Source organism: Sander vitreus, chromosome 16, assembly GCF_031162955.1.
Source record: "Sander vitreus isolate 19-12246 chromosome 16, sanVit1, whole genome shotgun sequence".
Taxonomy (NCBI): domain Eukaryota; kingdom Metazoa; phylum Chordata; class Actinopteri; order Perciformes; family Percidae; genus Sander; species Sander vitreus.
Genome location: NC_135870.1, coordinates 4,506,987 through 4,793,617, shown reverse-complemented (window position 1 = coordinate 4,793,617; position 286,631 = coordinate 4,506,987). Strand labels below are relative to the sequence as shown.

At 40.4% G+C, this 286,631-nt stretch overlaps 19 protein-coding genes across 33 annotated transcripts in view; 9 read left to right on the top strand and 10 right to left on the bottom strand.

The window, feature by feature from the left end:
* Positions 1-674: 674 nt before the first annotated feature.
* cdk2ap1 (cyclin dependent kinase 2 associated protein 1) lies at positions 675-6,617 on the bottom strand. 2 transcript variants are annotated; one of them, XM_078272036.1, is made up of 4 exons: positions 6,415-6,617; positions 3,824-3,924; positions 1,965-2,091; positions 675-1,320 (listed from the first exon to the last, which is right to left on the bottom strand). In XM_078272036.1, the coding sequence occupies exons 1-4, from the start codon at positions 6,440-6,442 to the stop codon at positions 1,253-1,255; spliced, it is 324 nt and encodes a 107-aa protein (XP_078128162.1). In that variant the 5' UTR covers positions 6,443-6,617; the 3' UTR covers positions 675-1,252. The 2 variants fall into 2 exon arrangements, with proteins under 2 accessions (XP_078128162.1, XP_078128161.1); XM_078272035.1 differs by lacking the exon at positions 6,415-6,617 and adding an exon at positions 5,797-5,964.
* A 5,665-nt stretch (positions 6,618-12,282) lies between these two features.
* On the bottom strand, positions 12,283-34,196 carry sbno1 (strawberry notch homolog 1 (Drosophila)). Of its 4 annotated transcripts, none has more exons than XM_078270891.1 (33): positions 33,868-34,196; positions 31,211-31,330; positions 31,018-31,116; positions 30,182-30,406; positions 29,951-30,086; positions 29,298-29,398; positions 29,087-29,183; positions 27,274-27,434; positions 26,339-26,472; positions 26,133-26,223; positions 24,208-24,369; positions 23,887-24,022; positions 23,671-23,776; positions 23,411-23,564; positions 22,647-22,829; positions 22,235-22,332; positions 21,991-22,142; positions 21,593-21,796; positions 20,890-21,060; positions 20,632-20,801; positions 20,376-20,507; positions 16,717-16,852; positions 16,447-16,559; positions 16,261-16,332; positions 16,077-16,176; positions 15,783-15,857; positions 15,508-15,654; positions 15,190-15,284; positions 15,010-15,096; positions 14,156-14,293; positions 13,986-14,062; positions 13,135-13,328; positions 12,283-12,558 (listed from the first exon to the last, which is right to left on the bottom strand). In XM_078270891.1, the coding sequence occupies exons 2-33, from the start codon at positions 31,328-31,330 to the stop codon at positions 12,416-12,418; spliced, it is 4,209 nt and encodes a 1,402-aa protein (XP_078127017.1). In that variant the 5' UTR covers positions 33,868-34,196; the 3' UTR covers positions 12,283-12,415. The 4 variants fall into 4 exon arrangements, with proteins under 4 accessions (XP_078127017.1, XP_078127016.1, XP_078127014.1 ...); XM_078270890.1 differs by lacking the exon at positions 33,868-34,196 and adding an exon at positions 32,529-32,600 and having other exon boundaries at positions 29,951-30,083; XM_078270888.1 differs by lacking the exon at positions 33,868-34,196 and adding an exon at positions 32,529-32,599.
* A 2,614-nt stretch (positions 34,197-36,810) lies between these two features.
* Positions 36,811-43,054, top strand: kmt5aa (lysine methyltransferase 5Aa). Its single transcript, XM_078271119.1, has 7 exons — positions 36,811-37,047; positions 39,172-39,316; positions 39,525-39,810; positions 39,939-40,026; positions 40,169-40,228; positions 40,764-40,954; positions 41,954-43,054. The coding sequence occupies exons 1-7, from the start codon at positions 36,811-36,813 to the stop codon at positions 42,162-42,164; spliced, it is 1,218 nt and encodes a 405-aa protein (XP_078127245.1). The 3' UTR covers positions 42,165-43,054.
* A 7,951-nt stretch (positions 43,055-51,005) lies between these two features.
* On the bottom strand, positions 51,006-73,474 carry rilpl1 (Rab interacting lysosomal protein-like 1). Of its 3 annotated transcripts, XM_078271277.1 has the most exons (8): positions 72,883-73,474; positions 67,864-68,011; positions 66,482-66,600; positions 66,142-66,387; positions 61,009-61,163; positions 59,729-59,833; positions 55,432-55,519; positions 53,210-53,302 (listed from the first exon to the last, which is right to left on the bottom strand). In XM_078271277.1, exons 1-8 carry the CDS (start codon positions 73,168-73,170, stop codon positions 53,297-53,299), a joined length of 1,155 nt encoding a protein of 384 aa, XP_078127403.1. In that variant the 5' UTR covers positions 73,171-73,474; the 3' UTR covers positions 53,210-53,296. The 3 variants fall into 3 exon arrangements, with proteins under 3 accessions (XP_078127402.1, XP_078127403.1, XP_078127404.1); XM_078271276.1 differs by lacking the exon at positions 55,432-55,519 and having other exon boundaries at positions 51,006-53,302; positions 72,883-73,473; XM_078271278.1 differs by lacking the exon at positions 53,210-53,302 and having other exon boundaries at positions 55,426-55,519.
* Positions 73,475-75,615: 2,141 nt separating this feature from the next.
* On the bottom strand, positions 75,616-98,508 carry hip1ra (huntingtin interacting protein 1 related a). 2 transcript variants are annotated; one of them, XM_078270764.1, is made up of 33 exons: positions 98,233-98,508; positions 97,821-97,884; positions 97,268-97,410; positions 97,108-97,164; positions 96,926-97,006; positions 96,759-96,835; positions 96,616-96,677; positions 95,709-95,849; positions 95,439-95,496; positions 95,272-95,347; positions 94,942-95,079; positions 94,722-94,844; positions 93,091-93,274; positions 92,897-92,985; positions 91,910-92,026; positions 91,690-91,791; positions 89,707-89,901; positions 87,065-87,175; positions 86,789-86,983; positions 86,046-86,193; positions 85,553-85,639; positions 82,943-83,050; positions 82,715-82,851; positions 81,766-81,876; positions 81,613-81,671; positions 81,493-81,523; positions 81,331-81,393; positions 79,422-79,522; positions 79,228-79,333; positions 78,363-78,486; positions 77,722-77,783; positions 76,809-77,624; positions 75,616-75,872 (listed from the first exon to the last, which is right to left on the bottom strand). In XM_078270764.1, the coding sequence occupies exons 1-33, from the start codon at positions 98,311-98,313 to the stop codon at positions 75,837-75,839; spliced, it is 4,083 nt and encodes a 1,360-aa protein (XP_078126890.1). In that variant the 5' UTR covers positions 98,314-98,508; the 3' UTR covers positions 75,616-75,836. The 2 variants fall into 2 exon arrangements, with proteins under 2 accessions (XP_078126890.1, XP_078126891.1); XM_078270765.1 differs by having other exon boundaries at positions 86,789-86,971; positions 98,233-98,507.
* Positions 98,509-98,861: 353 nt separating this feature from the next.
* Positions 98,862-108,700, bottom strand: ccdc62 (coiled-coil domain containing 62). Its single transcript, XM_078270766.1, is given in 13 exon segments — positions 98,862-99,212; positions 99,354-99,563; positions 100,079-100,238; positions 100,973-101,073; positions 102,210-102,318; positions 104,591-104,687; positions 105,734-105,905; positions 106,005-106,106; positions 107,019-107,185; positions 107,399-107,591; positions 107,838-107,981; positions 108,070-108,110; positions 108,225-108,700. Coding segments are annotated over 13 exon segments (1,623 nt in total). The 5' UTR covers positions 108,292-108,700; the 3' UTR covers positions 98,862-99,152.
* A 256-nt stretch (positions 108,701-108,956) lies between these two features.
* On the top strand, positions 108,957-115,923 carry denr (density-regulated protein). 2 transcript variants are annotated; one of them, XM_078271211.1, is made up of 8 exons: positions 108,957-109,127; positions 110,035-110,147; positions 111,112-111,131; positions 111,418-111,503; positions 112,566-112,651; positions 113,871-113,987; positions 114,084-114,223; positions 115,607-115,923. In XM_078271211.1, exons 2-8 carry the CDS (start codon positions 110,045-110,047, stop codon positions 115,649-115,651), a joined length of 597 nt encoding a protein of 198 aa, XP_078127337.1. In that variant the 5' UTR covers positions 108,957-109,127; positions 110,035-110,044; the 3' UTR covers positions 115,652-115,923. The 2 variants fall into 2 exon arrangements, with proteins under 2 accessions (XP_078127337.1, XP_078127338.1); XM_078271212.1 differs by lacking the exon at positions 108,957-109,127 and adding an exon at positions 109,134-109,266.
* A 433-nt stretch (positions 115,924-116,356) lies between these two features.
* hcar1-2 (hydroxycarboxylic acid receptor 1-2) lies at positions 116,357-117,349 on the top strand. Its single transcript, XM_078271909.1, has one exon. It carries the CDS (start codon positions 116,357-116,359, stop codon positions 117,347-117,349), a length of 993 nt encoding a protein of 330 aa, XP_078128035.1.
* Positions 117,345-156,461, top strand: clip1b (CAP-GLY domain containing linker protein 1b). 4 transcript variants are annotated; one of them, XM_078271197.1, is made up of 24 exons: positions 117,345-118,504; positions 121,328-121,402; positions 122,129-122,315; positions 123,578-123,958; positions 124,051-124,181; positions 124,625-124,749; positions 125,347-125,548; positions 126,577-126,774; positions 127,050-127,153; positions 127,298-127,358; positions 129,639-129,743; positions 131,443-131,604; positions 131,857-131,952; positions 132,944-133,001; positions 133,127-133,212; positions 135,389-135,463; positions 141,302-141,408; positions 145,719-145,764; positions 145,972-146,009; positions 149,338-149,428; positions 149,527-149,692; positions 149,779-149,831; positions 149,934-150,046; positions 155,480-156,461. In XM_078271197.1, the coding sequence occupies exons 3-24, from the start codon at positions 122,207-122,209 to the stop codon at positions 155,592-155,594; spliced, it is 2,622 nt and encodes an 873-aa protein (XP_078127323.1). In that variant the 5' UTR covers positions 117,345-118,504; positions 121,328-121,402; positions 122,129-122,206; the 3' UTR covers positions 155,595-156,461. The 4 variants fall into 4 exon arrangements, with proteins under 4 accessions (XP_078127323.1, XP_078127320.1, XP_078127321.1 ...); XM_078271194.1 differs by having other exon boundaries at positions 153,348-155,573; XM_078271195.1 differs by lacking the exon at positions 121,328-121,402 and having other exon boundaries at positions 153,348-155,573.
* Positions 156,462-158,610: 2,149 nt separating this feature from the next.
* Positions 158,611-167,494, bottom strand: bcl7a (BAF chromatin remodeling complex subunit BCL7A). The gene is made up of 6 exons (XM_078271210.1): positions 167,321-167,494; positions 165,077-165,158; positions 164,710-164,806; positions 162,777-162,926; positions 161,735-161,838; positions 158,611-160,835 (listed from the first exon to the last, which is right to left on the bottom strand). The coding sequence occupies exons 1-6, from the start codon at positions 167,410-167,412 to the stop codon at positions 160,761-160,763; spliced, it is 600 nt and encodes a 199-aa protein (XP_078127336.1). The 5' UTR covers positions 167,413-167,494; the 3' UTR covers positions 158,611-160,760.
* Positions 167,495-169,486: 1,992 nt separating this feature from the next.
* Positions 169,487-175,346, top strand: eif2b1 (eukaryotic translation initiation factor 2B, subunit 1 alpha). Its single transcript, XM_078271206.1, has 9 exons — positions 169,487-169,842; positions 170,383-170,484; positions 171,182-171,318; positions 172,141-172,257; positions 173,682-173,794; positions 173,890-173,958; positions 174,762-174,837; positions 174,945-175,070; positions 175,148-175,346. The coding sequence occupies exons 1-9, from the start codon at positions 169,830-169,832 to the stop codon at positions 175,301-175,303; spliced, it is 909 nt and encodes a 302-aa protein (XP_078127332.1). The 5' UTR covers positions 169,487-169,829; the 3' UTR covers positions 175,304-175,346.
* Positions 175,345-185,089, bottom strand: ddx55 (DEAD (Asp-Glu-Ala-Asp) box polypeptide 55). The gene is made up of 14 exons (XM_078271202.1): positions 184,875-185,089; positions 184,729-184,779; positions 183,068-183,154; positions 182,836-182,927; positions 180,731-180,793; positions 178,535-178,684; positions 177,755-177,944; positions 177,588-177,670; positions 177,194-177,325; positions 177,008-177,100; positions 176,563-176,677; positions 176,240-176,408; positions 175,857-176,149; positions 175,345-175,576 (listed from the first exon to the last, which is right to left on the bottom strand). The coding sequence occupies exons 1-14, from the start codon at positions 184,980-184,982 to the stop codon at positions 175,397-175,399; spliced, it is 1,806 nt and encodes a 601-aa protein (XP_078127328.1). The 5' UTR covers positions 184,983-185,089; the 3' UTR covers positions 175,345-175,396.
* Positions 185,090-186,111: 1,022 nt separating this feature from the next.
* Positions 186,112-190,437, bottom strand: tmed2 (transmembrane p24 trafficking protein 2). The gene is made up of 4 exons (XM_078271209.1): positions 190,074-190,437; positions 188,422-188,614; positions 187,755-187,862; positions 186,112-187,649 (listed from the first exon to the last, which is right to left on the bottom strand). Exons 1-4 carry the CDS (start codon positions 190,251-190,253, stop codon positions 187,525-187,527), a joined length of 606 nt encoding a protein of 201 aa, XP_078127335.1. The 5' UTR covers positions 190,254-190,437; the 3' UTR covers positions 186,112-187,524.
* A 1,396-nt stretch (positions 190,438-191,833) lies between these two features.
* Positions 191,834-207,982, top strand: ptpn11a (protein tyrosine phosphatase non-receptor type 11a). 3 transcript variants are annotated; one of them, XM_078271201.1, is made up of 16 exons: positions 191,835-192,106; positions 193,574-193,696; positions 196,738-196,932; positions 197,562-197,754; positions 198,149-198,268; positions 198,366-198,479; positions 199,875-199,971; positions 200,070-200,149; positions 200,369-200,527; positions 200,896-201,027; positions 202,974-203,128; positions 203,246-203,313; positions 203,428-203,579; positions 203,674-203,792; positions 203,898-204,003; positions 205,964-207,982. In XM_078271201.1, the coding sequence occupies exons 1-15, from the start codon at positions 192,093-192,095 to the stop codon at positions 203,965-203,967; spliced, it is 1,791 nt and encodes a 596-aa protein (XP_078127327.1). In that variant the 5' UTR covers positions 191,835-192,092; the 3' UTR covers positions 203,968-204,003; positions 205,964-207,982. The 3 variants fall into 3 exon arrangements, with proteins under 3 accessions (XP_078127326.1, XP_078127327.1, XP_078127325.1); XM_078271199.1 differs by having other exon boundaries at positions 200,070-200,167; XM_078271200.1 differs by lacking the exon at positions 203,898-204,003 and having other exon boundaries at positions 191,834-192,106; positions 200,070-200,167.
* A 2,499-nt stretch (positions 207,983-210,481) lies between these two features.
* On the bottom strand, positions 210,482-213,690 carry LOC144531202 (tripartite motif-containing protein 16-like). The gene has a single exon (XM_078271205.1). It carries the CDS (start codon positions 213,148-213,150, stop codon positions 211,468-211,470), a length of 1,683 nt encoding a protein of 560 aa, XP_078127331.1. The 5' UTR covers positions 213,151-213,690; the 3' UTR covers positions 210,482-211,467.
* Positions 213,691-216,132: 2,442 nt separating this feature from the next.
* Positions 216,133-218,238, bottom strand: LOC144531750 (tripartite motif-containing protein 16-like). Its single transcript, XM_078272022.1, has one exon. It carries the CDS (start codon positions 218,037-218,039, stop codon positions 216,357-216,359), a length of 1,683 nt encoding a protein of 560 aa, XP_078128148.1. The 5' UTR covers positions 218,040-218,238; the 3' UTR covers positions 216,133-216,356.
* A 30,335-nt stretch (positions 218,239-248,573) lies between these two features.
* On the top strand, positions 248,574-262,037 carry rph3aa (rabphilin 3A homolog (mouse), a). Its single transcript, XM_078271493.1, has 15 exons — positions 248,574-248,695; positions 248,841-248,970; positions 250,090-250,173; positions 253,551-253,704; positions 254,090-254,263; positions 254,392-254,586; positions 255,999-256,078; positions 256,759-256,833; positions 256,951-257,060; positions 257,618-257,744; positions 258,782-258,835; positions 259,633-259,784; positions 260,406-260,487; positions 260,610-260,706; positions 261,706-262,037. Exons 1-15 carry the CDS (start codon positions 248,577-248,579, stop codon positions 261,837-261,839), a joined length of 1,767 nt encoding a protein of 588 aa, XP_078127619.1. The 5' UTR covers positions 248,574-248,576; the 3' UTR covers positions 261,840-262,037.
* Positions 262,038-267,476: 5,439 nt separating this feature from the next.
* Positions 267,477-274,481, top strand: pla2g3 (phospholipase A2 group III). The gene is made up of 7 exons (XM_078271897.1): positions 267,477-268,002; positions 269,329-269,461; positions 269,564-269,698; positions 271,281-271,621; positions 271,716-271,845; positions 273,218-273,328; positions 274,238-274,481. The coding sequence occupies exons 1-7, from the start codon at positions 267,477-267,479 to the stop codon at positions 274,479-274,481; spliced, it is 1,620 nt and encodes a 539-aa protein (XP_078128023.1).
* Positions 274,482-277,046: 2,565 nt separating this feature from the next.
* ttc28 (tetratricopeptide repeat domain 28) overlaps positions 277,047-286,631 on the top strand; it is a 156,202-nt gene continuing 146,617 nt past the window's right edge. For both annotated transcript variants that reach the window (XM_078271274.1, XM_078271273.1), the window contains exon 1: positions 277,047-277,340. In XM_078271274.1, the coding sequence (XP_078127400.1) occupies positions 277,311-277,340 (30 nt within the window). In that variant the 5' untranslated portion in view covers positions 277,047-277,310. The remainder of the gene's footprint in view (positions 277,341-286,631) is intronic.

The window sequence follows — 286,631 nt, the reverse complement described above, 5'->3', positions numbered from 1 at the left end:
AGCAGGTAATGATGTAATGATGCATCCATTATTTTTTGGGGCATTTTCAGGCCTTTATTTATAGAGGACAGCTGAAGACATGAAAGGGGAGAGAGAAGGGGAATGACATGCAGCAAAGGGCCGCAGATCAGAGTTGAACCCGCGGCCGGGGCGCTAAGGAGTAAACCTCTATATATGGGTGCGCGCTCTACAAGGTGAGCTACCCAGGCGCCCGTAACGATGCATCCTTAAACGCTTAAACATTGATATAAATGTCTTAAAATTACAACCGGTTGAGACACAAAAAAAATGAACCACCATGCAATTTTTAAACGTACTAAAGGTCTACTTTTGATTTCACTTGACTGAATTTCAACGCAATATTTCTCACTCACTTTTCTGCAGCTTATTTTGTTAAAAAAAATCGTGACAAAATCATATCATGGACTTAAAATCGTGAATCCAATCGTGAGTCGAGCGTATCGTTACATCCATAGGAGCGTGCCACATAAAAAAAAAGTTAATCACATGAACCACGGAACAAAGAGAGCAATCACTGCAGCCTTCCTTACTTCCTTTTTTTTTTTTTGTGGACCACTTTAAGGAAGAGTTTGGGAAGACAACAGAAATACATGTTTATCAAAACTGGAAGATGATTGTCTAAAAATGCGCTGAATCACACAATGACAACTATATTGAAAATACAATTTATTACACTGAGTAATAAATACATACAAAGATGCAAGTAACAGCATTTTCCTTTTTTTTTTTGTAATACCAAAACCAGCCTCAACACGAATGAACCGATGCATTTGGCACATCTCTGCCCCTCACTCACTCAGTCATGTGTTTTAATTAGGGTCTGAAAAACAGACCAAAATACTATCAAAAACAAGCCTTGTCCATCTACCCCTGTACAAGTCATGCACTGTCTACAATTAACCCCCAGGCCTGTTCGCATGCATAAATCAATTTTTTTTTTTTTTTTTTAAATATGAAGTCAAAACTAAGATCCCAAAAGTGGGGCATAAAAACACATGATATCCTTTCATATGAATTCCAGTAACCCACACATGATTTAAATGATCCTCCAGAACCCTCAGGAGTCATGAATTGTGTTATTGTATTTTTTTTTTTTGTCTCTCTAAGGAGCTTGCTTTTCCATCCTTTGTTCATTTAGTTCCTCTTCTCGAAGGAAATGCCATGCAAGTTATTTTTTTTCATGAGTAGCCCACTGTTAGTTCTTCTTGCACGGAGGAATGTGTGTCCGTAGCTAGGACCTCGCGTTTCTCTCAGTCTCAGCCAAGCATTCACGCACCAACCCTCTGGCATGGATTATTCCTTTGAAGAAAGACAAATACAATTTTGATGAACAACCTTTACTATATTGTATGTTTTGCACTTGAATTGTTGTGCATTTCCAGGGGTGGTATCCAAGTATTCAGATCATTTAGCTAAGTAAAAGTATTAATACCACACTGTGAAAATATTCAACTACAAGCAAAAGTCCTGCAACCTTACTTAATGTAAAAAAGTGTTTCCTCTTCTATCTGATGTTTCTGGATTAATATTCCTGCTGCATTAATGTTTATGTTGTATTTTACTGCTGTAGATGTTTATGGTTGTGCTCATTTTAACTCCTTTATATACTGTTGGGGAGTTTAATCTACAGCAGTGCATCATTATCTAGAAAAACAGCCATGTTTTCTGCTTTGTTTCCAGCTGATCCAAGAGGTTTTTTTAAAGTCATCCTTCAGTTTATCACAAACATTCAACAGCAACACATCTGGAGATACGTGGTTTTCACTGGACAGGAAGGGGAGGAAAAACTGTCAGCTGTCAGACAAATGTAGTGGAGTACAAAGTACAATATTTACCTTGGAGATGTAGTGGATTAAAAAGTTTAAAGTAGCATAACCTAGATACTCAAGTAAAGTACAGGTACCACAAATGTGTACTTGAATGTTAAGAATATCAAGAGTTACCTCTTTTCAGTCTCTCCATTGCACTCTTACTTCCAGCATATGTGGGCCTGATCTCTTTTCCAAGCTCTTCTATGATGGCCAGCAGTTCTGCATATTTGTTCTGAGGCACTTGGCTGCCACTGGAGCCCTGATGATAGAGCCAAACAGAAACAAGATAAGCCAGGTTCGGCACATTTCACATTGTTTTTGGAGGAATGCGGAAGGAAGGCGTAATCCTTTAATTGTTCACCACAAATTGCAAGAATGCACAAATAGGGAATGTAAAACTTAAGGCATTGCAATATTTCTGTGAATATTCTTACAATTAACCAGTGATTATTCTCACATTATTCCTGTAAATCTCCTTACAGTATTCCTATTATAAAGGACAGGAATATGTCCCTACAATAGGAACTATTTTGGAATAGAAACTGATTAACATCATCAACATCAGTTAACTAGTCATGTGGAGTACTGCTCAGCCTATGGAAACAGATGCGTAATGCCTTCTGTGCTTCGGCTGACCATTATCTTTTTATTTTGTCTCTTACAAGTGTAAGAGAAAATCATATATCTGATTAATTGCATATCTGACTACTAACTTATGTATTTTTTAGCAGCTTAAATCTTTCACAGTTTCTACTTTCAGTACAAATGTTTTAGATGTTGTTGTAATGTACTGACTCTAACATTCTAACAAGTGTTATATTTTTTCTGATATCCGACTACACAAACTGGTACAACAGTCTCTCTCCCTGTTATTTTTCGGCCTTGGAGGGAGCTAATAAGGTCCAGTAGCTCATCCTCTCCCTTTGATTTGAGCAGTTTAATAAGAAAGTGATTCTCTACTTGCTTTGTTCTTTCTCCCAGACCTTGTGCTGTAATGTACTGAACCTTTCTTGCAAGAAATAACCCCCTTAAAAGACATCGTTGACTGAAGCTTTATTTCAGATCTCACCCTACGTATAAGAACCCCCCCAGCCCTTACATACAATACATCCAGTTAAATAGGACGAAGTTAAAGTGCTCATATTATGCTGTTTGGCTTTTTCCCCTTTCCTTTATTGTGTTATATATCTTATTTGTGCATGTAATCGGTTTACAAAGTGAAAAAGCCCAAAGTCCCCCCCAAAGGGACTTACCATCTCCAACAGAAAACACTGTTCACAAACTGCTCCAAACAGCTCTATTGTAGTCCAGCCTTTACTTCAGAGACAAACGTGGTCACTTTGGAACACACGTTATAATGCTCGCCTAGCTGCTAGCATGGCACGCCCTCATACTCTGCTTCTGACTGGCTAGTAGTCCTTACCTAGCTACTGTCAGGACACGCCCTCATACTCTGCTTCTGACTGGCTAGTAGTCCTTACCTAGTTACTGTCAGGGCACGCCCTCATACTCTGCTTCTGACTGGCTAGTAGTCCTTACCTAGGTACTGTCAGGGCACGCCCTCATACTCTGCTTCTGACTGGCTAGTAGTCCTTACCTAGGTACTGTCAGGGCACGCCCTCATACTCTGCTTCTGACTGGCTAGTAGTCCTTACCTAGGTACTGTCAGGGCACGCCCTCATACTCTGCTTCTGACTGGCTAGTAGTCCTTACCTAGGTACTGAGCATGTGCGACTCCCAACAAAGATGGAACAGAAGTGAGATGTCTCACTCTGTAGCTAAAACAGAGAGCTCAACACACAGGGTGAAAAGAGGAGCTGCAGCAATGTGCAGTACAACAACAATATGGTGTTTTCTGAAAATGAAACCATGTAAACCTATTCTGATATAACCTCTAAATACAATTATGAACCTGAAAAATGAGCATAATATGAGCACTTTAAGATAAAAAATGTCTGTGATAATCAGATTAACAGTTTGATTGCAGTTACCTGTGAGAATCCCAGAGATGGAGGGCCATAGTCGCTCAGAAGGGGCCTGTAGGACTGCAACGTGGCCAGGTTAGCTGCTGAGGGAGACTGGAGGCTTCCAACTGTTCAAAAATTACAAGTTGACATCAGACTTACAGCACAAAAACAGTCATATAAACAGTATGTCAATGTTTTTTGTTGCAAAATTTCAGGAAATAGTAGAAAAATACCGTCACAATTGCCCAGAAAATTCTCACATTTGAGAAGCTGCAACATTTTCACTTGATAAATGACTCAAACGATTCATTTTCTTTCAATCAACAAGTCGATTAATCGTTGCAGCTGTAATCTATTTATTCATTTTGTTGGCCTAAAATGGGCTGATTCGGTCTACAAATAATAATAATAATAACTTGTATTTATATATATATATATATATGTTGGAATGATCCTCACAAAAACTGTAGATTAAACTCCCCCCAAATTTCAATAAAAAATACTGGACCGAGGCAGTGTTGGAAGTATATTTACTGTATTTACTAAGTACTGTACTTAAGTACAATTCTTAGTTACTTATACTTTCTACTTCTACACCACTAATTTCAAAGTATTGTTTACTCTGCTTTATTCATTTGGTACCATGTAGTTAGCCGAGTAAAAGCTTAATTACATAAGTAAGAATTTAAATGCAGTTTTACTTGTAACCGAGTATTTTTAAATTGTGGTATTTTACATAAATAAAATACCTTAATACTTATATCACCACTGATAGTGAGTCATTTTTAAATTGTCTTGATAATACTTACATACCTGTCTTGAATGCGATTTTGAATGCAGGAGTTTTACTTGTAACAGAGTATTTTTAAATGGAGGTATTACTATTTCTACATAAATAAATGATGTACGCCACCACTGATAGTGAGTACTTTAAGGTTTCTTCACAATACTTACACTACTGGTCAAAGGTTTGGGGTCACTTAGACATTTCCATTCCACTCCATTACAGACAGAATACCAGCTGAGATCAGTTGCATTGTTTTTCTAAACAGGGCAGCAGTTTTCAGATTACATTATGTGTTTACATTATTGCGAAAGGGTTCTCCAATGTTTTCTCAGTTAAATGATATCAGATTAGTAAACAGAATGAGCCTTTGGACCATTGGATGAATGGTTGCTGATAATGGACAATGTAGATATTGCATTAAAGATCACTTCTTTCTACAACAGTCGAGAACTCTTTTGCAATTATGTAAACACATAATGTAATCTGAAAACTGCTGCCCTGATTAGAAAAACAATGTAACTGATCTCAGCTGGTATTCTGTCTGTAATGGAGTGGAATGGAAATGTCTAAGTGACCCCAAACTTATGATCATTTACTTCAACAAGATTATGAATGCAGCATTTTTACTTATAACAGAGTATTTTAAATGGAGGTTTTATCTATTTCTACTAAAAGATGTTTTTACATAATTCCACCACTGAACATAGGCAGGTTTTTTCCTCCACCCACGCCGCTCCCCTGCTGCTTTGTTCGGCTGTAATATTCAGCCTCCAACGCGAGATGTCCTCGAAGAGTCATAAAAACATTCAGAGGCATATCAATCAGCAGCTACCGACCGAGGAGCATCATGGAGGAAACGGAACAAGGCTGGCTCAAGAAGACACAAGTGATACATTTTTGTCACCGTGTAACGGCACCCTCCCGGCGGGACCAGGACCCCGGACGACGGATAATCACGTTTAAGGAACCGTCGCCTTCTCGTTTCACATCCCAACCGTCTTTCTCCGCCGACCGATATCACGGATGGCGCTCTTTTACATTAGTAATAATGGCGGATATGAATTAGCCTAGCTCCCAGGATCTGACCCTATATATATAACTGGACAAAAACTACAGACACGGTCTTTCTCCAGGTATTCTCCGAGACCCCGAATTTAACACTCGATTTAACGGACGGATACTTTGATTTTCCGCCATTTTTTCTCCTTACCCTGGTTCCCAGAAGTTCCCGGAATGTGCTGATGGACATTGGGTTTATAAGACATTCCCAAAGACATTGTAAATTAAAGAAATAAAAATGACCCGAAATTCAGTGAAGCGTCTGTCTCTCACTTTTTGTTTACAACAGCGGCACCGGCAAATATGGCCGTCACTTTATATTGACACCCACTATGCTTTCTAACACGGCTACTATCCATTGCGGGATATCAAGAAAAAACAGTTAAAACCTGATTTCGACGATAAAACGACGGAATTCACACGCGGTTTCACACACATATTCATCACGTTTACTTAGCATCAATCGGACAGTCTACTTTGAACTACACTTTATTCTTTTTAAAGATGGTTAAGAAGTGAACATGTGAAGTGTGTTTAGACTTTTTCCTTTACATTGTAACGTCTTCTTTTACATTTTTTTTTTTTACACCACATTAAAAGACAAACACTAAGGTTTAAAAGTCAGATAACTAAGTGTGTGTTTGTATATTTAATTTAAGGTTACATGTAACATTAATCCAGATGAGTTATAGATGCTTTTGTTTCAATTAAATATGAACACTTTTTCCACTGAAAAGAGAAAAAAAAACGAGCTGGTTATTGCAGATACCTGTCTTTGTCTGTGAGGGCGCATCCATTGTTTTGTCTTAGATATGACTCTGTAGAGCTTTTACATGAACCAAAAGAGAGAAGTAGCATTAAAGTGAATAAAAGAATCCCCTCTTATTTTGGAGGCATGTAGCTGTGTATCCGCTCTTCTTCCATTCAAATAAGCAGTCAGTTAAGCTCTCAGTATGTCCCGTGTGGCTCTCCTGACCGCATGGTTGAACACACAAGCACAGTGTGGCCCAATCCTTGCTCAGTGTCCTGACCTGCGACCCCCAGTGAAGCAGTGGGATGGCCCAATACATCCACGGATGCCCCCCCCCCCCCTTATCCAGATGAGTAGATAACAGTGGGTCACAGTCTCTGACTCTAGGACATGTTTTTAGGAAATGTACTGCTTGGTTTCAAAGAATTTTGTCTTAAAATTGTACTTGAGTATTTCCATTTTATGCTACTTTATACTTCCACTCGATAACTCCAGTTTACTTTAGATTTAGATCAATACTACTAAATATAATAAGATAAGATATAGTTTATTAATCCCACACTGGGGAAATTCCTGTGTTACAGCAGCTCAAAAGAAAAAAGAAAAACAATGTACACACATCAGAATAACACAAATACACATTAAGTAGACATAGGAGAAAAATATATAAATATATATACATAAAGTATATGAACAAGAAAATTGAATCAGTTATAATAATAATAGTAATAAAAAAAAGACATGTTTACAGAATAAACACCCTTATATAAACAGACAGTATATAAACACAGATATAGAGATGAGTAAGGTGCTGGTGAATAGATATGACATATTGCACAGTTGGAGGTAACAAAGAGTGATAAATAAATAAATATGCATAGTGCAGAATATTGTCCAGTGATGGCTCATATTGCAGAAACAGCTAACAGCTAATCAACAACTAAATTATAATGTATTGTTATGGATAAAGACTTCATTGATCCATTACAAGCTTCCAGGCTATATACAGTAGCCTATAGTATATAGCTGCAACATTAAAGCAATGACCTCAATTATACATAGAAGTATAATGGAAATTAACTTGCTTTGGATTATTTGTCCCAAATCATAAAACATTTTTATAATCATATAATGATCCCTAACTTCTATATATGTGTCTGGCAGCAGGATGTAGCTGTGTACAATTAACTGTATTCTGAGATAAAAGTACAGGCTACCTGCTACCAAGCTTTTAAGATTTCAGAAGCTTTCTTTTATGATGTTTAAAAAGTGAACATGTGAAGTGTGTTTACACTTTTTTTCTTTCACATTGTAAAGTCTTCTTTTACATTTTTACACAAAAGGCAAAACAAACAAACAAACTAAAAACTAACTTTATGTTTGCATATTTAAGGTTAATAACATTTTTCCAGATGAGTTAGAAGAGACTACATTGGGGTGGGTGGGCACTGTCAAGTTGTTCCTGATTTATTTTTTATGTAATTTTTTATTTTTTTGTGTGGTTGTTATTGTTTTCAATTACTTGTATACCTATGTTGTTGTTTTATTTTGTCTGTCTGTTGGTGTTATTTGTGTAATGCTGGGGCTTTATGGCTTTGTACGGTTTGTCTTTTGGTTCAGTATTTGAAAAGAGGCAGGATTTCTGTTTCACAACAACTGTATTACTGTTGTTCTTATGCTTCATAATAAAAATATTTTTCCAGATGAGTTAGAAGAGTAAAATGTCTGTCTGTGGGGCAACATCCATTGTTTTGTGTGTGTGTGTGTATATATATATATATATACATATATATACACACACACAAAACAATGGATGTTGCCCCATATATATGAATTTTTAGAGCCTTTACAACCAAGGTGTGAAGTAGCATTCAGGTTTATAAAGAATCCACTCTTATTTTGGAGGCTTTTCTTCTATAATTTGACTGGCAGCAGGATGTGGCCACGTGTCACAATTAACAGTCCTTCAAGATAGAAGTATACCAAGCTTTATTGAGCATCACACTCATTCATGTACATGTCATCTTGAAATTTTTTACAACTCTTGTCAGTAGTGCAACCCGTGCAATGATGAAAGGAAAAAAAGAAATCCAAGTGTTTTTAACTTCAGTAAAGCAGATCTGCCGTGACAGCATTCAAAAACATGTATCTCTCTCATATTATATATATATATATATATATATATATATATATATATATATATATATATATATATATATATATATATATATATATATATATATATATATATATATATATAGTGGACATTCAAGTTGAAACGACTTACAAATAGAGAGCAGACCTTTTCAGTAAAGTCTCTCCCAGTTCTGTTCATCAGAATTTGTTTGCATCCTTTTACAAAGTGTACAAATGCACATCGGTATGATACAAAGACTTCCTCCTTCCCATTGTTTTTGTTTCTTAATGCATCAATCAGGAACAGAGGAGCATACACAGTAAATAACGAACTAATCCACAGGATAAACGATATGCCGGAGCGTACTGTAATAGAAAACATCTTAATCATTATCAGATAGGACAGCTCATGTATCCAGACTTTGGTCTGTCCCTTCCAGTGCAGGTTTAATATAATGCAATATAGGACTGAGGAGGTAACAGAAGAGGTACACTATTCAACAGAAGCAATCATCCATTTTAATCACAACTTGGCTCAAGACAGAAGAGGACTAATAGAGATGTGTTTCAAACGTACTGTGAAGATACGAGCTGTAATTACAGCGAGCCACACAGTAATATTACCGAGTAGAGGTGGTTAAGGAGCATTTGAGTTATGGTCATGCATTTCAGATACTGTGTAAAACTCTAGGACTTTTGTTTTTCAGAGGGTCTTTTTATGAGTTTAACCCCTGAGCAGAATTCCTTTTAACAAAAAAAAAGGCAACAAAATAAAAAACATCTGAGCAACAAAAAAAAATCAAAAAGTGATGGTCTTCGTCAAGGATTTCACATTTCTCACAATTCCTTGGCTGCTTTACTGTATGAGACTGTTGCTGTTAACATGTTTCCTGTCCTTTGAATGAGTTATTCAAGAGTGATTTAGTTTTAACTCCGAGATAAGTCAAGGTAAAGACCAAAGGTGGTTTTAACCTGCAACACAAACTACAAAAAAACAAAAAAAAAAAAAAAATATATATATATATATATATATATATATATATATATATATATATATATATATAAATATATATATATATATATATATATAAAAATAATAGATTGGGGAGAAGGGAGCACAAACTCTTTAATGTGGGAACACTACTGCTCAACAAAAACAGCAGTAATGCCCCATACTTAACATGTTTAAGCGGTATATAAACATTTAATAAATGGTTTGTAACACTAAGGTAGTTGTAAGTAGTGTGTATTTATGAGCAACTATAACTCCTGTATAAACACAAGACAAACTGTTGTCATAAGAGAAGTTATATTTGTCAGAATGTCGTTAAATCTGCTTATAACATTATTAGTTAGTTATAAACCATTTGAAAACTTTAAATAGGGAGATAGGAGAGACTGATTTCTGTTGATTAACAGTTGTCTGAAAAGAAAGCCTGGTCTCTTGATAACACAAACATTACTCCATTTTTTTTGGCCATTTCAATTTTTATCTTTGGGAAACATTTTCTAACATCCAAACACTTTAAATAGAAATCACCAGACCAGCACACACTACATCTTTCTCAAGTCAAAATCTGACTTGTCGGTGCTGTGTAAAGGTGCCTGACTGGAGAAGCAGTTTGTGCTGATACAAAGGCACATTTTTCAAACTCCTGGCTCTTAAAAGAGACACTTCATTCCCAAATATAAAATACATATTTTCATTCATAGTGCTTTTTTTTTCCCTCAATCTGGATAGTATGGGTGTGAGGCGATATCAGCCGTAGAAATGTCTGCCTTCTCTCCAATATATCTCCAAAAATATACATTTGTAAAACTCAACAGCAATGTCTCTTTCCAGAAATCTTGACCCCGTTTCTCAGGATAATCTGGACCTGGCTGTTAGCGGTTTCATGTAGGAACTATTTTCTTTCTACCGAACTACACCGGCCTACTATATCACGGCGCAGAAGGAAGCGTACTCATGGACAAGAGGCTCGTGCTCCTCGGCTGAGCTGTAACTGATACTACTAGCTCACCTGAGCGCTAACGCTAAAGCTCAGCTGAGGGCATCTCGCACTATCACGACCACGTGCCTCCAGTCCACCTTCCCTACTGCGCGGTGACACGGTTGGCAGGTGTAGTCCAGCCGATATCTCCAAAACTGAACAATTCAAACCAAAACAATCCAGACTGATAAATAGCACTACAGGCAAGAGGACAAATACGTATTTTTGATTTTGGGGTGAACTGTCCCTTTAAAAGAATAGTTTCACAATTTTTCAATTCAGTCTTAAAACAATAGTTGTGGTTAGGTTTTCATTTTGATTGCCGTCCTTATTCCTAATGTTGAAACTAGCTATTAAAAGATCCCTCACTAGGTTAGATCTCTGGTCAAAATATTGCTGATAGCTTGTTAAAAATAAGCGGTCACAAAGAAATGAGGTAAAAGGAGATTCCCCTATTCAGGAACAATGGATAGAGATAGAGGAAATCTACATAACAGAAAAAAACTGACACATTGTTTGAGATTGCAAGAAGCATCGATGGAAGAAAAGTGGGAGAAATGGACCAAAATCAGCTAGGGACTAAGACTAATGCAGCTACGGCCAGCTAAAACTACGGAAAGGTTGATGAAACAGAGAATGGATAGACTAAAAATGTAACTCCCAAACAAACGTTTTTAGGTATGATTGTATGTTTTTCTTTATAGGTTTATAAATGTAAGTGATGAGGGATAACATCTACATTATACAGAAGTGTATCTAAAGTTAATATGAGGCTGCAGCAGTCTGAGTTAGACAGATCAGGTGGGTAAGTACCAAATTCTATTTTTGTTGCTGTCCATCCAGGAAACGGAGGGAATTTTGAATGGCCTCATATTAACTTCAGATACACTTCTGAATAAATTTTGACGCCAAAAAAAGAGGGATTTTGTTCCTGATCACTTACATCGAAGGTGTACTATGAAAGGATTTCTTAATGTCAAGTATGAACAGGATTAAATATTACAGCATGGAAAAAGGGTTTCAAATGTTTATGTGTGCACCTGAATATTGTACCAAGACTTGAAAAAACTGTGAACCTATCCTTTAGTGGTACAATGTGTACAAAGAGGAACAAAATGATAAAACGTGGATTCTGACAATAAAGACATTGTGTTTCGTTGTCTCATGAGTGAATACAACAGCTACAGAGAATCACAAAATCATCTGCACATATCAGGTTTCCTGTAGTTAACTAGACTGGTGTCCTGCATCACTTTTTCTACTTCAAACGACTAAATCTTTCTCTGTATCAGTGCCGAATCATGTCTGAGGAGTGATAAGCTAACACTTTTCTACATATATTAATATGAGATTGCAGTTTAGCATTAAATGCCCATATTTTTTTATGAATTCGACTTACGAAGACATAGTGGTCTTTGTCTCATCCACCTTTGGTCTGACCCAAGAAAAAGTCTTTGCTTCATACCACGTAGTTCAGACTAAACAGCTTAAAGCATGGGTGAGGAGTGGATAACTCAACAGCCACAGGCCGACACGCCCTCTACATTTCAAATCTGCCTCGATCATTACTATTATATTACAATTCTTTTCACTCTGAATGTCAGAGGACAAAACATCACCCATCAAAATCTCTCTAGGTGAAAAAAAGTGTCTCTGGAGATTTAAAAAAAGAAAAGAAAAACACCTGAAATCTTTTCTCTGTACAACCACTGCTTTACATCTGAGAGTCACCAAACCTTGGTGTGACACCTCAGACAATTTTGGGAAAAGGGGGTGCAGAACAACAGACAGCGGTCCTGGAGTATGCAGTGCAGAGATAGAGACTCATGAGTCAGATCCCTTTAGATTGGGATGTGAGCTTCGAGAAGGGATTTAACATGGTCCACCCCAAACTATGTGTTCGGTGCATGACTGAGACTTTGGGGATGAAGCTGCTGCAGTTTCTGCAGCTCCTGCACAGCGAGCTGCTGGCACTGGTCCGACGTTGAGAGCTTGTTACATAAAGGAGACACACAGTTTGCTGGAATGATCAGTCCTGTGAAAAAAAACAAAGGGTTTAGATTGAACTATGAGTCTGTACATTGCCTGTGAGACCAATGATGTTGACATTGAAAGCACACATTTTGGAAAATATGCCTTTTTCGCTTTCTTGCGAGAGTTAGATAAGATTGATACCACTCCTGTGTCTGTACAGTAAATATGAAGCTGGGAACCTCACAATGATGACAGGACGAGCCAAGAAATAGTCCGACACATAATGTCCCACAAAACCATCATTGTTGTCAACTTGTTTTTGTACAGTTTCGACAAACAAGATATAATGCCTAAAGCTCGTAAATTCACAAGATGTAACATTTTAATTAGTGAGCTTTAGGCAGATTACAGGCTAGCTGTAAGCCTGGCTCTGTCTCCCGTCTTTGTGCTCTTTGACCGACACACATGAGAAATTAAATCATCAAGACATTAACCGGAGAAGCTGCACGTGAGAAAGCAAATGTCCAAATCAATGTGGCCTCGTTTCCGACAGGGAACGTTAACGATTTAGGGGTACGATCAAGCTTCTCATCAAACTTTCTGCAAGAAAGCAAGCAGTAGCAGGCCTTTGACTTACCAACTATTCTCTGTCCATCTTCTGTTCTGAGGCGGACAATCTGCACCTTCACATTGGTTCCACTGACTGGAGTCAGCACTTCCTCCAGCTCATTCCACACACTGAGCACGGAGCCACACAGAACGTAGTACGACCGACACCGAAGGCCAACTTCACACTGAAGACCCACAGATGCTTTCTTACAGTTACCCCGCCTGTGGGCAGAAACAAACATATTCTATGTTGACTTATCAATGTTATCAGTGAAGCATACATATTAGCATTTGGTTTTAAAAAAGGATAAAGCTGTCGATATTCTATACTTTTGTAATTATCAACAAATCCCATGAAAAGACTAAAACCCACCAAGCCTTTAGTACTTTGAATTTTCCAGCCTGTTTGTGATTTGCTATCTCAATTTGTTCCTACTGAAAATGTAAATCTTTTAAAAACAGGTCACAAATGTGATGTTTTATGAGAATTAAAAACGACAACGCGACAGGCAAAGCAACAAGACCAAAGTTAATATTGGAGTGGCTAGAACAGCTGCGTGTAAACGATGGAGAGAGCTAATTTCGAGTTCGGCCACCGTAGGAGGAAGAGCTAGAAAGTAACATTAGGTTGGTTGTGTGTGTGTGTGTGTGTGTGTGTGTGTGTGTGTGTGTGTGTGTGTGTGTGTATATATATATATATATATATATATATATATATATATATATATATATATATATATATATATATATATATATATATATATATATATATATGTACACATACATACATACATACATACACAACATATACAATTTCACCGCTAGATGGGAGAAATTCTTACACAATGTAGCTGTAACAGATATCTAAAGTGCACATACCAATATGCATGAGCGCAGATCTTTGCTGACAACTTGTACTGGTCAGTCCAGTGCTGCTTGGCGTCTTCTGACAAAACCTAACAGGGCAAAAATAAAAAAAATAAAAACCACCACATGAAGCATTGATGGTTTTTCTTTTAGCAATCTTAATATAAAGAATGTTGTGTAACCTTTTTAAACTTCTTCTTGATGTCTGCATAAGTCTCCAGTTTGAGCTGTCGGCCGGTGTTCGGCCTGTGAACCAGGAAGAGCCTCTTCTTGTTGTTCACCTCTTTGACCAGTATGGCTGTTTTCTTGTTGTTCCTCATCTGTAAACGAAACACATACTTTAAGGAGGCACTCCACTGATTTTAAATAAGCAGATCTGTTTACTTGTCAGGGGCAGTACCAGTCAGCCTGTGAAAACAGTTGTATAAAGTCTTCTGTGGCTCTGGAGAAACTTTGTCAAGTCTGACTACGCCGCTGCATTCCAAACTGGGGACGTGAAGTTTGAAAGACGTGGGTATATACCAGTCAGAGAGGGTCTAATGAGCCACTCAGTTGGGTTATGGGAAATGTAGGTTCAAGTGTTTTTGGTCTCGGACCCATGCTAGGTAATACAAGTCAGGAAACCTCTGCTACACCTATTCTGACCACTTTTTACAAATCTGTCCAACTTCATAGAAGTGCAATACTTATTTCTCAAGTACCCATTTACCTACTACCATTATTTAAAAAATTATCCAACCACTCAATGCTAGCAGATCAGTTTTTGCTGCTGGACAAAGAGTCCTGTTGAATTTTGGTTTGGCATACATAGGATTTTACCCTCTGTAAATGTTTACCGTCTTTCCTTTATGTAGCGGAATGATCTTAATACATTTTTGTACTACCAACACCTTGAAGATGCAAATTTTCCTATATCAAAAAAGGTAGAGATAAAATCGATAAAGTCCAAAGTTGTCACAGCAAGAACGTCAATTTAACCAGTCCAAAGGTTGCAGGGCTGATTTCTAAGTGAGAATCGTCTTCAATCTTCTCATACCTGAACATAGAAACCATCATCTGGTCCATTCTGATCTGCCCAAGCATGCGTGGCTTCCTCCCACGACATCCCCCTCTCCACACTCACCTGTGAAAAGAGATACAAAGTCAGGTCATGTGACTGCGATCTAACCATATCCTTAAGAGGGGCAATGGTATACAAATATTTGTATGAACATACGGTGAAGAGTTCCACATGTCCTGATGTAGTGTAGCCCGGTGTTAGGAATTTCCTGCAGTCTACCTTCTTCACCTTCTCATCACCAGAGCCCAGATCTAACAGAGGACAGGAAGAGAATGATTTTAATACCTTTCAGACCCAATGAGGTGCTGAAATCCAACCTTCAGGGCAGACAGGTGGTTATGACTCGACTGATTTTCTCCCAGAGGAAAGCACTTTGGGGCAGTAGGCATCTTACTATGTTAAATTATTCAGTTTTGCTTACATATGTTTGTGACAGCTGTTTAATGAGAAAATAAAGGATGATGACCAGCTTACCGAGAATGCCCATGTCATATCTGCCATTCTTCTTGGCTTCCTGAATAACTGCTGCCAACGTGTCAGAAAAGTACTGGAACAAGGCATTTTGCTGCTGGACCTCCATGCCCAAAATACGGTTCAGGAACTTCCCCATGTTGTTGTAATCTGCAGCAGTAACAAAGAATATGAATGACAAAAATGTGGAAATGCCCACAAAACTGTACATGCATCGCATAACATATTTAACAGCAAGAATAGTTGCAACGTCATTCATTTTAAGTTTTAAAAATCACCTTTGTCCAGTGACATTGCCCCAGATCTGTCCTCCAAATTTATGAGGCCCACACCTATTAATCCATTTTGAATTTCTACAGAAGGAAAAGACTGTTGTTACTCATAGCCACACGAGAAGAACCATCAACTAAAAAATAAAATACAGAAATCATTAAGATAATAATTATAAAATAATAATTACACAGACATCTAGGGGTAAACCAGTTGTACAACAAACAAACAGGTTGGAAATGATGGACTGAAAGGTAAATACATTCATTACTATGTTAGGAATAGGACATAAATCAAAGTACCTTTGAAGAAATCGCCTTTAAAGTTAGAGGGTGGAGACACTAACGGAGAATCAAGCTTAACAATTGACTTCATCACAATTTCCAGAGCGTTTCTGCCGTACTGTAACAAAGATAAACGTGAGTGAGTCACAGGTAAATAAAGACAACGATAAGAACTCCTGAGACAAATGCTTAATGTTCTTACTTTGTTGTCAAAATTAAACCTGCTGAGATCTCGAGTTTCTGTTGCTCTTCTGTCCCCGTGAGTGAGAGCACCCTGTTACAAAGATTTAAAAAATAAAGTTGATATTTATTATAAATAAATAACTTGCGTTAAGTACCTTTTCACAAATAAAAAAAGAAGTTTATTATACGTTCTATTAGTCCGTACCAAGCTTTCTAGTCTTTTGGCAACGATGGATGCAAATCTCTGCTCTCCTGCAAGCTCTGATATGAGGAAGACGTATTCTGGGGCTGTGACCTGGTTCGACCTGTGAGTTCTCCCTGTGACCAAACAGAGGAGAGTATTAAACCACATTCTTATGAAAAAAGTACAACTTTCAAGTCCAAAAGGACACTTTGTCAGGTACAAGAGGACCAGTTTTGAATAATTGTCATTAGGTTTGTTTGTGCCTTCATAGTGAGATTAATATCCACTGACCGAACTGCTGTATAGCTCTATCTGCACTCCACGGTAGCTCTAGTGTCATGTGGACTCTCCGCCGCTGGTTCTTCACTCGACGATCGGCCTGTAGGGATATACCTGAGCTGGCAGCTTCCGAGATGATGGCTATGTTCTGGTTCAAAAAAAGAAAGACAAATTTATTGTGTGTGTGGAATTAGCAGCTGATGTTTTCATTTATTCAAGGCTGTCAGTCCGGTCAAAATTTTTTAATTAACCACAAGCTAATTAAATTACTCGATTGGCTGGCCCAAAGTAAATACTGTGCAGTATAACACTCGTGGAGCAAAGGAAACTCGTTTGTCTCAGCTAAAGGCGCTTTCACACGGAACCAATTTTGTGCAGTTTAAACAAACTCTGATGTGTCAAGTTTGGCTTCATTTGGGCTGGTGTGAAAACTGTCAACCAAACTCTGCGGTGGACTAAAGCCTTGTGGCATTTTTTGCTCAACGAGATGTTGCTGTATTCTCCGAAACGCCAGGGGTGTATAAACTACTGTCTGGGCAAGGAGACTCCACCTCCGTTGGAATGCAGGTCGAAGGTGGCAGCGAAGCCAGGTCGGAGTTATCCGCAGTGGGCTGCGCTGCTGCCTGATATAGTGGCATCGGTATTAAAGCGAGACAGTTTCATAACTGGTTCAAGAGCAGTGTAATTTCTGACACTGCAACTTGTATTTGTATCTATTCTAGCCCGTTTTTATTTTCTCTTTTTAAAGTGCTCTTGTTTTATGTAAAGCATATTGAATTGCCTTGTTGCTGAAATGCGCTGTAGCAATAAAGTGGCCTTGCCATACAGCCTCAGCCTGTCAGTCAGTCACCAGGGCAAAGTGACCACTGCTGTGCCCGTCTGTCTGAGGAAGTGTCACTGCACCGCGACCGCTTTCGCCATTACTACAGTTTTTTACAGTTGCTAGGACGCATTTCTTAATACTTGGGTCACTTTTTCAAAACTCTTCACAGAGTGAGCACAACAGAAGTATATGTGGGCTAAACTGTGGCTCATTTATCATTGCTTTGGCACAAAATGCATTCAATGACTACATCTTTCAAATGACATTCATTCTTTTCTCACTTCAACACAACAACCGCCAAAACTCTATGTACCTACAGGCCAATATGCACATGCTAACATACCGTTTTCAAAACTGTTACACTTAAGTTCAAAACAATAACATAATAAAAAACTGAATAAGACAGCAATTTGCTACATTTCTACAGTAATATTGTAATGAAATATATTTTGAATCGAAAGATTATATGCTATGAAAACAATTGGACCAACCACAGCTGATTGTCATTATGGCTGAACGCCTACACAGGTGTTACTCTTTCAATTTAATTACAAAAAGGAGACAACCTCAGAATAGTTTTGTATTGTGACGTAAATATGGACCCAGCCAGAGACGGAGAAGTGGCGGAAAGAGGAAGAAGAGTGGCTGGGAGGGGGCGAGGAATTCATATGCGTGGTGGAAGAAGAAGAGGAAGATCAAGAGCTGTAGTCTCAGATGAGATTAGAGCTACTGTAATTGATCATGTAATCAATCATGGTCTCTCAATGAGAGAGGCTGGTCAGAGAGTGCAGCCAAATCTGCAACGCTCAACAGTGGCATCTATTGTTCGAGTTTTCCGGCAAACCAACAGGTAACTTGTATTCTGCATGGCATCTGACTGAGCTGCACATTACAGAAGTGAATAGAGCAAAGCCTGAAAACCAACTTGTGTGTAATTGCTTTTGCTTTTCTGCTTAGGACTCAACGTCTACCTCACACAGGTGGGAGACGTAGGATGTTCACTGATGTGCAAGAAACTGCCATTGTTGATATGGTCATCAGAAACAACGGCATAAAACTCACTGAGATTCGCGAGTCTTGGCAGACAACGTTACTTTTGAAAATATTCACAGTGTAAGCATAACAACTATTTCTAGAGTCCTGAAAAAAACATCAGGTCAGGATGAAACAGTTGTATACTGTGCCTTTTGAGAGAAACTCTGAACGTGTCAGGCAACTGAGGAACCAATATGTCCAGATAAGATCACAATACTGTAAAAATACAGAACTGTTTTTGAACAAAACCAAACACACAAAGACATACATTTTAGGTAATGTATACTACTGCAATAGCCTAACTCTTATGTTGCCTTGTGGATTTACTTTAGAGAGTCTGATTGACGGCAGGCAAACACCCCACATTTTCATCTTTGTGGAGGAGGCGGGTTTCAACTTGGCCAAAACACAGCGACGAGGAAGGAATGTGATTGGGAAGAGAGCCACAGTGGATGTCCCAGGCCAGAGGGGTGCCAACATCACAATGTGCGCAGCAATGTCCACTGATGGACTGCTGTTACAAAAACCACTAATTGGGCCATACAACACTAAGCGTCTCCTTGCATTCCTGCATGATCTCTAGGAAAGGGTTGTGCTAGTTGAGGAAAGAGAAAAGAAATCAGCCAACATTTATAATTGTATGGGACAATGTGGCATTTCACCACTCCCGTGCAGTCACCGAGTGGTTTGCAGCCCATCCCAGAATGGTGTCACTTTTCCTCCCACCTTACTCTCCATTCCTCAACCCCATAGAGGAATTTTTTTTCCTCATGGAGGTGGAAGGTTTATGACCACCATCCACATAATCAAATGTCCCTCCTGGAAGCAATGGATGCTGGATGCCTGCACATATCAGCAGAAGATTGCCAGGGAAGGCATGCCAGAAGATTCTTTCCTAGGTGTATTGCCCTAGATGTTATAAGATGTGATGTGGATGAGAACCTGTGGCCAAATGCAGAAGACCGAGTAGATTAGCATTCCTATTGTATCTGTATCAGTGGATGGTGTGTACAAATTCTTGTATTTTGGAATTACTCATAAAGACATACAATATATTGAAGCGTACTGCATCATGTCTGATTCATTCCAGTAACATATATTGCAGTGAATTCTAAACAGTAGAGAGGTGTCCTTGTTTTACATAAGAAAACACTGTATAATGATACCTATTTTAGGTCATTGTTTTGTGGGTGACAAAGTGTGTTTGCTGGCTGTCAACCTTTCCTAGTGTTATGGGAGAAGGAGCTGATATGAGACATGTATGAAGTGATTTGGTAGTTTTAGTGCATTTTGAATGTGAAATAAACTGCAGTGCCGAGCTGAAAGTTGGTTAAGAGAACTGTTAAGAGTTTTGAAAAAGTGACCCAAGTATTGAGAAATGTATCCTAGCGACTGTAAAAAACGGTATATTGCAGCGAACACTGTCTACGTGGAGTTTTAAAAAGCGTAACTACACTCGCAACCGCTTCAGCGGCATTGCAGTGACTCACTGACTTAAACTGCTGTGGCGACGTAGTTTCGCTCCGTCTGCACCACAGCACTGCGTGTGTGTCGGAGCCCCGCTCTCTGTCAACATGCAGAGGGGACAGATAAGCTTGGACTTACACGCTCTCAGGTACCGGAATTTGGCACCGTTTGATTTAACGTGAATCGGCCCTCGGTGGTACCGGCGTAATTCGGTCGGTACCCAAAAAAGTTGGTGTGAACGCACCTCGAGTCCTGAATGAGTTATTAAAGCAGCAAACCTCTAACTAGTTTTTGGGTTACATGTTTGTTACATCTTCCCCCATTTTTAAAATAACTTTGCCTTTACCTTCTCTCCATCCATGAACCTTTGCTTCTCTGTGAGATTGAGGATTTCTACCGGGACATCCAGCTCAGAGCGAGATTCATACGTGATGGTGCCATCGTCATTGCTGACCACACGACCTTTGCGTCCAGTCATCTGAAACACAGTTGAAGAAAAAGTGAAGGGAGTTAAGATACAAATCAAATGGTGATCCAGATTTAAAAGAAACACAAACTACAACAAAAAAGAAACAAAAGACACCGGCCACAAATGTTTATACCTCAGCTACGTTCTCGGGTCCTCCCAGTTCATCTATTAGCTCGTCCAGAGTGTTGGGAGGTAGATCCTCAGCTAGTTCCTCAAGTTTTTCCAGCAGCTCTTTCTTCATTTTCTGGGCATGTTCCACTGCATCCTGACTCGTTAGACAGCTATCCTGACTCTCTGCCTTGACTTATGAACAAGTAAAAACAAGGCATTCATTAATCCTCAGAAGGCTGAATCGGAGTAATCCTGCTTTGCCATGTGGTATCGGACTTACCTATGGCCGGTGTGCTGACAGGAATAACGGGGGCAGTGAAAGCCGGCCTGGTGGAGCCCAGCCCAGAGGCTAACAAGGCACTTTGAATGGAGTCTGGATCAATACTCTTCTTTCTCTTTTTCTTTTTCTTCTCTTTCCCTTTCTTTGGTTCCTTTCTGATGAGCCATGGATCTAAAACAAAGGAAGACATAACAGTTTCCTGTAAACACTGAATTGGATATAAAAAGGTCTTAATTCGAGGTCCTGGTCCAGCGCTCAGAGTCCCAGTAAGAGTCTGAGTTCTGGTCCACAGCTCAGACGGGATTTGTTGATGTTTTTGTTATTAGCGAACTACAATAGAAGAAGCAACTGCTGCCTGTTCAGACAGATGAGGTTAAATATAAATGAACTTTGTTCTTTTTTATCATCGATTTCAGAAAATATTTATTCTGGTTCATATTTCCTTCCTGGCTGTTGTTTCCTCTTAAAGAACTGATTGATAACACTGATTAGCTCCAGATGGTAAAAGGAAACCAGTTTTACCAGTTTGTCTTGTTCTTTTCGATACGGTTTTGTTTTCTGTTATTTATTTGGTGATTATTATTTCGCTTGTTTTTGCTCATTAATATTTGACCTTCAGGATTTTAAGAAGGAAACTGAGCACTGAATTGAATAAAAAAAAATGTTTTAATTCATCTTCCACAGCCCCGCTCAGAAGTCTCACCATCTTCCTCATCGCCATCGGACTCGTCTCTGAATGGGTTGAAATCGTCGTCTTCGTCCCCTGAGCTGACAGATTTGAAGCTGTCGTCACTGTCTTTACCAGACTCTCTGTCCGACTCGTCCGACTGGCTGTCCTCCGAGCTGGTACCCGACAAACCACCGTGCTTGCGAGGCTTCTTTTTCTGCTGTTTTTTTATCTCGGAACCTGGTGAGATGATCAGATTATAATGGGGGGAAAGAAAATTATAAACATCAAAACGTGATTGAACTGCACACATAACTGTTCCCGAGAATCAAGACAATGCATTTTTTTTTTTAAGACAAGCCAGCGGTTATTTCATGGATTTTCTGAGAAGACCACTTCAATTCTAATCAGTATTGCTTTAAAATAATAATTACCTTTTCTTTTCTTGCCCTTCGGTTCTGGTTGTGCTGCAGTGTCACTGGGAGCGGGGGTCTTCTTAGTTGGGAGGTCGATACCTAGAAGGCTGTAAAGCTTCTGTCTGTCAGGAGCTGGAAAGTGCTTCTCAACCAGGGACTGCAGCACACCTCTACAACGACAAAAAATGTCAGTACAGTGACTTATATACATTATTCCGTTTCAAATAGTGTGGGACAAAAATCATCTTTAGTCGGTCCGTACTTTGCAGTAGACACAAAGTCGTTGAGCTCCCCTCCTCCTTCCTCCAAGGCCTCAAGTGTTCTTGCTTCTCCAGTGGACTGAAGACCGATCACCACACACTGCAGGAAGAATGTGAATAATGTTAGAGGAGGCAGCACAACATTAACCATTTCAGGAATTCATCAAGTAGCTTTTGTCTGGCAAAGTATTAATCTCTTGTTGTGCAGTGTTGACCAGAGTGTCTTTGGCTAAATTAGATTAAGTCATACAGTAGCCTCTGTCTTTTTTAAAAAAAGGTTTCCTCTATGAAGTGGTCGGTTACCAGAGGTTTTCTGATTTCAGGTGGTTGGACAAATTTGAGATCATGAAATTGAGATCGTAATCTAAATTTAAGTAATCGTACAGCCCGAACTTTTTACTTTATTAGTCTCACCTTTCCATTTTGGACCTCCTCTCGGGCCAGCTGAACCACTCTGCGGACTTTGGAGGCAATGCACAGGTATTTGAAGAACCTCTGGTGAGCAGACCAGAATTGGCCCCACATGGACTTTTTCATGCGTTGCTCTGCATCCATCAGGTTTGCTGCCTGCTGGAACTTTTCACGTGCTGTCACCCACTGGGAGAAGCAGGAGAGCATAATGAAGTCTAGTTATAAACCGCAAAAACAAAGCATCGTAGCAACGTGTTTAAAATGCATTTCTATACACTTGTACCCCTTTCACACATGAATCAGGGTTATACCCAGGTCGACTGTGTGTATGAATGGGGTAACCCTTGATCTACTCGGCGTCATGACCCAGGTAGCGAGGTGGGTTTGATCAGGGTAGACTACGGTCGATTTCAATATGAATTGTGCACGACCTGGGTCACTACCAGCCAGGGAGGGACAAATTATGTGATTGATTGGAAATGACAGCGGGGCAGTCGTCACAGCTCGCCAGCTATGTTCGCCGAACACTGCTATGTCTCTTCACACACATACATTTTGTCTCACTGCGATTTATGCGGAGTTTTCACCATACACTGTATATAACTAGGATTTTCACAGGCAGCTTAGTTCTGCTGGTATACAGATGGACTCAAGTATGTGATGTTAACCGTTCACCGTGGTTTGGTTTGAATTTCCAAAAGGAGGGTTGAACCCTGATCAGACAACCCTAGCAGGTAGCGTGAAAGGGGTAGTATTCTTGTACTTACCAGCCTCACAGATTTGTTGTACATGTTGATGTATTTCTGAGTCAGGGGAACCTCCTCGATCTTAAAAGTCACACCTGTAAAACTCAACTGCCTTGCAATGTACATGCCCCTCAGTTTCATGTCCATAGCTACTATCTCCATGGCGCCAACACCTCTGAAATTGAGGGGGAAAAAAAGATGTTGAATGTTTAGACACGTCCAGACCGCTCTAAAGTCCATTTGCTTTTCTTTAGTCGTCACCTGCAAAAACAGAAACTTACCTTCGTTCAACAGCTTGGATAAAGTTGCCAAATTCTCTGAAGGGCGTTTTATGCCCCCAGATGCCCAGACGATTCATATAGGCCATATTTCGCGGTTCAGAGGCACCTAAATTGAAACAGTACATTTTTTGAACTGCACAAATTCCAACACCTCCACCCAAGTTTACACTGCAAACTCATTCAAAAAGATCATTTCAATTGATTGTGTCCACTAACCTGTAGCACTTGCATACACAACCCGAGCCTTGGGAAGTTTGTTCTGCAGTTCCAACACTGCAAGTCCAGTTTTTGTTGGTTTGGATGATCCAATTGGACACACATTTTTGGCTTTGTGACACTCGTCATAAACAATCTAAAGACATTTGGTTAAGGAAAGTCATTACAAAGCCATTCTAAAAAAGAAGATGGTCTAAAAAGGATTGTTTAAATCACTTTTATGGAGTTTGGACCACGAAGTTACTTCAGTTTTGTACACACAAAAAAAGGACATAGTAACATTTATTCTACTAACTGATGGTCACTTGAAAAAAAGGATACAACCCCATCAAAGTCCTCCCCACACCAGTGGAGAAGCTGTTGAAATCTGGTCTTGTACTTCCCTCCTGATTGGCTCTCTCCTATCAAGGAAGAGTAGGTGGCGAATATCACACCTTTCTTCACACTCCCATTGTGTTTTGAGGAGATTTTGCCATATTTGAACTGAAAACAGAAACATGTAATGGAGTCACACTTTGGTACCATTCAGACCCGTTTTTAAAAATGTGCCCCAATCACAAGTGGACAGCTTTAAGTACAGGTGTGAATGAACCCAGGACGCATTGAGGACGCTTTGAGATCTGATCACTCAGACCAGATACCACAGACAGTGCGTTTACATGCACAGCAGTAACCAGGTTATGCCAGTTCTCTCCATATACATCAGTGGGGAAGAATGGGAAAAATGACAGATTAACTCTACCGCCGGTACAGTAGGTAGAGTTCCGCTCTGCCAACACACAACTGGCTTTTTCTTCCGGTTGACCTATGTCAAAATTACTTAATGAAAATTAAGTTAATGTTTCATTCACACAATTGTCACAGCGTAGGAAAGCACAGTGCTCTCGCCAGACGACTGACAACTTGTTCGGCTCATTATATTCGCCCAGTGTTGGGTGGAATTAGCAAGCTAACTTTGTTAGCTAACCTTAGCCAGCAGCCGAAGTGGGGGCTGCTCAGTCCCTCAACTTTTTTGTAGAGACCCAGCATCGACAGCCCCAGAGATGGACAATCTGTTTAGCCATCTCCCAGTGTCTGCTGCTGCCTCGGCCGGGAGTAACGTAAAACAGATTGACCGCAGGCTCTTTGCTGCCGATGGCCCGTTGATTCGTGCATCACTGTTTTGTTGTATGGTATTATAGCAACGATTACAACTCACAGCTCTGACAGATTATTTCCGGTAAAAAAAAACAACCCACTGCAGCGGAGTGAGAAGGGGCAGTTTATGCATGCGCAGAAGCTCAAACCGATCATACCCCGGTTAAGGTGTGTACATGAAGGAATACCTCGGTTACTGAAGGAGTTCTCTACCTCTGTTAACCGGGTTATGAGAACTCAGATTTTAACCAGGGTAAGGTTTTTACATGGCGTTTGAGAAATTGGGGTAATGCCTTAACCCGAAAATAATTGTTCTTTTAAAAACTGCATGTAATGTGTGAATCTTGTGTTTTGAATGTTATTATCATACCCGGGGGCTGCCGGTATGTGTACTTGAATTCACAAATATGTGGCTATTACTATAGACATTCCTATTCTACGTCACAGTGCCTGTTGCTGCTATTTAGAAGCCTGCCAGCCTGAGTGAGTGGTCAAAGGAGCAGCTGTTAAACCGTGGATAACACGTTTCATTTCCTTCAACTCCCACAATAAAAGCCCCCAATTATTTTGTTATGAAGCCAAAAAATCAGGAAATGTTGGGTCTACTTTAGCAGTAACTTAGCAGTAACTTAACAGAACATGAAACCGTAAAATAAAGCATAAATCTGAAAGTACAAACAGGGACGCAGGAGAGAAACTAAACTTCAAACATTGAAGATACAGTTAGAAGCTACAAAGTACCAAGCTGAACACAGATACTTTTAAAAACGAGTTTCTCTCTTGCACAGGAAAATCCAAACTTATTACACACACATCCCACCCGCAGAGAAAAGTTACGTCCTTCGGCACACAGACGGACTGTAGGCACAAATTCTGTAATCATTTTTGGTAAAGTAACAGCTGAAATGTACACATCAATAACAGAAGCATATAGAGTGGGGAAGTGAGATTCGATCACAAGTGGTCACTCAAAGACATATGGAGACACATTCTACTGCCGGGTGTGAACACGCATACTTAAAGCTGTCCACTTAATGAACCTCTTAGACATTATGAAACCAGGAACCACTTGTCACTAGTTTCATCTATGCATCATTAACGTATCTTACCTTGTTCAGTGAGTGAACCTGGATGTTTTTGGCTCCTATGTCCTTTAAATCCCTTTCAGCATCATACTTCAAGTCGTTTGAGACACTAAACCTGAACAAAAGAGGAGGATATAAAAGAATAGGTCTGTTAGCATAACATTTATTTAAAAAGTAATAATTTATAATTCCCTGTGTTAAATATGATGTAAAGGATTTGGGGTATTTACCAAAGTGATCTTTTCCTGCCTAAAAGGTAATTCTCATAGATGATCCCTGCAATGGTGCGGCCTTTCCCAACACCAGCTCCATCGCCAATCAAATAGGCAGCTCGATCCCCGCTGGGGAGGAATGTCTCATGTTGCTGTGGTACACAGGAGAAAAATGCACAATTAAAACGAGTTAAGTCTCAGCGTTTAAAAAAAGACACATTTGAAAATGTATTTTAGTCATTTGACTATTGTTAGTTTCAGTCTGGTTTAAGTCAACAAAAAAGGTAGGACATTTTATAACTGATTTTTAATAAAACACTTTCAAGATACAGATATAAAAGGTAACAATACAAGTGCATAGTAGTGCAAGACTTATGGTAGGGCGATATATCGATATTATATCGAGATCGTGATATGAGACTAGACATCGTCTTAGATTTTGGATATCGTAATATCGTAACATGGCATAAGTGTTGTCCTGGTTTTAAACGCTGCATTACAGTAAAGTGATGTACTTTTCTGAACTTACCAGACTGTTCTAGCTGTTCTATTATTTGCCTTTACCCACCTAGACATTATATCCACATTACTGATGATTATTTATCAAAAATCTAAGTGTGAAGATATTTTGTTAGAGCACCAATTGTCAACCCTACAATATCGCCGCAATATTGATCGAGGTATTTGGTCAAGAATATCGTGATATCTGATTTGCTCCATATCGCCCAGCCCTAATTTATGGTGAAATATTATAGGCAGTTTTAAAAACATGCATTTTAAAATAGTTTTTTTCCATTAATTTGTTAGTCACACAATCATTTACTTTTTATTTATTGACGACAAAAAACGTTTGTTTATTATATATTCTATAACGTGTTTTTGTTCGTTTCTCGTGAACAAAAAGATGTCAACGAATATCTTTCGTCATGGTTTTAAGTTTTCACAATGCTTACCTGTGCAGCATATGTTATTGCCTCCAGCTGCAGAGCAGACAGGGAGCCACGATCAATGACTTCTTCTGGGATGGACAGTCTGTACCACACCTCTGGAGGGTTCACACTGGACAGGGAACTGGTCTCCACCACAGGATCAGGATGCCGCAGGCCGATCTTTACTGCATTGACAAACGTACTGGTCAGTGGATCGTATCAGAGTTTCCCAGACATAGGTTACACATGGGCCCAGGTAGATAAAATCAGAACATTATTTTTCCAATTATTATAACGATGGAATTTTATAGCAAACAAACCAGTTGCCTCCAGCCCCTTCCCCTTGTGGACCCGCCCGCCGCATGCACGTCACAGCATCAACAACAACTTACCTCAGGCCAGGCTCAGAGTCGGGTTTACGTTAGTAGTAGCAAAGATTCTTTAAAGTAGCACGCTGCTTGTGATGTTGTTTCCTGTGGGCTTAACTGTACTGATAAACCGTAAAAAAAAAAAAAAAACGCTGCGGCAACACCACTGTGAAAGCTCCCCGAACATCATTTAACGTTACAGTCTGGTTGTTCACCCTCTTCACCCCTTAATTTATACACAAAAAAAAGGAACCAAAAAAGCGAGGCAAGCTCTCACCTTTGACATTTCTTTTGAGACAATTATGTAGTTGAGATGCGAGTACCCATTTTCTGTAACGTTATTTATGCACTCGAGCCCGAATAAAACATTTTATTAGGTGTGCTGTAAATGTTTTTAACTACAATCCAGAGTTGTTTGAATGACAGAAATCTGTTCAGATGAGATCTTAATGAATGCAACACAGACATGTATAGTCCAAAACAGCGTTTAACGTTATTAGGATCCCCAAAACACGGATTAAAACACTTTAAAACACACTTTAGTGTAAAATATGATTTAACAGGAGTTAGGAGGTGCACGCAGGGTTGAGATTATAATAACATTTTCTTTGTGTATGGATCATAGTATGGGTTTAAGGTTAAGTTCTTCAGCTCTGGGTAACATTAATCAGGTATTTTATCTTCTGAACCATACATTTTATTTGACAAACCAACCAGATTCAGTTGACAAAGCGCAGCTATACTCATCTTTATCATCTTCTAGACTGGTTTGTTAAATATGTAAATAGTTATTTCTTTTTAAATCATCTTGTTATTTAGTCTGCCATCTGATGGCACGATGCCGCGCAGTTACATCCTGCACCATCAACCCCCACAAGTTAATTCTCCACCTGTGGGAAACACTGTTGTATTTTCTATGATTTGACTGAGTGCCACCGATGAAGGGTGATACAGTGCACTGCCGTTATCATTTACTCCAGTCCAATTTTTTAGGCCTGAGGGTAGCAAAGCTCATCGCTTGTTTTCAGAGTTGCTGGGTCAATGCAGTATTCATCGAAGTAATCGAATTTTGATAGTGATAAAAAAAAACTATGTAATGGAGTAAACAATTGTTTGCACATTACGCTTTGCAAGTAAACTTTTATTTTGTCTGGGTGATCTGAATGGGGGGAAAAGTTCAAACGGGAAAAGTATTAAAAGGGGAAATTTCACAGTTCAAAGTGTTTTCACTGTTGATTTGTTTCACTGTTTAACTTGGTTGACGCTTCTTTTGCTGAAATGTGCTTACATTTCTAAAGCTTTATGGACACGGTAAACTCTGTTGCTGCGTTCAAAGGATGCTAAAGAGTCCGAAATTTGACTTCCTATTAAAGAAATATTTTGGAAATATTGTTGGATGAGAAGACTGATTCCACGTACGGTGAATGTGAAGCTATAGCCAGAAGACCCAACACAGCAGTCATACTTACATTTCATTGGCATGTACTCTGCATAAGTCTCCGCATGACCCAACTCGTCTTCCTCTTCCTCCTCAGGCTCATCCTCCTCCTTCATCCCTGGGATTTTCTGTCAACAGAGATTTACATAACCATAAATACTGACTTGCCAATATTGCCTTTAACATACCAGCAACTTTGCCTACATTCAACAGCTTTGTAAAATTAATATTATGATACTTACCAGAGAATGTGAGAAAGTTTGCATTTTAATGTCATCATTGTTCCAGATCCTGGCAGCATCTTTACCCAATACTTCCTTCTTGATCCCATTGTTCATTTCACCTGAAACACCAACAGACACCACAGTTGTTACCTCACGAGTTTCTCAAATACTGACTGAAGAGTTCATTTCAAAGTATAAACATTTGGATCAACAGAAAATAATTAGTGGTGGTTAACTATGTTATTCAAGCAAAGATATCAAACATTAACTTGTTCAAGCTTCTTAATTGTGAGAATTTTATGCTTTTTTTGTCTGATGTAAATATCAATTTTTTTATTATTTTTTCCCCCACTACTTTCAGACATTTTTAGGACCAAATGATCAATGGATATAAAAACAGTTGTTAATGAAAATAATAGTTTGGTGCATCCCTGGTGCATTTATTATTAAAAAAAACATTCAAAATATAATTAATGTTTTGTGAAACGTGAATGGGAGAGGGCCTACAGGGTTTACAGGGCCTTGGGACTCTTATTTCATGTTAAAACCATACATCACGTTCATGTTTGCTCATTGTTAATTCAAATGTAAAAAAGATACTGCTCAGCCCTTATCAAGGAAAAAAAAAAAAAAACACCAATCTAATGCATGTTAAATTAACATTAAATGACCTGTGGCTGTTGCCGTTGCTACTGGTGGAGCAATGTTAGGTGGAGGCTTTAGCTTCATGAGCTCCATCAGACTGTTGCCCTTTAGACCAGTGGTCTTCACATTGCCGGTCCTAAGGAGGTCTCTCAACTGAATCTGCTGAAAAAGAAAAATGTATAAATCAGCATAACCAAAAGAAAAATGCTTTTCTCTGTGTGGTTTTGTCCTTTAAGAATTGTTTTGAAAATTGATACCTGATCTCTGTTGGAAGGCACTACTGTGGATGCTGAAGGAGGAATACTCGAGGAGGGGTTCGAAGAACCTCGCAGGGCTGAATTAGTAACATGGACCACTTTGGTGACAGTTATGGTATGTTTGATAGGGTTTGTAACTGATTGTTTGGTCACAGCAGCTCCTAGTGACGGCAACTGATTCAGCTGATTTAAGACAAACGTGGTGGTTGATGGCTGCGGTTTGTGCTGTTGGAGACATTGAGCAGAAAGAAAATTTGATTTTAAATAATACCACAAAACATCAGCTGTAACTTTACTATCTTCTAATTAGGGCTGTCAAAATAAACGCGATAACTTAAATCCCTTTAACGCCACAAAAAATGTTGATGCGAGATTAACGCACACACGTTCTGTGATATTGGCCTTGGGCGGCTCTGTAGTTTGGTAAATCATGAAGCGATTTAGCAGTAACGTCGTGCATGGATAGCAGAAACCGTAATTTGCTCCGTGATAACATCTGGCTCGCCAGACGGCAGATAGCTGGAGTGTACGGAGGTCACTGCCGTATGAGCATGGCGAGGTTAGTCTCTGAACTGGCAGACACGAAAACAAGAGAGTTATTTGCATACCGTCTATGCAAATTGAGTTACCACCGGAGTACTTCAAGTCTGAAATACCACTTGATCATTAAAACCTGGAAAAATATCCCTTTTAAAGCACATTTATAACAGATAAAAATGGGTGAATAATCGCGAGGTAACTATTGAAATCATGCGATTTAACATTTTAAATCGATTGACAGCCCTACTTGTAATTAATTAAGGGGACTTTGGGGAACTCTTTCTCTATAATCTTACCCTGATAGTAACTATAGGGACTGGAGCTGGAAGCTCAGTTCGAACACCTTCCACTGACTCTGTCCCCACACCAACATCCAGGGCACTGATGGAGATAGACTGCAAAAGGACCAGAAATCAGAACATTAACATTTAGCTATGAAAACATTAAAAAATCTAACTCTTCCTTTAAAAAGAACAAAGACCATCTTACTTGCTGGGTTGTAGAGGGCTGTGCAACATCCTGAGAATCAACATCAAATAGACCAATATCATTCGGACAAATGCCACTCTCACTTAGGGCAGCGAGAAGTAAATCCTGTCCAGGATCCATCTGCAAGACAAATGTACATACACACACACACACAATTAAAAACAATGATAAAACTATACAAAAAATGCTTAAGAAGTATAACAATAAGTAGATTAAAATACTACACAAAATACATTTGCATCAATTTTGATTGTCAAACGTGGTATTTAGGAGAACATTTGCAGGTTCCAGTCTCTCAAAAGGATTTACAGCTTAGTTTAATGGATGGGATTGTAAAAAAATAACCTTGCCTGGCAGAAAATGTAAACTTTAAATGCATTTTTACACATGAGGAGAGGGGTTTACGATCTAATGCCTTTAGCATCAAACTCTATAAACTTTTCACAACATAATGTAACACTTATTTAACATTGAAATTTGATTGTTTGCCCCCACATGAAGTTCCCGTTTGTCCAGAGTGTTTCTTCAAAGACTAATCTCCCCTTAACCCTATTGGGTGAACCAGATGTGGCTAACAACCATGCAAGCACATCAATAATAATAGTTCATAGTTTAAAAAAAAAAAAAAATCTATCTGCAGTAGCCATGAGTGAAATGATGCAACTGAATGCTTACAGAAAGAAAACCAACACAGAAATGTGACCCCCCCAAAAAAAGCATGAACCAAAAATCACAAATGGATATTATGACCCACATGCATAGCGCCCACACATGTGATCCTACACGGAATGCAATGTTAACTTCAAAGCCCAGTTTTCAAATGATAAACAAAACAGTAATAAATGTTTACATTCAGTATAAAAAAAATACCAAACATATGTTAACTGTAACACACACTTTTTTTTAATCTAATGTAAGCAACATATTAAACGTATTAAATGTTCACCTCGCTGTTTCTCCTCCTGCTGCGCACGCCGAAAACGAAACACTAAAACGCAACACGGACTCGAAATAACTAAATTCACTTAAAATCAAGATTTACGATAGAAGAATAAGACTTAGCCATTTCTAACAGCAACGTCTGCACGCAAGGACTACTTCCAAAGTGACCCAAAACAAGACACGTGTTTGCAATGCCCTGCTTTGGTAGGTTCAACTTCCTGGTCCCTCTGACTCAAACGTAGCTTCCCCTCTCCCCGGACTCCTCGTTAGCTCCGCCGGTTAATCATTATTTACACAAACAAGCACAGACACACAAGACATTTTTAAGCCCCGCTGCACTTAAGTGTTCAACATAGCTAATTTGGCACCAGCTTACCTTTGACTGACACGCTGTCGCACCAGCTAAACGGACTAGTTGGACCAGGGTGACACGGCTTGACTGTGCTAACCGATGGCTAACTTTCACATTCATTTCAGTGACACCACACAGTGAAGTCACACACACGTAATTTAACTATAGTTAAATGCAAAACATTGTAGAACCAACTACATGTACGAAAGAAATCTCACAGTCGTTATGTAACCATGGAGACCTGCTCATATTTGTCACTTATCTTTTAACCTTATCCCCGCTGTTTCAACATACTATTTAATATCTTATTTTGTCCTACACTGGGTTCAATATTTTCCATTGCAGGTGCAGAATGTGAGGGGGGAAAGCAGATGTTACAAAGCTGAATTGTACATTACATTATAGTAAATAGAAAATATATAAGCTGATTTCTGTATTTAAAAAACACAAGCTTTTACAACAGCATGGTGAAGAGGTGCTGCAATCATATTGTCAACACCATATTGTTTTGTAACATTATCAAAATTGTACATACTTGTTATCACAGAGAGCAATATTTTTGGTAAGTTTGGAAAATACAGCTACATTAAAAGGGATAACGTTCCGATTTCTGAAGTGGGGTTGTATTAGGTACTTATCTGTAGTCAGTGCAAATATAACGTAATAGAATGCAATACGAATAATAATAATAAACTAATGTACATAATGCCAGAAATGTATATATAGGTTAAGTGTAATAAATATACAACTAATGGTGACAGTTAGACAAAATAAACAGGTTGATAACGTACTAAAGCTAGCCTGTTGGTAAGCCAAATTGTTTTTTTTCCTAGGATGGAGAAGGCATGACCTGTCCTACTCTCCCACTGATTGGCTAGCCCTCGCTGCCTGCGCTGGTTGGGTTAGTTAGATTTAGACAAGAGGCGTGGGATTGGTTAGGGTAAGAATGTGGGTAAGCCAATCAGAGGCAGAGTAGGGCGGGACATACCTTCGCCATCCTAGATATAAAAAAATAATAGACGTTGAAAGGAGTTGCTGACAAAATGACGTTATATAGTTTTAGTTTACAAAAACACCATATTAACCTGAATGTCAGTGTGTCCTTCCTCAACCTTTCCACCCACAGCAGCTGGGCACGGCGGCGGGGTTAAGCTAACGGCACCCTCGCATTGTTGTGATGTTGTTCTGTGTCATTGCTGTCGCTAAGCTAACACTAGCAACGAGGAGTAAACGAAGACGAAGCTGTCACTAATTGAAATAAAATACTTTCTTTGCGTATCACCGCGCCACGACAAGTTCATGTTTTTAATAACCGGGACATTGGAGTGAGACATAACATATACACACGCTGAAATCAACTTACTTGACAGTGTAACGGCCGCTCTTGGCTCCCGGTGGCGGCGCTCAGCAGATCGGTAGTTTGTTGTCCTCTTCGCTCCGCCGCACAGACGCCATCTTTTTTATCAAACGTTTAGCCGCATGCTGGTCACGTGACGTGCAGGCCCTTTTTCGCAGTCAAATTCCTCGCACAGCGTCGGGAAAAACGGGTCTCCGAGCTGCTGCCGGACGTCCATGCATCACAATAAACCGATAAAACCGAAACAGTTTGCATTTCTAAAACGTTAGCACTAACGACAAACATAGCAGAGTCGGCGAGCTAATACAACATCACGTGACCCCCGCGAGATCTTGAGAGGAAGTGACGATTCAAAAATGTCTTCTTCGTTTTTCCAGAGTCTTTTCTTCCTTTTTTTTTTTAATATACACTTTATTTAAAGAACACAAGTACATCAACAGTATGTACACACAAACCTGCCCATACCAGAGGGGCATATACAAAGAAGGAAAAAATATATATAAATAATAAAATACAAATCAGAATCATATTTATTACCAGAGTAACTTTTCACTTTTACTTTTGGATTTGCCTTGGTGTATTTTGTGTATACAACAAACACTTAAAAAGGGAATTAAGGCAAAGTCAAAAAACCTAAACACAGAATATATAGGTCTAAATAAAAAGTATGTAAAAAAGACACTATAACAAAATAACAAATATGTAGAATATAACTCTTAAGAAAGCAAAAGAAGGAAGACTGTACAGCCCAGAGCAGGGTGTAGCCTACTATAATATTGATCAGGGGATGTGCAATAGTAATAGTCCAGTCCAGGCACTTTTCCAAGACCAAAGTGAACAAAATCTTTCCTTCTGTTTTGGCTACCTGTGGATAGTGAAAGTTTGGTGACGGTCATCTTTTCTGGTCTTGCCCCAAACTCAATAATAATAATACCTTCAACTTAAACTTCATTGATATTATCCCAGAGGGGCAGTTTGTGGTGCAGCAAGGCATACATGCAAGACAGTTAGACATACAGTACAACAAAAGGAGATCCACATGAAATGAGGCACTAAATAGTAAGCACATGGATTACAGCTATAAATTCACATAATTTAAAATAGTTACCATCATTTTTTTTGTTCATTTTCATTTTCTTTCATCATTGCATTGACACATACAGCATGCATGTAATCTCTGACAGTCTCTCTGCAATATTGTGTTGCTCCAACTACTCTTTGACTCCCCCCGCATCACAACAAGCCCTAATGTTTGGTATGGGCACACTGCACGGCAAAAAGAGTAATCCTGAGAGGGTGGAAATCAGTTTCTCCTCCTTGCTTTAAAAATTGCTAAAATACATAGTTTCTTGCCTATACTTTTAGGTAGGTTACTTTTAGGTAGGTTACTTTTTATAGAAACTGGGTATACTCTGTCCAATGTCCACCCTACATTTCTTAAGATATGGGACATATTAGGAGAGAGCTGTCAAGCTGGGAACTGATAGTATAAGACTATATTGTATTTTGTGCTGTACTGTATTGTATTATGTTTTGATCCGCCAGGATTTCAGTTATCCAGCCTTAGTCTTGGGCCTTCATTGACCTCACTTGGTCTTGGCTCTATGGACTCTATTTCTGACACTCAATCCACTTTTTTGGATTAATAATATATAAATAATAATAACTTTATTTGCACAGCACCTTTAAAAACAACAGTTTACAAAGTGCTTTAACAGGAGCAACAACAGAACAAACAAATCAATACTCATACACATATATACACATCATTGTAATAGTGTAAACAGAAGATGGGGCAGCTTTAAGGACAGAAAAACGACAACTGAATAAATAAAATGGAGTTAACAGGTGATCAAAAGGACGATAAAAAGACGAGATTGATATAAACTATGTGCACTTTTTCTGTGAACTGGCAGTTTTTTGTTTTATTGTCATGTCTATTTGTTTGTTGCTGGTTTTTGTGTTTGAAAAAAAAGGGAAAAACATAAATAAAATCCTTATGTAATTGTTTCTGGTGGTGGACTTTAGGATTCACCCACAATTCACAATGCCCCCCCCCCCCTCACAATATCAACAGCCCAGTGTCAAATGTGGACTCACTCAAGTTTCTGGGCTCCATCATTTCACAGGATCTGAAGTGGGGAGTCCAACATCAACGCCATCCTTAAAAAGGCTCAGCAGAGGATGTACTTCCTACGGCAACTGAGGAAACATGGCCTACCACAAGAGCTGTTGGCCATCTTCTACACTGCTACCATTGAATCCATCCTCTGCACATCCATCACCGTTTGGTTTGGGGCAGCCACAAAACAGGACAAACGCAGATTACAACACACAATTCGGACAGCTGGAAAAAGCATTGGTGCCCCCCTGCCCTCCCTTCAGGACTTGTACACTGGTAGGACCAGGAAGCGGGCAGAGAACATCACCAAAGACCCCACACATCCTGCACACACTTTCTTTAACCTCCTCCCCTCTGGCAGGCACTACAGATCCCTGCGCACAAAAACAATCAGACATAAGAACAGCTTCTTTCCCACTGCCATCACTCTACTGAACTGCGGACAAGTGTACTTCTCTACACATTACATACTTATCATTCCAGTATGCATCTTGCACTCTACTTTGCACAATTACTTTTTGCACTCTACATCCCACTCCATGTGTACTTGTCTTAATAGTATGTCTTATTTGTATATTTGTATTTTTGTATATTATGTTGATATATGTATATTGTTGTTTCTATTGTACAGTATGTCTATACTTTGTCTACTACGTGTCTATTTATTGAATGTATAGAGAGTTAACACCTACCGAAGTCAAATTCCTTGTTTATGTAAGTATACTTGGCCAATAAAACTGATTCTGATCTGATAAATAAGGGAAAAGGAACTGCCGCGGTCGGCCTGCAGGGGGCGCCATTGCTTCGTCTCCGTCTACTTCATTTACATGAAGAAAAATGGCGGAGAGGAGCTGTGGAGGCTGCATCGGTTGAGCTGCTGGCAGTTTAAACAACAACAGAGGGGCACACAGTCACCCTGGATTGGGGCCGGAGTGTACGGAGGGCACTGCCGTACGAGCAGGGCGAGGATAATCTCTGAACTGGCGGACACATTCACTCATTTTTTGTCCTCGAAACGACAGAGCCGAGCGGAGAGCCACGAAAACAAGTCGGACATGAACGGGGTAAGTTTGCTCGTTCTCACCACCGTGCCAAAGTATCGTAAAGAAAAGCTGTATTAAGTGGATTACTAACGCTACTTTCTTTGAGAATTAGATTTAAGTGTTTGCATTTAAATTAATATTAAAGTTAACTGTTATTTGCCCACTGTGAGTTAGTTACAGTAGCTACAAATGGGACCCTTTTTTGTTGCTTTGCTAACATTAGCTTTACGTTGCATGTGCCTGCTAGCTGAGGACGTAAACATGATTTGACATTAGATAACACTACGAACACACATACTGTCTTTTTAAGGCGTTTAAAAAAAAAAAAAAAAAAAGTTTTTAAAAGCAGCTGTTTTTATTTTGAGTGGATTTAAGCAGGATATAATGAGCCAAGAGGCCTATGAATTTAAAGGGATTGATGGGAGAGTTGATGTGGGTGTGGAGCCAGCATGGTCCCCTCCTCACGGCCCCACCCACAGCAGGACTGGGCAGTACAGTTACTCAACTACTGCACTTAAACAAGCTGAGTTTTGAGGTACTTGTATTTTACTCGGCTCTATTATGTTACTTTATATTTCTACTCCACTAGATAGAAGTGTCTTTTGTGTTGAAAGCATTCTCCTACTTCTTCAGCTAAATAAAGTCTTTAAAAAGCCCCTTGGATAAGCTGGAAAATGCATCGTCTTGAGTTAAGTCAATTAACGTTACTGCTTTGAAGGGGTGTGCAAAAAAATATATTTTTTTATTGTAGGTCCACTGCAATCACATGGGAAAAGTAACTACATTGACATACTGTGAATCTTTTTTTTTTTTAAGCGAGAATAGTTTTTTAATCGAAAATCGATTTTGAATCGAATCTTGAGCCTAAAAAAATCGATATTGAATCGTGAATTTTTGTGAATCGTGAACCCCTACTGCTTTGCTTTAGTGGGAATAGGCCTTCTGACTAAATGCTGCTTTCTCCCTTCTGAGTTTTCTTCTATTTGCAAAACGTCTTGTGTCACATTAAGGTATAACAAACGTGTTGTTGAATTCCCTTACCGTCCTCAAAACTATTCTTTTTTTAAATAGTTTAAAAAGTGGATCATTTCCTGATGTGTGTGTGTGTGTGTGTGTGTGAGTGATTTAGAGCCGATGCAATTGATTAATAGATCAATAGAAATTTGATAGTTGACCATTTTGGATTTATAGTTTAAGTCATACTTCAAGCAAAAGAAAACGTCGTTTCCAGCTTCTCAAAATGAGAATATGTGGATCTTCTTGATCTTACATGATAGTAAAGTGAATATCTTTGGGTTTTAGTTGGTTTTATCTGTTGGTCTGTTGTTTTTGGGAAGAAGTCTATACCGTTTTCTTGTATTAACTGTTAATCAGACCGCTCTTTGAAGATTGGTCTGGGGTGGCTTCTGGGTCGAGCCTGTTTTTCAATACCTTCTCTTTCTTAATTAATTTTAATTGATATGCTTTTTTTGATTATACCTTTGTTTTGTCAGCGTGTACACACTCTTCCCTATTTTAATTATGTGTTCTTCTGGATTCACCATGTTCTGTTGTACTTGATTTACCTAATGAAAAAGCTGGAAGCTGTAAAAATACACATGGCAGAAACTATGGACTAAAGCAGCATCTTCCAAAATACAGACAAGCTAAAATACCCCATTGGATGGATGGTCCTTTTCGCCTCTTTGGTATATAAAAAAAATATAATTGTAAAAGTATTGGAAGGATACAGAGGCCCCATTGCTACAGCAATGGAAGGGACTAATGAAATATTATTTAAGTATAGAAAAATCAATGTTTGAAGACCGGAACAAAAGGCAACAATTCAACAAGGTGTGGCAGGACATATATGAAGCCTTGTACATTTAATGGCTAAGAAATAGGGGGGTGGGTGTGTGTGTGGGTGTGTGTGGGTGTGTGAAAAATGTGAATGGTATATGTGAATGAGTGGAAGCATGGAGAGTGTATGTAAAAGTCTGAGTGTGGTTTAAGATCCTGTGGAGTAGAGGAATACTGTTACTAGTAGGAGTTGTATTCTGATTGGAGTATGACATTACACAGTATGCTGGTATATGTATTACTTCTTGATGGAAATAATAAAAAAAGGAACTATGGACTAATTACATTTTCTCTCTGCATTCACAGGAGATTGTATGCAATAGCCATTCAGTCGCTGTCTTAAGCTGCACAAACCCCATATCACCAGTTCACGATGAAATCAAGCTGACACAGCAGGGAAGGTGCTCTCCAATATGCTTCCAGCAAAATAATGCTCAGAGGCAGGGAGAGGGTAAGTGTCTCTGCTGCAGCTCTACAGCTCCAGCTGAGGAGAGTAGTTTTATTGTGTTTCGCTCCACAGGAGAGCAAACAAACCTCTATTTATTTTAGTATTTCTGTAGGTCATGTAACCGTAAACTGTGAGAAGAAGTAGAAACACAAGATTTGACTGAACCACTAGGATAATATACTTTTTTTTTGTATTCAATCTTTTCTCCCAGGCAGGAGAACAAACCCCGTCAGCACTACACCAAAACACTCAAAGACTAATTTCCCGGAGATGGAGAGCAGCTACAGCCAGTGTTCACCCTGCTGGTCAGATGATCAGCCATCGCCTCCGCAGCTCCACTGCGCTCAGAACTGCCTTCGTTCCCCCACCGAACTCCCCCTGCGCGACAGCTTATCTCACGCTCCCCTCCTCGCCAACAACAACGGCAGCACTCTTCACAGCCACCAGAGGAGAGGCGTCCGCCTCAAACCCAAAGCAAAGAAATCCACACTAAGAATGTACGCACATACGGATTATTTAGACCTTTTTTAAAGGAGGGAGTCTTGTCAAACAACATGGTGGTGTGATAATTATTTATTCACGTAGTTGTAATAGTTTGTTGTTGCGCTCTCTCTTTCCACTAAAGTGCAGGTGGAAAAATCTCCCAAAACCGAAAAGTTACTGACTACTACCCAATAAGAAGAAGCTCAAGAAAAAGTAAAACAGAGATTGAGGTAAAATGAAATTACTTCTGTTATACTACAACATATTTATATATATTTGTTAGGATGTGTGTGTGTGTGTGTGTGTGTGTGTGTGTGTGTTCCAATCTGCTCTTTGTCAGTAACGCTATCTCATGTTTCTTTTTGTTCCCAGTGTGAAGAAAAGAAGCTCATAGATGACCTCATCACAAAGGGAATAGAAGAAGGAATGGAGGTATACATGCACCTTCCAAACACACCTAAAAATGTATTTCTTTGCTCAGGCGAATTGTACATTGTAAAAGGAATGTTATTTATTTTATTTTTTTTAATTGTGCCCTGCCGGGGGACTGCAGATGTAAATTAGCCTGAGGCTAACTCTGGTACAATGCATCAAATGGTAACATTTATGTTTAAAATTGTACATGGTAGCTAATAAAAATAAAAAATAATAATAAAAAAATAATTCTAAGTCTGACATCAACAAAGACAGAAGCAGAACTTCCATTTTTTTGTGAGGAAGAATCTTTCACTCCAACGTACCAAAACATTTCTTGCAAGTAACGAGTAACGGAGATGCTGAGGGGAAATGTAGTGAAGTAAAAGTACCCATTTTAAACGCTCCAGGGTTCGATTCAACCAAACTAAACCAGGCAAGTATGAAGACCTCTCATCAAAGGTTCAAAATGAACGCAAAAACGACCCTATACCGAATTATTTTAATGTGAAGTTTTGTTTCATGATGGAAAACCCCTCTCTCTGTTTTGTAGGTGCAGCACATAGAAGGAAAGGGGAGAGCAGTCTTCGCCACGCGGTGTTTCCAGAAAGGCGAGTACGTGGTGGAGTACCACGGAGACCTGCTGCAGATCACCGACGCCAAAAAGAGGGAGGCTGAATACGCTCTAAACCCTGCCACTGGCTGCTACATGTACTACTTCCAGTACCTCTGCAAAACTTACTGGTATGATTATAAATCAATGCATGTCCACCTTTAACTTTTTTTTTTTTATGCAAACATACAGAACAGAGAAATACAAACTGAACAAGAACAAAAACGCCCACCCTCTGCGGTCTCAAGGAAAAAAACAACAACCAATAAACAAACAGAAATCACACCTTGCCTAGTCACTCTCCTCTAATTCTTGTGATGCTGAGGTCATTAGGTCTGATACTTGTGCTGCTGCACTTTCCCATAGGTCTATAGTTGATGATTTGGCTTTGTTAATCCTTTCTGTAGAGAGCTCCAGCATAACTATGTCCAGAAAATACACCAACCACTGTTTTATACAAAGCGAGTGGGGGGCAGCGTTGAGCTATCATTTTCTTGGTTGCGGTTGAGCCGGCTAGCCACATTTTTCTCTGTCTCTCAAGCAGGTGTAATTTAGAGTCATTAAGTAACAAAACAATCGGGTCAGTAGGAATTCGACATCCTATCACATCAGATATTATTGATGTTGTTTTATTCCAGAACTCATGCACCTGTTCACACTCCCAGACCATGTGCAGGAAAGTTCCAGTTTGTTCAGGTTAGCAGAAGGTACAGTAGGGAGTGGGAATGACTTTAGAGACGTAGCTCTTCTGAGGAGTCCAGTATGTCTTATGACATATGTTGAAGTGGATCTGCTGGTGATTTGGGTTCTTGGAACAGTGGGGAATGTCCCAAACTGTCTCCCAATTAATTGCGTTCCCCTCAGGGCTCAGCTCTCGCTCCCATTTCCTTGCTATTGGAAGTTCTCCTACGGGCACTTGCATCAGTTTAGCATAGATCCTGGACACTAATCCTCTCACAGGAAAAACAACAAACCCTTTAATGACTGGGTGTGCCTCAAGACCGTTTCCCCATGGTGCATGTCCACATTTAATGAATCGCCACAACGTATTGCTGGACATTATACTAGGTGTATTTAACATTCTCGAGCCTAAAGACTGATTGTGTTTTTGTTTTTGTTTGTTCCGACAGTGTGGATGCAACAAAAGAGACTGGTCGAATGGGTAGGTTGATAAATCACAGTAAAAACGGAAACTGCCAAACCAAACTCCACGACATCAACGGGGTCCCTCACCTCATCCTCGTCGCCTCTCGAGACATCGACGAGGGCGAGGAGTTGCTCTATGACTACGGAGACCGCAGTAAAGCCTCCATCGCCGCTCACCCGTGGCTCAAATATTGATCCTCGAGAAAAGGGGGGGGGGGGAGAAGAAAAAAAGAAAAAAAAGGGAAACGTCTGAGAGCAACACCTGTGTTCCTCATTCGCTAGTGTACAAAATGCCTTAGAAACAGAATGTGTACCCTTTCTTTTTTGTTCCGATATTGAGGAAGTAGGATGAGGGGAAACGTGTTCCGGGGGGAGTTGTTGGGCTACTTATCACATTTCGATTAATGTCTATCTGCCTTGTCAGAGGACATATGTATTTTTATTTATGTGTATATGAAACATTCTGGTTGTTTTGCAGCACATTTCTTTTGTACATTTTGTATTACCTATAGACCAATGCTTCTACCAGCATGCAGGTAGTAGTTAATGCTCTGCATTTTTATACGTTTTTCTTAATTAGTAGTAATTCGAAACTTAGCAATACCTATAAGGCCCCAGAGCCCTCTTTTCTTCGATCAGCAAGATCTATGAGATGCAAACTACAAAATATGTTCTGTTCAAGTGGAATTTGATTTCAGCCATCAGAACTCACACAACTACCATTGTTTAATAGTTTACCAAACTCATGGTTCAGTTGGCATTTTTGGGTCTTAATTACAAAGAAACCATGATGTGACTGACACTAGGTCAAAGTACTCGTGTTGTACAGACTTTAAGGATTAGATAGAAATACAGAAAATAGTCTGTAGGTTTTCTCTTTTTTTCATGCTTTATTTTTAACCTATATTGTATTTTTTAATGATTAACATGCGCAACACACTTGAATTATCATGTGGTGAAGTTTGTTGCAAATACCTTACAGTATATTCTGCTGTGTCGATAAATACAAATGTATATGGAAGTTTCTTAGGTAAAGATTTACTAATATAAATAGAGTCAAATAATTAAAAGACGGTTTCAATTTCTCCCTGACTGGCCGACATGATTATCTAGTCGGCGTACTTGTAATTTCACTTTAAATTTAAATTCTTCACTGTCTATATATCACAGCACTATGTAAATATATTTATTGGTTTGCTGTTGCAAAATCAAGGGTGGTTTAAAGGAGAAGTTTTGACATTTTGGGATATGTTTTTTTTTTCCTTCACTTTCTTGCAAAGAGTAAAGCATGATTTATGCTTCTGCGTAAAATCTACGCCGTGGCTACGTACGTGCACCTCTCAAAAAATGTAACTACACATCGCGTTGACACACGTCGCTCGTTAGCGTTGCATTTCCTGGTTCTCCTTCTCCGTAAACAACATGAAATCAAGGAGAGGGTTAACTTCTCCTGCTCCAGATTTCCCACCGTGGTCAGAAAGAACAGGGGAGACACTTTGTTTCTCTCACTAGGACTCTAGAGTCGCTACTCGCTCTGAAGATAATCACCATCGCTCTCTCACTTCTCCCTCTACCACACACTCCCCGCACACACACACACACGCCGGCTCGACGCACACACCAGCGCACAAGTATAAACTTCAGGTCACTTGCGTAGGCTACGGTGAAAGCTCTGCGTGGAGCCTCCGCTCTAGTAGGAAAAGAGGAAAAATCGGTCCACAAACCAAGCTTAACAAATTAGACATTTAATGAAAACTGTCTCCACTTCTATAAACATACGTAAAGTTTAATCATAAAGCTATGACCAAATAATTTGATTTGAGAAAAAACATTTGTACATCCAATAAAATAAGAAGTAGCTCAATCGGGTGTAAAACACAGAGCCTAATGCTAGCGGGTTTCCCCCGTTTTCAGTCTTTATGCTAAGCTAAGCTAATTAATTACCTCCCCGAAGTAGCTTTGAATTTAAAGGACAATTCCGGCGCAAAACGAACTAGGGGTTAATAACAGATGTGTACCCACTCTGTCGCTCTCTGGGACATGTTTTCATGCTAATTGAATGTGTTTGTAGCTCGAAACAAGCTAGCGTGGACCGCTGATTAGCTTACAACACTAGTATTCGGGGCACAGGGAAAGTAAAAACAAATCGCTATTTATAGCACTAAAAAGGCTCAAAATATCACCACACTAACACAATGTTAACCGAAGCATTGAGAACATTGTAAGTGTACAGACAGTTTATTAAAAAGATAGTTTAGAAAGACGGTAGCTCCCAAGACGGCGGCCGCCTGTATACGAGAACGCAACGGTCTTCATAATCTATCGTTGTAAGCTAATCAGCGGTCCGCGCTAGCTTGTTTCGAGCTACAAACGCATTCGATTAGCATGAAAACATGTCCCAGAGAACGACAGAGTGGGTACACATCTGTTATTAACCCCTAGGTTCGTTTTGCCCCGGGAATTGTCCTTTAACCGGCAGATATGAGAGTGGTGTCGCTTTTCTCATCTAACGCTCTGCAAGAAAGGGAGGATGTATGTTTCCCAAAGAGTCGAGCTCTTCCTTTAAACACTAACGACAACAAAAACACCAGGTTAAAGCGTCTGCTGGGAATTTGTCAAACAATTTATGTTTTATGCACACACAACACCAGCCTCTCCAACATGTGTACCACGTCTTTGGTGAACAGTGGCGGCACTCCTGTATATTTAAGATCTTTGCAGGTTTTCTACACATCTGTTCTTTTCGCTCACTAAATATTGTTCATATTCTTCCATATGAAATTTGTATTAACAGCTGAACCGTCAACAGGTCATTCTTTTACTTTATATTAAGTAGCTTTTTAGAAATCTTTTTTTTTTTTTTTTTTTTCATCAAATCTAGCCAGAAAGTCAAATATACCCCCAATATCTTGATTTGTGTTTGATTTGCCCTCATCGAGAAAATTACTAAAATGACCAAATTGTTATTATTCTTTTAGCTTATTAGTTACAAGTATATTCAGTATTTATTTTAAAGAAGAGTTCCATTTTTGTGCATTAAGATACTTCTTTTTCCCGATCCAAATCCCATAAATCACAGTGGCACCCAATATATCTAATTTAGAATACAGTATTGTAATAATATTACTTTTTGGTCAAGTCACTTAATTCAATTAATTATTAATTCTTGTACCACAGGAAAAAGGGCACATGCAGTGCAGCAGTTGTGATTTTGAACATTGAACAGGTAACAAGTGAATTTGTCACCTGAAAGTGTTCAAATTAGAATAATAAATCAGTTTTAAAGCATTAAGCGTGGTGATATTCTACATTTTTGTAACCGTAAACAAATCCCATGAAAATACCAAAACCAACAATGCGTCTCTCTGGACATAAATGTTTAAAAAGTCAGTGATTTGTAGGGCCGGGTACCGATACCGTGAACTCCATACCGGTTCCTGAACGATACCTGAACATTAACACATTACGGGACACATTTTCTATTGTTAAACATTGGTTTTATTTAATATAAAATAAAACTCAATGTTAACTCATCTCCACCTCAAGCAAAAAAAAAAACAAAAAAAACTCTGCAGATTTTCATTCTGGATTAGCGCTGAAAACTGTTAAATAATAATTTTTAATAACAAAAATATTAAATCTGCAGATTCCACTTGGTTCTGTTCATCACTTTTCATAGCATAACATTTTTATTTTATTGTACAGCACTTTCTCTTATATGTTACATTTGTGTTATTGCTCTTCAATTACAATAGATTTTTTTTTATTAGGAAATTGGTATTTTGGGGCTTAGACTTAGAGGAACAGCTGGACGTTTTGGGGAATTATGCCTACCTGTCGAGAGATGAGAAGACGAGATCACTCATATATTACTGTTAAATTTGAACAGCTGCTACAAGATGCTTAGCTTAGCATAAAGACTGTAAACAGGGAAACAGCTAGCCTGGCTCTGTCCAAATGTAACAAAAAAAATCACCCCTGAAACTCACTAATTAACGTGTTATATCTCGTCTTTTTCTAATTACCTCCCCGATGTAGCTTCAAATCCAACCTGCAGATGTGAGAGTGGTGTCGGTCTTCTCATCTAACTCTCTGCAAGAAAGCGAAGGTGTGCGTTTCCCAAAATGTAAAACAATCAAAACTTATTTTAAAATAATGTACCAAATATAAAACATCACCCCTCGATACATCTCTGTGGCTAATTAGTTTGTACAGATTCTCCATAAAAGTGTTCACAAATCATGAAAGATCTTACGTTTCCAAAAATATTCAGTATATTATTGAATGATTCCTTCATTTCCTGTTTTAATGTTATTCAAATACCACGAAGAAAAGCATCATCTGTGTTATATAAATGCTGTGTAATAATTATGTGCAATAAAGTAAAACACAATTACATTTTGACCTTTCTAACAGTAGCATTGTGTTACATGTGTGAAATGTTTTCATATGAGCCTTTTTCTTAAACGTGACATTTTCTGAATTATTCCTTTGTTTTTACTGTAAATGTAGAACTAATGGAATAATACCAGAAGGGGCAAAAACTGACCAGTTGGCCATTTTGGGACATAATAGATCTTTGCTGTTGCAGCGTTGAATAAATCTTAATGCTGGGGTGTAAACATCGATGAATAAAGATGTCATATGCAAGAAACAAGAGTTGGTGTCTGAGTTTTTGAGTGTGTTAAAATATATTGTAACAGGCGCCCAGATAGCTCAGTTGTTAGAGCGGGTGCCCATTTATAGAGGTTTACTCCTCGACGCAGCGGCCCTGGGTTCGATTCCGACCTGCGGCCCTTTGCTGCATGTCATTTTTTTCCTCTCTCCCCTTTCATGTCTTCAGCTGTCCTGTTAATAAAGGCCTAAAAACGGCCAAAAAAATTAGAAGAAGACATTTTTACAAGTTTAAAATGTTTTTTATTGAGTACATGGGGCTGCCCTCTCGGTTCCCTTTAGTCCCACTCAGTGAGTGAGCAAGAGAAAGATAACTTAATTCATGTTTTTGCACTACAATGTAGAGCTGGGCGATATAACGATATTATATTGATATCGTGATATGAGACTATCTTAGATTTTTGATATCGTAATATGCCATAAGTGTTGTCTTTTCCTGGTTTTAAAGGCTGCATTACAGTAAAATGATGTAATTTTCTGAACTTACCAGACTGTTGTAACTGTTCTATTATTTGCCTTTACCCACTTAGACATTATATCCACATTACTGATGATTATTTATCAAAACTCTCATTGTGTAAATATTTTGTGAAAGCACCAGTAGTCAACAGTACAACATCGTTATGGTATCGATATCGAGGTATTTGGTCAAAAATATCGTGATATTTGATTTTCTCCATATTGCCCAGCCCTACTACAACGTTACCGTTACAACACCCACGTTAAAGTCTGTTCAGCCCACCGCACGCATTCCAAAAAACAGCCAACAGGCCGAGTTTATACATCATCAACATCATCCCTGCAGCCGGGGGGAGCCATTTGGGGGCTCAGACCAAAACTAAACCAAACCGCTTCAGACGGATTATAAGCAGATGTATCGGCGAATATGAACCAATGACCAGTTTAACCAAATGTGAAATACATGAATTAAACTGAATAAGCAGATTTTCAGTCTGAGTTGAATATTTACAGGTCTGACAAATGAGTGATAAGCAGAAATAGTTGTTTTTATTTTATTGAATACTGAATGTGGGAAGAAACCAAAACACCCAGGCGCCTGGGTAGCTCACCTGGTAGAGCAGGCACCCATATATAGAGGTTTACTCCTCAATGCAGCGGCTGCAGGTTCAAGTCCAACCTGTGGCCCTTTGCTGCATGTCATTCCCTCTCTCCCCTTGCATATCTTCAGCTGTCATATATATATATATATATATAATAAAGGCCTAAAATGCCCCAAAAATAATCTTAAAAAAAGAAACCGGAGCACCACAGAGTAATCCCAAACATATCCGTGATGTGGCCCTGAAAGCTGGAAGGTCGGAGGCCAGTGGAGGAGATGGTAGCTCGGATGTGAGGCAGCGCTGGAGCTCTTTTTATGTTGTTATATCGGCGTTTATATTCACTGAATGTGGGAGAAACACTCTGAGTAAAGCCTTAAACAGTAGACAGACTACATTTCACTTACACAACCTCACCCTGTCTACATCTGAAGATATCAGAGGATAATCTGCAGATGGTGCTCGTGGTTACTAATGATTTTACAGTTCAACGTTGTAAACACGTCCATCCCAATGACACTGTGTTTCACATTATCAGCCACAGCCCCAGAGGAAAATACCCACTTAAAACCACAGGTCACCGTCACTTTAAAATTTCCCGACAATGTTGATTTTCTCCTTTGCTGCGCCTGTGATACTTATTCAGGGTTTACCAAGATATGCTGATCGTAACATAGTTTTTTTTTTTTTGGAACCAATTGAGTGGTCCGAGCCAGTATCCAGATTTAGGCAACAATCAACAGAGTCCCCTGAAGCAGTGTTCATTTGCAAACTGAATGATACAAATCTAGGAACACATCCCAGAGTTGGTCCGAGAGGCCTGCAGATACAATATCGGCAAATGGCCCAGACCTTTGCTCGGAATTGATCCAAATAAATGGGTCTTAATACTTTCCATTCCAACGCCCTGAAGAAATCTATCCCCAAAATAAACAGGTTTCTGTTTGTTTGTATAATCCTAAAGGACACTCGCACAGAGCTTTGGCCACAGCACAGAATGCCTTGTAACTCACCTAAAGTCGATAGTGTACTTGCCACATGTGTTTACCGTTGACTGAGGGCCAGTGAGTGCTATTTCAGGAAAGTGCATCCTATAAAAAGACTCTGAAATTGTCGAAATGTAGGTGCCAGTATCGACCAAAAAGTAACACTATCAATCTGGGAATCACTTTTTATATTGACTTTACAATATAACTTTTTGCTGTTCTTTAGTTTCTCTTGAAGCCGACTGCTAATTCGCACTTCTAACAACTTCTTTGTCTGGCGTTTTCCTACCCTTTTATTCTGATTCCCCCCCCCCCTGCCTCACACAGGGCTCAGCGTCTGACACTTCATTCAAAAAGAGGTCCAATGATCTTAGTCACCTCCTTACTGATTCTTTCATGGACAGCTGCGACTTTTGCTGATGAGACCTTCTCTGGAGATTCTGCTTCCACAGCTGTTATCTGGTGAAGAACAGCGGTTATCAGAGTCGGCCTGCTCCACATATTCATCAATATTTAGTTCTTCCTGGGAGTGGTTATGAATTTCAACCCGTCTATGTGGTCGAGGTTCTGCAGTGCGAGGGCAGAAGTTGACCGTTTCTACAACCTCTGTAATAATCATGGAGTTTGAGTTCTCCATACTGCTACACTGGACTACATCACACGACTACTCCAAGAACTTCAGCAAAAGTTTTATAGTGTGTGTCGCCCAGACTGGACCTAACACACTCCTCGGACAACACGTCTCCACTTCTAAGAGTTCGAGATCCAGGTTTTTGACAATGATAGTATAATGTCCATAATCATGTCACCAACTAAAATGTCGGTGGCAGAATCAGGGTTGCCGGATTGCAAAAAAATCTCCACTGTTCTATTGTCTATCTTTAAAAAAAAAGGATTCAATTAATGGGTGAACAGTATCTCCTGTTATGTCCGGTATCTTCTCTGTCTGCTGTTCTGATGAGACAGGTGTAACTGGTGACGAACAGCAGTTTTCAGAGTCGGCCTGCTCCACATATTCGTCAATATTTAGTTCTTCCTGTGAGCGGGTCTGGCTTGTTTGTGTTTCTCCAGACATGATTGTGCTGTATTATATGTTTAGCAACTATAACTAACTACCTTAAAGCTTGAATTGTAACCCTTTTCTGTTAAATAGGCCCATTGCCAATACTTCTTGATGCTTGCCAAACACTTGAATCTGCCTACTTGACGTAAGATGACAGATGGCGTGTAGAAGTTCAATTCCGTGTGCCAAATCTACAATCTGATGTCGTAGATGAAAGCCATCAAATCAGATCAAAGCTGCAGGGATCAAAAACACCCACAGAGCAGCTCAGTTGACCAGCTGTTGCTAGGCAACGATAAACCCCTTTTGTTTTCTCATGGATGGATATATAATATTTTGAGATCCAGTAAGATCAGTGCTCGGCTTTCAAGTCCAGTTCCGACCAGTGACTGTAAAAAAGAAGACCAAAGATTCGCGACGAGACGAGTTGAAACTTGCAGCTACTTGCAACGAGCCGGTCTGCAGCGTTCTGAAAGCTGCCAGTAACGTGACGAGACGGTGTATCGTCTCCATAACAACAACTCTTTGTACTTCCGTTCTAACTTCCGACTTTTCAGGCTTTTTTTGTAGCTGGATATCGTTTGTTGTAGCCTATATACTGTATGTCTATGGTTTGTAGCGTCTTAAAATATTAATGAGGATAGTGATAGTGAGCTGCTCGCCTCAGTTGAATTCATACTACTTCTACTGAAGGGGGCGCTACACTGATTTTAACAGGAGGTGAACAGGGGGAACACATTTTGGCACATAACCACCGGTACCGTTAACGTTTTAGTAGCCTACCATTATCTTGCTCGCGGGCGTTGAACCCTTAGTCTACAACTCTATTTCGACCAGCTGGACCAATGGATTATGGATCTTTTTATTTCTATAGTTGTTTTATAGACTTCGCTATTATTGTTCGGTGGCCGGTTAGCTCAGTTGGTAGAGCGGGTGCGCGCAGATGCAGAGGTTTATTCCTCGATGCAGAAGGTCCAGGGTTCGAGTCCGACCTCTGACGGTTTTCCTGCATTTCCCCTCTCTCTCCCCCCTTTCATATCTCAGCTTTCCTATTGTATTTGTAAACCAAAATGACTTACAGGAGGACCCCAAACCACTTGATATGCAACTCCACTGTATAGCCGACTACTGACTTACAGTGTACTTCTACATCAGAGGAAGACAATGTACTACTATATACAAAGCCGATTTTTTATTATTGAGGAGACATGTTTGAATAAAAGTCAGCTCATTTAATAAAGCACTGATCCATTCATTAAATCTTTGAAATATCCACTTTAATCAGGGAAACACACAGGAGAAGGTGATCAACACTGACTTAAATAATGAGCTGCAGAACCGGAGTGTTTGGACACGTTGACCAGATTTCCCTTTTAATGTATTCATGTCTAAATAGTGCAGATCCCTTTGACTTTTCGATATAATCTAGAATATGATACTGTCTCATCATTATCACGCTGTGAACAATGTAAAACAGGGGAAGCTGCTTTGATACCCATTATAGTGTCCCTGTCAGTTTACATTCATTTAGTGTGGAAGACACCTCTCAGTGTGAAGTGTGAAGGTAAGCGGTCATAAAGCAGAAGCAGCAACCAGAGGTTAGCATTTTTAACAATAAAAATGGAAACCACAGTTCAGCTTTATCAACTTTCTGTCATTTCTAACTTCTGAGCCGACTCCTGAACACAATCTGAGGAATAATTAAATATGACTTTCTATGTAACTTCATGATTTTACATGGTGTCCTTTAACTTCAACATAGCTTTGACGCTGTGTTTATATTTGAGGCCTTGTATGAATGATGCATAAAACGCAGAAGTCAACATGTACAAACCTTTTTCATCTATATCACTTTAAGTGTACGCTATATTTGGAATATTTTCAGCGCTTTACCTTGCTGTCAGACAGCCCGAACGATGGGGAACTGATGCCGCTAGGCTCTCGTCAAAGCCACCAGACTCCTTTGACAAAAACGCTCATTTTTCCTAACAGAATATAAGAGTTGCCGCTAGAGATGGTCCGATACCATTTTTTGCTTCCCGATACCGATTCCGATACCTGAACTTGTGTATCGGCCAATACCGAGTACCGATCCGATACCAATGTGTCATATATTTTATTATGTTTTAAGAACTGTATACTACTATCCCTGTATGGATGTGATATGATTTCTATCTTTGTTGTCAGTCTGGCTCAGGTTAAACTCTTTGTGAAACATGAATGCCACAGAACTTTCTTTTATTCTGCAGTTTGACAGTCAGTTATAACGGAAAAAGAACGTAAATAATATATTATTAATAATAATAAATACTTTAACGTATTTTTTTCTTTAGGGCTTTATTACGTGGTATCAGATCGGTGCATAAACTCCAGTACTTCCCAATACCGATACCAGCGTTTTAGGCAGTATCGGAGCCGATACCGATACTGGTATCGGAACATCTCTAGTTGCCGCTGCCGCGATCAGTTAGTTAGTTTGTCTTATTGTGTGACTTTGGTGATTCCGAACTAACCCTTTAAAACACAAAAGTCACACAATAACACAAACTAACTAACAGATGGAGTGTGACTTGTTGGGTAACTCAAAATTAAAGTAAGTAAAATTTGAGTTACTATTACTTCAAAATGTGAATAAAAGCATTTGTAACATTTTTATGTACACTTTTTAAAATTGTGATTCTATGCAACATTTTGTACACAAAGCCCCAAACTCTTTAGATTTGGAGAGCTGCATAGTTTGAATTTTGCTGACAGTGCTGGTGATGGACCTACGAGCTGCTCATATGAACAAGGAAAAGACTTATCAAATCAATTAAATGGGACACGTCTTTCACACTTTTGTTTTTTGAGAAAACTGCAGTAATTGTGTGTTTTCTTTATTCTACGCCGGTCGTAATATACGGTAAAAGTTTTCACGGAATAGCAAACACTACAACATCTGGAGTCGTGTGATTTTTAGATGGAACTTTGCAGCACACTTTTACGCCCAGAGATTTCATCTGTGTCGTCATTTTCACCCACTCAACATATCATTAAACAACTTTCTACTTTCAATCCTACAACTTGAGTTTACCCTCTCTACACGTCACGTCAATCGTGTGTGATTCTGTCAAACCCTTCAGGCGCCAACATATTTTCTAACATTTTTTAAAGTCTTAGTATATGCCATCGCTCATTGAGATACACAGTTTGTATATTAAAAAGTATTCTCAGGTGATTAAATAAACTTCTATCCAAGCTGGAGCCTCATTCTAGGTGAATCTCTCTTGTCTGTCTCACCTCAAGCCCAAGATATTTTCAGGCGCAGTGTGAGTCACTGGTAGGGGTTTTGGTGTGCAATCGAAAAACACTTCAGGATCCGGGAACTCAAGTGATGATCATGGAGTGTTAAGAGTTTCGGAGTTTTTTTTTCCAGTCCGGTGACTCTACAAGTGCTGTAACGCCTCCTGGGCTTGTTCTGTGTACACGTCCTCCTTCCCCATCCACGAGCCGGCGTCAAACTGCTCACTCCGGTGCAAGTTACGCTGCTTGTCACGAGAGAAGAAACTAAACCTGAAAGACGAGAGGATGGAGAGGAGGCAGAGGCTTTAATGTGATGTCCAGTGACATCAAAGTGTGCTTTAGTAACATGTATGTAATGTGTGCAGTGCATATCAGACATTTGTAAAGCAGTGTTAGTGTAAGATATGCCTATTGTATGTTACATTAAATACACACATTTGAATTATAAGTTTTAATTGTCAGTCATTTTATATTTCATATTTAAAGGTGCTGTAGGTAGGATTGTGAAGATCCAGGACTTAGCCAAAAGATTTGAACATCGACAACTTCTCAGTCCCTTCCCCCCTTTCCGCTAAAGCCCAAAACGGTCTCCTAAGCCCCTCCCCCCACAATGAGGGAGAATGAATGCGTGTGCATGAGCAGTGATTGACACGCAGTTAGACACTTTCTCAAATCTCACTACAGGCTGTAGGTGGAGCCAGAGGAGCTGGATTTCTTTTTAAATGACCTGCTTCATGTAGTTCTACTGGAACATAGGGTCAGTTTCAGCAAATATGACAGAAAGTTAGTTTTAGAAGTCTTACCTACTGCACCTTTAAGACGGTTTCTAGGTTAGAGTATCTACGGTAACGTTGCAGCTTTAAAGCTTGTCACTGGGGGAACAAGTCAGACCGGGCTTGTATCCCTCAGGGTAGTGTGTGATGGTGATGAAAACGGATAATAACCTGTGAATATTAATGTAGAGCCTACCTCAGAGACAGTAACTACAGCCAGAATGATAATCTGTGAGTAAATATTAGGGCTGCAAATAAGGATTCATTTCACTGTCGATTATTTTCTGGATTAATGGATGAGTTGTTTGGTCTATAAAATGTCAGAAAGTGGTGTAAAATGTGGATCAGTGTTTCCCAAAAGCCCAAGAAGACGTCCTCAAATGTCTTGTTTTGTCCTCAACTCAAAGATATTCAGTTGACTGTCACAGAGGAGAGAAGAAACTAGAACATATTCACATTTAACAAGCTGACATCAGAGAAGTTTTACTTTTTCTTTTCAATAAAAAAATGACTCAAAATTATTACTATTAACTATTTTGATAATTGATTAAATAGTTGACAACTAATCATTAGAAAGCTAGCTGTCTAAACTTGTGAAAAGCCGAACAGCATCCCCGTCCAAGCTGTGTTTCACTTTCCCTCCAATATTATTATAAACGTAATAAAGACACCTGGACTCGGTCGAGACCAAAAGCCATATTTGGCAAGACCAGTGGCAGAGACTGAGACGAGCTTTGGTCTGTCGTCTCCCTAACGTGACGTAATGCAATGCATCGTAGGGGAAAGGAGAATCATTGTACACCGCTGTAAAATAGTACCTACTTTTTCGTCTTATATTCCGTTTCGTGATACCCAACAAAATCAAATACAATGGATAACAGTTTAAATGTTTATTACCAACAAGCAAATTGCGCAAATTCGTTGGAATATGAACCCTGCAACATGGGCTTTAATCTCTGCAGCTCTATAAGTATCCATCTGCATCTTTGTGTGATTTAATTGTAATGTAATTTGTAACGCTAAAAGTCTTTGATCCTATTTGTCAGAAAATTGTTGTTGAGCTCGGCTTTTACACTGATCATCCACTAGTGCTGTAAGTTTTCTTTGATTACTATTTTATTTTACGCTGAATAATTTCACTGAGACCGGGCTTGTATCCCTCAGATCCCTAAGTGCTTGTTAGCAAAAAAAATCAACGTTGAAAAGAAAAACATTTTAAAGATTCTAACTGAAATTAATTGATCAGTGCAGCAAAGTAGAATAAAACATGATGAGTTAACGGTCTGTTATAAGTTGTTTTAATCACCAAGTAATGCAAAAGAGCTAAAAGCACTTTAGTTTGGAAATTAAAACAGGATTATTTATATGAGTTTAGAGGTGCAGACATGTTATTACTTTGGTCAGTGAGGGGAAAAGACCAGATGTGACGACAACAGGCGAGTAAATTCTGACTGGCTGATTTTTATTTTCCACAATCATCCCATTGGACAATGACAACAAGACAACCCCACAATCAGCCAATCAGAATACTAAAAAGTTGGGGGAAAAGCTGGCACATGCAAGGGGAGGGAGGCTGTTAGCTGAGAGAGTGACAGACTCTGAAGTCAACCAAATATAGAGTCATACAAGCGATATGAGACGTCTGATTGGCTGTAAAGTGGGGTCATCTGGGATCAAACCAGCTGCCACCATCGGCATAATGGCTGTGAAGATCCTGTTACACAAAAGGTAAAGACACACAAACAGGAAGAGATATATAGGAAGAGGACGGAGGGGAGACGAACGGGGGGGGGGAAGACAGGGACCACATCAACCTTGGTTCCAAACCTCATGTAAAGTTCCTATTGAACTGAAAGAAATCATGCTTTAGTGCATTCCCTTTTTTTTGCTGTTTTGCATCATGGTGAGTTGGTTTAAGTTCGGGCTGTGCAATTAATCGAAAGTTTAATCGCGATTAAGATTTCAGCTACTAACGATCGCAAAAACAGAATAATTGAGAAAAAACATTATTTTGCACATTACGTTTTGCACGTAAACTCTTATTTTGTCTTTTGTTCTGAATGAAAAAAGAATGTTCAAAGGGGAAAAGTATTAAAGTGCTCATATTATGCTGTTTGGCTTTTTCCCCTTTCCTTTATTGTGTTATATATCTTTTTTGTGCATGTTATAGGTTTACAAAGTGAAAAAGTCCAAAGTCCCCCCCAAAGGGACTTACCATCTCCAACAGAAAACACTGTTCACAAACTGCTCCAAACAGCTCTATTGTAGTCCAGCCTTTACTTCAGAGACAAACGTGGTCACTTTGTAACACACGTTATAATGCTCGCCTAGCTGCTAGCATGGCACGCCCTCATACTCTGCTTCTGACTGGCTAGTAGTCCTTACCTAGCTACTGTCAGGGCACACCCTCATACTCTGCTTCTGACTGGCTAGTAGTCCTTACCTAGGTACTGTCAGGGCACGCCCTCACACTCTGCTTCTGACTGGCTAGTAGTCCTTACCTAGCTACTGAGCATGTGCGACTCCCAACAAAGATGGAACAGAAGTGAGAGGTCTCACTCTGTAGCTAAAACAGAGAGCTCAACACACAGGGTGAAAAGAGGAGCTGCAGCAGTGTGCAGTACGACAAAAATATGGTGTTGTTGTGGCCGGTTAGCTCAGTTGGTAGAGCGGTACAGAGGTTTATTCCTCGACGCAGAAGGTCCAGGGTTCAAATCCGACCTGTGCCGATTTTCCTCTCCCCTTTCATATCTCAGCTTTCCTATCTAATAAAAATAAATAAAGATATGGTGTTCCATTCCACCTATTCTGATATAACCTCTAAATACAATTATGAACCTGCAAATAAGCATAATATGAGCACTTTAAGGGAAAATTCAAAGTGTTGACTTCTTTTACTTTTTCAGTTTTTAAATTCAATAATTGCAACATCTTTCCCAAAGACAATGAATAATCGTGTTAAATTATTGTGATTTCAATACTGACCAAAATAATTGTGATTTTCTTCTTAGAATCGAGCAGCCCTAGTGGGAGTGTATCATGTGCTATACTTGACCCATGACAAAGCATTCTAATTATAAACACACACACAGAGTGGTCAGCGTGTCTGATATGTGTCACTTTATCTTTATACACTTTTCCTAAAGCCTAAAGTTTGCACATCTGTAGTGGAATTTAAATCTTATGAACTCATGCTATGTGCGTTGAGACAGTGGTAGCCCAGGTCTTATTCAGGTCCAACATAACCTCACAACCTGTCTCAGGCAGAGTACAAGTTCAACTCTGTGTCTCCGTAGATGACGGGAGATGAAACAGCTGTATGATAAGACAGTGCTGCCTCAAGCGCTGACATCCTGCCAAGGTCATGGAGGAAGCCACCACGCAACGCATACTCACATTCACAACCACACATGTAAGAATAAGCTCTCCCGCTGAATGGTCAGGCTGACATTGTTTTCTGTCTGTGCCTACGTCCACGACGTTCAACTTCCGGGGTTGCTGCCGGAAACTTCCGCCAGATGTATGTCTTTTCGGCCGAAGTCTGTTACCGTCTGCTTTCTTTGTGTTGCCGTTCTAACCTCCGGTGGATTTCTGAGGACTATGGTTAACTGCTCCTCAGATCTCTGCAGGGTAAATCCAGACAGCTAGCTAGACTATCTGTCCAAGCTGAGTTTTCTGTTGCACGACTAAAACAACTTTTGAACGTACACACGTTCCACCAAAACAAGTTTCTTCCCGAGGCTATTTTGCAGCGGCTCCGTTGCTCCGTGTGGTGCTTAGCGCCGCCCATGACGATTGTGATTGGTTTAAAGAAATGCCAATAAACCAGAGCACGTTTTTCTCCCATCCCAGATTGCTGTGTGGACTAGCCAGACCCTCCTCCACAGCACTGTGGAGGAAGGTCTGGCAATGCGAGACCAGTGCTGACAACATGGCATCATGACTTTGCGTAAACATACACGCCACTTTCCTAAAGCCAAATGGCGTGTTATCTGTACGCATTTTGAGCTATCCACGTGTATGTCTACGCTGTATACAGCAGATGTAAACATATCGCATTATCACGAGAACGTCACACGCGTGTAAAAAAAAAGTTGGGTTTAGGGAAAGAACATTGGGAAAGGCTTTAGTAACACAAAAAAAACGACAAAAACACAACGGTGACCAACGTCATACGCTTAGGAAAACAATAAACGGTTGGGTTTAAGAAAAGAACATTGGGGAAGGCTTTATTACAAGAAAAAAAAAGAAAAAACGGTTGATAAACGCCACACGCGATCCCCACTCTCCTGGGTGAAAGTCCTGTGTTTTACTCATCCGCCACCCCAACCAACCAACCAACCAACCTCCCTCCTTTCATACTACTCGCTACGGCAATAATCCACATGTAATGTAGGTCAATGGAGGCCAAACGGCGTTGATAAACACGCTAAAAAACGATTATGCGTCTTGATAACACGCAAAAACGGCATACGAATTGGCGTGTCATACATTGTGAGATCACTTTGAGATCAGTCTGGTGCTGAGGTGTTTTGGTTCATGATTTAGGTAAGCATCTGTTTATGCCGCCCGCGATATCTTTGTTTACATTAAGGGTTCAGCTAAACTTAACGCCTCCAGCATGAGTAGGACAGGGACTAACCCTAACCGTTATTATTCAATTGTATTACTTGTTTCACATTTTATCGTTTATAATTTAGCACTACATCTTAACTTGCACTAGTTTTTTTATTATGTCTTAGATTCAGATTTTGCTTTTACTTGTGTTTACGTGTGTTTTTAGTTAATAAAGGAACATCGTTAGAGGTGCCTGAGGCATAGACATTTCTATTGCCAACGATTACTTGTGTTATTGTGCACATGACAAATAAAGAACCTTGATAGAGCTGACAGACAAAAACAAGCATTTTTTTTTGTGTGTGTAAATGCTAATAGAAATACGTAAAATGATTTCAAACAGAAGAAAAGGCTCGGCACACAAAGACGGTTTGTGAAGCACAACCTTCTGAAGAGTTATTAAAAAAAGGAACCGTCTGTTAATGTGATTATTTTGTCACACATACTGATCCTATTGGTGCTTTCACACCTAAACGGTTTGGTTCATTTGAAACAAACTCCGGTTTGTTTGCCCGGTTAGTGCGGTTCATTTCGGCTGGTGTGAAAGCTGTCATTGAAGCCTGGTGCGGACCAAGCGGCCGAAGGTTGGTCTCGGTGCGCTGACATGCAGACTCTTGTGCGGTTTATTTGTGGTGTAAAAAGCCACCGAACCAACCACATCATTTGTGGTTGGTTCAAACCTAAACTACTAATAATAAATCCATCAACTGTTCAGGAAGTGGTCTTATAATTTATTAGTGTAAAGCCATGTATGTATATAACCTATTTATGCAAATAATTTGACAACACGTTCGGACATCAGCATTGGTATTTTCTCTGATTATTAAGCTAAAGGCTTTTAAAACTGCTTCTACTCACACAAAATTCTAATGTTGTTTTAGCCATTTTAAAAAGCAGACATCATGTTTAGTCAGATTTTAAAATGACTCCTCTGATCTATGACATGAACCAGAGCAGCATGCTAAAACATGCAGTGTTTGAAGACATTTTAGTTTGCTGCTGTGTTTGTTTTTACAGGCCAAACAAATGCAGGAAGCGGGGCGTATGTACAGTATGAACTCTGAAAGCGTATGTACAGTTATAATCTCTAAAAGTTATTTTTGTAAGAAAAAGAAAAACGTAATACAGCTGAAACAACTACTCCTGTGGTTATATTTTCAATGTTGGGCTACTGTGTTTACTTTATGGGTGATGACATTTTGTAAAGCTGCTTTCACATTATTTCTAGGATCATTTTAATCAGCTTTTACTAGGCGCAAGCAAAAAAGATTAGGTGAGTGTTTTATGTCATACGAGGAAAACTTACAGGCGTTTGATTCCTGACTCTGGCTGTGCAGAAGAGCGGGAGCGAGTCCTCAGTTCAGGTGAAGGAGACGGGGAAGGAGTAACAATCTCATCTTCTGTCTCATCACTGCAAAACAACAACATGGCCGTAAGTATGCTATTATGAGTCTTTAGGTGCATCCATCCATCCATCCATCTTCATCCGCTTATCCGGGGTCGGGTCGCGGGGGTAGCAGCTCCAGCAGGGGACCCCAAACTTCCCTTTCCCGGGCCACATTAACCAGCTCCGACTGGGGGATCCCGAGGCGTTCCCAGGCCAGGTTAGAGATATAATCCCTCCACCTAGTCCTGGGTCTCCCCCGAGGCCTCCTCCCAGCTGGACGTGCCTGGAACACCTCCCTAGGGAGGCGCCCAGGGGGCATCCTTACCAGATGCCCGAACCACCTCAACTGGCTCCTAGGTGCATCCCATGGCCCTTAAATTGCATCCCTGACTCCTCCACTTCTTAGTTAGAGATGGCCCGATACCATTTTTTGCTTCCCGATACCGATTCTGATACCTGAACTTGCGTATCGGCCGATACCGAGTACTGATCTGATACCAGTGTGTCATATATTTTATTATGTTTCAACAGCTGTATACTACTATCCCTGTATGGATGTGATATGATTTCTATCTTTGTTGTCGGTCTGGCTCAGGTTAAACTCTTTGTGAAACATGAATGCCCCAGAACTTTCTTTTATTCTGCAGTTTGACAGTCAGTTATAACGGAAAAAGAACATAAATAAACTACTTTAACGTAGATTTTCTTTAGGGCTTTATTACGTGGAATCGGATCGGTGCATTAACTCCAGTACTTCCCTATACCAGCGTTTTAGGCAGTATCGGAGCTCATCTCTAGTCTTAGTCCCTCCCACTGAGGAGGCACGGGAGAGACGTGAGGAAATCACGGGAGGAGAGAGGCAACGAGCAAATGTGTTTTAGAGGGATGAGACGTCCTTTCCTCTGAAGCGTCACATGAATTCGTCAGCTGTATGGGCTGAGTTAGCAACTCCTTCAGCTGCACGGCTTCAGGGAAGGCTGCTCTCTTGTTTCCTCGGCTATAGCTCCTCGATGATCCCTCCTCGATGATCGCTACTCTGTCTTCGGGGCAGAAATAAGAGCTTTGAGACGGCCTTCACCGAGGAGGGACAGAACAACTTCCGGTTCAGTCGAGGACCGTGGAGTCGAGGAGCTATCACATAAGGGACATGGGATGTACCTACTATCTCCTCAGGTTGACATCTATGTCCCTGTGAGTACCTTTTGTAGTAGGCCAGCTCCTCCTGCAGCAGGAAGACTTTGGCCTTGAGCTCGTTCCTCTCGTGGAGGACGTCCCTCAGCTCCTGCAGGGTGAACCGGGGTCGGTTGGGGTCCTTTGGGTCCAAGCCTCCTGTGTCCTCATCGCACATCGCCTCCTGCCGACAGACAAATGCATCACCAAGGGGAAACAAAACCAGAGAAAAGGACGGAAGGAAGGAAGGAAGGAACGTAGGCGGGAAGGAAGTGAGGATACCTTTGTAAAATATTGGAACACAGCAGGCATGTCCTCATCGCACATCGCCTCCTGGTGGCAAACGTTGAACTCTAAGTCAGACATCGGGCCTTGTTCCAATACATTTGTTTGCCCTTCCCTCCTCCCTTTAAAGGTAAAACTCTGTTTGTTTTTTAACTCAGCACACCCGAGACATTCACTGTCACTGTTAAAAAAATCACCTGAAAGATTTTTAACAACACATGCGGCTGACAGAAGTCACTCATGCACTGAGCAAAAAAAAAAAAAAACAGACAACTATTCTTATTAATATGTATTATAAGTCCAACTGGAATCACATTTAGTTTTTAATCCAAAATGAAAATCTGCAGAATATTAATCATTCTGACTTTTATTTAAAAAAAAATGTAATCTGCGGATAATGGTTAAACGTAATATACCCTTACCAGCGTATCGCCCTGTGTATTTCGTCTATAGCAATCCCTGCCAATCGGTCCCAAAACCTCCCAGTAATAGAGTAAATGCCTTAACATATTGTTTGTAAATCTTTATAATCATTCCCCAAAAAAACTAATTTTCTTAACTTGCCCTTTTCAGCGTGTGGCTTGCTAGCTCGAAGTTTGTTGTCGTTTCCCGAAGCCAACAGAGTAGTTTGAGAACAGCAACACACAGAGAGTGGAAGGTGAGGGGACACAAGGTACTTCCGTTGATCTAGACCACACATGTCAAACTCAAGGCCCGTGGGCCAAATCCGACCCCTTGCAAATTTTTATTCGCCCCCCATATCAATTTAGAGTCACAATACATTTCGGCCCATCTAGTTTTTGTCAGTTTTTACAATGTTTATGGGACTTTTTTCAGCCTTTTTTACCCAAAAAAAATTCCTAACATTTTTGTCGACTATATGAGACCTGCGATAATACAGTCAAAGATATTTGACTTTTTCGATGACATAAAAGCAATTAAAGCAACACCAAAGCACTTTTCCTCTTCGGCCCCCCTACAGGTTGGTAGCGGAGTTGTCCATTAACGTTCTCATTCGAACTACAGATCCGCTACCCGATCTGTCAAACTTGCATAGTGCGGTTATAGCCGGTAGAGGGCCGCAAAGTGAATGCAGAAGTGCCGTTCACCCTGTTACGAGTTGATGAACCACTGAAACCATTTTTGGAAACCTTATTTTAAGGTACAAAATCATCTTTGGCGTTGCTTTAACTCGACATGTCTGGCCTTGGATGTGATCCTCATTTTCCACGGTGGTCCTTAGGGAAGCTGAGTTTGACACCCCTGATCTAGACTACATAAGGAGTAACTAGCAGCTTCGGGCATGGTCTAAGTGTGTGCTGGGTGCTGTTCGTTTACTTTAAAACAACAATGGCGGCTCCTAAAGAGGTTAGCGTGGATGCTGCAATAGCATCAGTTATATCAAAACAGGAGAGGATTTCTCCTTCAAAAGAAGAGCAAAGAACAACACTGAAGGCATTTCTCGATGGAAAAGATGTTATCGCACTTCTCCTGACTGGCTTTGGCAAGAGTTTGATAGACCTGCCAGGTATTTTTTTGAAAGTGCCTGCCTGTTTCCAATGACGGCTTCTCAGATGTTTCTGTGTAACAAACCATCAGACGCTTATGCAAAGTGATTTAAAATGAAGGAATTTGATTGGCTGTATGGGAGCAAGTTCTCCATCTACGTAGACGGAGAATATCCATCATGAAACCAACAAATATGAAATATAAATCGCTCCCCTCTGGTTTCTGATTTTCTTCTTAAAGCACAACATTAAACATGTGATTTACGGAGCTGGGGTCTCATTTATAAACGTGGCGTACGCACAAAACGGGGCTGAAAATGTGCGTACGCCACTTCCCACACAAAGGTTGTGATTTATAAAAAACTAACTTGACGGGAGAATGTGGGGTCCTCCACGCAGACTCTGACCCATGCATACGCACATTTTGGAGACAATGGGAATTGGCGACGCAGATGGTGAGGTGGTGAACTGAAGTCAGACTGCAGAAAGTACATGAACAGTGTGAACAGCCAATTACTTACTATTTTCAAGTATTGATGCCTCACGCACATTTTTTCACTCCATATCATCCACGTTACCATGAAGATTAAATCCAGCAGTGTTATTTGCGTTTGTACTGAGTGATAACTGTTCCATAAACACCTTGTCAAATCCACCTCAAATCTTAAATCAATTCGTTCTTAATGTTTAATCGGCGCTGTCTCGCCATCACATTGTCCGCTACGGAGCGCAGGAGGAGGAGATGGCCCGACTCCATGGAATACAGGATAGCATCAAATACCCTAGCATTAGATAATGGCAGAACACGGTGTAAATAACTAATTATCTGTCTTTAATACTCATATATCATCAAATGTCAAAGTCTAGGAAAACAACCGTTAAGCTCTCGCGCAATCGTTACACTTAATGTCCTCGTTATCAGTCCTAACTTTAATACTGTTCATAACAAAACCTGCATGAAGAAAAGGGTAATACCACTAGTTGATGCTGTGATTTTGGCAAGGTGTTAACTATCACAAATTGTTGTAAACATATAAATACTGCTGTGACCCCGTGCGTAATGCTGCATGATGGCACTGCTGGCCCTGCAAGAGGACTATACGCTAATGGAAGAATCAGGAGGGAAAAAGGCTTCAGGGACCATGACGATGACTGGATAATATGTCGATTTAAATTCCCTAAATCTGAGCTCTTGGATCTATGTACTGGTCCTCGCCACTCTGGGGGCAACCGGCTGTTTCCAGAGGGAAATGGCAGACAGCTGTGTTTTTTTATAATTATTATATACAATCTTGAACTTTCTCACTAAGGCTTGTTTGGATATAATATATAGTTCTGTTAAATCTTATTATATGCGTCTGGTATATCGAAGCTGTCCCCGAGTGCCGCAATGCCTGCCGTTTTGGACAGTATTATTAATATAGGTTGTCTATAGATCAGGTTTTCCTTCGCTATGGGAGAACAGGAATTATAATTCAATTTGCAGCAATTTCTGAGCGTCTGAGAAGTTTTTTGCTTTTTCCCCGCCAGTCGTCATGATTCGGCGTAACGAAAGAACAACTGCCAGGTCATTAACATACTGATTAGCATTCATGAAGTGCTTTGCATGGACTATTTATGGTTAAAAATGGGCATGTACAGGGCAGGATAAGAGGCTGATTCATGTACGCACACTTGTGGGTAATCTGTGATTTATAAAGGGAACATTGCTTACAGATGTGCGTACGCACGGTTTTATAAATCTGAATTCTTTTTGGCGTAGCCATTTTTACCTTTTGGGCGTACGTACCCTTTTAGTAAGGATCCTATGCACAGTTTTATAAATGAGACCGCAGATATGTATGATGTAGCAGGGAAAAAAAACTATTTCATTTCAGTTGGACTTTCAACTACCATTTCTAGTCAGTGTTTCAGGATCATGGTGCATTAAAAGGACAACTTCAAGTGCTGTTAGAAGCCGAGCTATCGAGGTGATCTATATTTAGAAAGGTCGTCGGTGCAGTCGTCCAGAAAGTCTCACCCAGTTGGCAGAAGGGCGTCAAATCCTACCGACACACTCAGTTAGTTCTTTAACAACCATGCCAAGCTGTTTCAACACTTCTCATGGGTCATACAAATGTTAGTCTACTAGCTTTGTGTATTCTTTTTCTAGTTTTATACAGGCCATTGTTCTTTCTACTGATACTGTTGTTGCTCTGGGAGTGCAGGTTTGGAGTTAGAGAGCCGGGACAATCACACCACTCTGGTTTGCTAACTAGCACTTCTGCATTACCCAAAGCAATACTGCCTCGTCCTCAGCCTCCTCATTCCCATCCTCGTGTCCCTCTGGGCTGAGGGAACCAGGCAGGGAGGGGTCAAACCCACCCAACATCAGCTCAGAGGGGTCAGGTCTGTCTGACCAGCTCTCAGCCCCCACCACCACTGTAGCAGCTTTACCACACTGGCGGAGTAAAAGACACTTTGTTATCTGTTTATGTAACAATTCTAGTTGTTATATGTTTTTGTCAGACTTGCACCTGCAATTTGGGGAAAGATAATTTAGTGGACAATTATTGGTTAACATATTAGACATAAAAGTCATCAGCCCTCTTTTAAATGAGAACATTTTAAATTTATATATATATATATATATATATATATATATATATATATATATATATATATATATATATATTATACTTTAAGGACTTCTAACTTCAAGAATTAATTCAACAATTTTGGAAAAGCTTATTTGCTTTCTTGTTGAGAGTTGGATTGATACCACAGACCGTTAGCTTAGCTTATCTTAGCATAAAGACTGGAAACAGGGGGAAACAGTTAGCCTGGCTCTGTCCAAAGATAGAAAAGTCAGCCTAGGAGCACCTCTGAAGCTCACTAATTAACTGTTATATGTAGTTTCTTGCTGTCATGGTTTTATGAGGGGTTAGGTGCTGGAACAAAGCAGGTCTCTTTTAGCTTTGGACAGAGCCAGGCTAGCGGTTTCCCCCTGTTTCCAGTCTTTATGCTAAGCTAAGCTAAACGATCTCCTGGCTGTACCTTTATATTGAAGGGACAGACATGAGAGTGGTATCAATCTTACTCTCAGCAAGAAAGCAAACAAGTACATTCCCAAAATGTCTTTTGTTTTAGGAGTTTTTTTGGCAGTTTTTTTTTAGATAAGATACAGTAAAGAAAGATTGAGAGAGAAAGAAGATGACAATTGACAATAGACCAGATTTTAACCCACAGGATGCCATTAAAGTCTACAAGTAAACACAATGATAGAATCTATTCAAACACATTTGTCTGGGGTTTAAAACACATTTCAATATTAAATTCTGACTACAACCTCAGATGTAGCTCTTTTACTGGTTTCTTGTGCTGCGTTACCTCTGCAGGTGAGGGGGGAAGAGGTGGGGGTTCCTCAGGGTTCTGGGCAGGTAGGTTTCCTTGAAGTCGTTCCCTTAGGCGTGCAACTTCCTGCCGAAGGGCAGTGACTTCCTGCCCCCGCGCCTGAGCCCCGGCCTCCAGTTCCACCTTCTGCTCAATCAGAGCTTTCCCTTGAGCCTCCACAACGGAGATTTTATGGCGCAGGTCGTGGTTGATTTTCATGAGGCGAGACTGCTGCTGCTGGAGCTGCAGGAGCACAGAGAGTTGTGGGTAAATTATAAAAAATATGTCCAGAGTACGAGAGCCAGCTCTTGTCGAAGTGGCGAGTTTGTCGCCTTACTGCTTCTATGTCCTCGTTTTTCAGCGTGAGCTCACGATCCTTGGCCCGGATCTCGTCTCTCTGCTTGTCCACCACTTCTTTAAGCTTCTTCATCACCTGCCTCTCTCTCTCCGTCATACCTGGTGACCACAGAGAGCAGACAGTGAGCGAGGAGCACTGTACATACAAACAAAAACAAGCAGGCAAAAGTAGATTTATGTCACAAATAGTTGCTGCAACTATCGATTATTTTCATTGTCGATTAATCTGTTGATTATTTAATCAATGAGTTGTTTGGTCTATAAAATGTCATTAAATGGTGAAAAATGTGGATCAGTGTTCCCCAAAACCGAAGATGAGGTCCTCAAATGTCTTGTTTTTTAGTTTACTGTCACAGAGGAGTGAAGAAACTAGAAAATATTCACATTTAACAAATTGGAATCATAACAAATGACTCAAACTAATTGATCGATTATCAAAATAGTTGGCAATTAATTTCATAGTTCAATTTAAAAAGTAATGAATTCATCTTTGCAGCTCTATAATTATTTATATGTTTTTATTGGGAGAGAAAAGTCATTAAGTTGTGCAGCAGGAACCCTGAGACACACACACACACGCGTACGCGTGTGTGTGTGTGTGTGTGTGTGTGTGTGTGTGTGTGTGTGTGTGTGTGTGTGTGTAGCAGGTGTGCTTGAACACTGAGGCTGGTCTGTCCACAGTGTGTCAGGGTGACTGTGTCCTCTGTGTGAAACCACGAAAAGAGCCTCTGATGCAGAGACAAGACTGGCTCGCGGTCAGACACAAAAGAAGGCCTCCTTTGTGTGTGTGTGTGTGTGTGTGTGTGTGTGTGTGTGTGTGTGTGTGTGTGTTTGAGTGTGAGAGACAGTTTCAGCGAGGGTCTCAGTAAAGAGCTGCAGCCAGACATTTTGACGATAATACTTTTTTTACTTTTACCTTAGTAAAATTAGATTTAGAGTATTTCTACACTGTGGTATTACTACTTTTATTTAAATGAATGACCGGAATACTTTTGTCCCAGTAAGTGACTTCTTCAAATGTCAACAGTCCAAAGACCGCAAAGACTTTCAGTTTATAATGTTATATAACAGAAATAAACAGCAAATCCTCATACAGGAAACATCATGTCTATATTTTTGAAATATTTGTAAGGCATCTTCCCCAAAAAAGCACCAATTTGAAGGTCTCCACTGTGGCCCTAATGTAAAATATATTGTTCTAACAAACGTGTAAAGCAACGGAGCAACTGATTTGTGATGATGATTTTCAGGATCTAAAGTTAATGGACTCTGCTTTCTGTGTGTGTGTGTGTGTGTGTGTGTGTGTGTGTGTGTGTGTGTGTGTGTGTGTGTGTGTGTGTGTGTGTGTGCGTGTGTGTTCACCCTCATGCCGCTGCAGGTCCTCCTCACTCATGGGGTCTTTGTTGGACATGTTGGTGAGGAGGGATTTGTTCTCCTCCTGCAGTTGAGCGATCTGGGTGAGCAGGTCCTGAGCTTCTCCTCTCCATACGTCCTCCACCAGCTCCAGCTCCTGTACTCAGACAATCAAAACACATATGCAATATGACATATTAACCATTATTATGATGATAATAACTTTCTAGAGCGCCTTTCACAAAACCCAAGGACACTTGACAGAATTACTGCGGGAACGGAGCTCAGGGAGGTTGCAGGCTGTGGTGAACAGCTGGTACGTGAGGAGTTGGGATGTAACATTGCGCATATCTGCAGGGAGGGTGTTATATATTATTGACCACATCTATTACACGTGGCACATATTGAGATTACCTTATTTAAGAATTCTCATTGTTGCGTTCAGGATGTTTGTGTGTGACATTCTTTGTGTCTTCACTAATCCCTCTTGGGGTAAAATCCCCATGGTGTCAGCTACTGCCACCCCCACTTAAGTACAAATTGTAGGTATTTCCATTTTATGCAACGTTATACTTGTACTCTACACACTACATTTGTCTGACAGCTTTAGTTACTTTTCAGATACCAGTCAACACCATGTGTTGATGTTGAATATTTGTGATAAACTGAAGGATGAGGTCTTCCTCTATGTGTTGAGAACATTCTCCTCCTTCTTAAACTAAATAAAGTCTTTAAAAAAGCCTCTTGAATCAGCTGGAAAATGCATCGTCACAAAGCTGAAAACAGGGCTGTTTTTCTGACGCCATGAAAAGTTTAAAAACTTTTTAGAGATACGTGGCTCTCACAGGACAGCGATGCTGCAAACATGTGATGATCTTAAAGAATATGATGCATCGCTGTAGATTAAATGGATTCAAAGACGGAATCATCAGCATTCGTTATGTTTCTCTTCTGGTTTATTCGCGTTGTCACCCGTTAGTATGTAGAGAAAAGCTCGATTGTGCTCTTCAAATCGGATTCGGTCTCCATATTACATGCCTGTACAGCACCATGCAGAGCTCTAATTATACGCTATGTTTACAATTTACCAGTCGAGAGCGGGAAAAGAGATGAAGCCCACATATCTTTGGTCGGATGTTGAAAACTGCTAAAGTTGAAAGAGTTCTTTTTTACATTAAGCTCTCTGGATAAACGTAAAGCTATACGTTTACTCCTTTTTAGCTCGTGTGTCCTGAAAATGGCAAAAATAAACATAATCTTCTTTTTGTTGCTGTTTGTTTAAAGGGGAACTATGCAGTTTTTTTTTTTTTTTTAGCTTAATCTACCTTAACTGAACAGCTTCGGAGTCATTGGAATGGTTATATGACTCTTTTTCGGGTTGAATGGTGGTCGTCTCGCTCCCCCCTAGCGCCTGTGAGCGGAAAAACCACCCATACAACTTTCGGCCGGCACTTTCTTTGTCAGACAAGACAATTAACTGAATATATTTGGGTTTCGGACTGATGGTCTGACAACAACAAAAAAGCTATTGGAAGACGTCACCTGGGGCTGTGAGGAGCTACAGTATAAATAAAGAATCGGCAGATTAATTGCTAATAAAAATAATCATTAGTTGCAGCTCTAGTATATTTCTAATTTTTCCATCTATGGATCGTTATTTCTTTTTCTATATCTTATGTTTACTCTACAAAGCCTTTTTAGCTGGTGTGCACGCACACTTTTGAGCATGTGACAAATGAAACCTTTAAATACTGAATCAATAAGTACACAGGGGTACAACTGGGACTCGAAATCGAAATTCCATCGGAATCGTTTCTTTTTTGGAATCGTTTGGAGGATTTGGTTTCAAATCTGATCATCGGTTAGTAAGCGGCACTCTAGTGTGGCTTTATTTTACGTTGAAAAAGCTGTAAAACTGCAACCCACCATTGAATCAAAATCAAACTTTCCTCTTATTTGTGAAATAAGCATGTGACCCGTTTCAACTCCACCCATCGATAGGAACTGGAATCAGAATCGTTATAATCCAAACGATGCCCAACCCTAGGTACAACTGATACTTCAAGTCACCTTACTTTCCCCCAACCAAGAATACTGTGTTTCAGAGATTAGCAGCATGTAATTCTGCTTTAGATGTGATGTTTTCCGTGTGAAAATCACGTGAGCTGACTCTGACCTCTCAGACACGGCAGAATCAGCTGTCACCTCCAGAAACTTTACCACTTTACCACACTCATGAGACACAGTTAATCAGTGACCCGGTGACTGTGTTCCCCGCGACTCACTCACTCTAACGACAAACTTGCATGTCAACTTTTTTTTTATAGCACTCTGAGCTGTAATCCTGATTTAAAACCACCACGATGTTCCTACTGTCTGTGATACTCGATAGTGAGTTTAAAGTGATCTCATCAGCTACTTAAGTACCACTTTCATGTACTTAATCGAGTATTCATGCTACCTTTTACTTCTACTCCACCACGTCTCAGGGAGGAAATATGGTTTAGGGATGCAACTAATGATTATTTTTTTATAGTCAATTAATCTGTTGAATAATGGATGAGTTGTTTGGTGTCTAAAATGTCAGAAAATGGTTAAAAATGTGGATCAGAGTTTCCCAAAAGCCCAAGACGACGTCCTCAAATGTCTTGTTTTGTCCACAACTCAAAGATATTCAGTTTACTGTCACAGAGGAGAGAAGAAACTAGAAAATGTTCACATTTAACAAGCTGGAATCAGAGAATTCTTCACTTTTTTTCATAAAATAAATCACTCAAAACCGATGAATCTTTTATCAAAAATAGTTGGCGATTAATTTAACAGTTGACAACTAATCGATTAATCTTTGCAGTTGAAATATGGTTCTTTTTACTACTCGCTACATTTGTCTGACAGCTAGTAGGGGTGCAAGATATATCGACTCAATATTGTTATCGCAATATATCGAAAGTGTCGCGATAAGTATGGAATATATTGGGGAGCGCTGCGTCCCGTCCGTTGGCTGTGTGGCTTAGTTGGGTTTGATTTAGAGCTTGAAACGCTGTAACGATCATGTTTCACTGGCCAGTTACCGTGCTACTTGCACATGTTAGTGAACATCAGTAAACGGGTCCACTACGTGACAAACCCTATGGAGCGTACCACGTGTGTCCATATTTCAACAGAGTGACAGTGTAAGTGAAGAGAAGTTGTGTCCTGTTCTCTTTATTTATTTTATACTGTCCAACCAGTAAAACATGTCCTGTTCTGTAGACATGATCCTTATTTATTTATGTATTCATGTTGGACCAGTCCAATATGACCGTCAGTTGAAATAAACCTTGTGTTGTAAGAAAACTTGTTTTATTTGTTATGAATCTATTTTGATGCGTTTTCTCGTAACCTTTGTAATTTTACATATGTTTAAAAATATCAAAATTATAAATCGATATCGCAATATCACATTTTGTCAATATCGTGCAACCCTAACAGCTAGTTACATTTTAAATAAATAAAAATACTTGATGTTTATAAAGTAAAAGACATTGTGAAAGGTTAAACCAGGGTTTCGGGGCTCCTTGTCACGTTTCAAAGGTCTAGGAGTCGTTTTCAGATCCATTAAAGAGACTGTTGATTCAAGTTACCGGGGAAGATATGTTGCTGATTCATTGGAAACAATCACACATTGGACCAATATAACTGGAGTGTAAGAAGTGTCCTGCTGAGTCAGCGACAACTTCCCCATCGGCTGTCATCATGTAGCAAACAAAACAAACAGCAACTATCTGACTGGGGGAGTTACGTCAACAAGTAACTAAGGACATTTCTCAGAAATGCCAAACATTTCATGGTTTCAGCTTCTCAAATGTGCCAATTTTCTGCCGTTTCTTACCTCAAATGAGGTTTAAACTTCTGGTCGGACCAAAACAAGACATCTGAAGATGTCACTTTGAGGTCCAGGTAACTTTGAAGACTTTTCTCACTATTTTCTCACGTTTTACAAAACCAAACAATAAATGGATTAATCAATACAACGATCAGTAGTTAATAGTTAAAGATGAGCTCCCATCTCAACCGACTACAACGCTACCTAAACATTAATGCACGAGTAACAATAATCTAAGGTTATACTACTGGTATTATACTATTATTTAACATTGTTAAAATAGATAAATAAGAGCATGTACATTTGCATACAGGCAAGAAAACCATCACTAACAAAATCCTCAGCAAACTTCCAGTAACTGATACGGATTTTCATGTTCAAAAATAAGTAAAAAAAAAAAAAAAAAAAAACTTTCTGTTCCTACACCCTTTTTCTAAGTAATGTACATTATTGTTTAAATATCATTAGACATACTCACAGGGGCCTTTTCCCTGCATTAGTAATGTTTGGTACTTTGAACACTATTTCCAGATAATACTTGCATACTTTTATTTAAAGTTTTCAATGGGGAACTTTTACATTTTTTTTAATCACTAGGTTTACAAAAAAAAACATTTCTCTGCATTGACATTAGTATTTTTTACTATTGATACTTTGAGTATATTTTCTCTATAATAGGCCTACTTACATACTGTTATTTGATTGACATTTTCCATGGAGGACTTTAACTTGTAATGGAGTATATTTACAGTGGTACTGATACTTTTACCTCAGTAACATTGTCAATGTTTATAAAGTATTTACAGTGGTATTGGTACTTTAACTTAAGTAGCATGTTCAATAGGGGACTTTAACTTGTAATGGAGTATATTTACAGTGGTACTTATATATATAAAGTAAGATTTTAATTCAGTACAGTACTTGTCAATGTTTATAAAGTATTTACATTGAGTTTGTTTACAGTAGTGCTGGTTCTTTTAGTCGAGTAAAGAATCTAAATACTTCCACCACCTCTGGTTAAATCACAGTAACTTTGTGGCCCAGTTACATTTGGTGTGTGTATTAATAGGGAAACAGCTTGTCAACAACACATTTAACCTAAATGTACAGCTTTAATCAGTGTAGTATTGAGTGATCTGGGCTGTCAGTGTGCAGTGTGAGACCATTCTGTGCTTCTTCTCCTTCTCCAGCCGGTCCATCCGCTCCAGTCGCAGCTTGTCCAGCTCCAGGCGCAGCTCCTCGGTCTCCGGGCTGATGCTGTTGCGGCTCACCATCACCTCCAGGATCTCCAACACCCGCACCACTTTGGGCATCAGCCGGGACAGAGCCTCGCAGCCGTACTGGTCTATAATGCGCTCAAACTCCTGGCCCACCACCGCGGCGATGTCATAGACGTCCATCACCGTGAGGTCAGCGACATTCTTCTCCAGGGCCGAGTCGGAGTCCTCCATGTCGGGATAGTTCGGCCCTCCCCGGTTTCCTATTATGTTTCCTCCGCCACAGCAAACTTCCTCCCCTCTGGAAGAACAATTCTGCCAAGTTAGCTAAACTCTGCCGCTTCTCCTTCAGAAACTATAAACAAACACGCCGTAAAACAGCATAAAACACCGTAACTATCGTGTATCCATCACTAGCGGCTGAGTCCGGGTGTTAGTTTGATATATTGGGGATAAATATCGGCTGTGGCCCATCGCTGTCCTGCCTGTGCTGTCCCTGTTAGCTAGTGACCACCATTGTCAATTCGGCCATATTGAAATGTCGCATTTCCGGCTATACGTTTCAAAATAAAACCAGTGTTGACGAATGTGTTGCAACAACTTCTGTTTTAAGATTCAAATGTTTTATTTGTCACCAGTGGTGGAAAGTAACTAAGGAGCCTATATTTACTCAAGCAAGTAAGTTACTTAAGCACAGCATTATTTCCATTTTATGTTGCTTGCCAGAAATGGGTCTGGCAATGCAAATATTTTAGTTTTTACTCCAGTACAATTCATTTATACGTTTGAGATTAAGATTTTACATTAAAAATAATTGAATGGGCTTATAAAAAAACACGTTTTCAAGCTTCTTGGTTTCTGACATTTAGATTATGGATACAAAACATATGCATAGAGTAGTCATTACTGGAATCGTCTTATAAAATAAACTCCCCCGGCAGTTGAAACCAAATCTGAATTCCCAGAAACGATACATAGGACTAACCTCAGTCTCCTCAATGGAAGGTCCCCAGGTGGGTCCATCGTTGTTACCTAATCTTGTGGCACAGTCTAGTCTTAAAACCTTGATTGCTTTAGTTTAGACTGTGCACTTACCATAGAGTATATTCCTACTGGTATTCTTCCAGCATAGGAGTACTACTTGGTTTCTGGATCTCTGGACTAATAATTAAACAGCCATAAATGTCCATTGTTTTTAGTGTCCGATCCGTACAGTTTCCTTGAATGCAACATTTGTGTGTGTCCAACAGTCAAAGGTAATGTAATGTACAATATACTGTAAGCACTTGTGTACACTACAGTAATACTTCCCCATTTGGGAAGTTACATTTAATCCATTAGCTGTGTTTCTTAAAACATCCAAACTTCTGCAATTGCTTTACATAACTGTGTTTTCTTTTACATCCTAATCATCCTAATTTATATATCAAGTTATTATTGTATTGCCAATATTTGTAATTTTCACTTTTTAATTATGGTGCTTAAAATTAATTGTGAATGAAAAGCATTTACATGAAAAGGAGGATTAAAGGGTTAATGCACATTTGGAAATAAATTAACTTTGAGGGAGCATTAAGCCATGTTTATTTGAATGCACTGACCTAAGATGTGTGTATACTACAGTGTAATAACACATGGGACTAATCTCCAAACACGGAGGCCTAACCGTCTACAGATTAATGATGATCTCGGAAGATCAGTTTACTTATACTAATCAACTTGTTTTGTGCTTTTATTTATTTATTTATTTTTTTAAGATTCATTTTTGGGTCTTTTCTCTTTATTATAGTGACAGTGGATAGACAGGAAAGGGGGAGAGAGATGGGGGATGACACGCAGCAAAGGGCCGCAGGTCGGACTCGAACCCGGGCCGCTGCAGGACTCAGCCAACATGAGGCGCACGCTCTCACTGGGTGAGCCAGAGGCCGCCCCTTGTGCTTTTATTTAGAAGGTAATGATATCTCATTTCCGGTATCTATCTATCTGACGTTCTTCTAACTTGACGCAGCTCTACTTGGGTCCATATGGGAGTCTACACTGGCTACTTTCATAGTGGTGAGATTGCAGTTTGCATTGCGCATGACAGAAATAACAGACAGATGAGGTCGCTGTTTCTTCATGTTGTTATTACAGCATGAAGAGACCTTCACTGGTTAGGACGAAGTATTCAGATCATTTTCTTAAGTAAAAGTACTAATACACACTGTGAAAAGGTTTGTATCAGCAAAATGTACTAAAAGTATGAAAAGTAAGAGTATTTGTTGCGCAGTGAAATGTTTTCCTACAGGAAAGGGATGAAAAACTGTCATCTGAAAAAGTAACTTAAGCTGTCAGACAAGGAAGTAAGAAATAAAGAACGAAAGGTATAAGAAATAAAGATGGGAGGAAGGAAATGAAGCTACTGGAACCACAGTAGATTCCTTCCACAGTCTGGATACATTATGTTGTCCCAAAGAATGCTGGAAAATGTACGGTAAAAATGAAAGCTGTGTAACACGGCTTTTCAGGTTACCACCCCAGATGTGGTCAGGACTTTTCCTCCTGTGTAACTCCGTGAGTTTACAGTGATGTGGACAATAGGACAGATATTTCAAGCCTTTCAGAGCAGAAATCAAAAGGAAAAGCAACGCTATATTCTGCCTCCGATGATTTTATAATTTTCAATAAATCAACTTGGTATACAAACAGCAATCAGTAACATTTAATATAGGTTTCATTATTACAAATATCAGTTGGATAATATTAATTTGCACTGACAACAATTTCTTTTAAGGTCAGTTTTTGTTTTTTAACAGAACCAAAGATAAAGTTAGATTAAAATTTGTGTTTTTAACATATAAAAGATATTTATATTTCCAGTGATTGTTTAGTAAAATGTCAGATTCTTTTTCAGGCAGGCTTCAAGATTCCCCTGTTCCAGTTTCACCTCGTTTAAACTGCAATTGAAAAAGAAAAGATTTATATTAATACACTATCTACTCATCAAATCCTCTTATGAAGGGATAGTTTAAACATTTTGAAGTGTGGTTGTATGAGCTACTTCTCCATAGTCGGTGTGTTTGATACAGTAGATAGCGGTCGGCACGAACAGTTTGGAGAAACAGACAGAAGTAAAACAAAGCAAGTATGTAAAGTAAAAAATCTATATCAGTTTAAGTGGAAGCTATATGTAGAATATTTTCAGCGCTTTACCTTGCTGTCAGACAGTCCTTTACGACGGGGAACTGAAGCCGTTATCTCTGCTCTCTTCAAAGCCACCAGACTTCTTTGACAAAAACTGTGATTTTACCTCGCAGAACACGGGAGTTGCTGCTCTACTGCGGCCTCCATCGGTTAGTTTGTTTGTTATTGTGTGACTTGGTGTTTAAAAGCGTTAGGAACTTACCAAACTAACAAACTAACTAACCGATGGAGGCGGCGGTAAAGCAGCAACTCCCGTGTTCTGCGAGGTAAAATTACTGTTTTTGTCAAAGAAGTCTGGAGGCTTTGACAAAAGAACCCATAACATGCATTAACGGCTTTACTTTCCCCCGGGTAAATTTAAACAGAGCTGTCCGATGGCAAGGTAAAGTCGGAAAACGTTCTAAATATAGCGTACACTTACACTGATAGATTATTTTTAGGTGTCTAAAATGTGATTAGCTGCTGCCCCCGTCCACAGCAGGACAATGCTTAAGGACAATGCTTATCTTCCGTGTCAGTACTCGTGCCTGCTTCTCCAAACTGGGGGCGTGCCGACTGCCATCTACCGTAGAAATACATTGACTATGGAGAAGTAGCTCATACAACCACTCTTTAAAACATCTGAACTATCCCTTAAAGCATATAGGATGATACATTTCCAGCTCAAGCAGGTGAGTTTAAGCACTTACCGCATTCTTCAGCAAGTTTCCAGATTTGGTAAAGATATTGGGTTTCCTAGAGGCTGGTTTGGTGGACTCTGTGTTGTTCTGCGGGGCGGCCTGGGGCAAAGACGGTGATTGAGGCCGGGAGAGGCTGGAGGGGTTTGTTGAGGGTGTTGACAGCGAGTAAGACTGAGGTTTTAAGCAAGTTTGGGTTGGGTTTGGGGTGAAGGGCTGAGGTGGTGTGTAAGGCTGAGTTGGGATGAAAGGCTGGGAGAGTGTGTAGGTTTGAGAAGGGATGGAAGTTTGAGAGGGTGTGTAGGTTTGAGACGGGATGGAAGTTTGGGAGGGTGTGTAGATTTGAGATGGGATGGAAGTTTGGGAGGGTGTGTAGGTTTGAGATGGGATGGAAGTTTGGGAAGGGGTGTAGGTTTGAGACAGGATGGAAGTTTGGGAAGGGGTGTAGGTTTGAGACGGGATGGAAGTTTGGGAAGGGGTGTAGGTTTGAGACGGGATGGAAGTTTGGGAGGGTGTGTAGGTTTGAGAAGGGATGGAAGTTTGGGAAGGGGTGTAGGTGTTTGTTTGTGTGTACGACTGAGGCACTGAGAAGGACTGTGTTGGTGTTTGAGCCGGTGCAAACGGATTGGTTGCTGCATAGCTCTGGGTGTGAGGTACTGGCGTGCAGTCGAGCAGAGTAGGTGGCGGCGGCGGTGGGAAGCTTTCGGCTCCGTCCTCTGTGTCAGCGGCGTCGTCCCCAGAGGCGTCGAGCTTGTAGTGTCTCTTCCTCAGCTCCCCCAGACGGACTCGCTCCTGCTCCAGCTGGCTCTCCAGCTGCAGCACCTTCACCTGGGACATCCAGAGAGCACAACATCATCAGCTACTTGCAATCAACAGAAAATGCACAAAAAACAAGATAATAAATGTTCAGACTTAAAGATCTCACTTGAACTTCCATCTCCTCGGTTTTCAGTTTGATCAGAGACATGCCAGAGAAGTCCATCACACCTGTAAATACATCACAGATGTAAAGCTGCGAGGCTCAATAAACAGAAATATTGCTCCCTCTGCCACTTTGGTCCAGACTGAAATATAAACTATTTAATTGATTCCAATGAAATCTAGTACAGACATTCATGTTCCTCTCAGGATAAATCCTGATTTTGGTGATCCTCTGACTTTTCCTCTAGTGCCACCATGAGGTTCACGTGTGGTTAAGATTGAAATATCTCTGACTAGAGCTGTAAAGAGTTATCCATTAGTTTCCAACTATTAAATGAATTGCCAACTATTCTGATAAATGGGTTAAATGGGTTGAGTAATTTAAAAATCTGTGATTATAGCTTCGTAAATGTGAATATTGTTCTAGTTTCTTCTCTCCTCTGTGACAGTAAACTGAATATCTTTGAGTTGAGGACAAAACATGACATTTTAGGACGTCATTTTGGACTTTGGGTAACACTGATCGACATTTTTCACCATTTTCTCACCTTTTATAAACCAAACAATTAATAAACTAGTAAAAAATAACCGTTAGTTGCAGCCTATGTTTATATCAGGATGGATTGTAATAACATCATCTCCCACCTTGGTCGGAGATTTGCTGCTGCCCATGTTTGGTGGAGGTGACGACCACAGCAGCCATGTCGTTTACATGCCGTGAGGCCTGCTTCAGAGTGTTCAGCTTCTTGTTGTTGCGGTCGGCCTTCACCTGAAATTACACACATACAGTAACTAAAGGTTGTGACGGCCCCTGTGCTCCATTCCCCTGCCGGTTCTGTTTTCTCTCTCCAGGGCTGCAGACCTGACCGGGGAGTAATCAGCGGCACGGGACACACCTGGGCCCGGTGTTTCACATGCAATATTAACCAGAGCAGCAGCCAGGCCTTGGCGGCACATCTCCTCGCCAAACCTCTTTACATTGTGGCTTTTGGTTCCTTTCTTTGTGTTTTTACAGCACATTTTCATACATTCACTCCTTACAATACTGAGTTCACAGATTCCTCCAGTCTTTTTGTTGGCCTTGATTTTATTTATTTTTTTTAGTTAAAAAGGTATAATATGTAGCATAATCCTAAAAAACAATGTTTAGACTAATACAAAAGTAATCCCTCTCAATTACGTATGACCACTAGAAGAAAATCTCTCTCTCTCTCTCTCTCTCTCTCTCTCTCTCTCTCTCTCTCCCTCCCTCCCTCCCCCTCCCTCCCTCCCTCCCTCCCTCCCCTGTCTAGGGTCTAGGTCCAGGGTTCGAGTCCGACCTGTGACAATTTCCTGCATGTCTTTCCCCTCTCTCTTCCCCTTTCATGTCTAGCTGTCCTATCCATTAAAAAAGGTGGAAATGCCCCAAAAAAACCTTTAAAAAGAAAAAGAAATACACCACTAGATATCTTTAAAGGGATCAGACAGTTTCACAAACCAACAGGAGAACATTTTGACTTGAGTTTTGTACCTTCGAGGCGGCAACTAGCTGAGCCGTGCTCGCAGCGATCTCATGTGAACACGCGATGAGCTCCTCGTATGTTCCTTTTTCCCCCACCACCCGGTCAGCTGAGTCTCTGACAGCAAAGAGCGTGAAGTACAAGTTCATTAAATGGTTTGATACTCAGGACATCTAACTAATAAAATCCATGTTAGGATACTTACAGCAGCTGTGTGGCGCCCCAGCCTACAGCCTTGGAGGCAGAGATGAGTCCTTCTGTCCAGCGAGAGTTTTTGGCATAAAATTCTGTAACAGACGCTGCCCCCTACAAGGTGAACAATTACAAATGTGTCACTATCAAGGTTATAATAGTTCTGAATCTTCAATTAGTTACCTCTGCCAAGGAGGTCTTGTTTCACGCTCGGTTTGTCTGTCTGTTTGTTTGTTGGTCAGCAGGCTTACGGAAAAGAACTACTGAGCCGATTTTCCTGAAACTTGCTGAAAGGGTTTAGCATTGGTCAAGGAAGAACCAATTACATTTTTCATTAACATTGTGAGATAGACTGCATTGGGATCCCGCAGAACAACACAAATCTTGTGGGGCTGGTGGTTTTAACATTGCTGTGGGGGAGCCATGGATGTACAGTATAACAAAGAAAGGTGAAAGCAGGCGGTCAAAAAACAAACTGCGGTTCCCGGGATTAAGCCAGCGTTGACCAGAAGGTTGGAGTCAACAGTCAGTCAGTCAGTCAACAGTTTATCATTAATGTGAAATACACAGAAAGGAAAAGCAGTCCAGCGAGAGTGACGTTCTTTACAAACTCCACTTCGACACATTGCAGCGCTCTCTACAATAAATGTTGTCTCTTCCTGGTTTTAGCAGCTTTTCTCTCATCAGCTTCTCACAGGAGTGAATTTATTATTATTTTTTGGGGTTTTGATTTGGAAGCCGAGTCTTGTCGTCTCCAAGTCAATCAATTCAAATAATGTGGTGTGGCCAGGAACAGACAAACACTTCAGGCTAGGCCTGCACGATTAATCGTTATAAAATCGCAATCTCGATTCACCCTGTTCACGATTTAATTTTTAAATAACTTCGATTTTTTTTTTGTTGATAAAAAAATATATATATACATATATATATATATATATATATATACACACACATTATATATACATTAAAAAATAATAAAAAATAATAATAATATATATATATATATTTATTTATTTTTTAATGACTTTGATTCTCATTTCATTTTACGAGCTGACTGCATCACAAACGCTACTACGTTCTTCTGTGAGTTTTAAACATAGACTGTATAAAAAAGGTTTTAAAGCGTTCCCAAGCGCTGCAGTGCTCTCCCTTCTCTTCATTGAAGCCTCTGTGTTTACAGGCTGGTGGTGATGCTCAATGTGCTGTAGGTGCCAAAAATAATCTGTGTTTGGTACTGCCAATTAGTTTTGTTTTGTCATGGTTCAGTGTGCAATAAACATCACACTTTGTGAGAAAAAAATCGTGGCAGAGAATCGTGATATCAATTCTAAGCTAAAAAACATTGTGATTCATATTTTTCCTCGAATCGTGCAGGCCTACTTCAGGCAGTGGTGGGATAAAACATTTCTCTTCACCTTTCACTTTCTGTTTGTTATTGCGTCTAACCAACTCTCACTCACGGAGAAGTCTCATTCTGATATCTTACGAGAAGGTGACTTGATCTAAATATTCAGCCTTGACATTGAAAATCTTTCAGATAATACTAAGCTATGCTTTCTGTACTTGAACACAACAATCTCTTTCTGGCACTCCTCTCTCCAACCTCTCACTTTGCTGTCTTATGGCAACAAGTCACCTCTCGCGAGAGTTCAGAAAAAGACTTCTCTGTGAGCGAGACTTGGTAAGAAACAATAACAAACAGATCAAGCGAAAGGTAAAGAATAACATTTTATTCTATGATGTTGCCAGACATTCATAATAACAATCTGAGCATGTCAGTGGTAGAAACAGCTCTTAGTTGACGTACATTGACGGTTTGTAACTGCCTAATAGGATTACATTGCAGCCCGTTTTGCGGCTATAAAGGCCCGGGAGAAGATTTAAAAGCTCTTTTTCAATAGGAGTGTTAGGGGACTCACCCTGCCTCCTTCCACAATGTCTTTCTGTAGGTCAGTAGAAGCTGTCACCAGCATGTGAACAGCCTGGAGGGATAAGATACAGAGCAGAAGAAACTGATTAATCACGTTCAAGTTCACAGAAATGTATTTAAAAAAAAAAAAAAAGGTAGACAAACTTCTCACCTTCATCAGGTCTGAACAGGATCCCAGGATACTGTAATGAAACAGGATGGCAGATAAGAGAGTGATGCAAAGAAGCTTAAAAGAGGTGACTATTTTAGGACGATACAGTATTTGTCTTACCTCTGGTTGACTTCCAGCTTGATGCCAGAAGTCTCTCTCTTTGCCTGATTCAGTATCTCCTGAGAAACATTTAAAACAGATATGTTAGGGATCACCAGGCGTGTTGATGTGGTCCAGAGTTAGTCAGGTTTATCTTTCATTATGCGTCCTTACGTCCATTCGCAGCACGGCCTCTTCAATGGCCGTCGATGTAGCGATCATCTCTTTATCCACCATGTACGCCAGCTCCCCTTTCATCACATCCTGTCCTTTTGGACGCAGATCCTACACATAAATCAAACAGTTAAACCATCAATAATTATAATATAATATTGATTCTTTTGAAATGGGCCAGTCTGTATTATGAGGACTTTTGGTACTTTATGTTTTGATTCTAATACTTCAAAAAAAAGTTTCAATAAAAAAGGAAATTTTCTTCAAATAATCATTTCTCTTTGTTTTTAATAACCTGATAATATAGTATTGTAGACTTGTTGTGAAACCACAAGTTTTTGTAATTGTTACATCCCCAACATTTACATTAAACACCATGGCAAGTCAAATTTAAAATGCAGGACTTTTACTTGTAACTGAGTATTTCTACACTGTGTAATTACTTGATTTGAGTACTTCTTCCACAACTGAACACAGGTAAAAATAGGTTTACATATTTAAATTTTTAAAGAAAATCAGAAGTGGGCGGCTGTAGGTGAAATAAACCCAAGAGAGGAAAAAAAATCAGCTAACACTCTAAACTAAGATGGCGAACATGGTAAACATTATACCTATTTAAAAAATATTTTAAAAAAAAGCATGTTAATAAAAATTAGCATGTTAGCATTTAGCTCAAAGCACCGCCGTGTCTAAAATACAGCCTCACAGAGCTGCTAGCATGGCAGCAGACTCTTTTACTCTGATAACGGTTTACGAACAAATAATTCGCACATCCGACAATTATTCTGTGCAGGTGCGTTGGAAAATATCATAGACTTAATACACTTGACGAAGGTCCAGAGGGACCAAAACATTAGTTTCTTCAATAAATGGTGATGCTGTAGCAAGAGCAGAGTGCAGGATCCTTTTTTTTCTCCTTCTACTCTGATAAAGGTAAAATCAGTCTCACCTGTCCCAGAGCGAGGATGCGTTGGACAGTGTAGCGCACGGCGGAGGGATCTGCTCTCTGTAAACTGGCCTGAAGCTTCAGATCCTTCAAGAACTGGAGGCAGTGATTCGCACAATCCCGACAGCTGTCAGTTAAACCTGCATGAAACAAAGAGGATGTGGCCGTTTGAACACTGCGTTCAGTATATATATCCATCTAACAGTTACAGTGTGAATGTGTGTCTCTTACGGTCGGCCTGGTCGGTGGGAGCGGAGTGAGATGTTGCTGAACCGTTGACGATCGTGTCAGCAGCGAGGTGGGAGAACTGTGTGACCGATCTCAACAAACCACTGGCATCTACAAACAACAAAGGAGCAGTGATGGGGTTTGTGATAAACTGAAGGATAAGGTGTTCCTTTAACTGTTGAGAAAAATCTTCAACTTTTTAAGTGGTGGCCTAAAGGTTAGAGAAGCGAGCTTGTAACCGGGAAGTCATCGGTTCAATCCCCAGACCGACAGGATAAACTAATTTTGGTGGGGAAAGTGAAAGAGCAGCGCTTTTCCCTCCCTCATCACCACCACTGAGGTGCCCTTGAGCAAGGCCCTTAATCTCCAACCGCTCCAGTGGAGCTGCTCAGTGGCCAGCAGATCAGACTGTGCTTGTACTGGGCAGCTTCCAGGTATGAATGTGGAACTGTGTGAATGTGATCAGAGTGTTCTTGCAAAAGAGAGGCTTCCTCTCAGTGAACCTTCCCTGAATAAATAAAAAAAAAAAAGGTACAAAATAAATAAATAGTCTTTAAAAAGCCTCTTGAATCAGCTGGAAAATGCATCATTACAAATCTGAAAACAGGGCTGTTTTTCTGATACCATGAAAACTTTTTAGCGATTCGTGGTTCTCACAGGACAGCGACGCTACAAACATATGATGATCTTATAGACCATGATGCATTGCTGTAGATTAAACTACCCAACAGTACAGTGGTGTGAAAAAGTGTTTGCCCCCTTCCTCATTTCCTGTTCCTTTGCATGTTTGTCACACTTAAGTGTTTGGAACATCAAACCAATTTAAACAAAAGTCAAGGACAACACAAGTAAACACAAAATGCAATTTGTAAATGAAGGTGTTTATTATTAAAGGAGAAAAAAAAATCCAAACCATCATGGCCCTGTGTGAAAAAAGTGATTGCCCCCCCCTTGTTAAAACATACTATAACTGTGGTTGTCACACCTGAGTTCAATTTCTCTAGCCACACCCAGGCCTGATTATTGCCACACCTGTTCACAATCAAGGCATCACTTAAATAGGAGCTGCTTGACACAGTAAGGTCCACCAGAAGATCCTTAAAAGCTACACATCATGCCGAGACCCAAAGAAATTCAGGAACAATTGAGAAAGAAAGTAATTGAGATCTATCAGTCTGGAAAGGGTTATAAAGCCATTTCCAAAGCTTTGGGAATCAGCGAACCACAGTGAGAGCCATTATCCACAAATGGCGAAGACATGGAACAGTGGTGAACCTTCCCAGGAGTGGCCGGCCGCCCAAAATTACCCCCAAGAGCGCAGCGACGACTCATCAAGAGGTCACAAAAGACCCCACAACAACGTCCAAGAACTGCAGGCCTCACTTGCCTCAGTTAAGGTCAGCGTTCATGCCTCCACCATCAGGAAAAGACTGGGCAAAAATGGCCTGCATGGCAGAGTTCCAAGGAGAAAACCACTGCTGAGCAAAAAGAACATCAAAGCTTGTCTCAATTTCTCCAGAACACATCTTGATGATCCCCAAGACTTTTGGGACAACATTCTGTGGACCGATGAGACAAAAGTGGAACTCTTTGGAAGGTGTGTGTCCAAGTATATCTGGCGTAGAAGGAACACTGCATTTCATAAAAAAGAACATTATACCAACTGTAAAATATGGTGGTGGTAGTGTGATGGTCTGGGGCTGTTTTGCTGCTTCAGGACCTGGAAGACTTGCCGTGATAAAAGGAACTATGAATTCTGCTGTCTGCCAAGAGATCCTGAAGGAGAATGTCCGACCATCTGTTCGTGTACTCAAGCTGAAACGAACTTGGGTTCTGCAGCAGGACAATGATCCTAAACACACCAGCAAGTCCACCACCGAATGGCTGAAGAAAAACTAAATGAAGACTTTGGAGTGGCCTAGCCAAAGTCCTGACCTGAATCCTATTGAGATGTTGTGGTATGACCTTAAAAAGGCCGTTCATGCTCGAAAACCCTCTAATGTAACTGAATTAGGACAATTCTGCAAAGATGAGTGGGCCAAAAATTCCTCCAGGGCGCTGTAAAAGCCTCATTGCACGTTATCGCAAGCGCTTGGTTGCAGTTGTTGCTGCTAAGGGTGGCCCAACCAGTTATTAGGTTTAGGGGGGCAATCACTTTTTCACACAGGGCCATGATGGTTTGGATTTTTTCACCTTTAATAATTAACACCTTCATTTACAAATTGCATTTTGTGTTTACTTGTGTTGTCCTTGACTATTGTTTAAATTGGTTTGATGTTCCGAAACACTTAAGTGTGACAAACATGCAAAGGAACAGGAAATGAGGAAGGGGGCAAACACTTTTTCACACCACTGTATATAAAGGAGTTAAAATGAGCACAACCTTTAACATCTACAGCAATAAAATGCAACACACACATTAATGCAGCAAGAATATTAATCCAGAAACATCAGATAGGGTTAGAAGAAGAGGAAAACACCGACAGGGAACATTTCAGCAGGATCTGAAATCTTGTTCCAACTCAGCAGAGGAGCATTAGATACACTCATCATCTAAACATAAACTTGATCTCCAAATGAAAAAAAAATGAAGAAAAAAAACAGCTCACTCACCATTCCTGTTTCCGAGGTAGACGACGTGGCTCTGCTGCATTTTGTCGATAGATCTCAGAGTGATTTCAGCTCGATTCACCAAATAATCTGGAAAACAGAAAGAGAACTGGTGAGAAAAATGGGATGAAGGCGCAGTACTACAACACTTATCTTTAACCTGCCCTATTTAGCATTTTAAGCAGTATACAAACAGATAATACATGCTTATAACATATACTAGGTTGAGGGGATTTAAGTTAAGTGTTATTTGTAACTTTATTGATTGTACTATGCAAATACTGACGACTCATTAAACAGCATGTATCGAGTTTTTCAAATGTCTGCTTTTTTGTTTTTATGTAATTGTAAAGTGAGTACTTGGTACGGTAATGGTTTTCTATCTTTCTATTCTTCCTCAATTTTCTGATATTGTGGATGTTCCCTCTTGCTACTCAGACAATGTCAACCTGGGCATGATTGTTTTTTGTCGGGGGAGACATGAGAGAGGTTTTACCAGGTGAGCAGATGCAGCTGACGTGAATGGGGTCGTCCAGTTTGGCCACAGCGTCCAGTATGATGCCCTCAGCCTCAACCACAGCACACTGCAGCAGGCAGAACTGCTCGTCCTGCAGCTTCTTTGAGAGCTCAGCTTCACGACAGGCCTGAGAAAACACACACACACACACACACCCCTTTGTTTCTTGGTCTTCTCTCGCTCTCTTTTCTCTGTATAATTGACTGTTAACTGTTTGTTGTCTCATCTGAGAAAGGGGCTGGTAAAATAAGATTTCTGTCTTCATCCAGCTCCTTTCTGATCATGGATATGTAATGTAATATAGCAAATAATTTATGGTTTATTTGCCTGTTTCCACGAGCAGAATAAAAACAATGTCAAGTGAAGTGAGATTTGTATAGCACCTTCAAAAAAGAAACTCCTACTCAACTACATACCTATATGTACACATCATCGTAAAAGAGAAAACAGAAGATGGGGCAGCGTTAAACGACAGAAAAAATTATAATTTAAAAATCAAAATGAAATGGACAGGCGATAAGGCGATTTCACAATGAAATAGGCGATAAAAAGAGGGCATCACGTAAAAGCAGGTCTATAAAATGTGCTTTAAGAAGAGATTTTTAAAGAAGTCACTGATTCTGCGAGCCTTATCTCATTCCAAAGCCGAGGTGCCCTGACGGAAAAGGCAAGATCACCTCATAAGAGCTTCACCGTGCGGCCAAAAAGTTTGCGTGCCACACCTGTTGCTGTAACTGAGCGTGGAGGTTTCCCAGCTCCATACTGCTCCTCTGCCTCTCCTGCTCCAGGGAGCTGTGGTGGAGCTGAGCCTGCTGCCTGAGGGAGTTCAGCTCGCCCTCCTGGTCCCTCATTGAGCGCAGCAACACCTCCCTCTCCGCCTGCAGCCCTGCCATTGAACTGCTCAGCTGGGTACCACTCTGAGGATCAAAACATGCATCAATTAGTGGGGTTTTCCTCTCAAGAGGACATGTGAGAAAAGTTACTAGATAAATTCCCACCATTTCTTTACTCTGCAGGGCGCTGTTGGCACGATTCAGCTCTGCTCGTGTCGAGTCCAGCTCCCGTCTCAGCCTGTCGATCTCCAACTTCTGCTCTGCGTTGATGGCAAGCTATAGGAAGGCAAGTTATTTTAGTATAGCACCTTCCAAAAAACAAGGGCCAATCAAAATGCCCTACATGAGACTTAAAAAAAGACAAGATCCAAAGAAAATACAAGACACGTCAATATGTTTTAAAGAGAAACAGGAGACAAAAACAGGCTACAATTAAATTAGAGTGCATGAAAAGGAAAATGAATGCACCGCTACAGAGAAGTGAGAAACATCATTTCCAAATTTAATTTAAATCTCTGAGACTCATTTTTGGGGAGGGACAGGGGATCTTTAGGGGGATAATAGCAGGTCAACAGACAGTATATGTCCCACATAAGACATTATATGAAAGCTGGGAGTCTCCACTCTAGATATAAAACCCAACCCGCTACCGCCTCTTAAAAGACAGTAACGTCGGCCGGGAGCACCGAGACTCCTGCAGGTCTCGAGGGTTAAAGTGGTTTAAGCCTTGATTTAAAACAACAGAGATGAAGCACTGCTGGTTTTCTATCTGCCTATTTTAGCAAGTTCTTACTATCTTTGAAGTTATTCTTATATGCTGTTTTCTATTATTCTATCTCTGTACATCGCTGTGAGAATGAGTTGCTTTTCTCTACTTGTATGAAGGAATATGTAAAAAGACATAAATAGAATAAAAAAGAAGATAAAAATAGACAAAATTTCATTAAAATGATAAATGGGGAGGACTATAGCTCTCATCTGGAAGCAAATGGAGGCACCTACAAACGATGCTTGGATCAAGAATATGGCGCAATGTACAGTATGTATGTCCACTGAGATTAACAATTATATTCAAAAACAAATCGGGGGTGTATGAGGAAATCTGGAAGCCATTTAACCAATTTGTGTAGAGGAGAGACATAGGGGAGCTTTTACAGGAAACTGCGGGACAGGATACCTAGGATTCAGGCAGGTGGTGAACCCCAGAAGGGGAAAGGACTGAGACGTCTCCAAGATGTCTTGGAGGGTGATAGCAAAGGTGCAACTCTTATTTGGTATTCATGCATATCATGACTTTGCCAGTGGTACCATTGTTCTGTGGATTGTTCTTTGTATATGATACAGTCATGTAATTTGCTTTCCGTTTTAGTTTTTTGGCCCTTATAGTATGACAGATGTTAGGAGAGAAACGTTGTTGTGGGTTGGGTCAGGGGGGGACTTGTTAAACAGAAGTTTATTTAGGGCTGTCAAAATAAGAAAGAGAAAAAATAACGCGTTAAAAAGATTAACGCAGATTAATCCATTCCATATTGACGTTTGCATACAGACGAAAATCTGGTGCCACTGATATGTCTGCGCTTTTCTCTGATGCTCCGAAACAGACGTTACAGGAAACGCAAACCCCGCTGCACGTGACGCTAGTTAACACTATACTCAACAGCAGCTAACGTTAGCCTACCGCTAGCTAGTTAACACTATACTCAACAGCAGCTAACGTTAGCCTACCGCTAGCTAGTTAACACTATACTCAACAGCAGCTAACGTTAGCCTACCGCTAGCTAGTTAACACTATACTCAACAGCAGCTAACGTTAGCCTACCGCTAGCTCGTTAACACTATACTCGACAGCAGCTAACGTTAGCCTACCGCTAGCTAGTAGCTGGATTAAACACGGTTAAAATGCTGACAGCTAACGCTAAACGGTGTAAAGTTTGACTGTTTTACTGTAGAGGATTCAACACCGGGATGTAACAATCTGCAGCTGCTGTTGTTGGAAAAACACAGACGGTGGAAGAAAAACACAACACAGTCTGTAGTTTACCAGTTCAATGAAACTGGTAAACTACAGCCTCATGGTACATTTGAAGTTATTGTAAATGTCCTTTACCATCTGGTGGTTGTTTTTGTCGTTCAACAGCAATTTACTAGTGAAATAAGTTATTGTTATACATTATTATTAAATTATTTAATTTTGACCATATGGCCTTAGCAATAAACGCCGTTCTTTAATGTCACCAACTGTTGTTTAGTACCCTTTTTTTTTTTTCTTTCTTACTTTCTTAAAAAGTATCGGTTCAGGCACCGTTAATTATGTATGCGATTAATTTCGATTAATTAATCAGAGTATGTAATTAATTAGATTACATTTTTTAATCGATTGACAGCCCTAATTTTATTGTAAGTAAACAGCAATCAATAAAAAAAGTTTTAAATGCATAAATGGGAAAATAAAATGACTACCGGTACACAGCTACCAGGCAGTGAGAAATATGAATAATTAGTCTTAATTGTATTTTAAAAAAAGGGCCGAAAAAGTAAGTTTAGGCCTCAATTTTAAACAACTGAGAGTTGGAGCAGCCCTCAAGTTGTCTTAGAGTTTGTTCCAGATATGTGAAGCATACAAACTAAATGCTTAGTTTTGACTCTGGGGAAACAGACGGTCTGAGGGTCTGGACAGTTTAAAAGACTACCAAGTAGTTTTGCACACTGTTGACTGCATGTGTTAGATAATTTACGACATTCGTGAGAGCCCTCAGAGTGCCTCTGTGTATATATGTCCTGCATGTGGCTTTATCATAAGTCTGTACCTGCTGCTGCAGCTGAGCCCTGAGAGCCTCCAGCTCTCGCTGGAGCCGCTCTCTCTCCAGGTCCAGGGAGCCCTGCTGCTGCTGCGCCTGTTGCCTCAGCGAGGAGAGCTCCGCGTCTTTCTCTCTGGCGGAGCGCAGCAGCACATCACGCTCCGCCTGCAGGGCCGCCAGACTGCTGCTCACCTGAGATCCCTCCTGAAGAAAACAGAAATATGCACGTCAATAAATTAAGCCTCCAGATGAGATGATTAATTAAATAAATAAAGCTGTAAACCGCACTTTTCTTAAAAGGTTTTGTTTTCATCCTCTGAGCCAGAAATCCCCACTTCAGTACACCAAACTTCCCACTTAGATTTCCATCTATATTCTAAAGCTTTTTATACAGGGCTTAGTTCAGATATCATTCACAGTCCGATTTATACTAGAGATGGTCCGATACCATTTTTTGCTTCCCGATACCGATTCCGATACCTGAACTTGCGTATCGGCCGATACCGAGTACTGATCTGATACCAGTGTGTCATATATTTTATTATGTTTTAACAACTGTATACTACTATCCCTGTATGGATGATATGATGTATAACAGCTGTATACTACTATCCCTGTATGGATGATATGATGTATAACAGCTGTATACTACTATCCCTGTATGGATGATATGATGTATAACAGCTGTATACTACTATCTCTGTATAGATGATATGATGTATAACAGCTGTATACTACTTCCCTGTATGGATGTGATATTATTTCTATCTTTGTTGTCAGTCTGGCTCAGATTAAACTCTTTGTGAAACATGAACAAACACAAACAATGAACGCCCCAGAACTTTCTTTTATTATCCAGTTTGACAGTCAGTTATAACGGAAAAAGAACACAAATAAACTACCGGATCATCTCTAATTTATACTACATTTTATTAAAAAAAAAAAACATGGAGAAATTTGATTTTTTTAATAGCTGTTGACAGACTTTTCTGGTTTATGGAGTGATAAAAAAAAGAGATATCCAAAAATAATATGTCAACAAAATGAAAACATTCTGAACCTGGCTTTATCCGACGTTCTCATTTCTGTTCTGGAAATGTTTGCTAATGAACAAATATTTGATAAGATAATGCCACATTAACATTTAAACATACAATTGCAGAAAACTTGTAATACAAAATTAATTAAACTTTAATTTAAGGTATCAGTTGGGGAGGTTTCCTGGTGATATCTATCGATTACATTCTCTTTTTTATTATTCACCTGCAGTATCTATGTCAGATTGCAGGGATCCAGGTTCCATTCAGCCCAAGATTATTTGTTCTGGGTCCAGTCTACTTTAATGCTAGCCAGACAGATTATTTTAAGAGGATGAAGGAATGAAGGGGTGCCATCAATCCAGGAGTGGGCTTGTGAGATGGCTACGGTGGCAGCGTTTGAAAAATAATGTCATATAAACGGTTTTCCAGATTGGATGTCTATACTAGAAAATGGGGAAAGTACCTGAACTTTCTGGAGGGCTCCTAAGAAGCTTTGTGCTGGGGGGAGACCTGTATGATGGACGTATAGTGCTGTCATTTACACATACCGGTATGTTTATTTGGTTTATTGTCTATTTTATTACTATTTTGTTGAATTGTCTTGAATATTGTAGTTAATGCGTCACCTTTTCTTGATTTTTGTCTGGCTGGGTGGCGACTACGAGGGGAGGGGGAGGGGGGGAGGGGTTCATGTTGCAAGTTGTATGTTTTTTATTTTGTTAAAAAATTTAAAATTGTTAATCACACAAACAATTATTCACCTGCGGTGTCTTTGGCCTGATGGTGGCACTGGAGGATTTGTTGGAAATTTGAAAACAGCTACTGATACTGCAAAGAGGTGTTTTTCTTGATGTAATTTGTGATCTCCCCCCCCCCACTTAAACTAAGCCATGGAAGATGAAACAGTACAATACTAATACAAGTTTGTGTGTATGTTTTAATTCAGTCTCACCTTGTCTTTATTGTCCAAAGTGCTGCGAAGGAGAGCCAGCTCTGCTCTTTGCTCCAGGAGCTCAGTGTTCAGCCGCTGAACCTCCTGCTGCTGCTGACTCGTCTGATCGGGAGAGGAGACACCTCATCAATTCTCACAACACAAAGCTTATTCTGGTTGAAAGAGACAATCATGTCAGGTGGTGTTGTGTCAGCAGTGGTTATGAGTCAGAAGCTCTCACCGTGTTTCTTTTCTCCTGTCGTAGACTTTCCAGCTCATTTTCCAGCTGCTGTTTGTATTTCAGCAAATCGTCCTGACCATGTTGTGTACCTGACAGCAACTTCACTGTTTCTGCGTTCTGAACAAGCACACAGACAAAAGCTCAGACTAAATAAAAATCACTTTAAATAATAGAACGGTTCGGCATTTTGAGAAATACCCTTAGTCGCTTTCTTGATTCGAGTTTGATGAGAAGTTTGATACCACTCTCATGTTTGTACAGTAGATATGAAGCTGCAGAGGGTTAGCTTAGCTTAGCATAAAGACTGGAAACAGGGGGAAACAGTTAGCCTGGCTCTGTCCAAAGGTAACAAAATCAGCCCACCAGCACTTCTAAAGCTCACTCATTGACACGTTATATCTTGTGTGTTAAATCTGTATAAAATTTTTTTTTGCAGTTTCACAGGGGGTTATCTCATCTGTCGAATACTTTGGACAGAGCCAGACTAGCTGTTTAAACATACTTCCAGTCTTTGTGCTAAGCTAACCATTTGCAGCTTCATATTTAACGCACAGACATTAGTGATCTCGATCCTGTCATCCAACTCTCGGCAAAAAAGTGAAGAAGCGCATTTCCTAAAAAGACAAACTTTTCCTTTAACCATTCCAGTCTCTTGTTAGCTTCACATATGGATGTATTGCACATGTTCTTCTCCAGCATGAACAGGATTACTTAGAAATATTTGAAGTGACTAGTTGCATTCAATAATTACGATGGATTATACATGTAGAAGTTAGGTTGGCTGAGAAACTGACGGCAACTATGGCCACACAACAGCCTCATAATAGGCAAAAACTAATGGAGGAGTACTTTCTACTCAGGTTCTACTAAAAATAAAATGAAAGCATCATAACATAACAAATAAATATCTATTCAGTGAACTCTTTACGGCCTCATTTCCCATCAGGAAGAATGTGTGAAAGACACAACGACGACAGTGCATTTTACCTTCTTCATTAAGTCAGCGTGACTGGTGATGAGCTCTGCGTGTCTCTCTTTGAGTTGAGCGAAACGAAGCTCTGCTGCCTGAGCTCTGTCTGTGTGGAGATACGGGATGAAGAAAACACACAGTAAGTATCAGGATGCACAGGAAGGATCAGCTACACTCAATACTTTAACTGGACACAAATCTGTGTACTCACGGTCTGCCTCCTTGAATCCGATCTGAGCCCCGACATTGGCAACGTTAGTGCACCGTAAAGCTTCCACTTCCATCCGCAGGTGCTCCTTTTCCACCATGGCCATCTGTTTTTGGGTGCGCTGCTCATCGACCTCGGCCTCCAGACGATTCACCTGAGCCTTAAGCTCAGTTAAACACCTCTGAGCCTGAGGAGAGGTATGTTTCACTTTCATTTAATAGTTCAGGTGTTTTCAAACAAAGCTTGTTTCAGACACAGCTTGGAAAGAGGCGCCCCTTTTAATTTACTTGCTTAGTTTCGCTCAATTCCTGGATGGATCATTATGTGATTTGATCCTAGAGACACTCAACAATTGAGCCAAGACAGCCTAAACTTTCTGTTTGACATAACTACTACAAAAGGTCTGTCCTAAGGCATTTGTAGTTTCTAAAATAAAGAAATTCCACCAAACTACTGTGACATGCACCTACAACACCAAAACAAATTCCTTGTATGTGTAAAAAATGTACTTGGCAATAAAGCTTTTCTGATTCTGAGTCTATTTAATCAAATCACACACATTAATGCCATGCGATCTTCTTTTGATAACTATTGTAATATTAAGTATTACATACATATATACATACATACATGCCTATATATAAAAATAATAATGTAATATTTGTTCACTTCCATTGAGCCTGCCCTTAAAACGGCCTCGAACCCCCACTTTGAAAACCTAATACTTCTACTCCACTACATCTCGGAGATAAATAGTTCTTTTTACTCCACTTCATTTGTCTGACAGCTTTAGTTACTTTACATTTTAGTTTTTTACCAGATGACAGTTTTTCCTCCCCTTCCTGTCCAGTGAAAACCTCGTATCTCCAGATGTGTTGATGTTGAATGTTTGTGATAAACTGAAGGATGTTATGCGTGTTGAGAAAATTCTCTTCCTTCTTAAAGCTTTAGTGCGTAAATTTGATATTAATAAACGTCCGTTACATTCAAGCCGTTGCCAAATAGGTTGCTACAAAGCTAATTAAGACCATCAGCTCCACACAGCTCTCTCTGTATTTCTCAGTATGACTATGACTAAGCTCGAGTGAAGGTAATGACCTCTTCTGAAGAGTCCATCATGTTTTTTAATCCTCCGTGTCCTCCTTGGCTACTAGCAACTGAGTGGAGGAGGAGTGGGGGTGGAGCACGATTAAAGAAAGGCTTGTATCATGTGGACAAGCCGACAGTGTTGTTGTCATTACTTAGAATTACTCATGGGGGAGCGACAGAAACTACGCACTATAGCTTTAAGCTAAAGTCTTTAAAAAGCCTCTTGAATCAGCTGGAAAATGCATCGTCACCAAGCTGAAAACAGGGCTGTTCATCTGAAACCATGAAAATGTTGTGGTTCTCACAGGACAGCGACGCTACAAACATATGATGATCTTAAAGACCATGATGCATTGCTGTAGATTAAACTACCCAACAGTATATAAATGAGTTAAAATGAGCACAACCTTAAACATCTACAGCAGTAAAATGCAACATAAACATTAATGAAGCAGGAATATTAAACCAGAAAAGCACTGACAGGGAACATTTCTTCCACCACTGAGTGTATGTCTGATGTGACCGACCACTGACACCCAACTTACCTCGGTCTTGATGAGCTGTAGTTCTGGTTTCAGCACCTGCAGCTCTCTCTTCAGACTCTCATTCTCGGTTTCTCTCTGCTCAGCTGAAGCATCAGGTCTTCCCATTTGGCTGAGCATATAGTACTGCCGTGAAAAAATTTAAACGTTAGCCGTGATACCAGAAAAAGACAAAGAGTTGGAAAACATTAACATTATTTATCTTTTGACCAGTTGCATGTACCTGTGGCATCTGTGGGGCTTCCCTAAAGTCTGGTTGCAGCTCCACTTCCTCTTCGTTATGCCGCTCCTCGTTAGGCATCACTACCACCGGCTTTTTATATTCAGCCAAGGCAGAGGCACGGAGGAAGTTTGGGGGTTCCTGTGGGGTTGAAATAAACAAAATACACGTGCATGATGGACAATGACGGAATGTAACTAAGAACTGTACTTAAGTACAAATCTGAGATACTTTCATGCTTTATACTTCTACTCCACTTTTTCTACACCACTGATGATGGAAAACCACACAAGTCAAATGTACTGTAGATGTGGAAAAATGTATCTTACTTACATCGGGGAGATCTGGGATCTGGATGATAGTTTTAAAGAACTCGGTTTCTCTAGCTCTGTCGAAGAACTGTGTGAGGCTGCAAAGGTAAAAAGCACCTGTCACTAACAGAACCCAGAGATATAAAAGTGTATTGAAGTGTTTTTGCTACATAATCCTGATAACTTTACCTGTTAAATAGATCGCGGAACCGCTCTCGATGACCAAGAAGAACATCTGGAGCAATCCCTATAAACCAGAGGATATAATGAATATGATTCAAGCATTACCGAACTGAACTGACAAAATGTTGCTAAAAAAAAAAAAAAAAAATAAACTGCATAAAATATAAAAACCACCACAGGGGCCCATTATCTCATTATCCGTCCATGGATTCAAGCCTTGATCTAACACCGTACGGTTTGATTTTAATACAAGAAACATATTTCTATGTGACTCACGGCTGTGGAGTTTGAACATCGAGAGGACAGAGAAGTGGTAGAGGAGGCTGCAGTCCAGTATGAGAGGTATCAGAGGAGTCAGTCTGCACTGTCCAGCTGGAGTTGTAGATTTGGCGCCATTGGCATCCAGCTGACGCAGAACTTTGAACAAGAAAAACACAAAATCAAAGAGACATTAAAAGATTAATGTCTGGGGTTATTCTATATTTTGCTCATTGTCAACCAATCCCATGAAATCCCACAAGTGTGTATCAAAGCCTGACATATATTTTCTTCCTCTGTGCTACAGAGCTCTTCAAATTTGGCGATTTTGTGCCCGCTCATCTCCTCTCTTTCCTCCGGCTTCCTGCCTGTGACCCGGAAATCGATCTCAGCGTGCCATCTTGAAGTACGTCTCAATTACTAAATTGCATCTCAAGGTGAGAAGAGCGAGGAGGCTTGCCGGAGGAGCTATGAGCGAGGATGAAGTCTTTTAGGCACCCATGATGTAGAAAAGAGTTGTGACGCAAACCATGGCAGCTGTGTCACACGTCATATTTAACATTTTTATAATGGTGGCTCTTAAGCAAAGGATGTCTGATTTGTCTCATCGTGGGTCTTCCTCACCTCCTCCGTTGTGTATGTACATCCTTGTGGGTGGATGACATGTTTCTTCATTACCATGAGCACACACACTGAAGTTTTTTTTAGACTCAATCCCACACACATCGCCCTAGGAACCAATGTGCTGGTAAGTCAGAAAACATTGAGAGGCAGACTTAAATATTGTTGGTTTTGGTCTTTTCAAGGGATTACGTGACAATAACAAAAATATAGAATATCACCTTAACTAATCCTTTCAAGTATTGCTATCTTATAACAAAAAGGAAACCTGGACATGTAGAGAGTTACCTCCCTATGGACTCACCTGTCTCCTCCATCTTCAGCCCAGCATCCCAGTAATCCATCAGTTCCTGGGTTATATCTAACCTACAACACATTAAAACCACGTTTATGAAGCATATATTTAATGAGAAACGCTGAGCACATAGTTGTGGGTGGAAAACGTACATTTTGGTCACATCGCTTCCCGTTTCCTTATCGAAAGTCTCATCACTGGCCTCCAGGTTGGCTGGAATCACCTTGTGCTGTGAAATTTTTACGTAATTAACCAATTTATCATTCTTAGTTTGGCACGTATCATTACATAAACCATAAAACAAATATGTATGCGTTACCTTTGCATGAAATTCCATTTTGAGGCAGAGGAACTTGGCAGACAAGGCAACAATGTGGCCGTAGCGATCATGCAAGTTTCCCTGGAGAAAAAAAAATGTAATAATATAATAATATTTCTAATTTGTTGTATAGGTATCTTTACTTTAAAAACAATCGGAGTACTTCTTCCTTTGCTACTCACCCAGAGAATGCCCATATCTTTGATGTTGCGGCAGTATCTGTGAGAATCTCTAACAGCCTGTAGGTCAAACAGAGAGGAGGGAGATCACAAAGGAAAGAGTGTAAAAATACGAGACAAAGATACACAAGAAAAGGATTCCTGAAATGTACGCGTTTCTCACATTTCTGTGTCCATCCCTGAGCACTTTGTGCAGCAGATAGCAGAACTTCCAGCTGATCATGGAGTTGCTGGACAGAGGAAGGTTGAGGGTGTAGGACCAGAAGGTGGAGGCTCCACCCTCCTTATGTGTTCCCATGATGATATCTGCATAGTGGTCAAGGAAACTCCAAAGTACTGATGCAACAATCTAATTTCAACGTGTGTTTAAGCAAGTTCATTAGGGCGCGATTAATAAAGGAACAGTTTGATTTGTGTTACAGAGGATGAACTCTTTTGACTTTATCTCTAGTTCCACCATTAAGTTCACAGGAAAATATCTTGAAAACATTCCAGTGGATTGCCATGAAATTTCCTAAATACATTCATGATCCCCAGGGGATGACTCATGCTGACTTTGGTGAGCCTCTGACTTTCCCTCTAGCGCCACCAGGAGGTCAGATCTTCACTCATTCAGTGTTCTGCACTGCCAGCATGGCTGTAGATTTGGATCGTTTAAAGTAATTTGTCAGTAAATAATCCAAAATTGTCTTTTTGCTGTTCTTTTAAAAGGATACTGCGCACATATTTCTCTTTGAGTGGTATTTCACCGGAGATGAGGGTTTTGCTGATGTTGTGAAGCTGAAAGAAAAGAGACTTAATTAAAACAGCTCAACTTTCCTACAAGTTCACATCAGGTTGAGGAAATAGACAAGACTGCAAGTTAAAAACAAAAACACAAAGTTGGATTTACCCCAGCCAGGAGGGCAAAGCCTTCTTAAAGCTAAATTTAAAGCAAGTATGAAAAAGTTTATACTATTTTTTGCTGAAATGTTAAACCTGAAATATGTTATTTTTTGTCGGTTTTAACTTCACGTTTATTTTTCTGGTAGAGCACCTTCTAAAAAACAGTCACCAAAAGTTCCATCACTCAGCCGACTTTAACAAACTATAAACATAGGCTCGATTAAAATATAAAAAGTTACTTACCTGTTGTTTATTAAACTGCTCTTTCTCCGCAGCCAAAGCTTTTTCGGTCTTATTGTCGCTTTTGTTCTTCGTTTTGCTCATGTTGTCGCTGCCCTCCACGCAAACTAAAAGTCTACGTATGAAACCACAGAGGCCAGCTCCTCACCTGTGCTCGTGCCTCTCTAATAGGTGCGCCAGAGTGTATGCCCCCAAAAGATTCCTCCTTCAATTCGCTTCTTCAGATTAAAAACCCGCAGTCCTCCTGAAACAAAGCGGTTTCTCTTGTGCGTAAAAACTCTCCAACTGCGTAAAAACGCGCCGATCCGTGCTTTGCTTTTTTTTTTTTTTTTTTATTCACAGGTATTTCGAAAACACCACTGGCATGTAGTTTATATATAAAACATTTTTTTTAATCAAAAGTGGATGACAAAGTTACAAATTGTAAAACACTATTAACAGCGTCGACATTTCCTCTTGAGTCACCGTCAAATCTTGTAGGCTGTGAAACTGGAAAGACTAAACAAGTACACACCACTCAACAGCCCTGTAGGACTGGTTTCACATCTCTCCCACTTCACACAATGCAGCCTTTAAAAATCTGTAACAGGGCATTAAAATAACACATGTATGTATGTATGTATGTATGAATCCCCCCCCCCAAAAAAAAAAACATAAATTATGCAGAGTAATGCTTTGGCACCAAATTAAAAACCAGATTCAGGGTATACAGAGTGACAAATTCATGTTATGAATGGATTTTTATCACTTCATCATCTCCCTGAGATTCAGTTCAACCTTTTACCTGTGTGCATACAGGTTCAAGTTCTGTAGGAACACTGATTTTGAAAATAGACTCCACTTAAAAGTTTATCACATGGAGCCACGTTGGTAAATCCAGACGTTTCCACTAAAAAAAATTAAAATCTGTGCTTCAGTGAATGTCAAACCGTCCACATGGCTGGCTGGTGTCGAGGGCAGGCTTTGGGTGGAGTGTCACCGGCCTGTTGGAGAGAAAATAATAAAGCGGTTATGTCTTAACACACCCAAACGAGTATACATTTTACACCCTTGATGTCACACCCCATGAATACAAAAGGAGAGACAGAGGAGAGGTTGAGAGGCCCAGCATCATGAAACTGTACCTGTACCTCGTATGTCGGGGTGGTTGGGTGGAGAAGGTGCTGCTGGTGGGATGTCTGGCCCTTATTAGAGTAAATCGGGTCAGTGGCCCCACAGCTCATAGGAGGGACACTGTTACTGTGTACAGAGCTGTGGGGTCTCGAGCTGCGGATGAGCAGTCTGGACTCATCCAACAGCTGCTGCAGGGAACAGCTGGACAGAGGATCGTCACCCTGGTCAGAGAGGGAGGGATGGCTTTAGGTGATCAGGAATAATCCAACAATTTGGGAAACACACGTATTTGTTAGTTTGATATCACTTAGCAACTGGTTAGCTTAGCATAAAGACTGGAAAGAGGGAGAAACAGCTAGCCTTGCTCTGTCGGTAAAAAAAACAAAAACCTCATGTTCCAGCATTTTAAAAAGCTCAGTAATTAACACTGTCACATCTTGGTTGTGTAATTCATACAAAAACCAGAAAAAAAACAAAAAGCAGTTTCCACTGTTTCTAGTCTTTATGCTAAGCTAAGCTAAATGGCTGCTGGCTTTAGCGTCATATTTAACGTACAGACATTCGTATCAATCGTCTTATCTAACTCGGCAAGAAACCGAATAAGCAGATTTCTTTGTTTTAAAATGCACACCATTACAACTTTTCCTGTCGATATAAACTGTGTGATGAGACTTTATCGGGACTTATACAGAAAACAAGCACTTGTCTCTGGCACGAGGCATCGTTTGCGTCTTACATCAATCGAGTGTGCAGAGAAGGCTCCCAGGTCACAGTTGGCTGTGGCTTGCTGATTGGCTGCTGGTGGAGAGGCAGCGTCATGTGACGGTCTTGAGTTCTTCACTCTGAGCGATGAAGGTGACCGGCTGTCCAGACAGACACATCTCAACTCCCCCTGACTGAGACACAAACAAAATCATTCATACTAATCCTCTCTATTCAATATCAAATGTAATAGATTATGAACTAAGAGTGTGTGCTACGTTACAGCTTGATACGGGTCTTCATCAATGTAAGTTCTTACCTCTTTCTCACGCTTCCTTACGATGCACCTCTAGCTGCATGGCTGCACTGGATTAAGGCTTTTAAAAAAGAGCTGGCTCCTGCCTCTTCTAATATTTCTGTGTACAATTTTTTGTATGGCTGAAACTAACGATACATTTCATTACCAGTTAATCTGGCGATTATTTACTTGATTAATCATTTGATCTACTAAAAAATGAAAAATGTAACCTCTATCCCTGGGGATATATGTTTCTGTCCATGTCTAACTTTAATTAATGCAGGTCAACTGTGATCACTGTTTAATCCAAAAACATTTTTCATTATTTTCTAGATCATACGATTAATCAAGAAAATAAGAGTCTAAGCCATGAGTTCCAGTCCTGTCCGCCACAAAAATACTTGAACATGATTGTAAAGGAAAAGTAACTGCCTTTAACTTTTAAGTATTAAAGATAAATATCATAAAGTGTAATCAGATTAGAAAGGGTCATTGCTGGTTTCAGAGAAAAGTGTTTCTCTCATCCTGGCTGCATAAAGGCTGTTCTCTTCCACCTGTCCCCACCATGGTCATCGACTCAAACACAGTAGCTTCTCTACAGCTACAAAATAGGAAATAATCAACTTTTACCTGCCAGGTAACCCCTGACCGGTCTTCTCTTGCAGGGTTTCACGTTCACTTTCCAGATTCAACTGCAGGAGCTGCAGGTCATTCCGCTGATTCTCACACACCTGTAAAAACACACGCAGACAACACCACGTGTAATCATTTATGTATTTATTTACATTTAAGACCATCAGATACAACCTATCCAACGCCTAAAGTCACAGTGAAACGGCAGTTATATTTTGTCATGTGACGTATTTCTGAGTGAAACTAAAATGTGTTAAATTAAATTAAAATCCTAAAATCCTTAAAAAGATTGTTTCAATTGCTCAAAGTGAGCGTAGTCAAGCAAATACGGAGAGATACGGAGCTGTAAAGCACCTGCCCTCCACCTCCACCACCCTCACGGTGTTGTTAGATCACGAGACCACGAGGACGAGGGAGATGAATAACTGAAACCACATTCTTTGCAAATGTAAATACCGTTTTTTGCGAACTGAGATCCAAACACACCACTGACCCATGATATCAATCTGCTAGCTACAACAGCCCAGACGCTAACGTTCGAGTGTACTTTAGTATAATGGGGAGGGTGAGTTAGTCACCCTAAATCACATTTGATTGTTATAAGTTCAACATGAGAGAAAAGAAAAGAGAAGAGGAACCATGCGATAAATCAACAGTTAAAACAGGGACACAGGATTTTAATTCACTCTTTTTGGACTGGTTCATAAATGTTGTTATATATTATACTTTAAATATATACTATACTGTTTATTCTAACCCTTTATTTTATATGTCTGTGAGTGATCCTGTTAAATAATCGTGATTTTAATACTGACCAAAAATAATCGGGAGCATGACTTTGTTTTCCATGATTAAGCAGCCCCAGCTCCTATTTATTTTTTACTTTCTCTATTTATTTGTACTTTGCTTATTTCTGTCTTTGTGTTGCTGCAACAATGGAATTTGGGCTCTGGGGATCAATAAAAGTTTATCTAAATAAAAAAATAAATAAAGCTAATTGTGATTTAATAACAACATGTGATAGCACACAATTTCTTGCCTGTATTGTGTGGTTTGAACAAGTAATAGACATGACTTTGACACAGAGCCAGAGCAAAGGGACTGCAGGAGCTCTCCGAGGTATGCTGTCAAACCAGAAAGGCGCCTCTGACGTCGACAACAGCGTGAGCAACAGGAATGAGGAAAGCTGTATTCCCTAAGATGTGATCTAAAAACAAAGCAGACGCTGTTGTACCTGTCGCAGGCAGCGGAGCTCTGACATGGTGCGTTCCTGTTTGGAGCGAGCCAGATCGAGCAGCTCATCTCTCCAGCAGTCTCCCTCCCCTGGTGACAAACATCAAATACTGCAATTATCTCAGCAGGAACATTTGTTTTTCAGGCTGGGAGGTGTATTATTAGTCTGTCTGACAGTCTAATAATCAATTTAATCGTGTGACTCTTGCTTTAATTAAAAAAAAAAAAAAAAAAAGCCAAATATTCTGTTTTCAGCTTCTCAAGTGTAATGCCCCTGACACACCAACGCGATAATCGGCCGTCGGACAGTCTGGCGAGGTCGGTGACTCGAGTCTGTTCGGTGTGTTCCGTGCCGTCGTCCGTCGGAGGAGCCGTCGGCCTTCATTTTAGCCGACCTGACACGCTGGGTCAGAGAGCGGGCAGTCGGACTCAATCCACCAATCTGATTGGTGGAGTGCTAACCCGGAAATAACGAGCGGGATGAGCCTGACTAACGCCTCTCAAAATCTGACGAAAATCTTTTTAAACTGACCTTTGTCGATCTGAAATGAAGACAGATTCAGCAACTGCACGGCCTATTTCTCGCTTAAAATGTTTTCAGAAACACGTTTCAGTGAACTATTTTCGTAAAATGAGATATCGTATTTCGAACAAGCCGCCATTACTATCGGCTGGAAAAGCCAGACCCACGCGACGCGTTCGTCATTTCCGGTTTTCATTTTTTGTATTACGTCTTATGCACGCGCAGGACATACGCTCAAGTCGGCGTCGCTTCGAGGCACTTTTTGGACCTCGGGGAGACTGATCAGTCCGACTGGCTTTTCTGCTGACGGTCAGCCGCCTGGTTTGTGTGTCAGGGGCTTAAGGAGTGCTGATTTTGACCGTTTTCTCTACTAAATAATGAATCAGAAAAGTAACTGATTCATTGATAGTGAAATGAATTCTTAGCTAAAGCCCGAGTAGGATTTAAATGATGAGCAGCTTTTATGTGGATACATTTTATGTCATGTTTGCCATCACTAAAATGCGGTGTGTTGATTTTTGCAGTGTGTCTGTAACTTTATTTCACCAGCAAAGGGCCCCACTGAGCCCAGATAGCAGCACGACGTAGGATATTAAACATAGAGGTTACAAAACACGTATAATGAATTCAATAAAATATGTAGGGAATAATCAAGGATCACAAAACACATGAGATCTAAAAGGATAAAGTAAAGTTGGTAAAATAACTAACATTCTTAAGAAATAAATACATAAAATGATTAAATCAAATCCAAACACTGAAAATGACAATATATCCCAATATTTTAATTAAATAAATAGTTTAGAAACCCTGATAGAAAGAGGATGGACTTGGTGTGCTGTAGATAAATGTACCTGACAACGCCAGATCTCTACGGAGCAGCTGGAGCTCCTGTTTGAGACGGATGATCTCCTCTCTCTGAGTGCTGCTCTGTGTTACCTGCTGCTGCAGCTCCTCTACAACCACAGTGTGACACAGGAGAGAGAAAGACATGTATGGCTGAAATGATTAGAAGCTTAAAGCGCCCATATTATGCTCATTTTCAGGTTCATAATTGTATACTGATGTCTTAACTGCGTGCTGACACTGAGAGGATCAGCAGGTTGACCAAATAGAGTTTTAACATGGTTGATCATTTGTAAGCAAAAATCACCATTATTTTAATGTTGATACTGCACTAAGCTCTCAAAGGTCTCACTGCATGCAGATCTCTCTTTATCAGGGTTTTTAACATTAATATGAGTTCCCCCAGCCTGCCTATGGTCCCCCAGTGGCTAGAAATGGTGATAGGTGTAAACCGAGCCCTGGGTATCCTGCTCTGCCTTTGAGAAAATGAAAGCTCAGATGGGCCGATCTGGAATCTCCTCCTTATGACGTCATAAGGGGAAAGGGTACCTCCCCTTGATCTGCACTGCCCGCACAGCGTAAGAGATGTAGATCATGGCTTTCAAACGAGCAAAGTGGCAGTTGGTCAAAGCCACACCCCCACCCTCCACCTTGCTCTCTCTCCTCCTCAATAGCATTTAAAGCTACAGACACAGAAATGGCACATCCTAAGGAAAGTTCATTGTGGGACTGGCTCTAGTGGCTGTAATTCTGCACCAAGGCTGAATTTTGGGAAAGAGACTTCAGATACAGTATTAGGGGACCACAAGGATCACAAAACACATGAGATCTAAAAGGATAAAGTAAAGTTGGTAAAATAACTAACATTCTTAAGAAATAAATACATAAAATGATTAAATCAAATCCAAACACTGAAAATGACAATATATCCCAATATTTTAATTAAATAAATAGTTTAGAAACCCTGATAGAAAGAGGATGGACTTGGTGTGCTGTAGATAAATGTACCTGACAACGCCAGATCTCTACGGAGCAGCTGGAGCTCCTGTTTGAGACGGATGATCTCCTCTCTCTGAGTGCTGCTCTGTGTTACCTGCTGCTGCAGCTCCTCTACAACCACAGTGTGACACAGGAGAGAGAAAGACATGTATGGCTGAAATGATTAGAAGCTTAAAGCGCCCATATTATGCTCATTTTCAGGTTCATAATTGTATTTTAAGGTTGTACCAGAATAGGTTTACATGGTTTCATTTTCAAAAATCACCATATTTTTGTTGTACTGCACAGCTCTCTCTCACTGCTGCAGATCCTCTTTTCAGCTGGTCTCTGTTTTAGCTACAGAGTGAGACCTCTTTTCTTCTTCTGTACTACCTTTGATTGCACTCGCACATGCGTAGTAGCTCAGATGTAGATCATGTCAGCTAGCTAGCTCCATAGACGGTAAAAGAAAGGCTGTTTCTCCAACTTCGGTCAATTACAAGGCAGGATTAGCTGGGAGACTTCTAAATGAGGGCGCACATGGAAGTAGTTATTTTGTAGATTATGGTGAACTTGTGTGTGTTGTAGCAGTGCTTTGCTATTGAGAACGAGGTAGCATGCTAACGCTACGAGCTAACGGTTGCGGCTAGCCAGCTCATTTTGGCTTGTGACGTCACAAGCCGTGCCGATTTTGAACAGCTCACCTGGAGACTGAAGGCAGGACACATTCAGAAACCGTATCTCACTCAGAACAGCATGGATGGATTTTTTACAAAGTTTGTATGCATGTGGAAGCACCAGAGACACAAAAGAACACCCCAAATCCCAGAAAAAGTCTAAATCTAAATATTCATGAGCATACCATATTTGGAAGAAAAGCTCTTGTTCCAAATAGAGCCATATTCACAGGGTAGTTAAGGGCCCATAAAATAGCATTCGGGCAATTTTCAGCCCAACCAATGTTACATACCCTATTAGGAGACCTTAAGGAACAGTGTAAAATACCCTATATAATCACTTAATCACCCCTTTAACATGTTTAGGTCAAGCTATTCCATGCTGACACAGGGGGGGGGGGGAAAAATCAGGACGACTATAGCGAGTTTTAAGATGGTTGATTCTTTTTAAGCCAAACACACTACGTCCTGTATGTAAGGAACTTCAGTTTACTCATGTACCTTTAAGGTGTGTGAGCTCATGCCTGGCCTCTCTGTAGCGACGTTTATTTTCCTCTGAGTCTCTCAGGAGTTTGCTTTCTCGCGAGCGACTCTCTGTCAGCGACGTCTCCAGGTCTCGTAGGCGCCCTGTGAGGTTGACTAAATGACCAGAGGCCTCCATCACATCTTTGTCCTGTTGATCACCAACTAGCAGAATATCAGTAAACCCACACAAGATACAAAACTATAATGCATTTATGGAAGTTACAGAGGGAAAAAAAGTCTAGTGTACCTTGAATTTGAGCATGGAGCTCAGTTCTTCCTCCCTGACCTGCAGAGAGCCGACTTGAGTGGACAGAGCCATGACCGTGGAGTTGAGACTTTGGTTCTTCTCCTAAGAGACACAACTAGGGTTGGTTACCGGTAGGAATCGGACTGGATTAGAACGCCAATTTCGGTTCCTCATTTCGGTTCCACTTAATGTGTCGACTGAAATATTTTCCCTCTGTCGCTCCGAAACGGACGTAAAAATATCACACTTTCTCTGTAGTCTACCGTTAGCTAGCTACCGTAAATGTAGGCTACTTTTAAAATGCCATATTTTCCCTTTGGGCTCAGGACGTAAAAGCATATTAACCATTCACTGCACGTGATCACTAGTAAACATATTACATCTTTGATGTCATTTTTCAGTTTTTCAAGAATCGGTTTAGGAATCAGAATCGTCCAAACGATACCCAACCCTAGACACAACAGACACTTCAACCTTAAAACAGACATACTAAGTCCTGCTTTCCAAGACTGTATTCTACTGAGTATGAGAAGAATGAGTTAATTAAGCAATACACTTACAGCAAACATTATACATAATAAATCATTCATATCCTCCTGCATACAAACATATTACATACAAATACATATATATGTATACAATACATATTACAACCCTTTGCTTCCAGCATAACTGCAATTGTCAACAAATCCCAAGAAAGGACAAAAAAACTATAACACCAGCAAATTTCTTGTGGCTTTTGTTTTTCTTTTCAATTTTGATTTATTATTATCAAATTATTATTATCTGTGTAAAAATCGTATAAAGATATTGTTTTAAAAAACAAGTGTTCTGTGTGTATCAAAGTCTGATATATTATAAAAAATATATAGAATATAATCAACTTTATCCTTTAACTATCACCAAGAAAACACCAACTATATCCACGGTGAGCCGTCCTGGTGCTAGTCTTCTGCCTTATTTCCACAAGATGTGAGCAGTATTTTTATATAAAAAATGTGTATGATTGTGTACCTCAAAGTCTTGACATTTTTGGCTGATGTTCTGCTGTTTCTGTTCGAGCTCACAGAGCTGCTGTTGGGCTACGCTAAGCTCCTTCTGGACCTCCTCCTCCCTGGTTTCCACCACCCACACACGTTTAGTCAGAACTCTGATCACCTCGTTACGTTTCTGCAACTCATCTGCACAAAAATATTCAGTCTTAGACTGGAGCTAAAACAATCACAGAAGAATAACTGTAAAGGGCATTGATCAAACGACAAACACAAGCAAATAAACATCTATTAACGATTTATCATTCAGCATATTTAGCTTTTTTTATGCTAAAACGTGGAAGCAAGAAATAGTGAAGGACTGGATCTGTATCAAATCAGGGAAGATCTCTGTGTCCTCACCATCCAAACGGGCACATCTCTGCTCCAAGGTAAGCACCCTGTGGCGATCTTGTTCCCAGGCGTAAAGCTGCTTATGATGGGAGGCAGCCATAGTGTTCAGCTCCCTGTCCCTGTCCTTCAGCTCAACCATCAGCAGCTGGAGCTCCCTCCTCTGCTTCTGGATGGTGGAGCCACTCGGATCGTTCACAGGACACTTTTGGAAAGCACAAAGAAAACACACATAAAGCTTTCACCATAACTTTGCCTATAATATTTCCTGAAAGTTGCTTTGTGAATGCAATGCTCTGTTTTAACGCTGACAGGTGTCAGATATGGTGGAGCTTGTAGCCTGCGCATGAACTCATCACAAATGAACTCAATGTGTGTGGGAAACAATGCACAAGCTACATTATAAACAATAAAACCGGAGCTCCTGGGCAGGGGCCAAATTTGATCTCACCTCGGTGTCCTGCGAGCTGGGGGGACACAGGTCGTCTGCTGGGAGGGGAGGTGTACTTCTGGCCCACCGTTGTGCTGTGCTGTCCATTTTGAAGCTGCTTAGGACAGAGGGTTGGCTAGCATCCAGTGAAGCACCACCAGTATTCTGAAAAGTGGCATATATAGACACATTACAAATCAGACAATATGAATGCATTTATTGTATGTGTGAATTTAACATAAATGTCACTGACCTTTTTAACTGGAGTGCTGTGCCAGAGCTGAGCTGAAGTATCTGAAACGAAGTCAAAGTGGATGTTTGATGGTTGAAACATTCCCTTATACATGTCAAACAAATTACTTTAATGGGGTTGTTGTTGGTAAAGAGAATGATGATGTGAATGTTTACCATTTGACCAGGGGAAACAGGCTAAGGCTCTTCCATTTGAAGGGGACAGTCCTTTTCCTTTGTCCATCACATCATAACAGTTACACACAATTCATTCGTGTTCTATCTCCAGCAACCCCCTGTGTTATGTTACCTTCATCGCTATTATATGTAGCTTGTTGTTGTGGGCAACTATTGGGGGGCATGCCAGTCAGCTAACGTTATCTTAAGTTAACGTTAGTTAGGCTAACGTTAACTTACAGTCTCTGTTAGTAACGTTAGCTAACTGCTAAAGTTAACGTTAACTCTGCAAAATAACAGGCTAAACAACTTACGTAATTTAGCAAAACGCTCTAAAAGTAATTCAAATGTCCTAGCTGACAATAAAAGTTTCTCTAAAACACTGAAACGACTAGCTAGCTAGCTAGCATTAGTTTCTAGGAGAGTTTTGCTAACTTTTGAATGTACAGAGTGAACGTATTAACGTAAAGGGAGAGTGAAGTGGGAAAACAAGGATTGGACGATTACGTCACTCCATCGTACATCCCGCAGTTTTCCCCACAAAATATTTTTACTTAATTTTAAAACTAAAATTATGAAACTAAAAGTATGACGAGGGTCCCTAAAAAATATAAAAATATATAGATTATTTTTGTCTCCATGGATTATCATATCGTTTCTGATTCGTTATGACTTCGATTTTGGAGTGTTGTATTTTCGTCCTCCGACCACCAGGGGCGCTGTTTCACACAATCGGTGCGTATTTGCCACTTCAACAATAAAACAAGAAGCGCTGCTAGGCGTGCTCAAAGTACGCCAACTAAACCTAATTCAAGAAGAATGATTTTCTAAAAGTCAAACTAACGTTAATAATGCGAGCGGATTTATTGAACAGACATCAGTTTTAAGAATATATTTCGCGGGGTATGTAACTCGACATTTGTTCTGTCTTTATTCAGTTTATTCCGCAGCGTTCATTTAGCGGTGCGTTAGCTTACTTAGCATGCTAAGCTAAAGCCCCACTAAACTGAGGTGCTAACGGTGACAGCTGGGTTAGTCAACGGTAAGCCCACATTTATTTTCCTAGGATGCCGAACGCGTGTCCCGAACTACTCCCCCTCTGATTGGCTAGTACTCGTTGCCTTCTCTGGTTGGGTTGGTTAAATGTATGTAAGAGGAGTGGGGTTGGTTACGGAATGTCAAGGTAAGCCAATTATAAGCAGAGTAGGGCGGGACATTCCTTCGCCATCCTGGGAAAGAAATACTCGTAAACGGTACATGTTACCTGATGAATGAAAACACTGAAACTAAATTCAGGGATATTTTTACAGCAAGGTATTACATGGTATAATAATATACAATGTCCACGACAACCGGGATATTCTAATGTAGACATTACAACAAGTGTTGTAGCTAAGCGGTGTATTTAATAAAACACTGCCGCATGTGTTAGCCAGCTAAAGCTAGTTCTTCTGCTGACTTCTCCGATGCTATCAAGCCAACTATCAAATGCTATGCTACTGTTGTGCATTAAATTAGCCCACCGTGAGACCGACCTGTGATCTATTTCAGTTTACATGTGTCATGATGTTAGCTAGCTAGCTAGCTGCTATTCATATAACTGATCTGTGTTTGTTTGGGCAGGCTAGCATGATGAAATATTGGCAGGAGCCTTGTTCACTCATGCCCACAGTAGAGTCTGATAGTAACAAATCCGAAGACATTTGATCACTACATCATACTTCTACTCTGAAGTTATTTGTGGTATAATTTACAACAAACTATATGGACCCTGTGTAATTAATTTTGTCCATTTGTGTCTTTTATCCAGATCATTTGTGATGGCTACTACTGAGATGGAATCTGGTTCTTTGGAAAGCAGACCAGAACATAGGACAGTGGGCTCTAACTCAAATTACCCACTGAAAGTACTTTACTGTGGAGGTACAGTATATTTTACTTGGTTTGGCATCTTCCCATACTATTCTACGCTGTACTATATCAATCTATATTATCTTAATAATGTTAAACTGTCTTACTACATTATAATAGTAATACTTTATTTATATCGCACAATTAAAAACAGAGTTTACAAAGTGCTTTCTGCTAAATCCATAAAAAGACTTCAGCTGCTTTTTAAAAGCGTCAACAAAGACCACAGATCGTATGTCAAAAGGAAGGGCGTTCCACAGTGTCGGAGCCACCTCTTCAAAAACACGGTCCTCTTTTGTTTTTTTGTCGAGTGCGAGGGACAACCAGTAATCCCTGGTCAGAAGACCTAAGTGACCTACTGGTGAGGTTAGGGTGGAGCAGGTCAGAGACGTACACAGGTGCCTGACCAGGCAAGGCTCTAGAAGTCAGAACAAGAACCTTTCAAATGAATCCTAAACTACATCTGAACTAAATAACCACATGGAAAAGACTATCTTTGTATACTCCTGTGTGAATTAAATATTTGACAATGGAAAAGTACTGAGTATTTGCTCACTAAATTAAGAACTTTAGTGAAAATGAACAGGTGCAAGGATCAAGGCTGCTGGTTATTCGACGTTGCAATCGACAATAGAAACAATATAGGAAAATATATATGATAAACATTTTCATATTTTTTGTCTATCTATCGCCCAGCCATAAATCACATTATATATTATTGTGATGTATGCTTTTTACCTAATATAGAAGACTCGCTGCTATTAACCACACCATTGACACTTTACCTTGTCTTTAATTGCTCCTGTATACTTTATTCTTTTTTACTTATTCTAGTTGTATATACTACTTATTATAATATATTTTTGGTTCTTTATTTGTACTTCTTACTGTCTTTGTACGGCTGCAACACCTGAATTTCCTCTCTGCGGATCAATTACGGCTTATATTAATGTGAATTGTTTTTGTTTCTTTGCAGTGTGCTCTCTGCCTACTGAGGTAAGTTTGAAGGACCCTGTTCACTAAAGCACTCACGTTTGAGGTATCAGAATCAGCTTTATTGGGCGGCCAAGTACTGTATGTGTTCACACGATGAATTGTACTCTGGTTTAATGTTGCTCTTATACACAGAACAATTTACAAGAAGATAGAAATAGACATAGATCTAAAAACAAGGACAACAGAGCTGTCTGATGTACATGCCTATTGTGTCTAGTCAAACTGTAGACTGTATTTAAGCCGTTTTTTTTAAGGTATAATTGAATCTTCACTGTTGTGTCTACAGTACTGTGAGTACATGCCTGAGCCAGCCAAATGTAGGGTTTGGCTCGAGAAGAACTTCCCAGATGTATTTGCCAGGATGACTGTAGGTGAGTGCCATCAAACATGTACTCTGGTTATTTGTGACCCAAGATTAAAGCTGGGCAATATAGATTCATAAAGTATAGTTATAGTGTGGAGTTTGTGGATGTTGTAATATTGTGGTGCGGCATATGTTTGTGTAACTTCAATTTACACAAATATCTGATGGACTTGAAATGGACTACGCAAGCTTCTGTTTATGTGATTATATCGACTGTTTTCTGTTACAAATGTCTTTAGTGTACATTTTCCAAAAGTCACATTGTCACATTTTATCGATGTACCCATAATTGGGTATTTCCCTTTAACCCTTAAGTGGCCAAATGTTCACATTTTCTGTCCGTATCATACTTTTATACTCTATAGCATCTTGTTCCAGCTCTTCATTGACGCTATATGACGTTTACACAGAGTAACATTTTAAATACAAACACTCCATGTTTGATTCCATCAAATAGATATTTCCTTCATAGAAACATTTTCCTAAAATTCAACCAGACATATTTGGTGTGTTTTGGAAACTGTGGATTTGAACAATGTTTTGGCTGCACAGCTTGAGTTTGTAATGACAGACCTACATGCAGGCCGGTGAGGTTTAACAGGTGAAAAATATTCCAATATTTGATTATGCTTGTGTGAAGAGAGAACATTTATGACTTGTTTGAACTTTGTATCATTTGCATATCTACAGTGATATATATAGACTCACTGTGAAGTCCTAAAGCTGTGAAAGGAGAAAACGTATATTAAACAGATTTGGAAATGTGTATTTTGAGAGCAGAGTCTTGGAAGTTTACTTGTAGTAAGTTTCACTACGGTGTATCTAGAGTGAGACATTACTTCATAATCAGGTAAAAATCTCTTCAGGTGTAAAGGTCTGTAATGACGTCAAAGCTGGGGGGGAAAAAAAACAGCCTGTTATGGACACGCTGGTCAGCAGCTAGACTAGTCTGTTACTAAACAGATCCAGCTTTGCGCTTGTAGCGGTCATCCAAAAGGTAAGAAGCTTCGTTGCAGGATTGGTTGCAGGATTGGTTTTAATGTTTTCCTGTTGTCCTTCTGAACTACTGGCCCGGCAGCAGATGCACCCAGCCAGGAGCTCGGCACTGGAGAAGCTCCCCCTGCAGGCGAGGAGGAGAAAAAGAAACAGAGGAGAGGTATGTTGTCACTACCCGATGTGAGTCGAGTGCAGATGTGAGTCGCGCATGCGTCACTTTGCGACGACAACACTTTGCTGTTAGCCACGGAATAATGAGATAGGTACATTACATAGCAGTAATTTATTATTTAGCACAAGGCGTCACTGTTAGAATAATTTACATTATAAATTGATAGACCGAGACCGCTGAAGAGATATTAAAGTTCATTTTACTCGAGAACCCAATGAGGAGGCCTTCTCCGCACTACGGAATAGTACAGACAGTGACCTAACGAAAAGCTCTCCACAGCAGCTTTTGTAATACAACGTAGAATGTGATAATCATGATACAAGAGTTGGTGTCGTCAGTTGTTTATCTTGTCAGAGTCGACGACGTCTCCCCTATCTGGTCTGGGAGGGCATGAACACACCGTGCTCAGACAAGGACACGCAATGGCTCCATGTTATCTTGTTTAGAGTTCAAGCAGTGTTACGGTTTCTTAACAATATCCACAGCAGTTTAATTTAACACAGAGAGAATATAATGTTCTATGCAAACAGTTTCATAAATAACGAGGGAGAGTGTGTAAATCAAAATTTAAAACAAAAACAGTCACATTTTCCCAGCATGATCCCTGATGTCAGTTCTAGATCAGAGGCTGAAGTAGCCGACAAGAACCAGCTAACGAGAGACTTCTGTGATGTCAATACAATAAAAATGGACCTACATAAGGAAGTTCGTTCACTGCTGGCTACAAGTTAGCAATCAAACGCAACGAAGGCTGTCACTTGAATGGCGCTTTTGAGCTAACGTTAGCAACCAAACAATCATAGATCGCTAAAAACGTTTGCCAGATCCCTTGGCGTTATCCCGTAAACCGTTTAAAACTCACATTCTTTTTTCAGAATCAGCTTTATTAGTCCTATAATAGGGTATTCTACTGTTCTACATTATTTCTAGGTGTCAAAGCAAAAGAGTTTTTAATGGTTAACCGGCCTTGTTTAAATTGTATTCCCTAAAATGTCAGTCCTGGTAGATTTGACATCAGCATGCATTGTTTTCTTTGATCTAATGAAAATCTGAAGAATTATTATTTTAAGATGTAGCTGTGTTGGTTAATTGTCTTTTTTCATGATTATAGCAACATCCCAAATTTAGATGGATTAACGCCATAAGAGATTTGAAAGACTTTAATCTGGTTTATTTAGCTATTTTGTTGTTGTACATTTGTTTTAAGGTGGAAAAGGCCTGATCAAACAGAAAAAGAAGACTCTGCCTCAGAAAGTCACAATAGCAAAAATCCCCAGAGCCAAGAAAAAATATGTCACAAGGGTGTGTGGCATGGCAACATTTGGTAAGAGTCTTTAGTGTTTTCTTATTCTTAACGCTGCACCATTCTCTTTCTCCTAAGGCTTCATTCTTAACATGAATTCTGTAATGACTCTTGCAGACATTGAACTTAAAGAGGCTCAGCGATTCTTCGCCCAGAAATTCTCTTGTGGTGCCTCGGTTACAGCAGAGGATGAAATAATCATTCAGGGAGATTTTACAGATGACATAATCGACGTCATTCAAGAGAAGTGGCCTGAGGTGAGCTGTCTGAAATGTGTAGATAAATGTGTGTCTTCAAGGATTTCTCTTTGTTCGTTTATGTACCCTTTTCTCTTTTGCCCTCAACTTACTGGGTTTTAATTTGGACTTTTTGCACTGAGTTTGAACCCCTCTGTACATGCACAGTGTTGTTACAAATATGAGATAGTTGGCAGGAGGAGAGAAGGGATTTGGCCGGATAACTGAGAAGAAAGCATCTCAATGCAACAGCTGTATCGTGTTTTATTTGAGCTCTAACTGTCCTAGTGTATTGATGCATGTCTGTGTATTTTATGTTTCGTGTATCCTACTTTGTTGTTTTTGATAAACTGTTGCTGATGGTTCTAAAAAAGCAACTAGGGAAGAGCCCTTAACTAATAAGCGTCCCAAACAATATAAGTGAAGAGTCTGGGATTCAGTATATTCTTCTTATTGTCAACAAATTCCAAAAAAAAGACCAAAAACCATCATTCGAATCATACCCAGTCTGTGGCTCTCAGCCCAAAACCTATTGGATCCTACTGAAGATGTCAGTCTTTAAAAATGGGTCACAAATGTATAGTTTAATTTTTTAAAAGTGGCCTTTTAGAAGTAATTTCCTCAAACAGCTGGTCGCTGTATTTTAGCAAACGTTACTGAAACAGGAGAATATGGTGCTTTTGTTGTGGACAATTGTTTTAGCGACCTATTGTGTGGGATCGAGTCAAAACAAACTACAGTGTGTGTGTGTGTGTGTGTGTTCATGGTAATGAAGGAATAGTTTTTAATAGTTTCCGCTAGGGCTGGGCGATATGGAGAAAATCAAATATCACGATATTTTTAACCAAATGCCTCGATATCGATACGGCAAAGATGTTGTAGTGTTGACTATTGGTGCTTTCACAAAATATTTATTTGATAAATAATCATCAGTAATGTGGATATAATGACTAAGTGGGTAAAGGCAAATAATAGAACAATCTGGCAAGTTCAGAAAATTACGGAACTTTACTGTAATGCGGCCTTTAAAACCAGGAAAAGACAACACTTATGCCATATTACCATATCCAAAATCTAAGACGATATCTAGTCTCATATCACGATATCGATATAATATCGATATATCGCCCAGCTCTAGTTTCTGGACAACAATGGAGCTCTATGGCACAGAGAAGGAAGATACGTGTTAGTAGATAGATTCATTGTTGGTTTTGGTCTTTTCATGGGGATTTGTTGACGATTTAAAAAAGAAATATAGAATATCACCACGCGTATTGTGAAAACCTGTTCAATGATAAACGACCGTAATTAATTTGTTGCCATTCAAAAAAAAAAAAAAAAAGTGACCGAAATCACAAAGCAGACACAATGATTACATTCAGTCTCTGTGTCTGTCGGTTGTAGGTGGATGATGACAGCATTGATGATCTGGGTGAAGTCAAGAAGTGAAGACCAAATATGCACTTTTACTGAAATGGATGTGACCTGTAACAACAACAACAACAACAACCTGGCCAAATGTACACATTAAGTCATTTTATACCTATTTTATTTACTGTTCATAAAAAGCTGCGGACTTGGCCACTCACTTGGCATTTCTCTTTTAGTTAATAGCTGCTTTCTCTCGTTTGCCAAAGGTGTGGTATGACGTGAATCCCTCCCAAATGTTCTTCACTCAAGCAAAACTGTAGGCTAATAAATTTCAGTCTCCTTCGCCTGTACACTCTTCTTTCCAAGTTTTTCTTTTGTGTGTGTGTGTGTGTGTGTCTGTCTATTTTTCAAAAAACATTAAAAGGATTGTAAGGTTGAAGTCACCTGCTTTATCTGAGTCACTTAAATGGCCGTAGGTTATTTGTTTTTCAGGCACCCCACTCCATCCCCATGAGTGAACTTACTCCCCTGCATAATAGTTTTATAATGAAGACATACTCCCCAGACAGATAACATTTACAGTTGTTTCCATGCTCCTCTGGGTCAATACCAGATCCCCACAGATAACGCAGTGTTTCATTGGTGAATTTGCATGTTTGTCCAAGAATCGTTTGCATGACTGGAAAGATGATCCCTTCTAAAGACACCACCTGCTACAGCATATCTATGTTGACACTGTATAGAGCAGCAGGTTGATGTTGTGCTTCACTGACCATTCAAAACATGAATCTCACTTCTTCAGACGTGTGCTGCGCCTTCGAGTCTCCCATGCTCGACCACGTTTTGCCTCCAATACTGATCTTGGAGTTCATGTTTGGACTGATGGGAAACATTGTTGCCCTGTGCATGTTCATCTTTCACATGGACACATGGAAGCCCAACTCTGTGTACCTCGCTCACCTGGCTGTCGCCGACTCCATTGTGATGTTCTGCCTACCTTTCAGGGCCGACTACTACAGGCGTGGAAAGAACTGGCTGTACGGTGATGTCCCGTGTCGTATCCTGCTTTTTTTGCTGGCAGCCAACCGCGCTGCAGGGATCTTTTTCCTCACAGCCGTGGCTGTTGACCGTTACTTAAAGATTGTCCACCCACTGAACCGGATCAACCAAATGGGTATCGGCTACGCTCTCTGGGTCTCCCTTGGTCTCTGGGTTCTGATTTTTCTTGCCACTGGATATCTTCTTGCCAATGAGCACTTCTTTTACAATAACAACCATACACAGTGTGAGAGTTTCAACATCTGCATGGGCTTCAGTCCTCTCTTCACTTGGCACAACACTTTCTACATGACCCAGTTTTTCCTGCCCTCTGTAATCGTCGCTTTCTGCACCTTCAGAATTACGTGGCAGCTGAGGAACAGGACAGTGGACAAACAGGGGAAAATCAAACGGGCCGTTCAGTTTGTCTTGGCTGTGGCTTTAATTTTTATTATCTGCTTCTTTCCCAGCACTATATCACGCGTAGCTGTCTGGATCCTCAAGGTATGGTATAATGAATGCAAATACTTCCAAGAGGCCAACTTGGCATTCTACACTTCAGTGTGTTTCACCTACTTCAACAGCGTCCTCAACCCTCTTGTCTATTATTTCTCGAGCCCTTCCTTCACTGGCACTTTCGACAAGCTCCTGAATAAACTGCTGAGAAGGAGTGGCAACAAAGATCAGACAGATGCAAATGCGAATGAGATTTCCACCATTGACAGTAGAAGGGATTGAAGCCAGGTGCTTGGTAATGGTTGGTAAATTGTGTTCCCTTTCTAACATTGCAGGGATACTCTTAATGAATGCATAGTGCATGTTAAAGGCCTGGCTACTGATAGAATTACTGTTATCCTAGTTTATAACAAAAAGTAAAATGTAGAAAAGACATTTTGCTTTCTGCTTACAAAAGTACCCACCTAAAAATAGGAGTTTAGCGCTGTGTACTTGTATACATATTACAGAAAAGCCTGTGAGAGTAATCGTAAGACATTGACTGGAGGGAAAAGAAAAAAAAATCTTAAATTGCAAGGTGACCTTGTAAAATATGCACTGCCAATGCTTGTCGAATATGTGATGTTTTGTGTGTGTATATCGGGTAACACTTTACTTGAAGGTATCTACATAAGAGTGACGTGACACTGTCATGACACATGAACTCTAACCCTAACTTGTCATGACAAAAACCGAATGACACTTCCTAAAAGAAGCATTATGTCATAAACGTTTCTGACTTGTTTTGAATGGTTATGACACGTTCGTGACCGTGTCATGCCACTCTTATGTAGATACCTTCAAGTAAAGTGTAACCGTATATCCACTTTTTCGTGGTATGGTAGTTTATATAATACTTTCAATTGTCAATCGCATCCACTGTGACAGACACTGAGTTTCTGCCACCCTGTAGTGCTGTTGTCAAACTGTCAGTTAACAGCATACACTTACTGAAAAGTTTAATGTCATGTCCATGTGGATTACGAGTAAACAGGGAATTTCAACAATGTAAAAAAAAACTAATTAATTTTAATTAATCCTTTTTATTTCTATGGTAAGAACAGTGTCTGTCTTGTCATTCTATGTACATATATTTTCGCACATTTCCAGTCTTGTATCCTGTCACATTTTGTTAGCAATAAAAACATTTAGCATTATAATAACCAACATAAATCACATATATAACCGCAATTTTCCTTTTGTGTTGAGTCAATAAATCGTATTTTAAAAATGTGGCGCTCGGATGATCGAGTTTACGGTTTGGTACATGAAGGCAGCATTAGTTGCCAAGGTGACGTCAGGCTGGGGCTGGGCTGGAAAAACATGTAACGGTGTAAAGATACGCAGCACCCACCCACGGCATCCTTTACTGAGGCTCAATTCATCAACAGAGACCAAGTAAGCTTCCACGGCAACTTTTTACACACCTTTCTGCTTTTATTTAGCTTTAATATCACCTTAGTAGGGCGTTAGTTTTTACCTCAACTCCAGTAAATGTATGCTAATCTGAAGCTAGCTTATAGCTTTGGCAGTTGAAGCGCATTCCAAGAGGGGCCAAAGCTATGACATCAAGGAATAAGTTTAATCCGTCCGATAACATGTTTGATTAAAGTATCCTAAATGAAATGCGTAACTTAGGATATTTAGAAAAAATAAGTGTTAACGCCTAAGTTACTAGCTCCAGAGATGCAGCAAGTAGAATGAGCCCATCCCAGACACGAACAACACAGGCCAGTCTCATCATGTTTGTCATGTAACCATGCATCAGCAGCGATTTATACATTTTATGGTTGATATCTGATTGTGTAAGGCTAAAGACAAAGAAGTGGTAGACTGAGATGCTCCCAGAGATAGGGGAGCCACAGGACGGTATTTGACAGCTCTAGGTGTGCTTGTTTTGGTCTGGCAGCACCGGCTGGGCGGAGGGAGGGAGGGAGCAGTGTTGAGGTAATGTTTCAGCAGACAAGACCTCTCATGTTACCTGCTCATTGCATGGGATTGAAACATACCCTTTCTTCTGTGCTACCGTTAACTGTTACGTGCAAAAAATGAGACAAATTAATATCTCATTTTTATTTGATGGTAATTTTCAAAAATACCTGCAACACTGTCAGTGGTGGAAGAAGTATTCAGATCCTTAACTAAAACCACACTGGACATACTCCACTACAAGTAGAAGTAAGTCCTCCATTCAAAACCTTAAATGTCTGTATTCCCTGTCAGTGTTTTACTATTATATATATATATGATCTTTCTCGATTAATATTACTGCTGCATTAATGTTACATCTTCCTGCTGTTGATGTTTAAGGTTGTGCTCCTTTTAACACCTTTATATTCTGTTGGGTGGTTTCATCTACATAAATCATGTTTGTAGATCTAAGCCCATCATGTAAGCACCAGATTTTAACAAGGAATAAAAAAAAAACAAAAAAACATAACTGGTTCCAGTGTTTTCCCTCGGCATGTGGAAGACATAGACTGCACATATTTGATATAGGGGGGTTTAGGGGTCCTCCCTTAAGAAAATGCCACGTTTTTCAATACAATAATTTGGGACCACTAGTATAATTATTCCCATATCTGTGTCTAAAACATTAAAAGATAGATAAGATAATTAAAGACAAAACTTGCTAAAGAAGTCCACTGGGGACCAACTACATACATTATAGACCTTTTTCACAGCAGACATGTTGACATGTCATAGTAGGAAAAGCACAGGTGTATTCAAACCCATTAATGATGGCTGCGTTCCACTTAGGAGAGGCCCTGGTGTTGTTCATGCTGACTCCCTGAAATAGCTCACTGGGACACTTGATGGACTGAGCCATCGTTAAGGTTATCAGTTTCAGCTGTGCTTTTCCTGCTATGACAAGTCAAAAATGTCTGCTGTGAAAAAGGTCCATTGGGAGCTGCACCTAAACCTTCTAATGGTAGGGAAATCCCCGTGGTTCTGCTGCTTCGATTTGATCTTTTTTTTTTTTTTTTTTAAACTGTCCATTTAGAATATGACAGCGTCATTGGATGCTAAATCTGTGGAGTACTCTTTAAGTGTAGAGCATGCTAGGTTGAAACATTCTTTACTGTGTGAAACTAAATATCTGTATTGACCTTGTTGTTCTCAGTGAATCACTTGCTTTATAAATAAAATGCGTGGTCAGTCAGTATGCTACCCAACACCAAAGATTCTTTATAACGTTCGAAGCCGTCTCTGCCAAACACCTACAGTCAAAGACCTGCAGAGAAAGGAATGCTGAGTGTCTGAGGTGGAAAATCAGCATCACTGTTCTGACATTTAGAGTCAAGACTTTACAGAGTGAAATGGGACACACGGTCAGCAGGACATCACATTTATTACATGGGTGGTGATAAACAGCTGTGTAATCAACAGTGGGTTGGGTATAAAATATAAAAATATCTGTTTTTAAAATGAAAAGAGCTGTACTGTAGTTTAAATGAGGTACAAAATATTGATCTCTATCTGTATTATTGGAATTTAAAGTGCTCATATTATGTTTTTTGGCTTTTCCCCTTTCCTTTATTGTGTCATATATCTTTTTTGTGCACGTTATAGGTTTACAAAGTGAAAAAGCCAAAGGTCCACCCCAAAAGGGACTTACCATCTCCAACAGAAAACACTGTTCACAAACTGCTCCAAACAGCTCTATTGTAGTCCAGCCTTTACATCAGAGACAAACGTGGTCACTTTGGAACACACGTTATAATGCTCGCCTAGCTGCTAGCGTAGCACGCCCTCATACTCTGCTTCTGACTGGCTAGTAGTCCTTACCTAGGTACTGTCAGGGCACGCCCTCATACTCTGCTTCTGACTGGCTAGTAGTCCTTACCTAGGTACTGAGCATGTGCGACTCCCAACAAAGATGGAACAGAAGTGAGAGGTCTCACTCTGTAGCTAAAACAGAGAGCTCAACACACAGGGTGAAAAGAGGAGCTGCAGCAATGTGCAGTACAACAAAAATATGGTGTTTTCTGAAAATATGTATTAATATAATATGAGCACTTTAAATATCTTTGGGTTTTTGTCTTGGTCATTGCAGTTGACAATTTTCACTATTCTCTGAAATTGAATAGCCCAAACAATAATACATTAGTAAATTAATGAATTGATTAATTAACTGAAAATAACCAGCAGGTTAATGGATAATTAAAATAATTGCTTGATAAGTGAACCATCACAGCCACCTTTCTATCTTCCATATAGGTTTTATATATATGAGTCACTGTTTGTCAGTACATGATCGCAGATTCCTTCTTACAACTACCAAGCACGAATAAGGTATGTATGACAACTATATAACCGGTAATTTCCACTGGATGCGTACCATCTGCGGATCCGCTCCGGAACGGCGGCGGAGTCATTAGGTTTCCATTAAAGTCAGTGTGTGTATTTCCGCTGACTGCTGAACGGCTGCGTCCCGACTCCGTCCCAGCTCCGGCGGTCCGCAGCCCTCCGGAGCAGATACGCAGACCTTCTATTTTTGCCGGACGCCGGAGAGCTCCGCAGCAATTCAGCACACGGCAGATAGTGCGGGACAGGAAGTCGAGCACAGAAACAAAATAAATATCCGGTTAATTTTCAAAATAAAATACACCGTGCTCACGGCGGATCATATTTTCCTGCACTACACCTTGAAAACACAGCAGAGTTGTTTCCCCTCTACTCCTCTGGATGGAAACAAACTGATGTTGGTTTTGTGGTTCTATTCTACGTGAATTCGCGAGATATTGTGGGTCCTCGTGACTACAGCTGTGCCGCAACAAATCCGGACCTAGTGGGTATTGACGGACAGCGGAGCACGCAGACGTTCCGCATCCAGTGGAAATCCGGAGTAATGAGTTTCTGCAAGTGGTTGGCAGCAATATGTTACTTACAGTTAATAGAATAAAACATGGAAGTACTCTTGTTTGTTTTCATACCAGCTCCTATTGCTGATTTGTGTACTTTTTTACCATAATGTATATATTTCAACTGATTCAAGGGACTTTTTAATTTGTTTTCCAGTTCCCTTCCATCACATTGGGACTTTTTGGGGTGGTGGGGAAGGCCTAGTCCCCCACTGCAGTCAGGCCAACCCTACCCATGGACAAACAAGGAGCCATGAGTACACCAGGCAAGGCCAGCGGGCTCAAACCCCCAAGCAAAATAGTCCGTCCATCTGTGGTGCCATCAAAGACGTCTCCGACCTCTGGTAAGGACCGAGAAATTATTTAAATACTTATTTACTATATAATATATTCGGGCTGTACACTTAATCAAATTTTAATCGTGAGTACGATTTCGGCTCCTAACGATCAAAAAACAGAGTAATCGAGAAAAATGAAGATTATTTTGCACATTACGTTTTGCAAGTTCTGAATAAAAAGTGTTAAGGGAAATTTCACAGTTCAAGGTATTTTCACTGTTGATTTGTTTAAAGGTGCAGTAGGTAAGACTTCTAAAACTAACTTTCTGTCATATTTGCTGAAACTGACCCTATGTTCCAGTAGAACTACATGAAGCAGGTCATTTAAAAAGAAATCCAGCTCCTCTGGCTCCACCTACAGCCTGTAGTGAGATTTGCAAAAATCCACCGCTCCCCGTTCAGATGCACCAATCAAGGCCAGGGGGGGGTGTCTAACTGTTCAGATGCACCAATCAGGGCCGGGGGGAGGTGTCTAACTGTTTAGATGCACCAATCAGGGCCAGGGGGAGGTGTCTAACTGTTTAGATGCACCAATCAGGGCCAGGGGGAGGTGTCTAACTGCGTGTCAATCACTGCTCATGCACACGCATTCATTCTCCCTTGTGGGGGGAGGGGCTTAGGAGACCGTTTTGGGCTTCAGCGGAAAGGGGGGAGGGACTGAGAAGTCGTTGATGTTCAAATCTTTTGGCTAAGTCCTGGATCGTCACAATCCTACCTACAGCATCTTTAAGTGTTTCATCGTTTTTTAAATCAACAAAAACATGGATTTCTTGGTTTGAGGGATTCAAAGATTGGAACAAAAATAGAGATTAAAAATTATCATTCTTAAGCTGTTTGTATTATCATAGTTCACCAATATTTATGTAGTGAAAGTTTGAGCTGGATATCAATTCTCAGTACTTTTAACAGCCAAAATGTACTTGTAGCACCAAGTATCGAAAACTGTCAAGCACTAAAAGTTTGCATCTAACACTTGGTCACGTTTTTTTATTTTGTTCCCTATTTTTTGATCTATCCAGGATATATTAAAGTCAATAAATTGTGTCGTTTTAGCTGATGTTTAAATGTAAAGACAGAAGTAGCGGTGTGTATTGTGAACAGTATGTCATGCCAGAGACAACAACCGTGTTAACAAAATTACTTTCTAGGTAAACATCAGCTAAAACACACTTTTCTAAACTGTATTTAAACTGACTTGTTTGATTGATGTCAGAAGTGATAGTAAAAAGCAGTGAATAGAGGTTAATGAAGCATAATTGGGATTACAGGTGCTCCAAAGCCAGTTCCTCCTGAGAAGTCCCCCAGCAGTGTGACCTCCCCTACTCAAGATGGAAGTATGGACTTCCAGGTCGGAGAGAAGGTCTGGGTCAATGGCAACAAGCCCGGTTACGTGCAGTTTATCGGGGGCACGCAGTTTGCTCCCGGGCAGTGGGCGGGGATTGTGCTGGATGAGCCTATCGGGAAGAACGATGGGTCTGTGGCAGGGGTCCGATACTTCCAGTGTGAGGATGGGAAGGGGATATTCACGCGGCCTTCAAAGCTATCCAAGACTGCACTGCCAGAGAAGGAGGCAAATGGGGGGCAGGCCAGTCCAGCCCCAGCAGCCTCAGCAACGAGCGAGTCTGCACCCGCTGGCACTAACTCAACTGGTAAAATCCAGCACCATATATCAGTGAAAATACAGAAAACATTGATACATACGTTTGTTTTTCAGTGAAATAAAGATGTTTTTTTTGTCCAGCTCAGGGCACCGGCATAAAGACAAGTGCTGCACTAAACCGAATGCTCACATCCAGCGAGTCGGTGTCTAATGTCTCAGACACCGAATCCATGAAGAAGAGGAGGGAGCTGAGGCTGGGAGACCGTGTGCTGGTAAGAAACACAGTGTAGAATCACTAATGTACTCTGAAGAATGAATACTTATATTTATATACAGTCAATTTCTCTCAACAATAGGTCTCATGCAACAATGGTTTTTGTATTCTTATCCTAAAACAATCCTAGAACAAGTGTTCATCTGGTATAAAATCTGAATAGAATTTGCTCTAGTAATATATTTGAATGCAGCAACTGATGATATATTCTTGCGTAAAAGGGTAATGTTTATTTCCAAACTGCACTGCAGGTAATTGAATTATTAAAAGGTAGTATGTGCTTACTACAAACTGTCCCAAGTGTTAACTTTGTGTTACTGGAGTCCAACAATTTTTTATTTTAATGGCACATTTTGTGATTGAAGACGAAGACCTTAGGTGTAAATATAGAAATCAAAAAATTTAATTTTTATAATTTTTTTTTTTTTTGTGTGTGTGTAGGTTGGTGGTAACAAGGCAGGAGTAGTGCGGTTTCTGGGAGAGGCAGACTTTGCGAAGGGACAGTGGTGTGGAGTGGAACTAGATGAACCTCTTGGCAAGAATGATGGAGCTGTAGCAGGGACCAGGTAAAGACCACTGGCAAAAGACGTGTGTGTGTGTGTGTGTGTGTGTGTGTGTGTGTGTGTGTTTGTGTGTTTGTGTCTCTCTCTCAAAAGTTTGGGGTCACTTAGAAATTTCCATTACAGACAGAATACCAGCTGAGATCAGTTTCATTGTTTTTTTTAATCAGGGCAGCAGTTTTCAGATTACATAATGTGTTTACATAATTGCAAAAGAGTTCTCGACTGTTGTAGAAAGAAGTGGCTGATCTTTAATGCAATATCTACATTGCCCATTATCAGCAACCAAGTTCAAGTTACTTTATTTGTCATACACACAATGCAGAGATTGCCTACCTTGCAGGCAAATTCACCCAATGCTCCAAAGGCTCATTCTGTTTACTAATCTGATATCATTTAACTGAGAAAACATTGGAGAACCCTTTTGCAATTATGTAAACACATAATGTAATCTGAAAACTGCTGCCCTGGTTAAAAAAACAATGCAACTGATCTCAGCTGGTATTCTGTCTGTAATGGAGTGGAATGGAAATTTAAAGAAAATGTTCCTAAACCACCTGTCAGTGCTGAGGGTTCAGTTGGTGCCTGACTGTTTTCTCTCAGATACTTTCAGTGCATGCCCAGGTATGGTCTGTTTGCTCCGGCCCACAAGGTGACACGGATCGGCTTCCCGTGCACCACAACGACCAAAGCGAAGAGCTCACGGAGGAGGTCCACCCTCAAGAAGAGCCCGAGTGCTTCCTCCATCAGCTCGCTCAGCTCCGCCACCTCCTCCATCAGCGGCAAACCCAGCCGAGCGGGACTGGTAAGACTCACTCTGTGCTGTAAACCAACAATCTGTGACTGCACATGTTGAAGTTGTTGAAGTTCTCTATGCACAGGTGGAAAACTCATCTTCATGTTTTTTGTGTCCTGAATTACATTTTTTATCGACGTGATAAAGACATTTTGAATAAATGTATTTGTCAACTCACAAAATGTGCAGATTAAACTGTAAAACTTTCAATGGCAACTACAGCATGATTTGCATATGCATTAACTGTGTTAAGCCATGCAAATGGCAATGTCAGTCTGTCAGTCAAATCTCTACACCTACTGCCATGAAACTTGAGTCCTACTGACTTTGCTGATCCCCTGACTTTTTATCTAGCGCCACCAGTAGGTCAACGTTTTCATTTATCCTGTATAATATCTCAACATCTACTTGAAGAATTTGCACAACATTTTGAACAGATATTCACGGTTTCCAACCAGTGTATCCTAAATGACTTTAGTGATCATCTGACTTTTCCTCTCGCGCAACCATGAGGTTCACAAATATCTCAACAAATGTTGGATGGATTGCTGTAAAATGAATTAGATAAATAGTTATAACGTGGGTGATCCTCCGACTTGTTGTCTAATGCCATTATCAGGTCAAAACTTAAACTTGTCCAATGTTTTATGACTAAATACCTGCAAAAATAATGACATTCCCATCAGCCAGCTGAACCACAATTTTTACCGCGGAACTCAGGATCTGAACCCCAAAATCCACCCGACCTCCTCCCTACGAACATAAGTTGTCTATATTGTGTTTGTGGTGTCAATGTATCTCAGCATATTGACTTGTATTCTAGTTAGTACATTCTTTGACTAAATAAAGAGAGTAAGTTTAAATGAGATTTTGTTATTTTTCTGGCACCTTTAACCTCATTGTTTTATTTCATATTTATCAACCCAACAACAGACACAGTTTAAACACTTATATATGTTATATTTTGGTCTAGGAAACGGTATCAGACAACATACAAACTTTTAAATGTGAATCTATATGTCACTGTAACTTTCCAGCTGACGGAGACATCTGCTCGGTACGCCCGTAAGATCTCTGGCACCACAGCGCTGCAGGAGGCTCTGAAGGAGAAGCAGCAGCACATCGAACAGCTGCTAGCCGAGCGAGACCTGGAGAGATGTGAGGTGGCCAAGGTTACGAGCCACGCAGGAGAGATGCAGCAGGAGATGGTTGTGCTGAGGAAAGGACGGGATCAGGTCAGATACATGCACACGTCTGTTGTCTGCAGTCAAACAAGAACACAGGCAAATAATAAGCATTAAGACAATTTAGCACAAAAAGGGAGACTTAAAATTGATTCCAAAAACAACATTTTAAAGATAATGTCATTTATAGTGGTAAAAAAAGAAGTGGTCTAAATGTTGGTGTTTGGAGCTTAATGTGCTGTTAATGCCAGAACCAACTCTTAATGTTTAGTGTACATTCACCAAGTCAACTCATGCTAAGTGTTCTTCATTCTGTGTGTTTACAGTATGCAGTGGAGATGGAGGCAAAGCTGGATCAGCTGCGTTCGCTGGTTGAGGCAGCAGATCGAGACAAAGTGGAGCTGCTCAACCAGCTGGAGGAGGAGAAGAGGTGAGTCGGACTCTGCCTGTAGCCTGCACATGAATCTGTTTCTGGATAAAGTCCGAGCAGTGGTTAACAGGTGTGACATTGTATGTGTCACTGTATAATATGTACAGTTGGAGGAAATGTTTTATGATTGTTCCTGTTTGACAGAAAAGTGGAAGATCTCCAGTTTAGTGTGGAAGAGGCCTGCATCACCAGAGGAGACCTGGAGGTAACTTGTGGTTATGTAATCTGTAGAGATGTCACGAGACCAACAATCTAGTAGTCGGCACCGATACCAACAAAAGTACACGATACTCGATACCAAAGTCGATTACCACATTATGTAAAAAAAAGGCTGGTTTTAAAGGCTACATTACTAGCCTAGAAATCTAGACGCACCCTAACGTAATTAGTACGTTAGTATTACTTGCTGTAATTTGCAGCAAGGGTCAGTCTAGCAACTCTCCGTTGGCTTGCAAGCTGGAAAAATCAAATTTTGGTTGGTCAGGCCAATCACATCGTGTATAGAGTCGGTGGGCGGGCTTAACATAATGACGGCAGAGTTGCGACGGTTCCCTGCTACTTGAAAACAAAGAAGATGGCTGTTGCTGCTGGCGAACAGCGGTCTTTGGAATCGGCTTAAGCCGCGACTCTGGAAGACTTGGAGTTAAGCACTGAAGTCATTCTTAAAAAAGGAAGCCGTGTTTGGAGTTTTGCCGACCGGATACGGCAAAAGTTTAATCTATCAACTAGCGTTGCTCTGGTTGGCTATAAGGGCAGAGGGAATTTGAAAGACAACCGTTTATCCCGCCCCTCGGATTGAGCCCTGCCAATGGTGAGTTCCCAGACCCAACGTATTGATGTGGGTCTGGCTTGTCAGGCTACTACATTACAGTAAAGTGATGTAATTTTTTGAACTTACCAGACTGTTTCAGCTGTTTTATTATTTGCCTTTAACCACTTAGTCATTATATCCACATTACTGATGACAAAATGTCATTGTGTAAATATTTTGTGAAGGGCCAATAGTCAACTCTACAATATTGATGCAATATCGATATTGATGTATTTGGTCAAAGATATTGTGATATTTTATTTCCCAGCTCTAATAATAATACTTCAACATTAATTCCTTTATTTAACCATTTGGTGGGGCAGTGTCATGTCACTCTTCTTTCAGTGTCAGTATTTTTGTTTTATTTTTACTTTCTGTTTTGGTGTGGAGTGGAGGGGGCAAGGAGAGCGTGATTGACATGTAATCTGGAGAAAACGTCAGTCTTCGCTGCTCTGAAGCCTGGCATCACCACACAGCCAGCGTATGGTGACGTCTTCCATGAGTTCACCAGGTGAAGTCGTGAAAGCCGCCGCCGTAGATGTAGGCTACGGTAAAGCCAGAAGCTGAATTGCGGTCAAGCCATGCACGGAGATGAGGGGCTATTCACTGTTTTCTGTGCTAGTCGGCGTTCTTCTTCAGCATTTGGCGGCAGTCTAGAACATGTGTAACGTTAGGCGTATATACTGTACTGCCCCCCGTCACGTTCGGAAGGATTGCATCCTACGGCACTGTAGAAAAATGAGTACCGTCACGTTTTCAGAATTTTGGTACCGAGTTGGTACCGAAGTACCCGTTCTCGTGACATTCCTAGTAATCTGGTTCTCAATAAAAATATTCTCTCACTCACTTCAGCTATAAAAGTTTCACATTTCAGGTGCAATTATTAGTGAAATTCATGCGTGAATTATTGACAAACTAGATGGATAGTTGATTAACTTATTTGAAATAACCATTAGTTCTAGATAATGTCAACCTTTCAGCCCTCCTGTATACACGTTTCTAATGAACACCTGAGTTTGATCTCTTTTGTTTTTACTTGCTCTGGTCATATGACTTTTAAATGCTACTATTGCTTTGCATTTCCTGATGATTAAATAAATCATTCTGTCTTAGGTTTTTCCTTTTCCTGCGCTCTTTCAAGATCATTCATTTATTTTTTTTGTTCAGACACATCTTTCTTCCTGCTCCTTTTTATTTATTCATTCATGCTTAATTCATACATGACCATCCTCTCGTCATCTTTTCATCCACATGCCTGTTCTTGAAAGCTGTTTCTGTCTCGCCTCGCCTTCAGTCTTCTTTCTTGCTTTCATCTTCCTCTCTTGTCTGCATCTTCTTCACTCTTCAGAGGGAATTAGTGCCTAAATTAGTGTCCTTCAAGAATTCAAGCAAACAAGTGTCAGTAGAAGAGAAATAAAAATGAGGAATCTCAGAGTTGGAATGAGATTATTGAAATAATTAACACCTGATATTCCTCAGAGCAGAATGTCAATCTTTTATTTTGTTCACAACCAACTGATGTAACTGAAATGCTGGAACCCTTCAGTGCTTTTTTACTTACTGGCCTTTCTCTTTAAAGTCTTGTCTTCCTTCTGTGTGTGGCACACAAAGCTGGCATGTCAGTGTTGCATTGGTGTTTGTTCTCCTTCTCTTCCTGCTCTCTCTTACTAACAGATGCAGTCCAGACTGGAGCATGCCCACATAAAGGAGCTTGAGCAGAGCCTGCTCTTTGAAAAGACCAAAGCTGAAAAACTCCAGAGGGATTTAGAGGACACTAGGGTAATGCTGGCAGTCCCAGTCCCACAGCAGGACTGTGATGTGCTTTTCCCCCCACTGGGTTTATTAATGATGGCACAGAATATATTGCAGGAACCACAGCGTGCAAACAGTATGCAGTGTCAGATTTATCACAACTTGCTTCTCTCATTGCCCTGACATGGGGACATTAACATCTCATCGGCCTTGAGCTTTTCTAATAACTAGTTCTATCATACTAAAAATGATGCATGTGTGCACGCACAACATGCACAAGTTAGTCTGATAGAGTCTGGAAATGCCTCTGCTTTTGACGATGTCGGTCATCATTTTTCTTCAACAAATCCCATGAAAAAAAACAAAACCAAGCATGTGTTTGTCTTTTATTACTTTTCCTATCGGTTGCACTCAAAACCAGAATACATTGTTTCCTTCTAAAGATGTAGAACTTTAAAACGGCTCACAAACATATATTTTCTTAAAAAAAAAAAAAAAAGGCTCAGTATCTAAAACAGCTGGCCATGACTGGGCCATCTGTAGTTTTTAACAAACAGAAGGAAATAGTGCACATGTTGGGGACTATTTTCAGCGGCGGATTAAGCCACATTTGGTGCTCTAGTGAGTATTTGTGGCAGCAGGACGGTGTGTATGGGATTGAGTCAAAGTGTTCTACAGTGTATGTGTTCAAAATGATGAAGGAACATGTCACCCAGTGCAACAATTTGGCTTTCAACTGTTTTTGGACAGCAATGGAGCTCTTTGGCACACAGGAAGAAGAGATATATATATATATATATATATATATATATATATATATATATATATATATATATATATATATATATATATATATATATATACAAAGTAATACTTGTTAGTAGATACATTCACTGTTGCTTTTTGTCTTTTCATGGGATTAATTGACCATAAGAAAAATGTAGAACACTACTATTCTTGGTCTTTTAACCAGAAGGTCCCAGCTTTGACCGGTCTTTCTCCTGGAGTAAGACTGGCTTGCACCAGATTCTCCGTTGGTGGTTGAAACTTTGCTCCGGTTCTCCTGTGGAGTGGATCTTTCTTTCCGATGAATCAATTGTATCCACTCAGAATAAGTGTGGTTTATTTTATGATATGAGATTTACAGGCCAAGATTCTTGACTTTGAAAATTATAAATGTAAATAACTAAGAAAATAATTAGGACAATAATATGAAGGCATTAAAATTAGTACATTTTGAGCTGGAACAATTGATTTTGATAATAAAATGCTCATGTAAGTCTTTTACTTTACTGATACATTTATCAAGTTAAAATGCCGAACATTGGTGGATTCCATCTTCAATAATTTGAAGATTTGCTGCTTTTCTCTTTGTTATACAATTGTAAATGAAATATTTTTTGGTTTTGGAATCGTTGGTCGGACAAAACGAGCAACGAGCAGATGTCACCTCGGGCTGTTGGAACTTTGACAGGCAGTTTTCGGATGTTTTATAGACAAAACGATCAATCAAAAAAATAATTCTTAGTTGCAGTTCTACAATATTCACATACAACGTTCTTACAAACTATCTTGACAGTAAATAAAACTACTATAGGTTACAGCATATATTTGTTTTACTACACCACCCAGGTCCACTGTTTCCGCTACTATTCCCCTCTGCCAGCTCTCCTGTCTCTTTTTCTTCTTTGTCTTCATGTCTCCTTTTCTACATTCTCTGCTTCAGGTGGCCACAGTGTCTGAACGCTCCAGGATCATGGAGCTGGAGAGGGAGGTGGCCGACCTGCAACTCAGGCTCCGGGCATCCCAGCAGAAGGAGGACGCTGCATCTCTGTCCCAGCAACAGATCAGCAGCCTCAAGGCCCAGGCACTGTCTCAGGAGAAAAAGGTTTGTGGAAAGAGAGTCGGCGTCGGAGCCTGGGCCGCAGCTGTATGATACTCTCCGCTTGTAAAATGGATTATTCATCATTGTCATTGTCGTATAATTTATGGCATAATGTAACAGAAAGAATGTATGCAATTTCTGTTTACAACCCTTCTTTTAGCCCCTAATGTAAATAGGCCTGTGTTCCTTCCTGTTTGGTTTGCATGATTTATGGCTCAGATTTAAATGTATTTCTATACCATGTGTCCCCATCAGATCAGTGAGCTGAGTGTTGACGTAGAGAGCAAACAGAAAGCAATTCAGTCTGTGCAGCAAGATAAGAGCTCTCTGGAACAGCAGCTAACCAGCCTGGTAAGAAGGAGGAAACTTGGTACATAATCATCACACATAAACAGAGAAAAGAGATAATGTGACTATTAAAAAGAGGCCGACGTAGAATCTCCAACATTTCTGGCTTCCAATATCTGTTATAAAGTGATGGATTTGGGGCTTTTAAATATACATCTTTGTTATTTAGACATGCACTTTGTTACATAAATGTGATTGCAGTTTTACACTCATTGCACTCATTTGGTTCTTACATGGTATTGTGCTAAAGATTGAGACTAAAACTGCTGTAAAAAGAAGTCTCTGCACATCTTGCAACAATTCCGCTTGTCAGGAAAAAAAAGGACTGATCACATTTGCAGCATTTAATAGAGCAAACAGGCCGATGTTTCAACACAACTGTGTGCAAGAAAATCCAAAAAGTCCTCATCTCACCAGTTGCTGATTCATTTAGAAGACATGGATCCATGTAGAAGACAAGGACATAAGTATACAATGATATAATGTAGTAAATTCTCCAATTGAAGTGTAGAGCTAGTTAGTATTCACATTTGAAAAGCTGGGACCACAAGATTTGTTTGGCATTTTTGCTTTAAAATTACATTACATTATTAATCCATTATCAAAATAGTTGATTTATTTATTGTGTTCAATGAATTCACTAGTTATTTTAGCTCTAAAAGTGTCACAGACATGTTATTAGGTCTGCCTTAGTAATAATGCCGTCATAACCTTTACAGAAAAGTGGCTTTGGGAGTTTATTCTAACCGATTTCCGTGATGAAGTGCACGTCTGTGAGGGTCCAATCTGTAACTGTAGTTTTACCTTATTTGTCTTATTTTTTCCCCTGTGAGGTGTTTTTCTCATGGGCATCGTTAAAGTGGCCTCATTAAGAGAGGCATTTTATCCACAAACCTCGCATGTTTTCGGGGCCCAGTCATTATTAGCTCAAGGTACAAGAATGTGATTATGTGAGCGATTAGCTCGTAGTCACGCTGATGTTTCTCCATTTCAGAGACAAAAGCTTGAGACAGCTGAGGAGGAGAACAGGAGGACAGCAAAGACCATGCAAGGTAATCGTATCAGATGTATCTCAACGGAGTTTATGCTCATTAGAAAGTGTGTAATCTGTTTTCTTTCTGAGTGAAGGTGATTATGGTATGGTTATAGTTGATGTTGTCTTTCTGATTTCTGTCAGAACTGGAGCAGAGTGTGGAGCAGTCAAAGAAAGAAATCCAAACCCTGAAAGAGGAGAGTCAGTGCAGAGAGAAAGAGCTGACACAGGTAGGTTTACACATGTAGTCAGTGGTTGATAATAACTGAGTACATTTACTCAAGTGCTGTACTTTAAGTTCAAATTAGAGGTACTTGTACTTTACTCAAGTATTTTACCAATACTCTTCTTCTACTCCACTACATCTCCAAGGTAAATATTGTACTCTGTACTCCACTACATTTGTCTGACAGCTTTAGTTACTTTTCAGATGAGTTTTTCCTCCCCTTCCTGTCCAGTGAAAACCACGTATCTCCAGATTTTTTGATGTTGATTGTTTGTGATAAACTGAAGGATGAAGTCTTCCTTTATGTGTTGAGAACATTCTCCTCCTCCTTAAGCTAAAAAAAAAAAAGTCTTTAAAAAGCCTCTTGGATCAGCTGGGAAAAGCATCGTAACAAAGCTGAAAACAGGGCTGTTTTTCTGACGCTACGACTTGGTTCTCACAGGACAGCGAGGCTACAAACATACGATTTTTATAGAATATGATACATTGCTGTAGATTAAACTACCCAACAGTATATAAAGGACTTAAAATGAGCACAACCTTAAACATCTACAGCAGTAAAATGCAACCTAAACATTAATGCAGCAGGAATATTAATCCAGAAGAGGAAAACACTGACAGAGAACATTTTACTGCAACAATGACTACTTTTACTTTTCACACTTCAAGTAGTATGCACTTTTACTTAGCTAAAGAATCTGAGTACTTACACCCACTGCACATAGTCAGTGTACAGTTAAGTGGCCTTTACTTTAATAATCATTCCTTAAGTAACCTTCCAGTGTGCTATTATTCAGCTCTCTCACTCTAAAGCTGACTATGGCCTCAGGCTACTTTTCTATGTTGTTAAACATTACTAACACACACATGCACACATTACTCTCATTCCCATTTGGGTTTGATAAGTTGACGCACCAGTCTTCTTTCTTTTTTCATTCAAGCTGTACAGTTTTGCAAAGGTCTATCAGCTGTGGCTGCTTGTCATCATGATTTGAAAAATAGTTTGTAGAATCTATTAATCACAAATAATATAAAGGAAATGTGGAAGGAAACAATTATGTGGAAGAAGTATTCAGATGTTTTACTTAAAGGTCCAGTGTGTAACGTGTTTAGTTGTTGATTATCTAAATCTGTGTTGCCCCGTTCACAAACTTGTCCTTTTTCATGAACATTTACCACCACCATCAATTCCAAGTATTCCTTTTGTCTTGAAATTTTACATTTGCACTGAAAGTACAAAAAGTAAATCACACAAAACCAACATGTGAGCCTGTATATCAGCAGTATAATAAATAAAGTGGTAAAACAGAGTCCACTCTTTCAACTGCTTTCATATTTCTAAAAAAGATTCTCAGTAGACATTCCACTTAGCAGTTATAAGCGAGTGTTTTGTTATCTTTCCCTACAGTCCAAGCTTTTTGCTCTTGCTTCATGGGAAATGTTACAAACGGATGTAAAATTGAAACAGCTGAACGAGCTTGAGGCTGACTCAGTAAAGAGCTGTCTTTTCTTTTTTAGCCAACATTTGTTAATGACCTCTTATCTTTCCGGTCTATTTATGGAAGGCTGTTTTTTAAGTGCTCACGTCCGTTTAGACTTTGAGCCTGAACTTGAGAGTGATTTTGATCTTTGTGCCTTTTGTATGTTGTTGTGCAAAAGAGAATCTCAATTATATCTCATTTTAGGCTTTTGTAATTGATATTTAAAATGAACAATGGAACTAATGACAACATGTAAGAGAACTATCACCTGGCTCTGCAGTTCCACTGAGCTCGACACAGTATTTTAGCATCTTTCAGCTCATTGTTTTTGTTTTTATGCCCTGTAACTTTACTGTTTACTCTTTACTGATTTGCTTTCAATGCTTTTATCAGCTTTGTTTCCAGCAGCCGCTGTTTTTCAGAGAAAAAGCTGTAAAAAGGCCACTGTTCGCTAATCACGACCTGCTGAGCAGCAAACAGCAGACAGACTCTCAAAATAACGATTTCATGATCACGAAAAAGTATTTTCTTTACTTTTTAGACAATATGTAATGTCGAGATCAGGCAATAATAAAACCATTTTATCTTGATCACAAAACAAATATTCTCATGAAAACAAGCTTGTTTTGTCATTAAATAATATTTGTTTGCTACATATTACCATACCGTGTGGAGCTAAATATTATTTATGTTTTTCAGGCTACTGAAAGGTCAGAGAGGACGGCCCTGTCTTTTGAGCAGCTGACCAATGACAATAAGACACTGAAGACACAGGTGAGCAGATACAGCAGTGACTGTACTGTCACTGAAGGCCCCAAGTTGTCATTTTATAAGTTGTATTTTTGGTATGCTCTTTGGACATTCTTTACACTCTCACACATCACATATGCAATGATAACGGTGGCAGATTTAGCACACAAAATAAAAACAAATCTTTGAAACGAAATGAAGATAGAAGTAAACAAAAGCCTCTTCTCATGTCTAGCCTTGACAATTGTTACAAGCAGATTTTATCAGCTGTAGCTAAAGCTGCTGTCTCCATCCACAGCAGGACATTGCTTAGCTTCCGTGTCGGTACTCCTGCCTGCTTCTCCAAACTGGGGGCGTGCCGACCGCCATCTACTGTAGCTAACACACTGACTATGGAGAAGTAGCTCATACAACCTTCAAAAAATCCGAACTATCCCTTTAAGTGTCCACAGCCCTGTGAAAGGATTCACACGTAGGCATGCCTACGTTTAGCATTTGAAGCCTGTAGGGTTTTTTACGTATTCAGGTCCCCGTCATCGCGTTTAATCAGCCATGCATGAAATACTGTGGGGCATCTCATTCTCGCTCTCTTTTATTCTCTTCTCCATGTCTTCCCTCTCAGCCTCCATCTGTAACTTGATATTTTTATCATTTCATACTCAATCCATGCTGCTCCTCAAACTGTGTTCCACCTGCAGCCGTTCACTCAGTCTGTGGCTCTCTGCTGCCCTCTTGTTCTCCTACATTCACTCTCACTCCAGCTGTTTGTGAGCTCCAGATGTTCGGTGTCATGACAGCGAGGGAAATCGAGACAGGAGATTAGAGACGGAACGTAAACATGCTTTCTGTTTGGTCGTATCTATTTTAGTCATCCCGTGGCATAAATCTTTTTCATGATGCAACATATTTCAGCACTGCAACATAACTTACGGGACTCAACCTGCTGTTATTGGGGATTGAAGTATTTTTTATATATATATATATATATATATAATAAAAGAGCAATTAAAAATTAATATAAAAGAGCAATTAAACTCAAGTTACAAGGAAAGCAGTACACATACATACAATATCCAACACCTGTAAACTAACAGTATCAGTTAGGAAAGTTTGTCTGTATAATATAGAAATATAATATAGTACATAATGTAATAAAGCAGTTTACACACTTAATAAATAACTTAGTGAATATAAAATTATTTATTATAATTAGAAAATGTAGTAATAATAATCATTCATTAACTTTATATACACCAGTTACAGATGCTTCATAGGAGGAGTTTTAGTTTTTGACAAATACAATAAACACGTAAAAATTGTCATTATTTGTGCTCACAGCTACGTAATATTGTCTAATACATAATTTATTATACTACCTATAAATGATAAATTGGGGGGGTGTTAAAATAAAGTGTTCATTACATATTTATTTATTTGTTTATTTAATTTAAGTCATTTTGCAGTCTGTAGTGTTTGATTGATTTTATTTGACCACTTAAATATAAAATATGAAACAGTACTCTGTGTCATACATTAAAATACATAAATAGTCAGGGATGACACAATAAAGCCCAAAGACTTATTTCCATTGTGGTCCTTATAAGGGTAGGGGGAGAGGACAAGTGGCAGCAGGTCACACATCAATCATTCATCATACATTAAACAAATTCATCCATGTTATACAAAAAAACAACAACAATACAAATAGATAATGACCATGATTGTCACCTAAGCCACTACTTTCAAACCTTGTTTAACACTGGCTATGCTTCTGACTGTCTTGAGTGGACCAGGTAACCGATTCCAGAGGGTAGTTCCAGCATAAAGAAAAGACCCAGATTAGTCTTAACTCTGGGAGGTACAAAATCTGTTGAGCGACCCCTAGTGGAGTACCTGTGAACTTCATTTACTCTATTAAAATAATTTCTAAAATATTTGGGAACATCTCCATAAACAATTGTACGTACCATACCCAGCTGCAACTGAGATACTCGATCCTCAACTGTGAATTATATTATTGTGAAATAAAATACGCAGCTAAAATAAATACCTCCATACCACCGCTTTTATACAGTACTGGTGTTGTCAGAATGAGCAGAAACTATGACCCTTTCTCTTTGACATTGTTCTTTTCTGCTCTGTCTGAGAGTTTAAATTCAGATAAATCATTATAGGCAATAAACAAAAGTGGCATTACTGACTAAAATGTTTACACTCCCTGAACAGGGCATAAGGTTACATACAATATTTAAAGGTTTGACTGAACCACAGACAAAATACTTACCTACATCAAAAATTTAAAAAAGTTTTTGCAGTTACAATGAAGAGAACAGGAGTCGGGTCTCTATGGAGTAAAAAAACACGTAATTTATTCAGCAGGAACGCTCTAACATCTGCTTCCTCTGTTTGCTCAGCCATGTTGCTTTAAGTTGTGATGTAATGTGTGTGTGTGTGTGTGTGTGTGTGTGTGTGTGTGCGCGTGCGTGCGAGATGCCTGGCTGGACACAACATTGCTTTAGTTAAAGGTTGACTTGAGATTGGCCTGTTGTCGGTCACATCTGTTGGATCCAGAGCTGAAACTTTGACAATCAATTAAATAGTTTGAGTGTTTTTATTATTTTTATTTTGTGTAATTTTTAAGCCTTTTATTAGAGAGCACCAGTAGGGAGATGACAAGGAAATGAGTTAGAGCGATGCAACAAAATGCCAGAAAAATTGCAGTTTTCAGCTTTTCAGTTGTGGTTTTCTTCGTCTTTTATGAAAATAAACTAAATATTTGGGGATTCTTGTGTAGAGAGGGAGATAGAGACAAAATACAGTGTCTCAGTTGTGGTTATTTGCTGGTTTCCTGATTTATTCTGATTTTAATTTTCAGATAGAATATCTTTGGGTTTTGGAGTAATGGTCAGCCAAAAGGAGTTTAAATATGTCAAATGATCACCATTCTCCTACCAAGAGAGAAAATAAATGATCGATTAATCGATAATAAATAAAATTGTTAGTTGCAGCCCCAGTTAGATCCTCTGTGTGTAGCTACAACACGTCACTAAAACAGCATAAGACCCAATATGAAGGACACAAACTAGAGACGTTGATTGCTGTCTTAAACCTTAAGCCACGGAGGCAGCCCTGTTTGTGTCACTTTTTGAGGAAAAAATTGCCAACAGTTTGCTGGTTTCAGCTTTTAAGTTGTGGTTATTTGCTAGTTATTGTAATATTATAATAAACTGAGTGATCCTGGAGTCTAGTGGGAGACGGAGACAGAACATTAACATGCTTTTTGTTTTTAGTTGCAGCCCTAGTTAGACCGTTATAGATCACTAAAACAGTATGAGAGACTACGATATTTTGGCTTGTAGTTTTTATCAGACCTTGTAGTGTAAGGAGTCAGCTAGTGCCTGCAGGTCAACTACTTTGCTGTGATTCATGTTAAACACTGAATGAAGGGTGAATCCTTTAGAGGAGAGTGTACATATGGTGTTGGAGAGGGGGGGAAACGAGAGTGTGAGCAGCAGAATGCTGGGGGGGGGGCTTATTCTGGTTGGGCTTACATAATGGAAGTGCTCAGCTTCTTTAACACAACTGTGTGAGAGAGAGAGAGAGAGAGAGAGAGAGAGAGAGGCTGCTGAGGCGACACACTCTCCATTTCCCTCTCGCCAGCCGTGCACGGCGGGGGATGAGAGCTGATGGTTTATTGATGCCCAGCTTGTTTTAGTCTACATGTGATGCTGTAGAGAGAGGGTGACATAGCAACAACACTGCTGTTGTTTAGCAGGTGAACATAGTTTGAAATCCAGCAGTGGTGAGCTGTTTAGGTATGGATATAGCTGCTCTGCATCAGGGTTACTCCAGGAACATCTACTCACCTCACTACCAGGTAGGATTGTCTGCTTTTTACCCCGGGATTCAAACGTGATCAGTACAGCAGATTCAGGGGCATTTTACTGCCACTGTACGCAGGAGATGGTGCTAATGTGTCTCCAACTAGCTTCTTTTTCTTTGGGATCAAATGTTTTTTTTTTGTTGTTTTTTTTCCTCAAATTGAGCAAGGTAAAAACACTCATATACACATGTATATCATACACCACATATACAACATTTGAAAACATTTCATTAGCTCTTGTCAATGGTTATTTGTCTTGCCTTTGATGTAAGATTTCGTGATGTAAGATTTTGTGATGTAGCCTGTGCTCGTGACCAGAGAAGATAACCTGTCTCCATTCTGCATTTGTGTATATTTATGCATGTTTATATGTGAGCACGCTGTGCAGACCAGATCTCACTTTGGAGGTGTGGGTTAATGTTATTGAGGTGTTTAAAAAGTCAAAAAATCGCATGCAAAGGCATCCAAAACACAGTTGATGACACCCTTGACGATGTGTTAATGTGCAAACAGAAACATGCTGCAGGCGGTTTCAGTGTGAATCGTTAAAGATGAGTTTTTTTTATTTTATTTTATCTGAAGCCAGCTGCAGAAAAGGCATTGATTTAAAAGTCACTTGTTAATTAGTCATTGACTATTGCTATTTTAAGGCTGCGGGGCCCGCAGCCCTGCACGTGCCGATTTCATGATGTATGAGATGTGTTTAGAATCACAGATATCTGACTTTAATAAGTAATAGTTTGCATGGGTTAAAGTTGGAGTAAGCGATGTCTTTGGGGCTTTTATTTTTAGTTTCACATGTATTGAACCCATTCGGCTCTCTGCTGACTCAAATATCAAGGTGTTGTGTATTTTAAGAATGAACTGCAGTTTCTCTTTTGATGACCCAGAATGTCTCTTTTGCGACTGCAGCTTTGCCTCTGATGGGAAAGATTTTAAATGGAACATGGGAATATAATGTTGAATATATGTTTATGGTGTATAGTAGGGCTGAAACGATTGGTTGGTTGGTTGGTTGGTTGATTATGGGTGAACATAGAATTAATTAAGTCAACTTTTTAGTATTTTATATACTTTTAAGTATGAATGTTTTTGGAGGGGAAGGTGGAGGCGTTTCGTTTTTGCGTGTTTACAGACAATAAAGAGATTACATGAAATTAGCGAGATTATCAGTGAGATGCAGCAAAGGTCTCTGGCGAGACTTGAACCGTGGACATTCTGGTTCATTGCTGGAATCTTAACCCTTAAACTTTGGGATTGCCCCAGTTGGGAACTATTTTTATGTCTGATAAATTGTTTAAATACATTTTCAAGCAAAAGTGCCAAACATTTGCTGGTTCCAGCTTTTGTAACATGAAGATTCCCTGCCTCTATTTGTCTTATTTTTAGGTCTTCTTCAGCGTCAAAGTAATCCAGTCATAGTTGTCTGTACATCCATAGATACACTTCCAACAGGAACTGCTAATAGCTAATTCAGCGTACTTTTAATGGTGCCAATTTGCCAAAATCTAAACAAATATAGGCTAAAAAAGTACAAGTATTTGTAGCTGACATTACAACAGCATATTTGATAATCTCTTACTCTGCTGATGGCTTTATTCTTTTCTGTCGTCATATTGGATCAAATACAAAAGGACGTCATTTCAGATGGGCTTCAAATTACTGGAGGAACAGCCAGTTCTGAATCAGTAATTGCAGCTGTAATTATCACTGAGTGAAAATGTATCCATAGGCGTGCTCAGGATGGGATTAAAATCACTGACTAGTGCAAGTAATGGTAAAATCACCCCACCTCCCCTTGAGAAATAAATCCAGTCCGAATCAGGCTGAAGTGTACAGTAACAACATTTGAGCTTTGAATATGTTAAGATGAGCAAAAGAGAGAAACTATTTCTCCCCTTATGTTCTTTGTTGTTGTAACTTTGTGTGTATATATTCTTTCTGACCCTCTTTCCTTTCCTGTATCTGTTCCTCTGTAGCTTGAGGCTTTAAAACAGCAGAACTCCAAATACCAGGAGGAGCTCAGTCTGTCGAAAGAGCGGAGCAGCTCAGAAAACCAGCGAATCGGAGTCCTCTGCAAGGAAATGTGAGTACTCATGATAACTAAAGTGTTTTTTCCTGGCGTGTGTCTCCTCTAAAGGTGACCCCAGCCAGCCCGTTCATTAGACTGGTGTGGTTAATCTGCCCTGTGGGTCTAAACTAATGATTTAAAATCCAGCCTGCATTTTCAAGCTCTAATAAAATAAAGGACTCTGCAAATGTGGCTCGATTTAATTGCTTTTAAACAATCAAATACACATTTAAAAAAATTGACGCTAAAATGTGTTATTAACGTGGCTCCGTCTGCAGCTCTCTAGAAGGAATGCTTCTATCTGTAAATATGCTTTAAATTGTTGTCTAAAGCCCATAATTAGCCAGAGGATGCTATTATGTGATTATGGATGATGGTGAAGCACAAAAAAAAAAAAAAAAATTAAAAAAAAGAAGTCTTGCATGCAATTGCTTCGATATAAAACATTTCAAACCAAGAGTCCTCAGAATGTTGTTCATCCTTAAAGGACAGGGTTAAGATCCTTATCTACAAATAATGTATTCTTTTTACATTACATGTTACACTTATACATTTTTATGTATGTTATAGTATATGTATGTTTCAGATGTACTTTCCCGGTAGCATTTGGTTTTCATTCATTTCCGTATGGATTGAAAATCAAGTAGCAATTTTTTTTTAAATCAGCTTGAGTTGTGTATGGTAAATCCATAATTTTCTGTAAAAGTGGCAGTATTATTATTATTTTTTGTAAAGATTTGTTTTATTGAAAGATGCTCAATTAACAGTACAATTGCAATATGTAAGATACATAAACATTTCCATTCATGCATGGAAAAATAGATTTAAAAGAAAGAAAAAGAAAAGATACACTTGTGAACAGATACACATATCTGTAGGAGAGAAGGTTAATTATAAACACAATAATGATTGGAGTTAGGCAAGTTTCTTAAACTGTAATCAAGTACTCGCTCCACATTACTCATGAAACAACTAGTTACATTTTACTTCACTAATTAATCAGCCTCAAAAGCAGTTAGTTACATTACATTATATTACATTACATGTCATTTAGCTGACGCTTTTATCCAAAGCGACTTACAATTGCTACATATGTCAGAGGCATCTGGAGCAACTATTGGTTAAGTGTCTTGCTCAGGGACGCATTGGTTGATGTATCGTAGTGGGAATTGAACCCAGGTCTCCCACACCAAAGACGTGTCATATCCACTGCGTCATCACCACCCTTACATTACTTTTTACTTTACTTTCTTATGGGAATGAATGAAAACCAATGGATCCATTGAGTGGATGAAATTCAGACTTGTAAAACATAATTTTGTTGCATAACGGTTTGCTATGGTATAAAGTACTAAATGGAAACGTGATAAACCACGGCTATGGCCCTTTAAGACCTCTGTGGACCGATGAGAGCAAAACATGATGAAGCAAGATTTATCACCGATACTTTCATATCTTCCACTGTGTTGGCATAGCAACAAATTCATTAACATTTTTAATTACCAGCCGAGCTTTAACTGATCGCTCATCTGAAACTGAAGTTTTTGATGCGGGGTAAACATATTCCATCTTTTAACAGCAATGTTTTTACTTTACTTTGCGGCATTTGTGGTAAATCTCCAGCCTGATGTCAGGTCTATTTATAGATTTATTTATTTGTGTGTGTGTGTGTGTGTGTGTGTGTGTGCACGTGCGTTTTTGAGTCTTTCATCATTCTGCCACACCTCCCCTGAGTCATCAGAGCTGTGATGTCAGAGCTCCAGATGGATCTAATTGGCTGAATTATAGTCATCAATATGTAGCATCCTGAAGGAGGGGTAGCAGATGGAGATGTCAACAAATATCTTTAGTTACAGTAAAACAAAAGCAGCTTCATCCTCCTTAAGGAGCGTCTGTTTTCTATGAATGCCGAATTAAAAACACAAATGTCTATTAATGGAGGAGTCATGTTAAACACCTCTGTGGCTTTATTACAGTTTCCTTCCCTCCTCCACCCCCATCCTGTCTCATCTCAACATTGTTCCTCCATCCTTCCTCAGTCTGATGTTATGTTATGTAATCGCTCCCTCTCTCCTCCTAGGACCGCCTGGCTCCTACATGGCGGCTGCTTTCACTGTGACATCAGAGTGTGTGTGTGTGTGTGTGCGTGCGCGCGCGTGCCGAATCAATGTGGCTTTTGTGGCATCTGAGAGATGCAGCTGTGTGCACCATAGCTCAGATTTGTGTTTTATATTGTTTTTGGTGCTACTGTGGGTCAAATCCTCAATACTTTGTCTGTTGTTGTTGCTGCTGTGTACATCTAGGCTTTATTTTCCAGAGAAGTCCACAGCCATGCTAGCAGCTCCGTGAGGCTGTACTTTGGCACAGTGGTGCTTTGAGCTAAATGCTAACGTCAGCATGCTAATATGCTCACAATAACGTGCAAAATGTGCTGATGTTTAGCAGGTATTATATTCACCATTTTAGTTTAGCGTGTTAGCATGCTAACATTTGCTAATTAGCATTAAACGCAATGTGCATCTGATGCTGATTGGATTAGGATTAGTTTTGCAGGTATAATTAATATTTTGACCCTATGAAAAGTTGAGGGATCAAAAAAGGTTATTACAATACATCCTGAGGTGAACATGAATATAATAACCAAATGTTATGGCAATCCATTTAATAGTTGTGTAGATAAATGATGTTTGAAGAAAAAGTCCCAGGATCACCAAAGTCAGTTGGATTCATCCTCTGAGGAACATAAATGTCTTTACTAAATTTAATGACAATTAATCCAAACATTGCTATTTAATTCTGGACCAAAGTGGTCAAACCGATCAGAAGAAATTAATGCAGCTTTAGGATTTCTTGTTTTCATCCATGTGTTTTGGTGTGTTGCAGTTTGAATTCTCTTTGGTGAGACATGAAGCATAGAACTACAGAAATATTCAATTATAGATGAGGCATGAAACAGTTTCCAAAGTAAAATTGGAGAAGCTGATGCTCCGCTGCTTCACGTTCTGCTACATTTGTTTATTTTTCATCTTGAAAGAGAATAAAAGTGACAGAGACAGCAGTGATGTTTCAAAGTATATGCGATGAACCATTTTTTAAAATAGTGCAGTTTCCGTTAACTCCTCCCTGTAGTGTTTGAGTCGAGTGGATGCTATAGAGGCATGGCCGATGTGATTATACAGCAGGCAGCTAAACATTTCACCCAGCTGGTGCTCAGATGAAGCTATTAGTCACACATAGCTTCTTCCTTTGACACAAATCCTAAGAATGACCCACATGGAGCTAATTTCAATTTCTCCAGAAAACCATTCGGTTCCAGCATCCAAAAATATCCAGATTCATAAATTCCCAGACAACACAGTCTGCGCAGCTGTCTCGGGGTCTAAATTTGATCTTGTGCTCAGATTACAGTGTCAGCTTTATGATATCCTGATGGTATTTCTTCACGGCTTGTGGATGTACTGTATCACTACTGTATCTTTGTAGCACTACAGAGTGTATAAACCACTGTGGGCTTTACATCTGTCAAATCCTTTTAAGATGTTTAAAATAGGACGATGTAGAAGTCTACATAAGCATCAGATATACACACTAACAGATGGCTTTTTGACTCTGTGGATTATATCAGCGTACGTTTGGTCCATCTGATTCTGCCTCTTTTTAGTAATTGACTTGAATACATCTTACATTTTTAAACCAGAGCTTTTTTTTTTAAATAGGCTTGGTTTGCTTTAAAGCTGCTATAATCAATATTTTATATTAACAGTGTGTATGTGTGGGCGGCCTCTAGCTCACCTGGTAGAGCGCACGCCCCATGTAGGCTCAGTCCTTGCCAGCGGCATGGGTTCAAATCTGACCCGAGGCCCTTTGCTGCATGTCATCCCCCAAATGACTTGCATGATGCCGGTTATTTTCCTGAAGATCAACTTATCAATTAATGGACTAATCCTTGCAGCTCTGAGTGAAACCGTACATCTTTTGTAACATTTTCTCTTTTCAGTCACACACAACACAGAAAAATGCAAGTTCATCTAACATGAAACAGATAGACTTGACAGCTCAGAACCAAATCTGAAATGAGCACTTTTCATTCATTTTTTGCACCTAAAATCAAAGCAGGTGAAACATTCAATTCTTTTGTAGGTGTGTGTGTGTGTGTGTGTGTGTGCGCGCACGCATGTTTAACAGACGTGAACACATCTGGCTGCACACCAGATTTAAGCATACCGCAGCGATGGTGACACAGATCTACAGTATCACAGACTCTACAGGCTTCAGTGCAGCTCTTTAAGTGTGTCACCTCTCCTTTTCTTTCTCGTATCTCTCAGTGAGGAGCTGAAGCTGGCCTCCCAGAAGTCTCAGCATCTCGACGAGGTACATTACTGAGCTTTCCAAAATCTGTATTATTATATCCATGATTTCCTTCATCCCGTTCTAGATTTGTTAAGTCAGAAACTGTGATTTGATTAATAGGTTCCGGCATAGCGAGGATTTACTTCCTGCTGTGACTAAACTCTTAAAGCTCAGACGGGTTTAGCTCCTATTTAAATGCCTCTATATTTGTGTGTGTTTGCCTCTCAGCACAAAGACGACCACAACATGCCAGACATGAAGACCAGGTAAGAAACTAGGAAACATGTTCCTTATATGCTATTTCTATCTATTTCTGTCATGTTCTGACTTTTTTTTTTTTTTTAATACAATCGCGGACTCTGGCTTTGATATGTTATCTGACGATTACTTGTGTAGTTGTACACACTTTAAATACTTGAAAGTGTGAAAATTGATGCTTTTAAAAAATATTCTTTTAAATGTGTGATTTAGTTGATAATCCTAAATCCTTATTTATGGACGGTTAAGTTAATCATTAATTAACTGATTATACACTGGCTCATAATAGCTCACACCCTTATTAATTCCCTATTCAGCATTTATAAACGGCACATACACAGCTAATTAATGGATTATAACACACTTACACAATGTAGTTGTGTGCAGATTTAAGGACATGTTTTGTTTATGAATGCATTTCTCAATAATTCCACTGATAAATCATCCTAACTGGTATACAACCAGTTATTAACAGGCTGCAACTAACGATTGTTTTCATTATTATTTGTCATTGATTCATCTTCTGATTATGTTCTCGATTATTTGATTACATGTTTGTAGATGTAGATGTTTTCACTGCAGGAAGAAGTATTTAAATGTACTTAAGTAAAAGTAGAATAAAAAGTATTTTGATTTGCTTCATATCCTTTTGGGTATTTAATCTATAATAATGCATCATATTTTATAAACTATGTTTTTGTAAGTAAAATATTAATCTGAAAAGTGACTATAAAACTAAATAAATGTAGTGGAGTAAAAAGTCAAGTATTTGCCTCTGAAAGTGGAGTAGACGTATTGAAATACCCATGTGATATACAAGCACCAAACAATAACAGGGTTTATTCCTGACAGACTTTTTCATATCTGATAGTACAGTTAGATGTTTAAAACCTATTACATCTATTCATTGTGTTTTGTCTTATTTTCATCCCTTACTAAGTCTGGAAACAAAAGAAAGTTTGTGTCGTCTCACGCGTCTCCGCTCAGTAATCAGAGGATTAAAAAAACATCTCAACACAACCTTCAGAGCAGCGACTTGCGTTGGGAGTGAACGTTGGGTAAAGTGAGGATGATAGACGGCTGAGGCAGGTTGTGGCTGATGTAAGGAGATCTGTGGAAGGCAGACGACAATCTCTGTGGTGTCGGCCAGAGGGGAAATGAAGAGGTGATGCACAATAATTAGAGCAGAAGTAATAGATGTGGAGGGAGTCTTCTCAGGTGATTCAGTGAAACGACCTGCTTCACATCTAGTTTAATTTATCCATAAAACAGAGATGTTGTCGGCTGGGTGTCACTGATCTGTTACAATTGATTTTTGGAGGCAGGTGGTTGAAATGCTCAGCTGTAAAGTCCACTGAGCTTCAGCGAGGATGATTCTTGGTTGTGAATTTATATTGAATTCCTGGTTTTTCATAGTCTGGCTATCACCAGACCAAGCTCAATCTTTTCAGATTGAACATTAGTCTGGGGAGTCTGCTCTGTATTTTCTACTGCACAAGAGACGTGATCAACGGGCATAGTTCAACTTAGGGCTGGGCGATATGGAGAAAATCAAATATCACGATATTTTTGACCAAATACCTCGATATCGATACCGCAACAATATTGTACTGTTGACTATTGGTGCTTTCACAAAATATTTACACAATGAGATTTTTGATAAATAATCATCAGTAATGTGGATATAATGACTAAGTGGGTAAAGGCAAATAATAGAACAGCTACAACAATCTGGTAAGTTCAGAGCATTACTTAACTTTACTGTAATGCAGCCTTTAAAACCAGGAAAAGACAACACTTATGCCATATTGCGATGTTACGATATCCAAAATCGAAGACGATATCTAGTCTCATATCACGATATCGATATAATATCGATATATTGCCCAGCTCTAGTTCAAATGACTCTGTACGCAATTGGATAGTCCTTCAACCAATCAGACCAACGATCTGGGTGACATACTTTGCAGCGCAGCATCAACGGGTTGCTGCGCTTCGGTGGCCGCCATGTTGAATGTAAACAAAAAGCTGCTTGCCGTCGCTTCTCTATCGTCATCGTGTTAAATCCGCCAATAGCGCACCAGTCTAGGTTTTTTTTTTATTACTGTGTTAATGTAAAATCCATCTATCCTAATCTATTATGTATTCAAATTGCTTGGTTTGATTTCACAAGTTAAAGGGCAACAATGAAGTCCTAAAGGTACCCTCTGGAGTTTTTGACCACTAGCAGCTCTATGAAGCCATGTTATGGAGCTATGTTTTGATGGCGGTAATGCCCAAACAAACATAGTAATGCACCAGTAAAGGCATTGAAGAAGAATGCAAGCTAGCAAACATGAGGAAGGAACTGATTAGACTCATTTGTTAGACCTCAAGGATACACATAATGTTTTTAGGGAAGAAACACTAAATGTAAACACAAGAAATTAAATGTAAACTGACAATAAAGTAGAGTAAAACTCTAGAGTGTACCTTCAACCAAGCAAATAACACATTATAATCAAATTGGTCCTCATGAAGAAACTTGAAAATATGCCTAAATTTCTGAAAAAACAAAAGTAATTAAATCCATAGTTTGACATTTTGGAAAAGTCTCTTATTTACTATAGTAAGAGTTCAATCAGGAGATACTTTATTAACAGAGAACAATACATTTTTGCATGATTACAAATAATTTGAGAAGCGTCATTGGCGTTTAGACTCCATCGCGACGTGGTATATTTAGGGGGGTAGTGATGCCGGGATTAGTTGAGGTCATTTCCCCCCTGGGGTCTACACATTGGTGGTGGTGGTGGGGAAGAGAGTTGCTGAAGACCTGGGTGATGATGTGAATTTGGAGCAGAATTGGTGTGATGAAGACTGGAGGTGAAGGGGTGGAGGAGGGTCGCATCTGTTCGTACTGAAATGACAACTGACCGCAGCCGAGAGGAGAACAGATTTTAAAGACAGCAAGGAGATGATTGGCTAAGAGAGATCAAGTAAGATCTGGTTGGACTACTAGAGTGAACACCCACAGAGTAGAAGGTGGAGAGAGACGGGGAGAGAAATGAGAATGGATGAGCGAGTAAAGGGACCTTTTCGTGATTGAACTTTCGCTAAGCTTCATTTAGATGAGAAGTTTGATACCACACACATATCTGTGCTCACTGAATATGAAGCTACAGCCAGGAGACAGGTAGCGTAGCTTAGCATAAAGACTGGAAACGGGGGGAAACAGCTAGCCTGGCTCTGTCCAAGGGTAGCTAAACATTTGGGTTTACTTCTCAGCTGGTTTTTGAATAAAGATGACCTCAGTCAACATATTGGTACTCTCTAAATCTCTCCATTTTCCCACAGAGAAACCATTTCTAATCAGGAAACGGAACAGAAATCCACTGGAGCCTTAATCTCAGACAAAGACCAGGAACTGGAAACTCTGAGGAATGAGGTACTCACGCGTGACTTTTAAATCTTTTCTTTTAAACGTCATTCTGTTGTTTTCTGAGCTGTGTGAGGGATTCATCGATTTGTCATCCGCCACCGCAGATCGCCGTGCTGCGAGGAGAAAACGCCACGGCCAAGACGCTGCAGTCGGCCGTGGAGACGCTGGAGAGAGACAAAGCGCAGCTGCAGAGCCGCGTTCACAGTCTAGAGCAAAGGCTCATGGGAACGCAGGCCTCCGAGGGAGAAGACCGGGAAGCTCTATCCTCAGGTGAGGAGACGGCGAGGAGAGCGTTCACGCTGTTGTGGCGAGGAGAAGTTTCCTTTCGTCAACCTGTTTTCTGATTTCTCGTGCAGGCGATACCGCTCTGGAGCAGCTGAGGGAAGAGAAGGAGTTCGCTGAGGGGCAGGTAAGACTGACAGGACTCTATCAAATCACTTCACGTTCAGGGTTCACGGTTCTTATCTGCGCCCACATAAAGGTGATCTGTGTCTCGATTCGTCTCCATCAGATCAACTTCCTGAACAGCGTGATCGTTGACCTGCAGCGGAAGAACGAGGAGCTGAAGATCAAACTGAAGAAGCTCGCTCTGGCTGAGTTTAACGGCAACGACGGAACGGATGGGTAAGAAATATAGAAAATAATAGAAATACACAGTGATGCTTTTCTGTGTTTCATATTATTGTAAATTTGATACAAACCAAACGATTAATTGAGAAAGTAACTGCCATGTTGTGACTTTAAGCGGTCCAACAAAGTGCTGCCGCGAGGGACTAAACACTGAGAGATGCGTACACACACTGTGACGCACTCAAGATTGTACTGCAATGATTTATTCCTCCACATGTAAAATACAACTAGCACTGCAGTTATCAAATGTAAAGTTACTTTGTGAGTCGAAATAGGTGCGGTAGTGTGGCGGTCAACAGAAAGTGTTTGCTCCCAGGCTCACCCCCTCTCTGTCAAAGCCCAAAAAACCTAACAGGTGAACAGGTGAAGCAAACAATCACTTCCGCTCAAGCCGCAATGAAAACGCCCACCACCTACAATATGAGTGCACAACACCATAATCAACAAACAACATAAATGAGACCATAAACAACAATATGTGGCTCCTACACGTCCGCTAACTGGAAAATGAAAATAATCAAGTTGTGAGCAGCCCAATTCGATTTATTTGTTTGTCTTTAAAAAATGTTTTGCGAAAAATGCTCATCGCTTTAATGCTGAGAGTTAGATGAGAAGATTAAACATTGATACCACTGTTATGTCGGTCTGTTAAATATGAAGCTCAGTCGAGAGACATTAGCATAAACACTGGAAACATGGGGAAACGGCTAGCGTGGATTTTTCCCAACCTCTAAAGCTCAATGATTAACACATTATGTGTTTGTTTAATCTGTATAAAAACTGAGGTCTTAAAAACACAAAGACACTTTGAAACAAACATCGGAACTCTTCTGATGTTTGTAGCTCTCAGTCCCAAATCTATTTGGTTCCTTCTGAAGATGTAAATCTTTAAAGGTCCTATGACATGCTGCTTTTTTGATGCTTTTATATAGACCTTAGTGGTCCCCTAATACTGTATCTGAAGTCTCTTTTATATAGACCTTAGTGGTCCCCTAATACTGTATCTGAAGTCTCTTTTATATAGACCTTAGTGGTCCCCTAATACTGTATCTGAAGTCTCTTTTATATAGACCTTAGTGGTCCCCTAATACTGTATCTGTAGTCTCTGTTTTATATAGGCCTTAGTGGTCCCCTAATACTGTATCTGAAGTCTCTTTTATATAGACCTTAGTGGTCCCCTAATACTGTATCTGTAGTCTCTGTTTTATATAGGCCTTAGTGGTCCCCTAATAATGTATCTGAAGTCTCTTTCCCAAAATTCAGCCTTGGTGCAGAATTACAGCCACTAGAGCCAGTCCTACAATGAGCTTTCCTTAGGATGTGCCATTTCTGTGTCTTTAGGGGGGGGCAAGGTGGAGGGTGGAGGGTGTGGCCTTGACCAACTGCCACTTTGCTCGTTTGAAAGCCATGATGTCTCTCTCTTTCTCATGGGCGGGTGTCAGTACCCGATCCGTAACGCCTGTAAGATCCGTTCTGCGCATGCGCACAATTCAGCGCATGCGCAGAAACTCAACGTGTTTTACGACACTGCCTGATCAGTTCTACGCTTGCGCGAACACCGGCAAACTTCACAGCTCTATGTACGCATTGGCGTAAGGATGTTTGGACATTTCTGGTTACCAGAAGAAAACATTAGACAGTGACAGTAGACCGTTATGATGGCAGAGATGAAGTTTACAAGGTGTTTGCTGGAGTTGCCTAAAGTATCTGTTAATGATATACGGAGGGTCGTCCGGCCATCCAGTACAACACCATGTAGCAAATTAAAGAAAGGCTTCACATGTTACGTTTCATCATTTCTTTGCAACTTTGAAGGTAATTTGCTAACGCTAGCTAGCCTGAGCTAGAAGCCTTGCTTTGGTGTTTTAAGTCATGACTTCGTCCTGCTTCAGGTTAATCATGCTTTAAATAAAGTTTAAGCATGTGTATACCTCTCACTTCATGTGTTTGTACTTCAATGAAAGTATCAGGTAAAAACAGGGCTACAAATGAGATCTCTGTGAGAGACCAGCTAACTCCTAGCAAACTATTATGTAGCTCAGTGCTGGACATTTCACCCCAAATTCCGGTCACTTTACTGTTTTTGTATTTGTTTAGTATTTGGTTTAAAAGCCTTTATTGATGATTTTTTACGGTAAAAAGTCCTGCTACATACGTACATATATAGCTAGCTATATATGCTCCGCTATGTCACGTTAGCATGCAGCTACAATAGTTAGCTATGAGTATGCTAACGTTAGATTGTAGTGGAACGAAGCAGCACTTTCTAACGTCAAAAATCGCAAACAAAGGCTTCTGAACCAAACACTACACAATCGGACATGTTTCAGCAGGAATGTGACCCGTACTGGGGAGAATTTAACAACATTGCCAGCTAAGATGACATGTTTACTGCCGTTAGCATGTAGCTACTATAGTGGTATACAGCAGTGGTGGCTGGAAGAGCTGTCATTCCGTCTTCAAAAGGACACTTATGTATGTTTACACTTCATCGCATTAATAATAAACAGTCTATGGTTATGGATCAGTGACAAGTCTCGATTGTTTGTAGCTATGACTATTGTATAATAAAGATTTAATAAAAAAAGTTGTGATGTTTGGTCGTAAAGTGTTTCAAATGCGTGGTACAAATCGCACAGGGACATTGTTAGTTTTCTACTACGTAATTATGCGCATGCGCAGAACGGATCTTACAGGCGTTACGGATCGGGTACTGACAGCGGGCCAAATTCTCTGGGCGGGCAAAGCAGAGAAAGGGGAGGTAACCTTTCCCCTTATGACGTCATAAGGAGGAGATTCCAGATCGGCCCATCTGAGCTTTCATTTTCTCAAAGGCAGAGCAGGATACCCAGGGCTCGGTTTACACCTATCACCATTTCTAGCCACTGGGGGACCATAGGCAGGCTGGGGGAACGCATATTAATGTTAAAAAACCTCAAAGTGAAAATGTCATGCCATGGGACTTTTAAAAGCAGTTCACGAATATAGTTTCCTTTTTTAAGAAAGGCTCTAAAAAACTGTCCTGAAATAGCTGCTCACTGTAGTTTTTATCAAACAAACACTAGGAAAAAGTGTATTTGTTTGTGACTCTAGTGAGTATTTGTGGCAGCAGGACACTGTGTGTGAGATTTAATAATCCTACAGAGAATGAACTGCAGTGTGTGCGTTTATTGTGATGAAGTAACATGTCAGCCAGAGCAACAGTGTGGCTCATTGTTTGTTTAACAACAATGGAGCTCTATGGCTCCGAGGAAGAAGATATATCAGGCACAATTGTCTTGTCTCTGTCACAAAGGTTTGTTGAAGGTGTGTCAAAGCGGGAAAAGAAGGCGACTCCACGTCTCTTCTGCGATATCTGCGACAGCTTTGACCTCCACGATACCGAGGACTGTCCCACTCAGGCCCAGAGCCCCGACTCTGTACCTCACACCACCTATCACGGCAACCCGGGCGACGAGAGGCCCTACTGCGACATCTGCGAGGCCTTCGGACACGCCACCGAGTCCTGCAACGATGATCAGACCTTCTAGTAGCTCCAAAAAAAAAACTCTTTACCTGCGTTTTAATTCCTTCCCTTTCCTCCTAAACACAAACTCACCTTTTACTCTCCCACATCCAGCCCGATTGAACTCCCTTCAGGTTTTTCCATATTGTATTTTTATACTGTATTTATGCATATCACTGGTAGCCACTGTCCTGATCTAAATATCCTTTACTCTCTGCGGCTCTTCTCTCTAAAGATAAACTGTAATGCTGAATGCTCGTCCAAATATGCTGCTTTGGTGCAATATCGATGTTTATAACAAGAAGGAATCCGTCCTCTGCACTCGTCGTTTTTAATCGTGTTTTGCATTCATCTGTTTCTAAAATAAGAAAGTGTGTTGTTTTTTCGGCTTTATTTGTATTTTTAGCAGAAAATGATGCAACTTCATTAAGCACAGTTCAAACTGAAGGGAAACGAAGCACCTCTCGACACATTCCTCCCGTCTGTACGGCTGCACACCGATCAGAGAGTGATACTGCCATGTCAAACGTTTATAAATGTTTTAATGTTTAGTGATATTTAGCAAGAAGACTTTATTCCAGCTTATCAGCATGTGACAGAGTATTAGGGCCACTTTCGGGAAAAGATATGGTCATAGATTTGAAGAGACAATAGTGACTGCAGCGACTGTTCGTCGTCAGTTTGGGAAAGTGCCTGCCCTTTCCCAAACTGTTTCCAACGACAGCTTCTCAGATGGTTCTGTGTTAAGTGCTCATATTATGCTTTTTGGCTTTTACCCTTTATTGTGTTATATATCTTTTTTGTGCACATTATAGGTTTACAAAGTGAAAAAGCCCAAAGTCCACCCCAGACGGACTTACCATCTCCAACAGAAAACACTGTTCACAAACTGCTCCAAACAGCTCTATTGTAGTCCAGCCTTTACTTCAGAGACAAACGTGGTCACTTTGGAACACGCGTTATAATGCTCGCCTAGCTGCTAGCATGGCACGCCATCATACTCTGCTTCTAACTGGCTAGTAGTCCTTACCTAGCTACTGTCAGGGCACGCCCTCATACTCTGCTTCTGACTGGCTAGTAGTCCTTACCTAGGTACTGAGCATGTGCGACTCCCAACAAAGATGGAACAGAAGTGAGATGTCTCACTCTGTAGCTAAAACAGAGAGCTCAACACACAGGGTGAAAAGAGGAGCTGCAGCAATGTGCAGTACAACAAAAATATGGTGTTTTTTGAAAATTAAACCATGCAAACCTATTCTGATAGAACCTCTAAATACAATTATGAACCTGAAAATGAGAATAATATGAGCACTTGGCAAGCAGAAAATCCGACAAAATCATTTTCTACACGAGGTCCATTTAATAGTGTGGGAGCTTTTGTCATAATCACAATATCTTCATCAGCAGCAGTTCCCAGGACTTTTAGATGTTAAAGTTAAAACATTTCTGTGCACTTTAAGGACTTCTTGTCTATGTTGGCATAACATTTGAGATTTTAAAGTTTCATCTGCATTTGCATGACAGTGTGGTGACTTGATCAAAAGCTCCAGAGCAGCTACTAAATGGACCTCTTGATGAGATTTATTTAGTTTTCTCTCATCATTTGTGTGTAATTTCTGTTCCATTGATCATTCTACAGGTTCATATTCTCGAATAATGCCACTGAAAGTTACAGAGGACCGTTGTGGTTGATGATGAAGTTGTTGCATTTTGTTATTTATTGTCTGTCTTCACTAATCAGTGATTTTCCTACAGGAACATAAGCTAGCACTGATTTAAGGTGTATAGTCTGTACTAGGACTACTGTAGTATACTGTAGGTGGGCTTTGAAATGCATCTGCCTCATGTTACAGGATGAAAACTTTACCAGATGGAGCTATAGAAGCCTCTACTAACTTAGTTTTGCACTGTCCACTTTACAGATTCAGCAGAAACAAACAGCGCTTTAACTTGAAGACTCTAAACAAAAGGGATTTTATCATGAAGGTCAGTACACATTATTCAGTGTGCTGTCACATTTCATACTGCCCTCTTTAAAGCAAATGTCTGACATTTTGGGAAATATGTTTATTCGCTTTCTGGCAGAGAGTTAGATGAGAAGGTCGATACCACTCATGTCTGTTCGCTAAATATGAAGCTAGTTAAGGCAGGTTTAGTCTATATCCACGACCTCCCACTTACAGGATTGCTCTGTTGACGCCGGAAATTCTGCCGGATGTACCTCTTTTCGGCCGGATGTCCGTTGCCTTGGGCTTCCTTTGTGTCAGCATTTTAACCTCTTTATTTGATTTCTGAGGACTACGGTTAACTGCTCCTCAGATCTCTGCAGGGTAAATCCAGACAGCTAGCTAGACTATCTGTCCAATCTGAGTTTTCTGTTGCACGACTAAAACAACCTTTGAACGTACACACGTTCCACCAAAACAAGTTCCTTCCCGAGGCTATTTTGCAGCGGCACCGTTGCTCCGTACAGCGCTTAGCGCCGCCCATGACGAATGTGATTGGTTTAAAGAAATGCCAATAAACCAGAGCACGTTTTTCTCCCATCTTGCAATGCTGTGTGGACTAGCCAGACCTTCCTCCACAGCGCTGTGGAGGAGGGTCTGGCAAAGCGAGACTAGGGCAGATTAGCTTAGTTTAGCACAAAGTCTGTTAACGGGGAAACAGCCGGTTGTCGTTTTTACAATTCAGTTTAAAAAAAAAAAACAAGATATGAGTGAGATTTAGAGTTGCTGATAGGCTGATTCATGCCCCGTTTCCACTGCGTGGTACGGCTCTGCTCGACTCGACTCACTTTTTCGGTGCCAGTATTTTTCTGATGTCGCTTGAGTCAACGGCGGTCGGGGCTAAAAATTAAGTTTGAAAATGAAAATAAAATCTAGAGGTGTGAGATAAAAAAAAAAAGAAAGAAGTGAGCTTACCAGCTAATGTGCAATGCTAAATCTGCTGATTACTCATTTAAACTGACAGATAAAGGTTAAAGTAAACTTTATTATCCTGGAAGGGGAATACAGTAGCCTGACGTGGTCATACTCCGATACTAGTCAGAATATGAGTCTGATACTGCTCCATTAAGCTGTGATTATGGGGCCTGTTTCAACCGAACCAGGAAAGAAAATGCCTCTGCACTCAATTGGATAGACCTACAACCAATCAGAGCAACCCATCTTCTTAGCAACCGTCGCCAGCTGATAAATTAAACTTTTGCCGAATCCCGTAGGAAGGACGGCAACAATATTTTTCCGATCGACAAATGCCTTGATCGCGGTTCTCTGTTCCTCTTTTTAAAATGAATGAGCTGTCGATACGTTCTATAACGGACGCGATGGCGGAATCTACACATCTCAATTCTCCAGCGGCAGCCATCTTTGTTTGTAAACCAATTCAACCCAAGCGCTCTCTGGTGACGTGGTTGATTACGTTACTGTTGATCATCTGTCCATCATCGTATAAAGCCCGCCCTGACAATTTGATTGGTCCGAACAGCTCTGGTTCGAGCATAGTTGCTCCACAACGGACCAAGTCCAGACCGAACCTCCCGACCTCAAATGTTGTGGGCGGGGCTAAGCTCGGCTGGCGTCCAGGCTAGTGAAATTCATGTGGTTTTACACGTCTCCTCAAAAGAAAAAGAAACCCAACACAAAGAAAAAGAAACCCAACACAAAGAAAAAGATCTCTTCTGTCAGAAAGCGAACAGCATATTTGCCAAATTATCAAACTATTCCTTTAAATGAACTATGTTAAGCAACATGTATTTGACTTATCTTGTTCTTAAGCACAATTTTGGATCATATTGAATCTTCCAGTGTAACAGTGTATTATATAATACATGATGTGACTAACGATTGACACAAGTCTTTGTAAATACTAATCAGAGGCTTCCTTCTGATAAATGTGTACACAGTGCCATGAGACAAAAGATAGCTTTTATGTGTACTACATTTTATTTTTCTGCCCTGTTGATAAGATTGACATTGTATAAGGAGAAAAAAAAAGCCCATTTGTATACATTAAAACATTGTGTACTTTATAAGTGATGCTTCTAATTATTAGTGTAATGTTTTATATATGTAACTATTTCAGACACCATGTAGAAGTGGTTTCAAAAGTATTTTACAGCTGTTGACGTGGTGTAAAATGTCACTGTTTTCTATGTACTGTATACTCCTGAACAGTCCAATAGAAATACCAAGAAAACAAGCTTGTGCTCATGTTTTTTTTCACTCTAGCAGCAGCAGTGGAAGAAGCTTTTGAGGTAACTTCGATCAGAATTATTTAAACCTCTTATGAAACGAATAGAAGTCTGATTTAGTGTGGCCGGGTTGGCTCAGTGGGTGGAGCAGGTGCACATATACTCGGAGGTTTATGCCTCGACGCAGAGGTCCAGGGTTTGAATCCGACAGATTTCCTGCGTGTCTTCCCCCCCCCCGCTCTCACTCTCTCCCCTTTCCCACCTAGCTGTCCTGTCAAATAAAGAAGTCTGATTTAGTGATATAATACACATAAGAAACTGACTCAAAACCACAAGAAGTACAAGTAATGAAACTATATCCTGTAATGCAGACTAAAGGCCTTTTTATGGTTCTGTGGAGGCTCCACGCAGAGCTTTCGCCGTAGCCTACGTAAGTGGCCTGATGTTTTACCTTATACGTGTGTGTGTGTGTGTTAGAGCAAGAGAGAAGTGAGAGAGTGATGGTGATTATCTTCAGAGCGAGTAGCGACTCTAGAGTCCTAGTGAGAGAAACAAAGTGTCTCCCCTGTTCTTTCTGACCACGGTGGGAAATCTGGAGCAGGAGAAGTTAACCCTCTCCTTGATTTCATGTTGTTAGTGGAGAAGGAGAACCAGGAAATGAGTCGGGGGGAATGCAACTCTACCAAGCCACGGCCGAGCGACGTGCAGTTACATTTTTCGAGAGGTGCACGTCAGGCTACGGCGTAGGGTCCGGCGTAGACGCAGAGGGGTCTGCGGGGGTACGCCGTCGATTCTACGCACAACCATAAAAATGCCTTGAACAGTCTCCCTTAAATATAAACGCTGAACACAAACACTAACAACTTTTGTGAATTTTATTAAGAAAACAAAACCATTGGACATGATAAAAACCAAGCACTACTGATGGAATAAATAAGTCAAACCAAACCATAAATCTGTACAAGATCTAAAGTAAAACAAAATGGTCCCTAGGAAAGAAAAAAACACAGGATTTTATATCTCACCTTTTTTTTTTTCTTTTTTTTTTTAAACAGTTATGAGCAAACTATAAGCAATCGGCTCAATCAGGTGAAAGCTACAACATAAGTGAGATCTTTTGTTTTTAAACTGAGTGTACATAATGCTGTTTATAACTGTTAATGTCAATACAATAGCATTTTAAGTTCCAGCGCTGCTGGACTGGGAATGAGGTATATGCTAATCCATCCTCTAAACTGAGACCATTTTTTTTTTTTTTTATTATTATTTCTTTTCTCTCCATCCATGTGAATGCTGATTTGTTGAAATCTGATCAAGTAATTCTGCGTCATAAAGTACTTCTTATAGCCCCTGTTATGTCATGAAGTCATTGGTTTGCAGAGTTTCAATTGATTCCAATCCATATTCACGAGTAAATATTAATGAAACTAAATCTTACATGTGAGGTTGAACATTAAGAGGTCATAGGTCTGAATCCACACTATATAGGAGTTCAAGTAAATTGCACAGATCTGCACAAAAACCGAGAGCTTGATGCCACACGTGTATAGATTTAGCCAAAAGACAGCACCTTGAAGGAGGATTAGAACCAATGCTTCAGCTAAAAGACTGGACCCCTCTGCCAAAGATAAGTAGTGACACACAGATGAGAAGTGATTAAATACAAGTCATGATGGCGGACCAGACAGGAAAACCAGTTCCCTGTAACTGGTCCGTTTCTACTTTAGAGGGAGGGGGGGGGGAAATATACGCCCCCTGAAGTCGACACAGACCAGCGACCGGGAACTCTGAATTATGAGGTTTGCAAATGTTAAAATGTTCAGAAGATAAAACTAAAAGTTCTTATGGGTAGTGTTCAAATTCCAGTCTCCAACTGTTTGAAAAAGGGAGAGTTCCACATTTTGGGGGGGAAAAAAAACGTGATCCCAACTCTCAGTAAGAGTAAATACTTCCCAAAATGTCAAACAATTCCTTTAAATAAAAAACAAGTGTTGTAGTTGAATATACATGTTGGAAAAGACTAATTAGTGATGATTATAAGGCATTAAAAAAACAATAACATGGCACCAAAATTGTAATCCAAAACCGGCTTGACCTAAAATGTGTATTTAATCGTGGCAACTCAAGGCACACTTTCATGATCTACGCTACCTACGCCTGTCTTCACTACTTATCCAAGAGTTTATCTTGACCAGTACCATCTTCTTCTTAGTCTACAAAAACCACAAACTAACTCACTTTAAAAAAAACAACAACATGTGAATGGAGAACTTTTCATGGATAGAGAAAAAAGACTTTCACTACAGCAGCAAATCTATCTGTGATCGATTGTGACATACCATAACAGTGCATTGACCCTCCTGAGAAAAAAACCCTAAAAACGTTTCCTAAACAAATGTCGAACATTAGATCTAACAGGAGGCGGATCGGGAGGATTGAAGTGACGTGGTCTTAGGGTGGAGGTTCCCCCCCCGCAGCCGCTGGTCTGAGACCAGGTTAGCCTCTTTAGAGCTAAACCGTTAGCAGTAAAACGTTTTTAAAAAACGGTCTCAGAGCAGCGCCCGGTGATCAACCTCGTCCTAATCTCAGATCCCCAGTGTTAACTCTCTTTAGTCACAGATGCAGGTCAGTGTTTGTCGCCTGGCCTGGCGGTGGCGGGGCTCGGTGGCGGGCCTCGGCGGACGGCGCCGCCCCTGGTCATGGAGGGGATTGCAGCCCGGGTTCAGAGCTTCTCTTGGCATTCGTGAAAAAAGTGTAGAACTGGAAGGAAGCACGGAGGGGACCAGTGAATAGAGGTAATATCCATTCTCCCTCTGTGGCAGAGGAGTGTTAGGGCAAAGGTGGGGTGGGGGGGGAGAGAGATGGACGTCCATTCTCCCTTTGGTATTGAGAAGGGGAGGTGGGGGAGTGAGAGGAGAGCCGGTGCATCCATTAGCCCTAAATTATCTAGAGTTAATGGAGGGAGGAGAGGGAGGGAGGAGGGAGGAGAGGGATGACTCAGCCCCAAACATTTAACTCTCTTCAAAGTCCTGAGACGAGGACTCTGATTTGCTTTTCTTGCTGGGCGGGGCCTCCTCCTCTAGGTCCTACAAGAAAAACACATGGAAAATAGCCTTTACAAATCATATGCACTTCTTTATGTGACAACGAGTCCGCAGTATGTACAAGCTAAACTCTTAAACCAACGAGGACATCTATGTTTTCAAGACAAACTGTAGTTAGATTTTTAAGTGGCATGTGCCACCGGAAGTGGCGTGTTCTTCACCGTAAGACGTAAAATATAACTTATAACGTTAAGGTGTCGTTAAAATGTACGTGGCACTTTCTAAAGCCACGTGGCGTCTTATCGCGAGGCTACGTGACACGCGGGCTGCGTTCAGGAAAAAGAAGAAACGGTTGGGATTAGGAAAAGAATAACGGGGTTAGGTTAGGGTCCCCGCTCTCCTGGGTGAAAGCCCTGTGTTCTACCCATCCTCCACCCCGACCAACATACCTAAACGGATTTTCGCCGTTTCATACTACTCGCTGCGGCGTCAATCCACACGCAATTGGCATACGGAAGTACCGGAAGTACATGCCACTGGCACGTGCCACTTAAAAATCTAACTCCCTCTCCTGCTGATTCGGGTTTCTGCAGAGTTCATCAAGACTTTTTAAAAACACCTTTTTAATCCCACATAACATCCAATTGAATACACATTGAACTGTGATATCGTCTGATACGGCCCGTTTTTTAATAACCTTTAAGGTTACAAACTCTTTGTGGAAGCTAACTGGGGGTTCAAAGAAAACAAATCAAGTATTCATATGTCACACCATGGACACATAAAACCGAGAGTACCTGCATGGCTAGAGCCCGTTAAAGATAAGTTAGGAAACGTGGGTGGTTTTTCCCCCGTAAATTGGCTGAACTGATCGTTTAAATATTCACAACTTGGACAACCAAACTAATCTGCCGTGGGTCTCGTTTAAGGCGTGATCGTACCTGAGTGGCTTTGCTGTCTGTGGAGTCCTTCTCTCCCGAGGACAGGCTGTCTCTCTTGGCACTTTGTCCTCTCTCTGAGGTCTCTGATGAAGGTGTGGTCTTACCTGAAGATTATAACACGTCAACAAATCAGAACAGGAGCACATTTCTTCATCTGGCAGTAAACATAGAGGAGGACTGAACAATGAACATGGTAGACGATGTGCTGGAGCTGCAGACACTTGTTTTCTGACCCTTTAATGACACAGTGTGGCGGTGGGAAGTAACTGCACAGTTATTTCACCCAGCTGGGACATCAGTGTGAAGCGTGATTTGTGCTTCTGCGTAAAATCTACGACGTGCATTTCTCGGAAAATGTAACTACACGTCGCAGTGACGCACGTCACTCGGCCGTGGCTTGGTAGCGTTGCATTCCCCCCCCCCGACTCATTTCCTGGTTCTTCTTCTCCGTAAACAACATGAAATCAAGGAGAGGGTTAACTTCTCCTGCTCCAGATTTCCCACCGTGGTCAGAAAGAACAGGGGAGACACTTTGTTTCTCTCACTATGACTCTAGAGTCGCTACTCGCACTGAAGATAATCGCCATCACTCTCTCACTTTCTCCCTCGCTCTACCACACTCTCTCTCTCTCTCTCTCTCTCTCTCTCTCTCTCTCTCTCTCTCTCTCTCTCTCTCTCTCTCTCTCGGCCACTAACGTAGGCTACTGTGAAAGCTCTGCGTGGAGTTTATACTTGCACATTGGTGTGTGTGCGTCGATCTCTTTAATAGCAGGGCCAGCGTGTGTGTGTAGCGTGTGGTAGAGCGAGTGAGAGAGTGACGGTGATTAGTGTCAAGTGTCTCCCCTGTGCTTTCTGACCACGGTCGAAAAATGCAACGCTACCCAGCCACGGCAGAGCAGCGTGCGTCGCCAAAAAGAGGAAAATGGCTCCATCTGATCAGCCGTACTGCTACACCACCACCAGCGAGCTGTCCTATGAGTTAGAAAGAACGACAGTGAGGAGATCTTTGGGGACGTTAGATGTGTGTGTGGGAGTGTCTGACCCCTCTTGCTGTCCGGGCTCTGGTCAGTCTTGGCCTCGCTGCTCTCGCGGTGAGACGTGGCGGCGGGCTCTGGGGCCGGGCTGGTGCTACAACTGTTTTCCTGTTTCACCGGGGACGAGTCGGCGATGGAGCTCTGGTTGCTGTTGTCATCTAGGAAAGAAGGAGAGACGGAGTCACTTTAGTTGGTTTTTGTCATTGTGGGATTGTCAAACATTGATCTCATACACAAAACAAACCCCTTTTTTTATCGTTTTGTATTCCATTACATGAATTTGTGTGACATTAGTGCGGAATTTTTCATAGAAGACGCATAAAAACCCCTAACGTCTGGGTACAAATCCCTCAAAATGTAGAATATATACCCCGTTAGGTGATAACGGGGTATCTGCAGGTTTCAGAAAGCCAAATATAACACTCAGGGTTCATACGCATTTTAACCAATACCTTTCCATGACTTTTTGGCAAATTTCCATGACTATGTATTCCTGAAAATGTCAGTCGATATTATACAATAAGAATACAAATCTGTGTTAAAGTTTCCCCCTCAGAGGTTTAACAATAAAATGAATGACAATGTATGTAGTTCATAGTGGGAGTCGTAATATCGCGCCCCGAATAGAACGGTGAGGTTAGGACGACGTGAAATACATTTATTAATCAAATATTATTATGCTGTGTTAAAAAAAATAATTCCATGACTTTTCATGTTTCCAAAACCTTTCCAGGTTTTTTCAAAACGTATGAACCCTGAACACTTAACAGTTTTAAGTGCAACATCTTACTGGCTGCATTTAGAAAAAGGAGTCCCTGAATGATTCCTCTCCCTGTAGATGGTCTAAAATACAAGTCTGGTGTTATTCTAAGTTCTCCCACACTACACTGCTCCTCCGCTCTCTTCACTGGTTACCAGTTGCTGCCCGCATCCGCTTCCAGACACTAGTACTTGCATACAGGGCCACGAACGGCTCATCCCCAGCATACATCCAGGACATGGTCAAATCCTATACCCCAACCAGCCCACTACGCTCTGCATCAGCCAACCTGCTTACTGCCCCCTCACAGCGAGAGACAACTAATCACTCAACGTAATCCCGACTGTTTGCTGTCCTGGCTCCCAAATGGTGGAATGAGTTCATTATTGACATCAGGATGGCTGAAAGTCTACTTTCTACTGTCTTCCGCCGAAGGCTAAAAACATCTCTTCTGACTACACCTCGGATAAACATATACACATATATATATATAAATTTTTTTTTTTTCTTTTCTTGAAGCTGCACTTTCATATGGATCTTTGTAGTTCTGCTTATTTAAAACTGATGTCAGGGTTGAAAGCACTTAATTGGAAGTCGCTTTGGATAAAAGCGTCAGCTAAATAACATGTAATGTAATATTCTATAATCATCAGTAATGTAATGTGGATATAATGTCTAGGTGGGTAAAGGCAAATACTAGAACAGCTACAACAGTCTGGTAAGTTCAAAAAAGTACATCACTTTACTGTAATACAGCCTTTAAAACCAGGACAACACTTATGTCATATCACGATATCCAAAATCTAAGTCGATATCTACTCTCATATCACAATATCGATATAATATCCATATATTGCCCAGCTCTACCTTCCTCACTGTCAACAAATCCCACGAAAAGACCAAAACCAACAGTGAATGTATCTCATAAGTAGTGTGTGTGTCACAGGTCTATTTACTACTATTAGTTTGATAGAAACTAATTACTGAAATCAGGAATAACTGAGCATTAAAACATACACATAACTATAAATGTGGTTTTAAAGATGTATGTCTTCAGTAGGAACCAATGGGCTTGTGGCGGAGAGTCTCAGACAGAGTAGAGAGGTCCGAAAGAGTTGATTTGACAATAAGAAATATACAGAATATGGCCCGCCGTGTCCTTTAAGGCTCTCAGTACGTACCATGCATGTCCATCATCCCTGGAGAGGAGCTGTTCTCTGGAGTCGTCAACTCAGAGCCGTATTTCTCATCTTTACCCTTCTTCTTATTTTTGTTCTTCTACAATGAGAGAAAAAGTACAATGTTCAAACTAAACATTTAACATGTAATACTGTGATGTACAAAACAACAAAAACAAAAATGGTGGAGTTTAGAAAAGTGTCATGGGAAAAAAATATATATATTTTGCCCTTGAAATTAAAGGCCAAAGCTTTTCTTTTCGTCTTCAGTATTTCATATAAAGCAACCGTTAAAAAAACCATTAGGTTACATGGTGTGTTTTGGGGTTTACTGTTAACATTTAACATCACTTAAAGAGGCTGAACTCACGTCGTCTGATTTGGGCTCCGTCACTGGCACCCACTTGTAGATGCGAAGGGACGTGTCTCCAACCGTCACCCATTTCTTCTCCCTGTGAAGGAGCGAAAAAACAAGCTGACTCAAAGGCTCAGAGTCCCCAAACAGTTTAGACACTGTGACGCAGCTCCCCGGCACACAGAACTGTCGTAATTCTATAAATGATGCTGTCTAAATATCACAAAAAAACAAGCCTATTAAAATTAATAAAGTTTAAAAAGGTACTGCAACCAATTGTTTTTTAATTAACCATTTAGTCTTAAGAATGTCAGACAATAGTTAAAAAATGGCCATCTCAATTTCCCAGAGCCCAGCGCCCCCCGACCAACAGCCCAAAAATATTAAAAGTTTAAAATGATTTAAAACAGAACTGAAAATGATCCTTATTTTAGAGGCTGGAGCTGCTAAGAAACTGGCATTTCTGCTAAATAAATGACTTAATATCTGTCTGTGAATGGAAATATTGTGATTAACACAGCAGGGAACATATGGTGTCAATAGTAAAAAAGACATTAAGATCACTACTGAATCCCAAAGGCTCTTTATGTCTCTCAATACACTCACTGCAGCAGAGCCAATACTTTTAAAGACATCATCTTGGGCTTTAGGAATGTTTTCTTACATGTTATTAACCCAATTGAGTAACTGAGTAGATCATTGGGGGAATTACATGATTATGAAAATAATTGTTAGCTGCAGCCCTATTACATTTTAGAAATGTGTAAAGAAATGTCTGTCACAATTTCCCAAAGCTTAATTTAACATGTTTGTCTTATTTTGTCCTGGTATTTTTGCTCAACTATCACATAGTTGCCGATTATTTTTTATGTTGATCTAATAATCAATGAATCAACTTACTGCTCAATTTTATTTGATCAATTGTTTGGTCAATAAAATGTAAGAAAGGTAAGACTGTTTAATCTCAAAGCGGTGGTGGAGGAAGTATTCAGTTACTTAAGTTAAAGTCCTGCATTGAAAATATTATCTAAATGTATTTTAAGTATCAAAGTACTCATAAATCAGTAAAATCCTCTGTGTTACTATTGAATATAATATTGTATCACTGCTATATCAGTGTGAAAGTAGCATTAAGTCAGTTGGGATGAGGAAAACAAACCTTTATATTTGATATATAACGTTATTCATTAAATATTTATATTTTTCAAAGTATTTGTGCAATCTGGAAAGAAACTAACGTTACAGCTGTTAAATGTAGTAAAGTGAAAATTACAACATTTTGCTCTGAAAAGTGAAGTTTAAGTATAAAGTAGTATGAAATGGAAATACTCAAGTAAAGTACAATTATTTGGGAAAACAATGTACAAGTCCGCGTAACATGAAGTAACTTTGTTACAGCAACAGAAAACACCGATAAATAAATAAAATTAATAAAAAAAATTATATTTGTGGTTTAATATTCAGTATCACAACGGGTTTTCTTTTTAATAAAAAAAGAAAATTAATAAATTAACGTTATTTTGAAACCACCAACTTCTACTACTTTGACCTGGGGACGTTTGATTAAACTACCTAAAAAAAATAACACACGCCACATAAATTCTGCCACCGGGCGGGGTTACACATCTAAATTACACAAAAACAACACACTCCCGACATAAATGTATGTATATTTGAACAGTTATATGTGTATAAAAGTGTCCTTGTGTAAACGTTTGGACTGAGTCACTACGTGTTCAGCCATGCACTACTGTTAGCCTACTTCCCTCTCCCAACCCCCACCGTGCCTCCTTCTCTATCAGACCCAAAGGGTGACTCAAAGCGCTTAATTTAAAACTCCAGACGGACTAAACTACTCTGACTCAAGAGCGCCGTCGTCAAATTGTTTCCAAGTCAACAGTTATTGGAGGTTTCGGTCCGAAAAACACCACATCCTGAGCGTCAAGCTCAAACAGCAATGGCTTCATGTGACTGCATCGAAATGGCTTCTGGGTTTGCCGTGAAGAGAAAACGAGAACATGTTGTATGTCTGATATAAAAGCAGCCAGACGACGGGGACGGACTGAGGCGGTGCACAGCACTAGTGCGCCCCGGTGCACCTGAGCTGCAAGTACATCTGCCGTGAATCCCCGTTCAAAAATCATCCTTTTCTTTCAATTTCATCACTCACTCCGTCTCCTTCCCTCTCCTCCCCCAACAAGCCGAAGCCTTTCTCGTGTTAGATAACGAAGCACGTTTTTTTCCCCCTTTCCCTCTTACCATTTTCGTACTTTCTCAATTGCGGCCATAACCCTTTTGATGTCATCTTTCGCCCTGCTCCGGGTCTCAGCTCGGACTGACCTGCCCGACATTGCCGCGGTGGGTATAATATTTTTAAAGCTCGCCGGCAGTTCAGACACAATGCAAACAGTAGAGCGCACAGAGAAGCTACTGCGCCTGCGCGGGCTGATAGAGCAGAGGGAGAGGGGAAGGTGGGTGCTGGCTGCAGCTGCACTATGAAGACAGATCTGTCTCCCTGCTGTGTGTGCAGGAGAACAAAGAGGCTGCGGCCAACTTTAAAACAACTAAAAACTACTAGAAGTTTGGTTTTAAACGTGGGGATCTGTCAGCTGAAGCGTTCATCAGGAATGTAGAGAAGTGCCGGAGGAAGTACTCAGATCTTTTACTTAAGAAGCAATAGGCTACTACTGTGGAAAAATACTGTAAGAAGTAAAAGTCCTGCAGTGGTGGAGGAAGTATTTAGATATTTTATTTAAGTAAAAGTACTCATAGGCCAATACCAAATACCACATTGTACAAAGTAAAAGTCCTTCATTGTAAATGTTATTAATGTAAATGTATGTATAGGCTACGTATACTAGGTTTAGAGTATTATTGGCGCTGTAAGTGACTGTTCTACTATTGTATATTATATCATTAGATTATTATTACTCATGCATTCATGTACAAACAGGATTTTACTGTTGGAGTTGGTTGAGCTGGAGCTCATTTTTAACTATTAACTAGTGATTATTTTTTATTCTGGATTAATCCGCTGATTATTTTCTCCATTAATCGATTGAACTGTAGAATTTGCTAATTGAATTCAAGGATGGGAAACATGCAGTAGTGGAAGAAGTATTCAGATCCTTCACTCAGGTAAAGTACTAATATCACACCGTGAACAACAAGTAAAAGTCCTGCATTGAAAATACTACTTAAGTAAAAGTATGTAAGTATCATCAGGGATGTGTACTTCAAGTATTAAAAGTACTGTCAGATGAATGTAGTGGAGGAGTAAAAAGTACAATATTTCCTTCTGAAATGTAGCGGAGAAGAAGTAAAAAGTGGAATGAAAAGAAAAGACTACAAGTACCTTTAAATGTACTTAAATATAGTTCATGAGTAAATGTACTTGGTTACATTCCACCACTGGAAACATGTAATCAAAACATCGTTTTATAAACAAACAAAAAGGTTTCTGACTTTGCCTCCGCCTCTCTTTAAATGTTGGTATGATTATTTGTAATGCAGCTCAGTCAAAATCTTCCCTTGAACAACACTTGTCAATTACGAGGTCCTTATCTCTAGAAAAACTGCCAGATTTCAGTCAAATAAACATTCATTTAAATATTCAAGGTTCTCAGAGGATGAATCCTAACATTTTTGGTGACCCCTGGCCTTTCTATCGACTGCCAACATGACCAAAATCTCACAGTTGTCCACAACAAAATATTAAAATGTAGTTCAGTGTACTGATAAGTGGGGTCATCCCCACTTTGGCCACTCACCCACTTCTCTACACATTACATACTTATCATTCCAGTATGCATCTTACACTCTACTTTACACTATTACTTTTTGCACTCTACATCCCACTCCATGTGTACTTGTCTTGATATTATGTCTTATTTGTATATTTGTATATTATGTTGATATGTGCCTATATGTATATTGTTGTCTCTATTGTACAGTATGTGTCTATATTACTATTTGTTGAATGTATAGAGAGTTAACACCTACCAAAGTAAGTATACTTGTAAATCTGATTCTGATGCATAAGGACGTTCATGCTAACTAGGGTAAAAACCTTCTCCATTTTGCACAGTCTCTGAGCTTTTCCTCAAAAGGCAAAAATATCAGACAGGGTTACACTGATATACAGACAATTATAGATTTATTTATTTAAATTGTAATAAATATGTGTATGTTGCATTTAACTGCGGTATATATTGAAGGTTGTGCTCATTTCAACTCCTTTATAGCCCTTTTCTTATTGATAGTTGAATAAAACTTCCGAAATAAATAAGTGTAAGGAACATGAAAAAATAAATACATATGTGTTTACAAAAATCACAAGTATACACTATTTTAGGCGTAATCTTCCCAACAGCTCAAATTTGTGGCAACATTTCCGACAGTACCTGAAGAGGGCACGACGTTTACGTAGTACGTCATCTCTCCGCGACACGTCAACACCAACACGCATTTGTCAGCTGAACGCAGTGACACTCGGCGAGTAGTGATAAATAAAACTTTCCACAGTGACTCAGAACTATTTTTAAGGCAGCATTCTGAGAAGTGTAGGTGAAAGTGTTGATTTGAATCTGTTATTTATTTTTTTAATTGTGTGTATAATTTGATTTAAGCGGAAGCTGCAGCGGCGCGGAGTCAGCAGCTGCATGTGTCAACATTTTTGGGGCAGACTGAAGTCACAGAACAAACCATTCCCAGTTATTTGTTTAAAGACTAACGGTTCCAGGTTTTAGGCTCTCTTGTGGGTTTCAGGATGAATGAAGAAGGTACGTGGCTTCACGTTTCCCCTTTCCTCTCACATTTCACGTTTAGTAGCATTATACAGTGTTTAGCATAAGCACACATCCCCTTCACCATACCTAGAGATTGGCATGGTTGTATTTCAGTTAGCCTAATAGCTGGTTTGATTTGCATTGAGAGATGATTTTATGGAAAGTACCCCATGCCAATCTCTAGGTATGGTGAAGGGGATGTGATGATGGGGGGCTAGTTTAGTTCCAAAGGCCCAGGGAACTTCATCAGGATCATAGTATCCTGGATCCATGAAATAATGGGACTTTAACACAGGGGTGTACTTACTTATGCCCCCTGTATTTTAAGGAAGAACATTTATTTATTTATTTACGATACATTATTCAGTCACAAAGAAAATTGGCGTCCTTAAAGGTTGGTTTTTTCCAGTAATTAAGGCATTAAGATCAATTTACAAAAGATGTTTTTTTTTTTTTATTCCTCTTTTTAGTCAACTTTAGCATGGGGGTATTCACTTATGCTGACTGTGTTTCTTCACTGTGTCCCTGGATCAGAACTGGTGGAGTATTTCAGGGCTCAGATGAGGAAAGACCCGGACATGGCCTCTGCTGTGGCTGCTATCCGCACCCTGCTTGAATTCCTCAAGAGAGACAAAGGTGTGTGTTCATTACCAGCATCATTTTACCTGTTATGCAGTGGTGGGAGAAGTATTCAGATCCTTTACTTCAGTAAAAGTACTCTACTACAAGTAAAAGTCCTGCACTCAAGGACTGGAGGACTAAAGTAATAGTAACGTTATGTATGTTGCAGTGAAATGTTCCCTGTCAGTGTTTTCCTCTTCTCCTCTTCTGTCTGATGTTTCTGGATTAATATTCCTGCTGCCTTAATGTTTATGTTGTATCTTTATTGCTGTAGATGTTTATGGTTGTGCTCATTTAACGCCTTCATATACTGTTGGGTAGTTTAATCTACAGCGATATATCTCTTAAAAAGTTAAACTTTTCATGGTGTCAGAAAAACAGCCCTGTTTTCAGCTTTGTGACGATGCATTTTCCAGCTGATTCAAGAGGCTTTTTTAAAGACTTTATTTAGTTTAAGAAGGAGGAGAATGTTCTCAACACATAAAGGAACACTTCATCCTTCAGTTTATCACAAACATTCAACATCAACACATCTGGAGATACAAGGTTTTCACTGGACAGGAAGGGGAGGAAAAACTGTCATCTAAAGCTGTCAGACAAATGTAGTGGAGTACAAAGTACAATATTTACCTCGGAGATGTAGAGGAGTACAAGTGTCCTGTGTTTCTAGTGAACCACAGCCTGTGTTGAGAAGCTGTCCCTGCCCCTTCAGGTGAAACGATCCTGGGCCTGAGGGAGAGCCTGACGGGGGCCACAGACTGTCTGACAGGAGTGGACTCCTCTGTGGCCGTGTCCTCCGGAGGAGAGCTCTTCCTGCGCTTCATAAGTCTCACATCACTAGAGCATCAGGTGAGTGGCCTGCCTGGCACACAGCCATACATCCAAACAACGATATATACATTACATAATCAACATCGCATCCATATTTTAAAGGGCTGGGCACGATATGCTTTTGGCCCCCCTTCGCTTCTTTCACGATACATGGGTGCGATTCAATTTGTGTTGCGATTTTAAAGTAAAATGACACAACCACTATTTCAAATCATGACTACTGGCAGGTTGATAGCATGAGAAAACCATAAGACAAGTATCATACACAGTAGACACAGGTAAAAGTGCATAGACACACGTTAGAATGCATCAATACCACATAAGCACACACAGAGACACTACTGTAGCGATAAAGACAAACATTATTCTGGATTATGGCAGCATATTTGATTAGTCAATAACCAATGTTTTATGGAATTGGAGAAGGATTTGATAGATGTTCCTTAGTTCTGTGGGTATGGTATTCCACGTATGGGCTGCTCGAAAGGAAAAAGCTGACTGTCCAAAACAATGCCCTCTTGTAGATGCTCTGGTGGATGAGTTTAGGTTTTGTTGAATGAATTTGTTGAGCGGAGGGGGAGCCATACCATGAAACATGTTATATACAACTGAAATATCTGCAAACTTAATCATATTTTCCCAGTTTAACAGATCTTACAATGGTGATATGAATTTAACTTTTCATCAAGAGGTATTGCGACTTGATCGTATTGAGTATTGCAATTTTCTCCCCTCACTCCTCTCAGGAGAACCAATGAGAATATTAGTTTGTTTCTGCTTCTAAAATATGTGATTAAATATGTGAGAAAACTCGCAACTTTTGTTAACTCTGTCCGTCAGGATCTGTCTCGCTGTAAGAAGGTGATGGAGGAGAGAGGAGAACTGTTCCTAGAGAAGATCTCAATGTCCAGGGCCAAAGTCGCAAAGCTCTGTCACACTTTCATCAAAGACGGCGCTGTAAGTATTTGTTTTACACGATGTATACTGTTAGTTAAGTTTGATTTAATTCAGAACGTGTCATGGAATCAAGACAAGTAAAACAATCACACGCATTAATCCACATACAAGTATAAATGTATAAAGAAGTAGTCCCTCAGAGGAGCTAGTGTATCTAAATTCAGTTTGTTTTGCAGTTGATTTCAGTAGTTAATGGTCGAGGTAATGAGCCAGCCAGACCTCTCAGGTTGTCTGGGTCACGTCTGCTTTCTGTGCCAAGAGTCAGAACTAAACACGGAGAGGCAGCGTTCAGTTTTTATGCAACAAACTCCATGAAAAACTGCAGGTCCGCTGCAACCTGCTTTAAAGACTTTTCTCCTTCTTATTCATTTCTTACACTGCACTGTAACTTTTATTCTTGTATTATATACCCGTCTTATTAGATTTTAGAACGGATGTTTTTCATTGTTTTTAAATGCTCTTTAATCTTTTATGTAAAGCACTTTGAATTGCCTTGTTGCTGAAATGTGCTATACAAATAAAGCAGCCTTGGCTCGACTAGTGAAGAGCATGTTATGGCGTTTTTCCGTTACATGGTACCTGCTTGCCTCGCCTCGCCTCACTGTGCGTCCATTTTCCATTGCAGATGTTAGTACCGCCTCAGCGTGGCAGGTCATCATAGCGGCGCCGCAGTAAACTGCCGTGACCTAACGACACACACACACACACAGAACGTGGAAGGTGTGTTGTTGTTGCCACAGCCAGAAGACACATTTAGTTTCAAATGAAGCTGGAGGCAGCAAAAATAAACACAGCTGGCTAAACTATTTAAAAATGGCGGGTTTGTTCAGGACACCCCCCTCTGTCGCTTTCACGTCACCTTTTGGTATCGGCTCAGCTCGCTTGGAACCTCGACGGAGGTGGTACTAAAAAAAAAGTACCTGCTGGCAGGTACCAGGGACTTTTTTTCGTAATGGAAAACCAAAAAAGGCGAGTAGAGGCGAGGCGAGCAGGTACCACGTAATGGAAAAACGCCTTTAGTGGGAACTGTAATAGTTGCGCACATGACAACAAATAACTTGAACTTGTACTATGAGCAGGAAAAAAAATCGACAAAAACATCGGAAAAAGTGACGTGTCGAAAAAGAACAACAGAAGTTTGAAAAAAAAGTTTTAAATTAAAATGTTGACCCAGAAAAAACTGAAAGTTGCGTGTTCGACGGGAAGACAACACAAGGGTTAAGGCGATTGTATGACGAATCCCCCTCCCTGCCTGACATCTTTAAAATGTTCCTTTCCGCAATAATTCATACAAAATAACGATGTGAGGATTGGTTCATGGTTCTTTCGTGAATGTTGTATCTATGTACATATGCTGTACTACCAGTGCTCAATACAAAATACAATTTAAAAAAATAAAAATAAAATAAATGTTCCTCTCCCAGAAAATCCTGACTCATTCGTACTCCAGAGTCGTCCTCCGGGTTCTGGAAAAAGCTGCAGCTGAGAAGAAACGCTTCTCTGTCTACGTGACTGAATCGCAGCCTGACTCAGCCGGGTGAGTGAATAGCGTCAGTAAAGTTTGTTTTATTCTGAGGGGGACACACACAATCATTGAATCTGATTTTTTTTTTTTTTTTTTTCTTCATTCAGGCGACAGATGGCAGACGCCCTGAGAAAGCTCAATGTTCCAGTAACAGTAGTTCTGGATGCAGCTGTCGGGTAAAAACATTTATTACCAAGTTTAAAGGAACATGCCGACTTATTGGGACTTTAGCTTATTCACCGTATCCCCCAGAGTTAGCTAAGTCCATACATACCCTTCTCATCTCCGTGCGTGTCGTAACTCTGTCAGACGGCTCCACCAGTAGCTTAGCCTAGCTTAGCATAGATCCTGGAGGTAACCGGCTCCATCTAGCCTTCTGCTCCCAATAAGTGACAAAATAACGCCATAACAAGGTCACATGAGTCACAGCCATCTTCTAACCGTATACATACTGGGAACTATATTCTCAGAAAGGCGAAGGACTGCTACTTCTGCTACTTGGGCGGAGTGATTAGCGCAACACCTGAAAAGCACCATTGTTACTCTCTGCTCCTCACCACGGGGCTTCTCAGGTGCTGCGAGCAAATCACTCCGCCCAAGTAGCAGTGCTTCGCCTTTCTGAGAATATAGTTCCCAGTTTGTATACAGAAGATGGCTGTGTCTCATGTGACCTTGTTATTTGTACACGCTGTGATTATACAAATCACATGTAAATAGGAAAATGTTGGCGATATTTTGTAACTTATTGGGAGCAGAAGGCTAGTTGGAGCCGGTTACTTCCAGGATCTATGCTAAGCTAGGCTAGCGGTGGGGGCGTCAGACAGAGTTACGACACGCACGGAGATGAGAAGGGTATGTATGGACTTGTCTAACTCTGGGGGATACGGGGAATAAGACAAAGTCCCAACAAGTCGGCGTGTTCCTTTAAAGAAAGCGTGTTATACATTGTCAACATAAACTTATTTGTCATTTTCCACAGGTATGTCTTGGAGAAAGTAGACCTAGTTATTGTTGGTGCAGAGGGAGTCGTTGAGAGCGGAGGGATCATCAACAAGGTGAGTGTCAATGTTACAAACACGTTTGTGTAATAAAAGAAGACAGTTACTTTCCGGTGCTGCTTATGCGATATAGAGACCTAAATGTTTGACCTTTGCTGATGCAGATTGGCACTTACCAAACGGCCGTGTGCTCTAAAGCTCACAACAAGCCCTTCTACGTCGTGGCAGAGAGTTTCAAATTTGTCCGCCTCTATCCGCTCAACCAACAGGACGTGCCCGATAAATTCAAGGTATGGTGGCAAAGAAAATCACATCTAGACTTATTTTGTGTTCTATGTCTTTACAAGTCTTCTTCTCACCTCCACAGTACAAAGCTGATACCTTGAAGACCGTAAAGAACCTGTCAGAAGAGCATCCTATGATCGATTACACCCCCCCCTCCCTCATCACCCTCCTCTTCACTGACCTGGGAGTCCTCACCCCGTCTGCTGTCAGCGACGAACTCATCAAGCTTTATTTATAACTCAAAGTGCTCCAATAAAATCCATTTATCAAAAGGTAAACAAGGGTCAAGGGTTTAATTAAATTCTGCTTTTTACAAGTTGAATACAGCTGATCACACATCCTCATCCTCTGGGCCGTCGAGTGATGGTTCTTCCGTTTTGTGTTTGGACTTCGTTCCACTTGTTATCTGTTTCTCAAAGTCCTCCTCGCTGATTTGCCCTCTCTTTAGTTTCTTGAGGATGCGAGTGTCATTTAAAAGCTCCGTCATGTCTTCGTCGTCCACGTCAGAGCCCTGCAGACACGGAAAAGTAATAAATACAATAAAATAAGCTCTCGGATGGTTCCATCAAAATATTTGAAATAAAAAGACTAGGGCTACCCCCTCTAAGTTGATCGTTGACTAAGAGTAGTCATTTTTTGGGCTTATTCATGCTGAATGACTTATTTCCAAGAAACGTATGAGCTCATCTCTGGTAAACAAGATTTAAAGTGGGGCTGTTGCATGATTCTTTGTGGAGAAACTCAGTTCTACAGATCTGTCGATTAAATCGAGTGTAAGCCCTAGAAAATACCTCATTGTGCTTCCTCTTGGCCGACCGCTTTTTCTTGCGTTCCTTCCTGGTCTTCTGTTTCGACCAGGCCTTATTCTTGATGAAGCTCTTTTTTGGAAAGGGGGTGTCATCTTTCTCTCTCAGCTCAGCGAGCATCTTCTGCCTCTGCTTCTCCCTGTGCTTGTCCTTGTAGCGGATGGTCTCTGTGTCTACTGTCGTCGCGGGGAAATCTGGAAAATGTTTCCCCCTCAGCTCGGGCATCTTCGGCAGGCGGAGGAGGGCGAAGCCGCGCGCTAAAGCGGCAAAGTCCACATCTAGACAAAGAAATGCAGCACAAAGTGTTATGTTTGTACTTTATGCATACTGCAGGATTGGATCTAAGATGGACAAGTGGCAGTTTTCACCTTTGATCCTGAAGATGAGACTGCATTCGTGTTTGGCGTAGGCCTGGACAAACGACACAAAGGCTCTCATGCCTCTGTCGAACATGGCTCGGTCGGCCAGAGCCATGGCCTTCACTTTGGGCAGCACATCCACAACATCACCTGTGAGGAGCATCTTCTGCAGCGGGCACTGAGGAAATGACAAAAGACAAATACCTTATGTGTCCACTTCAAATGATCTTAAAATACGTGTGGCTAACATTCCCCTGTCTTTATAGTACTCATATGTATATGGACGTAACTGGGGGTAGTGCAGGAAGAAAAAGTGATGGAAAAGAACTCACTTTCTGGTTGATGGACAAAAATTTTACATAGGACTCCTCCATTGGCAGCAGGAAGACGAGGGCATTGCCCTGATTGCCGATACGTGCTGTACGTCCACATCGATGTACAAACGCACTGGGGTGGACAACAAAAAGGAAAATACAGCTGAGCATTTGTAAATGTATAATCGTGAAAACCTCTGCAAATAAAAGATCAGTCCACTGCTGAAAATAGTCCCAAACAAATGCACCATTTCCTCAGGTTTGAGAAAAAATGTTGATTAAAAACCGCAGTACCCAGCTGTTAGGAAATGACTGAGCCTCTAAAAACATAAGCTATATATTTGTGACCTATTTTAAATACATTGATGAAAAGATGTCAGTTTTAGCATAACAAAAACAGTAATATAGTAACATAATTTGACCCAATTGTGAAGGTTTTAGAGACTAAACTTTGGTCACTCACCTGGCACTGCTGGGAGGATCATACTGCAGCACCCAGTTTACATCGGGGATATCAATACCTCTGGCCATCACATCTGTACACACCAAGATGCCACTGCAGCAAAAACCACAAAAAAAAAGATATACAAGTCATAAAGTGCCGATTACACACAACCAGATATTTTTCCCCCGGTACACGTAGTTTCACCTTTTCAGGGCTCGAAAGTCGGCAAAGATCTTGTTGCGTTTGTTCTTCATCTTGCCGTGGATGCAGTGGACCGTGACCTTCTTGACCAGAGTCTCCAGAGCTCGCCCGTAGTACTCCACACACGCACACGTACTGATGGTGAGACAACAACAAGTCCACTCAGTAACTGCAGACCCGACAAAAAAAAACAACTTCAAGGCAAGTGACAATTGTACAAAGTTAATGCCGGCATTCGCTTTTTGTGAACAGTTTTAAGGACCCGGTCGTCTTGTTTGTATTAACTTTATTGGACAAAGCCAAGTGGGGGTTTACATTACACTATGTTTTGGCCATGCAGAAAGGCCGATTAAACCATGCAGTGTGCACGTATTAACGGATGCCCATCTTAACATACCTGAAGAAGACCAAATTCTTCTCGTGCTTGTGTTGCCTTAGAAACGCCACCAGGTTGTTGAACTTGTCTTCTGATCTACATATCTGAAATGACAACATAAGCATCTTTGTGTGAACACATTTTCATTTTGGCTCTGATTGACGTGAAACCGTTAGCGTGTGACTCACAGTGTAGTAGTTGGAGAGTCTGGAGGGCGTTTTCTGGCTGGCGCTGGCTGCCACGCCCTTCTCTTTGACAGTGATGCGTACTGGGTTCCTGAGGCCGGCCCTCACCAGCTTCTCCAGCTCCTGAGTCTGAGTGGCCGAAAACAAGCCGGTGCGCCTCTGCTTAGGCAGGTAGCCTAAAATGGTATTCAGACTGGACACGGAAACACACGAGCTCTGTTAGCCAGTCCCTCCAGAAAAATGCGATTATGCGATCGCATAATTCAATGCATAAATCAGCCAAAGTCCGCATAATTATGCGGGGGGCACTTTCGCCGCATAAATTGCCGATTCCTGCGCAAAATATGTGGGGCTTGCATGATTTCATAATCCCCGCATTTTCGTTGCAAAAAACGAAAAGGTGAAAAATGTTGTGTTTACTTCACACAAGAGCATCCATTTTCCCCTGTTGCCATGGCAACGTTATGAAGCGACGTAATTACGCGACGTGAACATCATCGAAAAGCTACAAACCCCGCGATGAAGCCGTGATGAAACCGCAGTTTTTGCAAGTTCCCGCAATTTCATCGCATAAAATTGCATAAATATCCCGCATATTCCATCGCATTGTTTAAGAAAACCTGACACATAATCAAGGATTTTGGCCCAAAACAATCACGGAAAAAACTTTTCTGGAAGGACTGGTTAGCGGCACAAAGACCTAACAAAAACATCTATTTCAGGCAGTGTTAGTATAGGACTGATTTCTTCTCCCATGAGTACAACAGTAGTTTTATTCAGCACCTGGTCTCGAAACCCATGTCCAGGAGTCTGTCGGCCTCATCGAGAACCAGCACATCCAGGCTCCTGACGGAGCCGGCCAGGTCCAGACCGTCTGCCTTCCTCCTGAACATGTCCTCCAGACGGCCCGGTGTCGCAATCACAATGTTTGCGCTGAAACACACACACACACACACACACACACACACACACACACACACACACACACACACACACACAAATGTAATAGAGCTGCAAAGATGAATAGATTAGTTGTGAACTATTCAATTAATCGCTATCGATTTGAGTAATTTTGTGAGAAAAAAAGAAAGTAAAAATTCAGATTCCAGCTTCTTAAATGTGTATCTTTTCTCGTTTCTTCTCTCCTCAGTGACAGTAAACTGAATATCTTTGAGTTGAGGACGTCATCTTGGGCTTTGGGAAACACTGATCCACATTTTATAGTTATAACAACTTATCCATTAATCGAGAAAAATAATCAACAGATTAATCAACAATGAAAATAATCGTTAGTTGCAGCCCAGTGGTTGGAGATAGATAGATAGATAGATAGCACTTTATTGTCCGTAGACACAGAAATTTGTCTTGCAATACAAGCTTTTACATTTACAACAACCTAAAGACAAAACAGTTAAAACATATAGGCATCAAAAAATAAAAACAAATGGATAAATAATTATTATGAGGGGGGCCCTGCCCTGCAAGAGTGGTCTTAAATAGCCATAAATGTATAGATTAAAAAGGAAAACATTTTTACGGCAATGGTTCGACTTTTTTGGGAAGCATGCTTGTAGCAGGAAGGGGGTGCAGAACAGCTCTTTTGAAACAAGACAGGAAGGGAAGGTGGGGCGATAAATCAGACACCTGTGAGCCGGGGGAAGGGGAGAAACTGACAAAAGCAGCATGGAAGAGAACAGAAAGAGGAGTGAGAGTGGCTAAAGGAGGAGACATCTACAAGTTTAAATCCAGCTTCTGGACATCGTCGATCAAAGAAAGAAAAACAGTGATGTATATAGCGGTTAGAAGCTTGGCAGTTGTTCCAAGAACCAGCTGGATTCCCTCGACTTGGAAGTGTGTGGATCCCTGGAGCGAGTTTGGATGACTCCGGTTCGACCACCTGTTTGACCTGCTCTGATGAAGCTGTGGACTTCCTGGTCTGTGTTGGAGCTACAACAGTTAAGATAAGTCTTCTTTCCTACAACTCGCCAGGCTTCTCGTGCCTCAGGTTAATGTGCATAACCCCTCAGCCAAATCCATCCAAGTCTAGTGTTGCACTGCCTTTTACCCAGCTCATTGCCACCTTGCACATTAGAGTTTATTTAGTCCAGTGTGTAACGTGTTTAGTTGTTCATTATCAAAATCTGTGTTGCCCGTTCACAAACTTGTCCTTTTTCATGAATATTTACCTCCACCATCAATTCCAAGTATTCCTTTTGGCTTGAAATTGTACATTTGTATTTGCATGAACTGGGGTAGACGCTCCATATTCATGCTCCATCTAGAAATACGTTAGCCGGTAAGGGACATACAGGACATACTGCTCCGCCTTTCACGTTTTCACTGTCACATGATAAACTCACAGGTGATGCTAATGCTGCTAATGGGTATCGTAGCTTCCCGGCCCCGGAAAGTTTGAAGAAGGAAACATGGAGGACCACACGTATTCAAAATCCAAAATCCAAATTTCGGAACAGGAGTCTTCTTCTTCTCCCAGAAAAAGGATATTGAAAAGAGCAAGAGAGCGGCTTCTTGAAGCGTGACGGCCACCGTAGCTGTAATACCTACTTTGAACTGCGTGGCGCGAGAGAGTTGATTGCGATATATGATCTCAACGTTAGATGGGAGAAATTCCTACACATTGGACCTTTAACTAGGGCACATTTGATTTTTGCATCTGGACTCTGACTTTTCTGTTGATTTAGTAGACCTTTTGGGAGTGAGAAACTTTGCGTTTGATTAAAAAAAAACTATTTTATCTTGTGTACACTTGTAGCTATCCAGGTGATTTATCTCAATCATGTGAAAGTGACAAATTTAGGATTATTGCCCCACTCTTACTTTGAATATTTGGGATAAACCTACACTACACATTATACTTGCTTGCCGAGAGTCAGATGAGAAGATTGATGTCGCTTTACCAGCCGCTGGTTAGTTTAGCATTTCCAAAAACGAGTCGGACACATTATATCTGGTACATACCCCTGATCCTTGAACTTCTCCACATCATCTATTGGGTTGGTGCCACCAATCAGCAAAATCTGCCTAGAAAACAAACACACCAAGCATTTTAATATTATAAAATGAACTGACAACACAAAAGATCAACATGACTGACACAAAATGGGAGGGGGGGCTGTTTTTTCAGCACAAATAGAGAAAAGGTTTCTGTGAGGTTGTCATTTCCAGTGATTGTGTAAAGTATGTTGGCAACGCTATACCAAAGTCTTCATCAGTTTTCAAGAGTTTGAGTTAAAGGGATAGTTCAGATTTTTTTGAAACGTGGTTGTATGAGGTACTTGTGTTTTACTTACTGGTCCTTTACGACGGGGAACTGAAGCCGTTATCTCTGCTCTCTTCAAATCCTCCAGACTCTTTTGACAAAAACAGTGATTTTACCTCGCAGAACATGGGAGACTGTCTGCGCTGTAGAATGACTGTTTTTGTCAAAGGAGTTTGGTGGATTTGAAGAGAGCAGAGATAACGGCTTCAGCAAGGTAAAGTGCTGAAAATACTCTAAACGTAGCGTCCACTTAAACTGATCAATGTTTTTAGTGTCTAAAATGTGTTTAGCTGCTGCCCCCCCCCCGTCCACAGCAGGACACTGCTTAGCTTCCGTGTCGGTACTCCTGCCTGCTACTCCAAACTGTTGTCGTGCCGACCGCCATCTACTGTAGCTAACACACTGACTATGGAGAAGTAGCTCATACAAACGCACTTCAAAACATCCACGCAGTTCCACATTCATACCTGGAAGCTGCCCAGTACAACCACAGTCTGATCTGCTGGCCACTGAGCAGCTCCACTGGAGCGGTTGGAGGTTAAGGGCCTTGCTCAAGGGCACCTCAGTGGTGGTGATGAGGGAGGGAAAAGCGCTGCTCTTTCACTTTCCCCACCCAGATTTTATCCTACCGGTCTGGGGATTGAACCGGCGACCTCCCGGTCCCAAGCTCCCTTCCTTAACCCCTAGACCTAGACCACCACTGCCCAAGAACGAGAACACGACGACGGGCTGACGCGAACCAAGCTGCGATGTAACCTAATGGGGCAATTGTGCACCCTCGGAAGTGATTGTTTTTGCAACTGACAGGCTTGGATAGTCCGGAAGTGCCTGACAACAACATCGACCTCACGATGTGACTACTTGTCCGAAGACAGCAGTGTGGAGTGTTACTTGAAGTGTAACTCTCGCCAAAATGCAACCTAGGGTCTTTTTGTGAATGTACCCGAGTCAAACTTTCATTTAAAAGCATATTTAGGACGGAAGCGCCACTTTTAAGATTTACCGTATTTTTGTTTTTCGGATAATGGCCTTTTGAATGGGAGTGCTAGGGGCACTTTTATGCTAGCCTCAAAATAGCTATTTTTAAAACACTAAGAAGGCTCGACACAACATGAGACTTTGCTCCAAGTATCACCAGGGACTCTACACCTTAACGAAAGCTTTGACAACATTGTTTGGGTACCCAGAGTTTACTAAAAAAGGTTTTGAACAACTCAACGTAGCTCTTGTTGTTTCCGGCCGCTACCACCTCGGCAGTCAAAACGAGTCGATATCAAAACAAGTAGCCACAGATTTAGGATATCCCTTGGTCACCGGTGTAGTTAAGGTGTAGAGCCCCTGGTGATACTTCAAGCAAAGTCTCATGTTGTGTCGAGCCTTCTTAGTGTTTTAAAAATAGCTATTTTGAGGCTAGCATAAAAGTGCCCCTAGCACTCCCATTCAAAAGGCCATTTGACCGAAAAACGAAAATACGGTAAATCTTAAAAGTGGCGATTCCGTCCTAAATATGCTTTTAAACGAAAGTTTGACTCAGGTACATTCACAAAAAGACCCTAGGCTGCATTTTGGCGAGAGTTAGGCTTTAAGTCGGAGGAAAGGCGTTCTGGGAGTCTGTTGTTTTGGAGTAGGCTACAGAAATTTTAGGCTCCTGTTATCTAAAAGATTTCCAGTGCTGTGGCTCAATATTTAAATGATTTCAAACAAGGAAATTAACTACTATTCAAAAGGTCAAAGATGAACTTTTACAATCAGTTTGTTGTTTTGTCTTTTCGGATCTATATTCAGGTCTTTTTCAGTGACTTACGTAAACTGTGGAAATTTCTGAATGAAGTGCTCCATCACTTCGCTGATCTGAAGAGCCAGTTCTCTCGTGGGTGTGACCACCAGGGCACCAACCTGCAGAAAGACCAGATCTCAAGCTTCACCAAACTATCAACAGCCACCACTTGTCTGACAGCAACACTCAGCATCCAAAAGATTTGAAAGCTCTGCAATGGCTCCAGGTAGAAGATAAAATGTACAGCTTGGCTTCTCACCTGCATCTTCTTTAGCTTTTCTTCTCTCTTCAGGAGCAGCTCTACAATAGGAATAACAAAAGCAAGCGTCTTTCCGCTCCCAGTCACCTACAATGACACGACACTCGGTGAGCTGCACAGGAAATACTAAAGAAAAAAGCTCCAGGTGTCTTGGAAACATTTTGCAAAAGGTAACCAAAAGATAACTGTTAAACATTTGCTGGTTCTAAATTCTTTATCAGAATATGTTTGGGTTTTGTTTGCTTGAATAAAACAAGCTCACATTGGACTGTGGGAAATCCTAACAGCCATTTTTGTACTTTGTGTTGTTGTCATTTTATAGTCAATATTATGCATCAAGAAAATAATTGGATTAATCGATAATGAAAATGATTAGTTGTAGTGCTGGCTAAAATAGCAGTCATGCCGGAGGAGGATTTCCCACAACCTGGCAACTCTAAACTACTTATTAATGTTTTGTGCAGGGCTGTAGAACTTAAGTCCGGACTCGAGTACACTCTTTTTTTGAAGTCTTGCACTTGTCTCGGTCTCTTGTTAGACTTTTAGAGTTAGTTTTTTTCTGGCTGCTGATTTGGGATCAGTTGTATAAAAAGTTCCCTAAATTCTATGCATTGATTAGTTTACCGTCAGGAGATAGATCATACTTGGTTATAGAACCGTCCTTGTGTACGTAGATCATTCTTGTCTATAGATCCATAGGCCTGTCACCATAACACATTTTGCTGGACGATAAAATTGTCCCAGAAATGATTGCGATAAACGATAATATTGTCGTTCTGAGACCATTTTCATCTAATATAACGATAATGGCATAATAATAATAATGCAGGTACGCCTTTTCAAAGATCAATACACTTTTATTTCTAAAGAACATTTAACACTAGAACTGGAAGACATTTTAAATATCCACAATAAATGAACAAAACAACCACAAACAATAAATAAAATGGACGCTCAGTCTCTGTTAACAAAAAATGCACTGGAATAAAAACCAAACACAATCAAAAACAATAAATAAAATGGATTTTTTTCCCCGGCCGCGATAATTTCCATTTAAAAATCATCGAGCTCATTTTTTATTTATCATGCGCTTAATTGATTTTTTGCATATTGCGACAGGCCCATAGATCCATCCTAACGCCTTCATCACTATATTAGCACTGGAAACAGGTTTAAACAGGACTCGATTTGCTCTGAGCTCTGTCTTGGACTTGATTTAGGTTGTTCTTGACTACAGCCCTGGTCTAAGATCTATAGATCATTAATACATGATGTATTAGCCATAAGAGACGGCTCATGAACCTTTCATATGTATTAGAAAGTAAAGTGGTACCAGCGTGTCTGACAGGTTGAACTGTTTATTATTAGAATTGATGCATTGTGTTCATATTTAATGTTGCAGCTGTTTAACGTGAAACTAACTTATTATTTGATATACCGCTGGATAGTTTAATCTTTAATAACGCATCAAGATTTATTGATTTATATTTTGTATTAATAATCTGACATCTACAAAGTAACGTTGAGTAAAAAGTACAATATTGGCTTCCAAATTTTAAAGTAGCGTACAATAAAACTACTCAATTGAAGTATAAGTGCTTAAAAAGTGTACTTAAGTACAGAGTAACGTTACTTGAGTACATGTACTTAGTTATACTTACCGCCTCGGCAGCCACATCTTTGTTACTCATAAACAGCGGGATACATGCAGCCTAGAAAGACACAACCATAGTAAATCATTTGATGTGTGTTTACTGCAGAGTGGTGTAACACAGAGCCAGGTTTGGTTTAACGTGCTTCTGTTTACCTGTACAGGTGTCATGTGCGTGAACTTCAGTTCGTCGAGCGTTTGTAAAATTGCGTCGTTGAGTTTAACAGGTAAACTGTCCCACCTCCCTTCTGTCGTGTTATCCATGTTAGAAGTGTGACATTAAGCAGTTTTATGCTAAAGTTGTTAGCCACCGTTGGGCTGGCTGGCTGACTGTCCACGCTGCTCTTGTTTCCGGGTGCGCTGATGTTTACGAGCCGGTCGGAACTGAAGCGCTGTCACGAGTATCGTTCCGCGTCCAATGATTTTAATTTTTTTAAGTTGTATTTATTTTTATTTTTTTTGTACTGCTAGATACAACAAATATGGAAGAAACATTCAGGCCATTTTATTAAAGTGCAAGTTACTTGGGTATTTTATTTTTGTCTTGTAATTGCAGCGGAAGTATTGTTCACGTCACTTACTCAAGTAAAGGTACCAATACTACGCTGTAAAAAAATACTCTGCTACAAGTATAAATCCTGCCTTTTAAAAATGTTACTTGAAAGGAAAGTTCACCCCAAAATCCAAAATTCATATTTTCCCTCTTACCTGCAGTGCTGTTTATCAATCAAGATATGTTTTTGGTGCGAGTTGTCCAGTGTTGGAGATACCGGCCGTAGAGATGTCTATAACGGAACTAGATGCCCCCGGCTGCTTGCGGTGCTCCAAGTGTCACATTGTTTTTAGTAAAACAACAGCAATGGCTCTTTCCAGAAATCATGATAGTTATTCGAGTTAATCCACAGACCTGGTTGTGAGCAGTTTCATGTAGGAACTATTTTTAATACGGTTCTGCCAAAACAGTCCTTTTGTTAAAGTGGCAATAGGACATTGTTAAAATGTTGCATTCAAACTCGTAAGATTTTATTCTATTTCATTTTTACAGGTTGAAAAGAAGCTTGGAGAAGCGTGTGTGTTGTTGCTATATTACCTCGTCACAGCACTCAACAAGTTGAGTCAGATTCTATGATCATTTGGCAAACATTTTGACTCTTCATAGCAGGAAAAACTAAATGAAACCATTTAAATTAACGCTGACTCAGGTTCAGCTATGACTGCAATATTATAGGCAATTTATTTTAATACGGCTGCCAGCTGTGAAAACTATCAACTTTAATTTCCTGTTTTCCCACCAGTCATGAACTCCACCCAGTTTAAAAAACCATTAAGTTAGACAACTTGCAGTCAAACGTTCTTGATAAGACATCACCACCCGTTTAAAAAGACATCCAAGTAATTGTACAGAATATTGGCTTTATTATGAAACCTGGGGCTTTTTTCCACAGACAACCATTCTACATTTGTATAGATCCATTTATCAGATTTAGTCGTTTGTAATCACAAAAAGGAGAGACTGTGTACAGAGCACTGCCAGAGCTCACCAAAGATTGTTTTTAATACAAAACGGGAGCATATTCAGTGACACGCAATTGCACGATGTTGCAGCTGTGTGCTAGATGTGAAGTTACTGCCTTGGGTGTACTTTTTTTTTTTTTTTTTTTTTTACCTTGATGTGGAAAGAAACGGGTAAAAGATTAATTTGAAAAACAGTTGCATGTCATAGGATATGCTCCATGAAAAAAAAAAAAGTTCAAATTTGTATACAATTATATAATTTAAAATCCCTAACCCCAACAAAAGAGCTATAGTAGAAGCAACTAAAGCACACAGCAGTCATTAGGTGTCACACCCCCTACCCCCACCCCCACCCCCAATCAACATGTAACATGTATTTCTCGACACTTTGCTTTGGAGTTCCACTCCCAAGTAGTTCAGTTTAAAATCCAACCCTGCCTCAGCTCTTCTAAGGTCTTACTGCTAAAGTAGCGGTAGAAGTTTTCAAATAAGTGTAAAAATGAAATTAACTTGTTAACTCTTACGGCCAAGAAACCGGTTGCCATTTTCTGAACTACATAGTTTCCCTGCAAAAGATGTCCACTGAAGCCCCCCCCCGTCCCCTGCAGCACAGATTGCTAAGAATCAACACATAGCTAAAGGTTGTACATTTTCCCTTGAAAACCAGCTGCAGTGTAAATCCTTCAGATATTTAGATGCATTTATCAGGAGTGCAATTTGTTGTCTGAGAGCATAAACACAATGTACAGACATCGCATATCTGGGAGTACATTGTCCGACTTGGCTTAGACCAAGAAACAAAACCCCCCCGCATCTCAGATCCAAAAAGAAATCAAATGCACTGTTTTCATGTTTATCTTTTTTACCATTTGAAAAGGGTCCCATTTTAAATCTTCATTCTCCTGTGGGAACTCCACACGTGCCGATCCATTTGTGTGTGTTTCTAAGTCTTCTGACCTTTACTTAAAATTATGAGCCTTGCAGTCATTCACACAGGTAAAACTGTACTGGCAAATTATTTGTACCAACTGTAATTAACAATATTGGACAAAAAAACAAACATAAAAAAGGAACTAATAAACTTGACTGACATCTATCCCAGAATCTTTTGGCCATTCGTTCCAAACAAACACTAATTACATTTATAAAGAAGGAACCAAATAGGTTAACAAAACATCTGAAATCCAATCAGGCTTTACTCAAATCTGCCAGTCTCATTTCCAGAGTGTAAATAACTGTCTTGGTGTTGGAGAAAAATCAGTGGCGGACACAGAGGGATCATTTAATCGCACTAAACTACTCGCCGTACTTCAAAAAATCTCTTCAGGTAGTAAATCTGTCCAAGTGTCATTGCCACCAGAACCAGAGCTTCAAAGAACGACCACAGCACCACTCTGCTGTTTGTGTTGTCGTTGACTAGAAAGAGAGAGAGAGAGACGGTATTTTTAATTTCCACTCAAACAATTTCAAAAAGACAAACTGGTTCTTTGTACATGTTCTTCTTATTAGCTCTGGACTCACTTGCTCTGTGTATCCTCTCGCGAACCTCCATGTACTCCTGTTCATGCTTTACAGCTGTCATAGCAACTGCCAGCTCGTTGATCATCTCCTCCAGCTTGTTTTGGTGGGCTGAAACGGGTGAAAGTAACCATCAGTAATAAGCCGCGACACAGGTGATGTGCAAAAAATAAAACATGCGTGGAGATATGCAATACATGCATAACAGTTTTGTAATTGTGGCTTATGTCGCAGGTGATGCCGCCCCATCACCAGCGACATTTATAGATCATCATGTTCTCACTGTGCCAATAGTCAAGCCATTCACAAACAATACAACTTCCTATGTACTGTAGAAATGCACAATATTAATACTATGGAAACAACACTGGTTAGAGGAAACTAGCAGTGCATCGCAAACTCAAAACTATTTCACAACAGCAGTTTTGCCCTGTGCCCTACCATCCCAGCTGTCACCACCTACAAAGAGGAACAGAGTGCCCAAAACAAAGTCAAAAAGGGAAAGAAACTATCACAAACAAGTAACAAGATCAGCAGAAAACAGACAGAGCAGCCGGTTTGCTATCTGCATGATCTATCTGTAAAGGCTGGCTGACGATATATTGCTATGAAATTTCTTAATTTATCTCTCTGTACACAGACATATGGATAAACCCACACATTTATGTACCTTCTGTCTCCATGTCCTGGCCTTTGGGGGCCTCTCCAATATCAATCGTGAACATGACGATCTTGGGTGTCATGGTCGACATCTTGTTGCTGAAGCAGAACTTGTAGGTTCCGTCCATGTGTGCTGCCACCGAGTATTTCCCGCTGGACTCTCTGTCACCTTTGTAAATCTGCTTACCATCAGGCCCTGTTATCTGGGAAGGACAAAAGAAAACAAAAATATGAGTAAAGATCACTGCTGCATGAGGGCACGACAAAAAAAAAAAAAAAGCACGTATCAGAATCCACTATAATGGCCAAGTAAGTGTTTGACTCTGGCTTTTTGTTGCTCTTATAGAGTCATAGACGTATGGCTAAAAACAAACACGGTTCATACGTATTTTAACTAATACCTTTCCATGACTTTTTGGCAAATTCCCATGACTATGTATTCCTGAAAATGTCAGTCGACATTATACAATTTTCCTATTACAGTACCAACTGTACCTGTCCTTAATCCACTACAACACCATAACACCTCTTCTAATATTATGAGTAGTATCCAGTTTCATTCTTGCTTGGTCACAAACTTGATTATGACTGACTGTTTTTTTTTTTTGCTTGTCCGTTTCTGTTTTGTTAACTGTCCAATTATGATTGTACTGTAGATTCAATTATTGTTAAGGACCCCCTCGAAAATGAGACGGTGCATCTCAAGGGGTTACTCCTAATGAAGAAATGTAACACTTTTCAACACAATAAGAATAAAAATCTGTGTTAAAGTTTACCCCTCAGAGGTTTAACAATAAACAATGTGTTCATAGTGGGATTTGTAAATTAAACACACATTATTATGCGGTGTTAAAAATTCCATAACCTTTCCAAAACTTTCTGGGTCTTTTGATTTTTCCAAAACCTTTCCAGACCTGGAATTTGCATTTTTCAATTTTCATAACTTTTCCAGGTTTTTTCAAAACGTATGAACCCTGAAACAAGAAGCTGAACAATGTAAACAAACATCTGACTACAATGTACAGATATGTCTGTATATAAGGCAACAGGGCAACGCAAAAGTACAAATGTTGCTGGAATAAATATGAGGTTGGTGGTTATGACAGTATATCCAGCGTATATTTGACATATTTACATTGTTTAGCAATAAAATGTATAGCAACATCTGACATGGTTAATTGATGGCACTGTTGTAACATATGGCAGCAACATCTGTGTACACATAACACTCAGTTGCACGTTAAAAAATACAGCAACGTTTCCACAGAAAACAAGTCAGAAGGAGGTGATGTTTTTTTTTAGGTGATGCTAAAACACCATATTGGCTAACGTTAACGTACATAGTTTGATGGCACAATTTAGCCCGGACATAATGCTAACGCTGCACTTCCTGTATCCTTATGAATAATTAAATTAACATGTTCGCGCACTTAATAACAGAAAGCTGGTCGAATGATAATTTGATGCAGACATTCAAATGTTTAAATTAAAATCAGTTGATGACCATCAACTAACGTTAGTTTCAGTTGACGTTACGCAGAGACGTCGGCAGCTAACGTTAGCTAGCACAGGCCTATATCACACTCACACATTAGGAGAAAAAAAACAAACCTATTTCTCCATATTAGGTGGCATGTTTATTATCTCAGTGAAGTATCTCACCTCGACATCGATGTCCAGGAAGCCTCCTTCGGCAACCTCAAACATGAGGCCCATCTTTGTGCCGGAGTTGACCCGCTCGTAGAAGCACTCATCGGCATGGGCGTCTATGCTAACGAAGTAGCCGGACGCAGTGGCGGACAGGACGGCCAGCAAGACAACCAGCTCCGACACGGTAAACATGTTTCTAAATGCTTTATTGCGGGCGTCACAGCAAGTCTGGTGATATAAAGAGCGTCCTTGCTTCAGTGTATCCTGTAGCAGTGCAGGATGTCAGTCTATATGAGTGAGTTGTTGCAGGAGCGGAGCCGCACCAGCCTCGGCTGCTGTGTGTAACGTTAGTCTCTGAATGCCACGTACAGGCTTAAACGGCAGCCGGCGAGGGCCAAATTTACTAGAATGCGAGGCACAATGCTGTAAAAATGAAGCCAAAAGTGACTCTTTACTTGTTCTGAGCAGAGCATCACATCAACCTCTGTCAGTGGTTTACTTTAGTAAAAGTACTCATACCACACTGTTAAAATACTTCACTACAAGGAAAAGTACTGCATTCAAAATCTTACTGAAGTTAAGTCTGTATCCGCAAAAATGTATTGATTGTGCAGTTAAATGTTCCCTGTCAGTGTTTTACTATTAATTATGATGTTTTTGGATTATGAATTCATCAATTGAAAATATGTATTGTGTAAATATGTTTGTTTTATTACTATTATTATTATAACTAATTCTATTTTTTCTATTTCTTGTACTTTATGTATATGTTTGCTCCTATGTCTACTTAATGTGTGTTTGTGTTATTCTGATGTGTGTAATTTTTCTTCTTTTGAGCTGCTGTAGCACAGGAATTTCCCCAGTGTGGGATTAATAAAATCTTATTTTAGGTAATTGAGCTGTCTTGAGTTTGCCAAAAACTGCTGAAAAACAAAATTAAATGTTTCAATTATAGCCTGAATACGTTTTATTTTATATATCAGTTTTAAGTATAAATTAGTAAATTAATTATTATTATTAGATCAACAGAAGATTGCGGGGACTTCTTGGATAATCAGCATCAGAATCAGGTACCAAGTAGGTATTTATTGTTATTTTGGTGCATATCAATAAACAAAGTAAGAGAAAAGAAACAAGAGGAGACATAGCCTACCATAAATATAAAATAGAAAGTTTTACATAAAAAAATACGAAAGATACAACGTTAGGCTACTTTTGTGCTGTTTGTGCGGTTTCCGCGGTGGGCTGCGGAATGTTTCGGTTTTTTACGCTGGAGCGGCGAACAATCCGGAGGCGCTCCGCACCGTTTACCGCTTGTTGTACCCGTGTAAATATAAAATAGGCTGCGCTATCAATGAGCATGCGCGAAGAGAAAGTGATATGACTCTTTAATGTATGTCTTACTGTTTGTTGATCGGACAAAACTCTCTTTTATGTATTATATTTCTCTTTATATAAAAGCGGCAAAGCGGCAGCGAAGAACGGCCTCCCAGTGTGAAATAATGCTGTATTTACGTTCTCCTCGGATGTTCCCTTTTCCCGAGTTGGAAAGGCATTCTTCCAACTTCCAAAAGGCGGACTCCAAATACATTTTTGACATTATCATCAATAACTACATTGATATGGTCACTAGGAGACCTTAAAAAAATAAGACGGCAATTGAGACGATTTTTGTTTCGATAAACCTCTCTTTCACCGACTTTCACGTGAATCTTCCCATTTGGAAGTCACTTTTCCGACTATTCAGACACTACATTAATGCAGCATAATCCGCGCACACTCTATTTTGTCGCATGTTTGGTGACGTCCAATAATCGATTTGCTGTGAAGTCTCCGGGGCCGAGGCCTAGAGACTTTTTTTTTGTAACGCATACAATTTTTGTTTCGATGCCTATATTTCGGTGCCCGCTTTGACCGGGTGTGAACCGATGAAGCACTTTATTCTGTGATTGAAACGGAAACGGTCCGAAACGTTAGCCAGCTAATTGTAGCTACTGCTAACTGCCAGCGAGGAAGTGAGGAACGACAAAAATGACATCTCGGAGGTAACGTTAAGTCTGGAAAACAGTGTCTGCTGATTGTGTTAGCTAAGCGAGCTAACTTTTAACTAAACTCAGCTGTTTGGATGTTTGTGTGTGCGTCAACAAGCTCAGAGTGTGTCGACGTTTCTGGAGAAAAACTGAATGGCTAGTTAGCTAAAGACCGCTTCATTTAGCATACACCGGCAACTTAACGTTAGAGCCCAGTCAGAGGATGTTTAGGTTAGTAAACACTGTTACTATCTGTCATATATACACAGTAGAAAGTAGATACGGTAGTAGAACTACAATATGGAGGAACATAATGACAATACTAGGCAAATAAAGCACAGAATTATGATTTAAATAAACAGTAATTTTAAGTGAAAGACAACAAAATATCCTCAGGACCAAAATTCTGAAATGAACCCTTTTTAGCATAATGAGTACTTTCACTTTTGGTACTTTTAATTATATTTAGAAGCTAACACTTTTGTAGTTTTGTGTTTTGGTGCACATTAATGAACATAGAAAGAGAAAAATAAAGATTTAAAACAAGTACTGAAGACATGGAGAGAGGACACACTGCTTGTACACACACAACACTGAAGGGTACTGTATTCACGAAGAGGGAGACAACATGCAGTGTAAGGACCGTTATGAACAAAGACTGGCTGAATGTCAGTTTGGCTGAAGCACAGAAATTAACCAAGACTACGGACAGTCTTGAGGTGGGGGAAGAATTGGAGAGAAAAAAAAAAGATGCAGAGGAGCCTCAATACTGAAAAAGACAGAACAAAATAAAGTGAGACGGAGTTGGCACACATGTTTTATGTTAAATATGTTTTTGTGCGTTTTATTATAGTTTATGATACAGTCTTTGTGTGTTTTACCTTACTACAAGACAAATGTCCCTGCTGGAACATTAAACATTTGAAACGTGTAGTTATAGTGCAACTTAGGGCTGGGCGATATGGAGAAAATCAAATATCACGATATTTTTGACCAAATACCTCGATATCAATACCGCAACGATATTGTACTGTTGACTATTGGTGCTTTCCCAAAAATATTTACACAATGAGAGTTTTGATAAATAATCATCAGTAATGTGGATATAATGACTAAGTGGGTAAAGGTAAATAATAGAACAGCTAGAACAGTCTGGTAAGTTCAGAAAATTACATAATTTTACTGTAATACAGCCTTTAAAACCAGGAAAAGACAACACTTATGTCATATCACGATATCCAAAATCTAAGACGATATCTAGTCTCATATCCCGATATCGATAAAATATCGAGATATTGCCCAGCTCTAGTGCATCTTCAGTTTTTGCATCTTATCAATTGTTTTTTAGAAAAAGTAGTGTACATGCCATGCACGATGCTTTCTTAGTCAATATTTTGAGAAAGGGGGTGACTACAGTACAGATTGTGGACACAGCCTTGCACTCCACACTGAGGCTGATCGTTGCTTTACTCCTCCTTTCAGGTGGTTTCACCCCAACATCACAGGTGTGGAGGCTGAAAACCTCCTGCTGACTCGTGGAGTGGATGGGAGCTTTTTAGCCCGACCCAGTAAGAGTAATCCAGGAGACTTTACCCTCTCAGTACGGTAAGTGATGGCATTCATGAGCGTACAATGCAGCATACACTAGAGCTGTACCAATTCCACATTTTGCTGTACAATTAATTGTCACAGAAATAATTGCGATTAACAACATCATTGTTTTAGGTATTGCTTTTTCAAACAAATAAAGTTGACATCTTTTGGTTATATCACTGTCATATGACCCATATAATGTAGTAACACAAATACACAGCCTTTGAAATAAATTGTGACTCTTTATTATCAAAAAACATTGTATGTTTTTTTGTAGCTAATGATAGCAATTAATTGCGGTTAAACAACGATTATGTAAAAAAAGTTGTGCGAGAAAAAACTCAGATTGGACAGATAGTCTAGCTAGCTGTCTGGATTTACCCTGCAGAGATCTGAGGAGCAGTTAACCATAGTCCTCAGAAATCCACCGGAGGTTAGAACGCCAACACAAAGGAAGAGGAAGGTTACGGACGTCGGCGAAAAGAGTGAAATCCGGTAGAATTTCCTGCAGCAACGAAGCAATCCCAGAAGTGGAACGTCATGGCTATAGACTACTATACACTATACTGCTAGGCACCAAACTATGAACAGACATACTGTAGTAAGCGACTTGCTGATAAACATCTCGCAGCTAAAGAGCCAGATACTTCACGGTGTAGGCTTAAATGAGTTTAAATGTTGGACTTGCATTTATCAGGTGGACAGAAAAACGACTCCAAATAAATGATAATGTTGCTCTGGATGTTTAAATTGGCAATTTTTTGCTCAAACATTTGACATAACTTTATAAGATGATATGAAGTGTCAGTGTTGTGTTTTCAGTGCCTGCAAAATCAATTAACACAGTCAATTAATGTGCTGTAATATTCACACTATTATTAAATGAGGCCGCTGGAATAATAACAAAAATAACCTCCCCTGAATTCTACTCCATCTTAAACAATGACTATGTTAAATGATAGTGCAGGGTTTTCCATACCACTATAAGGTGTAGGTGCAGCACCCAAGGCGTTTTGGGGAGCACCCAAGCCGAATGAATGTAAAATCAAACTAAATTCCTTAATTTAACGACTCAGATCTGACGATTGTAGTTGGTCCCCAGTGGACTACTTTAGCAAGTTTTGTCTTCAGTTATCTGAAGCTAATCTAAGCTTCTTTTTTTTTTTTTTTGGAAAAAAAGTACCATTTTCTTGAGGAAGGACCCCTAAACCCCCCACCAAATATGTGCACCCAAGTCTTCCACAAACCGAGGGAAATCCCTGAAAGTGTGAAACCAGCTTTATCCAAAGAAGGAAGACCAGAATAATAAAAAAAAAAAAAAAAAAAAGTTTGTGGTTTTATCTCAGGGCCTGTTGAGTCATACATTTTTAAGGTGACGTATCATTAACTCAGTTTAGCTGATGTAGCCACTGCTATTTTTGTCTCAAGTCTAATTTTTTTTAGCTGCATAGTGTCTCATCTCGCCCTATTTACTTCATATGGAAATGAAAGTCACGCTCCTCTGATAGAAACGCGTCATTTCCAGAAGGGAGACTCGTCGCTGCTACTTCAAACCAGCTTACGTCTCAGTGTCTTTTTGGGCTCATTCAGCCAGGCTTAACCAGAAGTCATTCAGGGTTACATGCTGCTGTGCTTCAGACCTGCCACAAGTTCTCCTTTTTCTTTTTTCCGAGATACTGGTGGTCACCTACAATGACTCAACACAGTTTATGCCGTCTGCATCTGGTTTGTGTCTTACAAACCCTGGGGTTTTCCTCTCAAGAAATTGCGTCTAGGTGCCTTATGCATAATAAAACAGCAAAAAATAAAATGTCTCATCTTCTGCAAATGGCAGCCATGTGGTGCCTGTGACTCTGTGTTAAACAGTTTATAACTCTAATCATAATACATGCACTCTGCTTCTGAAGGGCTGCAGCTTACAAACCATGCATAATGATGCAATTAGGGCTGCAGCTAAGGATTATTCTCTTGATTAATCGTTCTATATTCTGTCACAAAGTGATGTGAACGTGAGAACTGGCTGACAAATTTATTCAGTTTAAACTCTCCTCGTTGGACAGAGAAAAGAAGCAAATCCTCATATTTGAGGAGCTTTGTAATGTTTGGCATGTGTGCTTGAAAAATGAGAATCTGTTATGAAATAGTTGCAGATGATCTCTATCAACAAATCGTTTCATCACGAGATGCACTTATACAGTTTTATGTTGAACAAGCCAACTGAGATATTTTTGGTAATTTCCTGTCAAAATATGAGGTCATTTTGACTGCAGTACCGATATATTTAGAGTCTTCCACATTTAACTGAATGAGATGTCTTTGGCGGTTCGCCCTCGCTGTATTTACATTTTTTCCGGTGCTGTGTCTGTCATTTTTGTAGCTTCCTCTTGAATGTGTGCTTGTGCATGTGTGGGGTCTACACACCCAGTGCTCTAAGGGCTCCTGCACACTGGCTGCGTGGTGTGAGCTGCGTGGCATGTCCGTTTTTATTTTATATTATTATTATATTTTAGAGCTTGCACACTGCCTGCGTGACACGCACGTCTCAGGCGCGGCTCGAGCTGCGGCGAAAACGCGTGCATGCTAGAAATGGCACCAACGCCTATTTTTCACGCGACACGCAAGCGTGTTGGAAGCGTTTCCAGGCAAACTAGAATAGGAAAAGATGTTTATATGTCATTTTGACACTAATACATTTAATAAATGACATTTTGATGTTTGAAAGTCTCTAGATTTTGACATAAATGCAGATATAAATATAATTAAATCAAATTGCTGTAATCAAATCAGTATATATTTATGTTTAACATGAAGTATACTACTGCTTGAGTGCAGTAAATCAATGGGAAACATACATGCGTCAGACACGTTTCTGGTGTACAAAGGCATAGAAAAATCCACGCAGCCGCCACGCAACAGAAACGCCACGCTCATGCCACGCAGGCAGTGTGCAGGAGCCCTAAGGCTGACACCCAGAAACATCCCAAACACAGACCATTACAAGCGCAGGCCAGGATCTCTATTTTCTCTAAATGATCGTTTCTTGTTTTCTGCAGGCGAAATGGAGCGGTCACCCACATTAAGATCCAGAACACAGGAGACTACTATGACCTTTATGGCGGGGAGAAGTTTGCCACTCTGGCTGAGCTGGTGCAGTATTACATGGAGCATCACGGCCAACTGAAAGAGAAAAACGGAGATGTTATTGAGCTCAAGTATCCACTCAACTGTGCGGACCCCACATCTGAGAGGTGAGCGATGGCGCTGGATGTTGTAGTTTTTGCTTGGATGTGTGCTGTTTTTTTAGAAATTATGAGTTTGAATTGATTTGAATTGTTCATTACAGAAGGAAGGTTTGAAGGAATTACAACAAAGCATAATACAAATCGATTGTGTTTGTGTCGAGCAGACAGGGTTTTAGATGTTACAGCTTCAACATGTCTTTAGCTGCAGTTTTTACCTCAAGATTAGCTGTGTTTTGGGGCCTGGAAACAAGAAAATAAAACATTTTATAATATTGTTATGTTAATTTACAGACAAAGACCTATTAATACTAATAATACTATTAGTAAGAGTCTGCCTCGGCAACATTTAGTTGCAGCAGTGAGGAAGCGGCGAATGCAACTCGCAGCAAAACATTCCTGTAGCTACATTTTGACATTAAAAGCAGCTCCATTCAGTACACATTCTCTGAGGTATTGATATGCAGATTTCATATTTACTCTTTTCCATACTTAAGAAATTGTACATGGCTCTTTTCTCACCCTCTGGTCGCGCACTCAAAATCCTGGAGCGCCAGCGAGATCTATGTCATTTGCGCGCGCAATGCAAAACCAACTGCCCCTTTGTGTGTTTGTTTGTGTGTGTGTGTTCTTACCAGATGGTTCCACGGTCACTTGTCGGGCCGGGAGGCCGAGAAGCTGCTGACGGAGAAAGGGAAGAACGGCAGCTTCCTGGTGAGGGAGAGCCAGAGCCACCCCGGGGATTTTGTTCTGTCTGTCCGGACAGGAGATGACAAGACGGACAGCAGTGACAGCAAACCCAAAGTCACTCATGTCATGATCCGCTGCCAGGTAAACGCACTCCGCCACGTTTTCCTGCCTTCCTACATTTAACCAAAAGAAAATGTATTACAACACAAGCAGAAGGGCAACTTATTTAAATTAATTTAAAGACGCTCTGCGATATGAAGTTTAAAATGTTCCTGGATAAAGAATGCCAGGCCTCAGCTGCAGCAGGTTGAGCCTTACCCAGTCATACATACTTGATTATGTTCACTAGATTATTATGTTGCTGGTTTTGTATTGTTTATTATTACCGCTTTAATGCTGTTCAATTGTTTTGCTGCTGTCTGTTATTTCTGTTCCTTTTTTTAATTGTAAAGTGCACTGAGACCATGTTTAATAGTGATTTTACTATTTCAATAAAATGGGATTGATTGATTGACCGCTGTGGCTTCTCCTTTAGCATGACCTGAAGTACGACGTGGGCGGAGGGGAGAAGTTTGACTCCCTCACCGACTTGGTAGAGCACTACAAAAAGAACCCGATGGTGGAAACTCTGGGCACTGTGCTTCAGCTCAAACAGGTACCTCTAATGTCTGTTTCAAATGTATTCACTGTAAGCTAAGGCCGCTTTTTCCGTGATTGTAATTTCTGGTGCTGACCCCTGCTCTCCTCCCCAGCCCCTGAACACTACTCGTATTAACGCTGCAGAGATTGAAAGTCGAGTTAGGGAGCTGAGCAAACTAGCGGAGGCCACAGACAAGGTCAAACAGGGCTTCTGGGAAGAATTTGAGGTGAGTGGTTCTGTTGTTGTGTAGGGCTGCACGATATGAGGAAAATATGCGATAACGTTGTTGAATATCGCAGTAACAATATTGCTTGCGATAAATAAACGGATATTATGTAACAAGTAGAGCCGACCAGACAATCTGATTGGTCTACTAGACATTAAGAACGTGCTCAAATGACAGCACACCCAGAACCATTTGAGCACACCTGGCGCATCACTTAAAACATCACTCCGCAAGTTTTGTGTCAACATACGAAATGAAAAAAACTGTTTCAAAACATTTGTATTCATGTAACGTTAGCGTAATTCAGGAACCACAGTGGAACACACGCAAACTCTCCCACTAGTATATAAAGTGATTCATCTCATTGGAAATGTTTTGGATCAGCTGTGCCGGTGACGGCGCTATCTTGAAAATAGCTGCTACATGTGATTTTTGCGGACGTAAAGTAGCTAGCTAAATCTGTCGAGCTTAGTTATAACAAGATTAAGTTAGCACAGCAGTTTGGTGTTTATATGTGCTGTAGTTATTCAGTTTGGGAAATCCTATGATACGGTATGAAGCTAACGTTAGCTTAAGTTGACTGGCTGATATATATATATATATATATATATATATATATATATATATATATATATATATATATATATATATATATATATATATATATATATATAAATATTGCTTAATTAAAGTATACTCAGTATTCTGCTAAAATGCAATTTGCTTGTTAATTTCAAAACAAATAATTGTCAATGTTCTTTTAAAATACAATACTAAAAAAGTGACGGTTACATTTTAATGTGCAGTTTTCTGCTGATATTTTCTTTCTTAACACAAAAAAATCTGAGTGTCTATCGCGTGTTGCAGCCTTTCGCGATGTGTATATTGCGCAAGTTGATATTGCCATGACGATAGAAAAGAACGACATATTGTGCAGCCCTATTGTTGTTTCATGCTGCAGCTCACCTGCCCTAGTTTGTGTTTATTTTTTGTAGAGATGCACCGATTGGTAATTTCTTGGACAATTCTGACTTTCTAAAAAAAATCTATAATTGACAGCATACACAAACCATTCAGCAACTTATCTTTAGAACTGTTCCGATACCTGATACAACCTAAAATGCTGATATCAGTATCAGCAAGTCTATGCACCGATCCAATACCTTGTTAATTGGGTAATTTAGCCCCGAAAAAATCCTTAAAAGTAGTATATTCTGTTCTTTTTTTCATTATTACTGACTGTCAAACTTGATAATAAGAGTGTGCGATGTTTTGCAAAGGGTTTAACCTAAGCCAGCTATCCTATCAATCCAATTACCCATCAATACAGGGTAAGTAGTATACAGCTGTTAAAAAATAACATATATCCTCTCTCTTTTTTTTTTCTCCATCCAGACGTTGCAGCAGCAAGAGTGCAAGCTGCTCTACAGTCGCAAAGAGGGCCAGAGAGCAGAGAACAAAAACAAGAACAGATACAAGAACATTCTGCCTTGTGAGAAAAACCCTGACTGCTCTTTCATTCTATAACAACCTTTCACTTTTTTTTTTTTTTTTTTTAATATAAACAATCTTCTTTGTTTCTGTTTCCAGTCGACCACACACGTGTGGTGCTGAATGACAGGGACCCAAATGAGCCAGGCTCTGACTACATCAACGCCAATCTCATCGAGGTAGCATCTGCTGTCGTGGTAAACTCACTTCATTCTCAGGGACATACACACACACACATACACACACACACACACACACACACACATCATTTGTTGTGCCCTTGGCCAGCTTGTGTTTCAGTCAGTTTGTGCTCGTGTTTGGAGTGCATGTGCTGTATTTGTGTTCATTTTCAGTATTCAGCTGTCTGTCTGTCTCTTTGTGTGTTTGTGTGTGTACAGCCGGAGCTGGACCCGAAGTGTAACAGTACAAAGGCGAAGAAGAGCTACATCGCCACTCAGGGCTGTCTGCAGACCACCATCAGTGACTTCTGGAGGATGGTGTTTCAGGTGAACTCTCGAGTCATCGTCATGACCACCAAAGAGGTGGAGAGAGGAAAGGTGAGCAAAACAGATTACATACTGAGCCGTGACTTAATGTCAGTCCACTCTAAAAAACCATTACTACTGTGTATGGTGTACTGTTGTTATTCCTGAATACTAGCTAAGCAATGACATTGTTGCATCAATATATTTCCAGTGCAGCTACAGTTTATCAATATCAGGTTTTTGTGTCAGTCACCAGTGGTGACTAGAAGTACTCAGATCTATTTCCTTTGGTATAATATAGCAATACCACAGAGTATTTTTACACTGTGGTATTGCTACTTTTACTTAGGTAAATGATCGGAGTACTTCTTCCACCACTGCTCATTTGACAGCAGCATCAGAGAAAACACGTCAAAGTGAATGTTATCGTGTCTCCACAGAGTAAATGTGTGAAGTACTGGCCGGACATGTCGGCTCTGAAGGAGTACGGCGCGATGCGTGTTCGCAACGTCAGAGAGACGTCTGCACACGACTACATCTTAAGAGAACTCAAACTGTCCAAAGTCGGACAGGTAAGTTGTGTTTGTGTGTAGAAACAAAGTAGAAGCTCATAGACTTCACTGTAATGTTAATGTATTCAGGTAGATTTTCCTAATTCCTAAATAGGAGGGAAAGACGTTAGATGCCGTTTCAGTAGATGGCACTAGTGGGCGTCATCGTGCTGCTGTGTGCAGCACTAAACAGATTCTGATGGAACAGGCCAAGTCCAACATTGCTGCAGCATGTGCTCTTGGAAATATCTTCTTTTTTTTAGGAAATGTGTTGTACTGAAAACAGACTTTAAACCTTGTTAAATTAATCCACTCTAAGATGGACCGCCAAAAAAAAAATACTTTCCACATGTTAAGATGACAGAAAACATACTTGAAGGAATGAAAAAAAATCTTTTCTTTCCAAATATTTATCCACAAACATTTCACAGTATTAATTTGAGGGGGAAAAGGTCACAGAACTACATAACAATAAATGTAAAAAAGAAAATGTAAGATTATTTATTTGGGGCATTTTTTAGGCCTTTATTTTGACAGGACAGCTGAAGACATGAAAGGGGAGAGAGGGGGGGAATGACATGCAGCAAAGGGCCGCAGGTCGGAGTTGAACCCAGGCCCGCTGCGTCGAGGAGTAAACCTCTATATATATGGACGCCCGCTCTACCAACTGAGCTATCTGGGCGCCCAATAAATGTCAATTTAAAGTATTTAAATCCCAGAAAAAGACCTAAATTAACAATAAATATGTCTACTAACAAAGTGTGTTTGTGTACCAAAGCCAGATGTTGTTGTTAAAAACACTATAGTTTATTTGGACTCTGTCCCACATACACTGTCCTGCTGCCACAAATACTCACAAGAGCACCAAATGTGGACTAAATGGCCTCTGAAAATAGTCCTGAACAAATGCACTATTTCCTTGTTTGTGTGGTTAAAAACCACAGAAGCTATTTGGCTGAGAACCACGGCTCGTGTGAAAATAAACCTGGCGCGTATCTTTAGCGAAGCCGAGAGCCAAGAGCCGCTTCACGCACGCTTCTGGCGATTGCTCGCGGGGCACACGCAGCCGGAACGCAGCAAAGAAAACTTAAATGACTAAATGTGACTGGAAAAATAGTCTTTTTTATTCAATTGAAAGTCACAAAATGAAAAACTGAGCACTGTGAAAGGTTTTGCCACAAACTCAAATGGCTTCTGTCCTGTATAACAAACCTCTTCAGACCTAATAACTGCAGCTACTTCCCTACAACTTTTCAAACTAAAAAATATGAATTCCTTACACAGCACTGTAACTTTTATTCTTGTATTTGTCTTTTATTCTATGTTACCCTGTTTTACATTCATGGCCGTTTTTTAATTGCTCTTTAATGTGAAGCCCTTTTAAATTGCCTTGTTGCTGAAAGGTGCTATAGAAATAAAGTTGCCTTGCCTGTACAACCTCAGCCTGTCAGTCTGACACCAGGGCATATGAACGCTTTTGTCTCGTGCCAGTCAGTCAGTTACTCACTCACTCAACTAGTGTCTGTCTCTGAAGTTAAACATTACCTGCACAGGGATCTTGCTATTCTATTCTATTGCAGCAAACGCTGTCTGCGTGAAGTTTTGAAAAGTGTAACCACAAAACTTTTGCTGCTTTACCGACATTGTCGTGTCTCACTGTGACTTTAACAAACTGCAGATGCGGCGTAACTTTCGCTCCATCTGCACCACTCGTGTGTGTGTTGGAGCTGAGCCCTGCTCTCTGTGAAACATGCAGAGAGGAAGCTTGTACCGAAATTCGGCACTTATTGATTTAATGTGAATTGGTCCTCAGTAGTACCGACGTAATTCTGCGCTTGTGTACTGATATCGCGAGACAACTTTTTTTTTTTATCTCGACGAGAAATATCGTAACGTTTCAATCTCACACCTTGTCTGTTGAAAGTACCTCTCCACTTGCATCTTGTTGTTTTTTTGTTTTTTTTTAGGGCAACACAGAACGTACAGTTTGGCAGTACCACTTCAGAGCGTGGCCGGACCACGGAGTCCCCACAGACCCAGGCGGCGTACTCGACTTCCTAGAGGAGGTCAACCTGAAGCAGGAGAGCATACTGGACGCTGGGCCTATAGCGGTACACTGCAGGTACACACATGTGCTGAAATCACTTCAACTAATGAGCCATAAATCCTCGGTAACACACACCATGAATGCGCATGGAGGAAACATGTTAACCCAAAGACGTTCTCTCATGTTTTTCAGTGCAGGGATCGGGCGGACAGGAACATTTATAGTGATTGACATCCTGATAGATGTGATCAGAGAAAAAGGTGAGTCCTGCTAGAGCTGTAACAATTTCAATTCGATCGGTAAAGGCTTATCTTGTCTTTAGCAGTTTGCTTAGAACCATCTATAAACTAACACGCTAACTTTCCATGCTGCAGGGGTGGACTGCGACATCGACGTGCCAAAGACCATCCAGATGGTTCGTTCCCAGCGCTCTGGGATGGTGCAGACCGAGGCGCAGTACAGATTCATCTACATGGCTGTACAGCACTACATAGAAACGTTGCAGAGACGCATAGAGGAGGAACAGGTGTGCAGCAGATAATGCCTCACTTTTTCCATTTTCGCCATTTTTATTTTTTTTCCTCCTCATGTTTTTAACATTTCTTTTTTCCACTCTGCAGAAAAGTAAGATTAAAGGGCGCGAGTACACCAACATCAAGTACTCTTTGTCTGACCTGACTGGAGGAGAGCAGAGCCCTCTGCCTCCTTGCACTCCTATTCCTACTCCCACCTGCACAGAGTGAGTACATTGCTGCAGTTGTAACCGTTTCATGTTGCATTGAAACCACTTGTCAAGAAAGCCTCGCCGGTAGTGTCTCATGCAAGTGTATGTATGTGTTGGCAGGATGAGGGAGGACAGCTCCAGAGTGTATGAGAACGTGGGCCTGATGCAGCAGCAGAAGAGCTACAGATGAGATTCACCTTTGACCCCAGTGCTCTTTCAGTTCCGGGTAAATGAAATAGAACGTGCTGCTCGTACAGAAAAACCATATGAGACTGTAAATTCTCAAGGAAAAATTTAGCTGGCTGGGGAAAAACAAAGGCTGGACATTGATAAAAAAGCATTTAGGGAGTTTAAATTACCTGAATTATAATGGTCCACATGGTACATTTAGCATAATGTACATATCTACCACACTCATATCATTCCTGTTTGCTAACTGGTTCACCGGTTCTTTTAACATAACTTTATATGGTTACATTACATGTCATTTAGCTGACGCTTTTATTCAAAGAGACTTATGCTGCGTTCATAGACATCATTGTCCTGCAGATAACAACAAGCACCTGTCCATGTGTTGTTTGTATGCTCGCATAAGAAAACGGCAGCAAATCTTTTGTTATTGTGGCCTCCATGTTTTCACACACCTGATGCTCTAGGCTACGGCCAACAGCTGGTGGTAGTCATGCAACAAGTTGTTATGCCAAACGCCAATACAACAGAAGAAGAAGAACACGCATCCCGACCATGTGAACGCTGGCAGTGTAATCACGGGGGCGGTCGCTGTTATTCCCAGGTGGAATGAACGCAGCATTACAATTGCTACACATGGCAGAGGTCGCACGCCTCTGGAGCCACTATGGGTTAAGTGTCTTGCTCAGGGACACATTGGTTGATGTATCGCAGTGGGACTCAAACCCAGGTCTCCCACACCAAAGGCTTGTGTCATAGCCACTGCGCCATCACCACCCAATATGGTGATTCTATGTTAGATATGTTAACATAGAAAACTGTCCATTTTTGTGTTCGGTGTCATACCAACACTGAAGACTTCCTGCAGATGTTTCACATTAAAAGCCTGCCATATAAAAAGTGGAATTATGCCCTTTGAACCACTGGAGGACTTTCAATGTTAAACATCTATGCAACTGGGCGCCCAGATAGCTCAGTTGGTAGAGCGGGCACCCATATATAGAGGTTTACTCCTCGACGCAGTGGGCCCCGGTTCGACTCCGACCTGCGGCCTTTTGCTGCATGTCACTCCCCCCCCCCCCCTCTCCCCTTTCATGTCTTCAGCTGTCCTGTCAATAAAGGCCTAAAAAACTATGGCAAAAAAATGGCAAAGTGAAAGCGATTTAAAATGAATTAACTCAATGTCAAAAAACTGTATTTCTCTTAAAAGGTGAAACTCGAAGCAATAGATTAGCAAGTCTGGTGTGACTGTGTTGTTGTAATGTTCATGAACAATGTAAACTCAACACTTGCTTCCAATATCACATTTCCAAATCTTCTTTTTTTAGGGGTGTAACGATGCATCGATCTGGATTGACGTATCGATGAAATCCTCAACAGTCGAATATTAATCATACAAAGTGAAAATATCTATACATGATGTCATCTTTAAGACGCGGCTTTATTTTGAAAGTTTTTTTTTAATTTAAATGTCTGGAAGAGCTTAGTAATTAAATTGACTAATCATATTTGAGTTGCTTTTTGTAAATGTATATAAATGTAACTGACTGTGTTAAATGGGTCCATGTATCGTCTCCTAACGGTCGCAGGCCCCTCAATTGAATGGAATCGAATCATGGCAGACTTTGTGATAGAGCCCTGCGTCGGACTGTTTTTTTTTAATCCCGCTCCTGCTCGCTGCCGGTGGATTTCTGACCATTGTCGCCCGTTCCCGCAGCTTGTGTGATGGGTCCCACCTGCATGGCAAACATTAGATTGATTGTCAATGGCAGCGCTCCTAAATCCCGGGACCCGCCGTCTTATTTTTGGACCAGCCGCAGCCTGGTAAAAAAAACGCCCGCTCCCGCGATATTTGTGTTGGGTCCCGCGGGATCCCAATGCAGTCGTCTACTTTGTGATATCAGAGATCATTGCACCAAATAATCGATATAATATGGTATCGCGATAAAACGTGTGATTGACACCCCTATTATTCTCTTTCTGTCTGTCTCCTTCAGGATCTTGATACCTGACAGTTTTTTCGCCAGCCACACCGTGACGCCTGAGACTTGACCGTAATGACATGGAACAATGGAAACACACAAAAACGTGAGAGAGACCCTGACACCAGGGTCCTCCTGTTCTCGCTCATCTTACATGAACATTTGCCCTCTAGTTGAATTCTAAACCACTGTGATGATCATCAGAAGAGCCTTTGAGAAGCCTAACATGCTAAATCCTACTACTAAACAACAGTTTGGGTTAAGCCTTCGTAAATCTCACCCCCACAAGGGCTGCAAACAGCGAGCACTCTCCTCAGACGGGGAAAAACCTAGCTAACCTTTGCTCATCTTTTATGTTTCTGTTTATTTTTTGTTTAATAACCAAAGGAAGGTTACGTAGATTGTTTGTTTGGAGACGGAAGTGAGGAGTTTCCTGAAAAGGCCTGTGCCAAAACCACGAAAGGTTTTATCCACATTTCTCAGCCAATTAGAAGTCTCTATTCGGCCTGTTCAGCCTTTAACGCGTTGGGAGACGAGGCCTTATATGTGGACAAAAGTGGGGCAAAATTTCCAGTGCTAGTTGTCTAGTTTTCACTGTGTTATATAGAGTAATGTTTCTGAATGAAGAACTATTGGCATTGTAGTGTAATACCATATTTACTGTTGATATTTAATCCACTGACTTCTAAACATGAATTCCTTTATTTCTTTTTGCGCCAGAACTGCCTCGAAGAGAAACTTTAATGCAGGCTGTTCGGAGTGTGAATTAACTGTTGTCGTCCACATGGGTTAATGTGCTTTTTGTATTTGGGATACACGGTGTCTGTTAGTTAACCATTCCTGAGCTCAAGCCGAAAGCCCTTATTGCTGCACTTTTATTTAGCAGCATAACCGTTACAGTCAAGCCTTGATTCACCTGGTGGATTTATAAATAATGTAATGCGGGCTTTAAAGAGGAGTTTCTTCATGCCTGCATTGCTATGTTAACGTCAGCGTGAGGACATATAATAAGACTTCAGGGGAGTCTGAGTATCTCAGTGGCAGGCATCGCCACAGACGCACGGCTGCCAAAAAAACGTTTTGTTTTTTAAAGTGCATATTACTTTTTTCATTCTTGCTTTTTTTTTTTTTTTTTATAAAGAGAAATGCCTTTTGTGTACCATTGCCTATGTTGAGCACCACATGTTCTTCATTTTAACAGTCACTGTTTAAAGAAGCATTCAAACATCTCTCAGCTTTGGCACTATAGATAGTCATCGTTGTGGTTATAGATTGTTGGCCCTGTGACAGTCAGCTGGATTCAGTAGTTCGTACACACACACACACACGCGCATTCACTCACTCACTCACACACACACGCGCGTTCACTTTTCTTTCTATCTTGTCTTTCTGTTAGTTAATCCTAGTAACGTGTAGAAGATTGAATCCTCTGATGTCTGTACGCTAAATGGGAAGCTACAGTCAGCAGCTGTTTAGCTTAGCTTAGCACATACACAGCTAACAGGTGAAAACAGCTAGCCTAGCTCTCTCCAAAGCTACCAAAATTCACATACCAGCATCTCTAAAGCTAAAGAATTACCACAGTTGAATCTATATAAAAAACAGAAGTGTTAAAATGACAAGTCAGTCCCAAGTTAAGGTCCAAATGATTTGTCACCTTCAGACAGAGCCAGGCTAGCAGTTTCTCTTTATGCTAAGCTAAGCTATTACCTGCTAGCCCTAGCCTCATTATTGGCGTACAGATACGAGAGCGAGGTATTGATCTTTTTCATATAACAAGCAAGTGTATTTCTAAAAATGTCAAAACTCCTCCTTTAACTTTACCGTCACGATCAGCGGCAGTAGTTAGGGAAGTCCAAAGTTTTTGTTTCTGCATTATTCTGTGAGAATCCACAATGCTCATTTCAACCGCATGGCCTAAGTATTTTATTTTTGTCTCCGTCTTCCCATCACTACGCCTTGAGGAACTGCAGTCTTGCGACTGAACTGTTAACAGCGCTGACTCAGAATCTCTCCATTTGAGAAAAAAGGGAAGGAGACACGCGGCTCTCCTCTTTGCCTTGAGGGACAGTTCTCAACAACCACTGATCCAGGAATGATCAGCTTTCTTTCTGTAACAATTTAAAAAATTATGAAATCAGTGTTTGTGTGTTTTTCGGGGGGGCTGCTTCCTCCCACTCTCTCTGCTAACGCCAGACTGCTGCTTCACAGCAAGTGTTTCTTTGAAATGATTCCTCTCCTCCCGGATAAACGCCATCCCCTGACTGAGATCTTATGCAGTGTGGTGTACTGTATGCAGTTTTATCGTCAAAACGAATGAGTTTGTACTCTTCGTGTGTGTGTGTGTGTGTGTGTGTGTGTGTGTGTGTGTGTGTGTGTGTGTGTGTGTGTGTGTGTGTGTGTGTGTGTGTGTGTGTGTGTGTGTGTGTGTGTGTGTGTGTGTGTGTGTGTGTGTGTGTGTGTGTGTGTGTGTGTCTGTCTAGCAGCCATATGTTCTTGGATACTTTCTTTTGTTTTTCTTCCCAGATGATAAAACTGCTCTCCATTTCTTATCATGTAAGCAATTTTAGATGCATAGACGTGCCTTCTATGCATATGCCTAAGTGTATGTGATAGCTATTAAAAAAAAATAAAAAAATAAACTGTGCTCATCAGTTCCACCGCCATTCAAGAACCTTTAACACTTAAATGTGATTCCTTTCATCCTGAACCAAAAAAGGAAGGAAACGGTGATCGCACACAAACTATATTTTTTAACATGTATATTGTACATGAGTACCTGGTAGAGGAGAATGTACTTACTAAAACATATCTACTTGCCAATAAGATATACTGTATGTATATTCCTACAGCTTTCTCTCTGTGACAAAGGAAGGGACCTCTCACAAAGCTTAAGAGGTTCATTGTATGACTTTCAATGCAGTTAACCATGTTAACTTCCTCAATAACAATAAATGGCGGCTCCCGCCTCATTAAGACGGTGTCTTTGTTTGTGTGATTTACATATTTGTATATGAGAGTTAAATGTCTCCTGTTGTTTCAAAGGTAGTCTATATCCTTCACGTTCCACTTCGGGATTGCTCCGGTGCTGCAGGAAATACCGCTGGATGCGTGTATTTTCCATATTTAAACGGTTTACGGCAAACGTTTTTAGCTATCTATGATTGTTTGGTTGCTAACGTTAGCTCAAAACGCCATTCAAGTGACAGCCTTCGTTGTGTTAACGCAAACCCATTTTAACGGCGTCAATTTTTTAATCGCGAGATTAACGTTCTTTTTGGCCTAGCAAACTTTGTAGGTTTTTTTTCCACATGCTGTTGCAACAACTAGTAACGTTAGAAAAACTACACCACCACACCGGATCTAGCTAGACCGGAAACAAAACAACAGACACGCCACACGCACTTGTTTAGGCTTGAGAGCCGGCCAAAGAGTAGTAGGCTAACGTTACGTTTTGAGTGGATGGTGAGCGCGAGACGCCGAAATGGATTAAGCTTCTGAATGGAAAGTTTACTTTTAGAAAGTTGTCGAGGGGGACAGTAGTTTCACGCATACACAGCCTGTACGACACGGAGAAAGCAGCCCAACTGGAACTGCTGCAGAGTGCAAACGCTGTCTCATTAACCGGTGATCACTGGACGTCAGTGAGTAACCAAATTATTTAGGAGTTACTGCACACTATGTTGACTATGTATATCAGCATATGGTTTTAGGACTGTGTTGTTTGTATCATTTCTTTGACTGTTTTTGTCATTTAGGACATTGTCCAGCCCCTTTTCTGTCCAGGAGAATTGTTACATTCCTTATTAGAAAAACGTAAAGGTTACAAATGTCCTGCTGTGGCATCTGGTTTTTGGACCATTTTGTTTGTACTGTATAAGCAAAGTGTTACATCTCAGTTAGGTTAGGGACTTGAAGGAATTGTGCATTGACAGATTTACACATTTCTTTTGTTTACAGTAAATAAATAATTACAAATCTTAAAGTCAAGTTCATAAAGTAACTTTCTTTGCATTCATTTGATTCCCAATCAAGATCCACTGGTATGAATGGCTTTCCATTGTTAATATGTATTTAAAAACAGTTCTGAAATGCAAAATAATAGAATTTTATTCATGTGATAAAACATGTGATTAACTATAGAAATTTGGCGATTAATTGCAATTAAAAAATTAATCGTTTTACAGCCCTAATAAGTATTCCATTAGTTCATTAAAAACAAAAGGAATAATCTGAAATGGAACATGTTTGTTTAAGAAAGAGGTTCACATGAAAACAAAACGGGTCAAATTTAACTCAAAGACAACATGAGGGTTAAAAATAGTGTTTAAGTTTGCGCTGACAACTGACTTTAACCCTTGCTGTTCTAATCAATTTGGCCGCCTCTTAAAATCGACTCCATGTGAGCCTACAAAGTCACGTCAAGATGACAGAAGAAATACTTGAAGCAATGAAAAAATCCTGACCTGAGCTCAGAGCTTAACCACATTGAGCAAGAAGAGCGAGAACACAGAGGAATAATGCCACGATCAAGACTATTTAACAACAAAGAACCATTTATTATGTTTATCTATATCACATGTCCATTATTTGTACATGATCTTGCAGTGGGAGGACTGAGGACTGTGTTGAAGCAGTTTCATGTTTTGTAGAAGCCCCAACTTCGGTTAAGTTTATTATCATGGATAAAACAATACCTGTGACATACAGGGGTTTCTAGCTATAGAACGTGTGTAGTGTGTTCCTGGCAGTGGAGGAAGAAGTACTCAGGTCTTTTACTTCAGTATAAGTAGCAGTCAGTACAACATGCATTCCCATAGGAACTCTTCAGACTTGTCATTTCCCATCCGTCCACCAGATGCTCTCACACTACCACCAATCCGTCTCCTGACTCCTACATCCACCTCCTTATTCCTCACTACCCAATTGCCCCCCGCACACTATTTATACCAGCCTAATCTCCACCTGCTCCTGGCAAGAGTGAAACTCAAACATGTACACAGACACATCTGGAGATACGCCGTCTGCTTCCCAAGTCTCTTATTTGATATCTCCTCGAACCGCAATTCCTACTGGCCCTGCCGTCTCAGAGCTCTCATTCCTGCCGAGGATTGAGGAGCGAGGATGGATCTCTGAGGAGCTATGAGCGAGGAAATAAGAGAGCAGCCTTCCCAGAAGCTGAAACCCGTTGACAACTCCACACATACAGCTGACGTATTCACGTGACGCTTCAGAGGAAAGGATAGCTCATCCCTCTATAAACACATTACCTCGTTTCCTCTCTCCTCGCGGCTCTCCCATGCTTCCTTGGTGGGGCAGGCTAAGACGCGAGGAAGGGAAGCAAGTGAAAATAATGTGGATGCAATTTAAGGAACTGGGACATACCCCTAGTACAGCCCATAATGTTTGATGGGCCGCTGACCTCTGTGCAGTGAAGAAACGCCACAACAATCTGCTCTCGGCAACAAGCATGGAGATAAAATAAGTTGAAGGAGTTAAATCCCTTAAATGACTTCTGTCTATTTCAGTTTACACAGCTCAGCAGTGGCTCCAGGAGAAGAGAAAGGAAAGTAGTCATAAAACCGAAGTCCGGCATAGAGCGGCTGAGTGAATGTGGTCTGGACTCTGCGGAGGAGAGTCATGTTGTCAGAGACGCTGTAGAAGGACAGAATACCTGCACTGTGATCCAGGTACACTCCTACTCTGGAGGACAGAGGACGTGAGATGGGAGTGTGGACTTTGTCACACCAAAATGTAGAACTGTTTTGGAAACAATCCAACGCCCAAGATTTGTCATTTCGTCCAAATACAGATTCATTCGACCCCCCTGTTCTGCTGATATTCTTGTATGCGACTGCTACAGAAACTCCCCCACCTCTCCTCTTCACCTCCCAGTAACAACGTCCAGTCAGACTCTCTCTACTCAGCACCTGACTAAATTCAGTGAATCTGTCTGCGTGACTAGAATAAGACTGTTGATGATACATGTATGTTGCTTTTCTGTTCCCCTCAGATAATAACAGCTGTGTGTTTGCTGTGTTTGGATCCAGTCTGATTTCACGTGAATATTTTAAGAATCCAGCTCTGGTCTTGGGCTCTGGTTGTGGCAAAACATACACTTTAGTCCCTGTCAGTGAGAGGTTTGTCTGCTTCTCTCTCAGGACGTCCTGTAGTTTATCTCTGACTTCTGACACGGCCGCTGTCACGTCCTCAAAGCAACTCAGAGGACGGATATGGATGCTGGATTTAGATTGGCTGAGTGGTGACAGTGAGGGGTCGTTGTGTAGAAACTGGTTGTGATCCTCTGTGTCTGAGAGCTTCTTCAGCTCAGCGTCTTTCCTCTTCAGCTCAGTGATCTCCTGCTCCAGCTTCTCCTGAAGCTCTTTGACTCGACTCACTTCACTTTTCTGCCGGGATCTGACCTGCTGCTTCACATCAGAGCTTCTTTTCTCCAGGAGACGGATCAGCTCGGTGAAGATCTTCTCGCTGTCCTCCACTGCTTTATCAGCAGAGAGATTGATGGCCTCCGCCTGCTGTTGAAGCAGCTTCACATCTTTCTCTCTGTCCTGGATTCTCTGCTGGATGTTTTGTCGACTCCACTCGATCTTTTTCTGCCTCTCAGCTCTCTCTGCTGCAGCTGAGACTGTGTCGTGGCCTTTATGTTCCTCCACAGAGCAGAGATAACACATAAGCTGCTGATCAGTACGGCAGAACATCTTCATCACCTCATCATGACGAGAGCAGACGTTCTCCTGAAGATTCTTGGACGGCTCCACCAGCTTGTGTTTCTTTAACTGAGCTACATCGTAATGAGGCTGAAGGTGTTTCTCACAGTAAGAGACCAGACAGATCAGACAGGACTTGTGTGCTTTGAGTTTTCTCCCAGTGCAGACATCACAGGCCACATCTTCAGCTGCAGCATAGCAGTGATCAGCAGGAGCAGCTTGGAGTCCAGTCTTCTTCAGCTCCTCCACTAAAACTGCCAACATGGTGTTTTTCAGCAGGACAGGCCTCGGTGTGAAGCGCTGCCTGCACTGAGGGCAGCTGTAGATTTTCTTGTGATCCTCTACATCCCAGTGGCTTTTAATACAGTTCATGCAGTAGCTGTGTCCGCAGGGAGTAGTCACCGGATCCTTCAGTAGATCCAGACAGATGGAACAAGAGAAAGTTTCTCGGTCCAGCTCAACTCCTTTCTGCGCCATTTCACCTCCTGAGCTCCTAACTGTTTCTGCAGTGAATGCGGCCAGTCAGCTTGTGCACATGTAACGTGTCTGGTGCTACAGGTGGAGAGCGCTAACAGTTAGCCGGAGCTCCGAGATAGCCGATTAGCTATTAGCTAACGATAACGTAGCTACTAAGATTCCACACTGATACTTTGTTCTACAATGTAGACCATACAATGCCAGGTCTCCACGGCGCTATATCTACTTATCATACACCTATCATAACCTAACGTTACACCAAATCGTGAGGAAGTCTCTTCTGTGTGTCCGTGCGAGGAGAAACGTCCGCAGCTGCACACTAGCACATCACCATAATAACAAACAAGGGAGGCACCGCCGTGTGTGCACTACTAAGCGCCGCAGTTATAACTCTCAGTGTGTGTCAATTCGGATATTTCCGTGAGTATACTCACATGTACACCTTGTAACGTTACATTAAGAACTCACTTGTGAGGTCAGGTGCGTCTTACTACTTTGGGTTAATCATAAATAACGTACAGCCGTTAGCCAAAGACCGGAAATGACTCTTCTTCCGTTTATTGGTAAATTCAAATTGCAGCCAATGGGTGGGTTGCTAGCATAGACAGTAAGAAGGTTGCTAGCCGTTCTCATCCATGGTTGTAGTCTATGGTGTAGCCGGGCGCACCTTTACCGCCACCTACCGCTCGATATAATATACCGTCTTGTTTTCTCAAAATCTGACTGAGTTGGTATCCACTAAAAAACGCATGTATAGTTCGGTTTTTGCAACCGCTGTAGATTCCTCGTTGGTGGTCCCTGTAGCTTCAGCGTGAGAACATTACGAGATTATTTATGAATGAATTATTAATTGTATTATTGTGTCATGCTAACACAACGTATGCCCAGGCCAGCCAAACGGGCTTACAAGACACTATTACTTATGACAAAAGGACCAGATACCAGAATAGCAACATCGGTTAAACAAATACCTTCTTCTCTTCGTTGCCATTTTTTAGAAACAAAAGTCGCCAACTTATATTAAATCTGAACAACAACCAACCACTCCATTTGGTCATGATATTTATTATATTCGTATTTAAACAGATATTTTATAGAACGTTAGCCAAAAAGTCAAAAGTGTGGACACAGTTCTGCTAGAGTTGACAGTTTGTGTTTTGGGCGTTGGCTACGGCCCACAGTAGCCCCGTTACCCCGTCTGCTTAATGAGGGACATACTATGTGTTGGGAGTGGGACACACTGAGTCTAATGGTAGTATGGGCGTTGCAAAACACACAGTATCTCCTACTTTTTACAATCTGTATCTCGCTCAAAACGCTCCTCTTCCAGGAATAAAACTGCAATGTTTAGTAGCAGACCTCCTTTATCCCACAGACTTTGTTTTCTTTGTGGACATTTGTAAAGAAATCTATATTTATATTTGTTTATGTGTTTGGCGGACTAAATGTTGAGATTCTGGTCAAACAAAGTGATTGTGTGGATGAAGTCTGTACATGAAATCATTGAACAAGAGTCATTGAACAGACTTTACTGATGGGATGTGTGAACAAACTGAAGCTTTACATGATGAATAAACTAACATCAACAAAGTCTTTTCTTCCTGTCTTCATTCCAGGGTTTCATACAAAGCTGACGGAGAAAATGTGAAACTGATATGAGAGTATAACTGAGGCCCTTTTCCTCCTGAAACACCACAAAGTACAGTGTTCATGTTTAGAGTTTAATCAAACTTTATATTGTTTACCAAAATTCAAACCCAGTACACAAAATACATATATTAGTCACTGCTTTTTTTGTGTGTAAAAGTTCTATTTTAATGTTAAAAACATTAAGGCTAAACATATAATTCAAATAAGGTATTTGTTGCCGTTCTAAATCCCACATCTAAATCTGAATGCTTTCATGAGTTTATAAGACGCAACAGTTTGTTTTATGTTGTAAAAATATGAAAGAAAACCTTTTTATACACTTTAAAGGTGCCGTAGGTAGGATTGTGAAGATCCAGGACTTAGCCAAACAATTTGAACATCAACAACTTCTCAGTCCCTCCCCCCTTTCCGCTAAAGCCCAAAACGGTCTCCTAAGCCCCTCCCCCCACAAGGGAGAATGAATGTGTGTGCATGAGCAGTGATTGACACGCAGTTAGACACCCCCCCCTGGCCCTGATTGGTGCATCTGAACAGTTAGACGACACCCCCTGGCCCTGATTGGTGCATCTGAACAGGGAGCGGTGGATTTTTGCAAATCTCACTACAGGCTGTAGGTGGAGCCAGAGGAGCTGGATTTCTTTTTAAATGACCTGCTTCATGTAGTTCTACTGGAACATAGGGTCAGTTTCAGCAAATATGACAGAAAGTTAGTTTTATAAGACTTACCTATTGCACCTTTAACCTTTGCCAAGATTATTGGCATTTTCTTTTACTATGTACTGTAAATACAAGCGCTGTGATTTTCAGGATGTTTTAGTATCTTTTATTCCCAGTATTCTAACTTTTGCATCAAAGATTAAATCAGCAGACACCACTGAAAATACTTCAAGTTAAAGCCTGTACTGACCTCTAGTGGTGAAATGTGTCAACTGCAATAACCTTATTAGAGCACCTTCACTTGTTTTGCTCCCGCTGGCATTAATCCGATTCTAACGTTGGGATTGACCAAATTATTTCATACTATTTCATTATTTTATATTTTTTAAGTCTGTGTAATATTTATTGACTCGGTGCAGAAAGAAAATGTTGGCTGTAAAAAAGCAACAAGTGATAGAAAACTCTGCTCATTTCTCTGTGACGGAGCAGTTTTAGTGAGGAAAGTTGAAAGGACAGAGACTGACTGACTCTAAACATGACCACTGTACTTTGTGGTGTTTCAGGAGGAGAAGGGCCTCAGTTATACTCTCATATCAGTTTCACATTTTCTCCGTCAGCTTTGTATGAAACCCTGGAATGAAGACAGGAAGAAAAGACTTTGTTCATGTTAGTTTATTCATCATGTAAAGCTTCCGTTTGTTCACACATCCCATCAGGAAAGTCTGTTCAATGACTCTTGTTCAATGATTTCATCAACAGATTCACTTCATCCACTCAATGAGGAATTATTCATGATTATGATAACAACATTTAAGAAACTCCACAACAACCAGCTCTCTGCAACAAACATGGAGACTAAAAAGTTAAAACACATAATTTAACCCTAAAATTACTTCTGTCTATTTCAGTTTACACAACTCAGCAGAGTCTTCAGGATTTATAATCCAAAATCCGGCATAGAGCGGCTGAGTGAATGTGGTCTGGACTCTGTGGAGGAGAGTCATGTTGTCAGAGACGCTGTAGAAGGACAGAATACCTGCACTGTGATCCAGGTACACTCCTACTCTGGAGGACAGAGGAGCTGAGACGGGAGTTTGGACTTTGTTGCACCAAAATGTAGAACTGTTGTTGCAACAATTTAACGCCCAAGATTTGTCATTTCGTCCAAATAAACATTCTTTCGACCACCCTGCTCTGCTGATATTCTTGTATGTGACTGCTACATAGACTCCTCCTCCTCCTCTCCCGCTCCTCTCCACCTCCCAGTAACAACGTCCAGTAAGACTCTCTCTACTCAGGACCTGACTAAAGTCAGTGAATCTGTCTGGGTGACTAGAATAAGAGTGATGTTTAAACATGAATTTTGCTTTTCTGTTCCCCTCAGATAATAACAGCTGTGTGTGTGCTGTGTTTGGATCCAGTGTGATTTCACGTGAATATTTTAGGAATCCAGCTCTGGTCTTGGGCTCTGGTTCTGGTTGTGACAGTAACACATCCACTTTAGTCCCTGTCAGTGAGATATTTGTCCTCTTCTCTCTCAGGACGTCCTGTAGTTTATCTCTGACTTCTGACACGGCCGCTGTCACGTCCTCAAAGCAGCTCAGAGGACGGATATGGATGCTGGATGTAGGTTGGCTGAGTGGTGACAGTGAGGGGTAGTTGTGTAGAAACTGGTTGTGATCCTCTGTGTCTGAGAGCTTCTTCAGCTCAGCGTCTTTCCTCTTCAGCTCAGTGATCTCCTGCTCCAGCTTCTCCTGAAGCTCTTTGACTCGACTCACTTCACTTTTCTGCCGGGATCTGACCTGCTGCTTCACATCAGAGCTTCTTTTCTCCAGGAGACGGATCAGCTCGGTGAAGATCTTCTCGCTGTCCTCCACTGCTTTATCAGCAGAGAGATTGATGGCCTCCGCCTGCTGTTGAAGCAGCTTCACATCTTTCTCTCTGTCCTGGATTCTCTGCTGGATGTTTTGTCGACTCCACTCGATCTTTTTCTGCCTCTCAGCTCTCTCTGCTGCAGCTGAGACTGTGTCGTGGCCTTTATGTTCATCCACAGAGCAGAGATAACACATAAGCTGCTGATCAGTACGGCAGAACATCTTCATCACCTCATCGTGACGAGAGCAGACGTTCTCCTGAAGATTCTTGGACGGCTCCACCAGCTTGTGTTTCTTTAACTGAGCTACATCGTAATGAGGCTGAAGGTGTTTCTCACAGTAAGAGACCAGACAGATCAGACAGGACTTGTGTGCTTTGAGTTTTCTCCCAGTGCAGACATCACAGGCCACATCTTCAGCTGCAGCATAGCAGTGATCAGCAGGAGCAGCTTGGAGTCCAGTCTTCTTCAGCTCCTCCACTAAAACTGCTAACATGGTGTTTTTCAGCAGGACAGGCCTCGGTGTGAAGCGCTGCCTGCACTGAGGGCAGCTGTGGATTTCCTTCTCATCCCCTTCATCCCAGAAAGTTTTAATACAGTTCATGCAGTAGGTGTGTCCACAGGGAATAGTCACCGGATCCTTCAGTAGATCCAGACAGATGGAACAAGAGAAAGTTTCCCAGTCCAGCTGAACTCCTTTCTGCGCCATTTCACCTCTCAGTGACAACGACTGTCTGACTCTCACTTCCTGACATGTGAAACCAGTTTGAGCTCTGATCTAAAAACAGCATGTGTTTGTGGCTGTCAGCTCCGGCACTTCACCACCATGTTACACCCATCTGCAAACTGTAGATCTAAAGGAGAGGGAAAATGGAAATGCGTGGACAGAGTGGAGCTCGCTGTGTTTGAGAGCATGAAGAGGAGGGAGGGGCTATCAAGCTTTGCTTCAAAATCACTTCCTGCTACACTGCTGCCACTGCAGCCTACAAACACACACACACATGCATGCACGCACGCACGCACGCACACACACACACACACACACACACACACACACACACACACACACACACACACACACACACACACACATGAAAGCATGATCTCCTTCCAGGCTTACATCTGACTGAGATAAAAAAAAATAAATCCAGTTTTAATTCTTGTATTTTGTCTCTCTATTTTATGAATTCCTTCCATCATGTTTTTTCTCCCATCTCTGTCCTCTCCCTTAGCTCTTCTTTTTCTTTTTTCAGTGTCTTTCTGTCAGACTGACATACTGTAGTCCTCAGGGAGACTTTGAGGTTAGCTGCACGGCGCCCTTTCAGACGGCGACCACTCACTCACGAGACTCAGCACTGAGGCCAAACCGCTCCACTAAATTGTGTCATGCCACCATCAGGCATTGAAGCTGATGGATTATGACATCCCTGCAAAACACACACACACACACACACACACATAGTGCGTCTCACTATCTTTGTGGGGACCCGTCATTGACATAATGCATTCCCTAGCCCCTTACCCTAACCTTAACCATCACAACTAAATGCCTCACCTTAACCCTTACCCTCACCCTAACCATAACCTAATTCTAACCCTAATCCTAAAACCAAGTCTTAACCCTCAAACAGACCTTTAACGTGTGGGGTCCAGCATTTTGGCCCCATTAAAGCTGTCCGGACCCCACAAGTATACTGTATTCCGTTTTTTGGACCCCATGAATATAGTTAAACAAGAACACACACACACACACACACACACACACACACACACACACACACACACACACAAACAAAAACAAACAAACAAACACACACACATAACACGTCATTGACCTTAAGCTCCCAGCATGTGTGGTCATGAACTATGCCTCCCTGTTTTTCTCTGGTTTCCTCTCCCTCTGCTCTTTTATTCCTCTGGTTTTCTTGTCCTTCCCTAATTTGTATCTTGCCTGCAGTCATTACCACATTGTCCAGTTGTCACATTGGGGTGTTTCTGTATGCTTGAGAAAATGTTCCTACTTCTTAAGATGAATAAACAATTAAAGAACCAACTGGATTTTCATCACAGAGCTGAAAACAGCTGCTTCTCTGAGCAATGAAGACATACAGTGGCTTTAGGGAGGGCGATGTCAGTCGGTCGATCACTTCACCAGTTTTGTCGCCACCATGAGGGTGATCTTTGTGTTTCAGAGTGAAATATCTTGACAACTAATTGATGGATTGCTATGGATTTTGCTGCAGATATTAACATTTCCCCAGAGGAGGAATCCTTCTGATTGTGGTGATCCTCTTTCACTTATTCAATGAAATATCTCTACTACTCTACTAACATCTCTACTCTACTAACATCTACTTAATGCATTAATGCATGGTTCTGAGCTGATGATTCCTACTAACTTTGGAGGTTCCATAACTTTTCTTCTATCGCCACCATCATTTCAACATTTCCGTTTGCCCCATTCTTTGGTTTCCTACGGAAGCCCTAAACTGTCATGGATGCAAATGTTTTTTAAATGCCGTTATCCCGAGAAAATGAGCTCATCGATCTTAATAACTATATAATTCAGTTATTTAATACAGAGACAATTTTAAATTTTATTTTAAATATATTCCAAATATTCCCCATCAGCTCGATCTGGGCCGTTTTAATGCATTTTACATAAATGTCAGTGATCAGATACATATTATAAGTAATAAGAGGAAATACTCTTTTGTTTTCTCATGATAACAAGTTAATTATTTCCAAATAACAAAGCTCGTTTTCTCAGGATACAACTTGTGATCTCGGGATAAAGGCATTTAAACAATGCTTAAATTTATGACCGTTTAGGGCTTCCGTAGGTTTATGACCAAATACCTGCAAAGCAGGTAATATCCCCATCAACAAGAGCCGTACTCTGTGTTTAGTGTACATGTTAGCATGCTAACATGCTAAAGTAAGATGTTAAGTATTATACCTGCTAAACATCAACATGCAGGCATTGTCATTGTCTTGTTTGTGGTTTTCAGTTTTGCTATTTCCAGTATTATTTGGTTCTTTCTGTCTCTGTATTCTCGTTCCTTGTCCATGGTTATCTTTTTCCCGTGTTCTTCTGTTTCGTGATCTCTGTTTTGTTTTCATAGATCTATTCTGAAGCTGTGTGCGAAACCGTTCCCTATCACAGAAATAGTGCACTATATAGTGTGTTCGCCATTTTGTAGTGGTGTTTGAATTTTCCGCGGTTAATTTCATTCACTATATAGGCTGCATCTCATGCCCCTTATTTGATAGCTCCTCGGTCCTCGACTGAACCGGAAGTTGTTCTGTCCTTCCTCGGTGAAGGCCGTCTCAAAGCTCTTATTTCTGCCCCGAAGACAGAAATCGATTGTTTTTGACTGATAATATGGCTGAGGCCAGAAACAACAAGACCTATGGTGAGTTGTTCAAAACCTTTCTTTTTAGTAAACTCTGGGTACACAAACAATGTTGTCAATGCTTTCGTTAAGGTGTAGAGCCCCTGGTGATACTTTGAGCAAAGTCTCATGTTGTGTCGAGTCTTCTTAGTGTTTTAAAAATAGCTATTTTGATGCTAGCATAAAAGTGCCCCTAGCACTCCCATTCAAAAGGCCATTTGACCGAAAAACAAAAATACGGTAAATCTTAAAAGTGGCGATTCTGTCCTAAATATGCTTTTAAACGAAAGTTTGACTCGGGTACATTCACAAAAAGACGACCCTAGGTTGCATTTTGGCGAGAGTTACGCTTTAATATAAATGTACGTATGTTTGCAAGCGCTACTTTCTGTATTATTTTGTAGTTTTTGGTTTCACGTGTCTGTCTAGCTTTGCTTCCTGTTGAGTCTGATTAGTCCCTGATGTGTTTCTCCTGTTCAGCTGCCCTCATGTCACCTGTCTCTAGTTACATCCCTTGTTGCCTTGTGTATTTAGTCTGTGTGCTCCCTGTGTCGGTGTAAGTTTGTCATCTTACTTTGTTTCAAGTTCTGGCTGTCCCTATAGTGCTCTGTTTTCTCGTATTCTGGGTTTCCTATGATTTTTGGATATTCGCCTGCTTCCTTGGATTGTAAGTGAATTTTTGGTCATTATTTCATTAAAACTGACCCTTTTACCTCCCCCCCCCCCCTGCATTTGGGTCCAGACCTGTACAGTAACTTCCTGAAAACGTGACAGCATGTTGATGTTAGCTCAGTTAGCTCAGTTAGCTCAGTTAGCTCAAAGCAAGGCATGGCTGTAGACTCTTATAGAGGAGACACACCAAGCCGATAATCGGCCGTCGGACCGTCTGGCGAGGTCGGTGACTTGAGTCTGTTCGGTGTGTTCTGTGCCGTCGTCCGTCCGAGGAGCCGTCGGCCTTCATTTTGGCCGACCCGACATGTTCAGTCGGGAGACAGGGCAGTCGGGATTCGCCCGGAAATGGCGAGCGGATAAGCCGCTCAAAATCTGACGAAAATCTTTTAAACGGACCTTTGTCGATCTGAAATGAAGACAGATTCAGCAGCTGCACGGCCTATTTCTCGCTTAAAATGTTTTCAGAAACACGTTTTGGTGAACTATTTTAGTCCAATATGAGATCGTATTCTGAACGAGCCGCCGTGACAGTCTGGCTGTGAATTTCCGGAGAAAAAAAACCCACGTGACGCGTTCGTCCTATCAGCTGCCGGTTTTCATTTTTTGGGGGACAATATAGAGTAGCGCCGCCTGCTGCTATGGAGACGTATTACGTTTCACGCACGCGCAGAGCGTACGCTCAAGTCGGCGTCGCCTCAGTGTGTTCTGAGGCATTTTTTGGACCTCGGGGACCCGACTGATCAGTCCGACTGCCTTTTCTGCCGACGGTCGGCCGTCTGGTTGGTGTGTCAGGGCCTTAAAAAGCACAGAGAAATTGACTTCTAAGATGAGGGTGATTTATAAAGCCTGAAGCCCTCCTGACATTTTCTCTTGTTTAAACATTTGTTATGTTTGGGCTCCCAGCTTGTTATAACTTATAGGCACGTAACGATGCATTGTGAATCGTTAAGAAATGGATATGAGTGTGTGAAGATTACAACCGGTGGAGATAAAAGAATGAATCGAAATTCAATTTTTAAACGGCCTAGTTATTAATTATTAATTATTATGTGGGATTTAAAAAAATGTTAATGTGTTTTAAGATAAAATTTCAGTGTCACTTTTGATAAGAGGACACATCTGTTTTGCACAGTTTATATAAATAAAGGAATATGTTTCAGTCATTTGCCCATAGGTGTCGATTTCGGTGGAGACGGTGGGGACGCGTACCTACCAGATTTCGTCATGAGTCATTTTGTACCCACCACTTTTGTTGAAAACCTTGAGCTCAATTTAGTTAGTTAAATAAAGTTCATAACACATATAATTCTTGAGCGACAGATCTGCTGCGCTGGCTACACGCTTCTCTGTTCACAACCCTGCTACAACTGTAACATTGGGATACGTTCTAGGTTGGGGAAGGGGTGGGTGGCACGTGTTTGCCAAATGGAACTTGTTACTTTGTCAAAGCTTTCTTCTTCATAAAACGTGTTGGATATCATCACATTTTTGTATACAATTGTATTCATTTACATTAGTAAGCTACAAGACAGCGTCTTTCAAACCATGAAATGCATCATTGTACCCAGCACTTATGAAAATGCACTTCCGAATGCGTTTCTGTCCCCAGCACATTTCAAACCGAACTGACGCCCGTGCATTTGCCTGCAGCTCATTCTGGTAAAACAATCGTATGGTGAACTTTAAATCTTGCGTATCGAATAGTGAGTTGTAATAACTTACCCTCACGATCATGCCTACTGTTCATCTCTATAATTACACTTTTATCTCGTTAGTGCTGTGCAGTATTTGGGATTCCTGTATCATAGGCAGGCCTTTAGCCGTCCTCTTCACTAACCGCTGTACAAACACGACTCCAGTTTTACCCCCGGAGCATTTCTGCATCATTTGCAAATGTGATTCTATCACATCAGAGTATACATCCTCTCGTCACACAGTCTCAGAGGCGTTTATCATGCTCAAGTTATCACAAACAGGCAGGGCTGAGGGACTCCTTGGCTGATAACGCAGGTGTGTTCTTTGGTTTATGTAAAGGATGTGTTTGCATAACTGGTGCTTAATTATGTAAATATGTGGAAAGAATCAGACATTTAACACCTCGGGCTAATAGTTGATTTTATAGTAGAGTTTAATTAACCAACTGGTTCATCTGTTGTGGAAACATCTACAGTACACATGGAGATCTTCCTCATCCTGTTTCACAGTCATAATTTGTTTATATATATATATATATATATATATATATATATATATATATATATACACACACACACACACACACACACACACACACACACAGTATAAACCCTCTATGAAAAACAATTGAATTTATCATTCATGAGCAGTCTATAAACACTTAATAAAAAGCATATAGCACACTATAATGCATTAATAAGCAGCTATATGGACATTCCAAGTGTCTATAAATGTACAGGGAGTTATAGTAGTTGATGAATGGCCTACATGAATAAACACTTTTGTGCTAACATTACAGTTTGTTATAAACTATTTAAGTGCTTCTATACTGCTTGTTAATGCTAAAAATACATTTTAAGAATGTGAAAACCAACAAGCAAATAACAAAAGCTATTTGTTTTAAGGTGTTTTATTTTGCTTGCAATATAAAGCTGCAAAAGGCAATCTGTAAATAAACATTCATGTTTTGTTATTCTGCATCACTCCCTGTTTGTTGGGACTGAATATGCAGAGAGGCTCAATCTACTGTTAACACCTGCATCCATCAACTCAAGCTTCCTTCCAGACAGAGAGAGTTCATACTAAAGCCTGATTGGATTTTTTTCATTTCCGTTTATTTATTTATTTTTTAAATTTTTTTTTTAATTAACAAAACTCAAACTCATGTTCTGCTGCACAAACTGACACTCTCATCACATCTTGCTGCTTACCATGGCCTGTTTTGGCACATTTCCATGGTTGAGTTAACATTAAATTCTGTGCAAATGTCCTGCTCGCCGGCGAAATGTTTGGCCAATTAAGTGTTCAAGGAAGTGTAATTACAGAGCAGGCACAGGGATGGGAGGCCTGAGGCATATTATTAAACATTACAATAAAGGAGCCACAAGAGGGCAACGTCAGGCCGGAAACTGCTGTACATGCTGGAAGACTGGCTGGTTTGATTTCAGTTGAACCTTTGGAGGACAGAAAGTGATCCTCTGGGACAAACCATCCACAATTAAAATAGATCAAACTGGCTCCAACTTTGCTCATTTTAAAGGTCCCATGTCATGCTCCTTCTTAGCTTCATACTTGTATTTTGTCTTTCTACTAGAACATGCTTACATGCTTTAATGTTAAAGAAACACTTTATTTTCCAATACTCCAATCCTCATACTGTCTGTCTGAATATACCTGTATGTATCTGTGGGAAACGCTCCGACTTAGCGCCTGTCTCTTTAAGGCCCTCCTGAAAAGCACAGACTGCTCTGATTGGTCAGCGTTTCTGGGTCTTCTGCATCTGCGCTCTTGGAGTCTCTGGGTACATCTCAGGTCAATAAATTGCATCCACGTTTCCTTCACATGCTTTCACATGGGAAAGAGACAAATGAATCGTGCAAGGAGAGAGGAAACGATTAGTTTTAGCGGGATGAACGTCCTTTTCTCTGAAGCGTCACGTGAATTCGTCAGCTGTATGGGCAACGCATTTGCGTGAACATGTTTGTATGATATTGTATGAAAATGTATGCACACCAATATGGATGATATCTTACGAAAATAGGCGACAGCCCAGCAGGCTGGTCACGTGATGCCAGCTACAGAGTTCCGTGAGATGGCGCCAAATCTGTGGCAGTTGGGAGTTGGGTTTAACCGATAAAAGGTGACTGTGAGCCAGGTACAGAGCACCACGAGCTGCCGGTACCATTACAGTTAAGTTTAGGTGACAAAAAGCACTCCCAAGGAACACTCATTTCCTGGTTGAAAGTCTTTTGTTTTCCCCGGGAAGCGAACTCCGCTCCATGGCTTGAAAGCATTTTTTTCTGACCCACCCATCCAACTCGACCTCCTCCCTACGCGGTCCAGAGCGTTCTTATACAAATGGTTCATAATAACAGGCTGTATGGGCGGTGTTTGCAACGGCTTTCAGCTGCACGGCTTCCGGGAAGGCTGCTCTCATATGTCCTCGGTCGTAGCTCCTCAGAGATCGCACCCCCATCCTCGCTCCTCATGGCAGGAATAATGCCGCGTTCTATTTACCTCGGAACTCGGAAGCCGGAGCTGGGAATGACGTCATACCCGAGTTGAATGCGTTCTATTTAAAAGTCGGATTTTCATTGTTTTCATTAGCTCTAGCCCGGTTAGCTATTGTTAGCAATACCAGTTGATAACAACGCATAACGCCGTTTTTTGTGCATGCATACAGCGTAACAACATGTCCACAGATAGAAGTTGAACATGCCTGTGTGAACGACTGATTTAGTGACATAAATAAGACAGAAGTGCTTATAACTTTATGTTACTGCTGCTTTTCACAACTGTTGATACAGGGGGAAGCCATGTTGGATTTTGAACTTGGGCTACTGCGAGGTTGTACGAGTTCCGAGCTCGTAAATCCGAGGTCAGGGGGCGTGTTTATGACTTTGACCTCGTTAAAACCGAGTTGCGAGGTAAATAGAACACGGCATAAGAGCTTTGAGACATCTTCACGAAGAACAACAGAACAACTTCCAGTTTGAGCTAGCAGCAAGGAGCTATCCAATAAAAGACTTGTCATCCATCCTCTGCACCGTCACAGCAGCCGGGGGAAATAGTTATGACATCACAACCGTACGGAAGTCCTGACGGCTCGTTTAAAGGCACAGTTTCTGAATACGGGCCGTGTGCATTTCTCTGTGGATTGAGCGTTTTGATACTTTCACAGTATTTATAATGCCCCTCAACCTGCTTTTATAAGACGTAGAAATTTCACTTTTTACAATATGGGACCTTTTATGCGGGTGCATATCAGCGTAGCATCTGTAACATGTGTGACCGTGACAACTCTGTTGCTCTAGTGACCACTCTTTAAAATGGCTAAAGGTAACTCTTGGCTACGTTTGCTGAATAATAGAATTACATAATCATTATGGTCTCTAATTGCACAGTGCATGTGGGTCTATTGGATTTGTATTGTATTGTACATAATAAGTGCAGCTGTTTAGCTTCAGGGAAAATAAAGGACTAAAAATAGATCTATTAGAAAGTATTCCCATATGTGCATGAATACGAGCTCTTTTGTAGCACATGATGTATACAGCCAGAGAGGCAGCAGATTCAATCTCAGACAAAGAAGGAAATGAAATTGATTTTTAATTGGAGAAGTATTCAGATCCTTTACTGTATAGTATTATTAGCAAATATACTTGAAGTATCGAAGTTAAAGTACTTGTGCATTAAGATGTCTCCTGTGACTGACATCTGAGTCTATGTGACATTATTAAATATTAACACTGAAGCATCAATATTAGAGCAGCATGTTACTGCTGTCGCTGCTCCAGGTGGAGCTACGTTAACTACTTTATAAACAGTTACGTTAGTCCAGAGGTTCCAAACCTAGGGGCCGGGCCCCTTCGAAGGGTCACCAGATAAATCTGAGGGGTCCTGAGATGATTAATGGGAGAGAGAAGGAGAAGAAACTAAGTTAATACACAACTTTTTATTCCATTTTTTTTTTACTTTCCTCAAATCATTTTGTGTGAAATATTGGATCATTTTACCTCTTTGGGCCTCCAATAGTTATTTCAATAAAGCTGTTTGAGAAGTTTAGAGGGGTCTCTTTCACAGACATCTAAAAAATATGTCACCAGATTTTTTTGGGGGCGTTTTAGGCCTTTATTTATGGGACAGCTGAACACATGAAAGGGGGAGAGAGAGGGGGAATGACACGCAGCAAAGGGCCACAGGTTGGAGTCCAATCCGCGGCTGCTGCGTCAAGGAGTAAACCTCTGTATATGAGTGCCTGCTCTACCAGGTGAGCTACCCAGGCGCCCACAAGATTCATTTTAAGATGTCAGATGTCAAAATGGTTCGGAACCAGGGTTCAAAATTAAAAAAAAAGGGGTCGAAAAAAATTTCAACCTGTCAAAAAAGTAAGCAAAAAATCTAACAAAAGTCAAAGCGAAAAAGAGAATTAGAAAAAATATGTCAAGCACCACGGCACATTCAAATCATTCAACAAGCATTTACTGCTGATACCGTGATTTATAATACGATGACGCCCGAAGTGGCGTTTTACTTTCTCCGGGCCATCGGGCAACCCTTATAGCTGTTGCATGCTTCTTGCGTTGAGCGCGGTCGGGGCGCTGCGGACAGCGCGCATGGTCGCCGCGAACCGTCTGGTCTTTCATACTGATTGTGGTCAAAGCGGCTCAAAGAACGGACTTCTTCTCTCCTGTAGCCAATCATTGCCACGCGGTCTAAGCAACCGCATCCGCGATGTTACAAAATTTCGGCGGTGTAACAATGCATTATGTAATAAAATGTCAAAATGTAATAACCCTTCATTATGTAAGAACACCTTCATTATTTAATAATCTGCCGCATTTTGTTATAAAAGCCCTCAACGCAATATGTAATAAATGTAGTGATGTGTATTGACCAATGAAAAGCTTATAATACTAATCTACTGAACAAATAGTACATTTTTTAAATTAATTTTGAGTTACCATGATTCACGCTAGAATTCATAAAATAAACATGACAGGGTTATAAAAAAATGAATGAAGACATCCATTTTGTTTGGTTATTACATAATGCACCATATTACATTTACGTTAAAAAAAGTGCAACACCCCACATTTTGTAAGACCCCTTTATTACAAAATGCGTCAGATTATTACATAATGTGGGTGTTATTACATAATGAAGTGAATATTTATTACCTTTGACATTTTATTACAAAATGCGTTGTTATTACATAATAACAGGCCCCCCTGAACTAACTCTTGAGGACCCCCAAGGGGGTCCCGGACCCCCTGTTGAACATCTCTGATCTATTGAGTGGCTGGTAAAATATGAACATCCACTAGATATTTGGCTGGTTGACAGAAATGTTAGTTTTGAACCCTGTTGGGAACCACTTTAATTTGTAACAATTACACATTTTATTTATGTATTATCTCAATCTGAAAAGTAAAGGTAGTGAAGGAAATGCTCAAATAACATACATTTTATACCACTAGAACCAGTAGCACGAATACATGTTGTAGAGTACAGAACAGGGGATGGTTGTTGTATTTGGTATACTTAGTTTTTTCTTTCTTATAGTTCACTTTGCCAGCAATGGTGGCGTCACCATTTTGTCTTCTGCTGATGAGATGAGTGGACGGATGACAGAGAGAGAGAGAGAGTGGGGGGGAGGAGCGAGGCTTTTACTCCATGTGTGCTGAGGAGGCTGGCAGTGAGGAGGAGAGTACTGGAGAGGATGCTGGTTGCTGACACAGAGCTGCTGGCATTTCACTTTCGGTCACACTGAAGCAGCTCGAATCCTGACAGAAAGAAAAGAACAACAACATATCTGGGTGAACGCCAAAGGTAAGAGCAGACATCTATTTCAAAAAGGATAAATGTTGTTATGATGATAATTGACCTTTTTAGTTTGAACTTTTTTAAATTTCACGTTGGTTCGCAGCCTGTGGTTCAGTAACACTAAAATGTCTCAAACAGCAATGCTTATCCATTGATTGTCAAGAAATGTAATACAAAAAACTGCCTAATTTAAATGAACATTTCTGATATTTCCCAAAATATCTTTTTTTATTCCTTTAAATTATAAAAAAGATGAACTATTAAACTGTAACATATTTTTAACTGATTTTGGATTGTGAAAATGGATGATTTTTGTCACTGTGTTCAGATATATATATATATATATATATATATATATATATATATATATATATATATATATATATATAAAATAAGAGGTTTACGTCTTATTTTTGAAACTATCATTCACAGATAGCTGCCGTCATTTACGTTACAGACTATGATGCACGTCACCAATTTAAGAAAGATGAATACCATTTAATTAAATAGAGCACAACTGATACTGGATTTTAAAACTGCTACAGATAGCAGTATTTATGATATTAGAAAACATCTGTTATGTTATGTTAATGTTATATAGGCAAATATATATATATTTTTTTACAGTATAAATTTCTCAGGTTTTTAAAGATTGTCATAGATTTGATTTTCATTCAGCGAGAAAACATGACGCCTATGACAACAGAATATAAAAATTAGGGCTGTCAATCAATTAAAAAATGTAATCTAATTAATTACATACTCTGTGATTAATTAATCGAAATTAATCGCATACATAATTAACGGTGCTTGAACCGATACTTTTTAAGAAAGTAAAAAAAGAAAAGAAAAAAAAAGGGTACTAAACAACAGTCGGTGACATTAAGGAACAACGTTTATTGCTAAGGCCATATGGTCAAAATGAAATGATTTAATAATAATGTATAACAATAACAATAACTTATTTCACTAGTAAATTGCTGTTGAACGACAAAAACAACAACCAGATAGGAAAAGGACATTTACAATAACTTCAAATGCACCACGAGACTGTAGTTTACCAGTTTCATTGAACATAACTTATATTCAATATCTGTAGCTATGTAGCTAAAACTACAGCTTGTCACTGTTACATCTAGGTTTATGTATGTATTAAACAAAGATGTTAATAAACTAGCTTTAGAGATGCTCAGAGGTGGATTTTGAACCAGGCTAGCTGTTTTCCTCTGTATCACAGAGACGGGCTGGGGCACGCTTTGAACTGAGTGGGATGGAGCGGGAGATAAGGCGATGCTCCAACATTTTAATAATCCGCTCTGTGCTCCATCCAAAATCCTCGGCTTCACGCTTGCTCACACTCCGCTCCCGTGCGGTATTGACCTTCTTAGCTAACTCCTTACAAAAAAAGCAAATAATGTAATTTCATGTATGCTAGTCCCGCGCGTAATGCACCCTAAAACCGCAACTAAACAATACATTTTAATCAGTGAGCTTTAGAGGTGCTGTTTGGTGGATTTTGTTACTTTATCGGCGAGAGCCAGGCTAGCCGTTTCCCACAGTTTTCACAGTTAGTCTTTGTGCTAAGCTAAGCTAACCGCCTCCTGGCTGGGGCTTCCTTTCTAACAGGCAGATATGAGAGTGGTAGCGATTTTTGCATCTTACATTTTGGCAAGAAAGTAAATAAACATATTTCCCAAAATATTGAAGTATTTCTTCAAAAAAAAAGAGCAAATCTTCGTGGACAGTAAAGGTCTTTATCTCCATGTTAAAGTCGCTGGTCAGCTCCAGAGAAAGCGCCAGTACAGCGAAGCAGCTCACTGGTTAATATGTAGGCTAGTGGCAACAGTGGAGTCAAAGCTGAGATGGAAAGAGAAGAGGATAAAAAGGAAGTGTGCTATATGTGTGTGTGTGTGTGTGTGTGTAATCGATTTGCAATACTCACTTTTTATTTGCTCTATCATCCTTAGCCAGTCGACTATTGAGCCCCCTCTTCTTTCCCATGCTCCATATAATCCCTGCTGAATGCTCCTTTTGCCCCCAATCATCTGTATTGACTGTGGTGTGTGTGAGGTGGGTGGCGGTGGATTATACAGGCTGCTGAGCGCTCAGGTGCTGACTGATGTGGTTAATGTGCTTGAGCAGAAATGGTTCACGCCGACTCAACACCCCCTGCCTGCTGAACTCAGGGGAAATATTTCCTACTCTACTGTTTTTTTCTCTCCTTGTGTCTGAGCTTTTTTTCAGCTATTGGCATTCAAGACTTAATTGTCTTAAGTGCTGCTTTTAGTAGAAAACATCTCAGTGGCAAAATAACTGCTGTCAGCATGAGGTTAATTAGACATTAGGTTAGACATCAGTTTACCCAAATTGCAAAAAGCATCATAGGAATGATTTACGTCCAGTGCCAGCGTTCATTCATTAAAGCAAGGGTGGTGGTGGTGGTGGGGGGGGCGGACATCTGATGTTCATGCAGGCGATCAGAGTTCATGTCCTGTCAAAAACATTTCAATTGTTTGACTTTTTGCCTATTTCTGAACATACTTTCACCATTTAAACAATCGGACACCAAGTTATACTACGTTGAGAATCACAGATATTGATACCAATACAGATACTTTTTTTTAATTTTTATGTATGTTTTATTTATGGAAATTTCAATACAAGAGTATATGTACAGGAGTTCCCACAGATTCAAAGTGAGAGGATTACAGTATTCATATGACAAATCATGGGACAGCCAAATGGTGAAGATACACAAGACCCCCCCCTTACCCAAATCTAACAGACGACTAAGGCAAACTTATACAAAGATCAAAAAAACAACAACAGAATAGACCTATTAGATCAGGCCGTTGAATGCTTACAATGACAAATAATGTTGTAGAAATACATGTCCATGCTCACCCACATACACACCAATACAGATACTTTTTAATATTAAATAAGCAGCTAATGTATAGTGGAGGACCATGTGTCATGGTTTATGAAGCAGTCCAGTGAAAACCATGTATCTCCAGATGTGTTGATGACATTGAATGATCAGCTAGAAAATGCATCGTCACAAAGCTGAAAACAGGGCTGTATTTCTGACGCCATGAAAAGTTTTTAAACTTTTTAGTGATACGTGGTTCTCACAGGACAGCGACGCTACAAACATATGATGATCTTATAGACCATGATGCATTGCTGTAGATTAAACTACCCAACAGTATATAAAGGAGTTCAAATGAGCACAACCTTAAACATCTACAGCAGTAAAATACAACATAAACATTAAGCAGGAATATTAATCCAGAAACATCAGATAAGAGGAAAACACTGACAGGGAACATTTTACTACAACATATATACTTTTATTTAATTCTTCTGATAATACTCAAGTGGAGGATATTCTTCCACCACCAGAAAGCGGTTTTATATTAATAGATTTTATGAGGGCAAATGTCCAGTTTAAGTGCGTGAAATTGCCTCTTTATTCATAAAAAAGGTGTCAGTTTGGGGTCAGGTCCATTCTGACAGAATCCATCAAAGCAATCAATTGAAATTTATGGATTTCCCCTTTTTCCCATTATTTCCAGTGGGGACTGTTCCACATGAGCTCATTCAGTTGATTGTTTCGGCAATTTGGACGGTTGAAATGTGCAGTAATTGACTCCCCTCCTCCTCACATCTGCAGCTGAGGCAACGATCGGGAATTCTCTCAGCACAGCAGGAACAGCAGATGTGCCGTACAAACCCACTGTGGCCCAAAGTGTTTGATTAGCTGTGTATCACGGGCACATTTACATTGTTTACAGCCAGAAAGGATGGGCAGAGGCAGATGTGTATTTATATGTGTGTATGTCACAGAAACACAGCTGTAGACAGAAAACCACTATGGCACTCTAATAAATGCTGGTATGTGTGGATCTCTCCACCTGCGGCCTCAGGGCAAAAAATGTACAACACACACCACCAGCGTTTGTCTTACGTGGCCTCATTTGAACCAATTTAACCCTTGTATTGTCCTTCTTGGACAAAATTGAAAATTAACAGGGCCTTTTTGTCACTTTTGATGTTTTTGTCACTTATTTTTCCACATTTTTTTTTAAACGTTTTTGTCTCGTTTCAATGTTTTTTTTCAATGTTTTCTGCACTTGTTTTTCAACTCCCACCACTATACACTAATAGCAACTTATTACCACTATTTTTACACTTATTTTGGGAATTTATGGTCAATAAACCTCATTTAGCCTTTATGAAATTATATCTTAGTTTTGAGTTTAAATAGCAGAAAGTATTGATTATTTTGACTATTTAAGATCAGAGGATGTTGTTGGATGATCACAGACTGTCCAAGTTTTGTCAGAATAACGCTATGAAATGAAATAAAACACCCAAAAGTCAATGATACTAGTGACGTGATCCCTAATTTGACTTCTGAAGAGTGTTTAATGGAACCATCCGTGTTACTTTTGGGGCAATTTGGTTGAAAGAAACCCACATTTCTGCTGTGGAAACTTTGAAAATGGGATACATTTGACAACAGGAGGGTTAAGAGAATATAATAATGGTGCAAGGGCCCTGATACAATGATACAATGATGTCCAAGTCGTGTTAAGTTTAGTTTATTATAAGGATCCCCGTTAGCTGATGGCTAGACAACCAGCTAAGTCTTCCTGGGGTCCAAAACAACATTAAATCAGACATTATTAAAGATTATTTTTGGGCTTTTCTGCCTTTATTTGATAGGACAGCTAGGTGAGAGAGAGAAGTCATCCAGGAAATCATCACAGGTTGGATTTGAACCCTGGACCTCTGTGTCCAGAGCATAAACTTCCAAGTATACGTGCGCCTGCTCTACCCACTGAACCAACCCAGCCACGGATCAGCCAATATTAAAACGTTTCATCAACACATACAGGAAAAGAAAAGAAACAAACTCTCACAAGTATAAAACAAAATAACAAGAAAACTTGAACTCCTCCAAGCTCAGCTGCTAGTAAATGGACCCCGTGGTGAGAGTATTTCGTCAGAAAGGTTTGGTGTTTGCAAAAAATCTGCTTTGAATTTCCCCCACATATTTTTCTTTTTTTGCCTTCTCTCGCACGAGTACGACAAATTTCACAACGTGATTCGTGACGTTGGCCAATAGGAGCACAGAGCGCTCTTCAACTGTAAACGTGGCGACGAGAAGAAGAATTGACGTTGTCGGTACTGCGAGGTGGAACGGTGTAACAGACGAAAGTTGTTTTTCCTTAAACTTTTTAAATGATTTTCCAAACACAAGGCACCATTGTTTGTTTACGTTCTCGTTCCTGGAAGTCAATCCCTAACACCTGCTTCTTGATGACGTCACGCAAGCTATGATTGGTCATTGGACCAGCGTGTAGTATGTTATGTCTCTTGGCCGATTCACAGCAAGAATTTCTGGCTCTATAATGGCTGGAGCTGACACAGCGACCATCTACTGTACTGTAACAGACAACAATATCGTGCTGTCTGAAACACTTTATATTGTTTCATGGCTAGGTGAAAGTCAAACACATGGACAATGATCATGTTCACAGACTCGGTTTAGATGCAAGATTGAGTGTTGACAGGTGAGCGCGTCATATGTGATGACACCTCTCACAGGACATGGTGTTGGTCCATCTCTGACCTCCTTTCTCCTCATTATTCTATCTCTGTCTTTCCTCCTGCAGCTGACGTCCTCATCCTAAAGTCAGACAAACGCCCTCAGCCAGCCGTCTCGCACACAAACAGAGAGAGAGAAAGATAGAGGAGACAATTATCCTGAGGTTTGCATTTGTTTAGTGGCTTCAGTGCTGCCTCTGGTGTATAAACACATGCGAAGAGACGCACAGAATCTGTGATTTCCACTCACCATATGGGTGTTCGCTCTCCTGTCATAAGCACACGCAGATGGCCACAAGCTGCTAATTATAACTTCCATTTTTTTAATCCTTTTTTTTTTTTTATATAATTTTATACTTTTGGTTTGCAGAAAGTCTGCAGATGATCAGTGAAATCAAAACAGATTTCTTGCAAAATTGTCCTTTGGCAAAGAGATGACAGGAAATGAGAGACGAAAGAGAGAGATAGAGGATTAGATGCAACAAAGGTCCCCGGATGGATTTCACTTCATCAGCTTTACTCCCGAGGACACCAGGGCGCCCCAAATCCAGACAGATCCAAACAGCCATGCTGTAAGTCTGCAGTAAATACTAAATACTAGAGTCAACATGCTCACAACGATATTGCTGAAATGCTGATATTTAGATGTTCAGGTAACCGTGTTCATCATCTTCTTATTTAAGCGTGTTAGCATGCTAATGCTAGCTCACTAATTAGCAGTAAACACAAAGTACAGTTGAGGCTGATGGGAATGTCATTAGTTTTGCAGGTATTTGGACATGAAGTGACAAAGTATTCAACAATTTTAAGTAAAAAGTTAGGGATCCCCCAATGTTATTACAGTATTAAGTTGTTACAATTCATCCTTAGGAGGTCATGAATGTTTGTACCGAATTACATGGCAGTCCATCTAATAGTTGTTGACATATTTAAGTCAAAGTGGTGGACGGACCAACTGATATTTCCATCCCTTGAGCCTCACCGTCAGTGTTGTAGGAAATCAACCCCATTTTTACTCTAGTCTCTGTCTCAGATAAAGAGAACTCAGGGTTTTATTTCAAGACCACAACTGCAGGGATATCACTAAATTGCCTGTGCATTGTCTGATTTATGTGTTAACATCATTACTGTGATTGGATGTAAAATGTCCTGCTTCAAATGCAACCAATAACTTGAACTAATTTGAAATTTGTTACTGTTATCTCCCTCCCCTGTCCCCCCCCTTGTCAGCCAAGTCGTCGGTAATACATTTGGCTACCTAAACTATTAGGAGTTTATTTGCAAAACAGCATCTACAAGAAAACGCACAGCAGTGTGTAAATTCTGCAATGTACCGCTGACTGAGACAGCTGGGACCACCTTGTATTTTTTTTGTCAAGATCAATTTCAGGAGTGCCTATGGTTAGCATTTTATCCCATTTTATCGTGTCATGCAGTGTGGGACTCGCACTGGTCTGGTCTTGTCTTGGTCTTAACCCCTCAAAGCCTTGGTCTTGTCTCAGTCTCAATACACTCTGGTCTTGGTGATGACTTGGTCTTGGTTTAGGTAGTCTTGACTACAACACTGCTTACCGTTAGCATCGCTGAACAAATGCACAAACACTATCTTTCCTGCTTTCATCCCTCGACCTACTTGTGTACGATGTGCTCTGAAAAGCCACCAAGTGTTTCCCTCTCAAACGTTTTGTTGTACTGCCTCTTCCTCCACTACCTAAACCAGGTAAAGCCGCTTCTAGAAAACTCTGTGACGTCAAAGCTTTCAGCCACACATGTTGGGATTGAAGAAGAGATTACTCTTATATCTACGCTTGGCTTTACCCAGGAGTCATTGTGTATGTATGTGTGCGTGTTACACACCAAGTGTTAACCATCCCCAGAGAGTCATCATCAGACAGGGGATAAAGTAGGTGGTGATGCCTCTTTGCAAGACTAAGCTCTATAAGCTGCTTCCTCACGAGTCTGACAAGCCTCAGTGGAGGAGTGGAGAGCATGAATGGACGGATGACGATGAACGCATAATGGTGGATTGATGAGAGCAGTGACAGCTGTAGGGACAGCGTGAGGAAAGGAGTGGGATGAGTTGGATGAGTGTGCTAAAATGTTCCAGTCTAATTCAGATGGGAGTCAGTGTTTGGACTCCTTGGGGAATGTTCTGTGTACCGTAAATAACCGTTGTAGTGGATGAGGCAGCCTGAACATAGTTTACGGAGATGACTAACTTCCTTTTAAGGTCAGACGACCGATCCTCCCCTTCCGGTGGACCACCACGGGACCTTATTTCGGAAAAAATATGTATGGTAGTGAACAGGGAGGGACAAATAATTATTTTTTCCCGTTTGAATTGAGCCATGAATTACACATGATGTTGATGATGTGTAGGTTTGTCGTAGCACCACTTAGTTTTGTGTGAAACCGCTCAGCCTCACAAGATAGGCGGAGATCTCATCCCCCACCCAATGTTGAACCCAAAGTTACGCCCTTGGTAGAATTGCAAGGAAGTTTTTGTCAGCATGCGGTTGTCTAGTTGAAATACACTGTATTGGATTAATCACTGGACAAAGCCGACTGGGGTTTCTACATGTATGTTCAGTGTGCGCTCCACATCGTGGGCCGCTCAGCTGATCCGTACAGTTTAAACACTAAAGTCTCAGGTTCTGGTCGAGCCGATTTCAACTTTTTTCAGGTAAAGATGTCCGTTCAACACTAAAACATCTCAACAACTGAAAAACTGGACTGAACCTTTCCACTTTTTTTGGACGGAAAATGACAACAGTGAGCATCACAGCTCACATCTGCTGATGACTGGGACAGACAGTCTGACTCTGCTGAGCTTCAGCTGTTCAAACCCCAGTTCTGTCCTGCTCTGTTGACAGAAGACTCGGATTCGACGGTGGCTCATAAATGCTACCTGTTTGCCCAAGCGACCAGTTATTCTTGCAAATCACTGCTTTATGCTGACCAAACAAACATGAAGCCTGACAACAGCATGTATTGTTTGATCACAGCCACACAGCCTCTGATCTGTGCAGATCCTGTCCTCACTTTTTATACCGTACGCTGGCGATTTCACATTTATCTACTCTGTAGTTTGACAAGTTTCGTTTTTCATTCTTAATTGTTGTGAAAAAAATATTTTTAAAACGGTGTGTCTTAAACACCAATCAAAGTAAAACCATGCTCTGGTTTTATGATGGATATTTCCAAAATTGTAAGTGTGGACAATTTGGATTTTTTTACCTCCAAATACAGAAGTTAAGATAATTGGACTAAAATGTTTGCAACCTGTTTGATTATTGGCCTTATCGGACTTTGTTGCAGTGACGCATCATGTTCCAAAAGCACAGTTATTACTGATGGAAATGTTGCACAAAACTAATAACTAATCAAAATAAGCCCCAAATTGTAATAAACCAGAATTTCCTTTCAACCTGAGATGACATTAAAAAGCTTTTTATATTTCCCTCTTGAGTTATGACTATAGACTTAGATAAAGTATTTAATGGAGCGTATACTATGTATTTATTAAGTGCAAGCACATTTTTCTTTTGCTCCTAAAACATGAATGTGAAATATAAAAAATACCAACGTGAAACCAGTCTGACGTAGGGAGGCCTCTCGGCGTTACAGGACACACAGGAAGATGACGCAATCTGTCAGAGTTTTCCTCCCTGCAGCGCTCACACAATCTCTCCCACTCTGTGTGCGCGTGCACACATGTGCGTGTGTGTGTGTGTGTGTGTGTGTGGCCCTGCAGCTCTAAGTCAGCCCACATAGTCTCATGGAGCTAAAATGCCCTGGTTTCCTTTTACTTCATGTCAATTTGCACTGCTTTTCTCTGAGTCACTGACCATGTGTGACAGGTCCTCTCTCTGCACACAAAGTGTGTGTGTGAGGGGGAGAGCGCGTGTGTGTGTAAGTCAGGGGGAGAGCCGTGTGTGTGTGTGTGACATTTTTTGCATGTCAATTTGTGTTAATGTTAATGCCAGGTTGGTAAAGGTCTTAATTACAGAATACCTACTTTACTAAACAGACAGACAGAGAGACAAAGAGACAGACAGAGAGACAGAGAGAGACAGATAGAGACTGACGGACGGACGTGTGATTAGCTGAAAGATAGAAGAGCTCCTCGCAGTTCCACTTCTCCTTATCTGACCTCAGAGAGAGAGGAAGACATGTTTTTGTGTTGGATGGAACAGAAGAAGATTGCAGCCATGCTCGCAGCTCTCTGTGGCTGTTTGAATGCACAGACGGGCTTTGAGCTAAACGCTGGCATGCTCGCAATGACAATTGTGACAAAACGTTGACATTAAGCAGGTCTGTTGACTGCGTTTTAGTTGAGCATGTCAGCATCTGGAGACATCTGGAAGCTGCTTGACATCCTCCCGGGATCATATATCTTCATATCGGTTTGCTTTCTACGTAAACGTTGTTTGTCTTTAATACTTTATGTTGGTTTACACACACCTATTGGATGTCTTGGAAGAGGGGTCCCGCTTCTGTTGTTCGTCCTGAGGTTTCCTCCTTTTTAAACCTCCTGTTAAAGATTTTTTTGGGGAGGTTTCCCTAATCTGAATCGAGGGTCAAAGGAGAGAAAGTGTACAGTGATGTACAGGTTCTGAAGCCCCTTGAGGCAAATTTGTCATTAGTGGTATTGGGCTATATTGACTTGACTTTACATTTGCTAATTAGCTCAAAATGCAAAGTCTAACTGATGCTGATGAAAATGCCATTGGTTTTTGCAGGAAGTTAGTCATTAAGATCTTGACCTGATGATTGCGCTAGAGGAAAGGTAAGACCAAAATCATTAGAATTAATCTAGTCTCGCAGTGCCAGACCTATCTCCACAGAGCTGTGGAGGAAGGTCTGGCTACTCCACAGATGCATTCTGGGATAGTGGAAAAAAAACACTCTGGGTTGTTTGCATTTCTTTAAACCAATCACAATCTTCTTGGGAGACACTAAGCTCTGGACGCAGCAACGGTGGCTCTGCCAAATAGTCTCTGGAAGGAACTGGTTTTGGTGGAACATTTGCACCCCACATACAATATTAAATGAAGTTAACTGTTGACACAATACAGTAACGTGAGCTATTTGAAACCTCATTTGCTCTACCCAGTGTATCTCCGTGTGTACTTCGTCCACAGCAATCCCGCCAATCGGTCCCAAAACGTCCCAGTTAGAGAGGAAATGCCGTAAACGTATTCTTTGTAAAGCTTTACAATCATTCCCCGTAAGAACCAAGCAGGCCTGCCTTGTTGCACCATCCAAATGTTCTTCAAACCTTCCCATTTTCAGTGTGCTTGGTAGCTCGAAGTTTGTTGTTGTTTCCCGAAGAGAACCAAGTTAGACAACGGCAACACACAGAGAGCGCCTCTCTCGGCTTTATCCTGGAAATTTACTTCTATTGATCCAGTCAAGGATTCATCCTCTGGGAACCATGAAAGTCTGTACAACATTTTATGTCAATCCATTTAATAGTTGTTAAGATATTTCAGTCTGGACCAAAGTGGTTGACCGACCGACTGACAGACAGAAAAATGAAAACGCTCAAAAATGATTTATCTCAGATGTTATCCCTTCCCTTCCCTTCAATGATTTATTTTTAAGGTTATAATGATTTAAATCCTTCTCAAATTTACATAAAAACAACTGTGAGTGGGTAGATGAAAATGAAAATTGCTCTGTTACTCCTCTCCTCATGGAGGACCTCAAATGGACACACACACACACACACACACACACACACACACACACACACACACACACACACACACACACACACACACACATCCTTGCATCCTTTCATTGGCTTCTGGTAAAATTCATAATACAGTATAAGATCCTGTTGATTACCTTCAAAGCATTACATGACCTTTCCCCCCATTACATTTCTGAGCTCCTTGTTCCTCACTACACGCCCACTCAGATCCTCCAACCTTGGTCTTTTATCTATTGCTCGCTCCAACCAGAAAGGTGATCATGCTTTTGTCCTTTTAGCTCCAACCCTCTGGAATCTTCTCCCTCTGTCTGTTAGGTCTGCTGAATCTCTTGACTGGTTTAAGCGTCTTTTAAAAACCCACCTTTTATACTTTAGCCTTTGTGTAAAGTGCTGCACCCCAATTATGCTGTCTTCTAAATTTAATTTGTATTTCCTAACTCATGTTTCTTTTTATTTATTCATATGTATTGTACATGTGTGTGTGAAGCACTTTGAAGCTGCGTGTTTTTAAAAGTGCTGTATAAATGAAGTATTACTTATGCACGTGCACACAAACATACGCACGCGCGCGCACGCACGCACGCACGCACGCACGTACCCCTGCTCCCCTGAGGTCGTTCCGCCTCTCAGTCAACTGGCGCTATAAAACAGGTGTAAATCAAACCAGGCTTCATGTGATGACATGTGTCCTTGGTGTGGCCTTCTCAAGAATTGCTTGCAGGAAGCCATATCATCCCCCACATCATCCCCCACATCATGGACAAAGTTCAGTACGTGCTAGATGAGTATTTGACATTTGTCATACTGTATAAGCCGGAAGTGAACACTGGATACAAAAAAGGAAAAACTGGACTACTTCTTTTTGATGCTCAATGGTGTTTTAAGCCCCCAACGTCTTTTTCCAGGCGGCGCTGCGACCGTTGACTTCAAGGCACCTAACTCTAACCCTAACCCTAACCCTAGCCATGACCATTGCCTGCAGCGCTGCCTGGAAGGAGGCGTTGGGGGCTTAAAACACCGATAAACTATTTTTGTGGTGGAAGGCACTGGAAGAACCACACTACAGCACAATGAACACCATACAAATATGTTTATTGCTGACAAAAACAGGTGCAAATGCACCATGGTTGCAGTGGGTGAATGCAACCAAGTACATTTACTCAAGTGTACTTATACTTTACTTGAGTATTTCTATTTTATGCAACTTTATAGTTGTACTCCGCTACATCTCAGAGGTAAATATTGTACTTTGTACTCCACTACATTTGTCTGACAGCTTTAGTTACTTTTCAGATGACAGTTTTTTCCTCCCCTACCTGTCCAGTGAAAACCTCGTATGTCCAGATGTGTTGATGTTGAATGTTTGTGATAAACTGAAGGATGACATATTCCTTTATGTGTTGAGAAAATGCTCTTTCTTAAGCTAAATAAAGTCTTTAAAAAGCCTCTTGGATCGTCTGGAAAATGCATCGTCACAAAGCTGAAAACAGGGCTGTAAGTATGTATCTGCCACCATGAAAAGTTTTAAAACTTTTTAGAGATACGTGGTTCTCACAGGACAGCGACACTACAAACATGATGATTTTATAGAATATGATGCATTGTTGTAGATTAAACTACCCAACAGTATATAAAGGAGTGAAAATGAGCACAACATTAAACATTTACAGCAGGAAAATGCAACATAAACATTAATGCAGCAGGAATATTAATCCAGAAGTGAAGTACAGTTAAAGTACCTCGACTTTGTGCTCAAGTACTTGAGTAAATGGCATTGATCTGCTGCACATTCGAACCTGTGATTGAGGGTTGGACGGTGAACAGAGGCCGATATTGATACGCTGTCATGTGTAAAGCAGTTTGTGTCCTCTGACTTTGAGAATCAGAGTGTGATGTCCTGCTGCAGAGCTCATTGATCTACTGTAAAGGCAGCAATGGCTCGGGTCAACAGTCAACTCTGTGTGTGTGTGTGTGTGTGTGTGTGTGTGTGTGTGTGTGTGTGTGTGTGTGTGTGTGTCGCATGTGACAGTGAAGCAGAGAAACAAATGACCCTGACTGAATTCTTGGCTGACATTATATCGGCCTATGAATTACAATCTTTTATAGCCGAGAAAGTCGTGTTTGTTATTTACTTTAAAATGTAATTTCATTTACTCAAGTGCAATGTTCACGTATTTGTAATTTACTTAACTTCAAGTATTTACATTTTTCAGTTTCCCCCTGTTTCTAGTCTTCATGCTGAGCTAAATCCGCCTACACATGATAGGCGGCAAAACCGCTTTGCGCTGACCATTCCATTGATTTCCTACGGGGGAGGGGGAGGGGGCGGTGGCGCCCAATTAGCCGCTGCGCTACCCCTGGCGTCGCGCACCGCTCGGATTTTCCGCTTTGCGCTACACTCAAAGTTCCAGTTATTTCAACTTTGACGTAGTTGCCCCTGACCTTTCAAAAGCACAACCAATGAGATAACAGCATGTCGTTACCGGGAAATAGCTAGATGACGAATACGCAGAGAGCAAATCGCTTATCATGTGTAGGCGGCTTAAACGTCTCCTGGCTGTAGCTTTATATTGTCACTGTCAGGCAAATACCTTGTATGTCCAAAAATATTGTTTTCAGGAAATACATTTTTTTTGCCATTTTTCTCAGACGCAGTCACCTTCAAATCACCTCATCACTGTTGAAAGTAGAAAGGGTGACCAATAGCATGATTTATGGAAAAAAAATCAAATGATGGGGCGACCTTTAGCTCACCCAATAGAGTGTACGTGCGCCCCATTGTAGGCTGAGTACTTGGCAACGGCCTGGGTTTGAATCCGACTTGCGGCCCTTTGCTGCATGTCATTCTCGCTCTCCTCCCTTTCCTGTCTGTCACTATTACTGTCTAATAAAATGATAAAAATAAACAAAAAGCCCCCAAAAATAATCTTTAAAATAAAAAAATAAAATGATGAAATATGGAGATACGAAGGTTTCTGCCCGACAGCGACTATATATTTGTGTGTGTGTGTGTGTGTGTGTGTGTGTGTGTGTGTGTGTGCGTGCGTGTGTGTGTGTGTGTTACATTGAGAGGTGACTCACAGGCTGAAAGTGTCTGCCATTTCAGAACATTTCTTTTCTTACTGACCCCACCTTTCTCTCTCTCTGAACCCTCCATGACACACACACACACACACACACACACACACACACACACACACACACACACACACACACATCAATCTGTCAGGTTGCCATATTGTCCCCAATGATACCACTCTGACATTTGCATCGGAGAAAGGACAGGGAGGGAAAAGAGGGCAACGAATGAGAAAGAAGAGCACTGAGCCGTTAACTAAGTGAGGCATTAAAATATTCCCACTCAGCAGCTACTGCCTGATCTCATGATGTTTAACGCTCTGACACAGCCACATAACAGCTCGTACCTACACTAGATGACTCTTAAAGGCAAGTTAAAGGTGACCGGTCATGTACAGTCATGTGAACAAATTAGAAACAAAAGTTGACTAAAAAGAGGAATAAAAAAATCATCTTTAGGAAATTGATCTTAATGCCTTAATTAAAAAAATTAAGAAAAATCCAATCTTTAAGGACACCAATTTTCTTTGTGAATGAATAATGTATTGTAAATAAATAAATGTTCTTCACATCATCACATACCCTTCACCATAACTAGAGATTGGCATGGTTGTATTTCAGTTAGCCTAATAGCTGGTTTGATTTGCATTGAGAGATGATTTTATGGAAAGTACCCCATGCCAATCTCTAGGTATGGTGAAGGGGATGTGATGATGGGGGGGGGGCTATTTTAGTTCCAAAGACCAAGGGAACTTTATCAGGATCATAGTATCCTGGATCCATGAAATAACTGGCCTTTAAAAATAAAAATCTGCCTGCCTCTATGGGAATTTAACATAGGGGTGTACTTACTTATGCCTCCTGTATTTTAAAGAAGAACATTTATTTATTTACGATACATTATTCATTCACAAAGAAAATTGGTGTCCTTAAAGATTGGATTTTTCCAATTTTTTTTAATTAAGGCATTAAGATCAATTTCCAAAAGATGATTTTTTTTATTCCTCTTTTTAGTCAACTTTAGCATGGGTGTCCTAATTGTTTCACATGACTGTAGATTATACAGATAATTTGGGGTTGGCCACCTTCAAGACCCTTAAAAATAGGGAATAAAATGTGCTTACGATAGAGAGGAAATGATGCATATATAATTTAATGTTTTCTCTCCATACTGTCAGCGAAGAGAGTGCGGGATCAGTCAACGGGAGAGGTGGCGTCTGTCTCAGCAGCCTGGTTTGGACCAGAGGTGAGAAGTTAAGGTCAAGCTTTCCTCTTAACAATGTTCTTGTCAAAAGATAATGAGTGCGCTTCTCCGCAGTGAAAATGTCTTCAGGCATGCACATTGCAGACCACACTTCCATTACACATCACAGCTTGTCTGCAGTCAGCAGTCAGCCTCAATTAACACACTGTTTTCAAGCACGTACTGTAAATGCTGCCCGTGCACTCAGACATAACTGGCAGATGTTTAACAGAGGCGCGGGTACAGCAGTAGGTGTGTTAGAGCTGAAATAAATCATGGATAATCATATTAGCTTCTCTCAGAGCTTTTAAAAGTAGTGCCTCTTCGGCTGTGGCACACTGTTGGGCAGTTAAGTGGACGGTGAAATCTTTGTACGTCTTCTCTCTTACAGGCAGAATAACGCACAGTGCTTGTATAGTTTTATGTTGGGAGTCTGACTCGGTCACTGATTTTAATCTGTAGCCTACAATTGTGTTCACATGAGTTGACGCCAGTTTGTACATTTCATACAGCCATTTTTTAAATCCCTTTAGTGTACACTTCCAACACAAGATTTTACACAAAATATATAAACTGTAATCTGTAACAGAATGATACATATTTCATATTTTACAAGGAGCAGCATTTCATCAAAACAACACTAAGAGTCTACAGCCATGCTAGCCGCCCTGTGAGCTTGTACTTTGGCACATCGGTGCTTTGAGCTAAATGCTAACATCTGCGTGCCAACATGCAGAGGCGGCGCTAGAATGGGGGCAATGAAATACGATGAAAAGTGAAACTAATATTGAATGTGATGTTTTAGCAGAATTATAAGCTAAATTATCCTAGCTAATATTTCATATATTTCTAAGCAGATTTGTTATGCTGTATTCTCATCCCGACTGATTATTGGTCCCCCCTGTGCCACAGCACTTAAAAAATCCTGGAATCGCCCCTACCAACATGCTCAGAATAGCAATGCTGAACATGCTCATGTTTAGCAGGTATAATCAAAGATACTCTATAGTTAAAGGACAATTCCGGCGCAAAATGAACCTAGGGGTTAATAACATATGTTTACCGCGTCGAGCGTTCTCTGGGATATGTTTTCATGTTAAGGGTGGTGCGCGATCACGGAAGGCTTGTATCATGTGGATGTGCCAAGAGTTTTGTTTTCATTACTTAGAATTCCTCGTGGGGGAGACAGAAACTACGCACTGTATATCTTTAAGACAAGTTGACAATTATTCACACAATACACAGGAGTACGAAGAGGCAATTCCCTTTACTAATAAAGAAGAAATAGAAAGGTTTAGTAGCATTTCAGGAGCTGTGGTCAAGCTGGGCACATGTCTGCCTCGTTCCATAATGTGCACGGACACTCTGCAGGTACGCAGGTAGATTAAATCTTCATAACCATCCCAAAGCAGCAGAGCTGCTATCCAATTTCCAGTTGTAGCCTGAAGGTCTGTGCTTCACAATTATGCATGCAACAAATGTAGCCGTCTTGATCAAATCTCTCATAACTTAAATCTCTTGTACAGGCTTCTTTACTGTGTTTCTAAAAACACCAATTAGATGGCTGGAGTTTGGTGCACACAGCAGAATTGTAAATAAGGAAATGTAGTGGTGGTAAAATACAGAATATTTGCAGTATTGTTTGAAAAAAATAAAAAGATTTATTTCTGTTTTGGGAAAAATCAAAACTCAAATTCCTCGATATCTCTGAAACATTGTGACAAAAATGATGTTTTTCCCTTATCTCATTGTTACTCTTTAACGGTTAAATAAAGTGTGTCAGTAACTGATTTTGTTCTAATGTTAAAAAGGCAAAACACACTTAAAAGTGTTGTTATGTTTAACATATTTGTTGTAATATTTAGAGCTTTATGTTGGTGCATCGTCCCTGAATAAAGCCATGATAACGGAACAGATCGTCTGCATCCTCTGGTGAAAACACAAGCTCGTCCCTGAAGCCACAGTTTGCTCGTGCACGTTCCTGCCCATCATGGCAAGCCATGAAATGATCAAACAGACACATGTGAGGAAAAAGAACTGTTGCATTCACTTCACAAGTTGACAGCATTTGATTACTGCTGACAGGAAATGTGGCCTCTGCTCTGTCAGTTGAGGGATTTTAAAAGCTTTCCAAACATCCAGCAACATTTGGAGGTTAAGAGTCCACTGCTTTTTAAAATGTGAAATAAAACGGAAATGATTTTGCAGCTTTTTAAAATACAGTGGGGAAAATAAAACTGGGGGAAAACTTATTATGGTTATGTTGCTCAAATCCCACCCATATTAGAGAATGCACAAGCTTCAGATTTTTTTAAAAACAAGAATTAAACATGGCTTGAGACAAATCAATCACGTGATCACTGATCTAAACCTTTGTATGGAACCAACCAACTCCGAGACTATGTATATTTAATATTTTTGGAAGAATTTGTATATGCGATGTACTGTTATTGACCAAAGTCTCCCGTCACAGGCTGTAGAGTTTCTAAAGCGTGAAAGCAGAGCCAGGAGAGATTTTTCTCGGACCACTTGAATTGCAAAATGTAAAAAGATTATTATGGAATCTTTGCCTAATGATGCAAAAAGCTAACCGGGTTGACACCAGACCCTTCTCAGTTGTAACTGAGAAGGGTCTGGGCAAGATTCGTTCACAGCTCATTTCCAAAGGGGCGTCACCAACGGACGCCACTCAAATGCCTCTGGGCGCCTTGGATAGTCCTCCAACCAATCAGACCAACGATCCGGGTGACGTAGCAGCGACATCACGGAAGTTCGTCAGGGTTTTCCCAGGCTAGCAAAAAACTTGCTGTGCTGCCCTCGGTATATGCACTGAATATAACTTGACAGCCAGATAAACGCGTTCCTATCATCAAGACTCTGAACTTGATCCCTTATCCACACGTTTATTGACGTTGCAAGGAAAGCGTAAAACTGAAACATACAAAAAGCATAATCAATACTACGCTTGCTTTTAACATGTACAGATATACACAATGTAAATGTATCAACTTTTACATAAAAATCTTTTACATGAATTAAATCCTGTTGCCTTTTTACTGTTACTCTACTGTAGATTCAACTTCAAATGTAACGTATGACATAATATTTTAACTTGTATGAATCATCTGTTCATGTATTTATTGTAACTATATGAACTTCCAATGACTTACTGACTAGTGTAATCATAAGAAATAACAACTCAGTACACCTGTCTACCACAGCTTCAAGGCCTGAATTTGAGAAATTGATCAGTCGCCTACAGTAATTAAACATTTTATTGAAGTTTGTTGCTTCAAAACTTTTTCTTGTTCTGGCTGCTAGTTTAAGACAATGAACAAAATGCATGACACATGCTTTCAGATGATCACTTGCTTTCATGTTTCATTAATAAGATAAGTCATCATGTAACCCACCTGTGAGCTACTGTTTGTGACAACGTTTGCAATCGCTCAGCGACACAGCTGTGCTCCTGTCCTCAGACATTAGTGTCTCGCTCCCCTTAGTGATGCACTTTTTTTGGCCTTTGTGTCTGAGCTGCGTTTTTACTTTGCATGCCACTTATACTCTGCTGTGTGTGTGTGTGTGTGTGTGTGTGTGTGTGTGTGTGTGTGTGTGTATGTGTATGTGTATGTGTGTGTGTATGTGTGCGTGTGTGGCTGTTTTAACTATATTCGTGGGGTCCAAAAACCGGAAGTCCAGTATACTTGTGGGGTCCCGACAGCTTTGTGGGGCCAAAATGCTGGACCCCACAAGTTTAAAGGGCTGTTTGAGGGTTGAGACTTGGCTTTAGGACTAGGGTTAGAATTAGGTTGTGTGTGTGTGTGTGTGTGTGTGTGTGTGTGTGTGTTTTCAATTATTATTATAAGTTGTTCTACGGTAAACTGATGAACCACATGCTTGTCAGACACCTTTAATGTATTGTGCTAAAAGTGTGTGTGTGTGTGTGTGTGTGTGTGTGTGTGTGTGTGTGTGTGTGTGTGTTTTGGGTTCAGGATCGGGTGGATGATGAACATGTCTGGCGGCCCCCCAGGGGAGGAGCTCACGGATGAGGAAAAGGAGATCATCAACAGTGTCCTGGCTCGGGCGGCCATGATGGAGGCCATGGAGCATGAGAGGATTGAGTGAGATGGAAAACTATTGTCTCTGTTGCACAGAATCACACCAGTGGACCGTGCAGAGATGCTCACTGTGCTGAATTACTTTTGGTGTAAAACCTGTGCCAAGTTTGTGTTTTGTGCTCACATTTATTTACATGTGTTTTCCCAGGCGTCTCTCCAGTCGCCTGCATAACATCAAGAAGACAGCGTGTGGCGACGGACAGTTGCACTGTCTGCTGTGTGGCGCGTCTTTTGGACCGCAGGGGGTCACAGCTGTCCTCTGTGTGCAGTGTAATAAAGTAGGTGGATATCTGTATTCTTCAAAAAGGCCTCCAAATCATTGTTTATTCCTACCCTCTAATACGACCCACAGGAGTGATTCCTAAATAAGTCACCCTGGCGGTGGCAGGAAATACCACCTCATATCTAAACCAGAGAATGTATTAGTTCTGGTGACAAACACGTCGATAACGTTGTGAAATGTTGCAGTTTGGTTAGGCTTAGGCACAACAACTACTTGGTTATGTTTAGGCACCAACACTTATTGGTTAAGTTTGGAGAAAAAAAGATTGTGGTTTGGGTTAAAAACTCAGACGCTACTTCAATTGCGGGTACACGCAGAGGAACGTAGCTCCGAAGGGATATAGCTACGGCGAGGACAGTTCAATTTAGGAAAAAGATTTTGGTTTGGATTAAAACACTCCCAAGGAACAAACCAAGTTTCCTGGGTGGAAGTATTAAAATGATATTAGATTAGATTTTGTGTAATTTTGCATAATGTCTGGCCGTAGCCGTATCCCTTCTAGCCACAACCACCTACCTCCTTACGTGGAAATTTGCCGCTCTTACGCTTCGTCACCTTCCTTCCTGCTTTGCTCCCGTCATAACTACTGCGACCACTAGACGGCGCTGCCACTATAAACATAAATATAAGTCACAATTGATGCTTGAGCAAACGACTTAAGTGGGCATTTTTGGGGGAAGCACAGTCTCTAATTATTTCTGCTGGAACAAAAAAAGAAGAGACAGTTGCAGAAAGTCCCTAGAGGATGTTAGGACGTCTCAGTACTTCTGTTTACTTTCTGTTCTATAGTGTCGTGTAGATCCTGAGAGGTATATGGCGATAAGCAGCCAGTGGGCCGTGTGCTAACGGCTCCTGACATACACTCTATATCTCCTGGTCTCATGCACATTCTGCTTCTTGTTGCTCTCAATAATTATGTAGAGGTCAACTGAACTGTGAAAATATATGTGCTCTGTGCACCTGCCATCAAGAACTGTGTAGGATTGTTCCTCTGTGTATGCGTCTTATAATAAGTTTATTTAATAAAGCACCTTTTATTACTTTCACTTAAAGGATCTGAATACTTCCATCCACGCATTGTTCTTATGTACTGTATTTGTTTGCCTTTTTACAGCACATGTGCAGCAAATGTGGGATTTCGAGCAACAGCAGGACGAGTCCTGTGTGGCTGTGCAGAATCTGCAATGAACAGCAAGAGGTGAGAGGATGAGAAGAGATGAAGAACAGAGTGGGTTTGATAAAATCATGGAGCCAAATTATGTCATTATGTTGTTCATCTGTCACCAAAACAGAAGCTTTTCTCATGATATGAACCATTTTCTAGCTTTTAGACTTGTCTTTTAGCACAGAATTGCATTTCACTGTCCAGTGACGTGGAAAATTACCTTCTATTGATGGCCCCTCAATATCCCAAGATTAGTGATGACTTATTTCAACGCCTTTTTAATTGTTAGCATTCTGATCAATATGAACCATGAAGAATAAGGTCTGCTTTCTGTTTTTCTCACTGTTGCAGTTATACAATGCTGTTTTGATGATGGCGCTGCAGTTTGTTGACGTCTCTGCCTCGGGGAGCCCAGACTCTTTAAATAAATGCTCCCTCCTGTCAGTCACACACAGAATAACTTCTCTGTAAAGGACCATCCACACCAAGAACGATAACTATAAGATAACTATAAATATATAATTTTAAAAATTGTTCCAACTACAGTGGATGGCGGAGTCCACACCACAACTATAACGACAACAACAACAGTGGAGAACGATATCGTTGGGATCACTGTCAGAGCGATTTGATGAACGATAGAAACACTGACAGCCAATCACAATCCATCTGAGTTTACAACATGACACGGTAGAGAGAGAAGCTGCTGAGAGATTTGTTTCAAACAGGTGGTCAGTGGTGCGAGATTTCCTCTCGGCGGGGATTTCTTTTTTTAAGATTATTTTTGGGGCATTTTTAGGCCTTTATTCGACAGGACAGCTGAAGACATGAAAGGGGAGAGAGGGGGGAATGACATGCAGCAAAGGGCCGCAAGACGGAGTCAAACCCGGGCCCGCTGTGTCGAGGAGTAATCCTCTATATATGGGCGCCCGCTCTACCAACTGAGCTATCCTGGCGCCCTAAACATCAGTACTTTGAAAGTATTTCTCATGTCACTGAAACCACTAAGAGTGAACCTTGTGTTTTAGATGTGATTATCATACTGTCATTGTTTTTGTCCCGGTGCTCTGCACAGACTTGACACCGCCTGTCTGATCCCCCCAGCTCTCTGGAGCTCTGTGCGCTCGTTGTTTCCTGGAGAAGGCAGCGGTGTCGGCGTCCCAGGGACCACCGGTCTGACTTTTTTTGGTTCATAAAATGTACCCAAATTCACGTATATGTAGAATATAACATTCCTGTAGGCCTAATCTTACGTTGCAAAGTCTGCTGTATTAGTGTGTGATGAATTATTATCAGCTGGAGCGTGCAGCGCATGCTTAACGTCGCTGTTTGCAGAACGTTATCGTTGAGCAGTGTGGATGCTCACATCGTTATAGTTAAAGTTATGGTTATAGTTATCGTTCACACCAAAGCACTTTTCCTCTTCGGTCCCCCTACAGGTTGGAAGCAGAATTGTCTATTACCGCTGTCGTAATGTCTCATTATGTCTCATTACAACTACAGATCCGCTACCCGATCTGGCAAACTCGCATAGTGCGGTTATAGCCGATAGAGGGCCGCAAAGTGAATGCAGAAGTGCCGTTCACCCTGTTACGAGTTGATGAACCACTGAAACGATTTTGGAAACATTATTTTAAGGTACAAAAGAATATTTGGTGTTGCTTTAATGCTGCAAAATTAAATTGTATTCCTACTCTCCAATACTACGACCCACAGGAGTGTTTCCTAAAGTAGCGCCTCTAGCGGTGGCAGGAAATACAACCTCATATCTAAACCAGAGAATGTAACGGTTGTGGTTTTAAACACATCGTTAACGTTGTGATACGGTTGCAGTTTGGTTAGGCTTAGAAACCAACAATACTTAAGCTTAGAAAAAGATCATGGTTTAGGTTAAAATCAGACGCTACTTCGCTTGCTATTACGCACATGACGCAGAACATGACGTAGCTCCGTTTGTTCTGTAAAGCAAAGAAACCATAGCCTGTAAAAATAGTGAACGTAGCATCCGTGACGTCACCCATTGGGTTCTGGACTTGTATTGAAGTCCAGAAACAGAAACTAGAAATCAAGCAGCTACGTAGGGCGGGTCTTGGTGTGGCCATAGTGGGCCACCAAAGGGACGTCGGACTAGTGGTCTGTAGGACCAAAGGGAATTTTTCAAGTCCGACATCCCTGTCGCTGGTGGCGAAATTACGAATCCCACTATGGCCAATAAAGACCCGCCCAGTGAAGCAGCTCGATTGGTTGGGGTTAGGCATTTGACCTCGAGTGGTTAAGGTTAGGATAGCCGATTGGTCAGGGGATAGGACCTGTACAAATGGGGTTACGTTACCTTGCGTAAGCATGGACGCCTGGCCAATAAATGCTATTGAAGGGCGGGTCTTGGCGTGGCCATAGTAGGATTCGCTGGTGGAAGTCGGACTAGTGGGGTGTAGAACCAAAGGGAATTTTTCGGGTTATTGAGAGGTCGGAACAATGGAGCGTCGGAGAAATGACATGGCACTGGTGGACAACTAACGTCACACACTTCCTGCGCAGAGCATACACTTCCTGTACAGAGCCAGCAGAACAGTTGAGTGTGGAGAGTGCAATTTTTTTTTAAAACAGCACAAAGAGGAGGACAAGAACGTAGGACATCGAAGCTAATATGGACACCATCGATCCGGCAGACATTCTTCCAATGTTGTATGTCGCTGTCCTCGCACAGTCCCCAGTTGACAGTCTAATGAAGTTGCTAATGGAGATGGTAAAAATTCAAGCTGTGCTTAGAGCAAGACAAACAACATCCGTGGCTGAAACTAATGGACGTCGTTGAGTACCTCAGAATAAAAGCTTTATATTGTCTTCGATAGCTGGCCTGGCATTATCTCCCTTGGTAGCCTCTGTCGTGATTGATAGGTTGGCATGTAGTCACGCCCCCAAAGAATCCCCTGCTTTATCGTCTATTTTAAAATAAATGGGACCATAATTTACTAAATTAACATCATGCTGTATTGATGAAGACTCTGAGGTAATAAATCAAGTGAGAAGTAGGGTCATTTTCTCATTGACTTTTATAGAAACAGATTTCTTTTTGGAGCCAGTGGAGTCGCCCTCTGCTGGAAATTAGATAAAATGCTGGTTTAAGGAGCTTCAGCATTGGCTGCACTTTTCAAACTTCGTCCATTATTTGTCGTACACCCAATCTCAACATCTCACCTTTTACTCTTTTAATTCACATCAACACACAAGTAAAAATCTGTGACTCCATTACAGTATTTGCCAAATTGCAAGCTGTAAAACCAAAACACAAACTTTAAAACCTGTGGATGTGATGGGACTACATAACTGTCTGTATTTTTTATTGTCTATGGGCCAATCCTCCTGTGTTTGTAGAACTAGGACTAAATGTATCTGAATTGTTCCTGCAGGTGCAGAAGCGTTCAGGAGCTTGGTTCTTCAAGGGAAGAGTCCAGCAGGGTCTGCCTGCTCCCCTCCCTCTGTCCAGATCTCAACAGTCCAGCACCGTGAACAGATCTGGTCCAGGAGGATCACAGGGACCTACAACACATCATCAGGAATATGGTATTTTATACAAACAGAGTGTGTATGCATTAGGCCTATATACTGTAGAATAATATTATATATATATATATATATATATATATATAAAGAAAGGTTATAAAGTATGTCCATATTCCAAATCACACTGTACAATGCTCATGAAAATATCTTCATGAAAATATCTTCTATCTCATATATATATATATTTTTTGTGAATGGTTATGGTTGTGAAGAAATGCAAACAACCCAGAGCGGTTTTTTTCTCCTATCCCAGAATGCATCTATGATGTAGCCAGACTTTACTCCACAAAGCGCTGTGGAGATAGAGCTTGAAATATGAGACTACAGTAGCACCAGCAACATTATTGGTTTTGGTGACAGTGATATTCTTATGTCCTCTCCACAGAGCAGCAGCAGCAGTCCTGTGGATCAGAACAATGGGAGAAGACAGCAACAACAACAACAGCTGACAGCTATAATGAGAGTCAGTCCTGTCCAGCAGCTGTAATGAAGACTGAGAGACACGTGTTAGCCTCCAAACCTCCTCGAGCAAACGCACAGCAGGTCACCCCCACCTCAGGTAAAGCAGCGCTGCTCCTTCTAAGAATAAGCCCCACGCAACAGGGCCGCTTTCAACAGTTTTACATTGATAACTACGTATGAAAAGATGTTTCGGACTGTATTAATTGCTGATTGCAATGTCGATAGCTCCTGCTGCAGAAGTGAAAGAGACCGTGTCCCCTCCAGCTGTGGAGGAAAAAAGACAACCTGTTGTCTCCAGCTCCATTTCATCACATGTTCCTGCAGCCAGGATTAATCCACCCGTCAACAACACCGCCCCCGCACGACCCCCACCTGATCGAACAGAGGACGAGGACAACGACTACGACTCAGACGACGCCAGTAAGACTGATTTTATGTCAGGATTTTTGCAGGCTTGGACGAAAAAATGCTGACGAGGAGGCAACATAAGGTTTCGTTAGTTTATTAAATCAAACTGGTTACAACAAAAAGTGTCCTGAAGCAAGCAGGTAGAAAACTGGCAAAAGGAAAATCCCAAAACACTCAGGAAACAGAAGATTAGGAATAACCAAAAAAAGAGGAATAAAACTTCACAGGGAGAGACTCACGTAAAGACTCGTGTAGCCAAAACGATCGGACATCAGAAAAAGAAAGCACAGAGACTAAACACACACGGTAACGAGGGTAGTAACGAGGGACAGGTGAAGAGGGCTGATGAACAGGTGAGACAACACATTCTCACTCCCATCTCGTAAAATACGGACGCTTGGTCAGGTGCCGTTGTCGTTGTTATTGACGCTAAAAGTCTTCTTTAGTGTCATATAACACGCTTTAACTAAATGCGCTTTGTCAGGACTCTTGGCGTCCCTTTTGACGCAGTTATGTTAAATGGAATATATAATATATTATATATATATATATATATATATAATATGGAAAAGGTCCGTGACACGCGGGGACAGGACGGTTGAGTTTAGGAAAAGGTCGTGGGTGGGCTTACGCTTCCGTGACACGCGGGAATAACGGGACAGTTAAAGAAGAAAGCGACTTTAGGAAACACACGGGACACGAACCCCGGTCACCTCGGTGAAAGTCCTGTGTTTGACCCATCTCCTACCCCAACCAACCTCCTAACGCGAAATTTCGTCCTTACATACTACTCGCTAAACCCTGTGTATCTGCTGCTCTCCCCGGTATGTTATACAAACACGCTGAAGGGCGCTTTTTTCGTCACTTCGGACGCTGACAGCCACTGTCTAAACGTCCGTATTTTACGAGTTTGGAGTGAGAATGGGTTGGGTGAGACACATCAGGGCAGGGCAGACAACCACAGAGGCGGGAAATCACAAGACAGGAAGTAAAACAAGACATGACACAGGAGAAACAGACACAGCAAAGTAAAACAGGACGCAAACAAAACACAGAACGAACACGGGTAAAACATAACTATGAACAAATAACAGGGAAACAGTAACACACAGGGAATAAAAAGACAAAAGTAAAAGAGAAAAAAACACAACTGAAAACCACAATCATGACATTTTACATCTTAACATAAAGCTCTACTTTATACAGCGTTGTGTCTTCACATTCTAGTTTAATTTTTTACTCATTTTTTTATCTCTGTGAATAATATAAGTTGCGCCCACAGCTGTGAAAGAAATTCCCAGTGGAGCGATGAAGAGTAACAAATCACTGTTTATCTGCTTTACAGGGAAATTGGTTTCTCTAACAGTTCAGATGGAGTTTTCCTCTTAGGTGTCTGACGTGTTCCTGTGTTTTTACTCCTGCAGCCACTCTGGGATCTCTGGAGTTCAGTCTGCTTTACGAACAGGAGAACCACGCCCTTCACTGCTGTATTGTTAAAGCCAAGGTAAACACACATGCACACACACACACACACACACACACACACACACACACACACACACACACACACACACACACACACAATGAGAAAATACAACATGAGAAAAGACAGGACGAGACAAGACAGGACAACACTGACAGAATGAGACAAGATGAGACAAAACAGGACAAGACGGGACGGGACCAGACAAGAAGGGATGAGACAAGACAATCAAAGACAAGATGGGACAAAATGAGACGTATATGTTGTTTGTATACCTGGAGTGGTAACAAAAATTATTTCCCCCTGGGATTATTAAAGTATTTCTGATTCTGATTCTGATTCTGAAGACCAAATGGAATAACACAAGAAAGGACAAACTAAGATGGGGCCCGACCAGACAAGATGAGACAGAGCAGACGAGATGGGACAAGATGGGACAAAATGGGAAAGTTAAGACGAGACAAGAAAAGATGAGTCAAAAACGAAAGCAATAAGATGAGAAAAGAATCATAAAAATGCGACAAGAAAAGATGGGACAAGACCAAACAAAAATGAGGCTCATCCAATAAGTGTAAACTAGATTTGTAGAAACGTTTGGATTCAATGACGCCAACAATAAACTATGTGGAATATATTAGAACAACATTTAATGTGTGCAACTCACACGGATTGTCACCATTATCTTTCTTTGTGTCTCTCAGGGTTTAAAGCCGATGGACTCAAACGGACTCGCTGACCCGTATGTGAAGCTGCACCTCTTACCTGGTGCCAGTAAGGTACAGACACAGTATTAGATTATAACTTCAAGGTGTTGATTTGAAAACCGTGCAACTGTTGTCATAATCAGTTTCAAAAATTGTCATAATCAAAAATTGTTATTATTTTGTTCTCAGTCCAACAAGCTTCGCACCAAGACACTAAAAACCACTCTGAATCCTGTGTGGAATGAGACTCTGGTCTACCACGGTATCACTGATGATGAAATGTCACGCAAAACTCTCCGGTAAGAACAACCAACCTTTCCTCCAGTGGTGGAAGAAGTAGTCAGATCCTTTACTCAAGTAAAAGTCCTGCATTCAAAACCTTTCTTAAGTAAAAGGTATGTATCTGCTAAATGTACTTAAAGTACTCATTGTTTTTTTTAAAGATTATTTTTATGGGCATTTCCACCTTTAGTGATAGGACAGCTCACTCAGACATGAAAGGGGAGAGAGAGAAGACATGCAGGAAACCGTCACAGGTCGGACTCAAACCCTGGACCTTCTGCGTCGTGGAATAAATCTCGACATTATGTGTGTGCCTGCTCTACCAACTGAGCTAACCAGCCACAAAAGTACTCATTGTTGCAGTAAAATGTTCTCTGTCAGTGTTTTCCTCTTCTATCTGATGTTTCTGGATTAATATTCCCGCTGCATTAATGTTTATGTTGCATTTTACTGCTATGTTTAACTCCTTTATATACTGCTGGGTACCTCAAATGCGTATTTATGTGCCACTGCCTCCTACTGTATATTGTACTAATTACATGAGAGTTTCATGAGACACATTGTCTGTCTTCAGACTTTCGGTAAGTGACGAGGACAAGTTCGGACACAATGAATTCATCGGAGAGACGCGCGTTGCTCTGAAGAAACTGAAGTTTAATCAGAAGAAGAACTTCAATGTTTGCTTAGAGCGAGTGATCCCGGTGAGTCTGAGACCAACACTAGTCATGTTTCCATCTAATTGTAAAGCGAATTTTAAGCAAACTTTTAAAATGTTGCAAAAGAGAGAGAAAAAAAGAAAATGCGAATTAGAAGCGTTTCCATCAACTGGTTTAGAGCGAATAAACTAGACAACTCAAAGCGTAGTTTCGTCACAAGTTGACGTTACGCACGGTTGTAGTTAGCAAACCGGCGTGCTAAATCAAAGAGTTTAGAAGCTAAATGGAGAGAGGTAGCATCGTACAAGTCGGCCGCCTGTGCAGAATCCAGGGTTGTGACGGAGACATTTGGTGTCAGCGAGACGACCGTTCACCGCTGTGTGTACGCGGTGTGCGGGGCCGTACGATCCAAGCTGTTGAACCAATTTGTCAATATACCCGACGTGGCTGAGGCCCAGGCTACAGCGCACCGCAACTCCACCACGCACCTTGTGCCACAAGTGTACGGGGCACTGGATGGGACACATTTCCCGATCCTTCCCCTATCCGATGGATACCGGGACTATAGTCATGTGACTTACATGTTCGCAACGTCACAACTTATTCGGCAAAGCTGTTGCCATGTCACATTTTGCGCATGAACTCTTTTTCGAAAAAGGCAAAAACCACCTCAAGCGAGCGTAAAAACTTTTTTGCGAATTTGAGGACGTTTTTTTTTCGAATTTTACCGTTTCAATCAACATTTTCTAATGCAATACTTCAAAATGTGCATAAAAATACGCTGATGGAAACCCCACTACTGACATCTCATATTGTTGAAGAATGTACTATAATATATAAAAAGGTACAGCATCAATTAAAGGGTCAGTTCATCCTGAAATTGTATTTGATCTTAAATAACAAAAATGATATAAAAAATAGCGACACAAGTGAAATCAGAAGTTTATTACGCCCTAGGACTTACACACATTTATATCGATTCATTATTACATCCCTACGTCATACATTGTCTTTTCATTTGCTTTGAAATTTAACACTTTAGCTTTTGTGTGTACAGAAAGTGATGATAACTGGGTTTACAGGTGAAGAAAGCTGTGGGAGGACCGGCCCGTGGCATGGCTCTCTACGAGGATGACGTAAGACCCTCACGTGGATCTCGTACCACTGTGCATTGGATGGTGTTGGACTTCTCTGCTGAATTTAAAGACGCCAGCTTAGTTTGTGTCCTTTTGGTGCATCCCTACATTGTTGTCCAACCCCTATTTAAAAACACATCAATGAGCCACACTGTTGCACTGGGTCGACATGTTCCTTCATCGGGATCCACCTACTGTAGTTTATTTGGACTCAATCCCCTACACACACTGTGTTACTGCTACAAATACTCACTAGAGCACCAAATGTGGATTAAACTGCTGCTGAAAAATAGTCCAAAACAAATGCACTATGTCCTACTGTTAGTTTGATGACAATTACAATAACCAGCTGTTTTAGGAAATCACTGAGACTTGAAATTGATCTATTATATATTCATGAGTCATTTAAAAATAATTTACATCTTCAGTAGAGCCACAGACATGAAGCCAGAAAGTATTTAGAGTCTATTTGCTAATGTAATGTACAACATGTTAATGTAAATGGAGCTAAGCCTATTGCATAATGATATACAGTACATATACCATTTTGTAGCATGTACATTATCCTCCATTAGAAGATATTATGATAATCACTGTATAATCCCTCCAGATATGTTCAGAGGGTAAAGGAGCATTTAGATCAATGAAATGAAATACTATTACTTTGTGTGCATGTGTGGTATCTGTATATATATGTGTGTGTGTGTGTGTGTGTGTGTGTGTGTGTGTGTGTGTGTGTGTGTGTGTGTGTGTGTGTGTGTGTGTGTGTGTGTGTGTGTACGTGTGTGTGTGTGCAGCTGAATGAAGGTGAGGATTCAGAGGAGAGGGGTCGTATCTTGGTGTCACTGACGTACAACAGCCAGCAGGGTCGTCTGATGGTGGGCGTGGTCCGCTGTGCTCATCTGGCTGCCATGGACTCCAATGGATACTCCGACCCATTCGTTAAAGTGTATGTGCTCCATTCAGTTGAATCCTCTAGCTCAGAGATCTTCAACAGGGGGTCCGGGACCCCTAGGGGGGTCCTCAGAGTTGCTGTATGGGGTCTATGGTTTAAAAAAAAATTCAAATGTACATTAAAATATACATTAAGATGAATCCAACATATTATTAGTACTGATTTTTTTCAATGTACACAACAATGATCATAGGTGTGGAATTACTGGCCTACAGCTAAGCTAGCCATAAGGTAGCCATCCACAGATATAGTTAAGCTTAAGGATTTACTGTGCCACATTTTAACATTAAAACATTATGTATAAATATTTGAATATGCAGGGGCGTAGCACAAAATTCTGGGCCCTGTAGAAAGGCATTCTCTATGGGCCCCTCCCTGCATCCACAGCTATAAGTTCTAGCTTCTTTTTGGGCCCTTCTCACATAAGGGCCCTGGGTACCCTGCATACTATTGTATGCACAATAAAAAGGTTTGTATAAAGGTTTTAGGCCGCTATACACGTTCTTGTAGGCCCAGTATATATATATATATATGTGTGTGTTTAGACTAAAGTTTTTACATGTGTTTGATTATAATGTGTTTAATAATATAAGTTATTTTTCTTTTGTGCTGTAGATGTCTGAAGCCCGATATGGGGAAGAAAGCTAAAAACAAGACACAGATAAAAAAGAAGACCCTCAATCCAGAATTTAACGAGGTCAGTGATTACTAAACTGTTGCTTTCTATTTGCACATACTGAACTTTACAGTCTTCTGCTCACTCAGATCTCAGCCATAGATTTTGTAATAACATTTTTACGTTTCATAACTGTGTTTCAGGAGTTCGGTTACGAAATAAAACATGGTGAACTAGCCAAGAAAACCCTCGACATCTCAGTCTGGGACTATGACATGGGAAAATCCAATGATTTCATTGGTAAGTGTGGATATTGTCTTGCAATCGTATTTCTTCATTAATACACCACTTGTCGGTCCAACACTTTAGTCCAGACTGAAATATCTCAACAACTTTTGGATGGATTGCCATGCAATTTGGAACAAGGTTCCAAGGATCATGGTGCCCAGATAATAACTTCTAATCATTTTGGCGATCCTCTGAGTTTTCTTCTAACGCCACCATAAAGCTTTAGCCAATGGTTGAACCTAAAATCGTTTTGAGATTATTAACGGATTATTTGTGGTTTTTGAGTGAAACGTGTCGACCAGTACTGGATGGATTGCTATGAAATTTGAAACATCCAAGCCTTCCTAAAATTAAATGATGAAATGTAATAACTTGATCCCTTTTCATCTTTTGCCACCATAGTTAATAATTTATTTATTACTTTGGTTTAATTATGACTAAATACTTGAATGACATTCCCATCAGCCTCAGCTGGAGTGCAAATTAGCAAACGTTAGGGATATCAAAAATATCTTGACAACTATTGCATGGATTCACATAAAATAACTCATCCCCTGACTTTGTATCTTTGGTTTATGACTAAACACCTGCAAAACTAATGACACTCTCATCAGCCTTTTTGGCGCTAGTTAGAAAATGTTAGCTTGCTAACATGTTAAAGCCTAAATACAGCTTCACGGAGCTGCTAGCATGTCTTAGTCTAAGATATTTCATTTTCATTTATTTTATTTATAAGGACAATGCACATTAATCAACACTTCTGTAAATGTGCCAGTGTTAGCCAGCTGGCTAATTTTCAACTGTAGTCTTTTGGCGAGGCCAGAGCAACAGTAAACAGCAATACATTGGTAGGCTGCAGGTAAAAATGTACAGTCAAATAAAGGCAGCTATAGCAACAAATAAAACTTTCTCAAGGAGCCTTGCAGAGCGACAGGAAGCAGCAAGACAAGCAATCCTGGAAGTGGAATGTCGTGGATACAGACTAACGCTCACTTTTCTCTCTGCCTCCAGGAGGATGTCAGTTAGGCATCCAGGCCAAAGGAGAGTGTTTGAAGCACTGGTACGAATGCCTCAAGAACAAAGACAAGAAGATTGAGCGCTGGCATGTTCTGCTAAATGACAACACTGTCCAGTTTGAGGATTAAAGCCTCTTCCCACTTGTCTAGATGTATTTTCTTTCTCTATCATTCCCCCTGTAGAATATTGTCTTCCAGTGAGCACAGGTAGACGGATATTACCCTCTTGCTTTTATGTAGTTTGTTGTGCAATGTGCAGGCTACATTTCAAACACTTTTCAGGTGACCAACATGGATGTTGACCTCTGGGCTTTTTTTTTAATAAGGCGCTACCACTAAACGTAACTTTTCACTGCAATCATATCATAAACTGTAATATATAAACCTTACCTGACATGCGGTAATGATTGAACAGAGCGATTATCATATTTTATGCCGATGATGCAACCCTTGTAATCATTATTGCCTTTAAACCAGTATGTTGTAATGAAGTGTGCCTCCACCCTCCAACCACACAGAGGGGATTCCCACGTGTCTGACCTGTTTATGTTGATCTCTGTTCCTGTCATATGGGATCATGTAATGTGATAACAGCGATTGCTTGCATCACAAAAACACTAATTACACTTGTGTTAATGCATCGTGCTTATGTTAAATATTAAATAGGACACTTAGCAGATGTTTGGCTCCAAAAATGATGTAAACAAGATAACATGTTGGTTTCATTATCACCTTCACTTTGTGTGTGAGCTCCCTCTGAAGACGTCCCAAAATGCTTCTGCATGATAGTTTATTATGAAGAACATATTTGATCATGCAACGTTAGCGCACTTACAGAAAATCTATGAAATATTCCTCCAGATATATATTTGATTGATGAATTTAAATCTGAAGTGTTTTGAGATACATAATGATAATTTTACTCTCTGTATTCATGTTGATGCATGCCATATTGTAGCATACACGTGGCTAATAAATAAAGACATCATGGCACTTCCTTTGCTCCTCAGCCTGTTCGATATGTGTTGTGACATGGCAGGAAACTTTGTCTGAATCAGGCGAGGTTTGAGCCAATCAGCTCGGACAGACACGCAGCGGAGAATTTTATGAACTTTGACTTCTCTTGATAAAACTTGCCTTTTGTCCAAGTGGGTGAAAGTTTACGGACTTGACAACCTGCTAAGTCTGTCCTTGAATTTCAAGCTGAGACATAATCTACCTTTCTCATAAGTAGTAACAAACAAAGGCCTGACAGGAACCCAAACATTTATATCTGACAAAAAAGATCAATCAATTTGTTTATGTTTTTGCACAATAAAATCAAGACAACAGTAACACAGGAAAAGAAAGTAAAGAAGAAAGACTGTGCAGGTGAGACAAACAACAACAAATTGACATAAATGAATACAGCTGATCTGACTTAAACTTACAATATGTCATTTTCTGCCGCTATAGGGTCTCTCAATCGAAATCATGGATGTAAACACAGACTTGATGACATTGTGAAGTCGCATGGGGTCATAGGAGTTGTCTTAATTGGCGATTAAAATGTATCTGTTCATTGAGGAGTTAATCTTAAAGTTTTATTCACATTATGTTTAGTAACGTTTGTTCATGTCATTTCGTTCTAATGATGCAGTGTTTCCCACATAGTTACTTAGATTCTATTTGTGGTGGTAGCTGAGCGGTTAGCGAAGCTTGCGTTTCTAGGATGTCCTATCCATTGACTTAACTTGATATTCTTACCCTACACTTACCAATCTCACTCCTCATGCCTAACGTAACCAATCCAACCAATGAAGTCAACGACGACTAGCCAATCAGAGGCAGAGTAGGGTGGGATATTCCTTCGCCAGGTGACCAAACAACACGCACTGTGTCATTGATTAAAATGACAGATTTCTAGACATTTCAATGCAGAAATATTACATATCATCTTTAACATCAAGGCCTCCAGAAAGCAGAACAGACTTGTGAATAGCTTATCTTAAAACTAACTACTTTGGCAGCATGGAGGCCCAGTGGATAGCACTGTGACTGTGGCCTCAAAGCAAGAAGGTTCCGGGTTTGAATCCCGGTGGTCCCGGGCCTTTCTGTGTGGAGTTTGCATGTTCTCCCTGTGTCTGCGTGGGTTTCCTTTAGTGGCTCCGGTTTCCCCCGCCATGAAAAACATTTGGATTAGGTTCTCCATTCAGTGCCCTAGATCAAGGCACTGGCGCAGATCTGGAGTTGGTCCGCCCACCGCTCTCTTGAGGGATGGGTTAAAGTGCAGGGAATGAATTTTGCCAAATGTATGTGTATGTGACAATAAAAGTACCTTTCTTTCTTTTCTAATGTCTGCACCTTATTTGGTCAGAGAAAAAGCAAGAAATGTAATGGAAATCAATACTTTACTGACTTCACTTTCAGCATGTGAAGTCAGCTAATTAAGCACTGTTTTGTCAGTGCTTAATTAGCTAAAAAGAAATCTAGTAACTGGTTGTAAAGTGTCAGGATGCAGGTGGCTGTCCTGATGGACCAGTGGTCCGGGGCAGTGGTTCCCAACCTGGGGTCGCCTCAAGGGGTCCCAAGGAAATCTGATGAGTCACTATGATTAAAAGAAAAAATGTATATATTTCTCTTGCTCAAAATTATGTTAATTTGTTCTGACTTTTTTGGGGAGGGGGTTCTGCCTGTTTTCTGTACCTGTGATCAGAGGTCACAAGTTGACACTGTGAAGGGTTAATTTGCAAAATGAGATGTGTTATATTTTATTTATTTTCCTAAATTATGTTTTGTTTTTGTGTATGCAATCCAGGGAATATCCAACCTGGGTTGTTTTGATAAGATATTTTATCTACATTTTTATCAATCATGTTTTTTTGTGCACTCAACGGAATGTTGTTAATTTATGCATTTTAAGAATGACTTTTCTTTGCTCTTCAGGTGTTTTAAGCCAGCCAAAAAATTATGGGAACCACTTGTCTGAGGCGTTTAATCTTAAAACAGCACTCCACCAATTTAACATTGTGCTTCTTCAACATTGTTAGATGGATAATTCTGGGGAAAATTGCTTCAAAATGTATGCAGCTGAACCATAGATATTGTCTTTTTTTTATTCCATGCATTCTGCTTTCTTGTCAAAACTTGACTGGGTGCCTACATTACCCAGAATGCAACTCCATTCAGGTGGGTTATTCTTGTAGCGGCGAATGTAGCCTGGAGCCTCCAGCCTGCAGCAGACATGAGCAGCGGACTACAGAGATCTGGTTAACTCACTGCTTTCTAACTCCACACCTCCATTTAAAAAGAAAAACAATTCTAACTTCAGTCTTCAGCCCCAACTGACGCTGACTCGAGTGACATCACTTGAGGCAATTTATTAGATTTTGTGCAGCTGCCTCTGGAGACACAAAATACTTTTTTTTCACATAAAGTAGAACAAACTTGGTGGCATAGGTGTAATTTACGGGGGGGGGGGGTTAACCCCCCCCCCCCCAAATTTGCACCACAAATTGTTGCAGAAAAATTCACCACAATGCAGAAAATGAAGTGTTTGACCTCAAACGTGGAGATCCCCCCCCCCAAGTTGAACCCAAAGTTACGCCCTTGCTTGGCAGGCAAAATCATCCTGACTTAAAATTAGATAAAAGACCTTCATGGCTTGTCCTCCCACGCTGGTCTACTGTCACCGTGTCAGTAACCATTAAGATAGTTCCAGCTGATGTTTTCCTTCAGGGGAGTAACAACATCTCTCTGAAGAATCACGACCTTAACATTCATTTACTGAAATAAAAACAGAAGCAATTAATATAGTTTTCATTCTTGGTTTAGGGATGGAAAAGTGTTTTCTCTTCATAGTTTACATCAACACTTTGACATAATTTCTCATAAATATACCATAGGCCTATATTATTATATAAGCTACATGTTATAAATTGTACCAAGGTTTGGGGTTGAATCTTGTTTCACTTTGCCCTCCCCATGGGTATTTCTGTTTCCTTTGAATCTCCTCTTGACACACCTTTCCCACAACATGTCCAAATAATATTTGGGCGAAATGTTGTGTGTCTGCACTATCAAATCATATTTTTTTCGGAGTATTTTGTGCGGACCTCACCTTATTTTAACAAACAACATTTGGATACATGATATATATTTAACAGAGGTCGGGGACTCGAGTCGAAAAATTTGAAGACTTGAGATTTGCTTGACCCACATTGATAACCAAGTTGACTTGACTTTGTCTTTCACTTGAGACAGATTACTCGAAAGGACTTGGCTTTTTATGAGTGTAATACGAGGCAAAGGCGAAATCTCTTGGAGCGGTTGACTTTTTTCATGTGTGATTATATGTGTGTTTAACACCTCATCTAGAAGCTCTGATTTATTCTGTTAAAGTGCTCATATTATGCTCATTTTCAGGTTCATAACTGTATTTAGAGGTTATATCAGAATAGGTTTACATGGTTTAATTTCCAAAAAACACCATATTTTTGTTGTACTGCACATTGCTGCAGCTCCCCTTTTCACACTTTGTGTTGAGCTCTCTGTTTTAGCTACAGAGTGAGACCTCTCACTTCTGTTCCATCTTTGTTGGGAGTCGCACATGCTCAGTAGCTAGGTAAGGACTACTAGCCAGTCAGAAGCAGAGTATGAGGGCGTGCCCTGACAGTAGCTAGGTAAGGACTACTAGCCAGTCAGAAGCAGAGTATGAGGGCGTGCCCTGACAGTAGCTAGGTAAGGACTACTAGCCAGTCAGAAGCAGAGTATGAGGGCGTGCTACGCTAGCAGCTAGGTGAGCATTATAATGATCCTATAACTTCTAATGTGCACATCTTATTTGTGGTCTCATCGGAAGTCGAAGAAAGTGAGAATAAACTATTGGAAATAAAAAAGAAAATGGGGAAGAAAATAGTTATCTAATTATCCCATTTATAAATCAATATAAATTGATTAGTTTGTCACATTTTCATTGTAGTATGTAATGAGCACGTGTTTCTGAGGCGAGCCTATCTCCTATAAATATATCAGTCACATTTGCAGATTGATTAACCTGTCTGGCTTGTTTGTGTGTCTGAGCCATGGTCTGACCGGATGTGTGTGTGTGTGTGTGTGTGTGTGTTAATCGATCTACTTATGTCATGGCACTGTGTGTGTGTGTGATGAGAGACACACACACACACACACACACACACACACACACACACACACACACACACACACACACACACACACACACACACACACACACACACACACACACACACACACACACACGGATGTGTCTGCATCTTAAAACAGAGAGAGACAGAGACAGACATTTAGTCCTCTACTAAATGTGTTTCTCATGCTTTTTTGTTTGTTTATTTGCTTTTGTCTTGTTAGCTTTCTTACATTTGACACTAGCGATTTGATATACTGTTGTTGTTTTCATGTTTTTGTTTTTAAATGTATATATTTTACTCAATGAATTGTACAGTATGTATTTCTTCTCACATTATTATCCTTGATGCTTTGGCAATATTGTTATTTCTGACATGCATGCCAATAAAGCAATTTGAATTGAATTGAGACAGATAGAGAGAGAGAGAGAGAGAGAGAGAGAGAGAGAGAGAGAGAGAGAGAGAGAGAGAGAGGATTTGGATATGTTTTTTTAGATCCTCCTCCTCCCCTTCTCGTTTAAAACCGACCTGGAGTCTGTCAATCTGTCATTTGGTGCTGAGTGACTGGAGGAATCATTTGTTTCAAATATAAGGTGTTCGGCCTCTCTCATTCAGCGCCACCATGACGCACATCGCTCCTCTTCTCGCTGTCATTTTGACATCATCACTCCTGCGCTGCGCGGCTGCAGAGGCATCGATCCTCTGCACCTGGACTAAAGTTTTGCCTAATGAAGAAGTGCATTTCAGTTTCCTCCGGAGCGACCCCCGGCAGGCCTCTCCATCTCTGCGCCTCTACCACAGCGCCTGGTCCGGGGAGCGCGCTCTGCGCAGTTGCGCGTGGAGCGACGACGTGGCAGTGATCCAGAACTATTTCTCTCTGTGCCGGGAGCGCACGCACGAGTTCTCCGACCACCCGGATGGAAAGCTCGATGTGGACTCCATGTTGGAGACAGAGGACCTGTGCGGGTCTGTGGCTGACCTGGGGGACGGTGGGCGCCCGAGGCCGGCGAGGAGCGTCGGTGGACATCATCAGAGTCCAGCTGAAAGGTCAGAGGTCAGGAGCCATCAGCGTGTAAAGCGCGGTTTCATTGTGCCAGGGACTCTCTGGTGCGGCTCCGGCAACAAGGCGCCGTCATATGCAGATCTGGGTAGGTTGATACTTATGTAAGACAGTCACCAGATGATTAAAGGGATAATAACACACGTTTTTTTAGTACTTTTCTCAATTTCAATTTTCCTTTTTTTTGGCATGCACAAAATAAAACATGTTACCAAAGCAGTTTACAGAAAAAGAATTGTTTCACGCACATTCTATACTGTAGAAACAGAAGTACTGAATACTTATACTGTAAATAAATTGACGTGTCTCTACAGAAGTAGAGTGACAACTCAATCAGATGGCATAACCAGTGTTAGAGGTCACATACAATATCATGAAATCACACAAAAGCCTTATAATATTCAGAGGCGGTAAAGTTCATGTCATATATGTACAAAAAGTCACAAAAGGGAAACTCTCAGAACAGCAGAGGGAACTTAAAGAGGCACTCAGTGATTTAGTATTGCATTTCCATAAAGTTAGAGGACTTGCCAGAAGACAGATTGATGAAAGAATAGTCAAAATCAAAGCAGCAAAAGCCGAGATGTCGTGACTTTTAGCTCCCAAACACTGAATCCTACATTTCCCATAATGCAACTCAATAGCCAAGCAAAACTACCTTCAAGTGATGTCACTTGAAGGTAGTTTTCATGTAAACAAACAAACTTCTGTTTACATTCAGTGTTTCTCCCCAAAACACATTGTGTGAATCCTTGAGATCTAACAAATGCGTTGACGATGTTTCCTTCCTTCTAAAACATTCGCAAAGCCTATTTTTGGGGGGGATTTGAAAGTTTGAAACCTGCATTGTGTACATTCCATGGATGTATTATATTGACCTGGATACAAGATTACAAAATGGCGCCCATTCAGTTAAATGCAGTTGCAGTTGTAGAGGATCTAACACATCCTTTTCAAATGCGGTCAGCAGCATTTTAAGACTGTCACGATGCCAAAAGTGCATCGCCATGACACAGGAAGCTGTTGTAACTTCACTTTAAATTGTCCAATCTGCCTGAAACTTCACATGCTGGATAAGAGTCCAGACCTGGAGGCATCTATATGTCCATAATAAGTCATGGTCATAGCGCCACCTACTGACAACAGGAAGTCAGCCTGATGTGACAAACATTATTCGATTCACATGAAATTGTCATGGTGTGGTCTACACATGATATACAGCAACATAAAGTACAATTAGTGTGTGTTCTCTAGCGCCACATAGTGGACAGAGGAATTTTTAACGGGCAAACGGCATTCCGCTAGTACCCCCAATGTGCTGGGAGGGACGAGGGCCCATTCATCGCTGCTTGCAGCTTTATTAATAATCTTTGGATTGATCCCGACTCTGTCCCTCTCCCCTCATCTCTTTCAGGAGTTTTTGCAGAGACCGACAGCTGCTGCCGTGAACACGACCAGTGCAAACACACCATCCTGTCCTTTCACTCCGAGTTTGGTGTTTTCAACAGCAACATCTTCACCATGTCTCACTGTGATTGTGACAACAAGTACGCAGTTATAACTGTCGCTAAATGACATTTCATGTCCATATCAACTGATCTGTAATTGATTTTTTTTCAACGATGTAACCAAAATGATTTGTGTTGCAGGTTTCGCTGTTGTCTGATGGAGGCCAAAGACAGCATATCCAACGTGGTGGGATACACCTTCTTTAACCTGCTTAAGATGCACTGCTTTGAGTTCTCCCACAAACTCCAGTGTAAAGAGAGAAACTGGTTTGGCATGTAAGTAAAGTTCTCGTTTATTCATTAACACAGCGGGGTATGTAGGTTTGTATTTTGGGTACAAATGAAGTTTTGTGAATTTATCAATGATTTGGATGACTTTCTTTATTTTAAATTAGCAGCTCTAGCAATGTTGGTTGATGAATAGTCTATATCATCGACGTTCCACTTCCGGGATTGCTTAGGTGCCGACGGAAAATCGGCAGGATTTCACTCATTTAGGCCGGATATCCATTGCCTTGGGTTTCCTTTGTGTTGGCATTTTAAACTCTGGTCAATTTATGAGGACTATGGTTAACCTTTTCTCAGATCTCTGCAGGGTAAATCCAGACAGCTAGCTAGTTTTCTGTTGCACGACTAAAACAACTTTTGAATGTACATGTTCCACCAAAACAAGTTCCTTCCCGAGGCTATTTTGCAGAGGCACTGCAGCTCCGTCCGGCGCTTAGCACCGCTCAAGACGATTGTGATTGGTTTAAAGAAATGCCAATAAACCAGAGCACGTTTTTCTCCTGTCCAGGAATGCTGTGTGGACTATTCAGACCTTCCTCTGCATTGCTGTGGAGGAAGGTCTGGCAAAGCGAGACTAGTTGATAAAGTACTGTATTTAAGTACAATTTTGATATAGTTGCACTTCACTATTATTTCCATTTCACGCTCATTTAAACTTCTACTCCAGAGATTGTCCTCCACGGAAAAACGCTCCCATAAGTTTGTTCAAGCAACAATTACATCTCATATTTACGTTTATGGCGGATCACTCTAGTGACCTACTGTCAATTCCACGTAAGGAGGTAGGAAGGTTGGGGTGTTGGATGGGTCAAAAAACAAAAAAACAAACAAGACTTCACCCAGGAGACCATGATTGGTGTCACGTTGTGAACGGAAAAAGTAAAAGTGCTTAGTCATGTGCTTAACCAGAAGTTAAGTAACGTAAAAGATGATTTTGACCCGAACCATGATCTTTTTATAAACTTTACTAGGTAGTTTTGTGCCTAAACCTAACCAAACTGCGACTGTCTCACGTTAACACGTTTCAAGCGGCGACCATAATTTACAAAATGAACATCATGCTGTGTTAAAGAAGAATTGAAACTAGCCATAAACCACAAGGCCATCAACTCATTCTGAAAATGTTTATTGAGGTAATAAATCATGTGAGAAGTAGGCTCATTTTCCCGTAGACTTCTATAGAAACAGACTTCTTTTTGCAACTAGTAGAGTCGCCCCCTGCTGGACATTAGATAGAATGCAGCTTTTACTTTTTGGGCATTTTTAGGCCTTTATTGACAGGACAGCTAAAGACATGAAAGGGGAGAGAAAGAGGGGAATGAAATGAAAAGCTTTAAGGCACTTTTCAGATACAGAAGCTTTTTTTATTAGTCTATGAAGTGGTATTGATCTAAGATAAGATATGAAAGGATCAAACTTTATTGTGTTCACACAGAAATCTTTCTTGCATCATCTGCTCCAACAATCGACAGAACTCTTTTTAATTCTCGGCAAGAAAGTGAAATACGTGTTTTTCCCAAATTATCAAACAATTGCTTTAAATAATTGAATCTTCTGTTGTGACCTACAGGTGTAAAGAGACCCAAATGGCTCTATATGCTGAGGTTTATCCACCCACGGCGTACGAGTCCCCCGATCCAACCGAGGCCAGCATGAACAGCTCCTTCACAAACACCACCATACCCACAGAGCTGCTGGGGAGCAACACGTCAGACTCCATCGCTGCTGCTGCTGCTGCTGCTGCAGCATTCACAGTCCCTACACCGTCAACGAGTCCCCCCTCTGCCTCCATCACTCCCGTTACCAACGTTACCACCTCCACGTCACAGGGACTCACCGGATCAGCTCCGAACGATCTGGAGAACACTTTACCGACCAAAAAACAAACTCATTCTGAGCTGGATATCACAGGTATTCAATACATCTCTCCTGTATATCAGTTTATATTTCTACATCACCACGATGCAACTGAATATTATCAGAAACTGACATTTCCCATCCACAGAGAAGCAGCTCTCGTGTGCTGTCTATAAGGATCTGGACGAGTGCAGGAACAAGATCCTTCCCCAGCGGAAGAGATATGGCCTCCACAACCCAGACAACAGGACGCTGTACCACTGCAACTGTACCACCAGGTAAATCCACAAACAGGGGTGAAATATAACCAAGTACTGTAGCTCTATGGTGCATTCCATTTGCCTCGGAACTCGGAAGCCGAAGCTGGGAATGACGTCACACCCGAGTTGAATGCGTTCCATTTACAAGTCTGGTTAGCCATCGTTAGGAATGCTAGTGTGCAACAAAATAATTACGCTGTATTATGAGCATACAAAAACAGCGTAACAACTTGTCCACAGATAGAAGATGGACAGCTGTCTGTACGACTGATTTAGTGAGACACAAATAAAACAGAAGTGCTAATAACTGTATGTTACTACAGCTTTTAAAACTGTTGCTGCACGGAGCAGCCATGTTGGATTTTAGCTCGGGGTACTCAGTGGTTGTCTGAGTTATGTAGTTCAAGTACTTTAAGTACTTGAACTACATTTAGCCGATACATTTTTTTTTTTTTTACTTCAGTAAGGTTTTGTGTGCAGGACTTTTTCTTTAAGTGGAGTATTTTCACAGTGTGGTATTAGTACTTTTACGGAAATAAAAATATCTAAATAGTTCTTCCACAGCTGCTCAAGAAAATTAACACCAATCATACTGAGAATTTATCGTTTTTATTAGCATTGTGATTATCTTATAGGAGTGTAATGATACATAGATCTGGATCCATATATCGATACAATCCTCAACGATCTAATATCATCAATACAAAGTGAAAATATTGATATATCTCTAAGATGCACTTTTATTTTGTAATTCCCACTTTATATTTATTCTTTTTATTAAAAAGAGTAGATTATTAAATGTCTGGAAGACCTTAGTAATGAAATTGTCAAATCATATTTTAGTTGATTTTGGTAAATAAATAAATGTAACCGATTGTGTTAAATGGATTTATGATATTGTCTTGTATCGATCGTAGTAGTTATTATTGTATTGTCCAAAGAATCAATATATCGTATTGTGTAAAACGTGTGATTTACATCCCTTTCATCTTAGCGGCAGGATCAGCTGTTCCGGATGATATTCAATGACGTTGAGATGTGTCACATCATATCTAGATTACACAAACCGATTACCCCCCCTGTAAATATTTACAGTACTATTTGCAGATTACAGACGTGATAATGGTGCACTCACATTTATTTCTTTGAAGCACAGGCAGACGTCAGGTTTCAGAGCACAAACTAGATCACAAGCAGCGCACACACACACACATTCAGAGTCACGTGGTGACAGAAGGTGCACAGAAACAATTTTACGGTCTTGGACATGATCATAATCTCATGTTTGCACACGTGGTCTCTGTCTGGGTTTCTTAGAGCTTTCCAGGTTTGTTCATCTGTTTTTTTTTTGTTGGCCTGCCTGCTGATCTCTTCTGTTTGTCTGTCCTAGATTATTTCAGACGTTGGCTAAACAGAGACAACTGACCGAAGTACAGGCTCTTCTGCTGGGAAATGTGTCTCAATCCTGCTTCATGCCGCAGAACTGCACAGCAGGCAAAATGTAAGTAAACAACATATTTACATGGCCTTGCTTAAACAAACTGGGACATCAAATGACTCAGCTGCTTTTTGCATTATATAATATGATCACTCTGTAGAGCCGTGATGCAAGGAGAACTCAGATCATTGACTTTAGTGGAACCAGTGTATAAAAACTCTATTGCATGTAAGAGTGAAATTGCATGCAATGCTTACTTGTCTCTCCTGTGACTGATATCTGTCGCGCGCTCTTACTGGGTGAGCTAGAAAGGCTTAAGTAGCATACAATGGAACTACTCAAGTACAAGTACCTCAAATGTTTAAATGCAGTACTTGAGTTAATAGCAGTGGTGGAAGAAGTATTTGGATCCTTTACTTTAGTGAAAGTACTGCTACCACGCTCTAAAAATACTCTGTAACAAGTAAAAGTCCTGCATTGAAAATGTTACTTAAGTAAAAGCATGTAAGTATCGTCAGTAAAATGTACTTAAACTATTAAAAGTAAAAGTTCTCAATGCAGAAAAATCCTCACATATTAGAAACGGGAAACAATCCAAACAGTTGTGTGTTTAATGGTCTAATCATTTCAGCTGGACTTGTACTTGTAGGCCGTTATATTGTTGGATAGTTTAATTTATAATAAAATATATTTATAAACTACATGTGTTTTGTGTGCAAAAATCTTAATTTGTAAAGTAACTAGTAATTAAAGCTGTCAGATTGATGTAGTGGAGTAAAAAGTACAATATTTCTCTCTGAAATGTAGTGGAGTAGAAGTAACATGTATAGTAACAAAGTAGCATGAAAAGAAAAGACTCAAGTAAAGTCTCCAAACTTGTACTTAAATACAGTACTTGAGTAAACGTACTTAGTTACACTCCACCACTGGTTAATAGCATCACAAAACTACTATTTCTTCTTTGTCCAACAGCTGTACATCAGTTGTGGTGAAAGCAGAGCTTCCTCGGCTGGAGCAGAGCAGCAGAGCAGACATGGAGGAGCACCGCCATCTACAGGCGGTCCAACTGAAGGTCAGGAGGCCAAACACGAGGAGAGCTAAGAGGAAAGACAGAGCTGTCAGGCTTCACAAACTGTGTCTCAGGATGGTCCGGCCCAAACTCAACCAGAACAAGACCAGAACACACGGTCAGAGTGCACATCAGCCAGTTGTGTGAGGAAGAGCGCTCGTCTGAGTGTGAATACTATGGAGAGTCAAAATGGTTCAATGTTAAATAGATAAATAGGACATTAAGTCTGTTGATATCTCACAACATCCTGATGAAAGTTTTACATCACACGTATTTCCAACAAGATGTTAAAATAAAATACAAAAACACTGCTGGGTTGTAATAAAAAATTGCCTGCAATAAACTCAGTGAAAAGAATAATAATAATGAGCTGAGTTTTAAAATGTTGCATGGTCATACAACAAGTTTTTTATCTGCATCATATGATTATTTATTTATTTAATATTGAACACTTTGGGTCCCCGTTTTATATTGTAGTATTATGTATTCATATTGTCTACATCAGAGATGTAGTGGAACTCAGTTTTGACCAAAGTGTTACCAAATGTAACAACTTTTATGGGATTTAAAAAAAGAAAACATTTTCTCAATAATAACAAAAGACTTTTCACAGCAAAGGCTTGGACGTATTCTAAGTAGGAACAGCACAGGTATGACTTATAACATTAATATTAGTTAATTCAGGTGCGCCAGTTCAAGAGCGCTGCTACAGTATAATACATGCTGGCTCACTGGAATACCTTATGTGATTAGTTACACCTGTGCTTTCTTGTTAGCTTGGCTCCAGACTGAAATATCTAAACAACTTTTGGATGAATTGCAATGAAATTTGGTAGAGACAGTCATGTCCCCCAGAGGATGAATCCTACTGATTTTGATGATCCCTTGACTTTTCCTCTTGCGCCACCATGAGGTTGACATACATGGTTTTCAGTAAAATATCTCCACAACTATTGGACAGGGAATACCTGGAAAACTAATGGCATTACCATCAGCCTTACTTGCACTTTGTATTAAGTGCTGATTAGCACATGTTAGCATGGTAACAAGCTCAACCAAAATGGTGAACATCATCTGCTAAACATAAGTATGTTAGCTTTGTCATTGGGAGCATGTTAGCATGTTGACATTGGCATTCAGCTTAAAGCGCCTACAGTAACTACAGTTATAGCTGCTTGGATGTAGACTATGCTACATGTGAAAATGTCTGCAATGAAAAGGGTCTATGAGTTTGATATCTGTGGCACTTTTCCCTGACATATTGATTAAAAAGGAGGTCATAGTTTACCAACCTTTTTATGTCACTGTGATTGAGGTTTTAGCACTGAGTGTATTTTTAAAAATGTGTTCTGTGTTGTAGTGAGTTGTATATATATATGCTAAATATGTAGAAATAAAATGATGTAAATATATGTACATAAGACACATGGTTAAATATTTGGTTTATGAGGCAAGAAGCATGTATGACTTAAAGGAATAATTTGACATTCAGGGATTTTGCTTTCTTGCTGAGAGTTAGGAGAAGATCTCACAAATGCCAGATATATATTTCTTAGATGGAAAGAAATGATACCACTCTCATATTTTTTCTGAAATCTGAAGCTACTTTCAGGTAACGTTAGCTTAGCATAGCATAACAACTGAAAACAAGGGGAAACTGCTAGCCTAGCTCTGTCCAAAGGTAACAAAACCCACTTAACTCTTACGCTAACTAGTTAACACATTACAGTATATCTCGTTTGTTCACTACTTTAAAAAAAAAAGTGTAAAAACAACAATTTGCGATTTTATGGGGGTTATGTGCGGTAAAAGTCTCTGATTGCCCATCAACCTAACAGTGACAAAAGAACTCCAAAAGGTTGCCTGACAATACATTTTTACACTTCAATTTCAAGCTAGCTGTTTTCGCATTTCCATTTTTTATGCTACTCTAGGCTAACCAGATAGCTTCATATTTACCATACAGACATAAGACATAGTCCATACAAACCAAAGTGTAAACACAAACTGTGTTAACACTGTGTAGTTAAAAATTTGTTTACCCGTTTACAGACTTTTTGCTAAGCTAAGCTAACCTGCTGTAACTTCATATTTAGAAAACAGACACGTACGGAAACCGCTAGGGGGAATACGCTAGCCTGTATTGTCCAGCACCTTTTAAAGCTCAGTTTAATCTGTAAGAAGCAAAAAGTGTTTGTTTTTTTACTTAGACAGAGATATACTAGCTTGCTCTTTCCCCCGTTTTCAGTCTTTGTGCTAAACTAAGCTAAACCTGACTGTTGTGGATATACATATACATATGCAGTATTTTCTATTTATCTTTCCTCTTAAGAAAGTGAATATCTTCCAAAATGTTTAACTATTTATTTCAAATGTAAAGAGTTTTAAATACTAGTTTGCCTCCTGACATTTAGACTAAATGTCACGTGTTTAATTATGTATTGTTTTGTTGGTGTTTGTTTGACCTAGTAAAAGTTAAAACAAAAAAAACAAAAAAAAAACATGCCAAACTGTGTTCATTTATTCCACAAGAAAAGCAGCATCACTTTGAGTCTCCTACGCTAGCATACCAACAGTGAGTACAGGCCTGCTGTAATGAATATCTGTCAGGTAACTCAACTCCTCTCTGATGTCATGAAAAGTAATTGAAACCTTGCTGAAGGCTGCAGCCATGGAGCCGACCGGATCCCCGCCTCTCACCGGACAAAAACTTCGCTACGGGGAAAAGCTCGGCGGTGGGAACATGGCGCATTTACTCTGGATTAACTTTCCCCAGGAAAAAGTTTGGAGGGTTGCTACATAGCACACAACACGTCTCCCTATCTTATCGATATTTAAAACGCGCTGCAGACTGTGGATAAACTACAATACTGTGAGTCTCGTGTTATTTTGGATGGTGTGTTTTCCTGTCCTGCCTCAGTACTGTTGCTGCTGTGGGATGAAAGTTTGTCGCTGCCGGATTTAGCCGAGAGCAGGATGGAAAAGCAAAGAACGAGGAAAGAAAAGGTAAAGCTAATGGAAAACGGTGCTGCATGTTTTATTTAGTGGTTTCAACTATCCGCTGTTGGAGCTGGTCTGGGTGGCAGGAGGCTGAGAGAAGAAAGAAAGTAAGTTCTCAGACTAACGGGCAGCTCACATCCCATGATGAACTGCCGTTCTGTAGGATTTATTTTAAAAACCACTGGCACGACTCATTAAACACCCCAAAAATCAGCTAGCCAATTCTTCTCTCTATAAACTGACTAATCTTTTTGTCTGTTAAACATACAATCTCTGAACATAGTGACAAATGCCTTAATGACAGTGGTGGAAAAGTACTCAGAAGTTTTACTTAAGTAAAGTAGCAATACAAAAGTGCAAATACTCTTAACAAGTAAAAGTGCACAGGTTTTAACAGCATGATGTACTTAAGGTATTAAACGTGCTGGGCAGAATGGTCCCTTTCAGAGTTTTATTATGATATAGTCAGATCATTTGGATAAGTGGAGTGCAGTTAAAGTACAATATTTCCCTCTGAGATGTAGTGGAGTAGAAGTATATAGTGGCATACAATTGAAATCATATGAACTAAAGTAAAAGTACATCAAAATTGTATTTAAGTACAGTACTTGAGTGAAGGTACTATGTTACTTTCCACCATTGCTTAATGAGCTGTCCCAAACACCAAAATACTCAGTTTACTATAAAATATGACAAAGGAAAGCATTACTTGAGAGACTGGAACCAGAGAATTGTTCATATTTTTTGCTTGAAAAATGACTGAAATTATTTATTGATTATCAAAATATTCAATTAACTTCCTGTTGATCAACTAATCGATTAATCAACAAATCTCCTCAGCTCTAACATCAGTCCAGAGATTGTAAAGCTGTGAACACCATGTTAACTTTGGTCTTAAGCAGCGGTGGAAGAAGTACTCAGATCTTTTACTTAAGTAGCAATACTACAGCGCAGAAATACTCTCTTAGTCCTGCATACAAAAAGTTACTTAAGTACAATAGTGTTAGCATCAAAATATGCTTAAAAAGTCAAAGTACTCGTGCAGAACAGCCCATTTCATAATGTGTTCATCACTTTATGTTGGAGCTGATAAAAGTGAAGCTTGTTTTACTTTTACTGTATACTCACCAAGGGATAAACAAAGTCTCATCTTTTACTAATTTAATATATCATTTAAAATTACTTCTTGATTATATTTTGTATTAATAATTTGTTAAGTAACACAAAACTAAAGGTATCAATAAGGTATACATAAATGTACAGTGGTGGAGTAAAAAGTACAATACTTGCCTCTGAGATGTTGGAAGTAAAATAACAGTTAGTGAAAATACTCAAGCAAATTACCTCAAATTTGTACTTAAGTACAGTACTTACTGTAAGTAAATGTACTTACATGTAGTTACTTTCCAACATTGGTCTTAAAGGTGCAGCAGGTAAGACTTCTAAAACTAACTTTCTGTCATATTTGCTGAAACTGACCCTATGTTCCAGTAGAACTACATGAAGCAGGTCATTTAAAAAGAAATCCACCACTCCCTGTTCAGATGCACCAATCAGGGCCAGGGGGCGGTGTCTAACTGTTCAGATGCACCAATCAGGGCCGGGGTGTCTAACTGCGTGTCAATCACTGCTCATGCACACGCATTCATTCTCCCTTGTGGGGGGAGGGGCTTAGGAGACAGTTTTGGGCTTTAGCAGAAAGGGGGGAGGGACTGAGAAGTTATGGATGTTCAAATATTTTGACCAAGTCCTGGATCTTCACAATCCTACCTACAGCACCTTTAAGCCAGCCAATTTCACAAATATGCATACGTAAGCAGGGCTGATTTTATATAATCAATTCTCCAATTAAAAGCAATCTTTGAGGGATCTGATATCGAGTCATAAAATCCAGAAATCGATCTTTGCATATCTGCCTTTTCACCATGACGGATGTATAAATAAAAAGTTCTTTTTGGGTGTCAATTCGTAATGTAAATATTAACCTAGTCTCGCTTTGCCAGACCCTCCTCCAAAGCTCGCTGGAGGAGGGTCTGGCTACTCCACATAGCATTCGGGGATGGGAGTAAAACATGCTCTGGTTTATTGGCATTTCTTTAAACCAATCACAATCGGCGTGGGCAGCACTAAGCGCTGTACGGAGCAACGGTGCCTCTGCAAAATAGCCTCGGGAAGGAACTTGTTTTGGTGGAACGTGTGTACGTTCAAAGGTTGTTTTAGTCGTGCAACAGAAAACTCAGATTGGACAGATAGTCTAGCTAGCTGTCTGGATTTACCCTGCAGAGATCTGAGGAGCAGTTAACTACAGTCCTCAGAAATCCACCAGAGTTTAAAATTACAACACAAAGGAAGCCCAAGGCAACGGATATCCGGCCAAAATGAGTGAAATCTGGCGGATTTTCCGGCAGCAATGGAGCAATCCCGGAAGTGGAATTTCGAGCATATAGACTAATATTAACCTGGTGTATTATAAAAAAAAGAAGAAAAAAAAAAGAAGGTTGCTTCTTGCTTGTACAATTTACAGTAGTAAAGTATGTCAACTAATCTAAATCTTACCATGTTTTCTCAGCTACATCCACGCACAACTTGCTTGCAACTAATAATGCGTTGCCTTCGAGGCCTTGACTTATTTTAACAGATCAAAGCGTTCAGGGACAAAGTTTTCTCTTCTGCAGGTATTCAGCCACCCAGTTTCTGTCTCTGTGTTCTCCAGGAATGTACTCCCTTTGACCTGGGTAGTAAGGAGGTGTGTGTGTGTGTGTGTGTGTGTGTGTGTGTGTGTGTGTGTGTGTGTGTGTGTGTGTTTTTCTAAGGACTAGAACAGGACATCCATGTTGTGTTCCTGTGTTTTTTTTTTTTTTGGGTCCTTGTTGCATGTGTGTCAGTGAGTCTGCAAACTCCTGTTCAGGAAATACAACCTCATATCTAAACCAGGGAACGTAACCGTTGCCGTTTTGAACGTAAGGGTCGCGATTTTAAACACGTCTTTAACGTTGTGAAACGGTTGCAGTTTGGTTATGTTTAGGGACCAAAACTACTTAGTTAAAGCAACACCAAAGATTATTTTGTACCTTAAAATAATGTTTCCAAAATCATTTCAGTGGTTCATCAACTCGTAACGGAACTTCAGCATTCGCTTTGCGGCCCTCTATCGGCTATAACCGCACTATGCAAGTTTGACAGATCGGGTAGCGGATCTGTAGTTCGAATGAGAACGGTAATGGACAACTCCGCTACCAACCTGTAGGGGGGCCGAAGAGGAAAAGTGCTTTGGTGTTGCTTTAAGTTTAGGAAAAAATCTGTCTGGTTAAGGACCTCAGGAAGAATAGCACCTGCAATGCAGGAGCTAATGAGGATCCTAAATAAACAAACAAAATGTTTAGGGACCATTATATCCATAACCATACTTCCGACTTTGCTCCCATCATAATCACTACGGCCACTAGAGGGCGCCGCCACCAGAAACATAAATATAGGTCGTAATTGCTGCTTGAACACATTATCTCTGGGAGCGTTTTCTCGGGGGATGACAGTCTCGTTCAGACACTCTTAACACTTTTTCTATACATTATATACATTTCTCAATACTCAATTACTGCACCTAAGTACAGTTTTAAGTTACTTGTACTCTACTCGAGTACTTCCATTTTATGGTACTTCATACTTCTACTCCGCTACATCTCAGTAGCAAATATTGTACTTTTTATTTCCACTTCATTTATTCGACAGCTTTGATTACTCTGCAGAGTCAAATTAATAATGCAAAATATAATCAACACAGAAATTACGTTATTTTATTTCATCAGTACGACTTTTTTGATCCTTTGGCGGGAAATTGTCAGGCTACCCAGCGTTATATAAAGTACTATTATTTATATATATATATATATATATATATATATATATATATATATATATATATATATATATATTGATGCTAATACTTTTGTACGTCCAATTTTAAATGCAGGACAAAGAGTATTTGTACACTTTGCTTCTTTTACTTGAGTACTACTTCTTCCACTGCTGCATACATCAGCGGTGACACTTCTAATAACAAACTGTCAGTGGAAATGCCCTGCTGAGTGAATTAGTGCTACTGTCGTGTGTGTGTGTGTGTGTGTGTGTGTGTGTGTGCGCGTGCGTGTGTGTCAGCACCTTTAATTAGCTGCTACAGGAATATCAAACACAGACAGGTGACGCAACGAATCACATCCAGATGAAATAGGCTGCACACACAGCAGTTCAAAGCCTCTTGTGGGGTTTAAGTTATACTTTCTACACAGACACAGTCAAAGACTAGCTGGTGAACATAGTGGAGCTTTTAGCAGCTAAAGAGACGGATATTTCCCTCAAGAGCTGGTGGAGACCAAAAACAGAGCTATGAGAAAGTAAAAAGATCCAAATGGATGCTAATGTTGCTCCATGCTAGATGTTTATAGGTTTGGTTATGCTTGAACAGAACTAGTTTTTAAGTGTTGTATCAAAAGTGTTTATACCGGCTCTGGAAGGTGTTACACTTAGTTTTTCTCATGAAAAGTGACAGAAAGGTGAGAGCTTAATTTCTCACGCACAGCTGGCCAATCACGGCGGGAGGTGGGTGTGAATGTCGGATTGTTGGTATCGGAAAGTTACAGAAATGGAATGCTAATTTAACATCGGAAAGATATTCAACCCTCCAACAAGAACCTCTGAAGAAGCATACTGGCAGCTTCAATAAACAACTGTTTGCCACCAAGTTTGCCATATTAACCAGGGGTTAAGCCAAAACATCTGGATCGCTTGGTGGCTGGCCGCAGTACAGGTCATAAACTCCGCCCCCTCCATGTTAGCGGATGGGACATGGGCCAAACAAAAAAATTAGTACACGTCAAATCAAGGGCGTAACTTTGGGTTCAACATTGGGGGGGGGTTCAGATCTCCACTTTCGAGCAAAATGGAAATTTTGAGAATATCAAACACTCAAAGGAAATTACAATAGGTTTTTGGGGTGGGTTGCACTGGTTAGTTTTGATTTGGTTGTAACCCCCCCATCACTCCTGTAAATTACACCCATGTGTCAAATAATTTATGGACGATGGTTTCTGTCATTTTAGGTAGTTCTGATCACGCTGATATTTGTTCAAGTGTTCATTTTTCGGATCAGTTTTTATTAGTTATTTGATGCTATAAAAACGGGGTGAAACGTCATGATTGACAGCTGGGATTGACTCGCGATTGGTTTGGGCGGGTGTATGGGTGGGACTTTGATACCGTGGCTCCACCGCCCCGGTAACTACTGTGCAGACTCTGGCTCAGAGGAACAGAGGAACTAACATGCATTTCCTGAGTGAAAGTATTAACATTAAACATGAATTATTATTTTAAATTAGATTTTGTGAATATTTTTGTAATTTTGCACAACTTCTGGCCGTAGCTGTATCCCTTCTTGCCACAACTGGCTTTACTTAGTACAGTGGGAGGAAGTGGAGACTCGCCGCCCATCTTTATATCCATTCTGTGATATTTACTATGTAAGTTGTTTGTTTGCAGACAGTTTCTGTGGCCTCCAAGTGGCCAGAAAAAAACCCATTAAAGCCACTTTAAGGTAAAATAAATCCTCATGGCTGGACTATTAGACTATTGATTGATTCGTCAAACATGTAATACATAAAACTTGACTGATTATCGATCACTCTGGCTCACACACACACAAAGATATCCTCTGTACTTTCAAACAAACCATTTGAACAGTTTGTGCACAGGTGCTCTGTTTAGAGAACATTGTCACACAACCGTGTATACAACCTACTCTGTAACGTAAACCGTGTGATTGCAAAAGTCTTCACTGAACTCCTCCTCAGTCGTATTTCTTCTTGCGCTCTATTAACTGTGTTCCAATCAAGAGCGTAGGTTTTGTCACAACATTGGGGAGGGACACATAATAACGGCGTACGGTCGTCTCCTGCATTCTGGTGCATTTTACTATGCAACAATTTATGATGCAAATGTCTTTATTTATGCAAAGGAAATAATTATTCTCCTGTATTGTTGAAAACTTTCTGCATATTCAAAACATCACACGTGTTTCCAGATGTTTTTTTTTTAGGAATCCTGTACAAATCTGTTAGAGAATGAGACCTTGTTACAGCCATGGGCTCCAAAGTTTAAATCTATATTTAGTTTAGTTTTCACGCTCCTGTTGTGTTCTTTAACCCCCAATGTTGCAAAGTAGACACAATTATTTTTTGCTGTACATGTTTTGAACCCCCTTAACGGTTATTTTTACCTGTTTTGGGGAGTTTGTTGTCTTGACATATTATTTTAAGGGGGACAAATCTATGTCTTCTAAATATTGGGGGGGAGACACACAAATCCCCTGCATCCCCCCGCCCCCAAAAAAAAAAAAAAAAATCTATGCCTATGGTTCTAGTTCAACAATAATAAGCTTAGAGATGCATGTCTTAGTTCCACACACGATACTGTATGCGGATTTCTTTGTTTTTTTCCAGCAAACTGCGCCCTGGTAACATGTTTAACAAGCGCTGCTTTATATCACATTTGTCACATGTGAACAAGCGTTTCATAACAGCGTGACACTTAAAAACACGATGGCATGCTGGAGAGAACAGCTGAAAAATGGCCACTGTAAGAGGACTTTGAGTTGTGGAAATTTGCTCGGTGAGATGGGCATTACTGTGTCGCAGAACTCCTCGGGGCTGAAGCCACCGAGGACACAGAGGACACTGAGGACATGGTATTATTTCTGGGCTGGATTGTTTTCTTTGTGAATTTGTGTGCAGAGATTCAGAATTTCATTCCTGTCAGCGTGGGGAAAGCTTTAAAACAGCATTTGTGTTTTTTATTGTCCTTTTCTTTAACCAGGTAAAAGTCTTGTTGAGATTGAAATCTCTTTTTCAAGAGATACCTGACCAAGAAGAACATTGTTACAGTGTAGGGCTGCACAATTCTGGAAAAAAAATTTTTTATAATCACAATTATTTTGGTCAATATAGAAATTGCGATTATTTAACACGATTACGCATTGCCTTTTGGAAAGATGTTGCATTTATTGAACTTAACAAACAGTTAAACAAATGAACAGCGAAAACTGAACATGAATATTTGAACTGTGAAATTCCCTAAATACTTTTTACGGGTGGGGGGGGGGGAAATCAATACAGCATAGTATCGCAAGATTTTCTGTAGCAATACTGTATCGATACACAGACGCTAAATATCAATCTATTATTATATACGTGTTGGTCAGTTTGTCTGCTTGACAATCCCATTGTGCAGCAATAAAACTGAAGTAAGATGAACAAACGGAGAAATGTATCTTTTCAGATAAAACAGATGTGACAAAGTTTCCTTTTGGGGACATCATTTGAAATTTGAAAAAAAAAAAAAATTGCAATATGTTTAAAATCGCAATAATATCGTATCATGATGCTATCGTATCGTGAGGCCTCTGGTGATTCCCACCCCTAATACTTTCCCCATTGAACTGTTTGAATTCCCCTTAAAAAAATAATGTCAAAAATATATTCAAATGTTGGCTAAGTGAGTTTAGTCCTCGGGAGGGGCCAAAGAGTTTACTTGCAAAACGTAATGTGCAAAATAATCGTTTTCCTTGATGACATTGTTTTCTTGATTGTCCATTCGATCCCGAAATGAAAATTGCGATCAAAATACGATTAGTTGCACAGCCCTAAGGTACAGCAATAAATACAAGCAACATAAACAGACTAAGACAACTTTTACTGAAATTTCCTTGAAGCAACGACTCCATTTACAGGTGCAACTAAAGATAATTTTCATTATCAACTAATCTTCTGATTATTTTCTGATTGAAGGGATAGTTTGGACATTTCGGATTGTTTGGATATAAAAGATAACTATCCCTTTTTAATCAAGTAATCATTTGGTCCATTAAAAAGTCTATAAATAGTGACCATGCACCTCACAATTGATGTTTTTAAATTGCTTGTTTTGTTGGATCAACTGTCCAAAACACAAAAATATGAAATCTTCTATCATGTATGATAAAGAACAGCAGCAAATCAATCAACTGATTATGAACATAGTTGACTGATCGCCTGAACTCTACTCTGTTAAAATGAAACTTGCAGAAAATATAACGATAGTATAATAACCTGCTAACTATATAAATGAAATCCAAAATATTTGAATGATTACAGATATTTGAAAAAGTCTTTCTGGTGTTTGGGGAAACAGAGGGACTTTGACCTTTGACCTCGGTATTTCTAAAATCCTGGACTCTTAATTTAAGTGTCAGGATTTCACTGTCCCCAAAGCTCAGAGGACCATGTACAGTGAAGACTTAAATCTTGCTTTTAACAGTCTGCAGCTTGATTGTTTCCGAGTTAATCGCGTCGCCATCTGTCAGCGGCACACTTAATTAAGCCATGATCTAAACGGCGAGTAGAGAAGTTGTTCAGCTCTCGGAGCGCAACAGACCTCAAGAAATTAATCTTTATTTTCCCGAAATAAAAGAAACGATGAGCCAAAACTGGAGACGGCTGAGGCCAAATGTGTAGTTTCCTCCAGAAAACTCATTTATTTCACATAAGTAAATAACAAACGGAGCTCTGCTGTGTGTGGAAAGTGATTAGTCCTGCACTCTAACCCAGTGGTTCCCAAACTTTTTCACGTCAAGGATTCCTAAACTGACACGAATTAGACCATGGAACTCCATTTGATAAGATGTCTGATAGGATTTTTTTGGGGAGGGTTGTGATTGAACATTTTTAAGTTGTACAAACTGAGTGCGGCCAGAGAGGTAAGATGTGAACCAGTTGAGTGATGTGTTGATGATACCAATGGAGGCTAGACGATCCAAGAGGATATAGTGAGAGATGGTATCAAAGGCAGCAGTCAGATCGAGGAGGATGAGTATGGTGAGAAAACCTGAGTCAGCAGCCATCAGTAGGTCATTGGTGACATTGACTAGTGCTGTTTCTGTGCTGTGGAGAGGGCAAAAACCAGATTAAAACTGTTCATAGAGGTTGTTGTTGATGAGATCATTATGGACCTGTGCAGCAACAGTTTTTTCTAAGATTTTTTTAGATAAATGGCAGGTTGGAGATTGGTCTAAAATTACCAGGTTTCTGAATTACAGGGGTGATAGCAGTAGTTTTGATAGAGGAGGGAACATGAGCAGAAATAAGAGAGGAGTGGATGATGTTAATTAGCAAAATAGCCTCGGGAAGGAACTTGTTTTGGTGGAACGTGTGTACGTTCAAAAGTTGTTTTAGTCGTGCAACAGAAAACTCCGATTGGACAGATAGTCTAGCT

Coding starts and splice junctions, on each gene's coding strand:
- cdk2ap1 (XM_078272035.1), bottom strand. CDS start 5,863: ATGTCTTTGGGAATGTCTTATAAACCCAATGTCCATCAGCACATTCCG. Junction 3,925..5,796: donor GGGAACTTCTGGGAACCAGG/GTAAGGAGAAAA, acceptor ATTTTTGAACAG/TTGGAAGCCTCCAGTCTCCC. Junction 1,321..1,964: donor AATGGAGAGACTGAAAAGAG/GTAACTCTTGAT, acceptor CTTTCTTCAAAG/GAATAATCCATGCCAGAGGG.
- sbno1 (XM_078270891.1), bottom strand. CDS start 31,330: ATGGATCCTGGACAGGATTTACTTCTCGCTGCCCTAAGTGAGAGTGGC. Junction 15,858..16,076: donor TAAAGGCGATTTCTTCAAAG/GTACTTTGATTT, acceptor TTCCTTCTGTAG/AAATTCAAAATGGATTAATA. Junction 14,063..14,155: donor TCAAGAAGAAGTTTAAAAAG/GTTACACAACAT, acceptor TTGCCCTGTTAG/GTTTTGTCAGAAGACGCCAA.
- kmt5aa (XM_078271119.1), top strand. CDS start 36,811: ATGAAGAAAAATGGCGGAGAGGAGCTGTGGAGGCTGCATCGGTTGAGC. Junction 39,317..39,524: donor TGCTCAGAGGCAGGGAGAGG/GTAAGTGTCTCT, acceptor CTTTTCTCCCAG/GCAGGAGAACAAACCCCGTC. Junction 40,229..40,763: donor GAATAGAAGAAGGAATGGAG/GTATACATGCAC, acceptor TCTGTTTTGTAG/GTGCAGCACATAGAAGGAAA.
- rilpl1 (XM_078271276.1), bottom strand. CDS start 73,170: ATGGAGGACTCCGACTCGGCCCTGGAGAAGAATGTCGCTGACCTCACG. Junction 66,388..66,481: donor AAAACGAGGACATAGAAGCA/GTAAGGCGACAA, acceptor GTGCTCCTGCAG/CTCCAGCAGCAGCAGTCTCG. Junction 53,303..59,728: donor GAGTCAGGAATCAAACGCCT/GTAAGTTTTCCT, acceptor CTCGTCTTTCAG/GTTTAGTTTCTTCTCTCGTG.
- hip1ra (XM_078270764.1), bottom strand. CDS start 98,313: ATGAGCAAAACGAAGAACAAAAGCGACAATAAGACCGAAAAAGCTTTG. Junction 81,672..81,765: donor AGGCCGTGCTGCGAATGGAC/GTAAGGACGCAT, acceptor AATGTTTCTCAG/GAGATACTGAATCAGGCAAA. Junction 77,625..77,721: donor CCGAGGAGATGGAAGTTCAA/GTGAGATCTTTA, acceptor TGGATGTCCCAG/GTGAAGGTGCTGCAGCTGGA.
- denr (XM_078271211.1), top strand. CDS start 110,045: ATGGCTACTACTGAGATGGAATCTGGTTCTTTGGAAAGCAGACCAGAA. Junction 111,504..112,565: donor TTTGCCAGGATGACTGTAGG/TGAGTGCCATCA, acceptor CTGAACTACTGG/CCCGGCAGCAGATGCACCCA. Junction 112,652..113,870: donor GAAAAAGAAACAGAGGAGAG/GTATGTTGTCAC, acceptor ATTTGTTTTAAG/GTGGAAAAGGCCTGATCAAA.
- hcar1-2 (XM_078271909.1), top strand. CDS start 116,357: ATGAATCTCACTTCTTCAGACGTGTGCTGCGCCTTCGAGTCTCCCATG.
- clip1b (XM_078271195.1), top strand. CDS start 122,207: ATGGACAAACAAGGAGCCATGAGTACACCAGGCAAGGCCAGCGGGCTC. Junction 145,765..145,971: donor AGTCTCAGCATCTCGACGAG/GTACATTACTGA, acceptor TTTGCCTCTCAG/CACAAAGACGACCACAACAT. Junction 149,429..149,526: donor TGGAAACTCTGAGGAATGAG/GTACTCACGCGT, acceptor CCGCCACCGCAG/ATCGCCGTGCTGCGAGGAGA.
- bcl7a (XM_078271210.1), bottom strand. CDS start 167,412: ATGTCGGGCAGGTCAGTCCGAGCTGAGACCCGGAGCAGGGCGAAAGAT. Junction 161,839..162,776: donor GAGCCCGGACAGCAAGAGGG/GTCAGACACTCC, acceptor TATAATCTTCAG/GTAAGACCACACCTTCATCA. Junction 160,836..161,734: donor CAGACAGCAAAGCCACTCAG/GTACGATCACGC, acceptor TTTTTCTTGTAG/GACCTAGAGGAGGAGGCCCC.
- eif2b1 (XM_078271206.1), top strand. Junction 172,258..173,681: donor CTTTCATCAAAGACGGCGCT/GTAAGTATTTGT, acceptor TTCCTCTCCCAG/AAAATCCTGACTCATTCGTA. Junction 173,795..173,889: donor TCGCAGCCTGACTCAGCCGG/GTGAGTGAATAG, acceptor TTCTTCATTCAG/GCGACAGATGGCAGACGCCC.
- ddx55 (XM_078271202.1), bottom strand. CDS start 184,982: ATGGATAACACGACAGAAGGGAGGTGGGACAGTTTACCTGTTAAACTC. Junction 178,685..180,730: donor GAGAAGTTCAAGGATCAGGG/GTATGTACCAGA, acceptor TGTGTGTTTCAG/CGCAAACATTGTGATTGCGA. Junction 177,671..177,754: donor GACTCTCCAACTACTACACT/GTGAGTCACACG, acceptor TTGTCATTTCAG/ATATGTAGATCAGAAGACAA.
- tmed2 (XM_078271209.1), bottom strand. CDS start 190,253: ATGTTTACCGTGTCGGAGCTGGTTGTCTTGCTGGCCGTCCTGTCCGCC. Junction 188,615..190,073: donor TCCTGGACATCGATGTCGAG/GTGAGATACTTC, acceptor TGTCCTTCCCAG/ATAACAGGGCCTGATGGTAA. Junction 187,863..188,421: donor CCAGGACATGGAGACAGAAG/GTACATAAATGT, acceptor CACCCGTTTCAG/CCCACCAAAACAAGCTGGAG.
- ptpn11a (XM_078271199.1), top strand. Junction 196,933..197,561: donor GCGGACCCCACATCTGAGAG/GTGAGCGATGGC, acceptor TGTTCTTACCAG/ATGGTTCCACGGTCACTTGT. Junction 203,129..203,245: donor CCTATAGCGGTACACTGCAG/GTACACACATGT, acceptor CATGTTTTTCAG/TGCAGGGATCGGGCGGACAG.
- LOC144531202 (XM_078271205.1), bottom strand. CDS start 213,150: ATGGCGCAGAAAGGAGTTGAGCTGGACCGAGAAACTTTCTCTTGTTCC.
- LOC144531750 (XM_078272022.1), bottom strand. CDS start 218,039: ATGGCGCAGAAAGGAGTTCAGCTGGACTGGGAAACTTTCTCTTGTTCC.
- rph3aa (XM_078271493.1), top strand. CDS start 248,577: ATGATGAACATGTCTGGCGGCCCCCCAGGGGAGGAGCTCACGGATGAG. Junction 254,587..255,998: donor CTACGACTCAGACGACGCCA/GTAAGACTGATT, acceptor TTACTCCTGCAG/CCACTCTGGGATCTCTGGAG. Junction 259,785..260,405: donor TCCGACCCATTCGTTAAAGT/GTATGTGCTCCA, acceptor TTTGTGCTGTAG/ATGTCTGAAGCCCGATATGG.
- pla2g3 (XM_078271897.1), top strand. CDS start 267,477: ATGACGCACATCGCTCCTCTTCTCGCTGTCATTTTGACATCATCACTC. Junction 269,462..269,563: donor CACTGTGATTGTGACAACAA/GTACGCAGTTAT, acceptor TTTGTGTTGCAG/GTTTCGCTGTTGTCTGATGG. Junction 269,699..271,280: donor GAGAGAAACTGGTTTGGCAT/GTAAGTAAAGTT, acceptor TGTGACCTACAG/GTGTAAAGAGACCCAAATGG.